This window comes from Ursus arctos, unplaced genomic scaffold (genome assembly GCF_023065955.2).
Source record: "Ursus arctos isolate Adak ecotype North America unplaced genomic scaffold, UrsArc2.0 scaffold_8, whole genome shotgun sequence".
Taxonomy (NCBI): domain Eukaryota; kingdom Metazoa; phylum Chordata; class Mammalia; order Carnivora; family Ursidae; genus Ursus; species Ursus arctos.
The window spans coordinates 77,136,940-77,371,781 of NW_026623100.1; the positions used below are offsets into that span (position 1 = coordinate 77,136,940).

The 234,842-nt window shown below is 48.7% G+C and overlaps 3 protein-coding genes and 2 long non-coding RNA genes across 9 annotated transcripts; 4 read left to right on the forward strand and 1 right to left on the reverse strand.

Annotated features, from left to right (window-relative positions):
* The first annotated feature begins 7,388 nt into the window (after positions 1–7,388).
* On the forward strand, positions 7,389–14,424 carry NTSR2 (neurotensin receptor 2). Of its 3 annotated transcripts, none has more exons than XM_026519065.4 (4): positions 7,389–8,040; positions 11,979–12,228; positions 12,802–12,892; positions 13,891–14,424. In XM_026519065.4, the coding sequence occupies exons 1-4, from the start codon at positions 7,417–7,419 to the stop codon at positions 14,057–14,059; spliced, it is 1,134 nt and encodes a 377-aa protein (XP_026374850.1). In that variant the 5' UTR covers positions 7,389–7,416; the 3' UTR covers positions 14,060–14,424. The 3 variants fall into 3 exon arrangements, with proteins under 3 accessions (XP_026374850.1, XP_057165194.1, XP_057165193.1); XM_057309211.1 differs by having other exon boundaries at positions 12,072–12,228; XM_057309210.1 differs by lacking the exon at positions 13,891–14,424 and adding an exon at positions 13,016–13,154.
* Positions 14,425–19,652: 5,228 nt separating this feature from the next.
* Positions 19,653–146,866, reverse strand: GREB1 (growth regulating estrogen receptor binding 1). Its single transcript, XM_026519051.4, has 33 exons — positions 146,785–146,866; positions 88,925–89,105; positions 84,083–84,202; positions 81,563–81,739; positions 74,292–74,474; positions 72,785–72,928; positions 70,825–70,953; positions 68,804–68,917; positions 68,173–68,316; positions 65,687–65,872; positions 61,887–62,237; positions 58,676–58,804; positions 57,847–57,975; positions 56,542–56,739; positions 55,630–55,810; positions 54,079–54,274; positions 52,130–52,266; positions 46,406–46,745; positions 44,364–44,479; positions 42,708–42,904; positions 41,334–41,423; positions 37,883–38,511; positions 35,636–35,738; positions 33,459–33,617; positions 32,369–32,511; positions 29,028–29,189; positions 28,094–28,298; positions 27,556–27,730; positions 25,479–25,697; positions 24,484–24,619; positions 23,079–23,279; positions 22,508–22,646; positions 19,653–21,326 (listed from the first exon to the last, which is right to left on the reverse strand). The coding sequence occupies exons 2-33, from the start codon at positions 89,079–89,081 to the stop codon at positions 21,163–21,165; spliced, it is 5,853 nt and encodes a 1,950-aa protein (XP_026374836.2). The 5' UTR covers positions 89,082–89,105; positions 146,785–146,866; the 3' UTR covers positions 19,653–21,162.
* LOC125283169 (uncharacterized) lies at positions 35,463–42,292 on the forward strand. The gene is made up of 2 exons (XR_008958284.1): positions 35,463–35,717; positions 37,112–42,292. It is a non-coding gene; the product is annotated as an uncharacterized LOC125283169 (long non-coding RNA).
* A 12,784-nt stretch (positions 146,867–159,650) lies between the features above and the next one.
* Positions 159,651–180,039, forward strand: E2F6 (E2F transcription factor 6). Of its 3 annotated transcripts, none has more exons than XR_008958252.1 (7): positions 159,651–160,040; positions 168,765–168,819; positions 172,162–172,378; positions 174,628–174,783; positions 176,246–176,360; positions 176,550–176,970; positions 178,180–178,324. XR_008958252.1 is itself a non-coding variant. In XM_026518989.4 (7 exons), exons 1-7 carry the CDS (start codon positions 159,933–159,935, stop codon positions 178,853–178,855), a joined length of 846 nt encoding a protein of 281 aa, XP_026374774.1. In that variant the 5' UTR covers positions 159,651–159,932; the 3' UTR covers positions 178,856–180,039. The 3 variants fall into 3 exon arrangements, 2 of the variants coding, with proteins under 2 accessions (XP_026374774.1, XP_057165221.1); XM_026518989.4 differs by lacking the exon at positions 176,550–176,970 and adding an exon at positions 178,806–180,039; XM_057309238.1 differs by lacking the exon at positions 176,550–176,970 and adding an exon at positions 178,806–180,039 and having other exon boundaries at positions 178,180–178,318.
* Positions 180,040–210,921: 30,882 nt separating this feature from the next.
* LOC130543149 (uncharacterized) lies at positions 210,922–213,301 on the forward strand. Its single transcript, XR_008958253.1, has 2 exons — positions 210,922–212,110; positions 212,212–213,301. It is a non-coding gene; the product is annotated as an uncharacterized LOC130543149 (long non-coding RNA).
* Positions 213,302–234,842: the final 21,541 nt, after the last annotated feature.

Consider the following 234,842-nt stretch of genomic DNA (forward strand, 5'->3'; position numbering starts at 1 on the left):
GCCTGCAGGGCGGGAGGAGCCTGCTCACGTTCCCCTCCACCACCAGTTCCCACCCCCACCCCTGGGATCCTTTCTCTCTGTTCCTCCAGTCCCGTTCCTGCGAGCTGCCTGGGCACACCTCGGGGAGTCAGGAAGGCTGGGTTCCTGGAACCCTCCCCTAGAAGCCACTGCTGTCCCCTCTATCACACGCAGCAGCATCAGGCACAGCCTGTTTCGAATACTGCCCCCCACCCCACCGCCAGGCTAAGTACTCCAACTCCATTCTGGTATATATTGTCCACAGCCACCCTCTAGGCTTACAGACGCAACTTAGGAGCTTGAAGAATGACCTTGGGTCACGAAGCAGGAAGTGGCAAAGCAGGGCCAGGCTGACTTCAAATACGGTGCTGGAAATGTAGTTCGAATCCTACCAGGAGCCCTGGATTCGTGGTGATGGGCTGGGCTCACGGAGGCCCAGGGTGTAGAGGGACCTGCAGCAGGGTGTGAGGGCGAGCATAGAATGGGGGCAGTTCCGGGGCAAGGCTGGGAACAAAGGGCCCGCTGCTGGAGCAGGTGCAGGGGCTTTGACCTGGTTTGACAAGAACCTCGAGATCCCACCCAGAGGGAGAGGGTGGCCCCCGGACAGCACAGCAGGGCAAAGGAAGGGGCTTTAGAAGAGTGACAAGTCAGGCTCACCGACTCAACTCTTACCACAGAGGACTCCCCCATCCAAGCTCTGCTCTTCCTCTTGTCCCTGCAACGGGTGACAGGTGACCCTGACATTAAGGCCAACCACCTCCTGATTGAAAGATCAACCCTACTTCTGAAACTCCTCCCTGGCCAAGCCTTCTCCGACTCCACTCTTCACAGCTCTTTCTCCTTCCCTCCAGAGAGTACCCTGACCCACACGGAGTCCAGCGGGGCTGCTAGGGAGAGTGAAGTTTCGAACACAGGAAAGCTGTGTCCTATCTAATGCAAGGGGGTTTCTGTAAAGGGTTCTGTAAAGGGGAACGTGTAAAGGGTTCTGGGGGCAGTGGCTTCCCCCAGGTGCTGCATCTGGGAAGGAGCAGGGAGGGGCTTGATCCCAGGCCTCCGCAACCAGGTCACCACGGTCCTGGCCACCCCGGTGTCCCTGGCTCTGCTCACCCGGAGAAGTACAGAGAGCGCACAGCCTCAGAGCCGGGTGGCCTCCCCGCCCCCACCATCTCCCATAGTCTGAACGCCTGAGTGTTATTAACTATAAGGGAGAAAATAACACTTTGAGACACTTCTACTGAGCTGGGTCACCACCACTCTTACTATTTTTAATTCATCCCGTCAAGATATTTTAAGAACCTCATGACCAACGAGTGATAAGATCGTGAGTAATTATACCTGGCCTTGTCTAGCGTTTAGCCAGAAATCTGACGGAGGTACAGGGCTGCACAGACCGATGTTACTCTGAACATGGAGGCCGGCGCCACGGCATCGATTAGGAGGACGCAGCCCCGTGGACGCTCCGGGAGGAACGAGCCAGGGCAGGGTCCCCGGAGCTCGGAGCCCAGGCGGCTCACGCCCTGGCTGCTGGCAGCGGCCGGAGATCGGCAGACACGCGTCTCGCTGCAATGTCAGGCCGCTGAGAGCCAGCACTTGCTTGGCCGGTCTGCCCAGAAGTGGGGACGTGAGCGCAGACGGGGCGCCCAGAAGCAGTGGGTGACGCGTAGACCTCACAACCTGAGTCCCACAGACCTGGGCTCCGGCTCTGACCCTCCCCTTAGCAGCAATTCTGACTCAGTCTCCAAGAGCCTTTGTTTCCTTATCTGGGAAACACAAGGATAAAAATAGAGTTGTTGTGGGGACACTTGAGGCTGTGTGTGGAGAGTCCTTGACTCAATGCCTACCTCGCATGGGTTAGACTCTCAAAAAGAAGTAGCAACTATTAATCCTCACGATAACTTCGACGTAGGCATTAATAGCTCCATTTTACAGATGAAGAAACTGAGCCTGTGTTTATTGGGGGCTTCCGTCAGCTGCCGACTCTCCATCATTTCCTGCCCTACAGCTCCTGAGACTCCATCAGTGCCCCAAGGGGCTGTGGCCAGGACCAAGCTGAATTTCCCCTGAGACACCTCCCCCCGGCTGTGTGCCCCCCAGCTGTGAAGAATCCCCCAGGCTGCCAGGCCAGAGGCTGAGAGGCACCTGCTAAGCCCCCAAGAACACTGGATTTTTCCATTCCCATTTCCCCTAAACGCCTTTCCCCTCCTCTCTTCCTTTTCAAATTTGTCCACTTTCTGGGCCCATGTCAGACCTCCTTCCTCCATGGAGACTTCCCAGATCTGTCCACCCCATAATAAGTCTTCCATCCTTTGACGTTTGAGGGAAAGGATGAGGTCGAAACAGACATGTCTGAGTCCCTTCCATGTGCCTAGTATTTGCTCACACACGCCATCTCTAATCGTCAAGGTTTGCTTTTTCCCAGAGAAGGAGACAGGCTCAGGGAGGCTCACCTGGCCAGGAAGAAGTGGAGAGACTCCTCCTCACCCAGCACATCAAGTGTGCCAGGGAGGGAGCTTACCTGCGGGTCCAGGTCGCCCCTTGGCCAGGCCTTACTGCTCTTTGGCTCCAACGGTACTTCACACAGTGGCCAGGACCCAGCATGGGAAAAAGTCACATCAGGTGGGGTTTTTTCATTAATAAACTTAATTTTTCTTGAGTAGGTTAGGTTGATCTGCAAATTCGATCTGAAAACACAGAGAGTTCTCATGTACTGTGGTCCCATACATGCACACCTTCCCCACTATCATCATCCCGGCCCCTGCTTAGTACACTTGTTACAACTGACGAGCCTACACTGACATCATTATCACCCAGAGTCCGTGGTCGACATTAGGGCTCATTACTGGTGTGGTACAGTCTCTGATTTCGACAAACACATACTACCATGGATCTAGCTTTTTAGTATCTGCCCTAAAAATCCTCTGTGTCCCACCTACTCATCCCTCCTGCCCTCCATGTCTTTTCCTGGCCTGAGAGCTCATTTCTTTTTAGTGCTGACTGCTATTCCATTATCTGGATGGACCTCAGCTGGTTCATCTATTCACCTATGGAAGAATATCTGGGTTGTTTCCAGGTTTTGGCAATTATGAATACAGCTGCTACAAACATCTGTACGCATATAAGGTTTGTGTTTGGGCGTAAGTTTCCAACTCTTTCGGATGAAGACCAAGGAGCGCAATTTCTGGATTGTATGGGAAGCGTATGTTTAGTTTTATAAGAAACCACCAAATTGTCTTCCAAAGTGGCTGCACCGTTCTGCATTCCCACCAGCGGTGGAGTGAGCGTTCCTGCTGCCCCCCGTCCTCGCCAGCACTGGGCATTGTCAGTATTCCAGATTTTCGCCATTCTAACAGGTGTGTCGTGGCACCTCGTGGTTGTGTTAATTTGCATCTCCCTGATGCCTTATGATGGGGAGCATCTTTCATATGTTTACTTGCCACCTGTGTGTCTTCTTTGTTGAGGTGTCTGCGAAGGTCTTTGGCCCATTTTTTAATCCAGTTGTTGGTTTTCTTATAATTGAGCTTGAAGAATTCTGTATTTTGGATAAGAGTCCTTTATCATGAACATACACTAGATCCATCAAGGTCCCAGTAGAAAACAAACAGGACCCTTGGGCTGAGTCCTTAAGGAAGCCGAGACTGTTGACAAGATATGGGCAAAGTTGAGGAAGACCGCCAGGGGGCGGTGACAAGACCAATACCAGCCAGAGGAGGGGCCAAGGCCAGCCTGGGCTGGGGGAAAGGAGAGAGGCAGTGTGGCCGGAGCCCAGGTGTAGGAGGCAGGGCATCAACCACCAAAGGTGTCCACATCCTAATCCCCAAAACCTATGTCTATGTCACATCCTGGAGGTCACATTTCATGGCAAAGGGAAATTAAGGCTGCAGTGGAATTAAGGTTGCTGGTTGGCTGGGCTTAAAATGGGGAGACTGTTCCAGATTATCTCCAAACAATCACCTGAGTAGTCGCCCCAGACACTCCTCCTGCTTTGCCGCTGCAGAGCTCAGCACACCTGTCACCACTGCTTGTCACCGCAGTCTCTGCCCTTGCTGTGTATATCAGGTGGGCCCGATGTAATCACAGGGTCTTTAAACGAAGAAGGGGGAGGCAGGAGAGAAGCAGAAATGGCAGCATGGGAGCAATGTGGCACGACCTTGCTGACTTTAAGGAGGAGGAGACCACAAGGCAATGGCACTGGCAGCCTGCAGCAACCGGAAGGCAAGGACACGGGTTCTCCGCTAGGGCTTCCGGAAGGAGCACACCCTGCCAACACCGTGATGGGAGGCCCGCCAGACCTGGGCTTCTGATCTACTGAACTGTAAGGTAATTACTCTGCACTGTCTGCAGCCATCCCATTTGCTGTCACTTATTACAGCAGACGTCGAAGGCTAGGACATGAAGGAGCTGGAGGAGACCCCTGCAGGAGCTTTGGTGGAGGGTGCCAAGTGTGGGGGCCCATCAGCAGTAATCCAGCGGGGAGGAAGTGAAAGGAACAATACCTTCAACTCTCTCCTCCCACTTTCTCATTGTCCACCATGGACTGAACCCACGTGGAAGACAGAGAACTCAGGGCAGAGCAGAGAAGAATGAAGAACGAGTATGGAAATGCATAATGAAGGGAAGATATGTGTGTGTGTATGCGCACACACGCACACACACACATGCCTGCCTATCTCTCTCTCACACATACACATGCTCTGTGGTTGTTGTGAAGGTAAACTCTATTTTCTGAGTCAGAAAATCCTACCATGGCTCAATCCTGGAGTAAGGGAAACAGGAATTAACTCTTTTTTTCAAGGTTCAAGTAGCAAATAATCTCTCCAGGTCATCGGTTGGCATCAGGATCCGAAGCTGCGTAGGGACTGGAAGCTGTGTTAGTACAACAAAGTACTACGACCTCAGAGGCCCCAACGACAGAAATTCAGTTGCTCACAGATCTGCAAGGGGCTGCAAGTCCAAGGTTAAGGTGCCAGCTGATTTGGCTACTGCTGAGAACTCTTCCTGGCAGGCAAACAGTTTCCTTCTCACCGTGTCTTCAGATAGCAGAAAGAGAGGGAGCTCTCTGCTACCTCCACTTGTAAGGACACTAATCCTAAGGGATCAGGGCCGTACCCTTCTGACCTCATTTAACCCTAATTACTTCCTTACTCCTAATACAGTCATACTAGGTTGTAGGCTTCAGCATATGAATTGGGGGAAGAGGGACACAAAGCTGTCCATAGCAGATGCCCTTTTGATTGCGTCTTGCAAGTAATCAGCCAAGAAGGTCAGGAATCTGGGCACACAAAGCAAGCAAAGGGTCCTGGCCTCAGTGACCCTCTGGCCTGACCAGGAAGCCTCGTTAATACTTTACATGGTTCACCTGACAGCCCAAAGCTGCATCTCTCCATCTCTGGCATCCCTGGACTCAGAACTGCTGACCTTCTACTGCTGCTCACACCTGGTGGATCCCTCTAGCGCTGAGTGGTTCTGAGTTACCTGCTGCATAATTAGATGTGGAATCCTTTAGCCCCGTCTAGCATTCAACAGGAGAGCCAGGATTTTTATTCTAACATAGACAGTGGAGGACATCAGGGGTCAGAGTCTCCCAATACAGACTGAAACTAGTCTTAACACAAGGGATGTTTTGTTTTTATTCAGAGACAAAATTAGGTTCATATGGGTATGGAAGAGGCAAGCTATGGGCCCAGTGCATCCACACGTGGATACACTCTCTGAGAAGTATTTCAGGTTAGAAGGACCGCAAATGAGACTTACAAACAGAGGGCACGTCGGGCACTCTGCTGTGGTCTCCTGGGTGAAGACAGAAATTGTGAGCCCTCTGACATGGCCACAGGGGGAACCCACGGGGTGAATCAATGGTGCTGATTCTTCCTCACTGCCACATTAACCGCATTTTGTAGGCTGCCTCTGACCTGGCTGGAGAGGCTTATCCATTGAAGACACCAAGGAAACTCTCCTCTTTCTACATGACAGAGGATGCTTACCTAGAGCTGTCCTAAAAAGGTAATCATACCTCCTTCACCTCTTGGATACTCCCACCGGTGCCACAAGTGAAAAACCAGGAACCGCTGCCTTTGTCTTTGAGCTTCCTACCATGTAAAGGCTGAACTCTTGTAGTGACAGCCGGGGGACTCCAGTCCTGAAGACTCCTATCTGCTCAGTGCTCTAACTCACAGGAGTAAAGAGGCTGATGGCTTGCCAGGAACATAGAGCTGGTGAATGGCAGAGCCGAGACTCCTGTCCACCTCTCCTGATCCCAAGCCCACTGTCCTCTCCACCATTCCAGCCTCGACCTTGGGAGACTGAATACTTGGAGAAGTCTTCCAAAGGGAAGCAGGAACTTGCCTTTTTCCAAATTCTACAGGCCTTACTGAGCTACCCGAAACCCAGTAAAGAGTTAAAAATTTATTAATACAGGTTTTTTGCTTCAAAGAAATTTATCTAAAACTCATGTATGGACTCCTTGTTGTGGACTGAATCGTGTCCCCCAAAAATCCCTTTGTTGCAATCTTAGCCCACGATGTTACTGTAAGATTATATATCTGGCTGAAAGATTAAAGTATCAGTGGAGCATAGCAACTTTGCCGAAGACAAAGAATCAGGAGACCTGGGTTTGGCTGTAGTAAGGATCAGGGGTTCTAAGCGCAAGACAAGTAAAGGCCTTTTAACTCTAAAGTTCTGGCATTTACAAGGGTTAAGGAAAGGGACTAATGAAAGGTTTTAAAGCATGTTAACACACTTCTTTTCACTTCCTCACCCTGCTCCATGGGAATGACATCCTAAAAGCCTGGGAAAGCCTGATACCGTGAGGACGCTTGTATCAGAGACAAAGAAATCCCTGGAGGATGTTAGTGTGGTGTTGGAACAGCCCTTCAGCAAGAAGAGTCACAGCTGCCAAGTGCCAAAGTTCTGGCAAGCGTTTGACCAGCTGTCTCTGGGACTACACACACAGGAGCACAGCGCAAGCGGCCCAGGTGCATGGTACCCATGGGATGCCTATGTATACTGAAGGTTTGGAGCTTTCTCACAGATTGGCTCATTTAACCTTCACGGAGCCTCTGCAACGTAAATATTTTTTTAAATGCAGAAATGGGTTGAGAGGTTTAAAAAACTTGCTCAAGTTCACGCAGCTGGTAAGTCAGGCCCAACCCCTCTGTATCACCTTCCACCCAGCACCCAGTGCTTCCGTGGGTTGAACTGAACGGAGAAATGTAAAGGCAGCCAACAGGCTTACATTCGCTGGCTGGTCCCGCCCCGGCGTTTGCTCAGGGGCATCCTTCGGGGGGCGGGTCCTCCCATTCTGGAGGTTCGTGGAGAGGAGGAGGCGCTCGCTCTCCTCTCCGGGCAGCTCGCCCAGTCTCCGCGCAGTGAGAGGGAGGGAGCGCCGGCCGCGGGAGCGGGATGGAGAGCAGCAGCCCGCGGCCCCCGAGGCCCACTCCGGGCCCTGTGCTGAGCCTGGACGCCCGCCTGGGCGTGGACACGCGCCTCTGGGCCAAGGTGCTGTTCACCGCTCTCTACTCGCTGATCTTCGCTCTGGGCACGGCGGGCAATGCGCTGTCCGTGCACGTGGTGCTGAAGGGGCGCGCCGGGCCCCCGGGGCGCCTGCGCTACCACGTGCTCAGCCTGGCGCTCTCCGGGCTGCTGCTGCTGCTGGTCAGCGTGCCCATGGAGCTCTACAACTTCGTGTGGTTCCACTACCCCTGGGTGTTCGGCGACCTGGGCTGCCGCGCTTACTACTTCGTGCGCGAGCTGTGCGCCTACACCACGGTGCTCAGCGTAGCCAGCCTGAGCGCGGAGCGCTGCCTGGCCGTGTGCCAGCCCCTGCGCGCCCGCCGCCTGCTGTCGCCGCGCCGGACCCGCCGCCTGCTGTCGCTCGTGTGGGCCGCCTCGCTCGGCCTCGCCCTGCCCATGGCAATCATCATGGGGCAGAAGTACGAGCTGGAGACGGCTGGCGGGGAGCCGGAGCCCGCCTCGCGAGTGTGCACCGTGCTGGTGAGCCGCGCCACGCTCCAGGTCTTCATTCAGGTAAGGGGGAGGGAGGCTAAAGGGCCTGTGTTTTCACTTCGAATACTCGCGACCGCCCTTTCCCCGGGAAATTTGGGTCTCACTGCCCCATTTTACAGAGGACCTGGGTAGAGGCTTGGCAAAGATGAGGCATTAAGAGAAGCCCACATTTGAATTCAAAACTAATTCTGGAAGTCTGCGTTCTTCGCAATGTTGCAAGAGTGATGACCAAACATCACTGGGCATAAGAACTGTGGGAGAGGGGGAGCTGTAGAAATACAGATTTCATAACCCACTCCAGCCTTCTACATTTTTATCACCAAAACTAACCATCTTCAGCCTCACTGCAGAATATCCAGTTTAATGGGATTTTGTGGAGATATAAAAGAGAGGCCTGAATATTTAATATTAATGAAGGATTTCAGAAGAAATACATGTATTAGTTGTAGCCTTAACAAGAATTTGGAAAAATTTAAGTTAAACCTGATTAGAAAACCTTCCGCCTGGCTTCAGAAGTTGCTTACTATGGTCACTATAGGGAATTACTCAGAAGTGACAAGGTAGGATCCCTAATTTTTAAAAATCCACTTTCTATATCAGACATGTTTGTGGATTGTCAAATTCCTTGCCCAAATCTGGACCTGATGATAAAGAAGACAAAAACAAAAGCAAAAACACACCAGCAAGCAGAACAGTAATGATACTAATGAAACTGGTCATGCAGGGCTCCAGAGAGCAGTCAGAAGGAGTGGCCCCATTGACAATAGTGACAATAGTGGGAGCTGCTCTTCCTACCACATCAGGCCGACTAGTCATGACCTGAGACCTCATCGGTCCAGTCCACACGTTGCCTTCCACCACGACGATCCAAGCACATCACAGCTGCAGAGCCACATATCTAGAGCACCCATCGAGTCCCAGCAGGTTCTGAGCTGCAGCAGAACGACCTAGCTGAATAGTCAGAGCACCGCAGCTCCTGCCTTAGGTCTGTGTAGCTCCCTTCTGCACCCTGGTATGGCCATGGCAATGAACCAGCAACCACAGGCTCAAAAGGCTTGGTAGCCAAGTTCCACCAGTTTTCACCGACTAGAGTGGAAGCTTCCAGGCTGCACCTGTTATGGAGTGGAGTTTTGGGGGGGAGGGGAGAGCCAAGCAAGGTTTGTGCTGTGAATATGCTGCTTGCATAGTTTACTTTATGTGGTGCAAACTGACCGATGCGATAGAAACTGAAATGAGCCAGGGGGGAGCTTGCGACATTATGTGTAGTCAATTCCCTCACGGTAAGAGCTTTTTTCGAAAAATGGTATATTAAAAAATGCTTAACTTGAGACATACAGTCCATGTTAACAAAATAACCAAACTCAAATTAGGATTATTTCGGTCCACCTTCTTTTTCAGTGTCTTATCGCTCACTGTCCATATTTATCAGTGTTTTTTGACTACAAAAAATTGCTCATAGTTTTTGAAAATACAAAAAACTGTATTGTATTTCAAAGTGCCCAAAAATTACTAGCTTATGAATATACATTTACCTTCGATTTCTGTCTTGACTGGTATTAAAGTTACAATTTGATAATGAGTATGTTGTTGCTGATAAAACCCTGCCTGGTTCTGCAACAAAGTAAAATGACTGTCACTTAGTGATTTATTTTTGTCTTGGTGCCGCTGATTTGTCAGCATGCATTAAGAAAAAAGCATGAGTGATAGCTCCTTAAAAAGGTACAGCACCCAACCCAGATATTTTGTACTGATTTTAAAGTGCTATTAAAATGTTCAGTTCAGGGACGCCTGAATCGCTCAATTGGTTTAGCATCTGCCTTTGGCTCAGGTCATGAGCCCGGGTCCTGGGATTGAGCCCCACATCGTTGTCGGGCTCCCTGCTCAGGAGGGAGTCTGTTTCTCCCTCCCCCTCCCCCTGTTCCTTCTCTCTCGCTTGTTTACTCTTTCTCTCTTTCACAAATAAACAAATAAAATATTTTAAAAAAACAAAAAAAAGTAAAAGAATAAAACGTTCAGTTTAGGGGCACCTGGGTGACTCGGTCGATTAAGTGTCGGACTCTTGATTTCGGCTCAGGTTGTGATGCTGGGGTCCTGGGATCAAGCCTCGTGGTGGGGCCCTATACTCAGCACAAAATCTGCTTGAGGATTCTCTCTCTCCCTCTCCCTCTGCCCCTCCCCCTCCTCCCCCCAAACAAATAAATCTTAAAAAAAATAAAAAATAAAAACTTAAAATGTTCAGTTTAAAACAAAATGTTCATACAGAATCAATAAGGAAAAACCCTATAACACATATACTCTGAATTTTTTAAAGATTTACTTATCTATTTATTTGAGAGAGAGAGAGAGAGCAGGAGCAGGGGGAGGAGCAGAGGGGGAAGATCTCAAGCAGACTCTGCACCAAGTCTGACGCGGGGCCCAATCCCACGACCCCAAAATCGTGAACTGAGCTGAAACCGAGAGTTGGACACTCAACTGACCGAGCCACCCAGGCGCCCCATATACCTTGAACTTTAAAATCTAAACATTTAAAAAACAAGGTCTTATATAATAGGCTTGTTTCTCATCAGTCAAAAACCATCAACTAATAATTACAAGGCTTGACACATAAAATAGCTGTTCCCTTACCACCGCTTCACACTTTGATTTATATTCTCTTGTTGAGGGGCAGCTACTGTCCACCCTTAGCTCTTGCTGCTCTTTGCCTACATATTTCTAAAGAACATGCCTGCTTGATTTCGCAGTTTTGATATTTTACGCAGTGTCTTCTAACTGGAGAGAAAGAGCAGTCTGCTCTCTCGCACTGCATGCCTACCCTCCTCGTCCTGCGTCCACACACGTCTCACCACTCCTCCAGCGCAATTACGGCAGGGTATGATAATCTTACGCTCAGTACTTACATACTGTGACTATGCTAAGCGTTCTTCACGGATGAACCACATCATATATTTTTATTATATTTCCTTTCCAGTGTTAACTTTACTTCCTTGCCATCAATAATGGTCTTTTTTTTTTTCAATTTGCTTAGTTTCCTGTGATCTATTTCTCATGCATGTTTTACTCCTCTACTAGAAGTATAAATACTATTTCAGTATGTCCAGACCCATTCGGTCAACTCTCAGTTGCTCCTCCAGTCGCCCCTGGAGCCCCCCTCTCTCCTGCTCCAATCTAACTGGGTGTGTAGCGACATCTTCCATCACTCTGCTCTTCTGCTTCATACCCTATTTTTGGATCCCGGGTCTCTCTTTATTGGTTTACAACCTTATTTTGATGGAACATATGCCCTCATAACCTCCTGTGACCTGAGAAAAGGTCCACAGAAGGTTAAAAAAAAAAGTGTGATTTTACATGTCTAAAAATGTTCCAGACTATGGAACGTAAGATGGCCGGGCACAGAATTCCTCACAAGTTGTAAAGCATCACTCCACTGTTTTCCAGCTTCCACTGTTGCCTTAAAGAAGTCCAGCGCCATTCTGGTTCCCATTCTTTGTATGTGCCCTGTCTTCTCCCTCTGGAAGCTTTCAAGGACTTCTTTCCCCACATCGTGCTAAAAGTCTTAAGAACGTGCCTTGATGTGGGCTTATTTTCATCCATGGTTCTGAGCCTCCAGGCAGCCTTTCAATCTGGAAGCTTATATCCCTCACTCTTGGAAAAACTTTCTTCAATGTGGTTTATTTTAAAAAATTATTTCCTCCCCTCTCTTTTCTCTATTTGCTTTCTAGAACCCACTATTACTCAGACAATGAGTGTCCTCAACTAATCCCAAATGTTCTTGTTGTCTCTCCTTTTTTTATTGCTCTCTTCCATCTTTCTGAGAAGCTTCTCAACCTTATCTTGTAACCCTGCTGTCATCCCCCCCCCCCCCCACTGCTGCAGATTCCTGGGCCCTGGGCACAGCCTGATGACCAGAGCATCACAGAGCCTTGGTGCCACCACCATAAGAAATGGAATTACCTTTACAGGTGAATGTGCTGGTATCCTTCGTGCTCCCCTTGGCATTAACTGCCTTCCTGAACGGGGTCACTGTGAGCCACCTGGTGGCCCTCTGCTCCCAGGTGCCGTCCACTTCTGCCCCAGGCAGCCCCACCCCCAGCCACGTGGAGCTAACGAGTGAAGAGAGGAGGACAGTCCCCCATGGGGGCCAGGCCAGCCTGGTGAGACACAAGGACTCCAGCCGGCTCCGCGGTCTCCAGCACAGCGTCCAGGTTCTCAGTTAAGTACTCAGTAACACTGCCCTGAGCAGAAGAGTTAGGGCTCCAGTGAGGAGGGAGGAATCAGGAGATGCTAAGGAAGAGCTTTTTAATAGATTGGATCTGGGGGTGATGGAAAAATCAACAGACTATCTGGCTTACGACTTGAGTGCTAGATGGATGGTGGACCATCAGTCGATCAGGAAGAGGAACAGAAAAGGCTTTATGAGGCAGAGGACATTTAAGTTCAGTTGTCTCTACAATTAGACAATCAGGTGGGAGTATCTAGCCCTGATTTGAGAGTATATTCTGGTGGTCAGGAGGAGGTTATAGAGGTTGTAGAAGTTTCTAGAAGGATGTCAGTGTACAGGTGGGGTTTAAAGTGGGTATTCACCCAGACACCAGGGTAACATCAGGTTTGGCTACAGATCCAGATCAAATGTGTCAGATAGCCTCAAAGTTCCCTTCCAACCCCTGGATCTGGGAACAAGTTCCAGGGAAATGCTGTGGTCAGCTTGGCATCTTCCTCCCTGGAGATTGCATAACTGGGAATGTCTGCTCTCTGTTGCTCTCTCCCTCCCCACCTGTTCTGCAGGAGCTATTGTGGCTGTGTATGTCGTCTGCTGGATGCCGTATCACGTCCGCAGGCTCATGTACTGCTACGTTTCCGATGACGGGTGGACTGGGTAGGTGCAGTGGAGGGACCCAAGCACATAGGGAAGGACCACTGGGCCGGGCTTGGAACGGTCTATGCTCTCCACAGGGATTCCCAATTGTTGGGTCTTTTGTAACTCCGGCTTCCATTCCAGCTGGTCCTGCCCAGTCTGTGCACTCAAACTCTCTGAGCTGAGCGTGGGGAACAGGGCATTTTCTACCAACTTCCCTGAACTACTAAGGTCATGTGAGTGAGAGATCTCAGTGGTGACCAGGGCTATGGGCATCCTGACCACAGGATGGAGAGGTCCACGGGTGGGGGGAGAGCAGGGGGAGGGCCTTGCTATTGCAAGGAGAGGGGAGGAAGCCTCAGAGGCTCACTGAGTCCATGAGCTAACAAGAGTCCCCTGGATAGAGACCAGACCATGTGTGCCTTTTGGGACACAACTGGAAAAGAGAAAATCTCCTGTCTTCTTTGGGAAATCACTATGCCCCTGATCCTAAGTGGAAGGCAAACATCCAAGAGAAGAGAGATCCACGCAGCCTCCAAGGAAATGGCTGTGTCAACAGATGCCTCATCCTCAAGAGCTATCAGCACCCCCTACACACAAATGCACATGCAGAGCCCTCCCCACAGCTGAGAATCCTTGTGGCGAGGAGCATGGCTTCTCAGAAGGACGTTCACTTCTCAGTGAAGCCACATCTCCTGGACCACACCCAACAGCACGAGGCTCCCAGCATCTCAGCGGGCTAGGCAATGGCCCCTGTCCATCAGCAGGTGCACCTTTCACTGTGCAGGGGACCGAGAACTGCACGGGAAACAGGGACTCAGAGGCTGGGTGCAGTGCACCCGCCAAGGGCAGCTGGTGTTGATGGACCATTTATCGAATTCGCACCACGCTTCCCAATAGCAGAAAAGAGGCCTTCCTCACCTGGCCCTCTGGAGGAGAGACGCTTTCTCCAGAAGAAAGGGCTGGATGCTGTGAGGTGGTGCAGGTCCTCTAACACACCTCCCGGGTTTCTCTTCCAGGACACTCTACAATTTCTATCACTACTTCTACCTGGTGACAAACACGCTTTTCTACGTCAGTTCAGCGGTGACCCCTGTCCTGTACAACGTTGTGTCCTCCTCCTTCAGAAAACTCTTCCTGAAAGCCCTGGGCTCCCTGTGTCGAGAGCACCACCGCATGGAGCCATGATCCCCGGAAGCCCTGGAGCCCCACCCGAATGGACCCAACTTGGGGCTCTGGGGAATCCCCCAGACACGCCTACCTGGATGAAACAGAAGAATGAACGAAGCAGACACTGACTGCTCGGTCACCCAGCGTTCAGACAAGCGATGTTATCACAAGTAACTCAAGCTCTGCAGTCAAATGTGCTCACCTGGACCCCCGGCCCCGCCACTTACCAGCTGTGCATCTGCAGACGAGTCACTTACATGCTGAGCCTCGGTCTTCCCATCTGTGTGATGGAGATGAACAGGACCCAGCTCTTAGAGTTGTTTGAAGATTAAAGTGCTTAGCACAGTGCCTAGTGCGTAATAAATAATAAATGTTGGCTGCCATATTTTTGTCATTGTTGTTACTGTTCTTATTTTTGCTGTTTTTCACTCTCCTGGATGTTCACCACATTCTCCTGTAGCTTATGCTCATCGGTTGTGGGCTCAGATGTCCTAAGAATTTCCACAAATGATAAAGGACAGTAATCCAGAAGCTTACTGGATTGTCACGTCACATGAGCTGTAGTAACCTCCTCCAGTCTCGCCCAGTAGGACTCCGTGAGTGTGGGAGGCCCCGGGGGCACCCACTCCCCTCCCCTGGCCTCTGGTTAGTGTGACTGCCTGACGCCAGGCATCTGAGGCCACCCAGGGGAAGACAGATGTGTGACCGACCTGGAAGCGGCAGGGTGCCACTTCTATTTATTTTGGGGATCCTGGGAATATGTTCATGACCACTGCCATCTTCTACATGGGAAAACAAAAGCAAAGCTAAGGAAGGTTCTTCTCCCACAACTTAGTAACTCAGGGACCAAAGCCCAGGCTTGGGAGTGAGCAGCGAGACTCACCAGTGCATCCTGCTATTTCCCAAGAGTCTGATGGCCAAAGAGCAACAAAAATGAAAGGCTCAACACGAAGGAACTGAGTGAATCACGATGATCCACTCAGTCCACTCAAATCCTATTTGTTAGGCTACCATTAAATAATAAGTATGAATCTTATTTAGCAACATAAACATATTGTGGTTGTACTATTTAAAAAGAACACGATAAAAAATTACATGATGAGATTATGCAAAAATCATTCAGATGCAGAGAAAAGGTCTAGAAGGAAGCCCTTAGTGAAAATGGTGGGTTTAGTGAGGAGGCATGAGTGGACCCGAGGACAGGGGTGGTTTCTGTTCTCTTCATGCCAAGATCTGAGCCTAATGATCCCTGGCACGCAGCAGACACTCAGATGTCTGGTGAAGAGCAGGGAAACCTCTGTTTCCTTCTAATTTGTTGGTAAGATATTATTTGTATGATATCTAAATAACAAATTTCAAATAGAAATTAAGTTCCCCCTATTGTCCCATGGGCAGCACCAGCAGTGGCTACAGAACCCAGAGCATGGGATGGATCCTCCCTCTGTCACTTATTAGCTGTGTGACTTAAGTTCCTTTACCTGCTTGGACCTCATGTCTCATCTGTAAAACAGACATCGTAACAATTATCCCCTGGGTTTTAAGAATGAAATGGCATCATAAATATGAAAAAATGCTTGAAAGTGTAGTATCTAGCACCTGATCAGTGGTAGCTGTCATTACTATAAAGGAAGCTCCTGGTTACCAATTGCAAATTATCTTTCTAATTCTGTATTTAAACAACTTAAGCTCTATTTTTGTGGTTGGCTAGACCGTCAGCTTGTCTGGCTAAGATCAAGACACCCCAAAAGTGTTCATCAGCCTCAGTCTTACAGCCATGACTTCATTGGTGCCAGAACTTTACAAAGCTTCCACCAAACCTTGAAAGATGAAGGATACATTGCCCACCTGTGTTTCCTAGGGCCGCCGCCATAACAAAGCACGGCAAAGTATGTGGCTTCAAACCAGAAATCTAGTCACTCACAGATCTTGAAGCTACAGGTTCGAAATCAAGGTGTCAGCAGGGCCATGCTCCCCAAAGGCTTGAGGAAAGAATCCTTCCTTGCCTCTTCCAGCTTCTTCTGGTTGTTCCCAGCAATCCTTGGCTTGGAGGTTCATCATTCCGATCTCTGTCTTGATGGTCACATGGCAGCCTTCCCCTACTACTCACTCTCTTCTTAAGACACCAGCCATACTGGATTAGAAGCCCACTTTATTCCAGCATGACCTCATCTCAACTAATTACATGAGCAACAACCTTATTTCCAAATAAGATCACATTCTTAAGTATTGGGGGTTAGGACCTGGATATATTTTCAGGGATGTGATTCAACCCAAAACAGCAACCAAACCCACCCATCTTAGTAGGGTGGATTGCCACCCTTGGGAAAGATCCTTTTATAGAGCAAGAACCAGAGTTAGAGTGGCCAGAGATCCCAAGAGAGAAAAATTAGTGCTCGTCAGAGTTAAAGAAAGAAAGGCAAAGGGAAACTGGGACAGTATATTCAGTGAATGACAAATGTAGTCATGGATTCTTGTTTCTTCTCTAGACATGAAGGGCTTGAAAACTCTGCACTGGCTTTCCAACTGTTTTGCTAATTAAAATGCTAATTCCTTGAGCTGGGCAGTCTGCCTAAGTAGACTAAAAAAGAAATGAAAGCCGTCGACGTTGGACGTGCCCTTGGTTCATAGTCTTCCCTTAAAGAGCTGTCTGCAGACTCTGAAGCCAGATCTGGAAGGTTTAATGCAAATCTTGTGATTAAAAGGGTTTCTAAACATTAATGCTGAATTGTCCAGACTCAGGATGATACATAATGTAATATATTGGCTATATGCTCGCATCCAGCACTACCTTTCACAGGCGACCCAACACCTCTCCCAATGAAAGAATTTTGGATCCATACTTTTATCGTACAGTGAGCCTTTGGAGCCAACAGTGCCTTCTAATATGCGACATTTGGTGGAAGTGAATTACTCTAGATGGAAAGCAGCTGTGATGTTAGTGTTACTATGCTTACACCCACTGGCATGAATCTGTTTTTGTTCTGTCACTTGATAACTGTGTGATCTTAGACAAGTCATTCAACCTTGGTGAGCCATAGATTTTTTATTTGTAAGACAGTCCCAATGGTATCTACTTTAGAGTGTTGTTGAGTTGATTAAGTAACAAACAATCAGTCACCTAGTTAAATGCCTGGCATATAGTAGGTGCTCAAAAATGTTGGCTACCAACTGTTGCTCATTTCACAGCTAACACATTCTCCAGGGGGCCAGGTGACCTGGCAAAGGAATCAAGGCATTAAACCAAGTCTCTGAGTTTCAAATTCCCTGCCCTCTCTGCTGTAACACCTGCCAGGAGAACTCTGACATCCACGTGAATGTTGCTCTGTAGTTCTCAAATTGCTGTAAGAATTCAGGAGAAAGAGCAACAGTCCGTGTATTTATTATTCTCATCTGGTTTGAGGGTGATTTCTATTTCTGGGCTTGCAGAAGTACAGATTTCTGTATATTCCAACACTCTGGAACAGTTTTAATTTTATTATTGCAAAATACACCTAAAATTTACCATTAGTGTCATTTACATGTAATTACGTGTAATGCAACCATCACCTCTGTCTAGTTCCAGAACATTTCCTGGAATTACTATTTCACAAGAATTCTCTCCTCTTTGGAGGTCAATGACTTTAGATCAAAGATGTTACTGTGTTGGTTGACTCTCATTTCTACTGGTCTTCTGTCTGTATTTCTGGAGAGATGTACTAGTCTCCAGTCATGGTTATGCAACTATCCCACTATTACCCTACTTTTTTCCTGTTCTGGCTTTCTAGACTTCACATCAGTGCTGGCATATCTACAAAGGTTTGTGACCATTATCATCCCTTTGGATTTAACTTTGAACTTTAAAGTATCTCTTCATCCATTTAATTTTCTAAAATTTTGAAGCCCATTCCATTAGCTTTCTTAACCCAGTCTGAGAGCCTCAATCTGCTGTTAGGTGAATTTAATCCATTTATGTTTATTGTGATGAGGGAAATGTTTGGTTGTGCTTCTGCCATCTACTTTATTTACCAAGCTTCTCCTCTCCTCCCTCCCCAGCCTGTTCTTCCCTTATACCACATAAACTGGGTTTTTCTGGTGCTGCTTTCCCTTTACTATTTTTAGATATTGGACATCCTGTTTTGTTTCTTTCAGCAATTATTGTTTTTTTAACATATTTAAATGTTCCTCTTCTGCTAACATGTTAGTCACTTCCACCCCATTAAATCAAGAATTTTAGCTCAATTTCACTCCTTATTTTGTCAGTTCCTCCATCACCAGCCACCCCCACCCCCAGCTCCCATGTTGGAAGTACCTAAGACAGAAAAGAGCATCAGTAGGCACAAATGCTACCATTTGCTGGGCATATTCAAGTCCTCAAGGACACAGCAGTGAACATGTCTTATGAAGCTCCTACATTCGTGGGGAAAGACAAAGAAAACACTAAACAAAATGTATTCTATTGGGGATGACCTCATTGAGGAGGGGACCTTTGAGGGATCCGAGCGATGTAAAGGAGAGAAGCGTTCTGGGCAGAGGAAGCAAAGGTCTGAGGTGGGTTCTTGCCTGGGAGTGGCCAAGGTGGGCCAGGAGGGCCAGATGGCTGACATGCGGTGAGCAAGGGGAACAGCCAAGCGTTAGCACAGACCACCAGCATTCCCGTTGGCTGCCTTCTCAGAGACACCACCCCTGGCCCCCAGCTGCACCTTCGGGCTACTTTACTCTTGAGCTTGCCAGGCTATTTCATCTGCCTTCCTGAAGTTTTAGTTTTGATTTCCAAGATCTGTAATCCATCCTTTTGTTCTGGATACCATATAAGCTCACTGTGTTCTGATTTTAATCGCACTTGTTTTATGGGATTCTGTTTGCTTTATTGACTCTTGATTGAGGTTATCACCCTTCACTATACGTTTGCTTTTTTTAGGAGTCTTGTCTGTTGATTTCCATACTAGGGAGTTCCTGTTTGCTTATTTTGTTTACTGTAAACTGCCCCCACGGGACTGTGGGGGACAGGAGAGGGGTGTGCCAATAGCTTGTCTTCACAAAAGTCTGGACCCCCATGCCCCCCTCCTCGAGGCTCCACAGGCTGCTATAGCCATAGCAACAGCCACCTGCTTAGCCCAGGTTGGTGGCATCTGCCAGTGTTGCAGAAGAGCTGGAAGGAATCGAACAGCACAGCTGTCCCAAACTATAATCACCCTGACAAGTGCCCCAGGCCCCTTCCAGCTTCCTTAGCCACTTTGAGGCACACAACACCCCTGACCCCATCTTCCTGAGCGAGTTTCTCTGCATGGTCCAAGCTGCGCTTTCCTTCATTTCTGTTCTTCTCTACACCTAATTCTGTCTGCTTTTCTCTTTCAGGAGTTCCTCCACATATATGCTTCTTTTTATGGATTTACTATTTCCTTTCCAAAACTGTCTTTTCTGAGATTTTAAGCAGGGAGCCCCTGGAGATCCCTGGCCACACTATTTCCTCTCAAAATAATGTGATTAATACTCACCAAAGAAACCATAAGCGCACTCTCTGTTTTATTTATAAGGCTGGAACAAACAAGAATATTTTGGATTTTTTTTCAAGTTTAAATTAACTAATAAAATGGGAAGAATAGCATAGAAGCTGCTATTTACAAAAGACAAATACAACAAAAGAAGGTAAGTTTTTATTCCAAGACAGGAATAATGGCATATACAAAGTGATCGTTTCATAAACATCAAACTAATCTTTTATACTCGTGGGCTTTTTTCTTCTTAGGGGGGAAAAAAAGATTAACTCTTTGGCATCATCTTTTAAAATGATTTCTTCTTGGACTGTTATCCGTTAGAGTGCTTATGTCTGAGATGGACATGTTGGAATGCATTCTGATGGTTCATTTCTGAATATCTTTAAACTCTTCCTTCATGTAGGGACACTCCCAAAGCACTGTGGTGCGGGGCAAGACACACTCTGGTCCAGGATGCAGGAGTCTACTTGCCCATCCTTCTGCTTCTCTCCTGCACTGTGACCTTAGAGAGGTATATACTCTCTGCATCTGAACCTTCTCGTCCAAGTGGAGAATAATTGTACCCACGCCAGCTGCTGGAAGACAGTAAGCAGGATCCTAACTGTAAAAGCACCTGGTCCAATGCCTGGCCTGCGGGTGGCACTCCAACACGCTGGCTTGATATACATTCCGGCAGACAAATGGACCGGTGAGCATCATGGAACATTCCTGCTGTCTTCTCTGCTCTGCCCCTTCCACTCTGATCAGGGCCAAGCACTCATAAGAGCAAACAAGCTATTTAAGGAACCAAAAACTGAGCGTCAATAAATTAGACAAAAGGTTAGTTCTCACCAACTATTTTCTATGTCATTTTGGTTGTGTTTGTTGTTTCAAAGCAAGCAATTTGGTCCTCTTTCCTTTGTAAGGCAAAGTCTGTCTCTTCAGGTCAACCTCAGTGACCCTAATTTCCTTCCCGAAACCCTTTTTGTTTTAAAGAAAACTTTTTTCACTTTTGCCCTTTCTAAGAGGCAGGGTATTGACCCTATGCTATTTTATTTTAATAGAATCATATGTGCTCTGACGTAAAACCATTTGCTTTACTTTATTAGAGTTGATGCCTTTGGGCTAGCTTCTAGAAGAGCAAACTTGTAGGCAATTACATAATTCTTAGGAAACGACCTTAGTTTCTTCTTGTCTCCAGCCTTTGTAGTTAAAATGTTCTCCTGGAATATTGCTTTGTACTAGGTGATAAGGAAACCCATATAGCCAAAATCCTATCCTTCGCCCAAAACACTGGCACCTCTACGAGAAAATTCAAGAGCGATCCTTTAGCACTAAGAGAAAAGTCAAGTTTGTCCATGGAAGACATGACAGCAGGCAACAGTTTGTTCTTCGTGAAACAGGTTTCAACGGAGCCCAGGGCCACGTGGTCCGGCCCAGAACCCGGGAGGCATGGATTTGTATTCCTGTTCGCCACCGATTCCTCCTCGGTGCTCTCACTAAGACTCCGTGCACGTCCGGGCCCGGGGTTCCCAGCACGCAGCACAAGGGGGCGGCACACCGGTCCCGCGGCCGTTCCAGTTCAAGCATGCAGGGATCCCAGATTTGGCCTCAAGCCCATGAGGTTCTGAAGGCTCCACTCTTGCAGAAAACCTGCGACTGTCACCCTCAGATGTGCCGTCCCGTCAGAAAGAAGAGCGGCCGGTCTTCCTTGGCGTTGGCGGTCTGGAATTCGTCCCGCAGCCGGAACTGCCACTCGTCTTCCAGCTCGAGGCGGACCACCGTCTGTCGCAGGGAGTTCCGGTCCTGACAGATGACGCACAGAGTGGCACCTGCAGGCACGGGCAACGGCAGAGGCGTTGAAGAGAACAGGTGAGTTTATCCAAATGCAAGCAACCGCCTGCATTCTACTTGCAATAAAGAAAGAGGATGCTGTTGGGGAGGGAAGAGCCAGACCTCCAGGTGGCCTCCTGCAGCTTTTGGAATCCCTCATAATCTTAGCAGGACACACAATGCAATTGTTAGTTGGCAGGTCTGGCAGGTGAGACAACAGGGAGGCCAAAAGAAAGGTCCAGAAAAAAGTGGGGGAAAGGTAGGGGAGAGAAGTGGAAGCAGACACATGGGTCTGATCGCAAACCAAGTGTTCCCAGCTCCAGCCCCGTGTGAACTGCCCTGTGTCAGTCCGCCTCCCAGAGGGACCCCCCCCCTTCTCATCCCATGCAAGCCACCTGCATCCAGGCCCAACGCGGCACCCCCACTCCCCGCCCAGCCTTGGGAATTCTCCCTCCTCTCCACTCCTTGCATCGTCAATCCATCACTCTGGCTTGTTCATTCATCCTGTTGGTCTGTCTCCCTCCAACCCTCATGTTCTATCCTCCTGTTACACATAATGTTTCCCGAAGGCAAAGCCTGTATTAGAAGCCTCTTACTACTTCCCAGACCGTACAGAGCGTTGGTGCTCAGGAAACACCTGCTGGAGAAGGTCAGAGCCAAGTCGCCCGAGGTTAAGTGAAGATCGGTGAGGGATCCCAGCTGGCTGGAAACCGTTTTTTTACGTCCTATAGGATGAATGTCTGTCACTCGTAACCACTCTAGCATGACAACAACTACAGAAGGAGGAAGGTCAGAGTAAAAGGCAAAGAGCAGGCAGTACCCCCGAGACGAGGAGGAAGAGCTCAGGGACCAGGAGGAAGGAACGTCTGAGGGAACTGGGTGCTGATGTGAAGAATTTGGGCTGAAAAGGAACACAGAAGTTGAAACTATTTCTTTGCCTAAAAGAAAGGGGATGTGTCTCGTCTCTACCCAGACAGGTACAAGGGCAAGAAAGCCACCCTGGGATCACATCCCAGCCTTCTTGTACTTTTCTGGATAATCGGGGCAGTCATATTTCCTTTCTGAGCCTCAGGTGACCCACTGGCAAATAAGGACGAGGACCAGAAGTCACCTCTTCAGATGCACGGGGTAATGAAAGGCGTTCAAATCAAGGGCCAAGATAAAAAGTATGAGCAGTTACCTTTCAGAAAATGAAACTTTTTCAAGAAGCTAGCTCCCACAAAAGAATCACAGAGGTACAGAAGGAGTCCGCTAAACAGGAAGTCAGAGCAGCTGATGTTTCGGGAGTGGGGCCTGGAGCTCACATAGCACACAGAAATCTGAAAAAGAGGAAGTCCAAGAGAAACCATCGTTTTCCCTGCAATCCTCAACCACACGATGCTAAGGTTTTGCATCTAACGACGACTAACTGCGTGGTCAAGCTCAAGGCTGTTGGGGGCAGGGCAGGGGGTGGGGGCAGAGACGGTATTTAGTGTTATTTCCAAATCTAAATCCTAGAAATCAATTCCAGGACACTTCTCCTGATGTATCTACTCATTAATTCCCCTGAACATCAGAAGTGTTTTGGCATCAGAGTCGGCTTTCATTCCTAACTCATGATATTGGGGGCAAAGCGCTTGCACTCTCTCAGCTACAAAGGAGCAAAGGAACTGAGCAGCAGGTAATTACAAGTCCGAGTCCTGGACGGTGGCACATCTGTTTTAGGAATTTCGTGAGCTCGCGGACGCAGCGGGGCCCGCTCGGAAAGTCACCTGAGATCCCAGGTTAAGGTAGCAGTCGACCGAGAGCACGGGGTGGCTGTGGTTCTTCAGGGAGAGCGGGAAGAAGCGGTAGCTGTGGTGCTGCAGAAACTTCTCCAGCAGGAGCTGCGCAGGGGCCGCGAGGAACGTGTGCTTGCTGTCCGGGGCGCAGATGTACTGGGCCGGCACGACGGCCACGGGGTTGTCGGACACCTGCGAGGGGAGGCGTGCTGTCAGCCACTCCCAGCCACCCGGAGCACAGAGGTCCCTTCCCAGGCTTCTGGGGGGAGTGGCCCTGGCCCCGAAGGCTCTGTCGCAGGGTAGAGCTGGCAGCAGAGAACCCAACCTTCAGCCATAAAATTCTCTGTTAAGAAAAATTGGGCTTTTCCCAAAGTGGGACGTGTGAAACTAATGAATGTGATCGGGAAGAACTGTAACAGGGATCACTCCGTGCAGAAAACCAGCTGTCTGGTCTAGAAAAATCAATCTAACACAATTTCAATAAGAAATCTCAGTGGTGGGGGGTGGGTAGGAGTTAATGATTCTCAAGTTATTCTGGAAGCACAGACCTTTTACTTAAATGTCTTGCTACTTTTTAAGAGAAATGAGCACGGACTTTCCCTTTCGAAGAAGGCTTCACTCCCTGCAGATGGGAAGGGGCAGATGGGTGGTGGTTGGGACTGGTATCCGAACTCAGACCTGGCCCAGCTCAGGCCAAGTAAGCAACCACATAAGGAGTTAGTGGAGACAAGGAAGGACAGAGGCTGGGAGGAGGCAGGTGGCACTGGGACTGGCTGATGTCCATTATTAGGGAAACATTCAAGGTTTGATGGAAGGAAAAACCAGAGAATGGTGCCCTCGCTCAGGGATCAGAAAGACATCCCAGCCCCATGTGGCTTCCTGGAAGACACAGACCTCTGAGGGTTTGCTGCGACTTTCCACCGCAAATTCTGCGGCCAACCCGGACATAATCAGAGCACGTTTCTCCCCACCAGGAGGCTGGCTCATGCACAGACAGCACAGCCACCAAGCAGCCTGCTGCTGCCGCTCGGTTATTTGGCCAGACACTGTCCAGGGGCCCAGAAATGAGCATGGCGCCCCGCCCCCCAGGAGCTCTGTCCAGCAGGGAAGCCAGACCAGTGAGCACAGAGAACAGCGAGAGGACGTGCGCGGGCAGGCAAGCGCACACAGCTGGGTCGGCGGTGGGAGTGCGGGCGGAACGTGTACCAGGGACTGATCAGAATCCGAGCTCAAGAGAAACCCGACGGCATGTTTCCCTTCCCAAGGCTTCCCAGTTAAAACCCTTGACTAACGCCAGCCAGGGATCGAGCCCGCCCCACGGACAGGCCTCCCGCCAGCTCCCAGCCTGTTTCCACAGCACAGCAGCCCCGGCAGCAGACGGGGCGGGCGCGCTCACCTTGGATGTGATGTGGAAGGACCTGTGCCCGCCCACTGCAATCTGCTTCTTCATCACGCTAAAGCGGTTGAATCGGCACAGCAGGAGGCCGGCGCTGTGCACACGCAGGTTGAAGTCCACATCGTCACACATGAACCTGCTCAGAAGCAGAAGAGGTGGCCGATAGGACTGGATGCGGCCCCGCCCCCCAGCACGCCCCCACCAGCCACGCGGAGGGTGAGCCCCTGTGTTGGGGGGGCTCTGGAGGCGGGGTAGGCATGTGAATAAGGCAAAACAAACAAGGAGAGCAGGTCCAGCTGTAATGTGTCTGCACGGGGCGGGCAGCGTATACCCGAGGCTAACACTGCAGAAGCCCTCCCATGAGCTGAGCCGATGCTACAGGCGCTGCGTGAGGGACGCCACGAACACTGGTTTTCATCTACTGGTTAAAGAGAAAACAACAAACTGCCCGGAATAAAAATAGTAGCCACTTTTTACAACCGAGGAAAACAAGGCTCAGAGGTGGAGGCCCTGTGCCTGAATTGCAAAGCTGATAAGTGGCAGAATCCAGATTCCCAGCAGGGCGGCCTGGCTTCCAGATCCACACTCCTACAAGGGCCATGCTGGCGGTGTGCCCACTGCTTGGCCTATGGAGATGCCCGATAAGCGTTAGCAAGCGGGTCATCCTTGAGATGGGAGCGCTTCTGTGACTAGACCCGGAAAGAGTATCACACGGAAGTTACTTTTTAGTTTTGAAGCAACGTGTTCCAAGAAGAAGCCAAAAAAGCAAGAGTAACAATGTAGCACATATGTTAAGTCACTAAATAAAGTATCACGGGAACTGAGGAAGGAAATTGCATGCTTTCATGCAAACCTCCCCTCCACAAAATTATACACTGCAAAATTTTTTAAAAAAACATTGAGGGCTGAAAGCAGGGCCAGACCAATGCTATGGGCAGAGGAGGGCCCTGGGTCCGCGGGCTGCTCTTGCGGCCCGTCAGCCCGGCAGGACTCACCGATTCTGGTTGTACTGCACATTCTGGGTCAGGTCCACGTTCAGGATGATGAAGTCGTGCACGTGGCAGCGGGAGAAGGGCTCGCGCACCTCACCGCCCCCGGTCTTGCTGGACCACTTCCGCATGCCAATCAGGGCGTAGTGGGTGATGTTGGGGGACGCCTCGACGTGTTGCATGATGTGCTTCAAAGACACGTTTCTTTCTGACCAGGAAAATTCCCTGCTCGAAAGAGGAAGATTCACGTCCCTGGGTTGAGGTGCCAGCAGCAGCAAGGCCCTCTGGACTGGGGGCTGCTCTCCCAATGGGAGCTTATATGCCGGTGCGTAGACCACCCCCGAGTGCCAGGTGCCATGCTGGGCATGTCACATTCACTATCATTTATCCTCACGGCCATCTCATGCCGTGGACATGTCACCCCCGCTTTACAAATGAGGAAAAAGAGGCTCTGATAACCTGCCAGTGTGACTCTACAGGGCTTGGATTCAAACAATGCTGTGTTTGAGGCCCTTCTTCCCATCCTGTGCTAAAACACTTGCATTTCCAGTTTGCAGACCTGAATGTAAAGTGGTGGGGAGAGCGCCAAGCTTTCCACCATGAATTCCAGTGAGGGGATGGGAAGGAAGAAGGTAGAGTATAAAGACCCCCCACCCAGACTGCCAGTGTCTGCCGTCTCTGAAGATGACAGGGACACCTGATGACCAGGGAGGGGGCTGATGGCAGGGGCTCCAGGGCGAGGAGCTGGGCCCAGGCATGCAGTGTAACTCTTCTGGACCCCAGCTTTCCCCCCACCAAGGGGCTTCAATAAAGTCCCCAGGGGCCTGGCCAGCCCCAACATTCCAGGACGTTAACTGCTGGGAAGGCAGAATGAAAGCCAGTTCTCTTCTCGTCTCAGCCCTCAGCCAAGCTCTTGCCTTTGGAAGAGTGTCTGGGAGAATACTGAAAGCAGAGAGGAATCGCTGCTCCCCTGAGCCACATGCGGCTCTATCATTTAGAAACATTTTTTTCTAGAAAAACAGCGATCAATGGTCATTGTTACACAAGGACATCATTAACATAAAAGAAGCAAATGAACCTAATGTCTCTTTAAAAAAAACAAAAACAAAGGGTGCCTGGGTGACTCAGTCGGTTAAGAATCTGCCTTCGGCTCAGGTCATGATCCTGGGGTCCTGGGATTGAGCCCCGAGTCGGGCTCCCTGCTCAGCGGGGAATCTGCTTCTCCCTCTGCCTCTGCTCTTAGCCCTGCCCATACAGGTGCACACTCTCTAATAAATAAAATCTTCAACAAAAAAAAAAAGCCAAAAATAATCAGGCAACACTAAACTGAAACACTCATGTGGCGACATCACAAAAGGAACTACTTTACCAGTGATGCCAGGAGTCTCTATCTACCTCGCGCTGCTCTACTGGCACCCCCGGGCACGCCATTCAGTCTTAGATACCCTCACGACAACCCCCCAGCACTGGTATTAGCGCCCCTTCTAAAGAGGAGGAAACTAGAACCCAGAAAGATTTGTTGTTACCCTAATGTCTCACAGCAAACCACAATACACCTGAGCATTAGGAATTAGGCTGGGGGAGCGGGGAGGGTCTGGAAGGCTACAAGAGAGAATTTTTGGGGCACGTATGATGTTCCATTTCTTCAAAGAGGAGTTGGTTAAATGGGTGTTCGGTGTGAAAATTTCTGGATATGTATCATTACTTTCTTTTTTTCTAGATACTTTATTTTTTATTTTTTAAAAAGATTTATTTATTTATTTGAGAGAGAGAGAGAGAGAGAGTGTGTGCTCGTGCACTTGAACGGGGGGGGGGGGAGCAGAGGGAGAGGGAGAGACTGAGCCACCCAGGCGCCCCTGTAGATGTTTTATACTGACTATATATTGTGTGTTTTTCTGTATGAATCGTACATCAATACAACTTTAACAAAATTAAAAACTCAAAATACAGCTGAGCTCAGAAAGGGAGCCTGCCACATGCAGGGCCCTGTCGGCCACACGCCATGCCTTCTAAGATGAGGTGTCCCTTGTGGTCTTCAGACGGTGGTTGAGAATCCCCCCAGCGTGGTGGGGGGGTATCTCACCTGCTTCTCTCCCCGCCACAGTCCACGTCCACCACGTTCCACATCACACAGGAGTCGTCGGAGATCACGATGAAAGGCCAGATGTCCTGTGGCTTGATCCCGAGCTCCTCCTGCCGGTTCCGCTCCAGTTCCAGGTTGTGGTAAGACAGCTCCTTGATCAGGAAATGGGCGGCACCTGCAATGGGCAAAACCACTCCCACTCTCTGGTCTGTCCTCCGTGGACACCCACACTGGACCAAAGCCCCGGTCAGAATTACAGCGGCTCATCAAGGCCCACCCGAGACCAGCCAGCTCCCGACGGTCCTCATCTCCATCACCAACCTGCACACACACGTCTGCCTCTCCTTGCTCATCACTGAGAACGTGAATTACATCAATAGCCAAACATCAAAGAAGAAAGAATATTCTGGCAGATGAAAACAGCTTTAAAAATCAAAAAGCTTGACGAAAAATGTTAAGCACGTTCATCTCTAGAATATTCTCCCAAGTCTCCGTTCACAGAAATTATACCGAGGAGGGCGAGTGAAGCAATGCCTACCAACTCCAGCACTGTTGAAGATACTCGGGAGCACCAGCATGATGTGGTTGGGCCAGTATTTCTTATAAATAGCCATTTCATACTCCTTGACGACCAGCACGTGCAAATGGCTGGCACCATCCATGGCATGGTACAGGTTAAAGAGTCCGTGTTCGTGACGGCCAGTGGTTGGAGTGAATGTCGGACTTTTTATATATTCTTGGCTCTGGAAAATATTGGAATAACAAGGGAAAGTGTTTGTAATATGGTCACAATCATTCCCCTCCCTTTAAAATGTGACTCTGCACCATCTTCCATCAAAAGATGGAGCCCATTTCCACACTCACTGAATCCAGCTAAGTTTGGAGACTTGCTTTTACCAACGAAACAGTGCAAATGATGGTATGCCAGTTCCAAGCCTGGCCTCCAGAGAACCGACACTCTGCCGTCTCTTAGAACCCTCTCACGGGGCTGGCGGCTGGTGGAGGAGGAGAGACCACAGGGAGCAGAGATGGGACGGGCATCCCACGGAGACTACCCCTGCCTGGCTACCCCCAGCCCCCCTGGTAGCTAAGCATAGGCATGAGTGAGCGCATCCAAGCCAGGGTCACCGCACAGCGGGACCGAGCCCAAGCTGCCAGCCCAGAGAATCAGAAGCTAAGTTAAGTGCTTGTTTGGGAATGGTTTTCTTATGCAACCCAAACGAACTAGCATACATCGATCACCCGAATGCATTACCCTGCCAAATTAGCCTCGACTGCGTGCTGAGTACAGGCTATTCTGGATGACTTAAGTCTCTCCATCCCTTAGCCATGCGGCCTAGCTCCTTCTACACTCGTATCGGTCCCCACCTGCCCCACCTGCCCGATTCATCAGGCAGCTACAGTCTCCAGGTCTCCGGCACAACGGTCACTCACAGCCACCGTGATGTCACCCCCGGACTCAGAGCCAGTACCTTGTCAGTGACGAGGGGCAGTCGCATGCTCTCCAGCTGGCCCCCGGGTTGGCTGAAGACAAAATGGTGCTCCTTGGACTTGGGGATGATGAAGTGGAGTTGGATCTCCTCTCCTAGCATGGAGTAGGAGAAGGCAAAGGCGTGCAGGGTGGATTCATAGAGCTGAGGCACGAGGGGAAAGGACAGAGCTTGTCATCAGAGTCTGCTGTGACTTCCCAGGAGAACCCAGGCCCATCGTGGGCATGACAACACCAAGCTCATTGCGCCTGCCCCACAGCACAAGAAACCCGCCCACAGGTTGCCTCCGGTACGAAGTGTGGACACACAGGTCTTGCAAACACACTGGAGCCCACACCCACTCAGCCCTCCCCACCCTTAATTAAGACCGTGCTTCACCCAGTGATGCCCCTTTGAGTGCCAACCCCTTCCTGACTCTGGATTTGACCCAGAGGTGTGCTAGGTTTCCAACAAAAGCATTCACACCATAGATCTCATTTTTTAATTCTAATAAACATATTTTTCCATCACAGGCATTACGCTTAGCAACATATTAATAAAACTGTGTAAGTGCATACACTTGTACAATTCTGCCACACTCACTCTGTCTGGGCCCCCTTCCAAACCTTCGGCGCTATAACGAACAATCCTATGAAGCAGGTACCATCCCATTCCCACTGTATGGATGTGGAAACTGACACTCAGAGGTCTTGGGCTCGCTCCTATGCCCAGGCCTAGCCTCATGTCCCCTCACCCCTTGTCTGCCTGCACTGCCCCCTGATGTGATCCCCCGTGACCCCGTGCCACATGACTCTGTCCAAGCCTCCTTCCCAGACCCTTCTCCACCTCCAGTGGACAGCCCCTCCCCAGACCTGCAGCTAGCATGTGCTCTGCACTCCTGAGAATCCCCAAGGCCTGGAGAGGGCGGACCACACAGGACATACCAGCTATAAACGCCTTCTGTGACTCCGCTAGAACCACAGAGCCCCTTGGGAGCAGAGATGAGACAGAAATAGATGCTGACTTGGGGAGGGAGAAAAAGGGGTTGTAACTGAGGAAGCTTCATAAAAAAGACAAGGGAGGCTTGAGAGAGGGGGAAAGACAGCAGGGGGAATTGAGGCTGGAAAGGCCAGCAGGGAGAGGGTGTGTGCCCTTCAGCACTCCTCACATGGCCTGGTTCTAAGTCCCCTTCAACTGTGGCCCCCAGACCTGAGCGCCCCCAGAGACGGGGGCACAGTCCAGCCGGAGCCCAGGGTCTCCGGAGCTCGGTTCTGTTAATTCACTGTGGACACCGACTGACGTGACCGTGACTAAAACCCATGAGTCTCCTTTCATTCTTTAAATTTTAAAAGTAAAAGAATGTTCTCACTTATATTTTCTCTGCTTTGAAAGGAAAATTTCATTTCCAAGGAGAAAATGTTAGGACATCTTATCTGGAACAAATAGAATTACTGACTATTTTTAATTCTTTAAAAAAACTGCTCATATGCATTTTCTAATTTTGTCTCCAGTAAAATGGAATAGTTTAAAAAAAAAATCAGTCTTGATGCTACTTCAGTGACAGCCGAGCTCCAGACCAGGCAGACTTGGGAAAATTAAAGCCGCTGTCTGCTGTCCCCCTCTGCAAAAGGGACAGAGCTGGCAAGCCCGTGCTCAGGCTGCCGTAGAATGTTCTGGCAACAGTCAAGGGCATGAGGTATCCTAACACCCTTGTGGGCTTCATAGGTGTCTGACTGGCTCCTGCCACCTCCTGCTGCCCCAGCTGCTCCTTCCTCCCCTTTCCCTTACTTAGGTCTGAAATGAAACACTAAACATTAAATCCTGCCTGCTACTTGTTTCTTCATGACCGGCCTCACAGGCCCTCTGTGAACTTGCACATGGCTGCTAAGAGACTACACGGAATGAAGCTTTGCCCCCATCCAGGCCGCTCCTGGGAGTTCTCCCTGAACGGTCCCCGTTCCACCCTCCCCACAGCACCTGATGCCTCTTCTTAAAATGTTTTATTTAAATTCAATTTAGTTAACATATAGAATGTATTATTAGTTTCAGGGGTAGAATTTAGTGACTCACCCATTGCATACAACACCAAGGGCTCATTCCAACACGTGCCCTCCTAATGCCCATCCCCCAGTTACCCCATCCCCTCACCTCCTCTCCAGCAACCCTCAGCTTGTTCCCTAGAGTTAAGAGTCTCTTACGGTTTACCTCCCTGTGTTCACCTTATTTTTCCCTTCCTTCCCCACTACATTCATCTGTTTTGTTTCTTAAATCCCACATAGGAGTGAAATCTTATGGCATTTGTCCTTCTCTGACTGAACCTGATGCCTTTTGTGGCATGCTCTCTGCCCCACCTTCCCAGTGTCCTCTCCTGGGACCACTCACCCCTTGCACTTTAGGGTCCAGCGATGCCCGACTAAACTCACTTCTAACTCCCCCAGAGAGACCCCATGTCTCCCCTCTAGTGCAGACACGGCTCCCTCTCCTGTCTGCCTCGGTCCCTTGGCAAATCCTTATTGATTCTCCGCTCCCCGCCCAAGATAGTATCTTCATTTATAAAATGGGGATAATGTTATTGCCTTGCGGGGTTTTATTGAGAATTAAGTAAGAAACCAGACAGGACAGTTTCCTCTCCGGTGCGTGTTGCATGGATGACAGATGTGGCTTGAACACTGACCCCTCCAGGTGACCAGCCAGACCTGGGACAGCCAGAGCCTGGGGTCAGTAGCCTTATCCATTTACCCCAGTGTCTAAAGTAAGTATCATTTCCTATTACGTGAAAAGGTTAGAGGAAGTACTGACCTATCAAAAGTGCCTAGCACATTGCCTGGCATGCAGTAGGTGCTCAGTAAGTGCAAACTCTCCTTCCCTACATGATTTCTATGCGCAACCGTACTGCCCTTCCTGCTAGCGCTTCACTGTTCTGAGGTTTTGTGCACGTGCATCTCCGTCCCCAGACTGTGAGTCTTGACCATGGGGACAGAGTTTATTCATCTCTATGACTGGGACATCAGCACTCAGTGTCTGCTGCACAGAACTGAGTCTGGAAATTGCTCGAACATAAAGAAAATGAAGACACGCACAGTTAACTGTGCCGCTAGCAAATGTGTGATCCCAGGAGAATCATTATTTCTGTGGTGTCAGCAATAATTTTGCAGATTACAGAAGGGAAATGGAGATACAAGTAGACCCGGAAGCAAAGGCTTCTAGAACTTTCCATGTCCCGCTCTGGGATGAAACCTGAAAACATCAGGAGAATAGAGAACCAATAGTGTCGGCCAAAATGAACCACGCGGGAGAGCTGCCTGCAGGGCTCCTGGAGACGAGCCCCGTGCCCTGCGGCCTACCTGGTAGCGGGGGTGGAAGCCCATGTATTGGTGGCACTGCTCGCAGTGGTGGTATGTGTTGTACGCCGCGTACTTGGACAGCCTCATGCGCGCCGTCTGACGCCGCACGTAGAGCTCCTCGGGCTTCCGGGACATCCCCCTGTCTGCAGGAAACGCCAGCATCACAGAGCAGAAGGCAGAACACGCAGGCCCTCCGCTGCCTGTTCACATCGCAATGGACTGAGATGCTGTCACAGGATTTCGTGTGACTGCGCCTGCCTGGGCGCCTGCCTGGGCCCCGGGGTGACTCAGCTGGTCAGAAACAGCAGAGACTGAGCGGGAGAAACTAACAGACTGTGTTCACAAGGGGCCTTACTAAACGGACCGACAAACATAAACACAGATTCACGGATTCACTCCAGGACGACGCAAATGGACTGCCAACTTCATACGCATGTGTCGTATTGCAGAGGAATCGCCTCTGGTTTGCCAAATGACTTAGCAAGATTAAGATTTTAACCCTAAACCTGGGTTAGAGACCAGTCTGTGCAAAGGAATGGTCAGTGAAAATGCTTCAGATAGAAGACAGAATTCGTGGTTTGACAGTGAGTCTGGTGAGTATCCTTCCCTTTCCACTCATCCAACTTTCCCAGTCTGTGCTTAAAATCACACTAGCCCACTCATATCCGACGTCTCCTGCCGGTGACCCTGATGCCCTGCGGGGTCCTAATACCTTGAAAGTCCGTGGTCCCTGAAGGAGAAGGGGAAACAAGACACTGAGGGTAGAGAGGGAAATATGTGCCTTTCATTCGTACATTAACGTCCGTGTCTCATACCCCCTACTAGCCAGAACCTTGAAGATATTCTGGCCACGACACACCCCAGGGGCACGCTCATCCCTGTCCGCACGCATGGAGCCGCCAGCTTGACTTCTCAGGAAGAGCCCTTCCTGTCCACTGAGGCAGGAGCCTCAGTTCTCTCCCAGGCACCGCTGGTTCTTTCCCACCACCAGACAACTGAGCTCATCGTCAGCACAGTGCGGCGCAGCCCTCTAAGAGGCTCTTCCTACATACTCTGGAGGAAGGTGGCGCAAGATGTTTCTAAGGCTGACCTTCGCTCTTTATGCTCTGAAGATGGGAACAAATCAGACTGGCGTCTTCGTACTTCGGGTCATGAATAATGTAGTCGAAAGGCAACTTTTTGAACAGCTCCAGGTCTGGCCAGGGGTCGCTGAGCTGGAGGTAATGCCAATCTGATTCCTCTCTGAGACCTGTAAGATCGGTAGAAACACAGACAGGTGACAAACTAGGAAGTGAGAATGACTGATTTTTAAATGTGTACAAGGGCGATGCTTGCGGTAGAACGGTCGCTGAGTCCACGGGTTACCAGAGAATGCTACTGTGTCTCGAAGGCTCCTGGAACATATCACATCTTCAGGATTGTTCTAAAGAAGCAAGAGGTGCCTTCGGGTCTACCTCTTATCTATGGCCTGTGCCATGTTCCCTGTGGGGGGGGGTTTGCATTTCTGGTTCCCACGCGGACTTCCAATATACCTACTGCTTGCTCTGTGCTTCCCCCCGGTCCCACCCCCCTATATGTAGCACACTGGTTCCCACCGCCAATGGAACCTAACATAGTTCTCATTCTTGTCTGACACCTAAACCTACGCAGCCAATAAGGCCAACTCCTATCACTAAACCTCTAGAAAGCCTAAGTGTTCAAGCCCGTTGGTTTCTCCCTTCTGAATGCCAACACCACTCATGGCCGAAATTCTGTCTTACATCTTACATCATAACTGGTGTTATATTTATGATGCTCACTCAATGCTTGTTGGCTAAGAAAGTAAAAAAAGCTAGACGGTCCAACTCAAATTACATAACATACTGATTTTTATATCCATGGTATGTGCTCAGTGCTTCATATCACATTAGTCTTCACGACACCCCATAAAATAGCAATTATCCATGCTTTACCAAAGAGCAAACCAAGGCAATAAGAGAGTTTCTGAGAAATTGGGCTTTGAAGTTTAACAAACTGGGTTCAAATCCTGTCTTTGTTATTGGGATAGCCAAGAAAGTGAGGACACGGAAACTCAGCAGGTCTGCTGATTTTCATCTGAAATTCAGTTCCAAACTGTGAGGGGGGAGGTGTGAACACTCAGAGCTTGGACAAAGAGCCTCCCTCCTCTATCCTTCAAAGGAAAGACTAAGGGATGGAGGGGCTTCCTTGGTTCCGAATTTTCTCCAAGTCAAAACTCAAACACAGTCAAGACCATCTAAAGAAGTGTTTGCAAATGGCAGGACTTTCTTCTCTTTTAAGGCTGAATGATATCCCATTGTGCGCACAGACCACGCTTTTCTTTATCCATCCATCTGCGGATGGACATTTATCCATCAACGGACAACATACCGTTATTTGTGCATCTTGCCTACGGTGAATAACACTGCAATGAACATGGGAACTACGAACATACCAATTAGCTGGATCGTAGTGGTGATTTCACAATGTATGACACATATATCAGATCAAGTTGTACACTTTACATGTATACAATAAAAATTTTTAAAAACAAGTGCTATTTGGATGCCAGTGCAATGTACTGGTTCCCTTTCTTTGCAACACAGGACCCCTCACACAAATTTTAATTCCAAAGCAACAGGTTCAGTAACCAGACCAAGTAGATGAGCCACTGGAAGAACGTATGAGGCGGTTGTGGAGCACAAAACAGATGTTCAGAGAGAGTCGTACCTCAGTCAGGGCGAGTTCTGTTCCCTGAATGAGGAATGGCTTTTCCCCACATACACGTCCATTTTGCCCTAAGATACAGACCTACGCGCTCAGCTGCCTGAGTGGGAACCTCCCCAGCTAGCCAGCCCTGCTTTCTAGAAGCGGCCATCAAATCCGGTTTTGCTCTGCCGTCTCCCAGCCGGGCCCCTGACCATGTTCCTGATCAGGAAATAAGCAATTATTCTCATTGGGATGTGCAGAAAGTTAAATATGGCAATTTATGTAAAGTATCCAGCACAGTGCTGGACGCTTGGAAGACGCGCAGTAAACCGCGGTTATTTTTAGTGGAGTAATTGTATCTCCACGAAGGCCTCCCAGGCGCTCTTCTGATATTGAGCAAAACGACGGCAAACAAGGGAGAGAGAAACACAGCCCTCAAGGCCCCTGGGATGAGTGGGATCACTGATCTGAGAATTCCACTAGAGGGCAAAAGACACAAAGTCATCGGGGAAACGGATTAAAGAGGATTCCACGCCCACGTGTCACCAACGCATAACTCACGGAGATTGATCTCTTCTTCATCATAAACGTCCACTTCCGTCAGTCGGATGAGCATTCTGGACAAAATACTGAGGAACTGCAGGTAGGCACCTGTCTTCCCAATCTGTGAAGACATTAAAATCGGAGTCAACACTCTGTCTATGTGCGAGCACTGGCTGGAGCACCAGACCTGCTTCCTGTCCTATCTCTTGCAAATACCCCACCTCATTAAAGCAAGAGCCGGCCGGGGGGGGGGGGGGGGGGTGCAGAGCCATGTGATGGGACATGTGACGTAAAGAAGCATGGCAGACCACAGAGGGGCTCCCGTGAGCAGCAGGGCCGCCTGCTTATAAATCATGGCACTGCATCTCGACTTTCATGTTTTGTATTTTTTTTTTAATTTTATTTATTTATTTGCCAGAGAGAGAGGGAGGGAGAGGGAAAGAACAAGCAGGGAGAGCAAGAGGCAGAGGGAACGGGAGAAGCAGGCTCCCCGCTGAGCAAGGAGCATAATGTGGGACTTGATCCCAACACCCCAGGGTCATGACCTGAGTCGAAGGCAGACACCTAACCACATTTTCCAAGCTGTCAGAAACAGGACTTTAATCACAAATTGAAGAAAGGTTGCCTCAAAAAAATGAACTGCCCATATAAAGCATAATAATGTCTCAAAAGAACCTTGTACAGGGGCTCCTGGATGGCTCATTCGGTGAAGCGTCCAACTCTGGATTTCGGTTTAGGTCATAATCTCAGGGTCAAGAGATCAAGGTCCACATCAGGCCCTGTGCTGGGCATGAAGCCTGCTTGAGATGTGCTCTCCACCTCTCCCTCTGCCCCTCCCTGTCACATGCTCTCTCTTTCTCACTCTCTCTCTCAAAAAAAAAAAAAAAGAAAAAAAAGAATCTTGCATAATTTGATTGCTATTGCCCATTTAACACCTGTGACCAAAGTGAACTAAGACTCATGGTGTCCTAGCCTATAATATACTATTTTTTTTTATATATCAAATGGGTGAAAGTTTTTACAGTAACATCCCATAACATGACAGTATGGAGAAACCAGGATCCCCTTTTTCAACTTTATAAAAGGTAACATATGCTCCCTCAAACATTCAAGAAACACAGTGACAATGAAGACGAGTGTTTACAAAGCCCACGTCCTCTTCAGTGGCAATCCCGCCAGGGATTTTTTGGTTTTTCACACACAGACACGTATACATACACACTGATACTTATTTTCCTAATTGATGTTACACCGTGTATATATTACTCTGTAACTTGATTGTTTCTATTTCAATTTTTTCAATTTAAAACCTTCGAGAACTTTCAACGTCGGTATAGAGATCTCTCTCCAACTTCCTATGGCTGAACTGTGTGATACGCTTGTGCCCAAATTTATTCAACCAGCCTCGACCAATGGAACTTCAGATGCTTCCAGTTTGGTTTCTTAGTATCATAAACACTTCTAAAATGAGCATTCTTATACCTATTTTTGCAGGTTTGTATTTCTTAGAGCAGACTTAACGAAATGAACAGGCTGAGTCCGAAGGCGGCACACCTTGAAATGGGGCAGGACGGTACTGATGGGCGTGAAGACAGAAGTCACTAACCCCACATGCTCTCTGTGGTCAGGCTGTACTCCAGGTGCCCTGCGGTTATTCTCTCATTTAACGCTCACGTCTCTGACTCAAGTGCGACTCTTTTCCTCATTCTCAGAGAGGACACTGAGGCACGGGGAAGGCTGGACCCTGCCCAGGGTGCCAGGTGTTGTCTGAGGCAGAATTCGTGCCCACTCCAGAGCCCACCTCCCACCTCTGCACTGTTCTGACAAAGCCCTTTCCAAGATGTGACACGGTCATCATCACAGGGTCCCAACACTTGGCAGATGTCTGCCATTTGGACAACCGCAACGGTCTTCCGGTGTTAGGAAAACAGAGCGCAGTGAGAGGTTGGGATAGGGACAGGCCTCCTGCCTCCCCCTTACGTTTCACCAAAACCTTCCAGTGCAGAACCCAGGGCGGGCGGGGCGGGGTCTAACTGGCACAGACTGGCCATGGGGACCAAATGAACTAATGTGGGCAGAGCAGAGTTAGGGTCTGAAGGAGAAGCACCCACAGAGACACTCTCCGCCCCCACATCACCCAGGCAAGAACCTGAGGTCCGAGCCTGGAAGTCAGCCAGCCGTGGGCAGCAAGCAGGTCCCGACCTCTGACCCCCGGTGTGAACACGAGAAACCCACGCAGCCAGGCCCCACCGGGGCAGCACCCACCTGCGGGGGCCCGCTGAGCAACAGCCTGCGCGGGTGGAAGCTGTCCACGCGGCCCTCGGCGCGGTTGCCGTAGTCCATGTGGCTGGGCCGTGGCACCGTCCACTGCCGGTAGTAGAGGGACTGCTCCGTGGACGTCATCGTCTTGCTGAGCAGGGGGCGGAAGGAGCTGGCCCACATGACCGAGTGCGAGGGCAGGAGCGAGGTGGCCTTGGGCAGGCCGCTGCTGTCGGTGGCCGTGACCATGTCGTACACCAGCTTGGGCAGGAAGACGATGGGGGGCTGCCGGCAGGCCTTGGTCATGGAGCACTGGGAGGCCTGCAGGACAAGCGTGCCGGCCGCGGGGGCCACGGACGAGGAGGAGGAGCCCGAGGAGGACAGCTGGGAGGACGACGGGGTGACCGACACCTGGACGCTCCTCTGGCTGGCTCTTAGGCCAGAGTCCGGCTGGGGGGCCAGCCCAGGGCTGTGCCTGCTGATGACCGACGGTGGCCCCCGACTCGCTTGGGGCCTCTGTCTCTCCCCGGGGGCCCTGCCCTCCTCCGAGGGGCCGCAGGGCTGTGGCGATCTGGCCCTCTCCCCCTGCGAGGGTGCCCCGGGCTGAGCCGAGGACTCACCGCACAGCGCCGAGCCTGGGGAGGGTGCACCTGTCAGTCATGTCCCAGGAAGGACCCTCGCCAAACCACCCACCGTCCCTGTTCCACTGACACAAACTACCTGTCCTTGACAATCACTGGGAACTTTCATGAACGAAATCCCCCCTCTGGATAAACAGAAACCCTCTTGTCTTGTGACAAAGCCAAGGCTTGCTGAAGAGAGAGCCGGCATCACTTGGAGTGACTTCACCCCACAGCCACCCCAGCACCTTGCACACGGCCTCAACAGTCTCTCCGTTGCAACCCCCCGACCCAGTCTGTTCCACAACACCCTGCCTTCAGTGCTCAAGCTCCACGCATGCCCCCACGCAGGTCCCCCCCAGGAGCGCCTCTCCCTTCTGCCCCTCATGGAGCTCGCGTCTCGCCTCTGCACCCGTGCAGTGGCGGCTTCTAGTTCAAACCGCCAGCGAGACTCGCAGGACTCTGTAGGCTTTAACCAAACACTAGAATTACCTAGCTTTTAGAAGGATCGGGAAAGGAAATGCAGCACACATCCCAACAGGGACTCTCTTCTGCCCCTCCCCCATGTGCACCACATTGAGACCTTGGTGAGCGGGGTCACACCGGGCAGCTCTCTTATAACATCCCAGCCATATGCACCAGGGCTTGCGGGCCAGCTCACGGCGGCCCTGCACACCTCAGGCCCCGCAGAAAGCAGGGCAGACAGGATACCGCATCGTTGTCTTAGCTCTGTCCTTTCCCAGGAGACGGTGTGGAGAGAAGACAGACCCAGGGAGGCCTGATAGTGATGTACTGCTCTCCTCAGGCCTTCCTGCCACCCTGCAGCACCTGGCTCAGCCTGCACCCGATGCACCCCGCTGTTCAGGCACCGTCCCCTCTGGATCCGACCTCCCCAGCAAGGGCCCTACCACTCAGCTCCACGGCCTGCATCTAGCACCCTTCCAGACGGCTCACAGAAGGAGACTGTCCCAGCACCGGCCAGTCCCCCTCCGCTGAAGGCTCCTGCTGAGATACCTCGCCCTCGGGCAAGGCACTTGAACCGATGCGGAGCCGGAAGAGCAGATACGGGGAGGCTGTGAGGGGCCCGGGCACTGGCCTGGGACAAGGGGGACAGATGGGCCTAAAGGACATCAGACAGGCACGAGATTCCAAAAGTAGATCAAGGGAATCCTGATGTCTTCATCCGCTTCCCTGGGTTGTGAGGGCCAGCCTGGTAGGACCCCGAGGACAGACACCCACACCGACGTTTCTCTCCGTCCATCCCAGACCTCAATTGGTCTGTCCCCAGTTGAATCCAGGGGAATTGTCAGCCTATAAAGATGAGAATCAGCCTCACCCAGGTCCCCACCCTGACTTGGGTGGCTGTGGCCAAGTCTCACCTCCCTGGGCCTCCATTCCCTCATCTCTGAAATGTATGGCAGCCAAGGCCATGAGAAGCATCTTGTCAGAGACCCTTAAAGATCTCAGGACCTTCTGAGGAGTCCTAAGAAAGTCACCTCACCTAATTGAAGAACTCCAGAAGGAGAGAGCCTGGCTCTTAACCTTGACATTCTACTCCTGAAGACACTGCATGGACTGGTTATGTTCCCAGAACCTTCTAGAAAGCAGTCCCACCAGGACTGGGGAAGAACAAAGCACCATTCCTCTCTATCCAGAATAGCACAGATTCATTCACCCGCCCATTTGCCAGCTCCCTATGTTGTCTGGGGCAGAGGACACCAGAAGCTACAGCACTTGGCCTTGCTGACTGAACCAAGCCAAGGCCTAGGTCTCCCTTGTGCCACACGGCTGCTGGCCGATGTGAAAGAGGCCCTGTTCTGACTCCCTCTGTGCACAACTGTGAGGGAGACCCCCTCGACCTGGCCCATTGTCACCCACGGGCCGCGTGAGGAGGGGGCAGAAGACAGGAAACCAAATCCCCTGGGGTGCCCCGACCTCCACAGCCAGGTGCCCACCCACACGGAGCTGCAGTCCACGAGACCACTCCCTGTGCCCAAGCGCCACACGCGCCTCTGAAGCCTGAGCCTCCTCCCGCCTGAGTTATCTTCTCCTCTGGCCAGCTGCTCTCTGAAACCTGCAGGGACCGCACCTTACCCCTAAATCTGCCCCACCTGAGGCAAAATTACCTCTTCATACACGTAACTGTCCCACTTCATGTGTGTGACTGTGCATAAACGGTAACGTGGCCCCTATCGCAGTATCACGTGGCTGATGGGGAACCACGAACTCCCTGAGAGCGCGTCTGTGTCTAACCTGCCTTTCTGCCCTGACTCAGATACAAAGTGGGTTCTCGGTAATGGCTGCAACAGGAAGACAGGCGATACTGTTTCCTGTGGGCCAGTCCTAACTGCTCCCAGACACCAAGCATCCCTTAGGCAAAGACTGGGCATTTTACCCACATTTCTCTGCGGTCTGGGTCTGAGGCTCAGGAAACACCTACTGCCTTTTGTTGCTTTTCCCCCAGGGAAATCCGTGCCCGCTTCTCTCTGCCTTTAGACTCAACAAGAACACCTCATCCCAGCCCCTCTCCTCCCCGAGGGCACACTGATTCCTTAAACCAACAGCTGCATGGATAGCAGCAAGGGGACACCACCCAGCAAAGGCCACTGAGGCGGAGAGAGGAGTCCATGATCTTCTCCCAGGAACTCCGAGGTCCTGCCCAAACCCCTCACGTCCCAGACCCCAATCCAGAAACACAATTACTCCCTAAGAAAGTTCAGTTCTTCAAAGATTCCCTTCTCTTTTCAGTTCTAGGAGAAAATAAAGATCTCTTTTTCAATTCTCTGAAATCTCAAAAGAAACATCGGATGTGCACTCTTTCCCACCTGGAGACTTACTGGACGTTTTAGAGGAAAGGGGTGAAGACGCCGAATCGTGGGAGCGGGACCTCGCCCTCTTCACGGGGCTCCTCTTCTCCGAGGTGGAGCCTGTTTCAAGACACACACGCTGAAAATGCCTCATAATCATCACCTCGTATGTTCGCCCGGCACTTCAGAGTTTGCCAAGTGTGTTCACACCTAGCATCCATCCACGTACCCATGCATCCATCCACCCAGCCGCCATCCTGCACGCACCCGCCCCTGACAGAGCCCCGAGGAGACAGAAGGGGGTGCTCACGGCTCATGAGGACTACCCTTCATGAGCCGCAGCTACAGGTGTAAGGAGTCAGAGAGAGACCCAGGAGCCCGAGGGCCAGGCTCCCGTCCAGCACAGGGAGACAGCATTTCTGGAAGGAGTGACCTGACCTGAGCCCTGAAGGGCCAGCAGGGGTTTCCAGGTGAAGCACAGAGGAGGGGAAGCTCAAAGCCACAGGAAAGCCTCTGTGTGGCCCAGAGTGACAAGAGCACAGCCAGGGAAGCCTATGAGCTGAGTGTGACCAACAGCATGGGGTACAGTGTGAGAAGAAGGAACGGTGAGACTAGAGAGGTAGTAAGACGCCAGGAGTGCGGGTTCACCCCACGGGCAACAGGGGGATTGAGGCATCTTAAAGTCAGGGTCACGGTCAGTTCATGCAAGGTCACTCCGGCACCAGCAGAGTCTGTCCAGGGGGCCTTTAGTCTCTTACAGACGAGCAATCTGAGGCCAGTAAAGGAAGCACGACGTGTCCCAAGTCACACAGCCAGCAGACGTGGAGGGAAGAGAAACCGGGACTTCCGACCCTACACCACACCCCACAAATGCTTCACATGTTTGTATAAACAGCTTTGTCTTTTTTCTTGCTGCACCACTGACAACAGTCAGATGCTTGCATTGCTCTGATATGTGTGTCCTATTAAAATATCGTGTTGGATTTTCATATCTTTGAGTGAAACTGGCCTTTTCTCATTAATCTCCATAATAAACCCATCCTGTTGATTCACACAGAGGAAATAAACGAGCAAAGCTTACACCGGGAGGTAATGCCACCAACAAGTCAAACAGAGCAGGAAACAGAGTCCTGAGAAATCACGATTTTCCTTCCTATTCTCTAAGAACTCTAGAGCTAGGAAGAACGCATCGGGATTTCCATTTTCTCATATCACCAAAAACGCGGGGTGGGGCGGGAAGCAAACTCTGCATGCAACAAGGGATGTGCCATTTCCTGCAAAGACGTATCTAGACAGCGCTCATCGGAGCTGCTGACCATGAGACAGGCTCCAGGGCCCCCGCTGTCTGCAGAAGTGCCGGCTGCCCCCACGATGAGAAGGCAAGGCAGACCTGCCAGCCCTCACCTTCCGTCACCAACTCCTCATCCTCGTCCGTGCTACTCAGCTTTTCCGCATCGCTCTCCAAGGGCTCGTGCCGGGCCCCCTTCTCCAAGGGAACCTCATTGCTCACAAAGTAAGCAGCCAGGCCCAGCTCCTGCTCCAGCGCTGTTCTCACCAAGCAGGAGGAGTTTATCAGACGCAGGTCGCAGTACCTCAGAGACCTGGAGGGAAAAAGAAGGTTTCTATTCAGTGTTCTCTGCAACAGAAACACCACTCCCAGCGCCAGGGGAATGGTGATCGGGAGCAGCCCCCTGCTGCCTCTTTCGGGTCCTAGGACTTGTGCAAGCAGAAAAGCAGACTGCATCACGGTGAGCCCTTGGCAACCAGGTCGGTTTAAGAGTAAGTCTCTGGGGCACCTGCTGTGGATTCAGCCCTGTCCTGCATGAAAGCGTTTCCAGCCCAGAAGAAGAGCAGGCTTGAACCCCAGCTCTGCCACTTCCTAAGGCCGGAAACTTCCACAAGCTGGGCAACCTCTTGCAGGCTCAGATTTTCATCCAAAAGATGAGAATTAATATTAATAGCCATCTAAGTGCACTGTTTGAGGACTATGTGCATTTAATATTTTAATTATTCAATCAGCACTTATAATGGGCCAGGACTGTGCTAGAAGCTAGGGATAGCACAACAATCACGTCACCTTTACCCAGCCAAGGATGCCGCGTGCAATAGCCCTTGTGTAAATGTGGGGTGGCCCAGGGGAAGGAACCCCAGCTTTGGAGCTGGGCAGCCTGGAATCCATGGTCCACCAGGCTTAATCTCTGTAAGTCCCATTTCTTCACTGATCAAGGGGGACCACTGCAATATTACTTTCCCCCGGGATTATGGTGAGAGTAAAATGAAATACAGCACCTGAGAAGAATCTAGTACAATGCCAGCACACGACAGGAACTCAGTAAATTTCAGCTCTTACTGTTTGTTATACGAGGAAAGATGTGCATGGCTCTGGCTCTTCTCCACGGTATTGAGTAAATCTTTAGGAGCTAACCTGTTGCCACCCATCCAGTCTTACTGGAGACCTAGTGACCTTCAGTCCTGAGTGTCTACCTATCCGTGTGACTGCCTAGAGACCCCAGGAGCCACTGAGCAGGCTTGCAGATGACGTCTCCATGGCTGTGGGCTCCAATGGAACACAGCCTTCGAGACAGTCAGCTGTGTGTGTGGAAACCGGCTCTTCCTAAGTGCCGTCAGCTGCCTCCCCGCTTCCCAGAACACTGCCTACACCGGGAGGGCCCTGCAATCCCAGCAGTGAGACCCCAGGAGAAATGGAGCCTTGAGCCCCAAGAAGATTGGATACTTTCCTAAATGGAACAGCCATTCCCAACGCACATGGTGATCCTCACGGGAGAAACTGACCTCCACTCGCGGGGCCCAGCCACAGCCATCCCACCCTCCGTGAGCCCAAATGGGGCCTGAGAATTGGGAAAGGCTGCCTAGACCTCAGACACGTCTCACTGCCACAGGCTGGAAAACTGTCATGATAAATACGCAAATCTGTGACAACTCTGAATGTGAAGACTCCGCCTGCCATCGGGCACTAGAAGCCTGGCCTGACCACCAGAGCTGCAGGCACAGGCAGCTGGCTCTTCCACAACCCCCAGGGCCACAGCCCCCTCCCCTCACCTCGGTAAGGATTCCCCGTGAGGGTCCATCCCACTGAAGATCAAGATACACGGCAGGCCCTCCAGCTCCAGGTAGGTCTGAGGCCTCCACTCCGCGTCCTCAATTTTCTGCCACATCTGCGGATAATTAAAAAGCAGTAAGGTGGCGAGACTCCCTACTTTCGGACTAGCCCAGCTCTGACAGATCTACAGCGTCCTCCTCCAGACTGAAAGCATTCCATGAAAAGGACAGTTCTTCACACTACAGATAAACGCATCGTCTGCTTCACGGCTGGGTTCCCAGCCACACTGGCTGGCACGTACTAGCTGTCCACGGAGTATCTGCTGCCTGAGCCCCGGGAAGGAAGTGCAAAACCTCAATGGCTTCTAAGGTTTTTCTGTGCTTTCTTAACCCTGCCTCTCCCTCAAGGTTTCTGCCCAACTCTTCTCTCAGGATTCTTTGTAACCCTCCTGAGTTTTCTCTCACCTCTCCATGGGTTCAGTGAGAAGCTGGGGGCCAGGCACTGTGCTAGTCTGGGGGCGGGGCTGAGGGCTGGGGGGGGCGGTCCCTGCCCTCCACCGCCTGGGGAAAGAGCCAGAGGACAGGCAGGGAGCCCCACGCCAGCCCCTGGTGTGGAGGAGGCCCCAGTGGCAGGGACGGGCAGCTTCCCGAAAGAGGGAAAGACACAGAGCTGAATTCTACAGGCCGATAAGCTAATTACAGGAGGAAGAGAGAAACCATATGATAATTGTCTTTCTCTGCTTGACTTCACTTAGCATTATCTCCTCCAGTCCCGTCCATGTTGCAGCAAATGTTGAGAAATCGTTCTTTTTGATGGCTGAATAATATTCCATTGTATATATGGACCACAACTTTTTTTTTTTAATGATTTTTTATTATATTATGTTAGTCACCATACAGTACATCCCCGGTTTCCGATGTAAAGTTCGATGATTCATTAGTTGCATATAACACCCAGTGCACCATGCAATACGTGCCCTCCTTACTTCCCATCACCGGTCTATCCCATTCTGCCCCCTCCCCTCTGAGGCCCTCAGTTTGTTTCTCATAGTCCATAGTCTCTCATGTTTCATTCCCCCTTCTGATTACCCCCCCTTTCTTTATCCCTTTCTTCCCCTACCGATCATCCTAGTTCTTATGTTCCATAGATGAGAGAAATCATATGATATTTGTCTTTCTCTGCTTATTTCACTTAGCATTATCTCTTCCCGTGCCGATGGACCACAACTTCTTAATCCAGTCATCTGTTGAAGGGCATCTCGGCTCCTTCCACGATTTAGCTATTGTGGACAATGCTGCTATGAACATTGGGGTGCATATGGCCCTTCTCTTCACTATGTCTGTATCTTTGGGATAAATACCCAGTACTGCAATTGCTGGATCATAGGGTAGCTCAATTTTTAACTTTTTAAGCATGGCGCACTGGGTGTATACTCAACTAATGAATCATGGAACTTTACAGCAAAAACTAGGGATGTACTGTATGGTGCCTAACATAATATAATAAAAAAAAAATTAAAAAAATAAAATAAGGGAGGAAGAGAAAAGCACTCCCAGGAAGAAGGAAAGGCATGCTGCAGCCCAGAAGTTTAAAAGAGCAAGACAGGGGGCACCTGGGTGGCTCAGTCGTTTAAGTGTCTGTCTTTGGCTCAGGTCATGCTCCCAGGGTCCTGCAATCGAGTCCCGCGTCAGGCTCCCTGCTCAGTGGGGAGTCTGCTTCTCCCTCTGCCCCTCTCCTTACTCATGCTCGCTCATTCTCTTTCTCTTTCGCTCTCTCTCAAATAAATAAAATCTTAAAGAAAAAAAAAGAGCAAGACAAGGCATTTGGGGGGGGGGGGACAATATTTATAAGTAATTTGGTACTGCAGGTGGGACCAGGACAAGAGAGGCGGCCAGAGGGGTGGCCACGCGTGGAGGGGGCGTGATAGACAGCAACCCTGAGGCGTTTGTCGCCACCCCGTCACCCCTCCCCCCCTCGGCCACCCCGCCCCCCACTCTCCCAGGCACCTTCCACCCCTCCCGTCCCTGCCCCCAGCGCCCACCTTGAGCTGCTTCACGAAGTGCTTCCCGACAGTGATGCCAGAGCTGGGGTTGCCCAGAATGATCTCAAAGTGCTCCTCCAGGGCCAGGCGCGCCCGCACATGGGCCAGCCGCTCGTAGGCCACGGCCGCCAGCGGCGAGCAGGGCACCCGCAGCAGGACCATGAGCCCGTGGCCGCAGGGACACTGTTTGGGCGCGTTGATGAGGTTCTGGGTGATCTCCAGCGTCTCCACGGACGTGTAGTCCTTCATCTGCGACAGGCCGCTCACGGCCATCATGGCGGCCGCGTAGTGCTGCACGAGAACAAAGGTCCTGATCACCGCGCTGTGCAGACGGGGGAACCTGCAACAGAGACACGGAGCCGTGACCGGGCTGCCGGCCACCCCGCGGACGCCCGGAGCGCTCCGGGAGGCGGGGCAGGGCCTGCGCCCAGCACACAGGGGACCCGACACAGCCGCCGACGTAGGCACGGCGACGCGCTCCCGGCTTGCAACCAGGTTGTGTTTCCTTTCGAAGCCACTTGTTTCTAACCTGAAAGGGAAGCTTTCCTTAGAAGCCGAATCACAAACTGCTCTGTCACTTTCAGCTAGGAAACAAGCGCACGGGTTTGCTGTTTCTCTGTGCTTTCCAGCACCTGGCGCGTAGTACCGGCTCAACGAAGATTTGTGCAATGAACGAACGAGACATAAATAAAATCAATGCTTGTTTCATCTATCATCAGCTTAATTTATAGCTCCTTCAGTTAGGTAATCTGCCCCCAGTTCCCACGGAAAATAGAACCACTAGCGATCAGCACGTAAGCGCGGCTATCACGTTGCCCAGATGGAGGGCGACCGTCCTGAAGGCACATGGCTGCATTCGTTTCAAGGACAATGAACCATCAGAAACGTAACTGAATGTGATTTGACAGATGAATTCTAAATCAGAACATACTCAGTCAAACCAAGAATCCTAGCTTGGGCTTCAGAAACTGTTACCAAAAGTCTTTTCACACAAAAGTGGTGACCCCGCCAGGACCACATGCCCTGCTAGTGCTCTTCTGGTTCTCACATCAGAAACAGACCCAGAGCCCCAGCAGAAAAACCCATCCCTGCAGGAACAGACGAATTGACATCCGCTTTACACACGATGCTCTTGTGGGTTTATTTCGCTGGAATGTATCACGACACAGTGGCTTTTGGGAGCAAAGATAAAGAAGTTTCTTGATCTACAAAGATCAGACCCTTACCATGGCCATGCCACCCTGAGAGTTCTATCAGGACAAGCAGTCACCTTCCACAGAGGTTCTGAGGTCTTCTCTTGTCTATTATTCTCTTCCTTTTCTTCATTCTTTGTCCTTAGCATTTCAATTATGTCATGGGTTCTATAAACTGGAGAGCTGGCTTGGCAAACTTGCCACTACCAAGTGTCTGCTGTCTCAGGAAGACGTGACTGATGTGCAGATTCTGACCCAAAGGGGACTCAGCGGTCCAAGGACTGCTTTGCCCTGCCCCTGGTGCGCTGGCTACATAGTGCCCAAGAAGAACAGAGCAGGGCAGAAAATGCATGGTGTCCCCTGCCCTACAGTGCTGCCCCTGCTGTGGCCCTTGTCACCCCGAGCAAGGTGGGATGAAGGGGGATGAAGAAGGGCAGGATGTCATTTGGGAGGAAGCATACGCTCTCCCCATCTCTGATGTGGTGGGAAGTGCCTGCATTCAACTCTGCTCAAAGGACAAGCAGACTCAGAACAGGAACCATATTTATCCATCTGAAATGACCAAAAAGCTGGACAAATATATGAAACAACAGTGTTTCAAGACATTGGGCATCAGGAAGTAGAAGACAGTGATCTTTAGACATGGGAGTCAAATTGGGTGAGCCCCTAGCTTCTGACTGGAAAAAGTTTCTGGAATGTGCTCAGGAAAGGGGAATCCAAACAAAGCATCAGTGGTCTCCCTGACTCGAGGAAAGGCAGTGGAGTCCAGGGAAACCAAGTTAGCAAGAGCTCACAGGGGAAAGTACCAGAGAGGAACAAGCTGCACAAATAGAGAATGCAGGAGAGCTACAGAGGGTCCCCCAAGTCGTCAGCCTAGTGATCAGTGCATTTAGGTGAGGAAACTATTCAAGGCCAAGAAAAGAACCATCCAAGAGAATTAAAGGGAACCATGCCTCAAGCTCACATAGGGTTTAGAACAGTTCCTGTTCCCAACGCCAGCGTGGAAGACCTCAGAATTCATGGAACATTATAGAATCTTTAGAGGGTTTTGTCTTAGTAGTGGGCAAAGGTAGCCCTGGACTAAATACTTCTCTGGTCCTGCCTAACAGAGCTTAAAGCAAGACCTGAAAGGATTAAACTGTCTCCAAGTGGGGCGCCTGGGTGGCTCAGTCGTTAAGCATCTGCCTTGGGCTCAGGGCGTGATTCCGGCGTTCTGGGATCGAGCCCCACGTCAGGCTCTTCCACTGGGAGCCTGCTTCTTCCTCTCCCACTCCCCCTGCTTGTGTTCCCTCTCTCGCTGGCTGTCTCTATCTCTGTCAAATAAATAAATAAAATCTTTAAAAATAAATAAATAAACAAACTGTCTCCAAGTAACTTAATTATATCCCAGAACAAAGCTGAAGATGATTTATAGGAATACAAATATATCCAGCCCCAACAAGGCGAAATTCACAATGTCTGGAATCCTCTCAAAAATTACCAGATATGTAAAGAAGGAAATACAACCCATAATAAGGAGGGAGAAAATCAATTAATACACAGAAATGGACTCAGAAACAGTAGGTACAGGTAGGATGTGCCTGCCCCTAAGCCTTTGTGGTTGGCCCTATAGAAAGGAAGCTCCACAGAAAACATACTGGAATGAAAATGGGAGTTGCGAAATGTCTAAATCTCTTAAGTACCGGTTGAGTTTGTGGTCTTGCAAGCAGACTTCCCAGCCTTATGCTGGGGTCTGTGTACACACAGGGCAAATCAACAGGCTAGCCATGCACACGGTGGCAAGAGGCAGTAACCAATGTGTTCTTACCTTTAGTGCCTTCTGTCCAAGTTGCCTGTTTCAAAAGAGATTTCCAGAGAGAGGATTCCTAGGAAAGGCAGCAAGGCATGGTGGAAAGAACATCAAACCTGGCTCTAATCCAGGTTGCCACAAACAGGATGTGTGACCTTGGGCAAATGACTTCCCTCTCTGGGCCTCAATTCCCACAATTATAAGATGGGGTGAGGTGAATGGGTTAAATGATACCTAGGCAGTCCTATGATCTCCATAACTCAACATTCCAGAGTTTTCTAGTCTCTTCTCACTTAGTGAAATGGAAATCTTAATCTCTGCACAACACTTCTGGTTTAGCAGAGGGGGAGAGAGGCGAGCAAGGAAGAGGGCAGTGGTAAGGCTGATGGTGACAGTGGCAGTCGTGGTGACTGTAATGGTGCTGATGGTAATGGCAGCCATGGCAAGAGTGATGAGGTGGAGCATGATGGTGATGATGGGACAGTGACGGTGACAGTGGTGTGGATGGTAGTGACAGTGATGGTGATGATGGTCTTGGTCATAATGGCAGTGACAGCAGTGATGGTGATGATGATAACGGTTGTGACGGTGGTAGCAATCGTGATAATGGGATGTGACAGTAACAGCGGTGCTGATGCTGGTGCTGACAATGGTGGCGATGGTGGTGACCGTGATGGTGACAGTGGTGATGGTGGGGACAAAGCCGTGACAGTGCTGGCTGCAGCTACCATGAGCATGTAATGTGCGCCCGGCATGCTCTTCATGTTTCGTATGTATTAATTCATTTAATCATCATAACATCCCGGGGCGCCTGGGTGGCACAACGGTTAGGCGTCTGCCTTCAGCTCAGGGCGTGATCCCGGGGTTATGGGATCGAGCCCCACATCAGGCTCCTCCGCTATGAGCCTGCTTCTTCCTCTCCCACTCCCCCTGCTTGTGTTCCCTCTCTCGCTGGCTGTCTCTATCTCTGTCGAATAAATAAATAAAATAATAAAAAAAAAATCATCATAACATCCCTGTGTGGTAGGCATCATTTTCCCCGCAAACGACTGAGAAAGGTTCCTAAAGTCTCCCAGCTGCTAAGTGACAGACCCAGGACTTGAACCCAGGCAGTGTGACTCTGCAGCCTGAGCTCTCAGCACACAACTATTTCCGAGTCTGCATGGCATCCCATTTATCAAAGTCTCATAAGAAGCCACCAGAAAAGTAGATTTGTTCACAGGTGAAGGTACGGAAGTTCAGACAGTTTCAGTGATTTGCCAAAGCTTAAAACTCACATTGTACTAGGTGTAAAGCCAGAATGTATGGTCCTGCGGTCAGTCTGGCCTTCTAGCCGTGAGATCTTGCTCCGTATGGCTTAGCGGTTCTACTGTTTTGGAGTCAAGTGACAAGGATTGGGTCTGGCTTCACTACAAACCCCCGTATGACCTAGGGCAGGGGACCCAATCTATGTTCGTTCCTTCCTTTGCCACACGGAGATAATGGTCCCTATGCCACTGTGCTGCTGTGAGCAGGTGTTAGGCAATCAACGTAGAGCACTGGGCCCAAAGTGTCAGCTCACGAAGCACCCAGCAGAAGGAGCTGCGTGAGGACAGCAGGGCCGAGCGGCGGAGGGGCTCCTTCCCTTAGCAAGTGTATGAGCGCTCAGCTGCCCACGTGGGAGGTGGAGATCAGACTAAGTCCATCAGCATCCCAGCACTGAAGGGGACTGAGCTTCTCAAAGGGCATTCTGGGGAACACCGATCCCACGACACACTCCGGAGATGCCGCACATTCTAGCCGCCTCCGCAGGACTGACAGCACGCGTGGCAACAGAAGGCTCGAGAACTCTTGTGGAAAAGAAAACCTTAAATGTAAGGTTTCTCAAACACATTTGACCACGGAACCCCTTTTGGCCTAAGAGCTATTTGCACCCAGCCCAAGCGGTACGGTGTGGAACACAGCTTGAGAAGCCCACTTCTACTTTAACCCCTTTGTTGGCACGAGAGAAGGGGGCACCATGAGGGAAGGGGGCAGAGCCACTCATTCTGTTTTGCAGTAGCCAGTCTGTAAAACTTGGCCTGGCTTTATGACCTATGAACTGGGTGGATATTGGCAATCACTTAACCTCCCTGGGCCTCAGTTTCTTCATCTGAGAAATGGCACCATTAAAATCTGCCTCAGCGGTCTGCTTTGGCACAGATCGGAGGGCAAGCTGTAGAATCCGGCTGACGCTGGGCTCACAGCCAGCTCTATCCCTGGCCAGATGTGTGGCCCAGGGAAGTCATGGGGGTCTCCCTGAGCCTCAGTTTACTTGCAAAATGGAGATAATAGCAGCAACTGGCTAAGAGAGATGGCGAGGCTCTTGGAACAGCGAACAGCACAAAAGAAGCCCCCGACAGATGATACACATGGGACATGAGAGGATGGCGCCAACTAGGATCGTCACTATCATTTCCTTTCAATCTTTTGGTGTCTTACCTCCTCCCATTTTCTTGGCTTCCCCGTGTCTCAAACACACCCTCCCACATTCCAACATATTACTGCTCATTCTCATCTCTAAACTGTTCTAGAACAAGGGCACGACGGATATCACTGTCCCCATAGGCAGGGCAAGGAATAAACCAGGATCCCTTTAGTGGAGGGACGGAGTCCCCCGGGAAAGGAGGGAGGTGCCCCCTCCCTGGAACTCCCTGGCTGCACACACTTCAGCTTACACTTGACTCCTGAGCAATTTTAGTGACTTCCAACAGAGACGCGTACCTTTTTCCTAATGCGGTGACCATGGCCTCGAAGGAGCTGTCGTATCTGAGCAAAGGGAGGCTGTGTCCTGAAAGGGTGGACTCAATGAACTCCGACAGCCCAAAGTACTTCTTATTCTCAGGATATAAGTCCACCCCCTAAAACAGAGAAGAACATCAGTCACACAAACACTGTACTTGTGGGGATGGAGAGAGTCACGTGCTAGGCACGTAGATGGCCGGCACAGGCATCTTGATGTAAATTGTGCTGACTTGGGGCGCCTGGGTGGCTCAGTCAGTTGGGCGTCTGACTCTTGATCTCGGCTCAGGTCATGATCTCAGGGTCACGAGATCGAGCTCTGTGTCAGCCTCCATGCTCATCGCGTCGCAGCCGGAGATTCTCACTCTCTCTCTCCCTCTGCCCCTCACCCAGCCCGTGTGCACGCACAACCACATGCTCGCTCTCTCAAATAAATAAAATCTTTTTAAAAAATAAAAATAAGTTGTGTTGCCTCTACAGTCCCGCAGACGTTTTATGTGTTACTTCCCTCGGCAGACCCCGAGCACAGCACACTCCATACTTAAAGGATGGTGCCTCCAGATCAGTCAAGATGTTTCCATTCTTTGGACCCTAGTGTCTTTGCCAAGAAGAACATCAGCCTTGTTTTTTAAACCCACAGCTTTCTTGGATAAAACGGCTTCTTTCCAACAATTTTAAGCTAGTCTTAGGAATAGGCCAATCAACTATCTTACGTTCAGCTTGCTATTAAAATCAGCAGGAAAAAATGCATTTATCTAATCAATTTCACTCCCATTGACCTAACGTTCTTCCCAAACTAACATCAGAGTTTCTCAAGTATCAGGGTGTAGCAGAGTTGGAGAGGCTAATAAAATTACAAAGCCATGAACTCTGCCCTCACAGCACCATGGTTAAGTGTGAGGGTCACAGCCAGCCAGACGGGGTCATAGCCTGACTCTACCACTCTCTGACTGTGTGGCCCTTTAGGCAAGTAGCTCAACCGTCCTCTGCCTCATTTTCTCCATTTGTAAATCAGAAATCACCCTAGCCCCTGCTTCTTATAGGAGCTCATATGATAAAGCACTCAGAACAGTGCCTCCCTAGCTTACGAAAGTGCTACAGAATCACTTGGTATCACCACCACCGATTCCAAGTCTGCTAGACTGAAGCCAAGCATCCGTATCTTTATAAGTTCCTAAGATGACTCTGGGACACCCCAAAGAAGTCCAGAATTTGAGGGTTGCTCGTTACTTGTATAATTAACTAGAATCCAACCACCCGGAATTCTCCAATTATTCCCAGAATTCTCAAATTATCGGTTGTAGCCTTCTATTTTGATGAGAAAAGGCAAGAGATAAACTAAAACCTCACCAGGCTTTATGGATGTGTGTTCCATTTGAGGAAGGAGATTTTGAGCCTTGCAGCTTAAGGACGTGGGGACAGGAAAAAAGCAGGAACCTTTCCAAGGCTTCTAGACTAAACATTGCATGTCCTCAGATGGGGCAGCTAACTAATGTCCTTTGGGAAAGTTTCTAAAGACCAGGAAGGGTTTAAATCTAACTCTGGGTCAGGGGCGCCTGGGTGGCTCAGTTGTTAAGCGTCTACCTTCGGCTCAGGGCATGATCCCAGAGTCCTGAGATCGAGCCCCACATCAGGCTCCTCCACTGGGAGCCTGCTTCTTTCTCTCCCACTCCCCCTGCCTATGTTTCCTCTCTCGCTGGCTGTCTCTCTCTCTCTGTAAAAAATAAAATAAAATCTTTAATAAATAAATAAATAAATAAATAAATAAATAAATAAATAAATAATCTAACTCTGGGTCAAATCAAAGATCCAAGAATCTGGGGACCCACTTGACCCCCAACCACACCAGTTAATCAAGGTTTTTACTAAACAGAATTTCTCCCGACTCAAGGGTCATCGGACACCAGGCCCGGCAGCCCAGTGGCACTCACATTACTGTAGGAGGCAGGCCAGTGGATCTCGTTGTAAGGGCTGATGAGGGTATGTTGTGTCTGCAGTGCATAAGGGAAGGAAGTCACGTGGAGCGTCACAATGTTGGGGGCCTCCTTCACCTCCCTGCAATTGAGCAATCTGTCCACTAATCCCACGGCCGGGTCACTTTGGGAATAGAGATTATGAACAGTGCTACTGCGGGAATAAAGGGGGAGAAGACACAGTGAGTGGAATGACAAATACTTCTCTGTAATTTTACAAGGATCAAGCAGTTGAATACATTTCTAACTAACCCTGGCCCCAACTTTGCAAGTAATCAAAGCTTCTTGCTCTGCCCATGACAAGGAAAATTTAAGAAAAAAAAAAAATGACCACGCAGGCACCTGTCCAGGACTCCCCTGATACTCATTGCTTATTAAAAACTTAGCCAGGGGAACAGTATTTTTGGAGGATTGCTTGTGGGACATACAATCCGCCCACTCCTCTGGGCCAGTGATTTTCACCCAGGAATGTTCCTTTGGCGCCATCTGATTGTGTACTTGTCTCCTTAAATTCTTTTCCCTAAATTCCTACTGACCTGAAACGAGCCACAGAGGATATAAAATGGTACATTCTATATTAAATTTAAAGGTACAGGACCGGGAAGGGGAAGCACTTTGAACAAGGGTCCCAGGAGACAAGTGTAGCTCTGCTGTTTCCTGTGGGCCAATGCCTCGGCGTTCTCTCCCAGCCACCCAGCAGAACAGAAAACTCTTCAGCTTTCGGTGGCAGGTAGTTACTCTGATAAACCTACCCCCCAAATGAATACTCACAATATAGCTCTTTATACAACTCAGGACGTTCAAATACCTTCAAGCCCACGCAGGGACCCAATATTGTATGCTCTCAAGTTCTGACCAGCCCTACGCTTCTGCATCCGTGCTAAATCAAAGCCTTCCTCTGCAGTCTGACCCAGGATCTCCCTTTCCTCCTCACCCAGTCAGTGGCAATGTCTAAATGCACAACCCTCGGGCCGGTCTATGGAGATGATGGGTCCTGGTACATCAGGAATCCTGCCAGATTCCGAGCCTGACAGCACCCAAAATGCAGCTAGATTTACATCCATTTGAATTGAGTCCATAAAATCACCCTACAGAAGGGTGGTACCAGCTGTGACCCTCAGTACGGAAGTCAATGGGGCCTCCCGTCAGGAAGCGAGCTATTCCGGTCAGGATCCCCTCCCCACACCAGGGGGCACCTTGTCACTGAGTGGGGTACAGAAAAGGAGGCCCTAGTTCTAGGCTGGCTCGGTCCTAACACCCTCCTGCCCCCACCCGAGCCCTGAGACCCTGATTTCTGTGACGGTAACTTTTAAAAGCTCCGCCAGATGTTCCCTGAGATAATCACCAGCTCTAAGGTTCTGGAATATATCCACGGCGTCTGCTTACAAATGCCAAAACCCCAACGTCCTTCACCTTGTCAAGGCTTGTACCCACAGGCCCGAGCGTCATCCAAATCTTAACTCGAAGAAGGAACCCGTCAACCGTGCCCTACGCCAAAGTCACTCTCACCTCACGAGATCCCAGTGGGCATGGTCATGGATTAGGACAAACAGCGTATGCGGGTTCTGAAAGGAGCTTTGCAGAAAGGACTTAAATTTCATCTGCGCTTCGGCATCAAGCTTCAAGACGTACTGTTCAACCCTCTGCTTGGTCATGTGCTCCTTTTCCAAGCCAAGCTCCAGTAAAACCCCTAGAATGTGGTAAAAATACATCACAAGTAACCCACAACAAGTAAAACCCTCGTCACGAGTTTCTCATTCACTCAACAGACACCTGGTGAGCACCTGCTATCTGACCGGCATTCTGCCCGGCCCCTAGGCTACAGGGACGTGTGAGACACGGGGGAGGCAGGGCAGCTGACCCCATGCAAACCATGGTCACGCATATGTCTGTGCAGGAGCTGGGCAAAGAGGCGGGCCCGTTTCCTAGTGAGGCGTGTGCACAGCGGCCCACCCAGGGGCACAGCAAAGCTGGCTTCATGGGGCCGGTGACCCTAGGCTCGGTGTGACTGAAGGGAAGGGTTAAGGTCCCACCTCCCCGCCATCCCCAGCAAAATCATCTCCCAGCCTGAAGAATAAATCCTCTGAGTTGAGACACTGACTCTCGTGTATTTCATATTTCATCCCCTTGAAAGCACAGGGAGAATACATGAAGTTGAAGCAGGCTATCAACACATTGGGTGTTGACCTGAGTGAGACAGAGTGGAAATTCAAGACATGGTTCTAGCTTCAATGGATTATAAAATCTTGGGCAACTTGTTCTCTCTGAGCATATGTTTCATGATCTATAAAATGGGGGTATTAATCCTTGTCCTACATACTTTAGAGGTAAAGACTGGTATTTCAATTCCAAATCTGAATTTAAGGGAATCAAAGCTCTTCCCATGCAGACATCCCAACTTGCCCCCCAAATGCCCCATACCTGAATGCCAGACATGGAACAGGGTCTGCTGATAGGTCACTTCTGAGGGAGGAATACAAATCAGAAAGTCCACCTTCTCGAAGGATCCTAAGTCCAAATTTTGGGTGCTGGAATCCGCAATTGAACACACGTGGGAGAGGAGCTTCTGAGCCACGGCCAGCTGGAAGGGCCGGATGTGGTGGGGCTCCAGGTTGTAACCTGGAACCAGAGCCCCCACAAAGGTGAGATGCACCCAAGAGCAGAGGGTCAACACCCTGGACCTCTGCTAGGGAATCCTGCAGTGGGCCCCTGTCTAGTGCACAGAGTGATCAAAGGGGGATCACACCAACATTTATCGAGTGCCTACTCTGGGCTATGTGCATTTCACACTATTCGGAATTTAATAATGAAAGCATGAACAGTGCTCAGGGAGCACAGAGGTGGTGACCTACTCTACCTGAAGGGGGACAAAGACAGCATCGCAGGGAAGCGGACCCTGAGACAGGACTTTGGAAGAGGCTGCGAGTTCTCTGGAAGGGAGGGAGACCATCACAGCTCTTCGGGAACTCAGGATACATAAACTATTTCAACGATGCATTGATAAGTTAGAAATGAACACAGAGAAATGTACTGTCTCAGGAAAAGCCTACAAGCATACATTTCAGGGTAGGATGAGACCACTAATGTTAAGGACTAAAACAAAAAATTATATATTAGTCCATTTTGATGCTAAGAAAATGCCCTGCCTCCTGCATGTGCTTCTTTTTTTTATTATAATTTTTTTATTATATTATGTTAGTCACCATACAGTACATCCCTGGTTTCTGATGTAAAGTTCGATGATTCATTAGTTGCGTATAAGACCCAGTGCACCATGCAATACGTGCCCTCCTTACTACCCATCACCAGTCTATCCCATTCCCCCACCCCCCTCTCCTCTGAAGCCCTCAGTTTGTTTCTCAGAGTCCATAGTCCCTCATGCTTCATTCCCCCTTCTGATTACCCCCCGTTTCTTTATCCCTTTCTTCTCCTACCAATCTTCCTAGTTCTTATGTTCCATAGATGAGAGAAACCATATGATAATTGTCTTTCTCTGCTTGACTTATTTCACTTAGCATTATCTCCTCCAGCGCTGTCCATGTCTGCATGTGCTTCCAACTTTGCTTCCTCATAGCCCCCCCGGCACCCCCTGGATAGCATTATCTCCTCCAGCGCTGTCCATGTCTGCATGTGCTTCCAACTTTGCTTCCTCATAGCCCCCCCGGCACCCCCTGGATGCTGTCTCACCAGCCCAGACCCTGGCCGCTGGCTCCCCACGTCACTCACTCGTGCATGCCGGAGCTCCGCCGACATCCAGGGATGCTGATTTGGTGACAGAGGAGGCAGTAAGTGAGGACGGAATATGACCTTGATTTTCCTGATGAAATTTGTCCAGCAAAATGTCAATGTCACCCTCTGCCCAAAACAGAACAACAGAAATGGGTTTTCCATCCCAGTGAAACTCAGCAACCTCCATGTGACACCTACATATGAGGCACTGTCCCAGGCCCGGGGTAATGGAAATAGAGAAGACATGGCCCAGCCAGCCAAGGAGCCCACTGTCTAGCAAGGAAGGCAACTATGTCAGAGAAAATTGCACTGTGAGGTGGTGGGTGCCAGGACAGAAGGAAGAGCCAGATGGTAAAGGACAGGAGGAAGGCGTCCGAGCCCATCCTAGAGAAGGAAGGGCCGGCAGAAGTTTCTGGGAGGAAATGGAGTGAGGAGCCAGGCAAAGAAGGGAGGAGGGCACAGAACTCCCAGCATAGAGCACGCAGACTCAAGAAATTCAGAGGGGGAGGTGGGGAGCCGCAGTGCACAGGGCTGGGGAGGTACAGGGGAACAGGCACAGGACCCTTGTGTGCCCAAAAACCAGAAACCACAAAGCTCCCCCCTCCACCTAGGAGATCCCACAGCCAGCACAGGAAGATGGCCGGCTGGAGGCCACCACGGAAAGGGTCGTAAATGCTAACACGGAGAATGTAGGTCAGCCTGCACATCCAAACCAAGGCCAGCCTCAGCAGGTCCTAGGGAACGGGCTCGGAGAGGACTTCACCTTTGCGTCTTTGTTTCTGCCCCTCCCACTTGCGAATTTATACCTGTCTCGCTACAAGCCTACCTGGACAGAGGGTGCTAAAAAAGGCCCCCAGGGAGTCCACTTTCCCTGTAACCAGCTCATAATTGACTTCTTTCTGGTACTCCGCTGGGGTGAGAAGGCTCTCGGAAAGAATTCGGGCTTGGTATTTTCCTGGAAAACAAACAACAACTTTCACTGGGCCCCTCCACTTAGAATTAGCACGTGAGCCCCTCGATGGCAGAGTCTGTGCTCATCGCTCTCTTTCTCTCTCTCTCGATCCCCCAAGCCTGTCATCATGCCTGGTTAAGAGCAGGTGTTCATGTTGGTTCAATGAATAAACGCCATAAACCATCCTGGCTCAGTTTAATAGTTAGGAGGATAAGAGGGAAAACCCAGAGCATTGGCCTTGGAACTTCCCTTCCCACTTACTAGCTGTGGAACCCGAGATACTTAACCCTTCCAGCCTGTTTCCCCGGCTGAAACACGGACTCACAACAATGTCTACTTCAGAGGACTGTCGTGAGAACGGCCAACAAGACACCGTTTAAAAAATGCTTAGCCCAATCCCTGGCATACAACAAGCCTCCAGGTTTATTTCCAGAAGTACTACTCAAATCACATAAAGAATTTATAAAACAGAAACAAAAATAAAAAACAGAATGAGTTTAGGATCAAGGATGCTCAAGGATAACCCGGGGACTGCATGGTAACAATGTGCATTTTTATATATTTACATAAAAGAGATACAAAAATATCAGGCTTAAAATATTGTAACACCCGTGGTATCATTTTTTTTAAACAGTACAAAAAGAGGAGTGTACCAATTGGCCAAAAATTATTCTGAAGTTTACAAACTGACCCACGATGATCTATGAATACCTTGCAACAGTGGTAAGAGCAAGGTTTTAAATCTTGACTGACGGTCCTATTTAAGTTGAGAAATCTGTTTGTATCCATGACTCTCTAATCAAGAAAATGCTAGATTTTGGAATTTTCTTGTTTTCTTTTTTAACTAACAAGATGAAGCTGGGAGGTAGGCATTCCTATTGCTCTGAGAGGGGAACAAATGAGGTCAGTGAATTAATGAAGTCGCTGCACAGGGTAACATGATAATGTGCACATAGAGCAACCTGCCACATAAAAGTTGCTTGACTGGGCGCCTGGGTGGCTCTGGCGGTGAAGCCTCTGCCTTCGGCTCAGGTCATGACCCCGGAGTCCCAGGATCAAGTGAGTCCCCCATGGGCTCCCTGCTCAGCAGGGAGTCTGCTTCTCCCTCTGCCCTTCACCCTGACTGTGCTCTCTCTTGCTCACTCTCTCTGTCTCCAATAAATAAATAAAAACTTTAAAAAAATTGCTTGATCTATTGAATCTCCTCCAAGGAATTGTCCTCGGCTTCCCTTCATCCACCTGCAACCACGGGCATGCCCTGGGCGTGGTCACTTGATGCCTCTGCCCCTCTGTATCCTCCACTCCGTGCAGCCCACTCCCCAGCCACCTCCGACACTCCAACAGTCCCTCCACTCTTCCCAAATCCGTGGAGCCCCCCGGAGGTTCTCATGCCCCCGTCCTTTGGCTGAGTGTCCTGCAATACTCACTCTCTCGTACCCCTCAACAGCCTTGCTCCATCCTCTGCCTCAAACCCCTTTCCTGCTCTGTGTCTGTACCGAGGGGCTGGACGTGGCTGGAGAGAAGACCACAGCCACACTTACTCGACTCCTGCGAATCCTGGGCCAACGCCATGCACCGCAGCCCCAGCCCGCTCTCCTGCTGGGGGACCCCCCAACCAGCACCTCCCCTGCCTGCAACCCCTACTTTTCCCTCTGCCCCAGCATTCCTGCCACCTAACATGGGCTTGCACTGTCTGACTCAGAACGACCACAAAAACCCGATCCCATTCTGCCTCCATCATGATCTCCCATTTCTCTATTCCTTTTAAGGCAAAACTTCCCAACCCAGTTGTCTCTATTTGTTCCTTCGCTCATCCTCCCTGGAGCCCAACCCAGGAAATGCCTTCATCCCACCGCCCCACAAGGACGGCTATGTCCCTGTCACCCGGGACGCCCTGGTGACAGAGGGAGGAGCCGATTCTGGCTCAGACAACAGCATCTGACCCATCTGGGGCCTCTCCCCTGTTCCCCGAGAACAATTTAAAAGTTTTCAAAAAAAAACAAAAACATTTCCGCTGTTCCTGCCATCTCGGTAGATGGTGTCTGCGTTATTCCAGCTACACAGGCCAAAGCCCTCAGGGTGCTCCCTGAGTCCTTGCTGCCTCCCACAGCCCACACCAGCCCCACCCAGAAGCCTTACAGACATCACTGCACAAACACCCAGGACCCGTCCGCCGCCAGGGACTGGGCGCTGGACGAATCCAGCAGCCTCCTCCCCAGATCTGCTCTTCACGTACACAAAATGGGTGATTCTTCTAACCCAAGTCAGGTCACATCCCTTCTCTGGGCAAATCCTCCAATGGTTTCTCAATCCGCGCAGGGGAAAATCCAAACTTCTGTGAAGGCTGTCAGGGCCCCAGGCAACGGCCTAGTCCCATCCTCTGCCCTGGGCTTCTGCTTCCCTACAACAGGCTAGGCACAGCACGGTGCCACATGGTCTTGGGGAGCCCTCCAGCTGTCCCCAGCGGCAACATCGCCTGCCTCCTCATTTCTCCCAGGCCCCTGCTCTAACGTCACCTCTGTAGATAGGTCCTCCTGACCCCTCCTAATAGTTGCTTCCCAAATGGGATCCGCCATCCCCTGGCCCTTCCACCCGAGATGTTCTGCACTGTTTGACGTCTGCCTCCCCCACCAGAGTGTCCACTCCAGGAAAGCAAGGACCTTGTTGTCTTCGTGCCTGTGTCCCCAGCCCCTAGAACAGTGTCTGCACGTAGTAGGGCTTCAATAAGTGTTTTTATAGTTTATTAGTTAATTGACTCATTAATCTGCATCATACAATAAGATGGCTGGTTTTTTTTGCTCTGCACTAGCTAGTTGAAGGAACGGAGGGCTAGAGTCAAAAGGGACCAGTCCCATCACCAGGTGCATGGAGCCAGGTTTTCCACCCCGTCTATCCGCACTCCAGAGGTGCCCAGGCTCTCTAGGGGGAAATGGGAATGCTCACCTTCCTCTCGACAGGCTAGCCAGGGCACGCGCCTCTCACACCAGGAGGGCACCAACTGTAGTCACTAACCAACTGCGGCTACAAACCCCGGCCACGAGAGGCAAAGCACGCAGATCTGCAAGGGAAGAGGCACAGGGCTCACCGGTGACTGCGACGCAGGAGTCGATGGCGGGGCTGCGGCAGGCGCGGACGATCACCACGTAGTTGGTCTTGGCGAGCTTGCCCTCGATGAGCAGCCGGAACATCTCCGAGAGGCCCTCGGCCAGGGAGTAGGTGCACTCGATGATGTGCACGCTGTCGTTGCAGGAGGTGGCGGCCAGGCCGGCCAGCCAGGGCAGCTGCGCCGAGGTGACCGGGGCGACGGCGCTGGGCGCGGGTGGGCAGGGCTGCGGCTGCGCCTGCTGGTACTGCCGGATCTCCGTCAGGTGTGACTCGCGCCACGAGCGCAGGAAGATCTGCTCCAGGTCCTCCATCAGGGGCACCTGGTCGGCTGCTGCAACGACAAGACGGCGGGACAGGCTTCAGGGCCGCCCGCAAACACAGAGCATGGTCCTGGGGAGATGTGTGCGGGGAGCTCAACAGTAACACAATCCGCATCATTCACGCTCCGGCGTCTTACAGATGCTGGGATGCGAGCACCTGAGGGGGGGCGCACACAAGCAGCCGCACGCTCCCCAGCCTAACCGCAGCTCCTCCTGCCCATTTCTCAGTCCGGGTTTCTGTGACAGGTTCTAAATCGCTGTAAGGACTAAAGCCTCCGACTCAGGGCTTGTCCCGTTTCCCCTACCTCCATGCAGAGCCGGGTGTCACGCTGTCTGCGGTCTGCGAAACCAGCACTGTCGCTGGGCCCATCAGCTCCCTTCGTGGGAGGCTCCGCCATCTACTTACCAGTGTCTCTAATGTTGATCCTTTTATGGCTTCCAAATAACCACCACTCTAAATACCTCCACAATCACACGTCTTTATGGATAGAACCTAATTTCCTAAATTCCCAAAACTGGGCTTCTGGAGTCAACTAATCTACATCATCGGACTGTTTCCAGATGGTCCAAGTGTGCCAAGCCGCCATGACGTTAAGGGCAGGTGAGGACACTGGTTATACTGCACCCTTAGCTCCACTGGATACCATCGCTTGTGTTAATTTCACCGGAAAACATGACTCGATTTGTTCATTTGTGCCTCTCTGATGCCTCGTGAAACTGAATACTTCTAACAGACATTTTCTGGTGTGTTTGTCCAAATTCTACACCTGGGTGAGCTGGAGGAAAGAGCACCCCACTTGAATTCAGAAGTCGTGCTCCCTCCCAGCTCCACCCAGCACCAGCTCGGACCTGGATCTAGCTACCTTAGGATACCAGTTCCGGACCTCAAAGATGGCGATCACACCACCCCCTCGCCCGGCTAGACCACGATTTGATTCGATTAGCTGTTAGACCTCCCATCTCTAAAATCTTGCCCCTGAGCCCACACCCCCTTCTGGAATTACCGTCATCAAGCAAAGCTCTCGGGAGATTTGTCTACCCTCACCACACCTGTTTCCTCACCTCCTCTCTCCAACCCCCTGCAGCACACGGCTTCTGTCCGCACACTCCTCGTACACACTCATGGTCAGGGGTGCTGATCGCTTCCATGCACTCAAACCCAACGCCCAGTAATGAGCCCTCACTCCGCTCCTGGCCTCACTCACTCAGGGGACTAGTCCCTCTCCTGAAGTGCTTTCATTGGATTCTGCGTCAATGTTTCCTGTTCCTTCCACACGTGCTGGCTGAGCACCAACCTTACACTGCAGGTGCCGCTGGACATACAGACGTGCACGAAGTCAACATTCCTGATCTCACAGCCCTTACAACCGAACGGGGGAGGGGCACCCAAATAAACAAACGCACATGGCGTGTAACTCCTGCGAGTGCTGCTGCTCTCCACGTAAGGTAAAGAGGAGACAGAGCCACGGGGCCTGCGGAGGGGGCGCGGTCTTAGATGCGGTGATGAGAAGGCCTCTCTAGATGACATGTGCACCAAAACTCAGAGGCCATGAAGCAGTAGTCGTGCAAATGTCCTGGGCATGAGTGTTTCTCGGGGAAGGAGCAGCCAGCGCAGGGGAGACTGGTATGCCTGGGGGGACGGCAGGGCCGGAGCAAAGGAAGCCGCCGCGGGACGCAGGCCAGTCACGTGGCTCCTGGAACCAGTGTGGGCGGAGTGTGTGATAGGAAACCTTGGCAGGCTCCAGCAGAGCACAGACACGATTAGACTCACAGTTGAAACAGATGTGCAGAATGGGGGGAAGAGCGGCACCTGGCAAGGAAGGCATGATGGGGAGGGTGGGCAAGGGTGGGTCTGGGACGAAGCAGGGCTCACCAGTGCATGGGATGTGGGTCATGAGAAAGAAAAAGATGCACACCATGTTTTCCCAGATTCCCGACCGTTCCAGGCAACATTCTCAGGGTTCTGCCCAACCCCGTGCCTCCCTGGCTGCTCCCTCCACCTCTTCCTTCAGATCCCCGACTCCTGGGGTGCCCCGGGGCTCAAACATCGGCGCCTTTCTCCCAGGGGCTCTTTTCTAGTCTCCCAGCTTCAGTACAGATCATCACTGGGCCAATGTCCCCAAACTGACACCTGTAGCTGCACCTTCTCCCCAGGACTCAAGTCCTGTCCGGCCAATCCTGGAATCAGCCCTTGGCGGCCTCATGGGCATCTCAAACTTGAAACAGCCAAGACAGAACTTACACTCATCCTCAGGTTCCACCACCCACCTGGGAGCTCTAGTCAAAACCCAGGCTGCCCCATTCCCTCCCCTCCCTCAGAAAGACCACCTACCGCCCTTACACCTTCAGCATAAATCCAGCGTCTCCCTTCCATAACCCTTTGGGGGGTCAAAGCTACCTTCCACTTTCACGGGGACAACACAGCCCTGCACCAGCCAGCCCCACACAGCAGCTGCTGTGGTTTCTAGAAGCGACGGTCAGATCATATCCACCCCTTGCCTAAAACCATTTCAGAGGTGCCGTGGATTGAATTGTGTGCACCCCAAATTCATATGTGGATGCCGTAACCCTCATTGTGACTGTCTTTGGCGATAAGGCCTTTAAAGAGGTATTAACCTTAAGTGAGGTCATAGGGTGAGGCCCTGGTCCAGTGGGACCAGTGGTGGTATGGAGAGAGACACCGGAGCTCTCTGTCCCTCTCCCCACACGCATGCGCCCAGGAAAGGCCCCATGAGCACACAGAGGAGGTGCTGTCTGCAAGCCAGAAAGGGAAGCCTCCCCAGAACCCGACCATTTGGCACCTGAATGGCGGGCTCCCGGAACCCTGAAACGTAAAAGTCTGCTGCTTAAGCCCCCAGGCTGAGGCACTCTGCTGCGGCAGCCGGAGCTGATGAGTACAAGTTGTCCGTCAGCGTGTCTAAAGTGCAAACCCTCGACTGTACCCTGAGGCCCTGCCCCTCTGCCGGCACCCCATCCCCCACTGTGCGGCAGCCACAGGCCTGGCCAGCCCTCACCGGCCTCCCCCTTCCCTCCCCCACCTCCTCACAGGGCTGTCCCACTCAGGTTCCCTCCAACATCGTCTCCTCGCAGAGGCCTTTCTCCGTGACGCTGAATCAACCCCCCACATACGGCTCCCTCTCCCCGCTCACACACGCCACCTGCTCACGGCTCCTCTCCCACCAGAATATACTCTCCCGAGGGCAGAGTCTCTGTTTTAGTCCTCGATCCCTCTGTGCATCTGGAAGGGCAAGTGCATGGTTTTTGGATCACCTCCGTGGGTTCTGACCCACTTCAGGCCCGGCCCAGGCTCTCAGGGCGGTGACCTGACTGCAGCATCAGCACGACCCGGGGCTTCCATCGCCCCCGGCCCCGTGGCTTCACAAGGGCTCCAAGTGCAGGCCGTGATCAGGACTTCTGCATTTCCCCACTTTTCCTCCCACGCGACGGGAGGGAGACTCACCGAGCTGGACGAGATAGTAGACGGTGAGCAGAAGCTGCATCTCCTCGGAGATGGGCTGTATGGTGGAGGCCCCATATTGCTCGTACGCCCGAGAGATGGACTGGGAGTTCTGGTAGCACGTGTACAGGAGGGGGCTCACGACGACGTCGCTCAGGTTCCCACAGAGGTAAGGGAAGTTCCCGTGGCCTGCGGGAGAAGAAACTCCCCCGCTTGGCAGCCGGCACTGGGCACAGCGTGTGGCCCCCCCACGTGCGGGATCTCCAAATACGAGGGGGCAATGCCGCTGGGGTAACTCTCGTGCCCCTTTTTGGGGTGACCTCGGACTTCCTGCCCTTGCCGGGCTGGCGCAGCAGCTCTGATAACGGACCAGGGCTGCAGCACATGTTCAGTGCCTTGTGTCACACGTGCACGAGCTGCGGCCCAGAGGGAAGCGCCCACAGCAGAAGCGACACCTTGGGCTGCTCCTCTGCACCGACCAGACAACGCCTCGTGGAAGCAGCCCCTTCTGGCTCTCTGCCGACCGCCTGCTGGCCCGCCAGCAGCACCCCGACGCCTCCACGTGGATTCACATCCTCCCAGGGCTCTCAAGCAAGCTGGGTTAGGAAAGTAAATCACCGTACAGACCAGAGGCTCCAGGCCCTGAGAGAACTTGACCAACGCTCTAGTGCATGTCATAGATTCATTCTGACGACAACCCCCAGGGGCAGAAGAGCCCGGCTGGGTTGGACTCTCCTCCGAGCCGTGCACCAGCTGGGGGGCCCTGGGCAGGAAGCTTGACATCGCTAAGCCTCAGTCTCCACATCTGTACAATGGGGTAAACACATGTAGTCCCCATGGGGCTGCTGAGGTGATCGGATGTGCTAAATTCGTGTGTGGGGTCCTGTTCTCAGGCGCTCTACACTTACACATGAAATACACACTTACTGAACGCCTGCTGTATGCTACATGTGGGCACCGTGCTTGGCTCCAGGGAGAATCTGATGACTGAGACAGTTCACACCGTCAAGGAATTGTTGCTCAAACCTGCGGGTGCACGAGGGTCCCCTGAAAGGCAGCCTAAGGCACAGACTGCTGGGCCCTACCGCACAGCTTCAGATTCAGGAGTGGGGCCTGATTGCTGGGATGTGCCTGGGAACTCATGCCTCTGACAGGTCCTGGAGGCTGGTTCTGCTGCTGGATCAGGGACCACAACCGGGGTGCAGCTGCTTATTACCGTGATTCAAGCTGCGTGGGGGCCCAGGTGAGAAAGAAACTAAGGAAGCCTCACCGAGAAGCCACGGGGGTGGTTTGGGCATGCGGTGGGTGGGGGCGGGCAGGGAGAGCCAGGGAAGCAAGCATGTACGAAGAGCACACGGCTCGAACAGAGCAGCCGCGCCGGGAAGTGCCGTGAACTCGAGGAACGAGGAGGATGGGCTCTGTCTAAGGTCTGCTGGGCCCTCACCCCGACTCTCCTGGGGCTCCTGGCTCAGGGGAGGTGCAGGTGAGGGTCCTGCCGGTGTCACCGTGCTCTGTTTTCTCATCACTGTGCTCTCAGCACCTACCATGGACACGTGATGGCCATGCACAGAACACGGGTAATGCTGCTGCATGCTGACCCCGCCTTAATCAGCCAATAGGGCCCAACGGAATACTGGCCCTGCCTCCTGCCCAGTTCAAAACCCAGATTTGCACCCTTCTTCCTAAATACCCTGTCCACTTTTGGTTTTTTAGGAAAGAGGAGCGCTTCTCTTAGTTCTTAACCGCCAGTAAGATCTCTCTCCCACTCTCCTACCACCCTCTCTCCTCTAATCCTACAAACTCGATACCAAATACAGTATTAACTTAATTAAGAAGAATCCGAATGCGCATGTGTGTTCCTACGTGTGTGCGCATTATCATAGGCCAGCACGTGGGACCACCGAAAACCATCATCACACAAGTCCCGCCCATGCTTCACTAGAAAGGGACTTCTGTAGTTGAGCCAAATATGTAACCCCACGTAGCACACGTTAGCCTACTGTCACGATACAGAGATCAAATCTAGTTTTATGTCTCCACGTGGTGACCGTGGCCATCTCGGCCCAAAGTCAGATTTCATAGTCAAAATACACCAGTGGCGCAGGGTGACAATAGGACCACCCGCCAGACCAGGGGTCCTTGAAGCAAGGGGCTGATGGATCTGTCTCCGATCCCTGGTGCTTCGTACTGGGCATGTTCCCGGGGCAGCAGCTCAGCAAGGTTGAATGAATGAACGCATGAATGAACAAACAGATGGGCATCTTGGAACCAACTCATTTCACCCGGGGCTCGTTGTGGGAAACCGTGACCAGCTCTCAGCATCTGATCAGGGGCGACACTAGTGACTAGTCTGCTTTGCTCTTTCATTGCTCTGGACGGGGTCTTAGAGCTTTCTCAGGAGGACACTCCTGTCATCAGCCTGTTGCCTGTTCCCTGTGGACTGCTTCAGGCCCCCCGACCTCCACCATTTGTCCCACTGCTGCACTTGCCTTTAAATATCACCAGCTTGGCCTTGCATATTTTCAGCAAGTTGTCAGGAACAGACACTGGTTCTCCCGAGGCCACGACAGGAAAGGTGACTGAAGCTGGTCCCACCAAGCCAACCTGGGGCACGCAGGACATGCCCGCACTCTCTAGAAGCATGTAAAGAGTGTTAGGAAGACGCGTGGAACAGGACCGCCTACTCTGAGCGACGTGATGTCAGGCCGGCCTACACACCTGCTATAGCCTGGCGCTTACCCCCACTTGGGAAAACATCCAAGTCTTGGAATCACGGATTCCTGAGGTCAAGCATCTTTCAGGTCGCTCAGTCCAACCTTCCCCACCAAACAACACAGTCTCCTCCTCAATCTCTCTGCCTCGTGACAGGCAAGCCCCTTTTCAATTTCTTTAGAGTCAAGGAGCTAGCTCCCCACTGTACAAGGACCCTGAGCTCTGCTGTGCAGCTCCAACACGTGAGAGACCCTTCGGTCATACCCAAGTCTGCCCCCTAGAACATCCTCACCAATTCACACGTATGCGTGTGCATGCACGCACACTCATACACACACGTGTGCCCCACCAGCGGCACTACCACCGGCCCCCGAGTCTCAGATATTTGGCAAGGCTGCTGACGCTTACCATACTTAGCTCTGTCCCCAGCACCCTGGGAGTAGCCTCCATCTGTAGCTGATGGAGATTCTGGAGACCACCCTTTGTGGCGTTTTTTGGGAGGCCCGGAGTTTGATAAGATACCTAGACAACATTCAGAGTATGGATTAGACTGTCGCTAAGGACAAGCTTCACAACATTCCCCTGATTTGGACAACACTTGTTATTTTAAACATCAGAGCTTTGCAATGGCTCTTAGCTGTTTAGGGAAGCATCTGGGCACGAGGAAACATTCTGTCCCTCTGAGTAAACATTTCATTCCAAACCACCCACGTACTGAGTCTTTCTCTGAGCCTCGGCACCCTATTCTTTAAAATGGGATCAGAAACCCTGCCGTGAAAGGTGGTTTCATAAAGACTAAAGAGCATGCACGTAAAGCACAGAGTCTGGGCCCACTGACTGGGAGCCCCGGAGATCACTCCCTCTCCCCCTCCTCGTCTAATCATTCCAGGGAGTGAGGGTACGTTTCTGCAGACCAGCCGCGCCATCCACCACCAGAGCTTCACCACTGGGGGGCAGTACCGCTCCACCTTCTGCTCCACTCCCACCCCAGCCGTCACTGACCACTAGCTTCAGAACAAAAAATCAAGGGGAACAGAAGCTGGTACTCGCTGCTGTTATTGAGTCATCTCTGCCCACTCTAGATAACAGCGTGTGCGTGACTCACGCTATGTTCCTGGGTTATTCAAAATATCAAGAATTGGTTACCATATTTTTTTGAGCAATCCAACACAAAATTTCCCGTGTTTAGAGCTATACATTCAACTATGACTGCACGTTAAACTCACCTGGGAAACCTTTAAAATTCTGTGCCAGGACGTAAGCCTATCCCAAGTAAACCAAAACCCAGCATCTGGGGGAACCCAGGCAACGTGGGGGCCCCAAGCTCCCTGGTGACTCTAACTCACAACCGGGGTTGAAAACCGTAGTTTAGAGAAATGGTTCTGTAAATTTGGTCAGAGAAGGAAGGAGCTGGACAGAAGCAGCAGAGGCTTGTTAAAACTGCCCGCTCCTGGACCCTGCCTTGTCCTACAGAACCGGATCTCTGGAAACGAGAGTGAGAAAAATGCCATTATCCCCAGGCACGCTGGCTACGCCTAAGTGTGCTATGGTCTGAGCGTTATTGCTCTGGACTCTCTTAAAGGTAATAAGGCTATTCTCACCTCTTCCTTAGACTGATCAAAAATGAATAAAGTGAATAAAAAGTTAAAATACAAGGTACTTTGTTTACAAAGAGCTCTCAAGCAGGTGGGCTCCTTCGACCAACACCCCCCGCCCAGCAATGCGGGACAGGCAGCTACGATTATGGCTGTTCGTGTCAGACCACAGCTTCTCCTGCCCTTACCTCTGTCCTCGAGTGCCAACAGAGACGCTTCCATAGACACGAAGATGCCAGCGCCCCTGATAACTACATTAAACTATCAATGAGGGGCTGGGCCTCGACACTAAGGACAGAAGGTCTACAGATGTTTTCCCCTTTGGGACACAAGCTCTAGCTGCTCCTTGAGAAGACCAGCTCAGGGACGATGACGATGGTGGTGGCATAACGGTGTCCACTAGTGAGTTGTTGGAAGTGCCCTGAATCTCCATGCAGCCCCTCATCTGACCCTCTCGGCTGCCCTGGCAGCAGAACTCTTATCTCTAGATGAGGCAACAATTTAGTCAGAAGGCTTGTCCAAGATCCCCCAACTAATAAGAGCCACAGTTGAGTTTCGAATTCACATTTTTCTGATTTGGGAGCCCACGTTCTTCCCATGACACCATGCTGGACCCTATTTCTCAAGAACTCTACAGCCCTCCTGATGCCCAGCCCCCGGGAGACTGGGCACGGCCCCACAGACTTGGGAGGCACCTGCTGGTCGGTCCAGACTCCCCACCCCCATGCCACACAAACTCCAGGAGGCTCAGTGGCCCCAGCACAGTGGCTCCCGCAACCCCCACAGCAGCCTGGCCCGGAGAAAAGCACGACCCCCCAGGACAGGCAATGCTACCTAGCGCCGAGGGCCGCGGCACGGCCGACGGGTCGTTCTTCACCAGCTGTTGGTGCTTCGGGGAATCTTTGCCATTGAGAACGGCTGGACCCACAGCTGCCGTTAGCGAGGGGTGCTCAGAGGCTGGTCCTGGCAACAGAGAGAGAGAAGGGGGGGCACACAGTCAGTTTAGAGGACACTCCGTGAGCCCAGCTAGCGGGAAATTACTTTTCTTCCATTTTTATTAACAAGCTTTTTGCCGACAAGTGATTCTGCCCACTGAGAACACACACGCGCACACACGCTCCTGATCCAGTGAGCACGGCCTGGGGAAAGAAGGACCAGGGAGACCTGAGGAGCCAGTGGGGCCCCGAATCCCAGGGGAGCACTCAAGGCCCTTCCACCTCCCTCCCCCTCCCACTCACGGCTCAGGCTTGTACCCAACACACTCAGGAAAGCTGTCAGGCTTGCAGTCGCCCAGGTCTGAGCTGCTCATGGGGCCTGGGGCTCCCCGGGCCTGAGGATAATGCTGGGGGAAGAATGGTCAGAGAAGGAAGGAGTCTGGTCTGGAATGGTCTGGAAGGCACTCCAGAGCCGGGCTTAGCACAAAACATTTCCTGTGGGTGAGGTGGCATGAGGAGGGGGTTCAGAGCATAGTTCTGAAGCCAGCCGCCCTGGATCTGAATCCTGGCTCTGCCGCCCCCTTGCTGAGTAACCACACTTAATTCACTCGACCTCCCTATGCTTCAACCTTCTCATCTACAAATGGGGACAATAACCGAGCCACTGCGAGGAAGACATGATCTCACAGAAGCAAAGTGTGCAAACCAGTGCCTGGCAGATAGCAAACACTAAGAATTCACTATTAGTATCATTCTTAATCCTTACAATCACCCTGCAAATTAGAAAAGATTTTCCCCCCGGGGGCCTGGGTGGCTCAGATGGTTGAGCACCCAACTTGATCTCAGCATACTCGCTGCATTTAAAAAATAAAAAATAAAAAAAAAGATTTTCTCCAACTTTACAGATGAGGAAAGATTCAAAGAATTTGAAATGTGCTGCCCCAAACTGCCCAGCCAGACGGTATCAGCACTGGGACTTACGCCCAGGTATTCCAATGCTAAAAACAGTGGGCTCCCCAGTTGCCCTGGTAGCAGAGGTCCCGGGTGGCCTGGGCACCGTGAGGACAGCAGCAGACACCACGCAGAGAGGGAGGCATGGCGGGAGGGCTCAGTTCCCAAGCCCAGGCACAGCCTCTTCATTACCGATGTGATAAGCCAGGTGGGAGCAAGGGCACCAGCCCCCGTCTCAAGGCCCCTCTACAGACCGTCTCGGCCAGAGCAATGAAAACAGCCACCACCCCCCCGAGTCCTCAAGGAGGCTGCTGTGGTCACAGCGATCACGCTTATGAGGTCTGTTCAGATGGCAAAATGCCAAGCACGTGAACCAGAAATGCCTGCTGTCAAATCTGGACTTCACCTCCTATGGCCCATGAGATCCTAGGCCAGCAGCCGAGCCTCGACTTCCCAGGCGGTACCCTGGGGGAACTCAAGCCAGCTTGCAGGGCGCTGTTAGGACTCAAGGAGGTACACACGCAGCGTCGCGGCATACTGTGCACGACGGAAGTGTGCTAGCCAGTGTCACCTGCCCCTTCCGGGAACTCCGGTCCAGCACTGACTTGGTGCCGTTACCGAGCGAGCTCTAAGCTGCAAACGGGTTGTGCAGAGGGACCCCACGCACCACACCGCCCATAACGGGATCACCTTCTGTAGCCAACAGGAATGCAGGACATCTTTCCAAATCAAAAACATAGCATGCTGTGCCGGAAACTACTACAAATTCCAGATGAAACACAAAGGCACTGTACAAAAGAGGACGTACAAAGCACGCCTCTTATTTATCTTGAAGAATGTGTGGCCGCCACGCCGGGGACACGCCAGGCCCGTGGGTACAGCACTTCCGGCGTTTGGATGCCGCTCACCTGCCTGCTGGGCTCCTGTCGGGAGGCTCAGCGTCGTGCCAGGGACGGGCTCGCTGGAGAAGGCAGCCAGAGGCCCGGAGCTCTCCACGGGCGGGAAGAGGGAACCAGAGCACGTACTGGCCGAGGTCTGCCGGCTTCTGAACTCTAAGGAGGCAAGACGCATGCGTGAAAACCAATTCCCCACTGGGTCTGAAATGTTTTCCTAGACCAGCGTTTGTCGCACAAGAGTGCTAGATACCTAGAGAACTAAAATGGTGCAACAGCTTCCTGGCTTTGCTTCAGGGTAGCTGGGGGTAGGCGAGGGTGCTCCGTGCCAAGGGCGGGGGAATCCGTCTGGGGGACAGCTCTGATCATCAGGGGTGGGAGGCAACATGAGCATTTGAGAAAAACAGATGACACAAATGAGTCACCCCATCGCAGCCCTTCAAGTCCAAGGAAAGACTATATTACTCAGAGGGAGAGGAACAGCCAACATCTGCCCTCCGCCCTCCATCCTGAAAGTCACCCTCGGTCGGAAAGATGGACCCCAGTGGCACATCTAATGGTGAGGTGCTTGGTCACAGCAAGTGATCAAAGGCTCTTATCTGGTCCCACAGTGGAAGCACCACTGCCTCCCAGGACCTAGAAAATGACAGGCACATAGCAGGAGCTCAAGAAATATTTATCGAGTGATGTAAGAAAAGGACAGGGGAGGGGAGGAATGCCCAGAGCCAGCCCCTCCCGAAGCCCTTCCTTCTCTTCACAGCAGCTGGCTGGGGGAGGCCAGGTGACCAGAAGGGAGGTTCTCGCTGAGACCCCTCCTGGGAGACATCCCTCCACGAAGGGTTGAGGAGGGCATCTCAGGGACCACCTACAGCTGGGCCTCTGAAAATCCATTCCCCCCCTTCCCTCCGTAGTTGCCTTAGCCAAGGGTGAGATGGGGAGACAGGAGAGAGGAGAGAAGCCCAGAAACTTCTTCAAGGACAGGACTGTGAGGCTGGCCTTTCTATTCTGTTCGCAGAGCTCGGGGCAGAGAGAGGAGGGGCATTATTCAAGCCATTATTCCTCTAAATCAGGGGTTCTCAACCCTGGCACCACTGGTGTTTCAGACTGCATAGTTCTTTGTGGGGGGCTGTCCTGTGTGCCGCAGGATGTCCCTGGCCGGCACCTGCTAGATGACAGGAGCAGCTCCCCAGTCATGAGCATCATAAAGGTCACCAAGCGTTGCCGAATGTCCCATGGGGGACAAAATCACCCCTGGTTGAGAACCTCTGCCCCAAACACCTGCCACGAGAAGGCACAGCACGGTGTGGCTCTCTATCAGCTTTTAAATGTCCTGCATAATTAGGCAGGTACCAGACACACCCATAATGCACAGCGGCATTGTGATTTCAATGGGGCTGAACTCTTGCCTGCGATCATGCCCGTAGGGCAGTCTTTCCTCAAAGTCCTGCTGCCTGGCACCTGGGCCCTCGTGGAGGACCCCCCCGTTCACCCACCCAATCCCGCTTGAAACCCAAATGCTCACCTGAGCCTTTCCAGCAAATGAGAGGTCCTTTGGTGAGAGCCCCTTGGGCATTGCGGACCAGGTAATACTTCAAGTGTTTCTGCTTCTTGGGCTGAGTGGTCAACTTAAGATTTATGTGATTAGAGAATTCTGTGAAGTAACAGAAGCCTTTCTTTCCACAGCCAACACAATTCCCAGAGAAACCTGGGGGAGGAAACAAACCATGAATGTCTCCAACTTACCTTCGACATCCTCTTCAAATAACATAGACCACACGGACACTCTAACTGTTCACGTTCTGTACCACCAACCAGAAAATTCCACAGGGCAAAGGTCCCTGGCACCTTATGCTGGGCCAGGGGTCAGGATGACCTTGACTCAAACAGAAGAACCACGAAGACTTAGTCATGGACAGGCCCCCACCCCCTCCTCCCCAGCAAGCTTGGAAGACTGAACTTGCCCCAGGGGCAAATTTTAAAGCCTGTTACACAGAGCAAACTTCCCGAGACAAGAACTGTCATGTTCAACTGTCTACACAGATCGAGTACTTGTAACAAGGTGGTACATCCGTCTCCACTCACAGAATCTCAAAGCCATCCGACCACCGACGCTAGGATGCACTGAGAGATCTCCCGAGAGCCCCAGATTCTATTCCGATCCCATGAGTTGCCGAAAAGAAGTGAGGAGGGCTCCACGGTGCACAGCCAGAACGGCGGCAAGGGAATTCTGGGGGCTCGGCAGCCAGGGTTGCACAGCCCGTCTGCGAGAGTGTGGCTGTCACCATGTCAGTGTCCCGCTGCTGAGGCCCGAATGGGCCTTCCTGGGAATGGACAGGGGTTCCCACCAGCTGCGCCATGACAAAACCACCCCTATGAACGGTTAAAATCCAGGGAGGACACAAGCAAAGACCTTTGCAAACCGTCAAGTCCAATCACACCACCCTCAGAACTGCTGGTTCACACAGGAAAATGGGTCGATTGGCCTTTTTTGCCTGACAGCTGCTGGTGTTCACACCACTCGCTCGAGAAAGCCTTCATGAAGACCTTGCTTCGCCCACGGATGCGCCTGGTTTCTATGGCACAAGGTCCTTTGGTAGGGGAGCCCCTAACGCGGAGACTAATCTATTTTGTCATATTCTTGGACTGCAAGTTTACAAAGGTCACTGACTTAGCCCAGGAGGGCCATGTGGCCATGTGTGTAAGCTCTGCTTTTTTAAACAGGGTACTCCTGAAGCCTCTGGCTAATGTTCGAAATAACATGTTAGTAAAGGTTCACCACATCTCCACGGAGAAACAAGACACCTACATTACAGAAACTTACTGGATTTTCTGATCTGTTTTATTCTAAGCAAACTTAATATTCCTTCAAAGGACAAGTCTCTTGGTCGAGCCACGGGACGGGTACGGGTTGATTTAAACTTCCAGAATCCTATTCTCTCTGCACCAGAGCAAACAGACAAGGCACCAAGAAATGTCAAACACTGTGTTCTCCACTTATTTGTTTTTAAGGGGACAGGAAGGGAACGAATGTGCACAGAGAGCCAAGAACATTCTGGCCATCTGCTGTCCTACAGACAGGTCACTCGGCTATACTGACACAACTAGTTGATCTGGACAGCAAGACCTTCTTTGGGGAAGCCTGAGAACCAGGGAGGTTATGTAATATCCAAAGTGGAAGCGGACACTGTGGCATTCCATTCCAGCACGAGAACCGAGTGCAGACCCACAAACACGACATTCAAGGCCACCCTGAGTCCTACCCAACCCCCATCTCCAGCTTCCGCTCCTGTTCCCCACTCTGCTATGCCGAATCTCCAACCGGACCCTCCTGCCCACTCCCACCGCCCTCCTGCCTCCAGGCTCACGCCCCTTCCTAGTTAAGCTCCACCTGCATGTGTCCCACTGTCACCCAATGCCCAACTCAAATGTCCACTTTTTCTGAGATCTCCTTGACCCGAAGGGCGGAAGCTTGCTCTTCTCAACCCCCTACCACTCTCTATACTGCTCAGAGGACCATGATAACTTCTTCTTTCGTGTTTATTGAAATTCACATCTTTTTTCCCATAACAATCCCCGTGCTCCAAAGGACAGGCATCATGGTGTGAGGGCACAGAGGTGTGGGCTGTGTGTGCACATGGAAATCTACGTGCACAGACTAGTGTCCAGCACATGGTGGACAGTCAGTAAATATCAGGAGGGAAAGCCGGAGAAACAAGGTTAACGATCCATGTAAACACTTCAGGATTTCTGCATATGCTTTGAAATAGTCATCTACTGTTTGTATTTATTCCTTTGTCTCCGACCTGGATCCCATAAGATAAGATAAGCCCAGCTCAACTGCCATCAATGACTGAGGTCCAGAGAAAACTTCCAAGCTTTTGGGAAGGGAATCTGACCCCAAGTGTTGAAAAGCTGGGTGAATAAGAACGGCCAGCCAGCCGTGGGATGCTAAGATCACCGTGCCAAGGCCAGCACCACCACGCTGAAGTCGCTACACGGACTTCAGGCCTTGGTCCCATGAGCAACGTGGGCTGTGGGACCTCGGCTCCCTTTCCGATGCTGGGCTGGGAAGCCCAGACCACCAGGAATGTTTCCTTGTGGTTCCGAAGGGGGAAACCCTGGGTCTTCTGGGTCCAGCGAAGATTTAGGGAGCCAGCAAGCAAGCTGCTCTCCTGCTTTAAGCAACAATTTCTGGCCAGAACAGGCTGCTCTTCAGAGCCATGATCTGGGACCATGGAAGGGGCCGACCGAGAAAACCACAGGACAGCTTCCCAACCAGTCCCAAGAGACCAGAGAAATGGCTGACATCACCCCAGCTGAACACGTGAGGTAATTCTACTTTTTCACGAAATGCTCTGCAAGGCAATAAAAATGCATCACAAGGATGCATAAAATGAGCCATGCTCTTTGGAAATCCGCCACAGGACTGGGGAGTTGATGATAATCTCTTGACAAGACAGAAAGCATGGGACGCAGCCCAAGTCTTCAGACTCCCAGACACAAACATCCAGGGTTGAGAGACATGGTTCCTTCAATGTCCTACAGCATAAAGTCGAGTCTCCCGTGACCACACATGGCGGCACTACCGCTTGTCCCGCAGGCCCCCGTCTAGCCGTGTCTGTGTGCCCACGTGGCACCTGCTGTGTGTGCACACGGAGCCAGGCTCTCCCTCCCGTGGGAAGACCTCCTGGCAAGGCAGGGCTCAACGGGGCCTTGCGGACAAGGTCGGACCTGGAGAGGGGCTCCGTGCTCTATTTAGGGATGGAGCCATCACAGGCAGGCACTGCCACACCGGGGAGCCAAAGGGCCACCCTCCTGTCCCCTGAAAATGAGCAGCGACCCAGGACAAAAACAGCATCGTCTCTGGCTTACTGCAGCAAATTCAGGGGCAACAGTAAGCATCTAGCATTACGTCCACGCTGTGAACACAAGCTGTGGAAATCATTTCAAAGCCCCATGTGCATGGTGGATGGAGCAGAAACAGGGGCAAAGAGAAAAAGATGTTCATTTCGGGGTGGTGGGCAATTTCTTCCTCTTCCACTTTGTGCTTGATTTCTGTTATTCCTGCCATGATCCTGTTTGTGGAGGTAAATATCGCCTCACAATACATGAGGAAAAAATACGTCCATGGCCCCCAGCCTTGATAGTTTGGCCAAATTCCAATTGAAGTGTGGAAGGGATCTGCTTTCTACTCGTGTCTCAGAAGGTGGACCTCCAAGGCGTACCTCCCTTTGCAGCCTTCCACGAGTGCCTGGGAAGAAGGATCCAGACCAGAGTGCCTACCAGGCAGTGAGCGAGAGGCCCACACCCAAGAGGCAGGGAAAGCCTTAAGAGCCGAGTCAGGATTCAGATGAGACAGAAACAGGACGGGGGTGATGGGCATGGAAAGATGGGGTAACGCTGGTACGTTAGCAGGCTTGAAACATAACCAACGAGACCCTGGAATTACGTAGAATCCGACAACGAGGCTCATAAGTCGTTCGCCTGCCTCTAGTTCTCCCTTGGGAAGAGGGGGAAAGAAATCAGCTCCTCATGTGACGTCCAAGAGATTGTTCTAAAACGCAAGTTAAAAACATAGCAATCACCTTATTTGAACATTTCCAAACACAGAAACTGTTAAGGGAAAACTAGGAAGGAGGGGCTTATACAAGAAGAGAGAATTAGCGACAGGTCAACCAAATGCTTTGGGAGAATTTTGTTTGGATCTGGATTCAAACAAACGAACTGTGTAAAAAAAACAAAAAAAGAAACAAAACAAAAAAAAAAGGGGGCGCCTGGGTGGCACAGCGGTTAAGCGTCTGCCTTCGGCTCAGGGCGTGATCCCGGCGATCTGGGATCGAGCCCCACATCAGGCTCTTCCGCTATGAGCCTGCTTCTTCCTCTCCCACTCCCCCTGCTTGTGTTCCCTCTCTCGCTGGCTGTCTCTATCTCTGTCAAATAAATAAATAAAATCTTTAAAAAACAAAAAAAAAACTAAGAATTTGAACACACTGGATATTTGATATTATGGAATGACTGTTACATTTTTTAGATATGATAATGGTACAGGATTTCTAACAAAAAGCCCTTACTTTTTAGGGATATACACTGAAATGCTTACAGATGAAATGACACATCTGGGATTTGCTTCCAAATAATTTGGAAGATAAAGAAGGAAGAGTTAGGAGGAAAACACAACTAACTGTTAGTAATTGTTAAAGAGACAAGACAGATACACTATATTATCATAGTCTTCTCTCTGCTTCCACAGTTTAAAAATTACTTCCTGGGGCACCTGGGTGGTTCAGTCAGTTAAGCATCCAACTCTTGATTTCAGCTCAAGTCATGATCTCAGGATTGTGGGATCAAGCCCCGTGTCGGGCTCCCTGCTCAGCATGGAGTCTGCTTGTCCCTCTCCCTGTGCTCCTCTATCTCTCTCTCTAAAAATTAACAAAATCTTTAAAAAAAAAAAAAGACTTCCCGGGCACCGTAGCCTTTCCCAAGTGGGACCCAAGCAGCCCCCACTCCCAGTCTCCTCCCCGTTCCTCCAGGACACCATCCTCCTTCATGCACATGCCCCCCCCTCCTGCCTGAGCCCCATCCTCTGGAGCATGAGACCAGGGCCAGAGCACCTGGGTTCAAATTCAGGACCTGCCATTTACTAGCTGGGTGATCCCTGAGCCAGTTGCTTAACCTCTCTGTGCCTTTGTTTCTTCAGATATAAACGCCAGATAATAGCATACCCACCTCACCGGCTTATTTGATCCTACCAAGCACAGCTTCTGGCCCACGGCAAGCGCTCAGTAAGGTGGCTGCTGTTAGTGTTTAGCTGCTGTCGTTGTTCCCCAACTGGCAAACTGCCACTGGTTTTTCAGGGCCCAGCTCAAACAGCACACCCTCAGAGACACCCTTCCCGTCACCGGGGCTCTCTGTGCCCCTCTGCAGCCCCCCAGCTACAGTGTGTTGCACGGAGATGTAGTATAAACTTGATTTCGGCAGCTCTCTCAGCTGAAGCCCTGTTTGCCTGAGCTTTCCCACCAGGTGGCAAGCTCCCAGGCAAGGACCAGGTTGGACTTGACTTTGGGGCCCCGGGGCGGAACTGTAAGTCAGTTGCAGTCACCTGCCACCCGGGGCGTACATTCCACAAATGCTTAATGCTTTGCCTGCTGAATGAACATAGGACTCATTCACACCCAAAGAAAAACATTCTAGCTCAGTGTTTTCTTCCGTCTTAGCTATTAGCCAATTTTAATGAATTACCGTCAACAACTGGAAACGCACACCTAGATTTTAATCTTTCAGCTTCTCAGACAAAATCCCTCGGTTGATTCAAAGTCACGAAAACAAGATTCCCTTCATTATAAATTGGGGGGGGGTGGATTATAAGTTAGGAGCTAAAGCCTTTGCTTCCCCCAAGATCCTTCACGGCTTCCGTTTTATAGATCACTAAAAAGCACTGAGCCCAGGCCCCCGGAGGGCTGCGGGGCCACCTTGCCCTGTGCAGGCGTCAGGGTTAATTGCAGGAAACCTAAACAGTGTTAAGTGTGCAAGCTGAGAGCATAAAGTTATTTTAAAAGAAGAAAGCATCGGTTATTACAACTGGCCCTCGTTCCCCACCTCCGACGGCTTTTTGGCGAGCAATTAACAAAGACCCCACTTCCTCTGCACTCGGCACCTGAGGAGCTGGGGCTGTTAGGGGGCTGGCGGTGAATGCACTGCAAGATTCTTGTCTCCACCTTTCAAGACCCAGAACCTCCTTGATTTACTGCCCTCGCAATTCCTTTACAGTCACAAAGTGGTGGAATTCAGCCAGAGCCCCGGCTGCCGCCACATCAAACACTAACCACGTCACCAGCGCTGTCCTACCGGCACGCTGCATCCTGAGTGGGCTCGATCAGCAAATTAAACTGGAGACCGAAGGACTCCATGAGCTCCTTGGGTGCAGTGAATTTTCCGGGATTATTCTCATTTTCAAGAACTAGTTAACGATAAACCCACACCTGCCTGAACCCTTTCTCCCCCCGGTCACTGTCCCAGAGCTGTGTGTCCCTGCAGCCGGCATTCACCTGCCTTGCTTCCCGACATTTACCCACGTCTCCTCAAGGCAGGGACGATTTCTTTGTTTTCCGTGGCTCAATCCTTCTCCTACCCCCACCTCTCCTCCCCTCGGATCCTTTACACGGTGCCTCAGACATAAAATGTGCTCAGTAAATACCCACCGACGCGTGTGTACCTTCAGCTTCGGGGGCTGGACGAAGCACGAAACTTAAATGTTCTACAGTGAACACTGTTCCTCGTGCTACGTCTGGAGCAGATCATTACAGCCCTTCTGCCGCTTGATCCTCCTCCAAAGGAGACACCAGGCCCAGGGAAGGGGCCAGACTGCCGAACGGCCAAGCGCACGTATGGGAATCACCCCCCACTTTATGGAGAAGGTATGACTGTTCTGCAAGCAGGAACACACACTCAGCCCTGCTGTCCCTCTGCCTCATGTCTGATGGCTTTCGAAACCATCTAGGACAGGTCTGTATCCTATTCCTGACACAGGTGGGCACTTAGAAAAGGTTTTGAACATACATCCAAAAAAGTTAATTCTAAAGAATACGCTCTCTATAGGAAGTTCGTCACATTTGAAATAAATCTCATTTACATTCCAATTCCACACAGAAATAGCCTACTGAAAACATAAACGGGCCAGGAGGACATGCTGATGAAGAGGCCCCAAAGGTGGCCTGTCCCCCACCCCCCAAGGTCTCCCTTGTCCCCGCCGCACACGCAGATGGAACCACAGAGAAGGGCAAAGAAGGGACTTACCAAGAAGAGCGTTGTGTCCATTATCATCCGGCAAGAACCTTTTGTCAACGGCACACACCAGGAGATGGTCCGGCAGGCTGGGGGACTTGGCCCCCACGAGGAGAAAGCCTGCAGGGATGTCGATGGGCTCACTGGAAAGGGAGACAAGACGCAGGTCCTTCCCCGCCTGGCAGAACCCTACGAGGAATGGACAGGACTCACACGCGTGCCAAGGGGCTTCCCCAGAACCAGGCTCCACATGGGCAAAGGGAGGACATTCCAGATCTTGTCAGGAACAAACCTCACCTCTGCATGTGGCTGACTTTAAAATTAGTTCCGAGAGATAAAATTATAACCACAGTGACTCAGGACACTTGCCGCACATTAATTCCTTTGAGGACTATGGTGTCACCATGTAATACACATTTATGTACAAATGGAACTCACAGGAAAAACAGTAGAGAAGTGATGGTCAATTAAAATATACGAGATAAATCCATAAGAAATCATGAGTAATGTGGTATTTTTTACACCCTGCGTTTTTCACATGTATGAGGAATAGCCAAATGTCACGAAGAGGGACCCAGAGCCCGGTAACGCTGGCTGCCCCTGGGGACGGGACTGGGACCAGAACGTGAGGACAGTGATTAAACCTTGCACTCATGCTCTTTCGAACATTTTGTATTTTAGAACTTTTAAATATATTTCCCATTGGAAAAATAAGTGCCCTAAAATATCTGGAAATAAAAGGAGAGGAACAGCTGAGATTTATTTGGATGGGCCCTCTCCGAGGTCTTCTGGGATGAGGGCACATTCGGCCCCATCTCCTGGGTCTGTTCCATCCTTAGTTCCCAGACCGAGACAATGAGAGTTAACATGACCCAGACGGTCCCAAGGCTTTCCTGCAATGTGAACAGACCTCTCCGGCACGCACCTGCTTTACCATCTACGGCACCTGTGACCAGAGTCTCCCACATGCCCCCGGGGAGGACCACAAAGGGGCCCTGAGAGGTGGGGAGGCTGGCAGGCCCAGAGTCAGTGCCCACTGTGTGCCAGGCACTGGACCAGGATACGCTCTGCAAAAGCTCTCGAGTGATTCAGCCCCCAGTTTGAAGAGATGGAAATCGAAGCTCAGAGAGGTTCCATGATTTGTGCAGAGCTTCTGAGAGGTGGGCCGGGATGGTGCCAGGACCGCCCCTCAACTTGGGGTCGTTCCCCTTCATCGTCTTAGGGAAGTTAAGCAAAGTCCCTGAGGCTGAGGTCAAGCACCCCACAGGCCTTCTACCTACACGGCCTGGGCCCATCCTTCCGAAGAGCTGGAGAAAAGTGGGCTGTGGACAGAGTGTTTACCGCGTTGACTTGGAAATTCTTTGAAAATAGCCGCAATGACCACTGAAGAGTTCACTGTTTCCTTCTTTAATTAGGTGACCTGTTAACATCTGGACACTAGAAGTCCTACCTCACGAAGAGGCACTGCATTAGTTTCTCTCTCCCTGGAATAGCAGCCCCAGTGAGGGTTCACTGCCTCCCTTGCCACCATCCTGCACAAGGTCAAGTCCAGGCCCACACACACGCACCTGGGACCTCTACACCCCATCTGATCACTGCACCAAGCCCTGCCCAGCCACACCTCAGACCCCTACCTAAATAAACTGCTAGCAGCTCCCCAGATGGGCTATATTCTCACCTTCTGAGCCTTTACACATGCTGTTCCTCGGTCTGGAATGTCCCAATTTCCCCCCAACCCCCTCACAGACTCCTGCTAATGCTACAGATAAAGGGCCACCTCTTCCAGGAAGCCTTCCCTGAACTCTACCCGTGGGAGGCTTTCCTGTGCTCCCAGGCACCCCTGCTCGCCCACCCCACCCTGTCAGCACTTTCCACATCGTGTGCAAAGTGTCTGCTTACCTACATAGCTCCATTAAACTGGGAGCTCTTGTACCTTTTATCTCTATATTTCCAGAGTGGGGGGCCCAGTCATTAGCGAATTGACTGACTGACTAGGGACACCGCTCGACTGGGATGGTAACAGGGAAGATGAACGTACACCACTCGGAGAGGCTGTCCCGCTGGTGAGTGGCAGAGCCAGGGGTTTACTCCGAGTTTCTCTGAGTGCAGAGCACGAGCTCTGGTCATTAGACCAAGGTGCCCGCACCTGGCATTTCTGTGTCTCAGCCCCTCAACAGGGCAACAGGAGCAACATACTGATTCCACAGGGCTCCTGAGAGAACATACACGGGCCTTCTTCAACAGTAAAGTACGATCGCGGACAAAGATTATTCTCACTCATCAGTCTGAGTGAAACGTCAGCGCAAGACGACCCGAACTGGGAAATATATTCTAGTTTCCAGACAACCAATGCAGAAAATGAACTGTTGCATCCAAATCCATTCATAAGGTTGCAGCTGTCCACAGAGTGCCGAGGGGCGGTGAGCCTGACAGCCCCCGGGGTGGTGTGGCCAGGGGCACAGGGGACCCAGCGGCGCACAGCCGCAGACTCCGGGGGAGGGGGGGGGTGCGCTGCCCAGCTGCCAGCCTCACCATCCGTGGTACAGCAGCCTTCGGGCGGAGGGTGCGTCTGGTAGGGATTTGGGGCACAGTTGGGCTCCAGTCCCCCTTCTCCCTCTTCTTCCTCTTCCTCATTGTCCACTCGGCTACCACCTAGAAGCGGCAAAGGGGAGGGAGGAGACAGGCGGAAGCAAGTGGTCAGCAAGTCTCAGCCATTTAATAATTAACCAGTCCCTACAGATCCGCTGGGAGTCGGGCCTCATCCCCTTCTCTGCTCAGAGGGGAAAGCTGAGGTCAGAGGTCTTTCCCAAGGTCACGGACTCAGACGCCAAGCCTGGCCTCATGACTTCAAATTCAGGTTCGCTTCTCTTTCCATCCAGCAGAGCTGCCCGCCTCTGCTCAGGCACAAGGGTTCAATATACATATAACTGGTTGATAAGAATGGCGCATGAAGCACTCCAAAAATCTTCCTGTGGGAGGTGCCACGGATTAAGATAGAGACCATTTTACAGAGAGGGACCCCATGCCTGGCCCACAGCTCTTCGGTGACCTGCTAACCAGCACAGCCGGCAGGCTCCCAGGTACACCTGAGGCCCACGCTGACCTCGGCCACGGACTGTCCTGCTTCGCTTGGAATACAAAATACAGCGTGAACCGCCTCGCCGCCATACAAACTGTACGTGTTTCTCCCCAGCGGACGAATGGATGCACAGACAGGACCAGAAATACAAACACACCCAAATCTGTCATATACACACGAAGCACCATTCCAGAACAGGGCCAGGCATGTTATGACTTTAGGAAACTTTTTTTTTTTTTTTAAGTGCAGTCACATGTTAGGAGTCATGGCAAACGTAGAACTAGCCAGAAGAGCCAGGGATTGGCCGTGGAAATCCCACTGATCCCTGCGCGTGCGTTCCTTCACAGCAGGAAAATAGCTTCCTGTCATTCCCCGCAGACTCTGGGCTCCCCGAGAGTGGGGTCCCTGCCCTCCCTCATCTCTATGATCCAGGCACCCTGTAAAATGCTCGTGCAGAGGCCGTGCCCAGGAGACCCATGCCCACCTGATGTGGGCCAACACCTTCAGGCCCCATTTACCCGGCACTGCTCGAGAAGAATTCATCTGAATGAATTTCCAAAGCTATGGAAGTCTCGTCCTAACTTCTTCTAACAGACATCTTTGGTCAAAATCTTTCTCAACTTGTCCAGGATTAAATGTCATTTAATAACTAGCACCCAAACTTCTTCATGGAATAGGGTCATTACAAGCATCTGTAAACGGGCTGGACTGGAAGACCGTGTGTCGTCTTTTTTGTTTCTCTGCCTCCTGCTTCAGCGCTCGTTTCTTTGTTGCCATTTCTCCTATCTCCTCTTCCTCGGCTCTCGCACCCTCCGTCCATCCAGTGGGCTAAGTGGTTCTAGGTCAGTGATGAAATCATGTGCCGTGGAAAGAGAGGGGCTGGGAATCAGGGAACTTGAGTTTCAGTCCTCAAGCCTGCCACTGTCTGTGTGGCCATAGGAAAGTTACTTACCCTCTCTGTGCCTCAGATCCTGCATCTTTAAAATGAGGTGGTTATACAGGGCCACTTGGAGCTGCTGTAGTCTATGTGGGGGAATACAGCCCTCGGCATTGCACAGAATCTTCCTGATGTGATTTAATCAGTGCAGGGTACTGGCAACGTGTCTTCACGGCGGCCACCATTTTAAAGGTGCCCATGGAACAAGAGGCAGGAAACTGAACATTTTAAGCCAGCTCAGGCCCATGACCTTGGGTAGGTCAGAGCAGGAAGCGAAGAATCCCTGGTGTCTGTCTTTCTGAGCCTAGAGGACACCAAGGTGGCAGGAAGACCATAAAAAGATTACCCAGGAAGAACCCAAGGGGGGTGGGGATAAACTGCAGAGCCTCCTCCAGATGCTTCCTTCCTGCCATTAAATGCAGGCGTGGAGTGCCTTTAGCCTACGGGATAGAATCCCGCCCAGACCCCAGGCGCCAGCAACGTGGCACAGGTCCTGCCGAGTGGGCGGCACAGGGCTGTTTGTGCTCGGCCGCACCATCCACTCTCCTCTCCGAGCCAGTATCCCAGAGGCTCGGAGGGAAGGGCAAAGGCCCCAGCAACCTGAGTTAAGAAGGAGCGAGAACTCAGAGCCACTGGAGCTCTGAGGGCACACAGGAATGCCTGTCTGCGCGTTATTCTGCTAAAGCCAAAGGAAAAGGAATTCAGACTCTCAGAAAGGATGAAAGAGGAGGGTCTTTGGCCTCAGAAAGTCAGAGAAAGAGCTCAGAATCCAGGGGATGAGAGAGCAGACCTCAAAGGTCAAAGGTCTACACCAGACAGCCCAGGGCCTTTGATGGGATCAGTCAGGCAGCAGCAGCGAGAGTAAGGAGAGTTAGAGCCAGGAGCAGACCAGACCCAACTGCTGGCCAAGGTCTCCGGGTGGGAGGAGGGCATTAACACGGCATCAGACAAGACCAACCAGACTAGGGGCTAAGGACCTTAACACGAAAACACAGACGCCCAGATGCTGTCACACTTCTTCACTCTGCGGAGCTCAATGTTCTTTTCTTTCCACGAGAAGAAACCATATGACATTTTGAGGGGGGTAGGGTTACAAGAACGAACTGCATCTTGTTTAATTAATTAATGCTTATCTCAAAACGCTGGGGTGGTATTTGTTTTGTTTCGTCTTTCTCTTAAAAAAAAAAAAAAAAGTAAATCGCACATAAAAGCCTTTTCCCCTGGAAGGAGGTGTGATAAGACCTCTAATCCAGGGAACAAAGTCATAAGGCCCCTGCTGAATCGCCCTCATGAACACAGATAACAGACCCAGGGGTGTTTAGGATACCAGCACCCTGGCCATAAAAACCATCTTTAATGTAATTGTCTGAGGAAGGACAGCACCAAGAGACCCTGGCAGAGAGACAGACAGACAAAACAAGGTGTGGCCAGGACAAGTTTTATGACGCAGCATCCAGGGGCAGAGCTATGTGCTCAGTTCATGGTGACATCCAGCAAACTAGAAAGAGAATCTCCACCTTCCCACCAGACCCCTCCTTTGTCCTTCCTGCCCCTCGGGAGGATTTCTCTATTCTGTTTGCAGACGAACAGGAAAAGCTGTAGGGTCCGCTCTGGTTTTCGTACAGGGAGTCTGCACCGACAGCTGGCACTCAACACGGGAGGCATGAGAAGGGGACACCCAAAGCTGTCCCCGGAAAATTCACCTGCCCAATGCCCTATCGGCAGGGGAAGGCATCCTAAGAAGTCAGAATGTTCGAGATGCAGGCTCCCAGGTAGTCCCTAGAGATCGTAGGCAGAAAGAAAAGCTGACAGGGAACCTCCCAAGGCTTGCTCCTCTCTCCCCCCAGGGGAGCACCCCCCGCATACTTAAGCACCTGTCTGCCCCCTTTCCAACACAGAGCTGCCAAAGCTAAGGGTAAAACTCCCTGACTCAGGCACTCCTTCACCACTGCAACCTGCAAGCAAACCCATCTCCCATTGTCCCAAATCATGGGGTTCTATCACTTTAGCAGGTGGAGGTGGAAAGCACTTTGTAGATTCTAAGGGTGCCATTCACATGGACTAAGTCATCAACATTACCATCATTAATTTATCATCAGCAAGGCAGCCTTTCGGTACTGAAAGCAGCTAAGGATGACTGTTTAATGCATACATTTTACGTAAGTCTGTCAGCTAGCCAAAAACACAGCCTGCATCCCCCACTCATCTCTCATCTCCCCCCAGTGTTGCAGTGACGCTTCCCCTTCTGGAAAACATGTGCACTTTCAATACCAGAGAATTCTTGGTTTTCCTAATTCGTGCTTTTGAGCCCAGTCCAGTTTCTCCCAGACCCTCATCCAGCTCTTTTAGGTCCTTACTGTTGCTGCTTGCAAAGTTGACGTTGTAAGGACGTTTCAAAGATGGACACGAGGAACCTTCCCTGCTAGAATAAGGAGCTGCCAGATTCCACACAAGCAACCCTGTGCCTCATTTTCCCTTAAGCACAACCCTCCTACCCAGCCATCCCCACAACCTGCCAACACACACACACACACACACACACACACACACACACACACTGACCCACACACATCGTGACCACCCCAACACAGGACAGGCATACTGCATGCCTTCTTAATTGATTAATTTTTGTTTTAAACAACGGTCCTTTTTGCCTTCGATATTAAGTGAAGTCTGCAGGGAACTTCCAATGGAAAGCATGAACTGAGCAAAAGAACTTAGGTAACAGTAACTGTCCTTCCCCGTGGACTGCTGTGGGGTTACTTCTGACACGCCAACACATGGCTAGTAAAGAGACATATTTAAGACTGAAAACACAACCATTTTATTCTCTGGATAATTAAGTAAATCCTAAAGTTGTCCCCATGCCTGAATATAATTTATTCATTTATTCCTGGTGCACGTTCAATTCATTAAGGGTTTGTTCTTGGTTTTTCAAAGTTTCTAGAGGGCTCTTGTATCCACGATCACCAAAAGAAACTACCTAGACTATTTTGCAAAGATATGGCCATGAATCTTGGGACAGAAAGAAAAAAATATCACTGAGGGCCAAAGCATGTGAACATTTCTGACTTACCCAGTGAGAACACCAAACTTTCTAATGAGAGCATCAGTAACAGCCAATTCATGACAACCCAACGCAGCCCTCTTCCTTCCCCATTACCCAATGAATGTATTCCTTGTAACTTTATGGCTGAAACTCAGTCTTAGCCAAGGGAAAATACAGGTGCACCTTTCTTTTTCTAATAATTCTTTTCTGCTAGACTCAATGTTTGCCACACAGAGGGAGGAAAGAGTTTCCCATTCTGTTCTAACAGGAGCTGCACACGACCCAGGAACCACACCAGGCACCTCCTACCTTCTAGTGCGGAGAGCTGCTGCTCGGCTTCCAGATAGAGCTGGGAGAACACCGGCCGGGGCACCAGGCTGTTGGACCGCAGGGATGCTTCGATGGAGTTGTGCAAGACCTCTTCGAACCGCGTCGTCTTCAGCTGTCCGGCGTAAGAGTTTCCCATCTTCAGAAAGGACGGCAGAGGCTGCTGTTTAAAACGGCATTCCAGCGTCAGTTGAAAAGACCGACCCTGCGCCCGAAGCCCTAAGGCAGAAGTGAACCCGTCGCAGGGAGGGCAGGGCCATGGATCCCCCGCTCAGCAAAGAGGAGAGGGCGGCTCTCAGCTACTCCCCCCGCCAGGCAATTACAGGAAGTTATATAAGTAACAGCTTTCTCTAATTCAGCACTCAGAGAGCAGAGTCTGACACCTCTTCGCATATTTCCCTCGAAACCGGCTCTTCATCATCCCTGGTTTCAGAGATCCTCCCCCCCACCTGCCCCCGGCTTCTCCCTGAGATGGGATCCTGCCCCCAAGAGAGCTCAGACAAAGGATGGTTTCTTTTCCTTGACTTACAGAAGAATCGCCCCGCATCACCTTATGTCTGCAAGGCGGCTGACAATTCCACGATCTCCAGATTGTAGGATTACAAGACCTCACCCCACCTTCTCAGAAGGTAGGCTAGCAGATTTCCCATGGCGGCCTTCTCTGCTAAAAGGCCAGTTGTTAACATTCTTCCTTTAAAGTGTTTTTGTAGCTTATTACCATTTCCGTTATACAAGTAATGTAGAATTACATCTGGAAAACGTGGAAATCTAGAAATTACAGAAGAGGGCGGACAAACAAAAGGAAAATCACTGATATTCCCATCCCCCAAGATAACCACTGTGATTTTTTTGTGGCGGTTTAAGATACAGTTCACATACCGTACCATTCACCCACTTAAAGTGCACGACTCAATGGTTTTCAGCATATTCGGCGCCGTGCAACCATCGCATGATCAATGTTAGAACATTTTCATCACCCCAAAAGAAACGTCATACCCTTAAGCTGTCACTCCTTAATCCCCCAGCCCCCCAGCCCCTGGGCAACCACTAATTTACTTTCTGCCTTCATAGATTTGCCTCTTCTGGAAAGTTCCTATTAATGGAGTCCTGTGATCTATGGTCTTTTGGTGACTGGCTTCTTCCAGAAAAGCACAACGTTGTCAAGGTCCTTCTGTGTTGTCACAAGCGTCAACACCTCATTCCCACTGTGCTGGGATGATGTATTCTTTCCAGACTTAATTTTCTTCACAACTTGGGGACAAGAGGGAGATGGGAGACTATAGTATTCACATCATCATTCTATAAATGAAATTTTTGATTCTGTACTTTTCACTGGACATGCACATTTCACTTAATCCTCTTACAAATGCTTTTAAAATAACTGTCATGGCCCCGTCATATTGCATGGAGTGAAGCTGCAGATACTTGCCCGGACGTTTCTCTCGTATCGTACGTGGTAAACCGCTATGCTTAGTGCTTCCCAAACAGCAGCACTTAAATTTATATTCTTTCCTAATGTTTTCCATTTATTTTCTAGTTCATTAAAGCAAGCTTTCTATTTCCTCTTGACTTAATCTATTGTACTTTTCCGAAACTTTCTTAAATGATTACTTTATTGTCATCCTTATTTTCCACCTCCTTTAATAATGAAGCTATTTCGGGCTACATACTTTCCTCTGCATGCCTCTTTCGCTATGGCACGTAGGTTTGGTATAAAGTGTTCTCCTTTTCATTTCTTTTGAGACAAAAATCTCCCTTTTGACTCCCTCCTGAATTATGCAGGAATGCATTTTTAATTTTTAAATAGTCAAGACTGGCAGGCAGGAGGTTAGTTTTGTTTTTGTTTTTTTTTTTTAAGTAGGCTCCCCACCCAGCGTGGAGCCCAAAGCAGGGCTTGAACTCATGACCCCGAGATCAAGACCCTGAGCTGAGATCAAGAGTGAGACACTTAACCAATCGAGCCCATCCAGATGCTCCTAGTCTTATTTATTTCTAATTTTTATTGGGTTATAATCATGACTGTGGCCTTTAGAAACTTGACTTTTAAAATGTTAAGGGTTTCTTTTTGATGGATACCAGATGGATTTTTACAAATAGCCTACCAATGTGAGAAAAGAGACCTATAAACTCTTTTTAAGGGAGGAAAGGAGATAGATCCCTCAGTTCTCCTATATCCTTACATATTTCTTATCTACCATACTGTTGATTTTCAAAGTAGCGTTTGACTTAAAGAATCCCACCAGATGTCAGCACCAACACCACTGAGTGGTAGGAACTCCTGCTTCACTGCAGTGATGTCCACAGTCACACTAGCCGTGAGCCTGGCTTCACAAGCCGGCCACACCCTCCCACAGCGCTCTGACTTACGACATATGTAGGAAAGTCTCCCTTGTTTGGGTAGCAGAGCCATTTCAAGACGGGGCCACTGGCGCCCTGAGGGAGCTCTGGTTTCCCTCCTGAACCTAAAATGGGCCAAGTAGTCCCATTTTCTGCCTTTCCTCTTCCAACTACAAGTAAATGAAAACCATTAAACACTTCCCGCTTGCAGCAATAACCCCTGACCACAGGGCCCCTTGGCCAGCCCCTGCTTCCAGCCTGGGGAAATGAGCCTCCGGAATTAGCCTGACACAGAGAAGGTGCTGGAGAAAGAGGTCAGCTGCCAGGAACCCCCAAATAGCCCGAGCCCCCAAACAGCCCGAGTCAGAAGCGGCTCCAGGGTCCTCAAGTCTGCTTTTTTCCTTGACCTGATGCAAGAAAGCCGTGACCCCTCAATACGCAAATGAGGGGTTACTGGCCACATTTGGGGACCCTGGCATTACTTTCGGTTCAGGGTGGTCTGTTTAAAGTTGCCGCCAACTAGTAACATCACAAATGTCTATTTCTATAGATCTGTCTGAAGAGCTTGAGGCACACAGAAAGGAGCTGTAAGTCCATCCCGTTTTTCATAGTGTCTCTGCAGAATCATGCTCGATGAGCAAAAGAAAATGACAGAGGCATCCATACCCTACCCTCCCAAGGTCCTGTTCCGCTCACCTGACAGCTGACTGGTACCCTGAGCCCAGAGGGTTCCACCAGTTATAGCAGACGGTCCCTAACGTGGACAGAGCAATAAAGAGGAAGAAAGAACTCAAACATTCGCTGTCCAGCTACCATATGCAGGCTCTGTGCGTGCTCCCTTGCCTAACACGTTTGGTGGTCAGGTGAGCGATCTTATGAAGCCCATTCAAGTCTTGGAGATGATAAGTAACCTGAAGGAACTCTTGTTCAAATAAAAGAAATAGAATTGTGGTGTTGGGGGGGGGGGGGAGGAGCAGGAGAAAGAGGGAGGGGGAGGGAAGCAGAGGGAGGGAGGAATTCTGGGGGAGGGAGAGGAGAAACACAAAAGGAACCAAGACACAGAAGAGTCTTCACACTCAAAAAACAAAATGGTATAACTCTAAGCAAACATCAAAGCTTTCATATCTATAAGCAAACACACCCTACCTAATGATGCATCTGAAATCATAACAAGGAAACACCAGTAAATAAGGAGAGAGGAGAACTGGGAACCATATGCAAATTTTGTGGCCCTTCTGTTAGTTCCCAGGGGGACCACAACTGATGGTGTGGGAACTTCCTACCTGCAGAGCTCTAGCCTACAGACAATACCCCCTGCCAGGTGAGAGGCTCTGGGAGGGGAGGGCACAGGAGGCTGAAGTGGAGGCACAGCTGGAGATCTCCTGGGCAAGTGAGAACCGCCCCCCCCCCCAGGCCCTTGTCAGATGGGGAACTGGAGAGCCTAGCTCAGGGGCAAACACGGAAGCTTCAATATCCTCCCCAAGGCCTCATGAAAGGAAGAGAACACCTGTGAAGGCCGGGGGCCACTGTCTCCCCCCTGCTCAGCTCTGATGGCGCCCTCCCTGCGCAGGTCTCTGCCAGCCTCCTGCTAGAGCTGTTCAGGCCCACGAGCTGCAGGGTTTCTTGCACACCCTGACACATCATCCCCCACTGCCTGCCTTCTGATGCTGGTGCACGATGCTCTTCAACCCCAGAACCTGAACCACAACCTTCCCATCTGTAAAATGGGCACTCCAAAGGGCTGACTGGTCATTATGGGGAGTAAAAGAGGCAGAACACGTGGAAAGCGCCCAGCATAGCACCTGGCAGTCAGGGCATGCACGATCATTAATTTCTGGCGAAATCTGACTATTCCCCTGAGAAGAATTTCAGATCATAAAGGACAAGTGACACGAAGTGCTACAATGCAGGGGGCGCTGGGGGGAACCAGAGAGAACTTGGGCCAAGGGGCCGGCACTCAAAGTGGGCCGGAAACCGAGAGGAAGGTATTTTGGTAGAATAGATTTTGAAAGAACATTGAAGAAAGGGACCAGAGAGTACAAAGGAAAGAAAGCGCAATGAGGACGGACGTGCCCTAGAAAAAGGAGCAGTTCGTCTTTAGGAGTAGTAAATGGCTTACCAGATGGCCCTGTGCTAGAGGAAAATCAAAAGTGAGGGTGAAAATCAGACATGGTTTTAGCACATAACAGTCCCCGAAGCATCAGAGCTAGGGATTTACGGTGATGAAGGTGGTGTTCCAGGCAGGTCAACCAGACGGAGGTGTCTGGGATTAAAACTGGAGGGCCTGGAGGACGAAGTTTCCAGGGGACCCCTGTACAGCTGCTTGTCTTTAAGACCGAAGCACAAAATGTTGCTTGAAAATTCTGGACCTAGGAATGCAGCGGGATGGCTACTGGGCCCCACAGGAGATCATCAGATGTGGGCCTTTTCACCACATCACCCTCAAACATAGCGCTGTGTCAGTACCACACCTGATTCGTCGGACCCCAGAAGCACCTACGAACTTGACCAGGCGAAGCAGACTGATCCCAGGTGAGTCTGGAGTCACCAAGGCCAGCTATCTCAGCAGGATTTCCGCGGCTGAGACATCCAGCCCAAGCCATCCACCCCCCCCCCCGCCCCGCCCCGCGCCGCCCAGCAAGTGTAAATCAAGCTGTGTCCTTTAGAGCATTCCGTTTGAAAGAGCCGCAAGCTCTAGGTTGAAGTTCAGTTAGAATAAGCATGGGGCAGGCACTTCCGGGAAGATCAAGGATGGTCACGAGCGGACGCAAAGGAGAGAGAGGAGGCCCCGGGGAGAGGGGACAGATGGAATACGTGCATTAGCTCGATTCCCTCCCAAGCGGCACTAGGGGGACAGTGAGGAATACGTGGGTACGTACACACATGCACAGAGTGAGGAAACAAAATAACATCAGACAAGATGTGCCCACACCATCTGGCAGACGTAAAGCTTCGGGGAAGTGGTGATAGCTTTCGAAAGAGTAAGAACTAAGGCATCCTCTAGGAAGCAAACCAATTCAAACCATAACTGAGGCCAGAAAAGGCTTAAGATTTGCAGGGAACACAGTGAAAAGCAGGGATAAAGACCTAGGGGTGGGGGCGAGGCCCTCCCCACTCTTCTCCCTCCTCCCCCCACCCCCTCAGCAGCCTCTTCCCTGTCTCCACAGAAGCCTGGAGGTTTTCTCAAGAAAAAAAAAAAAAAAATCACAGAGAATCTGGACTCAGGGATACAGCGGACAACCAGGGTGCAGTCTATGTAACGACTGATGAAGTGCTTTCCCCTCTCATTCCTTTTTCCTATTTGGTTCCCTGAGACTCAGGCTTAAGGATGGGCAGGCAATGAAAACTGGGGGTACCCGCAATGCCACAATCCACATCTAATCCCATCCATGAGGGAGCCCCTTGGCAGCTACATCATAGTACAACGCCTTTCACAAAACCAGACTGCCAGATCCTTAACAGCAAGCAGACATCCAAAGTTCATCAGCATCACAAAGGCTTTTGAGAAACTCCTTTAACATAAAAGTTGGCGATGAAAAGAAACAGATAAAAGAGAGCAACAAAAACTGCAAGGGTAACACCCACCACAATTCACTACAATTCATAATCTCTGTATCCGCGAAACAAGAACAGAGCGCTCTGAAGGTCAACAAGGAATGTGTCAGGGCCGAGGGTGTATGGGAACTCTCAGTACCTTCCTCCCAATTTTGCTGCGAACTTAAAACTGTTCTAAAAAAAAAAAAAAAAAAAAAAAAAAAAAAAAAAAACAGTCTTTAAAAAAGAAAATGTAAACATGCAGAAAACAAAAATGAACTCTTATAAACTGTTTAAATGATAATAGGAACTTAAACTTTACTGGAAGGGCTAGAAGACCGAGTTGAAGATAAAGACACAAAGGAGAGGAAAGGTAAGAAAATTAGAAGATGAAGCCATGCTCCAACAGCAGTTTCAGGAACAGAGAATGACAAAAAAGGAGGGAATAATATTCCCAAGGCAATAGTCCAAAAAAACATTTCCAGGACTGAAGGACTTAAGTTTCTGGATTTAAAAAACCCAAGGGCTTGGCATAATAAATGAAGAAGGAAATTTTGGAACACCAAGGATAAAGAGAGAATCCCAAAGAAAGATCCAGAAAGAAAAAAATGGCACATTCTCAAGTTGAAAATAATTAGAATGACTTTGGATTTCTCAACAGTGAACCTGGGAAACAATGAAATAATGCCCTCAAAACTTCTGAGGGAAAGTGATGTGCTACCCAGAATTCTATACCCAACTAAAATAACAATCCAAAGTATGAGTAGAATAAAACCATTTTCAGAAATTCAAGATCTCAAAAAAAAAAAAAAAAATCTCAACTATTCTTTCTGCAGAAGCTCCTGGGGAACAGAAAATATTGACAAATCTGAAAACATGAGACCCAGGACGAGGGATCCAGCACAAGGAGAGAAAAGGGTTCCAAAGGTGTTAAGGACAACAGCTCAGGAAAGGAGGTCTCCAAGAAGAAAACAACGTCACAGATGGGATTATCCGATGTGTTGAACTACGTTGAAAGGAGTTAAGTTCTATCAGAATATCAGGATGAATTATTGATATGTCCATAAAAATGCAAGTAAACAAAAAATAGAGACATTTAGTAGCTGCAGGAAAAATACGACGTACAGGAACTGGACATTTAAGTTAATTATAGCTGTGAGTCTACGCTGAATACAGATTCAAGCAAAGTTTGTGATAGAACTGTTTCGGAAAGATGGGGAAAGGGAAGTGGAGTGTGCATGTGTGTGCTGGGGTATGTGCACGCGAGCGTGCATTTTGGGGACGGGGGAAGGAGGCGTGGGAAAGCTAAATTCTCATGTGCCCCAGTACAAATGAAAAGATGATCCAGAAATTAACAACTGCAGCACACGTTATTTGTAAATTAAGTGGTGAATTCCAGAAAAGAATTAAAAAACTAAAAAGTTAAACAACAGTGGCCTCCAGGTAGCAGGACCTGCAGTAGAAAGAGGTATTTTTCATTTTAAGGTGATAATATACTTATGACTTTTTAGACTGTGTTCACATTCACGCTTAGTAAACACTGAAGGTTATGTTTAAAAAATAAAATGCAGGGGCGCCTGGGTGGCACAGCGGTTAGGCGTCTGCCTTCGGCTCAGGGCGTGATCCCAGCGTTATGGGATCGAGCCCCACATCAGGCTCTTCCACTATGAGCCTGCTTCTTCCTCTCCCACTCCCCCTGCTTGTGTTCCCTCTCTCGCTGGCTGTCTCTATCTCTGTCAAATAAATAAATAAAATCTTTAAAAAACAAAATAAAATAAAATGCAGGCATAAAAATGAATGACTGACGTGCAGAACCTCAGTAGCATGAAAACTAAAGATCACGGTGCACGACAGCCCGAGAGCAAAGGCAGCCCAGCCTGCCAAGCATTTCCTCAAGATTATCTAATTTAATCTTAGCAACAATCCCATCGGGCCATTATTTCTATCTCTACTTTGATCGCTATTTTACAGAGGAAGATACTAAAGCTCAGAAAGGTTGGGAGTCATGTCTAAGGACACACAGCTACTGCCCCTTCTGGAATTGAAAGCCCATCTGCAAAGAACGTCTCCCATGCAAAGCAGCATGAAGAAGTTTCCGTTCGCAGAATAGGACATCACAGACACCCTGTGTAAGGGGTACAAACCTGTATTACCATTCCCTTCCAGTGCCTTTTCCAGTAGTGACAAGGCATTTCCCAATTTCATAGAAAGCTATGGCCTTCCTCTAAACTTCCAAAGGACAAAGCCAGGAAGTCGGCCTCACGGGACAAAGCAGGCACACACATCGTAATCTCGGGGAGCCCATAAGCTCCTGCAGTTACTCATGGAGGCTTCTACCTATACTCACAGAACCACAGGACCGAGCTCGGAAGGTCCCCATCACAGCTCCTACAGATCTCAGCATTAGATCCACAAGGAGCACAGAAAAAGAAAATACCAAAACTTCTGTTTGTATCTGTTTCATCTAATCATTTTAATTGGTTTTTGGTGTCTGTTCTGGAATGTAAATAATATATATGATAGACTGCGGTCCATGTGCACAGTTTGTAAATCAGTAAATATATACATGGAGAGAGACCCAAGTTTGAATGGAAGAGCAAGAAAACCAGGATCTGTCCAGTAGCTACAGGGCATTAACACCTCTGTGAGAAAAGGATTATCTTCATTTTGCAGAGGAAGACAGGGAGTCTGGGATTTAAAGCATGCGTTGTGTTCGCATCTTTATTATTTCCTTTAGCAATGTAAACCCCTGGAACATATTAAAATCAAAATACAGCTGTCATTTATGAGGACCCTTGTGCGGCCCTTCTTCTCCACTTACATTTGTCAGTTTAGACCTTCTTCATCACGGCTCTAAAATGCACGGAGCACAGTTCTCATTCCACTTTAGGAAACTGTGGCAGGGGGGGCATTATGTGACTTGTCTAAGGTCCTTCATTTTGGACAATTTTCGAATGTCCAATAATGGCCCGAAGGAGGAGAGTCTCTGCTTTCAAAGACGCCAGTGACTTCAGAAAAGGGAGTGTTTTTTAAAGTTGCTGGCTTTTTCTCATGATGTTCACTTGTCCCGCCGGGCTAAAACTCTGGCTTAGGGGGGAAAAAAAAAGTCGCCTTAGGCTCTTTCTGAAAGGTGCTTTACCAAAAGGGGGGCTGCCAGGGATGAGAAAATAAAGCCTCCGTAAATGAAAAGCCCCATTTAAAAAGACATATTTCTAGCCAGACAACGGAAACCAAGAGCATTCTAAGAATGTTGCCTGAAGACAGGTCTGCAGGAGGGAGGAGGGGGGCAGGCCGACCACCACTCCGAGAGGCACGCAAAGCAAACAAACAAACCAGCCATCGGCGGGCCGGGGGCCTGGACAGTGTCCGCCTCTCTGTCAGCCCGACTGGCTGTCCCCTGGAGATTAAAGCAGGAAACTCAGACTCCAGCCCATTCAAAGAAAAATATTCTAGCTCAGCCTCTCCTTGAAAAGTGACTTTGTCTTTCTTTCTTTCTTTCGGAATAGAAGATCAAAAGTGCTGCCTGAGAGGCAGAAGAATCCGTTTATCTTAAAAGGCTCACTGACACTGGCTGGAGAATCTGAAGACTTATGTGTCCGGCTGACCTCCGGGCCCACAATTATTCTCCAGTTCCTTTCTGAGCACTTTCCACTTTGCTTTTATCAGTCAAGTAATGGGGCACCTCTCCCTAAACCCAGAGCCCAAATCTGTCAACAGTTACAGAGGTCGAGGAGGGGGCTAGAATGCCCTTCCTAAGATAACACCCAGCTCTGTGTGCCCCTGGGTGCTGCACACGTGTCATTCTGCCCATAAAAATAAAGCCACCACTTCCCCGGCTGCACACTCGTCCAAACCGGCTCTTCTCCCAAATGCCCAGGGCGCACACTGCTGGCTCAGTCCCTCTGCACGGAGACGGAGGCCCAGGATGTCCTGAGAACAAGCTCTTCAGTCTTCATCATGGTGCCCAGTTAGAGCAAAACCAGCAGGACTCTCAGAGAAGGCCGCGCAACTCCCTTCCATGGATAATAAGCCTCTTGGTCAAGTTCAATTTTACCAACTTCAAACGATTTTTCAAAGTTGGGCCTTGCAAAGCATTCATAAACTGCCTGCTAGGTGGTAAAAAGCTTGTCCTTTGGAATAAGACTACCAGGGGCTTAAGTCACAGCTAGGCTATTTTCGAGCTGTGTGGCCTTGGGCAAGTTACTTAACCTCTCTGAACCACCCTCCCCTCATTTACAACATGAGGCTAAGAACTACCTTTCGGAGTTGTAGGGAGGGCCAAATAAACTAACATACAGAGGGGGGCTGGCACACAGACATTAATAAACTCCAGTTTCCTCTCTAAATTTGGAATTCACTGCTCATAATTCCAATTTCTAGATGCTAACCAGAGACTCGGACTTAATTTCTACTCAGCAGAAATCATTCAACTTCTGGCACCAACTGAAATGTGCCAACCCAAGCAGAGACATGCTTTCTACGTCTCTTGTCCCCCTTCCTCTCAAAGCCTGACTCTCCTTGTCAGCAGGAACTATCCTAGCCACCTCTTCATTTCCCGGGGACACTGCAGGCCCCCCAGAAAATACCTCCTAAAAGAAGGGAGCGGGGGAGGATCCACGGGAGGTTTCAGCGAGGACGGTATGAAAATGGAGCACGGCCCTGTCTGAGAGCAGTCAGGTGCCAGGTTTAAGAGCCCCGCTGGCCCAAGTAACCAAGGCTGAGGTTTTACTTTAGGCCCCGGGGGTGCCGTTGCTGCTACAGTTCCAGAAAAGCCTATTCACTCCTGCCCCCCTGCCCCGGGGAATCACCTGAACTGACCTCTCTGTATTCTATTCCAAGCGGGGTCAGAAGGAAGCCCTCTCTGCTGGACATCAAAGTACAAGACGTGCACTTTTGTTCTTTCCTCATGAACACACTGCTGCTCTCCTTGGCCTGTTTGTGCCTCTTCTTCCTGCGGTTTCCACTTAAGCCAAATGCGTGACTCCCTCTTCTGTCCCCCCTCCCACCCCCAGTCCTCTGCTGCCGAGCCCAGTGCTCCAGGGTTTCTTCCCCTAAGAACACAGAGTGCGTGTCTCCCACCTCCTCGGGGGGTTTGAACCGCTGGAGACGGCAACCGAGTCCAGAGCACTTTCTTAACAGCAGATCTGGCAGAGAAATGACTGCTGGCGCTGTTCATCACCCCAGGCTGCTGGAGACCCCTGACCTCCACCCAGGCCACGCCAGGCGCGAAGAGAAGATGCCACTGAAGGCCTGCCTCCCAGGTCTCAGCCCCAACTTGAGACAGCTGGATCTGTCCTAAGCCACACATTGACAATTTCTGGCCCATCCTATGCCTTCTCTGTGAAAAAGATAACTTCCCCCTTCCAGGATCATGGCTTAGCCTTAAAATGAAAGGCTCAAATGGTCTCATGTGGATATATAGCAGAAATACCTCTTCCTACTTGGAGCTAAGGGTGAAAGTGAACCAGACAGGGTCCCTGACCTAAAGACACCCACAGCCGTGTAGGAAGAGCAGGGAAACAACATAGCACCAAGTACAGGGTGGTAGTTTCCCTTAGCAAGGGTGTAGGCAAGCAGGTGGCTCGAAGGAGACAGAAGAGCGTGGAAGTTTCTATCTCTGGTCAATCTCAGAGGGCCTCCTCGAAAAGCTGAATTGGGAAGGATGCACATCGGTTTGCTGCAAAGAAGGAAGGGCATTCTGGGTGGAAGGTGGACAACACACCCAGGCTGGACCCAGGGGGACATCGTTGACTGGGGAAGGCAGGTCCTTCCAGATGCTGGTGCAGATCTGGATGGATATGGGGGAGCAGGAAGCGGAGGGTGGCGAGAGGCTAGTTCAGACTGTGCCCTGCCAACACGTTTAGAATCAGCCTTGGAGAACAAGGAAAGGACACTCCACAGACCTGCTCAGGCTGCACTTCAAAGATCACGGAGGCTTCCTAAGAAGGTCTGTAGGACAATATTGCAATATACTGCAACTCGAAGACTGCCCCCCCCCCCCCCGGCGAAGATGAAGGATGGGGGAGACGGCCAACTTCAAAGCAGAAAACAAGAGCGTGGTGAGCCAAGTGCCCAAGACCCTCCAGCCATGCTCTGGCCGGGCCCCCGGCTCCCTCACGAACACCTGCTGAGCCCCTCCCATTAGCAAAGGCTCCTTGGTGTGGTACCCATTTGTGTGTGTCCTGTCTCTCATCCTTGACTAGAGAAGTGACCGTGGCAGAGAAGAACGAGGCTGTGCTCTGGAGTTCAAGGCCTCGAGAGAGAAAACCCTTCCATAGCTGCCTGCCAGGCCCCTCTCTCCTTCCCTTTCTCCACCTGTCTCCACTCCGAATCACACCCACAACATACCTATAGACCTGGGACGCTCTGGCCTTGGGCTCCCGGTCCTTGCAGGTGACAGCATTCCCCCTTGAATCCTGCTGCCCTTTCGGGGCCTCACTGGAAGGGATGAGACATGCCCCACCCCAAAGTCGTACCAGAACACCCCCAAACTCCAGTTCCAATCTGAGCTGCCACGGATCCCTGTTCCTTCCTCCTCGAACCTCCTTGCGGCGAAACCTAAGAATCCTTCAGCCACCACACAACCATGGGGACATTTCCGGTGAGTCCAAAGTTTCAGGGAAAAAAAAAGAACCAAAATAACAAAAACTAAGCGCAGCCCTCTCCAGCCGGTGTTTTCAAGCTCATTCTGTAATTTCCACAGGCGCGCTGGGGCCCTCCCACGTGAAGAATGGGGGTGTAGGAACAGTCCGCCCTGAATATATGATATGGCCATAAACGCATTCAGACGGCAGAATGGTCTCCTATAAACTCTTTGACAATCCTCCTGGCAGGAAACTGCATTCTAATGTAGATTTCTCCGATTTTCCCTGGAGGAACTCATAAACTCCACAGGTGCTGTTGAAGGAAGAAAAGTGGGGCGAGGGGCAGACTTCTGTCTAATCCTCCGGCTCTCCAACTGAGGCTGTCCTGCCCGCAGCTGCCTGACAACCAAGACGCCACGCAGACATCTGTTCACGATGTCGGAGCGCTTCCTGGGTCCCTAAGCTCTCTCCCCTGGAACTCCAAAGCAGTGGGGGTGTCCCCTCCAGCTGCGGTCAGAACCAAATGCGGGAGAAGCACCTTCAGAATAAAGCCAGGGAAGATTTTCAAAAAAGAAGAGACTACTAAAAAACTCTTCTCCAGAAACAACCAAGCAGGATCCAGAAAGTGTTGTAGATCTCTTTAGCGTATCATTCATAATTATACTCACTGCTGCTTTTGTGTGGAACTAATTATTCACAACCCCTCTAAATACCATTGCAAACCAGAAAAATCAGGAGACCAATTCATCCAGTGGACTTCATCGGTGCATTGCTCCCCTGCGCGTCCCTGAAAGCTAATGCTTTGCCATTATTCTCATTGACACAGACCAATGCTGTCTTTATAATAAGCAAAAAGCCAACACAAACCTTTCCAACCCCAAAAGTAGGTGCTCTACTCCCAAAGTCAAAGGCATCGTACCTTACAAAAAGCTGGTCATTTCAGGCAGCCCATAAGCAAACCAGCTCAGCAAAGTGGGAGCGCTTGCAGAGGCTGCTGTCTCCCCAGGGCTGTGCCTTTGATCGTGTGCGGAGCCCTTAATGCCCCTGAGAGCAGGGCCGAGTCCTCGGTCAGCCTGACACCCTGGCTCCCCTGCCCCGGCCCAGAGAAGCAGAGGCAGTCAAGCCAGCCAAGTAGGTTTCAAAGCCAGTATCTGCTCCCGGGGCTACAACAACAACTAGGAGAAAAAAAAAACTTCAGCAGCAGACCTTCCAAGTCGAGCTCTAGCTGCCCCGGGCTCCCGCTGGGTCAGATGGCAAATGCCACGGTTCTCTGTCTTCTTAGCACTAAGTGTTTTGCTGGGTCACAGTGCTCTCCACGCAGGTACATACCAATCTGTCAGTCTAAACGCCAGCAATCAAACCGAGTCTTTTTAAACAACATGAAAGTTTTGTACTTGGAGTGGAACCGCGTACTCTTGCACAGAGAACAAAGGGTCAGGAGAAGAGCACGGGCTTTGCCGCGGGAAGCTGGCATTCTGGTTTGCTGCAGGTGCCGCGCTGACCCCAGGAAGCACATGCCCCTGAACAGAACCCCGAAAATACCAGGAACACCCCCCAACAGGGAAACCTCCCCCAAGAGCCACAGATGCGCATCCTTAAACTTCTTATTTAAATCATTTCCACTATGGAAATCAAGAAGACATCGGCTTTTGGCCAGAGCTTCCTACACAATCCTATTGTAATTGACTCTGAAGTCCAGGACTCCCGATCAAATCCTAATTGAAAAAAGAAAGGAGGGGCTCCTGGGGGGCTCAGACAGTTAAGCGTCTGCCTTCAGCTCAGGTCATGATCCCAGGGTCCTGGGATCGAGCCCCACGCCAGGCTTTCTGCTCAGCGGGGAGCCTGCTTTTCCCTCTCCCTCTGCTGTTCTCCCCCCCCCCCACCTTATGCTCTCTCGTTCTAATAAATAAATAAAATCTTTAAAAAAAAAAAAAAAGGAAAGGAGAGAAAGAATGAGTGCTCACTTCATTTGTGCTCAATTCCTTTAGCGTTTATTTCTAGCTTCTCATTGGGATCTTTTATTGGCCCCGCAGAGATGACCAGGGGTTTTCATGTTAGCCACCTTTTGTGACAAAGGCCAAAGTGCTGGATTGTTCTGTTAGTGCTCCAGTCAGCAAAAAGAGTTATCAGCTGTTTCTAGGCCCAGCTCCCAAGAGTACCAAGAGCTTCAGGGTGGAAGGAAAAACCCCCCATCACAGAGCTATTCCTTCCCCAGCTGAGTGGTGTCTCCCTAAAAAGGGCTGGAGGAGACCCCACTCATCCCAGGCCTTCCCAGCAAGAGCAGGGACAGCGCCCCCTGGTGGTTCTGCTTGAGTGAGGCGCCCTGAGTCCAAGCACCCCCTGGCACTAAGACTTTGCCCATCTGGGGAGGAAGTCAGGTCTGAAGAGGACCCCCAGGGTAGGTGACCACACAGAGTGCCCGCTGCAGCGTCCACCACGCAGAGCACGGTCTGGAATGGCGGGAAATTGGATGCTTCGGGAATGCCCGACAAGAAAGGGATGCTTAATGCACTCTCCAATATTCACATGCACAAAAGCTATGTGAATGAAAAGTTTTTAAATGATGCAGGTGTACTTAGGATACAACATGCAGCAACAAAAAGATCTCACATTGCCATATAAATAGACAGAGGGAAATATATTTGTACACACTTTTAGGTAATACATAGTACATGTTATATGTTATATAACATACATTTATATTTATATATTAGTAACATTGTTACTATTATATTAATACATTAAATATATAACATATCATGCATTACTATATATTACATGTAACATTACATATTATACATTATATACAACATTTTTATTACATTTATACTTACATACTGAAAAATGTCTAGAGTGATTGCCTCTAAATGAAAGAATTCAAGATTTTTGTCATGTTTCTTTAAGCTTTCCTATAATGTGCTAACTCTGTAAACTGTATTAAGTTGTCATCATCATGAGGAGAAAAGTAGCAAAGAAAAAATGTGTCTTTGTTAGGTCTGAATTCCAACACCTTTGAATTGACTATGCTTTTCCATTACTGTCAAAATAGGCTTTTGATGTGGAAAGGCATTGAGGGATTAAGGAGAGAGCTCAAAACATCGGCTCTGCAAGGATGTTTCTGACGTGAGTCTTCCTTCTGAATGGAAATCTGCCAATCCCATAGATCTCAATGCCAACATATCGCCCTGCCATAAAGCCCTTTCTTCTGTTCCCCCTCAAACTCTCCCCCCGCCAAATCCCCTGCACATGAACTATGACGAGCATAGATGTATTCCCCACACCAGCAGCCAACGCTGACATTTGAGACTGTGACATGTTGGCTATATTTTTCTTCCTGATCACAAAGGCTAGACGCGATGACCTTCAGAAAGCACAAGGACCTCCACCTGTCCAACAAAGTGCCCTGGAGATATGATAACACCATTAACAAATAAATAGGCCTTGGCTCTTAGTAAAGGTTTCCCTGAGAGTTTTTCATGTCACTTCACATCTGCTTTACAAACTGTGAAGTGCTGGAATGGCCGCAGCTGCTAAACTCTGACTGCTCATTTCCGCAGCCTCCCTGTCTTGTCAAGCCTCCCCATCCTTTGTGCATACTGTGTGTTCTGTCTGCCTCGAAAGCCCTGGCCCCGCATTTGCGATGAACTCCTACTCATCCTTCAAAACCCAGTTCTGGCATCTCTTCTATTGTGTGGTGGCCCTGACCTCCCTGAACAGACTTGAGCACTATACTTCTCTGTTTAGGTTTAACAAACTTCCAGAAGCCAGGGGACAGAGAGACAGAGCTTGTGGCTGATGCAGATGAAGGGTACCGCAGTATGATGCAAACCTGGGGGAAGCCGAATGGTCGTACAAAAAACCAGGGACTCGGTACTCTGGCATGTGTTAAGTGGAGAAGCAACGCTGAAAATAGGAAGCTTGTTTGACATACTGTATCCAGAGCACTTGGTCCCTCCACTCCCACCCTATGGCCACATGCAGAATGCCAGCACACAGACATTCACCCCCCGGCAAAACACACAAGGGTTCCTCTTGACATAAACTGAATTAGCTGTGGAGACCTAGGCCCACTAATATAGACATAGTCTTGCATTTAGAAGCCTCCAGAATACCAGCTGATTCTGTCCTGGGCACCCACAAAGCAACACCTGCCAAGCCACAAGCTCCCCCAGAGGACACGAAACTCTCAGTCGACCTTCTCTCTCATTCTTATACACACGTTTTGAGAATCCAGTGGTCACAGCACCTGAAGAAGGACTGGAGCATGGAAAGAACATCCAGGAGAAGAAAAGACACTAAAGCAATCAGAGAAAAACCAGGGATACAAAGAGAATTAAAACAAAACAAAACAAAAAAGACTTTATTATCCTGAGACTGGACGGCCATGCTTTGTCACCAGCCCATTCAATAAGAGACCCAAAAATTACAGAGAAGGAGCCCTTCGAGGTGACCCAGGCAGTCCCCTAGTTTTAAAGCTGAGGGATGGGCTTGGGCCATCGGGGCTGCTATTAACAAAAATATCATACACAGAAGGGCTTCAACAAAAAACATTTCTTTTTCATAGTTCTGGAGGCTGGAAGTCTAAGATCCAGGTGCCCACAGATTAGGTGACCATGAGGAATGACTTCCCGGTTCCGTCTTCTCATCTTCTCACTGCGTCCTCACCTCACATGGAGGAAGGGGCAAGGGAGCTCTCTGGGGTCTCTTGTAAGGGCACAAATCCTACTCATGAGCCCCCTGCCAGGACCTAATCACCTCCCAAAGGCCCACCTCCTAACACCATCACACTGGGGCTTAGCCTTCAACATATGAATTTGGGGAGGACACGAACATTCAGTCTGTAGCAGGGACCCATGGCTACTGAGTGGACAGGCTGGGGATGTGAAAGCCACACATTTCCACGTGAACGAGTTTTAGACATTCTGTCACGCTGTTCCTGTATACAGTCCGTTCTACTGTAACGCTTGTTTCTAAACTGCAAATTGGCACCAACAGATTGATAGATTAAGAAAACTTGAACACTCTGTGATTTTTCTGCGTGCTTAGGAGTGGTTTCTTGGGCAAGAAACACTATGGTGAATGCAAAAGAACGGTGCCCAGCTAAACTGAGCTGCTTAGCAATTCGCAAAATTGCTCAAACACTCACCCCTCAAACATCTACCAGCTACCTCCATCACCGCGTGTGCTATGGGGCACGCCTTTCCACATCTGGTGCTAGAACTTTCCATACCATTCCACACCCCTCCTTCCCCTACTTCACAATAACTCACAAGCTGCAACCCTTCCACTGCCCACTTCTAAGTGCAAAGCTACGTTTCGTTTCTCTTGCACTTCTCAGTAAAGTTCCATGTTTATAGCGGTATTTATGTATGTCCTAACCGTTTTGCATGTGTAAACTGTGCTTTCCTTTTCTAATAAGATTGTATCTTTTTTTTCCTCAGTGTGTCACTGCTGAAGGTTTTGCATGCAGGCCTGCAACCCCGATTTTCCCATAACCCCTGTGGTTTTTGTTTTTTTTTTTTTTAAGATTTTATTTATTTATTCGACAGAGATAGAGACAGCCAGCAAGAGAGGGAACACAAGCAGGGGGAGTGGGAGAGGAAGAAGCAGGCTCATAGCGGAGGAGCCTGATGTGGGGCTCGATCCCATAACGCCGGGATCACGCCCTGAGCCGAAGGCAGACACTTAACCGCTGTGCCACCCAGGCGCCCCTACCCCTGTGGTTCTTACTGTGCAATTTTGCATGATGCCATGATTTTTAGGAACACGTATGTCTTGTTATAGCAGAATCGACTCTAATGTATTACTAAATTTCTGCACACAAACTACTTTCTGGAGTTTCTCTGATCCCTGAACAAAGTCACAAACAGCATGGAGTGCTAATTCTGGTTTGGAAAATGGGGTCACCACCACTGAACCACATGCCGGTCACTACTAGTGGGTTATTTCTGGAGACCTCAAAGCTTTCATCTCCTGCTTGGCCTTCTCCCCACACTGACTGAGCCGGAACCTCTTCCTGGGATAAGGCCATTTGTTGGGTTTTGTTAGCATGAAAGAAACCTGCATACCATCCGTTTTTTTGCTTCCACCATATACAAACTAAAATTCAAGCATAAATAATGAAATCTCCATTCCTTCCTTTTGTTTACAACATCTCGGGGAAGCTATGAAGCTCGTACCTGGGTTCCCATGCAGCCGCTCACCCATTTGTTGGCTGTGTGACCTTGGGCAGACTCCCTGACTCTCTGAGCTCTGGTTTCCTCTGTCATGAGCAGAGATAACAAGGCTTACTTCGAAGGGGTTTTGTGAGGATCAAATAAGATGATGAAGTAAAGTACTTAGCACAATGGCTGGCACTTAAATGTTTTTCCGTTTATCTTTTTTTTTAATTTTTTTTTTTTTTTTTTTTTTTTTAGGACTAGTCAGGCTGATGTCCTCGCTGGTCACAAACCTATTCCCTCCTCTGCGTCTTATGTGATTTGCCTACATTGAAATCTCTTTCCCTCCCTGACCTCACCCCTAATTTGGAGCTTAAAAATTGCAAAAAGGAATAACGGAAAGGTACAAAGCATCTGAACTTTTGGACCAGCTCTTCCGGCTCATGGTGGCCAAGTTCTCTCCTTTTGCCTCTCCCTCCCATTAATTAGCTTAGAGCTGTCAGGTATTCGTTCACTCCACATCCGCTAAGTGCCTCGTATACTCTGGGTGGCTGAGGGACTTCACTTTGGAGAGACTCCATCTTCTCAGCAAAATGAGGATAATAATATGTATTATCATAAGGTTGTTGGAAGGCTTAAATGACACCAGGACTGGAAAGCACCTTTTCACTGCCTGGCACATAGTAGGGTCTCAACAAAGAGTTGAGCTTTTATTGGGTGTCGCGGTGCTGAAAATGACGAAGGACAGCCCTGCTGTGAGGGAGCTAGTACTCCAAGAAAGATAAAGACCCCCTTTCATTGCACTAGCACAGACCAGCAGCTCCTATGCCAGCCGGGAAGGTCTGCAGCCCTCTCTCCTCCTACAGACCCGAACTTGCTTGACCAAATGTCTCCCTGGCTAGGAACAATGACTGATTACGGACGCAGAGGACAGAAAAGGCAGCAAGCTTGCTTAAGCATGATTCATCATTGTCTGCTGCAGTAATTAGAAGTATTTTGGTTGGTTCTAGGTCAGAATGACCCAGTTACTGTACTTTTTTTTCACTGCAGAAGTCTACGGTGAACCTTAAAACAACAGCAACCAAAGGCTTCGGAAAAGATAACTGCTCTGTGGCTTTTGCTCAGAGGCAGCACATTACTCGGCCCCACTCTTCAGAAGCAAGCTCTAATCACAGAATCCGCTCATGCTCAGGCTTGGATTTTACTAGACCTAAGTAGAATTTGCATGGACCCCACCCCCTCCACTGGAGCTCCTAGAACCTCCTTCCCCAGAACCAAGTATGAAATAAGTACCAAGAGAGTGTTTATTGAGGAAGTGCTCCTATAAGCAGGTTAACTTTCCAAAAGTAAGGAAAAAGAGAAGTCAGGACCGAAAATATGTGAGATTTGCTAAACGCTCTAGGAATAAATGAACACTTTCTGCTTGCTTCTTGCTAATGCTGACTCATTGGCAAGGAGAGTTTCTGCATATGTAATACAACATACTTAAGGACTCCAACAAAAGGGCACGAATAATAGAAGACAGAGAAAATATACATAAGGATAGAAAGCTATATCACTCACATCCTTAGCACCTAATACAATTGTAATTTGTTGAAAGGCACAGAAAAAAAGACTAGAAGGAAATATACGAAAATTTTAACAGCGGATGTTTGGGGAAATGGAATTATGGACAAATGTTTTCTTCTTCCTAACTTTCTGTTATTTTAAGATTTTATTTATTTATTTGAGAGCAAGAGAGAGAGATCATGAGCAGTGGGGAGGGGCAGAGGGAGAAGCAGGCTCCCCGCTGAGCAGAGAGCCTGATGCAGGACTCCATCCCAGGACTCTGGGATCATGACCTGAGCCAAAGGCAGATGCTTAACCAACGGAACCACCCAGGCACCCACTGTCCACATTTATTACATCTTCTACAAATAGTCATGTGCAGTTTATATAAATAATTTTCGGGGGGCAGGGGGAGATACTAATCATAGCATTCCATCAAGCTTGCGTCCACTTTGGGGCAGCACAATACGGGACAGGGGAAAGAACCAGAGTGCTGGAGCCACCCGGCTGTGCCACGGCCACCCTCACGGGGCAAGTCTGGAGCCTCTATAAAAGGGGTGCCCTGGCTCGGTGTCTTCTTAGCAGCAGCCCTCAGCTCTAGCTCCACAACTGCTCACACATTTCAGGTGACAACTCTCCCAGGGTAAACCGGGCGCCCTGTTGGGGGCTGAATGGGAAGCAAATGTCCCCAGAGCTGTCCTCCAGTTCAGCTGTCCTCCTGAGTCCCTGCCTGAAGCTGCCCCCTAACACCAGCCCACCCACCTATGGAACTCCTTCTCCTCTGGAACTGGACGCACATGGGGGTCAACAGAGTCCAGGGCTGGGATGGGTGGACTTGGACACAACGTCTCTGCCCCGAGAGAGACCTGGGATGCCCCCCCTCCACAAACACCAAACTCCCCATCTTTCTAGGTCAGCCTCGGGTCCCAGATTGCTCCAAGCCCCTTTCTTTTTTTGAATTATGCTTATTAAATCCGAGCAGATACAGAAGCACGTTTGTAAGATGTCTGCTATGAAGACTCATGATACAACAAAGAGCCACGGGCCACCTCCAGTTTAAGCACAAGCACATCAGATTACAGCTGCTGACCTCCTGCCTCATTTATCCCCGCCCCCAGGCAGCTGGTGTCCGGAATTGCATTCTTCTTGCTTTACGCTACAATTTTCACAAAATTTTTCATTTAAGTTTAACTTAACATTAACCTAAAATTTAACATAGATTTAACTTAAACTTTTTTTTTTCCTATTGGGCAAAGATCAACATTAGCGTGCATAAAAACACCTGCGGGTCTTGTTAAAACACAGATTCTGTCTCAGGAGGTCTGGGCTCGAACCCGAAATTCAGCATTCCTGATAAACTAATTTTTTTTTAACTGATAAGCTAATTTCACTGAATTTTAAGTTTCAACCTAAGCAGCATACTGTCCAGTTTTACATTTTCAAGCTCTGTGTGAATGGGCTCACACTGTTATGATTTTTCTACACTTGCTTTTTTTGCTCACTACAGTGTTCCTGAGATTCTTCCCTGACACGGCCCATATCTTGGAGTCGCTTTCCCTGTGGGACAGCACCTCCTACAATTTGTTGTCCCGCTCTATAGTTTTTGTGTGTTATTACCGATGAAGCCAATATAAACATTCCCATGTATGTCTCCTGCAACACGCACAGCGCTCAAGGCTACCACACAACCCCAGGGGGCACCATTCACTTTGGAGGCTGCATAAACAGCGCCCCCTAGAGCAAAGAGGCTGTACCAATTTGGGTTCCTATCCTGGAGACCGTGTGCCTGCTTGTTCCTTGTCGTTATCCACCCTTGATATTGTCAGACTTTTAAATTTTTGCTCCTCCAGAAGCTGTGAAATGGTATCTCACTGTGGTTTTACTATGCATTTCCTTCTTTCCTAGTGAAGTGGAGCGTCTTCCCGTGTTTGTCAGCTGTTTTTCTCTTGCCCCTTTCTAAATTCTTAACTATCCCTTCAGTTTATCTTCCCAAACCAAAAAAAGCTTCTGTGACTATTAATATCGTACTTTTACCTTATAGTTTAGGCCCTGCCCTACGATAGATTCTAGATTCTCCGTTTACTGTTTTGTAGGGTTTTTTCCCTGATGGGGGTGAGGAGAGCTCCTCCATCTTCACAGCTTTTACTATAGATTTGGCAATTTCATTATTTTAAATACTCTACTTTTAGAATTTCTTCCCACTGTTCTCAAAAGAGGAAGATTCTCTGAATCCTGGTGAACAGGAATTTTCAAAGTCATTATGGAAACCAAACACACAAACCAGGAGAAAATAAAACGAATAAGTCTTCTGATTATTTTTTGAAGGTAATAACTACACTGTGTTACAATTCCCTGCTTTAAGTGACCAAAGTCACATCTGAACAATGTTGAAAATTGCCCAAGCCAGTTGAAAAAAATTGTCAAGGGTGAATTCTTCATCCAATCACATCACCGAATGACTTCCAACCTAAAAAAGTTATCTGGTCATTCTTTTAGAAAAACTATCTATAGCTAGCAAAGAAAAAAGTAAAATTTGACAAACGTTTATCCTTTCATTTGAGCATCAGCATTAAGGATTTGTCCCAGAAAAGACAGAACTTGTACCACTTAATGCTTACAGAGAGAATATAGCTTGGCAAAGGGCTTTATAAAATATTCTATAACCATAGATTTTACAGCTGAAAGGGAGCTCAAAACTCTCACCTGGTCCAACCCTCTGCCTCACAAAATAAACCGTTATATCATTCTAAAGACACAAAATAAACCATTATATCATTCTAAAGACAAAGAATAGGACATTTAATCCAAGTAAATAATTCTGCTACTTTCAATGAGGGTGTTCACACATTATAAACTTTTGCCATTTATGAACAGATTTGAAAGAGATTTCTACCACTAACTCACTTGGACATAGATGTGAATTTGGAATGGATATAAAGTGATAGAAAGGTCTCCATCCTTGACAAGTCATCATTCTTCTGTTCTTCCAGAACACGGACCCCAGGATTTTTCTGATCTGTTCCTCAGACACAGCAGCAAACACATGAATTCAGGGCCCCTTCCCAGTGTGACAGAGGGAACAGGAGTGTCCTACCTAATCTCTGGTGTACTATTTCCCCGAGCAAGTTTCATTATTAACGGAATGTGATCTTACAACCTCAGAAAGACTGATTCTGCGACCTCATGGGTTTACTCTATTAACAGCTGTTTGTCAATGCAGGAGAGAAGCCTACAAAAAAAAAAGTTAAAGGAAAGGGAAATTAAGGAAGTCAGTGAATCTATATCAGCAGAACAACAGATGTACAGACCTTGCTAAACTATTGGTAGAATTAGGACCGGGTGAAAAGCAGTAAGAGGAAACAGCCTCCCAGACCACCATGCCTCTTTCTTTACAACACTCACCACACCAACAATTTACACTTCAATGTCTGTCTTCCCACAAGACCATGAACTCTATGAGGGCAAAGACCACATCTGTTTTGTTGATTACAGACTCTTCAGAGTCCAGCCCATGCTGGCTGTCTCCATTTACTTCCTGGTTGAATGTATGAGTGCCGTCCTGCTATTTAGAGAGAAAAGGCTGTCCAGAAGACATAGTCCATCTAATCCACCAGGCGCCCAAGTTTACTCTTGGATCAAGTTTCACCACAAGACATTTTTAACCCCATTAGCTTGGTTCCTCATGGAGTCCTCTTCCCAGAGCTTCAGTATAATAGTGTAACCTTCACTTTTTTCCAACGCCATCATGGAAAACGGCCATATGGAACTGGCTTTTGGAATTTGCTAACATTAAGTCCACTATGTTATATACCATTTATATGCAATCCCACAACAGAAATTATTCTGAGAATTTAATGTCAGGGGGAGAAAGTTCTTTCCCCTGAAAAACTGGTATGTTTCTCCCTTTCTGGTAATATGCCTACTAGCACTTATCACTTTGCCATTTTGTGCTGACTGCCAGATAAATAGTGATAAATGCACACAAAAAATAGGCAAGTACTAATTTCAGGAAAAACAGAAAGCAATGTGGGAAAAACAAAAACTAATACTACATGTACTGATGTACTAATGCTACGTCCATGGCTCAGCTGTAAAAATGTTTACATTGCCATAATGATGTATACGTCAAGTTGAGCTATCAAAAACTATGAATAATCATATTGGGAGGATGGAGGCCAGGATGGACGTATCTGCATGGGGAGAACAGGGCAAGTGTGAAAGAGAGAAAAATCCTTATCCTCCATATCAAGAATTAATAATATTACCCAAAATTCAAAAATCAAGAAGTAGTAAAATATGGTCTCTAGAAATGTCAAGGTAATTACCAAAAGAAGCAGTTACAAGGCTTGAAAGTTGTTGCCTCCCCAAAACAAGAAAAGGGATGAAAGAGTAGATAGCTGCAGAGACTAAGACTGCAATCAGTATTTGACATATAATACCCTTTTTCCTTCTTCACTAAAATTCTTGTCTTACTAATAAGAAAATTAAGGCTCACAAACATTAAGTAACCAAGATCACACAGCTAGTATTTAATGCAGGTTTACTGAAATCTGAAGTTCCTAATCTTGCCACTACATTATGCTCCCTCTCTACTCTCCTATCCTAAAGGAACTAATGACATAAAGGAAGAAAGCTTGGAGCCACACGGTCTCCTAAAATGCCATAGTATGTAAAGAAAGAAAAAAGTTGCAAAGATGAACAAAAGTGAAGAACAATGTTTAAGACCATTCATAAAGCTAGGGTTATATTAACCTACATAAACTCAAGCCGCCAGTGGATTTTTTTTTTTTTTTTTTGCTAGAACAAACTAAATTGGCATTTATAAAAGTAAACCTTCACTAAAACCCTGCCAAGTGTCTGATCCCTCTATGCAATGCTGGGATAAACCTTCGGGAGCACCACACACCACACAAGAACAGTCACTGGGTACCAGGGCAAGCTAAACTCAGAAAAGAGTTTAAGCCCATGCACTGTGAAGTTCACAACCAAGAATCAGCCAGGAGGACCTCAGAGCACAGTGTGCAAAGGATGGCGTGAGTCAAGAAAGAGGGAAGATACCCCACAGATGGAGTCAGGGGTGCGGCCATCCAGGCTAGAGGTTCAGAACCAAGTCTTTGAATTGTGACTGGGTTTGGGGTCCATCACATGACACACCGAGCAGAGGATGAACAGAGCTGTCTGCCACGAACTGCACAGAGTCTGATGCCCATTCAGCCGGTGACAAAATGAGTGATATGTTTTGGAAAGCACGGTATGAAAAGCAATGATAAGACAAAAGCAGACCAAGGCCAAATCTGTCCCAGACGATGAGGTCATGCTGACCTTCTGGGGAGAAGAGGATGTTCAGACAGGACCTGGTACTGCAAGGCAAATATCAAAGCGCTATTTACAATCCCGCAGAAGCAGCTATTGTGAGGATTTACTATCCACCTGATAGGGATGGCACATGGCCTGTCCCTAGAGGAGGCTTCTGCCAGGCATTTCACACACCACTTCATTTCACCCTATGCAGCCCTATGAGCTCAACCGGACAGGAAACGTGACGGCCAGAAAGATGGGGTGTCTCACCCAAGTACATACAACTAGTAAGATTTGGATGCAAATCTATCACGCTTGCAAGCCAGTGACCCCTCCACCTTTCCTCTTATCCAGTTCCATCTTCTGGATACTGGACACCAGCCCGAAGAGATAAGCAAGACCCCACCCACATTCTGCTCAACCCGGACTTCTGGCTACTGAGTCACACCAGAGTTTCAGATCATAACCACCTCCCATGGAGAGGTCTGACTGTCCCTCACTCTGACCCTGACATTGTCCTCGAGAACGTTCCCTTCTGCCTGTCCTGCCCCCCAGCCTCCAGTTGATGTTGCTCAGGCCGTCAGGCTCTGCCACCTACCTCTAGGCCTGGCCCGGGCTGATCTGGCCTTGAGCAGCCCACGCCCTACAGACCTAGCAAAAGCTCTCTCCTTTTGTGGGTCTTCACCGAGCCTTACGAGTAATGTCCAAACTGTCTTCTGTAACTCACACTTTCTCCTGAGAGGAAGGAGAAAAAAAGTGAATTTCATATTTGAGCATTTATTTATTAGGAGTCTAAATTGCCACTGGCACATTTCAAAGCCATATTATTGGTCCGTGAGAGAGGGATTCCTCGGATGCACTAAATTACTATTCCTTTTCTGGGAATGAAGAGTTCTTCAGCTAAGCGTGTATGAACCCCAAGAGAAGACTTGCCCAAGTGTGTACTTAGAAAGCCTCCATTCTGTGCCAGGCACTTTGAACCAACTGGTCGAAAAGACAGTGACAATTCAGAGACCCCAAAACTGTGAGCTACATAGGCTGTGAGCCAGCCCACCGGGGGCAGAGAGGCAGGGGCAGCCTCCCGTGAAGGGTGATGCTTCCTGTGGGTCATCTGGAATAGGAAGCAGGAAGGAGACTGACCAGAGATGCCCAAAACAGCAGAGCTATGCCCAGGTCCTCCTGTCTTTCTGGTTTGACTTTGAATCACGAAGAAGAGGAATGAGTGATTCCAAGTGTCCTGAGGAAGGACCAGAGAGTGAGCTGGAAGGTGAATGTCTGTTCCCCAGACTGACAAGGAGAGCAGGAAGGCGTGGCCACAGGAGCCAAGCAGCCTGGGAAGAGAACATACCAGGCACAGGAAGGCTGTTCCCAGAGCCACCAGCTGTCCACTCTGAGGGCATGGGGCAGGCTGGATCTATCCACACCCAGAGCAAGTGAAGAGCTGAGCTGACCTCCTTACTATACATAAAGGCAAATTCTCCCAATTAATCTGACACCACTCCTAAAAAATCTGCCCCCAGGAAAATGGCCACTGGACCATATCCTTTTGGTTTGGTTCACAGAGATATGACTCCCTCTATTCAGAACGGAGAAGCCAACACAAAATCCAAGCTCAAGCCAAGTGTCTCCTATCAGTGAATGGGTCACCCAATCACATTTTCAACCCCCTTTGGGCTGCCCAGATATGAAAAGTGGAGGAAATCATTTGGGGAGGTCCTTAAGTCCAGCTGGGGAGGCAGGGTGATGTCCCATGGATCTGAAGGAATACACGTAATTACAGTGCCCAGGTTTGTCCCAGGAAGTAGCTTCTCAGCAGGGTGCAGTGAACCACAGATCAGACATAAAGTATGTACCACCTTGGGAGAAACAGAAGCAGCCCCCACCTCTCTGCTTTTGCCCCTGTGTCCCCCCACCTCCTATGTCACTACCTGTTGAAGTCTTAAACACCTTTCAAGCCAAGAAGGTAACTGTTATGGGTTAAATGTGTGCCCCCCCCCCCGCAAATTCATATGTTAAAGTTCTAATTCCTGGCAGCTCAGAATGCCCCCTTATTTGGAAATACAGTCATTGCTGATGTCGTTAGTTAAGATGAGATCATACTGGAGTAGATTAGGGTCTGAATCTAATATCACTGGTGTGCTTATAAAAGGGGGGGAGATTTAAACACAGACACACCCACAGGGCGAACATCACGTAAAGACTGGAGGAACACTGTCGTGAGCCAAGAAACCACTGGAAGCCAGGAGAAGGGCCTGGAACAGATCCTTCCCTGTGTTTCAGAGGGAGCACGGCCCTGCTGCCACCCTGACCTTGGACTCTGAGGCTCCAGAACTGGGAAACAATGCATTTCTGTGGTTTAAGCTACTCAGTTATGGTACCCTGTTACGGTAGCCCAAGGAAACTAATTCAATGACCAGCTCAGTCCATACAGGCTCCTTTAGCAAAATACCATAAATGGTGTAAATAAAGTAAATTTATTTCTCTCAGTTCTGGAGGCTGCAAGTCCAAGATCAGGTGCCAGCGTGGCTGGGCTCTGGTGAGGACCCTCTTCCAGTTTGCAGATGGCCGCCTTCTCACTGTCTGGCAGAAGGGACGAGGGAGCTCCCTGGGGTCTCCTTTATAAGGGCACGGATCCCATTCATAGGGCTCTACCCTCATGCCCTTAGTACCTCCCAAGGAACCCACCTCCCAGTTACCATCACATTGGAGGGTAGGTTTCAAAATACGAATTTCATGGGGGGACACACCAATATTCAGTCTATAGCAATGACTTAAAGCTTATCTTCACCAAGAGGACCTTTCCAAGCTCCCTCCAGAAAGGGGAGTTTTCCTGCCCTGCCCTCTGTTACAGGGTTCCCCCTTTCAAACAAGAGACAGTGCACTCCCTGCAGAGTGGGAAGAAGGACCTTGGGAGGGAATGACTCAAAACGAGAAACTGAGTCAAATCCCTCTGTTGGGTCTCTGAACCCAGGAGATGCAGAGGGGAGGAGAACAGGAAGAAGCAGGGACACGGTTTGCTGCCGAGTCACGGTGGTGGCAGAGCACAGGGTCCTACATCAAGGACCCAGAACAGCCTTCAACCCAGACACACTCAGTCTCAGCCTGGGTGTAGCCAGCCCGTGACCACTGCTGTCCCAAGACATGTGCACCCCTTCATGCCCCTCCCAGCAAAATCTTTCACCTGAATGGACTTCAGGGAATCTCTATTTCTTGATCAGATGAGGCAAAATTAAAATTCCTGGTCTCCTACTGCACTCACAGGTACCTCCATCGAGCACCTGCAGCTGACTTGCCAGCCAACCGGCAAAGCCTGGAAAATAGGGAGAAGACGTTATTCCTCAGCCCACTTCCACATCTGGTGACTGACCAGGAGCTTGGCACCGAACGGCGCTCAGCAAACACTGTTCAAAATTCATCTCGATGCAGTCAGCAGTGTGGGCACCCACCAAGCTGCCATCCAATGGCTCTATAAAGGGGTGGTGGCCTCCGGGGACTGGGGTAGCCCACATTTCCGTATCATGGGGGCTGGCATGAACACCTGTCAGGGGGGCAGCTGTGCCCAGGTAGGGAAAGGACTCAGTCATGGTACCGGGGTACTCACCACGTACTCATGACATGGCAAGGAGACAAGATCGGCACATCTCGGGGGGATGAGACCAGACAGGTAATACTTCCATGCTGAAACAGGAGGAACAGACTAGGTACTACTGAAATTCACAGGGAAGGGACAGCAACAAGAGTTAGAGAAGTCTGGAAGGCTGAACTCCAGCGTCCTGATGCTTCCCCCTGTGTGGCCCCTAACTTCCAATCAGTGAACATATCCTTGTGAGGCCTTCCTCCTAATCTTTCTGGCTCCTACACTTCATACCTAACCACCTGTTCCTAATGGCGAACCTCACTCCCCCTTCTAATCAAGCCCATTTCTCATTTTAAATCTAGAACCTAACAGATACGTGATCCGTTCAGTTATTCAACAAATTTGTGTGGGGCCGTCTGTGTACCAAGCACTGTACGAGGCCTATTATCTTGGCTTGAGGAACCTTAGCCCTAATGGAAGACACACTAAATACAGCACAGTAGTGACTAACACTAGGGAAAGGCACCCAACTCAGCTGGGAGAGAGGAGGTCACGCAGGTGGCCTGAAGAGCCCACACCTGGATTAGGGAGGAGAGCCAGATGGGGCAAGGCAGGAGCAGCACCTTTGGGCACAGTGAGAATCCAGCCTCATCTCCAGAAGAGGAACAGAGAAGTGCCACAGGAGGGCAAAGGCATGGTAGGCCAGGGGAGCAGGGAGGAAGAGGGGTAAGCCTGGCCATGGAGGCGGGCACTGCAGGACACGAACCCCGCCCTACATCCACAGCCTGGCTCATCCAGGTAACCCTGGGCTATGGCACACACCAAAGAACCTTCCAGACACACCGGCAGAGAAGGAAGTTGGAAAAGTAGGCAGGGCCAGAAGGCTAAGGAGCTTGGTCTTGACTCAACAGGCCATGTCAGGAAAAACCCTGTGCTCTGTGTTCCTCGAGTTCCCAGGTGGAAGGGCTTCCCAGGGCAGTGCTCCCAGCCTCCAAGCCCTCACCACACTACCCGGGTGATGGCAGCCAAGGCTCTTCCCTCCAACAGGCAGAACTAAGCCAGAAAAGGCCTATTAGCCCTGGAGACTCTGCGCCTTTTTTCCCCTTGTGCGAGGCAGCTTCCTAGGCAACATCAATGTGAAACTTTCCCTTGGATGGACCCCTCCCCCCGCAAGATCTAGCCTGGGGTTGGGGGGCTAGGAGTATTAACTAGGCCATTTGGCTCTCACACCTTAGCCACACATCCTCGGCAGATCTGAGGGGAGACTCTGGTCTCCATCCGACTCCTCCAACTACTGCAGCTGGACGAGGGTAAAAAGAAGGTAAGAGTTGCCTCATCAGCCCTGGAGCCCCACGGGAAAGCACAGCAGGGCTCAATGCCCCTCAAGGCACGACCTGAGTCGTGGTTTGGAAGGTACAGGAGGCTGCCGTGGTAGGAATGTGACCGGCCGTGGAGACCTGCCAGGAGCGGCTTCCAGCAGCCCAGGGAGGAGCAGCCAAGGACCTGGGCCAGAGCAGTCATGGAGAGTGGAAGAAGAGACATGTGCCCTCCCCTCCCCAAACACACCCGCAGAGAATGACAAGGAATGCTATGGCACCTGGCAATCAGCAGGTGGAGACAAGGAAGGACACTCAGGTCGAGGGATGCAATCCAAGCCTCCAGGAGAAGCTGCGGGACAGAGAAGATGCGAGTGTGTCCCGGACGAGATGCGTCTGGGGGAGACTCAGCAGGCAGTGGGACAGCCCAGTCTGAAAAACTTGTCCGGCAAGATAGGCCATCTCCACTTTTCCACTTCAAAAATGCCCAGATGATAGATTTGCCAAGACAGCTTGAAAACACTGGAATGCTGAGCTCTTTTTTTTTTTTTAAAGATTTTATTTATTTATTTGACAGAGATAGAGACAGCCAGCGAGAGAGGGAACACAAGCAGGAAGAGCGGGAGAGGAAGAAGCAGGCTCATAGTGGAGGAGCCTGATGTGGGGCTCGATCCCAGAACGCCGGGATCACGCCCTGAGCCGAAGGCAGACGCTTAACCGCTGTGCCACCCAGGCGCCCCTGGAATGCTGAGCTCTGATGAGGTTTTTTGGGACGGCATTCCAAAACGTGCCTGACAGGCTGTCCTGCGTGACTCAGTCAGCCTCCCTGAGCACCTCCACGCCGGCCTCTCAATCACAAAGGCTGGAGAAGGTGAATGAATGTCCACTGCCCCCAGGAGTCTGGAGGGTTTCACAAAAACACTAGTAGGCTGAATCAAGAATAATGTCAGCAGATTTGGCCTCTGCTCTCAGATAAATGCGCTGTCACCTCCTGTTCCCAGAGGAGGGGCTGATGAATGATCACTCTGTCCAGAGAACATCTGCTCTGTCCTCTTAGGCAGCATTCCTCTCCGGGGGACACAGGAGGAGCTGGTGAAGTGACCACCTTGCAGCCGCCAGGTCAGTGCCCCCGGCACTCCCTCCACACGCAGGCGCCTACAAAGAGCCGCAAGTCTCAAAGGGCTTTCTGCAGAGCGAGGAGCAAGATGGGGCCCGCGAAAACCTCCCAGAGGCCGAGACACAAGGGAAACGGGACAGAGAGCAGTTGCCTCGTTCATATCTACATCATTTAAGATAAAGAAACAACCTGATATCTTCTTGGAGAGTCCCGGGCATGGGAATAATGATGTCTGCATTCAATCATCTTTTTTCTACCTACCACACTTCTTCTTATCATGGCTGGATGCTGAGCTCTTTGAGAGCATGGTCCACATCTGACTCAATCTCTGCTACCTCAGCACAGGCCATGATGCCGAGCACAGGGTATGTTATTCAGAGAACACTGAACACAGGATTAAGAAATGAGCAGATGGATAATGGATGGGATGTGTGGGCAGGTGGATGGATGGGTGGGTGGGTCGGTGGATGGATGGATAAGTGGATGAAAGGTTCGGTAGATGTATGGACGGATGGGTGGGTGAGTGGATGGATGGATAGATAATGGGATGGATGGATGAGTGGGTGGGTGGATGGATGGATGGATAAGTGGATGAAAGGCTCGGTAGATGTATGGACAGGTGGATGAATGGATGGGAGGGTGAGTGGGTGGATGGTTAGATGATGGGTGGGTGGGTGGATGGATGGGTGGATGTTCTTGCTTTTTGAGAGCAAGACCGAGAACTCTCAATTAAACAGACTGATCAGGAAATGGGATGTTCATGTCAATTTAAGTTTGTAATGAGTCAGAATAAAATTCCAACCCAAGCCTACAGAAGTTCAGAAAAGAGAGAAAATTCTATTGGCTAAGAAGATTAGGGAAGACTTCCTGAAGGAAGTAGGCCTTGAAGGGTAGCTAAGATGTTCCCTAGGAGCCCAGGACTGTGCTAGAGATTCAGGAAGTCCAATTACAGCAGAGATCTTGAATGTCGTTTCTGGACAAATTAATTACAATGGCCAAGATGCTTAAAACTTCCGTCCCTGAGAAACCCATCCTTCAGTTCTCAGATTGGAATCCAGGGATGACTTAGAGCCTCACTCTTCCCACACCGGCACTAAGTTAAAGACGCCCAACTCTCTCTGTCAGGGAGATGAGCTGTGGGTCCCCAACGGACTCGCCCCCCCACACAGACGAAAATATGTCCTTCCTTGAAAAAACAAAGAGAATAGATTTGACTAATTGCAAAGGTTTCTGGAACCATGCCCTGCCTACTTATGGTCCCATTTATGAATAACAAACAGGAAAACAACCCAATCCAATTAAGCCTACTGTTTTTAAACTTTCCTTTTCAGCTCAAGAACAGAGAAGCTCTAACTGTATCAAACTCTCCCTTCCCAGGTAGATGGTGTGATGAAAGAATCTATACCCAGCTTCCCACATAACCCTTCCCCAGGTTCCTTCACCCAAGCTGCTCCAGCCACCGAAGGAGGGTCGCTTTGACCCAATTATCTATGTCTATAAATCTTAAATCATATTCACTTAAGTAAAACATAAAACTAGCTAGGCTGCGTAAGATGTCTCTTGAGTTGCTGGGAAGAGTAATTTCTTTCATTTTTTCCTTGAGAGGACCCTTCAGATCCAGTGCTGGGTCATCGAGCACCTGTATTTTTTTTTTTTTAGGAGCCTTCAGATGGCCTCTTGAAGTAAGAGGTCTGAGCCCCTCTGTCAGGTGGGGAAAGAGGCTCAGGCGACAGATTACTTTTTCCATCCCAGTCCAGGCAAGCTCACTGTGCCTTCCACCAAAACTGGAGTGCTCCTCAACCCTCAGTCCTACAAGCTCAAGATTAATTTCCTTCTCAAGCCTTAGGAAACGTGCAAAACTTCCCTTGCCCAAATGTTTTCAAAAAAACCCTGCAGGAGTCACATCTCTTTAGTGCATTACTAAATACTCAGGGCATAGAACATAGTAAATACTCAATAAATATTTGTTGAGTGAATTTTTATTTATAGGAAAAGAGTTGCCTCTTTTTCTACGTCAGCCCCATAAAAATTATAATTTCTTTCTTGGAGTTCTACTAAATTAAATGATGGTTCTAAGAAACCAATTCTTCCCCAGAAGCCAGTGGTTGACAGAGCACCTAGAAAAAAAGGGAGCGTGGTCTCAAGGCCTCTTAATGCGACCAGAATGTTATTTGTCATGGTGGCTGCAAAGCAGGGTGTGGTCAGCCACTTTAGGAAGAAAAAAATGTGGAAAGAACAAATACAAAAAATACGAAAGTTTAATTCTGATCCATAGAAATTTAGTACTGGTGCCCTTCCCAAAACTTTTAAACGTTAGAAGAATTTAAAGGCAGCATTGCTAGAGGGGGCAGTGGCCCAGAATTGTGAGTGTACTAAATGCCACTACATTTTTCACTTTAAAATGATTAATTTTATGTTATATAAATGTCACCTCTATTAAAAAAAAAAAAAACGCCTTTGCATTTCTGGCACTGGTTCTGAGTATAACTCGGCTGCCTTGTGCCGTGGAAATTCCACCAGCTGCAGGCTAGAAGCCACCCAGTAACAGAGAGAGACTGAGCAAGGATGTTTCTCTAGGGACACAAAGGGCAGTCTCACCGACGGCAGTCGTGGCCACATCGACGGAGGTCCTCACAGTGGACCAGGCGCTGTGACACATCTGGGGTGAATTAGCTCATTTAATCCCTGTGACATCCCTAAGAGACGGGACTATTGTTATTACCCCAGCTCCCGGCTGAGGATACTCCTCTACAAAACTCGGTGCATCTATGAGGAGTGTCATTCTGAACCGGATGTGGGCCCACTGTCTCATTAAGCACGGTCCCTGTTCCCAAGAAGATGTCTCGGGTACAAAGGCACAGACGAGTCAAAGGACGAGGAGGAGGAAGCGCCGCCGTGGACAGTCCTGGGAACAAAGTCAGCACAAGGAGCAGGTGCACCCCACTGGTACACCGCCAGCCGCCCCTCCCCCACCCAGGTTCCCCAAGAGCTAAGTGCTCTTGCCTTCTCCACTCCACACCCCTAATTTGCCCCAGTGCAAGCCAACCTTGCCCTGAATTCCCATTCCTCCCCCCGGAATGCCATCCCCTGCCCTGCTCCCACTCCCTCATTGATTTTCAGGGAATTAGAGCCACTGTGCTTGCATTGGATGCCCAGTTCTGCCCTTGCTGGCGATGTCGCCTCGGGGAAAACCTGACTTCCCTGAGCCTCAGCTCAGATAGCGATGATGGTGTAACACCAAAAAGGCTACGACCTCTGGACAAATGTTTGATGGAAGGTGGACAGAGAGTGACCTTCTGCTGCCCCTTCATCAAAGTCCGGTTCCCCAAGGCCATTCACAGGGAAAAGCTTTGTTCTCAAAGAGACTACGGAGGAGGTGAGCCCCACACCCTGAGCCTGGGCCTCACCAAGCCCGGCCTACGGGCGCCGACTCAAAGGGCTCTCACTGGCCAGAGGTGGGCAACACGAGCACCAAAAACCACGACTTCACTGAACTGAGCACTCTGAATATGCCAACAATCCGTACATTCATAAAAATCCAACAACACTCCTTGGTCAGCTTTGGAGGATGCTAGGGAGCCAACCCATTATTCTGAAACCTGATGGATCAAGAGCCAAGTGCTTCCTGCCTCTCCCACGTAAACCACATTTTAGAGTAGCCGAAGACTGATGAGGCAAAGTCCTCCATAAGGTTCCAGCAAATACATGAAGAAGAAATACTGTAAATTAAGGTAGCCTCACTTTGCAGCCCCTAATGAAATCGAGATCTTGGCAGTGACCGTCGGTTGTGGCTACCTCCAATGCTCAAAGACTGATGGGGCATTTTTAAATGGATGGATCAGGCTCACGATCCCTGAACCCACTGGCCGATCCCAACATCACAGAGGGGACAACCAGACACAACACGCCTCCCACTGTGATGCAACATAAGGTACAAATCATCCCTTGGACATGTCTGGCCAAATACCGAACCTGCATCTGATCTAAGCTCTATATCAAGTTACCAATGTACTGAATATATGGGGGAAAGGTGCATATGAAACAACAGCCCACTGATGCAATCCGTAAAGTCCAGGAAGTAGGGAACTGCAAGAGACCAATGACCTCGTGTTCTCGACAAATAAATGGCAAGGAGGGGGAAAAACAAAAAAGGAAGAACTGCTATAAATCAAAAGACCCCTAAGAGGTTTATCAATAAAATGCAACATACGGACCTTGTTTGGATCCTGAATCCAACAAGCAAACCAACCGCAAAAACATATTAATGATACATCAGGGGAAACTGAATACTAACTGGATAGTTCCGATTATAAGGAATTACTGTTAAATTTTAAGTTACGTGTAATAACGGCTTCTTTAAAAAGAGAATACCTTTAGAGAGACCCACAAAAGTACTTTCAGGATTTGTTTTGTTTCTTTTACTGAAGTATAGTTAACACTTGATGTGACATTAGTTTCAGGTGTACAAGGGGACTCAACAGTTTATATGTCATGTGATGCTCACAAGTGTGTCTCCCATCTGTCCCCACACAGTGCTAATACAATGCCATTGACTATACCCCCTAGGCTGTGCCACTGCAAAAATATTTTTGGATGAAACCATATAGCTGGGATTTGCTTTAATAATCCAGCAGTGGAGCACCCTAGGTGGCTCATTCCGTGAAGCAGGCGACTCTTGATCTCGGGGTTTTGAGTTTGAGCCCCGTGCTGGGGGTAGAGCTTACTTAAAGAAAATAAAATCTAGGGGCGCCTGGCTGGCTTAGTCGGTTAAGTGTCCAACTCTTGATTTCCGCTCAGGTCATGATCTCAGGGTCCTGGGACTGAGCCCCGTGTCAGGCTCCCTGATCAGCAGGGAGTCTGCTTGGGATTCTCTTTCTCCCTCTGCCCCTCCCCCACTCATGCACACTCACGGTCTCAAATAAATAAAACTCTTTTTAAAAAAGATTATAAAAAAAAAAAAGTCTTTCCAAAAAAATAAATTTAAAAAAAATAAAATAATCCAGCAGAGAAAAGAAAACTGTTCGGGGGAGGTGGGGTAGATAAAACAAGATTTCCATGTGTTGCTGATTTCTCAAGCAGGGAATGCCTCTCTGGGGGCTCATTATAATCTTCTTCTTTCTTTTGTGTATGTTTAAAATTTTCCACAATAAAAGACTGAAAAAAAGGGAAAAAAGCAGATTTGGCCCTGGAACTTTGGGATTCAGGGGAGAAATGGTAATTTCTGGCAAATCAGTGGTAAGGGAAAAGAGTCTGGACTCAGCCTTCCGGTAGTCTGCTCTCCAGAAGACACCTGAGAGGATGCTCTGGGCAGGCAGCGGTGAGCGGGGCTCTGCTCCGGCAACGGTGGGATATGGTGGGGATCTAGAAAAACGTCTTCAACGTGGTTGAAGCCAAATCCCTATGGTTTATATTGGCTTCAAAAGAATGTTTTGTTGTATTTTGTTTCATTCTAAATATAGGTTTAGACCACATTGTCCTGGAAAATAACTGTTTGTTCCTGGAAGGATTGTGTGTGTGCTTGTTCCTAAAAGTAGGAGTGGCGATCCAGAGATGTCAGGAAGGAGGGGAAACAAACCTTCCCTGGGCTACACGCAGGACAGAGGGGAGGCCACACTCGGAAAGCCTGTTCTGCTGAAGAGCCTGGAGGGTGCAGCTTTTCGCTGGAAAATGAACTCTGGGAAATATTCCAGGATCCTACTCCCAAGTCCCAGATGCGTGGGGCTAGAGGGCAAAGTCAACCCTGGTTGTAAGGACTAGGGTTTTTTTTTTGAAAGTATTAGAAATTCCAACTACTAAGGATCTCTGGAGAAGGGAGATCTAGGGATGGAAAGTGGACAAGGAGAACAGCCTGGCACATGGGATTGGGGCCATGGCGGGGACAAGCCCGGAGGAGCTGCTCATCCTCTCTCTCTCTCTCTCTCTCTCAAAGATGACAGCAGACCTTCACCACTGGAGAAGCGAGCTAGAGGCTATCTAAGAGCCTCTGAAAACAATCATATCTACTACGTGGTTTTGTGCTTTCCAGGCTACCATTCCCCCCTGGGATCATTCCTTTAATACGTTATTGCAAAGCCACACAACCCAGGTTTAGATGACTTAAAGGAAAGAATCAGGGAAAGACCAGAATCCTCACTTAGAATAATTCAGGAAAGCACGAAATAGCCTTTTTCTCACCCACTCCAAGGCCAGCAAGGTGACAGTTGGTCTTGGGACCCGAGCATACAGCAGGGGCAGAAGGACAGGCTTGGTGTGGACCACCAGACCTGCAAAGAGGAGGAGGGACACAGTGAAGCAGGGGGCTGTGCCTGTCCAGGTGGGAGCTCCATGCCCCCGAGACTCCTGCATCAGTAATAATCATGCCCATTTCACAGAATGGCAAGTTCTGGAAAACCTTGAAATAGTAACAAAACAAAAAGTAATACGACGCAGGCTCTTTTATTGTCTCTTGATATCAAACATAATGCACCTGAGCCAGTGGCTACACCAGAGGAGGCAGTCCCTGCACGTTCCCCCGCACACGCTGCCGTGGGTCTGGGTGGGTCTGCGGGATGGGTGCAGAGGCAGGAGCCCTGGTGCACGCACTCTGTACTCCTGAGCCCAGTTTACGTGACCTGCCCAGGCTTCCCTGACCTCATCCACAGAACAGGACCGGGAAAGTCCCCCTGTTGAGGTTTTGCTAGCCGGAGAAGCAGCCGAGCAAGAACCAAATGCCCAGGAGCTAGCAGGGGTACCAGCGGCTGCACACAGCGGGCTTCGTCCTCGTTCAACCTGCTCGCTCTCCATTTGCCCATCTGAACCCCAACAGCTGCTCTGAGGTGATATCTTCACAATCACCGGGTCTGACCACCTCATTTGTATGGGGGGGGGGGATAGGACCCCAGAGGACGCCATCATTATTCACGCCGTAAAGCTACACTGGAGATACTCAGTTAACATGCCATTTCAGAAAAAACACTTTGACCTCCAAATCTGTGCTCATACAGTCCCTTCCATTCCAGAACGTCCTTTCCCCTTCACAGGTCCTAACATCACATCCCTTTAAAGTGCTAACTTTGATGACCTTCCTCCGTGAAGCTCTCCGCGACACTTCCAGCCACGAGGGCTCCTTCCCACTCCTGCATTTCCGTAATACCTTTCGAGTACTTTACTTCATTCTACTACCAGCCAAACTGCAAGCCCAGGCCTTCTTCTTTTCTTCCCTGCCCGGCATATATCCCAACACTTAAGCTTAACAAACTTCTAATAAATGAAGGAGTGGGGAGGGGCTATATCGCCTTTGGAGAAAGTCACCCCCAATTCCTCACCACTTGCAAAGGCATCTGGTCTTGAAAAAAATAGTAAATACACCAGCTAGACCCCTAACGGTTTCCATTTCCCTCAATGGGTTTCCCATCATCCAATTAACAAAACACCACTGATCAGGCGAGGGGGTGCAGAAAGGACTGCCAGGGAGCTCAAGCTTGAGAAGAGAAGCTTTGATTTCGGGGCCTCAGGGGTCACGTTCCTGGCCCTACTGAGCGAGGCTGGTGCCCCTTAGGCCACTAGCACAGGCTCAGTGCCCAGGGAAAGCTTCTGCACACAGCCTGGTCACTTCCCCTCTGCTCGGCTATGTGTTAACTACCTGCTTAGGTGTCCGGCCCCCGGCCCAAACCATGCTTCTCCACGACGGGAAGTCTTGTCTACACTCAAGCACTAGCTGATGCACTGTGGTGGGGAACACTACGGCGAGGACATAGAGAATGGTATCGCCCAACGGGACCCCAATCTCCTAGTGTCATCCCTCATCTTCCAGGTCACAACATTCCCCCCCAAAGAAGCCCAGAGTGGGTCATTGAATCCTACCTAACCCCACATTCCCACCCCTGCCAAACTAAGGAATCAAACAGGCAAGAAAATCCACAGCACACACATTCATGTTCCACTTTCGAAAATATTTTCTTACATGTGTACGATGCACATCGTATATGTTCGCATCTACAAGGGAGAAACTTTATTTGCTATGAAACGCACCATAGCCAGCCCAGGCTCGTGGAGGTAGCAGGGCCGCTACGTGTGAGCACACGGCCCTCTCCTACTTGACCTTTTCAGGATTAAATGAATTTCATCTACCAAGTGACCCCAAAGGTGAGGACGCAGGCATACACCTTCTAACTATGCATCCACTTGACAGTCCTGAGAAGACGTCTGCACCCAAAGATCAAGCCCCTGTAACTCATCTGGGGGCAGGACTCAGGACGTGACTGATGGGCAGCCTCTACTCATGGAAGGGAACCCCAGTCTGCCCTTTCTCAGCTACTGCACAGATGCCCCCCCCCACCTCCCCAAACAGAGGGAAGGAAGGGGGAGGAAAGGGGAGCTCTCTCTTGCTGAGGGGCTGGCAAAGTGGATGGAGAGTCAGAAAGTCTGAATTTAGGGGGCGCCTGGGTGGCTCGGTGGGTTAAGCCTCCAACTCTTTGTTTCAGCTCAGGTCACAATGCTGGGGTCGTGGGATCAAGCCCCACATGGGGCTCCATGCTCAGCTGGGGGTCTGCTTGAAGATTCTCTCTCTCCCTCTCCTTCTGCCCTGCCCTCTGCTCATGCTCTTGCTCTCTTGCTCTCTAAAATAAACAAATTCTTTAAAAAAAAAAAAAAAGAATGTCTGAACTTAATTTCAGCATCTATGAATGTCAGACACTCTGATTTGGTTCCTTGACTCATTAAAGAAGCTGAAGTCAGGAGCCCTTGAGTTCAGGAAAGCAAAGGAAGAAGCAGCCGCTGGCATCTCTCCAGGTGTGCGCACAAGTGTACAGAGCTGGGGAATGCACAGCAGACCTTTCCTCCTCTGCCATCAAGGACGTAGCGCTTGCCTGGGTCAGTGTTTCCCCCAAGAAACTTCCCCCCAATTCTGTAGCGTGAACAATCAGCTACAAACAGAGGAGGAAGAAGACATGAGAGCACACGTGCAAACACAGGGAAGCTTTCTTACAAGACTAGGACCGTGCCAAGCTTTCAAACGGGGAGCGTGCGGATAAGTAAGTCAAGGGAGGTCACCCCATTAACGGTCCTTGGTGCCTCAAATTCTTGCAGCACTACAAGTCTGGCATTAAAGGAAAGGCACGAAGGAAATACCAGTCGTGGCTATGGCCTAAAAGGCTCACAACTGACCCCAATCCACGTGGCTAAATCTTGACTGGAGAGACCCAGGAAGGCCACCTGCCAGCCAGCTTCGGAAACCACAGGCTGGGTCCACCAACCCCTTCAGCTACATCTGCCTGGGCATTCCAAGGCCTGGCAGAGAGCTTCACAGAGGGCATCAGGTTCTCAGAGGCAGCTTGGGAAGGACACGGTTGGGGGGCAGCCCACTAAATGACCACTGCACCCGACTGCCACCCCACCCTCTGAAACCCCCGCAGCAACAGCTTCCCATTGCTTTGAAGTTAAAGTCCCTCATCTTTAACAAGCCCTGAAAAGCCCGCTCGGGCAGGCCCCCACCTGGCTGCGCACTCTGCCTTCCTGGCATCCGCCCTCCTGCAGACACCTGCCACCTTGGCTGTGCCCTTGGATGCTCACAGTTTCCCGGGTCAGGACAAACCGCCCTCCCTCCCTCCCCCCCGGCCTTGCAGCTATGGCCAACTATCCTCAAAGCACGTCCCAGTCTAGATCGGGTTTTGTGCTTTCTGCTCTCCTGGAACTTTCTTCCCATTTGAGTACATTCCTCCTTGAGCATTTGGGGTTTGATTGTCTGTCTCCTCGACTCCACTGAACTCCCATGCCCACGGGGGCCATGTGTGTATGGCTCACCAGCCTGTCCCTGGGGCCTGACCTACTACAGGTACTAAACAAATACTGGTTGTAGCAATCAGCAAACATGACAGCCTTGCATAAAAAACGGTGAGATCTTGCCATTTGCGACAACATGGATAGTCCTAGAAGTTCATATGCTAAGTAAAATAAGACAGAAAAATATCGTATGATTTCACTTCCATGTCGGATCTAAAAGAACAGATGGATAAATAAAAGAACAGACAAAAAGCCAAATCAGACCTTTAAATACTGAGAACAAGCAATAGTTGCAGGGAGGCCGGGGGAGCAAAATGAGTGAAGGGGAGCAGGAGACACAGTTATGGAATGAATAAGTCACAGGGATGAAAGGTACAGCGTGGGGAACCAGTCAGTGGTATCGTAATAACACTGGATGGTGACACGTGGTCCCTACACTTGCGGTGAGCACAGCACCATGGAGAGTTATTGAATCACATTGTACAACTGAAACTAATGTAACATTGTGTGTCACCTATGCTCCAATACAAAGTAAAAATAAAAAGTAACACCTTTCATGCCAGCCTGTCTCTTTTTCATTGTAGAACTGTAAGCAACTTAGTCGTCTCCCCACACCCCTGCACCACCCCTGCAGGATCGCCAACCCTACGCATCCTCATTTTCCCTAATGAATTAGTTATTAAAGCATACCTTACAACTGCTTTTCTTCCAATGTCTGTTTACAAGTAAGTGGGAACACTTTCATCATGTTATAATTTATCGATTTGTTTTTTTTTTAAAGATTTTATTTATTTGACAGAGATAGAAACAGCCAGCGAGAGAGGGAACACAAGCAGGGGGAGTGGGAGAGGAAGAAGCAGGCTCATAGTGGAGGAGCCTGACGCGGGGCTCGATCCCAGAACGCCAGGATCACGCCCTGAGCCGAAGGCAGACGCTTAACCACTGTGCCACCCAGGCGCCCCTAATTTATCGATTTGTTATTATCAAATTTCCTCAAGGACAAAGTCAATATTCTGGCGCTTTGTCTATTATTGATCATGATCTTGATGGATGCGTACCTTTCTCTACATGTATTAAATGTGATAGAGATTGGGAAAGATTTCTGATTGATTATTGCAAAAATAATATTGCATCAAAATTAAAAGTTGGAAAGGAAATATGATCATTCCATTAAAATATATCAAGATTTAAAGAGAATTTTAAGATAATAAAGCCGTGGCTGCTAGACTCACTAACATCTTCCGGCTTGCTGGGGCTCTGTTTCTGCCACTTTGGGAATTACTGGGGAGAAGCAGCAGCTCCTGCCACTGGTTTTCAGCTCTTTCGGCAAAGTCACCCAAAACAACACTACTATCCTTTTTTTAATTCTGTCCCCCTCTACAAAATTGGCCACTAGAATTTCTGAGGAAACCAATGAACGAGCAAATGAGATCTTCCAGAAACCTTAAAACCATCAGGGTATCTGGACCAGGGAGGTCATCTCTGACCCAAGGCACCTGAGAAACCCCTATCCAAGCTGGGCTGAGGCAGGGAGGGCAGACTCTCCTGGGCCCACACAACCATCCTCGGGAAATCCTTTTTTTGTTTGTTTGTTTTTTTAAGATTTTATTTATTTATTTGAGAGAGAAAGAGCATGAGCAGGAGGGGAAGGACAGAGGCAAAGGGAGAGGGAGAAGCAGGCTCCTCTCTGAGCAGGGAGCCTGATGCAGGGCTCGATCCCAGGACTCTGGGATCATGACCTGAGCGGAAGGCAGACGCTTCACCAACTGGGCCACCCAGGCGACCTTAAAATCTTTTCTTTTCACTAGCCGATGCTGCTGGAGCTCCTTCTTTTCCGGCACTGGCAACCGAGCTGGCCCCCCTGTAAATGGAGCAGCCCAGAGGCACCAACAACAGCCCTGAGAGCGCACAGGCTTTAGTGTGAACGCCGACCCCATCACATCCCAGCAGCGTGATCCCGTCAGCGAGGCTTTCTCAGCCTCCGTTCCTCAACTACGACGTGAAGATAGTCAAACTTACCTCCGGGGCTTGTTGCAATCATGATGCGCTCACTCACCCTCCCACTTGCCTTCACTATGCGAAGTGCCACGGATGAAATAACAACATAGGCGGCGAGACGGATGAAGGCCTGGTACAGTGTGTGGTCAGTAAATATCTTCATACTTGTAATTATTGCCTTTATTCAGGTAAACGATTAAAGGAGCATTAAAGCACTGAGGGAGGTTCCACCTCGTCCTGGTTCTGTTCACTTAAAAGGAAATCCAGGCTCTACTAAGTTAATAGCAGTACAGCCCAAACTGAAATAAAAAGGGCACCTTAAGCCTGGGTGGCACAGCGGTTAAGCGTCTGCCTTCGGCTCAGGGCATGATCCCGGCATTATGGGATCGAGCCCCTCATCAGGCTCTTCCACTATGAGCCTGCTTCTTCCTCTCCCACTCCCCCTGCTTGTGTTCCCTCTCTCGCTGGCTGTCTCTATCTCTGTCGAATAAATAAATAAAATCTTAAAAAAAAAAAAAAAGGGGGGGGCACCTTAAGGGGCACCTGAGTGGCTCAGTCAGTTGAGCGTCCGACCCTTGATTTCAGCTCAGGTCATCATCTCAGGGTCATGAGGTCGAGCCCTACATCGGGCTCTGTCCTCAGCGCAGTCTGCTTGTCCTTTCCCTCTGCCCCTCCCCCAGCACTTGCTCTCACTCTCTCTCTCTCAAATAAATAAATATTTCTGGGTGGGGGGGCACCCTAAGTGTATGATTCCTGAAAATGAAACACAGCAAGGACCTGGCAGAAGGTAGGCACTTCACATGTGTTTGTGGTTGGACACCTCTCAAAATTACTAAAAAGTAATTACTCAAAATTGCTAAAAAGCATAATACCAAATAAGAGTCTAAAAACACCTTCCCTCTGTAACGAACTGGGTCATAGTAACAGAGATACACATGAAATGTCTAAAATACTTCACAGTCCGTTATGGCAAGAATCCCCCCATAGAAACAAGATGTCCCCCTCTCGAGCTCATCCTTTTGCCCCTGGGCTCCCCACCACGCCTGCAGCAGTTCACTGAAAAGAGCTCAGGACATAAATGAATAAATGCAAAGTCCACAGGGAACACCACTGGATGAAATAGTGTCCCTTCATGCCACACTAAGCAAGTTCACTGGCCAATTCCAGGAGGCCACAGCACTCTGCTCGGGTCCAGTGGGTGCCCGCATGAGGGAGCCCTGGTTCCTGTCCTCCAGGAGCTGGGCAAGCCGTGCGGGGAGGCACAGGTAACATGTGACCATAACACGGTGTGGTCAGCACAAAGAGCTTTTGTCACCGCGGCATCTAAGACTCCGAGATGGACCTCCAGCCTGAGCCCTCCATGGCAGCCAAGTCACATCAGAGCTGAACAGATGGAGTGACATGGCATCCCTCAAATTATTCCATTTTCTCACATCTTAGGCTAACACTGAAATCAAACGGTAGCTTGCCAGTATTCTCCCTACCCTTTCTCCTCTTTGTTTCTTAGCGAAAAGCTGGCCTAGGAAAATGTGCCAGGGACCTATCTGCTGTCCCCCATCCTCAGACTTCCTCCCAGAGAGGAGCTGGGTAAGGGGCAGAAGTCTGACCCGTATCCATTCCCTGCCCTGAAGATATCAAGTACCCCCGAACTGTTCAACAAAACTCAGTAAATCTCAGCGATTCCCTGTTCCCGGCAGCCAGAACTGTTTTAACTGATCAAGTAACAATATGTTACTTGAATGATACTTTTGAAAGGTTCCTATTAGCAAAGCAGACTATTTTTAGCTACAGTAAGAACTGTTTACTAATCAAACAAGGCAACCATACCATTTTAATTTTTTAAAGCAACAATTCTAGAACGCAAACCAATTATATAAAAAAGGATTATGATAGAATACAGATAGCAAAATTTGTGTAGGACATTTACAGTAAAGACATGCTTCAAGGTTCCTCGCACAGCTACAGGAACATCGCACATACAGCACGACAGCATTTTTGGTAGAATGTGTATTATATATGTACATTTAAAAAAACAAGAACTTATTTCTAGGTGGAGGGATTATAGTTTTTGTCTTCTATTTGTGTTTTGTGAGTTTTCTGCAGTTTAACACATCTAACATTTGAGATGTGAAGAAAATGTTTTCTAGTCTTTTCATCAGGAAAGTAAATAAATTTTCCTCAGAACAAAACAGAGAGACTGATGTAGACGGTAAATGCAAATATTATTGATCAGTTCTTGCCTGGAATTAACAGCATGATGGAAGCTCTGCTCTCCAGGGTTTCCTGTGGGGAGACCCCTTACAAACTCGGGGCAAAGGACAGAGCCAGATAACAGTGTTTAGACATGTCTTTGATGTCCTCAGCCATCATCCTGGACAGCCGAACAGTGGAAACAAAAGATCATTCTCGCAGTCCTCGCTGCAGCGGCCCACCTGCTCCCCCGCTTCTGGTACATGCCCCCACCCCGGACACTGCACCATCACGGGCCTCATCGGCAATGTGGTCAGCAAGGTCAAAACTCTCCACATCCAGCTGACAAGAACACAATTCCTCCCCCCCTCCTCCCTCCCTTTCTTTCTTTGCCCCAAATCAGCTTTGCATCTTCACGGCCCAGCTAGAGAATACAGTTTATGAAAGAAACGAGAAATAATAATAATCTTTCTTCCAAAATTAATAATGTTGTGTTTACAGGGATTATCCTAGGGTTTGGAAATTATAGATAAATTTTGCTTAACTGTGCCATAACTACCTTTTCTCCAATGAACACATTTGTGTAACAGAAAACATTTATTTTTTTAAAGATTTGTCTATTTGAGAGAGAGAGAGGGCCAGTGGGAGGGGCAAAGGGAGAGAATCTCAAGCAGACTCTCCACTGAGCGTGGAGCCCGAAGCAGGGGCTGAAACCGAGGGTAGGACGTTCAATCAACTAAGCCATCCAGGCACCCCCTTTATTTTTTTTTTTAAGATTTACCTATTTTAGGGGCACCTGGGTGGCTCAGTCGTTAAGTGTCTGCCTTTGGCTCAGGGCGTGATCCCAGAGTCCTGGGATCGAGCCCCGCATCGGGCTCCCTGCTCCACTGGGAAGCCTGCTTCTTCCTCTCCCACTCCCCCTGCTTGTGTTCCCTCTCTTGCTGGCTGTCTCCCTCTCTCTGTCAAATAAATAAAATCTTAAAAAAAAAAAAAAAAGATCTATTTTAGAGCAAGAGAGAGAGTATCAGAACACATCTCAAAATAATAATAATATTTTGGGGGGCGCCTGGGTGGCACAGCGGTTAAGCGTCTGCCTTCAGCTCAGGGCATGATCCTGGCATTATGGGATCGAGCCCCACATCAGGCTCCTCCACTATGAGCCTGCTTCTTCCTCTCCCACTCCCCCTGCTTGTGTTCCTTCTCTCGCTGGCTGGCTGTATCTCTGTCGAATAAATAAATAAAATCTTTAAAAATAATAATAATAATAATAATATTTTTTAAAATAAACTCACACTTCCAAAGCTGCATGAGTCCTGTGGGTTCCATACACTAGTTTTTAAACAGCCAGCTGCCGGAAGCCACGGTGGAGGCGAGGAGACCTCACAGGAGCTGACAGCTGAAATCAGTCAGAAATCAAGCAGGGCTGCAGCTGACAGAGAAGACAAAGTGGGAGCCTAACCCGGTCATGCCCATGCCTATCGCAAGGTCAACTCCACCCCAAAGGTCAGTGTGCCCCAGACTGACCCAGAACACCCAGTGTCACCACCCCTCCCTGGAGGGGAAGGCTGCCCAGCTGCACAGCAGTGGCAAAATTCCCCAGGGCATCAGCCTCCCACCACCCACCCAGATTCCCTGTGCCATGACTCACACCCCCACCTAACTGCCAGCAAGTCCTGACCTGCAGCGTCCCTGAGCTGAACTATTCTTACGGATCTCTTGAAGCTTAAATTATCTATCTGAGCCCCTCAGATTTATTGTGCAAACTTTATGCACGTTTGTGGCCCAATATATTTGACTTGGTAATAAAAAGCACCAATTCTTAAAATCTTAAAAGAAATCAATGCAAAAGCAATTCAATGAAGGACAGATAGCCTTTTTTGAAAAGGCTGGTGCTCGCACAATTGGATACCCACCGGCAAAGAAATGAACCTTGACCTAACCCTTTACACCTTATACAACTCAAAATGGATCACAGATTTATATGTAAAACATAAAATAGTAAACTTTGAGGAAAAAAAAAAAACACAGTCGAACATCTTCATGATCTGGGGCAAGGCAAAGAGTATTTAGATTTGATGCCATAAGCACGATCCTGAAAATGATACACTGATACACCGGACCTCACTAAAATGTAAAAGTTTTGCTCTGCAAAAGACCCCGTTAAGAAGATGAAAAGACAAGCTACAGAATAGAAGAAAATATTTGCAAACCACATATCCAACACAGTATTAATACCTGTTTTTTTTTTAACTCTCAAAACTCAACAGTTAAAATATGAAGAGACATTTTACCAAAGAACAACACATGACAAATAAGCCATGAAAAGATGGTCAGCATCACTGGCCACCTGGAAAATACAAATTAAAACCACAGTAAGATATCATTACCCACCCAACAGAATGGCAAAAATACAAAATGGTGACAAGACCAAACGTTGAGTAAGCAGAGAAACTGGATCTTTATCCAGTAGTGGTGGGGAGCTGAAGTGGTAAAGCCCGTCTGGAGAACTGTTTTACAGTTTCTTATCACATTAAACAGGCAACTACCATTAAGATCCAGCAATTGCACCCTTGGACATTTATCCCCTAGAAATTAACATTTATGTTTACACAAAAACCTATGCGTTATGTTCATACTGGCTTGAATCAGAACAGCCAAGAACTGGAAGCAATTCAGATATCCTCTAACGGGTTAATGGTTCGACAAACTGCAGTACATTCATAGCATGGCACGTAACTCAACAATAAAGTGGAATGAACGACTGACACTCAAAACAACTGAGGTCAGTCTCCAGGGAATTATGCTAAGTGGAGATGGGGGGAGAAAATCTCAAGAGATCAAATGCTGTATAATTCCATTTATACAACATTTGTGAATCAACCGAATTATAGAACTGGAGAACAGATCCGTGATCGCCAGGGCTCAGGGATGGGAGGCTAGGAGTGGGCAAGAGGCAGCTGTGTTCCTGAAAGAGCAACATAAGGGCTCCCTACAGGGATGGAACAATCCCTAGCTTGACTCTACCAGTGCTGTGATACTGTACTATATGGCTTTGCAAGCTGTTACCATTGGGAGAAACTGAGTGGAGGGTACCTGAGAGCTCCGTATTATCTCTTGCAACTACATGTGAATCTATAACTATCTTAAAATAAAAATGTTAATTAAAAATAAACAACAATGATCAGCATGTTTTTAAAAATATTCCTCTTGCTAGCAACTTGCCATAACACTGGCACCTGAGCAGCAGAGAATGCTTTGTCCAGACTCCTTGCTTGGTGAATCAGATATTCAAGCACGGACACAGGGCTGGAGAAGATGCGGTGTTATCCCTTGCCTTTGTCTCCGAGTAAGAAGTCCCCCTGGGAATTTGCAAGCTTTACACAGTATAAATGGGGATTGGAAGGGAGCATCCAAGGGCCAAGTCTGAACCTGTTCCTTTTCACCCATGCAAATGACCTCGGATAAATATAAACGGAGGGGGTTAAAATCCCAACAAGGCATTTTTGTTCCCTTCCATGGTGATCAAATAATTGAAAGAAGGCCCTTGTGGTGACCCCAACCCCAATCTGAGAGGCTTTTGCAGCCCTGAGAACTGAAAGCAGTGCACAGTGTGGCCAGCACCTCGTCTCAGCAGTGCGAGAGCAGCGCGTGGAGTTTCTGGGTGGAAACAGGGGTTCCTGAGAACGATCTCTGCAGCAACTGTACTGTGGGAGGACAAGGACGGACAGGGCTCTGCAGTCAGACCCAGACCCAGGGACGTGTGCATCCCTCCTGGAGCTAGAACTTCTTAACCTCTCATAGTCTGGCTTTCCTTGCCTATAAAACGGGGCCATCGTTCCATACAGCACGGGGCTGCTGAGACAAATCCATGAGAGGGTGCACAGCAACCCAGCACACTCATGGAGGCCCGTGCCCTTCCATCCCAGCTCGCCCAAATGCCACTATAGCCCGAATCCTGCTTACTTGAGAAAAAGTCTTTATCCTCCCTGGGGCTCAAGAGACTAACATCCATGGAGCCTGAGAGCTCAGACTCTGGGCCCAGACTGCTTGTGTCCAAATTCTGTTTCTGCCACTTCCTGGGTACGTGGCCTCAGACAAGCTACTTACCTTCTCTGTGCCTCAGTTTCCCCCTCTGTAAAAGGAGGATGATGGCATTAGCACCTACCTCATAAGGCTGTTGTGAAATCTGAATGAATTGTACAGTGAAGTGCTCAGAAAAGTGCATGACCCCAATTTTTAAGTGTTTTTGGGGGGAATATTTTGTCAGAAGAAAAATGAATATTTCCTTAGAACCATCTTTTTCAAGTTTGTGAAAAATAATTATGTGATATGACAAAAGTATTAGATTAAACCATATGCAACTGCCAATATTTTACCATTCTGACCCACAAAAATAGCGGTTCCGCATGGTTCTGCCTAGCAGGTAAATCTCGGGACCTCAGTTTACCCATGTGTAAAATGTTTCCCAGGCCCTCCATTCCCAGGCTGTGGTGAGGCTTAGGGATAATGTAAAACATGGGCACAAACTAGGGGCTTAATGAATGACAGCAGCCAGTTGGGCAAAACTACCAATCTGCTTCCAGGTTGCAATGCTCAATGAACACAACTTAAAAGTAACATCACTGGGGCACCTGGGTGGCTCAGCCAGTTAAGCGCCTGCCTTCGGCTCAGGTCATGATCCCAGGGTTCTGGGATCGAATCCTGCATGGGGGGGTCGCCTCTGCTCAGCGGGGAGCCTGCTTCTCCCTCTCCCTCTGCCTGCTGCTCCCCCTGCTTCTGCTGTCAAATAAATAAATAAAATCTTAAAAAAAAAAAAAAAAGTAACATAGCTAAAGAAAAAGAGGTGAGATAAGTCTATGATATTACTGGCCAGATTCCCATGCAGACCAGTCAATATCACGTAGGAGGACCCTCTTCCCAAGAGGTCACAGAATGACCCAGTGCAATCACCACCACAGAAATGAGCAAGAAGTGTGGACAGTGAGAACTGAGCACCCCCGTGGGAAAGCACCTCTAAGACCAGGCCCCCAAGACAGACCGCAGGAGTGTTGTCAGCATCTGACTGACATCTGGCATCTTGCAGCCACGCTGTGAGGCATTTCTTAGTATTGGCTCCATTCTACAGAGGAAGAAACAAACCTCGAGAGGACTAAGTAGCTTGCCCAAGTATAGCTGGGCTCAGGGTTGACACTGGGTCTGCATGACTCCAGATAAGCAGCTCTTAACTACACTCCCATTACCTTAACCACCCAAGTCACCCTCATTCACATGGAAGTAGGGTCATGAACTCAAAGCAAGACTGGCTAAGGAAGCCAGAAGTTAGCAGCCATGTCCAGGATGGACTCCAGATTTACAGACCAAAGATCCCTTCCACCGACCTCTTGCCAAGGCAGTTCTAAAGCAGCTTCTAGAACAGTGCTTCTCAACATGTAGCACATATAAGACTCCCGTGGAGGTCTCCTGAAAACAGATTCCCGGGCCCCACCATCAAGGATTCTGATTCAGAAAACCGGTGGGGGGGCACCCAAGAATTTACATTTCTAACAATTTCCCAAGTGATGCTGATGCAGCCGGTCCATCACCTACAACTCCAAAGTCTCATGGGTCTGTGCAAAGGGGAGTCAGGGAAAATGGCTTTAGTGCAGGGTGCCCTCAGACCAGACTGCCCATAAGTCCATCTTCTCAGCCTGGCTCTGTCCAGCCCCCACTCCCACTTTGGAGCCAGACAAAATGGGTTCTCCAACATATGCTGCCCATATAACCTTGAGTATGTCCACTGGCTTCTCTGCCACTTCCATCGCACCTTTACAATGGGAACACCACTCCACTTTACCAAGTAAGGACTAAGTGAGGTGAACTATGTCAAGTACTTAAGCTTAGGACAAAGTCAATACCATTCATTTCTTCTCTTTTTCCCGATCAGATTCATTTTCCCTACATCCCCAAACATACCAGCCCAAATTCTACTTTTTTAAAAACTTAATCATGTCTGTAGCCATTAGTAAGACTAGCAACAACAGTTTCTATCTCTGTCGTTTACAAACTGCCTCATGAGGGCAGGGCCCGTGGGTTACACATCGTGTGTCCCTCACCACACCTACTGCAATATCTGGCATCAAGGAAGCATTCGATATGGATTTATTGATCAAACAAACAGGCTGAATTTGCTGTCAAACTAACATTTTGAGAAAAAAAAAATTTAACCTTCAGAGATGAGAGCTTACAGTTCTCACTTTCTGCTCAACCAAGAACTTTTCCTCTCTGCTAACGTCTAAGGGATGCTGCAGTCAGTCAAGAATAAACAGGAGGAAGTTTGTGATTTGAAGGTGAAGGTAAAATCGAGCTAGCATCCTGATACAGTGGTGCAGAGCACCTCTCTTGGAGCTACAGAAGTCACAGGATCTAATTCTCCAGGCAAAATCAAGAATAAAAGAGGGCCAGAGAAGGGTCTAGACTAATCCTTCATAATAGCTGGTGAGAAAATGCAGGTTCTCAGAAAGAAACGGGGGAGATGACAGAAGGGAAAGGGGCAGAACATTCATCCTGAAATACAGGTGTTACTCTGACCAGCCCAGGGGCCAGAAGAAGGGGGGATCCGATGGCAGACAAATAAGAAGTCCATGTAGAAATTAACTTGAAACAGAGGTGAGAATTTGAAAATTTCATAGAACGGACACAGACTTTTTCTTATGCTAAGATTTGGCTTTTCTGTTGTATAGCTTTATAGTCAGATACGCATTCAAATCCTGGTACAGCATCTTCCTGCTCTATGACCTTGAACAAGTTACTGAACCTCTCTGGACTTTGGTTTTCCTGCATGCAAAATGGGAATGATAATGCCTACTCTTCACAGAGTAGTTGTGGGGAACTGAATGACACACCATCTACATCTGGAACCTGGCCCAGAGCAGCCATGTAATTCTTGGTTCCCATTGCCTTTGCCCCACTGGTCATCACTCAGGGAAGAGGACCCCCTCAATCTGACAGCCGAGAGCTCTGTAGTGACTACAAATGACTTCCATGTATCCAACTAGATAACTGCAACATCACAGTGCTGTCACAAAGAACCAAGGTGTAACACTTAAAATGAAAACTCTGAAACTTCTACGACTCCATAATACAACCGAACTCAGCGGAGCCCACAACTAACTTCGCAGGACCCGGTTATTTAAACGCTTTCACTAGTCAATGGTACTATAATCCCGCTGTATGGTGACAGAGGGCAGCTATCCGTGTGGTGAGCACAGCGTGACATACAGAGATGCTGAATGCCTGGGTTGTAAACCTGCAACTAACTGATGTAACACTATAGGTCGACTATACTCAAAAGAAAATTGTTCATGCTTTCAAGTAATCAAATGGTGCTTAGTTTTTAAATTTTTTTTTTAAGATTTTATTTTTATTTATTCGACAGAGATAGAGACAGCCAGCGAGAGAGGGAACACAAGCAGGGGGAGTGGGAGAGGAAGAAGCAGGCTCATAGGGGAAGAGCCTGATGTGGGGCTCGATCCCAGATCGCCGGGATCACGCCCTGAGCCGAAGGCAGACGCTTAACCGCTGTGCCACCCAGGCGCCCCTAGTTTTTAAATCTTATTAGAGGTGCCAGAATCGGCCTTATCCACCAGGACAAGAGTGCTCTTCTTCCTCGAAGTTCCCCCAAGCCGGTATTGGGAGCTCCCGTGTGCTCTTACAAACCGATCCTCTAACTGCAGGATCCAAAACTGAGTAGTCTCACCTCAGGGGTAATCTTTGGAGTGTGTTATGGAGTGAAGGCTCATGCCCCCCCCCCACCAATATTTATATGTTGAAGCCCTAACCCCTAACTGCCAGTGTAGCTGTATTTGGAGACAGTACCAAAAGGAGGTAATTAAAGTTAAGTGCAGTCACAAGGGGGCACCCCAAAAGCAGTGGAATGAAAGGTAGTTATGAATCAATGAAATGCTCTCATATGCATGAGCTCTTTATTTTATTCTCTTATACTGCCCTTCACACTTCTCCCCAGAGTCTAAGACACAGCTAGGCATGGATGGATACTTTTATTTGACAAATACGAAACTAACTGGACTTTTGGCTCAAATTCTCAAAAAATAGGAGAATTTGAGAATAGGAATTCTCCTATTTTGGTTTTGGAGTCAAAACCTCAAAATAGAACCCTTCACTGTTCCGTTTCTAGCAGTATTTGGCTTGACTATCCAGAGTTCTGTAAGGTCCTAAAGAAGAAAAACTCATTCATTCGTCCAATATTGACTGAGCACCCAGTACGGACCAGCCATTGTGCCGGGCGCTAAGGAGACTCGATCCCGCACAGCACTTACCAAGTACCACGGGGAGATAAGACCCTAAACAAATATTTGTGTAATTACCAACGTGGTGAGTCACAGTAAGTGGTTTTCAACTTTTTTTTTTTTTTAAACTAGGCTGCATGCCCAACATGGGGCTTGAACTCACAACCCCGAGATCAAAAGTCACATGCTGTACTGAATGAGCCAGCCAGGCACCCCTCAACTGTTTCTTTTTAATGAAAATTGCCTACGTATACCCCAGTTCAAAAACACTTTATCTAGTAATTTCTCTCCCAGATCTTTTTTGTCAAGAACATGTAACTGCCCACCAGATGTCCTGATCGACGAAAGATCCCGCAGTCACTCCCCAGTTAACAGCGGTCTGAACAAAGGGAAGAAGTCTGACATCGGACTGACTTCCAGGCCAGATGATGGGCAAAAGCACAATTTCCGGCAGGTTTTTGCTTCTGTCATTTGAAAAGAGCTCACAGCCTCTCGGCTTACCTTCGCAGATTAGCGGTTCTCAAGCTCGGCTGTTTATCAAAATCACCCAGAGGGCTCATTAAACCACAGATTGCGGGCCACCCCCCTCCCCCAGGGGTTCTGAGTAAGTCCAGGCAGGGGCCTGAGAATCTGCATTTTGTACAAGTTCCCCAGTGACACCGAAACTGCTGGTACAATTTGAGGGACCGCCCCGGACTGAAAGGCAGGCTTGCGCAGGAACAAAGTTAAAGTTGGAAGGAAGCTTACAGATTACCTAGGTCAGGCTCCGCGGGGGACAGGCTAGAACAGGAGCCCAGAGAGGAGAACCAACCCTCTCAAGGTCAAAACCGAACAAGTTAGGCCGTTTCCCTAACTGCTGGATCACTGGCTTTTCTGTAACACAGCCTCCCGGCAAATCCACTTCCTCCTGTTGAGCCCTCGAAGACGTGCCCTTCTCACCCAATAATGACGTAAACTCATAGCCCAAAACAAAGAGGTAGGATATGCTCTCATGTCTTAGACCTCAAAGAGGTCCAGCAGGGTTGTGGGGGGCAGGGAGGAGATAAAAGAATCAAAATGGACAAAATGTTGACAGTTGTCGAGGCTGAGGATCGCAGAGAAGTACATTATACTATTTTACCACTTTTGTCGATGTTCAAAGTTTTCCGCAATAAACCAGGTAATGGGAATCAGCTGGATCGAGACTGGCCGTTGCACATCTCTGGGAGGGCTCAGGGTTCTCACACAGCCCCTGAAATATACTCCCCTCCCCCCAAAAGACTCTGAACACCTGTGACACGCCAAGCCTTAGCAGAGCACTAGAGGGATTCAGACAAAATTAAGACACATGTTTCTGTCCTCAGGAAGCCCGTAATTTGGTGGAGTAAATGAAACGCATATCATTGTGTTACAGAGAGTAAGTGGCAGAGATGATTAAGAGTGAGCTCAGAGATGAAGTGGACCGAGGCAAGACTGCCACCTTTCCCACTTTATCTCCCAGAACTTTTTTTTTTTGGCCTCTTCCTCAGAGCAGTCAGCTTTCAGAAATGTATTACCATCAATCGGTAATGTTTTATCAAAATGAAAAGACATCAAAAGTAGGAATAATAGGAAAAGGCCAAGAATCTGCTAGAGAAATAGTAAAATTACTATTTTTTTATACAACAGAATATAAAATTATTTAAAATGACAATATGAAACAACAGGTAATATTCATAACATTCAAATGAAAAAAGATATAAAGTGACATAATATACATATCACATAACATGTAATTTTAAGCAATGTTTAAAAGCATATAAAATTTAGTTTTAATACCAGAAAAAATATACCAAAGTGTTAACGGTAATTGTATCTGGATCATAGATTTCTGGTGTCTTGTGTTTTTGTTTTGTTTTGTTTTTTTAACTCTTCCGTATGTTCTTAAATTATATGTCACAAATATACATTACTTCTATCATAGCATTCCCCCTCCTGCTTTAAGTGCAATTAGCTTTAAAGTCCTACAATTTATCTGTATATCCAGAAACCAAACCAAAAAGCCAAGAGGGCCCATTAAGCAGTATTATGAGCTGAGAAGAGTAACTCCCTGGAATCTTTCTGAAGAGATTAGAGGTCCCTGGGCCCTCTGGAATGGCCAGGCCAGGCTGTCCCCAGCCAGCTCTTATGGTCAGTTGCCCCCAAGAAAGCCTGAGAGGTTTCCTTTCCCAGTCTGGACAAGAACCACTGAAGCATGAAGGGCAGGGAAAGGTGCAATTATTAAAAGCAGGCTCCCTTTACCCTTTTAGTGCCTGAAGGGTCCTATACCACAACCTTTGTTTTCATGTCCTGGTCCCTCTCAATTCTGATGACTGCCTGGGCATGGTGCAGGGGGGTGGGGTGCAGGGGGGCAGAGGAGCAGGGGACCTGCCCTATCTCTTTAAGCTACAGTCTGTCTTCTTCTCATTCTGATTTTTTCAAACTTTCACTAGCTCTACTTTGAAACTGCCTCTGAACACTAGAATTGCTCAGCAATTCAAACGTTGAACCCACAAAATGGACACCATTTTCTTCAGAAGGGGATTTCTAATGTCAAGCATGATGGTAATACCAGAATAAACACCTACAATGCCATGGGAGGTCAGAAAGTTGCTTACTAAATGAAAGAAAAAGCGGTCACTTTCATATTATGCACAGAAATCTTTAGACAGGCTCTAGGAGATTATAAACTTTCCTGTTAAAAGTTCCAAGACAAAAATACACATATTTAAAGTGTAGCTTCAAAGTACCCACCAAGTTAGAGCACAGGTATTGGTCCAGCTGGCTATTTTTTCACTAATTAAAAACATTTACACCACAAACAAACTGTTTAAACCATCTGCAATAACAAGAAAGGGCAGGATGGAATTTCAGCTGCGACCTGAGCTTACTTCTTACTCCATAAAGAATACTTGTTCTAGAAAACAGCAGCGCCCCTGGTCCGCTGCTCTGGGGAATGGAAACTGTCACAGATCACATTGCAAATTTTAAATGAACCAGATTCCAGCATGAAGAGACTTGTAGAAACATCTCCTCACCTGTGTTTCATTTCCTTGTTTCACATTTTAAATTTCGTTTTTGTTTCCCAGAAACTAACTTTTCTAAGGATCGGTTCTAAGGAATTCTTCAAATCTGCCCAGGGATTTAAGACATTCTCAACAAACAGAAATGGGGTTCTAATGTCTTTAAACTGTGGCCTTTAAAACTCCCAATTACATTTTCCTACAAAGCGCGGCAGACCAAGGTGCCATTAACACAACAGTTCTGTAAGACAAAGCTCAGCACCTCCCCAGACCTCCACCTCTCCCCATGTCTAACACCCCGTGTTAAGCACAGAAATTAAAATGCTCTCACTAGCAATTCAAGTTTTTGTTCAAATCAAATGTACACATTGTTTTAAACATCTACTCAAAACACCCTTCAAGCAGGGAAGCAACACTCACCTATACAGTAAGAGCTTAGTCAAGAAAAGCTTTAGTCTACAAATTCAGGAGTCCCTCTTTTCTGCTGGTCCTCATGACCAGGGATCAAAAGAGGGTTGACAGCAAAATGGCCCAGCATCCTTCCCAGTGAATGGCGGGTCGCCCTGGCCTCCACCCTGGCCGGGCGCCCCGGCGGCCACACACACACACACACACACACACACACACACACTTTCTCGGGCTTCAGGAACCAGCCTTTGTTCCCAAGACTCAAAACTGGGCTGCAGTTACTGACCCCCCACCTCCCTCAGAGCCGGTCCCAGGGCCGTTCTGGGAGGAAGCCCCATGTTCTCCCGGGTCCTTAGTGCTGGGGAGATGTGGCTGCCACCTCGGACGCCAGCTCTTTAAACACAGACGCAGCAGACACACACCCTCAAAAGAATCACTACCGCCAGCATTGTCATCTGTAAGAGCTCTCCCCTGCGGAGGGCTCACCATGTGCCAAGCGCCCAGGGCGCGCGCTCTAACTTTCACGATCGCGCGCGCACGCACGCGAGGCAGCAGCACCCAGGTCCCACGTGCCCTCGAGGCTGGACCCGGACCCTACGGCGCCTCCTGCGCGGGCGCGGGCCGGCGGAACACCCACGCCCACCCGCGCCAGGCGCTCCGGGCCCCGCTCCCGGCTCCGGAGCCCGGCGGCCCGGCGGCGGGGCCGCTCTCACCTCGGCCTTTGTCCTCCCGCCGACGCAGCCCGGCTCCGGTGCGACCGCCGCCGTCGGAGGGCCAGCCCAGCCTCCCGGCCGCCGTCCCACCCACAGCTCCCCGGCTCCGGCCGGGCGGGGGGCGCTCGGCAAAGCCCGGAACGGCGGAGCGCGGCCGACGCCGGGGACGCGACCCCTGACCCCAGCCGCCCCCCCTGCAATCCACTTCTCCGGGTCTTCCGGCCGACCGCGCGGGAGGGACGCGCGGTGGGCTCCGCGGCCCCGGGACCCGACTGGGGAAGGGTCGCCGCGGGGGCGGCGTCGAGCTACGGGAGGGGCGAGGCGGCCGGAGCTAACCCCCGCGCCCTCCCGCCGGGGTTCGCGCCATGGTGGCACCCCAGCCCCCTCGACTCCCCGACCGGGTGTTCGGGTCCCAGCGCCTACGCCAGACCGGTGGGCGGTTTAGCCGCCAGCCCCAGCCCTGCGCCGGCGCCCACCTCGAGGAAATTCCCAACTCCCACCAGAAGCTCCCAGCACCGACCTAGGTGCGCCGCGGGCGCGCAGCAAATGTCGCTTTCTTCTCCGTTCTCCCCGAGGGATGCCCCCCACTATGATATACCCCTCCCCCACCACCGGCGGGACCACACCTGGAGCCCCTCCAGCAACAGCGGACTCCGGGGGGGGGGGGGCACAGAAGTGGGAAGAACCCTCGGAGAACAGAGGTCATTTTGTCCCTTGGGACCCAGGTGTCCAGAGGAGACAAGGCAAGTATGTGAAGCAGCGAGAGAGGAGCCCAGACCTCCCAGTGACTCCACACCCAGGGCGCCGGGACCCCCCACGCCCGGCTGCCGGGGCTGAGCCCTGCAGAGGGCCCTTGTCGGCCGGGCGCCCAGCAGGACCCCCGCCCCCCGCGCCGGGCTCCCGCAGCTCAGCCGAATGGCTCAGACAGCAGGAACTGGAGGACGCTGGTCCCCAACAGCCCTAGTCAGCGAGCGGCCCACAAGGGGGCCTGCCGGAGGCCAGCAGAGGAAGAGGAAGATTCTGGAACTTCAGGCTCCGGCGGGTGGAACCCGGCCACGCTTGCCCTGGCCCCTGCGTCTGGTCAGAAGAATGAGTGATTCAAAGAAGGACTAAAAGAACGAACCTCAAAGAAGATTTTGCAGACCTCCTGGCGCGTTGTGCAGAGGTAGCCAGAGCAATGAGCACAGGGCAGGAGAAGGAGAACTCGAGCTGTCTGTCTTCTTTTAAGCAAAAGCCGTTGCACCTGTGATTTCAGGAACCTGCGAGATGCACAGCTAGTCAGAGGACCTGCTCTGTACCTTCGCTGCCGCTCACCTTTGCCAGTGAGGTCTTGGGCCTAAGAGCCAGTGTCCTTCAGGACGCAGAGTCACAGTTCATGGAGCTGGGGGGTTAAACGAGGAAAGGAGAATGAGGGAACAGCTTCTAGTAAATGCCGGCACACAGCGGGTGCTCAGTAAAAATGTTGCCTGCAACAGTCCTGGCAGATCTGTGCTGCAAAGGCCGCCCCATCATTTTCCTTGTTATTGTGAAGGGTTGCAACCACACACTAGAGAGAAAACATCATGAGCCCTCCCTGGGTGCCCAAGAACCAGCCAATCCTAACATCTTGCCATACTTGCTTCAAATGTTCATGTAAAAAAGAAATACCACAATGCAGTTAAAGCCCCTGGGCAGCCCTTCCTGGTCCCAATTCTTCCCTCCCCAACCCCCCAGCACTCTTCTAAAACATCCCAATCATGTTTTTGTACTATTACTACTATGCATGCATTCATGAACTCTCCATAGCATTTTTACTAGTTCTACAATGGTCTGTGTTATATTGTTTTGTTCTGTAACCAGGTGTATTGGCTTTATATTGTTTGTAAGAGCCATCTAGTCATACACAAAGCCCTACTTTATTCATTTTTTAAATTGGTTTCAGAGGTAGAATTTAGTGATTCATCAGCCGCATGTAACACCCAGTGCTCATTACATCAGGTGCCCTCCTTAATGTCCATCCCCCGGGACCCCCCCCCTCCCCTCCACTACCTTATGCATTTTAACTGCTAAATGGTATTCCAGGGGCACCTGCGTGGCTCTTTCGGCTAAGTGTCTGCCTTTGGCTCAGGCTAGGATCTCAGGGTCCTGGGATCCAGCCCCGTGTCAAGCTCCCTGCTCAGCAGGGGGTCTGCTTCTCCCTCTCTCAGTTTCTGTTCTCTGTCTCTCTCAAATAAATAAATGAAATTTTTGAACGGTATTCTATTGTATGACTGGCACAATTTATATACATGTTCTTCTGTTGATAGATGTTGGAGTTGATCCAGTCTTTCATGATTATAAACAAGACGGTAGTGGACATTCTTGAAATTACTTTCGTATTTCTAGAGTATAGCCCGTTTTCAACCACTCCAGTAAAAACGTGTACAGAATAGCTATGTTGAATTAACGTTGACCAGTATGTGTGCTCAATGGTTTAGGGTAGTTACTACAATTGCTAAAACAATAATCACTGTAAGAAATGCCCTTACCTTTTTTCCCCTTACATTTTGACAGCTTACATTTTATCAAGCAAATTAAATCCTACAGAGTAGAGGTCTGCAAACTTATTTTGAAAGGGCCAGAAGTAAATATTGTAGGCTTTACCAGCCCAGAGGCAAACTTTAGGGTATTCTTTTATATAAGTACTTTAATTATAACCTTTTAAAAAATGTAAAAAAAAAAAGAATTTACCTCCTGGACTATAAAAAATTTTTAGGACCTAAACAAACAAAAACAGTCAGCAAGTGGATTTGGTCCATGGGCCATAGTTTGCCTACCTCTTGTTATAACAAAATCATACCAAAAATAAATTCCTTTCTTTGAAACCCAACATTAAAAAGGAAGTCACTTTCAATAAAGACAAAAATATAATTTGGCTCACCAGAAATCAAAGTGAATTTGATTTATTACTGCTAGGGAAAAATTCTTAGAAAGATGTCCCATACCTTACCTAATTAATACAATGACTTTGGAGAGACCATTTAACCCTATTCTTAAAATCTATAATAAATTTTAGAAATGCATAGGCTCCTGCCAACAAATTAATTAGACCAGAAGTGAGATCCAGTGAAAAAGCTGTGTGTTGTTCTGATGCTTAATGAATCATCTCTCTGTTCCTGGTTTATTGATTTAAATACTAGCACACAAATACAAATGACAAGATTTGTTTTTCCTGAACTGAACCTGACCCACTTATTTTATATGTCTTTATTGAACTTGAACCAAAACTTGAAAAAGTAATTTCAATATATTTTCTTAGGAGAATCAACCTCATTTAAAATGTTAACAAGAATGGGACCAAACTAAAAATCTGTGGTGGCAACTTGAAACTAAACAAAGCAGCTGTCAATCTCCAAGCGCGTGGAGTAAGCAGGGCTCTGGAGGAGGCCACGGGGTCAGGAAAGCAATTAGACATGGCTTCTGGGCACATTTGTTTCTCTGACCAGCGTTATTCTAAAGAATCACACACGTACACTTCTTACACACCTACACACGCATGTGCATTCTTCTATCCTTCACAGACGTTTCCCTATTACATGTCTACACATGTGCTAACATACGTGTTCCTTACCCGTATCTGCTTTCCTAAATGCATACAGCACACACGGCCCTTTTTCACTTACATACGTATCTCTCATACACGTGTTTCTTCCCACAGCACCAAATATTTCTCTCGCTTTCACACACACACGCAAATGCCTTGTCACACTAACATTTCTCCTTTTGCAGACTGTTTCTTGCACAGCCAACTCTTCTCATACCTCGTTCTTTCTAACATACACACATTTTCACAACTTCGCCCAGATACACGTTCATTCTCTCACACATTTTCCTATATATGTATCTTTGCTTATCTCATCACACATACACATAGACACACAGTCCCTTTCCTTTCCTGCCTTGGTACAAACAGCTTCCACTTACGATCACATTCATCACAACGGCCCAAGGAAAAGCCGCAGAGTGGAATTGGATGAAGCGTCTAGAAGCCCCATCTGTGTATGTCAAGCAATTTAGAATCGTTTGCTCTCAGCATGCCACTTACAATGGGGGCTTCTAAATGGTTTAAGGGTTCTTAAAGTCTATTCTCTTCCAATTAATATTTCTGTAACCTGGTTTGTGTTAACTATCACTTTCTGTGTAGAAAGTGTTTCTCTAGCATAGTAAATGCTGAAACTCAGCTTGCTTCAGTTCTCCCAAAATGCGAACGGGCAGGTGCATTGGTTTGTTCGGGTTGCTGTAAAAAAGTGCCCGGCGTCTTAAACCGCAGAAACGTTATCAGCTCACAGTTGTTGAGGCTAGAAGTCCACAGTCGAGGTGCCAAGAGGGTCAGTTCCTTCTGAAGACTGTGAGGGCATCTCTTCTGGCCGACTGTCTTTGATCTGTAGATTGATCTGTAGACGGCTGTCTTCGCTCTATGTGTATCTGTGTCCAAATCTCCTTTCTCCTAAGGACAGCAGCCATTAAATTAGGACGCACTTTCATGACCTTCTTTTAGGTTGATTACCTGTGCAAAGACCCTACCTCCAAATAAGGTCCCATTCTGAGGTACTGAGGGTTAGGACGTCAACTTAGGAATTTGTTGGTGGGTTTTTTTTAAGAGTTTACTTATTTATTTGAGAGAGAGAGAGAAAACACGCACAGGGGGAGGGGCAGAAGGTGAGGGAAAAGCAGACTCCCTGCTGAGTGGAGAGCCGGGCGCAGGCTTGATCCCAGGACCCTGAGATCATGACCTGAGCTGAAGTCAGATGCTTAATCCACTGAGCCACCCAGGTGCCCCTCAGTTTAGGAATCTGGAAGGGGGCAGGGATAAGGAACACAATTCAACCCATAACAGCAGGATTTGACTTGTTTCTGCAGGTGTTTCAGACCTGAGATACCACATTCTTCCTTGATCAGTAGTACATCTGAAACCTAGATGTGGCGGTTGCTCACTTGAAACCTTAAACTTCGATCAGACTGCGCCGACTCTACTCCTCTCCACCTCCATTTTAGCGGGGATGTTGACCACCCAAAATTCAGAAGCCCTATTCAATGGACTCCCTAAGGTGAAACTGCTCCACCTGGTGGAGAGTCAAGGCGCTACACTTCAGCCAATGAAAGACCGGCTTGAAACGCCACTGCTAGCGTCTTCTTGGCTGGTACGAAATATGTAATAGATAAAAAAAGAAAGTCCCAGGAACAAAACAAAGTTGGGGCGATCGATATATTTCACGGGGGTAGTGCGTGGAAGGTGAACATTTAAGTAGAAAACATTTAACGGTAAGATATCTAGTAAACAAAGTAAATTGGGCTTGTGTAGGAATAAATTGTATCTGTCAAGTGTGCAGCAAGATTTAAAAAGCACATTCACGATCTCTCATGGCATTTACAGAACGCAACTCCATGGCAAGGAAGACAATGCAAAGGATGTGAACAATCTCACTGTAGATATTGGTGCCCACCACACTTAACTTCTTTATTCTCCTTTTCTCCCAAAAGGTACCGGCATGTAATGGGATAATGTACAGTATATACATTACAAACACGTATAACAAAGCTGGATCCTTGTACCCTATCCCCAAATTCATATGTATATCTCACTGGCGTGTCAGACTTCTAGCCCAAACGATTGGAAAACCTTTGATAGCATCAGCAGTGAAAAATTACCACTCTGGTTTTTGGTAGCTTCTCGATGGATAGCTTCTTTCTATTCGGAAGAACAAGGATGCCTTTGTTGAGAAATGTACTAATCCAGAGTGAACGATGCTATTTCTTAAAGGCCAAGTGAAAATGTATTGGCTTTACTATATTTTTCACACCCTTAGCTCTTGCTAGAGGGAAGGTAAGTTGATTCAACTTCTTTGAAAGACAGTTTGACCATTTCTATCAAAATCATCTCCCAGCCACTTATCTTTTAGATATACTCACACTTGTGTGAAAGGAAGTCTGCACAAGATTAGTCCATATTGCATGTTGCTCATGGTAGCAAAGTATTAGAAATAACCTAAGTGCCCAGCCTTGTGGACCAGCACGGGTGATTTACGGTACATACACACAGGGGAATACAATATGGACTTCAAGAAAGAGGAAGAAAGAAAAACTTTCATTGCATTGTTAGGGAGCAATCTGTAAGATATTTTTCTAGGTTGAAAAAAAACGATAGTATGATTATTAGTGTGCAAACAAGGGACAGGGGAAATAGCATAGATGAATCTGTGTACCTAAAACATCCCTGCAAGAATACAGAAAAAACTGGTATAATGGTAGCCTCCAAAAACAGGACTTCGGTGCTGAAGGACAGAATGGGAGGGAGATTTTTCACTGTTTACTCTTTTGTACCTTTTGAGCCATATCAGTGTAACTCTTCAAAAAACTAATTTTTTGAAAGATTTATTTATTTATTCGAGAGAGAGAGAGCACGAGCAGGAAGGGCAGAGAGAGAAGGAGGGAGAGAAAGAGTCTCAAGCAGACTCCTCACTGAGTGCAGAGACCGATCTGGGGCTCAATTCTCATGACGCTGAGGTCACGACCTGAGCAGAAACTAAGACTTAGATGATTAACTGACTGTGCAACCCAGCGCCCCAAAAACTAATTTTTTTTAATTTAATTTTCCTTGACCAAAATTTCTCAAAAATTTAAAAATATTTTACAGTTGTTGGTATCTTAAGTCTGAAACCAATGTGATTAGTGTCTAACATTTAGCAACTTCCTTTTCTTTTAGGGAAGGTATAGTTTATCTTTTTCATTGTGTAAATGGTATGTAACTACCTAAGAAAAGATTCCAAGTCAGTTAATTGTGTTTCTTTTTTCCATATAATTAACTCAAGTGGATATTTATAATACATATCCCTACATACAGAAAATGCAAGAGGAAAATTCAAATAATTCATCTGAATTATTACCAATGAAACTTTGCTATCATAAGATTTTTTTTTAAGATTTTATTTATTTATCTGTCTGAAAGAGGGAGAGAGAGAGCACAAGCAGGGGGAGCAGCAGGCAGAGGGAGAAGCAGGCTCCCCACTGAGCAAGGAGCCGGATGCAGGACTTGGTCCAAGGACCCTGGGATTATGACCCCTGCTGAAGGCAGATGCTTAATTGACGGAGCCACCCAGGTGACCCTAGACTTGACATTTCAAAGTGAGCCTGGTAAAGGTGTTATTTTTTTGAAGTGCTATTTGGATGTTTATAATGTGATGTGCCTACTGATGGTGAAATGTTATAGGGGCATCAGACCAGGTTTCGGGGCTCATCAGACAACATCGGGGGAGGAGGCTGGGTGCTAGACTCATCTGGGGGCTCCAGGAAGGCTTTCGAGGGAATAATGTTTACAATGAGGATGAGGAGTTTGCTAGAGGAAGCCTCAAAGGGATAATGTCCTAGGCAAAGAAAACAACGTGTGAGCGGACTCCACAGTGAGTCCTGGAACTGAGCAAAGATCCCCGTGGCTGTGGTCAGAGAAAGCAGTGCCACAGATGGCCTGTGATGGGGGCGGGGGCACAGGTCCTGCCCTCCACAGGTGTGATGGGGGCCACAGCCAGGCAGGCAAGTGACCAGTGTACAGGGGGAAATACTAACCTCAAAGGTCGTACAAGCAAGGACACTGACAGATTCAAGCAGAGGAGGGATGAGATCAGATCTGTGCCTTGGAAAGATTTCGCCGGCGATGTGAGGTCCACAGTCACCCCCCCAAAAAAGGTGGTTGTTTAATTTGACAGTGATGGCGTAGAGTCCTTTGTAGGTGGGGAGACGAGAGATGGGGAAATGAATTAGGAAGCAGTTAGAATGGCCGGGAACAATGACGATGAGGGGGGCAGTGGGGCAGGGGGAATCAGGAGGGAAAAGCTGAAATCCCTGCCCTTTGTTGCTCTTCATTGGAGCTCACTGAGGCGCAGGGCAGTAGATCATCTTTCCCACAGCTCCTTTTTGACAAGCTTTCATGGGGATTTGCCCTTGTGGGTGGATTTGACTGCCGGCTTACTTTTTTGTTTCCTTTCTGAAGCGGGAGGCAAATACTGTTGCTAAGTGGAGGGACTGAATCCCGGAGGCTGGGTCATTGAGGGCTTTCTTGGGCTAGCATCTTCATGGGAGCTCTCTGCAGGGCTTGTCAAATTCTGAACAAAACCTCAGGACAAAGAGTTAACTGCACCTCTCTTTGTTCCATCTGATGTCATTTTAGAACCATTTTTAGTCCCTGGAGAGGGAGCTTTGAGACTGGATTAGAAGAGTCTCCGTGGAATTGTGAAGTTTGTGTAAGTGTCCACGATGAGACTTGCTGTCCATCACCCTGACTATAACAGAGTTCCAGGTATGTTTGCCCCCAGCTTCCAAAGATAGAGACTGAGCGTCCTGAAGGTCAAGTCACTGGCAGATGAGGGCCAGTCGAGGTGGTTGCAGGACCCACACGGGCTGAGGTCTGGCTGCCCCGTCTTCCAGGCCACCTCTCTTTCAGCATCTGGCTACCTCGTCTGTGCTCCTCTCCTGCCAAGTGTGTCTCCTGGCACGTCGTGTCACCTTCTGAAGAGTGTACTGATCTGGAAAGGAAAAGGCCACTGTTGGAGTCGCGGCTCTGCCTCTGTTTGATCTTCGACAAGTCACTTAACCTCTCTGTTCTCAGTTTGCCCCCCGTGAAATGAGAGGTTTTTACTAAAGGGTCCTCAGGACCGCTTCCTGCTCTATCACACACGGAGAACTAATGGGGAACAGTCCTCGCTGGCACCATTTCTCCTCTGCCACCTTGTACACAGGCCCCTTCCTCCTCGGCTTCCCCTAGGAGAATATGTCCGGAGAGAAACTGCGAGATGGCCGTGGACTGCCTCGGAGGTCTCCAACGTGACCCACAGCCTCTCTGTATTTCTCAAGTCACTCTCCTCCCCCACGACTAACCCGCCCACCCATCCGTCTGTAGTATGTCTCAGGGCCCACCCATCTCCCGAATCTGCAATTCTGCCACCTCGTGACCTTGGCTTCACAGACCGTGGACTCCCTCCACTTCCTGCCAAAAATACCTTCCAAGCTTGCCTGTTTCTGTCCTTATACGTCCTCCTATCTCTGCAGGCGTGGGGTCCCTTCTCTTGCTCCGACTCCCCCCCTCCATTCATGCTCTCTACTGCATCCCCCCCCCAGTGCCCTCAGGCTTGTCCCCATTACACATTGAGTCTTCAACCCTTCCCTGCCTCCTGGTCCCTCCTCATTGACATTGAGAAACTTAAGTCTCTTCCACTTTAAAAAAAGAAAAAAGGAAGGAAGGAAGGAAACAAGGGAAAAAAGAAAAAATAAAGGAGAGAAAGAAAGAAACAAAAGAAGCAAGGAAGAGAAAAAAACCCATCCCTTCTTTTAATCTCTAAAACATTCTTAGTCCAGATTCACCTTCAATCTCCCTGGCTACTCTCTCTCTCTCTCTCTTTTTAAGATTTTATTTATTTATTCGAGAGAGAGAGAGAGAGACAGAGAATGAGCAGGAGGGAGGAGCAGAGGGGGAGGGAGGAGACTCCCCACTGAGCAGGGAGCCCAACATGGGGCTCTATCCCAGGATCCCAGGGTACCAGGATCCTGACCTGAGCCTAAGGCAGACGCCTTGACCGAACCACTGAGGCACTCCTCCCTGGCTACTCTCTTAATTAGTGTTTTTGTTGTTTAGTTTAAAAACAAAAGCAACACAAGCTTAAAGGAAACAGTTGTGACAGTATTTGCCAGCTTTCCCCTTATTGTTCTCTGGTTCCATCCTCCTCAGGCCCTCCCTTGCTCTTCCTTCTATGCTCCCTGAGCCAATCTCCTCTATTCCTGGACTTCAAGTACCCAGATTGCCACCTTCAGTCCAGTCCTTCCTTTAAACCTAATCAACCCCCAAGCTCTCTGTCCCGTCTACCTCTTGAATCTGTCCTTTCCTCCATTTTTACTACCACCGGCACAGTTTAGGCCCTCATCAGCCACCCTGTCGGTGATTATGACAGCTTCTGGTCCATTCTCCTTCCCCCCAGTTTGACTTCTTCTATTCTTTAAGATCTAAAAATATCTGTGCTGGAGTGAGCGGTATATGTAGAAAGTTGTAACATCTAGCGAATAATTCGGTTACAATGGTGACCTTTGGATTTGTTCTAAATCCCCAATCCTAAAGCACTGCATTAGAAAAGTTAAGTTGGCTTCAATTTAGCTGGGGTATCAGGCACTTGAAAAGGGGCTGGGTATCAATTTTTTCATCTGAAAAATAAAGGAGCTAGACCAGTGCCTTGCAGAGTCTGCCCAAATCCTCAGTCTCTGATTCTGCAGGTCTAGGGTAGGGCCAAAAAAATGTGCATTCCTAATAAGCTCCCATGTGAGAGCTATGCTGAGGACCACAGACCACACTTAGACTAGAACTGCACTTGGGGCATCTGGGTGGCTCTGTCGGTTAAGTGGCCACCTCTTGATTTCAGCTCAGGTCATGGTCTCAGGGTTGCGAGATCCAACCTTGCATTGAACCCCAGGTTGGCTCCGTGCTGAGCATGGAGCCAGCTTAAGATTCTCTGTCTCCCTCTGCCCACTCCTGCACACATTCCCTTTCTCAATCTCTCTCTAAGACAAAACAAAACAAAAAATAGCACCGCACTTAGATGGTATCCATTCATTATAGTTTCTTCATCTGTGCTATCCAATATGGTAGCCACTAGTTACGTGGCTATTTAAATTAATATTTGAATTAAATTAAGCATTAAATTGAAATTCAGTTCCTCAGACATACTAGCTGTATTTGAATGGCTCAACAGCCACGTGGGGCTGGTGGCTACCATATTGGACAGCACAGAACATTGCCATCATCACAGAAAGTCCTCTAGGACGTGGCCATTTTCTCAGGCTTATGGGGAAGAAATTTTACCGTAGAAGGAAAGTAAAGCATCCTTTGACGGGTAAGGTCTTGCCGCATTCCTCATGCACACTTTTGCACTTGGCCTATATTTTGCCCTAATTTTAAAGTCTGAAGGTCCACCATTTTGCCCCAGGAGGCACACACAGCAACAGGACTGGAGATGGGAAATACAGAATTTCTGTGCAGGGGACCTATCTGGGCCCCACTGTGGGACATGGTGGGTAAAGCAAAGGACATGGTGGCTGAAGCCCAGTTAATCCCCACATGACCCGGGCAAGTCCCTTATCCTCTCTCAGCTTCTGTATCCAGTCTGCAAAGTGTTCTAGAAATATCCACCTCACAGCGAGATGTGTAAAAAAGCACCTGTATTTTACACCGAATTCAGCTCTTATTTCTCTTCCTCCTCTGTGCTCCCATAGCATGTAATACACATTCTAGCAGTGCTCCCGTGTCCTGGTATGTGTCTCCCCAGGCTGGAGGACCTGGCAGATTGGCTTCCCCTTCAGTACTTCCTGTATGTCAGGCTCACGCTCAAATGTGTGAATGATTAAGTCCCAGGCTGAAGCCGCGTCACAGGTATTGCGTCTGGAAGGCTGTGTCATTTTTCTGGCTCTCCACAACTGTGTTCCTGCTATCTTCAGCCTGGAGTGCCTGCCACCCCCATCCTCACCCATACTCACCTTTGCTCATCCAACCCCATCTCTGGCTGGAGAAAATCTAATCACTCTCCAGGAATCTTCTCAAGGAGTGGCATACCAAATTAACTAATGAGCTGTGGAGTCAAATCCTGTCTCTCTGACTGCCTTCTACCCAGGATCCTGGGTAATTTTTGCAATCTTGCTAATCTTCATTTTCCTAATCTATAAGTTGGGCAGGAAAACACCTTTCAGTTTTGATATAAGATTTACATGCAAAAATCTATGCAGAACATTTAGTAGAATGCCAAACATATAGTAAACAGTGGATTATGTCTTTTTATTAAAAACATTCACTTCTGGTCTCCAGAGCTTGCCTTCCCAGGGACTCTGTTTCTGAAGGCATATTGTAACCACTCTGGGCCATTCTCCATTCTGCAAATCCAATCTTCTAGAGACTTAGCCCCTATGTTATTCTCTACTTCAAGTCATTAATTTAGCAAACATTTACTGAGCTCGTATTATTTGCTAGATACTGGAGATACAAAGATTAGAGAATGCCTCTCACTGGAGGAGTTTATAATCTAGTGGGGAGCCAACTTCCAGTGGAAGCCTGTCAGGCTGGGTAGAAACCCCTGGTCTAACTACCATAGCGCTCAGTTGCTGCCCTCTACCCTGAGCTTACCACACTGCATTGCCTTTTTATTTCAAACGTGCTTGTCCCTGTTCTAAGTAATTTAATTAATTTGACTCTCACAACAACCTTATGACATAAGTACTGTCATTATTCCCATTTAACAAATGAGGAAACGGAGGCACACAGTGATTAAGTAAACTTAGTAAGGAGAGAGAGAAGCCAGGATTTGAGAACACATTTCCTGGCTCCAGCTTGAAACGTTCTGTTTATTTTTCTGTTTCCTCTATTGGAATTTGAGATTGAGTCTGTGCCAAATTCCAATATCTCCTGTGCCCACCATGATATCTGACACGACAGATAATCAACAATTTATTCATCAGATGAAAGAAAGAAAAAAGAAACAAAGAAAGAAGCCCACAAGTAAACAATTGCACAACGGTTTGATTACCAACATTTACTAAGCATCAACACCGAGCAAATGCCTGCGGTGTACGGAAGGAGCTCAAGGTTAATTAACACCCGCGCGCTCAGAAGTTTCAAAAATTAGTGTTGACAATTGCGTTTCCCCGCCTACCCGCCAACGCTTCCTCTTTTCGCTGGCCCCGTTCCCTTCTTTTGAAATTCCTGCTCCGCCTCTTCCTCTCCTCTGCCATCCTCTCCGTGGATTTCGCGTCCGGGTTTTCACGGGCTCCGGCCGCCGGGAGAGGGTTAGTGCGTGGGAGCGCTCCAGCAGTTGCAGGCATGCGCACTGGGGGCGGTGCACTGCGCATGCGGGAAGATGGCGGGCCTGGCGTCTTGAGAGCTGTGGGTCACCCTGCTTTCCTCCTGTCTACGTTGTAGTTCCCGAGATCGTGGGGCAGTGGCGCGTTCGTTCGCGGGCCGGCCTAGGCAGCGGTGCCTCCGAGCAGGCTGCGGGCTCGGTTCGTGCTCGGCCCCCGGGACACGGCGCACTGGGGGCGGTGCCCGGCCGGAGCGGGAGAAGGCGGGAGAGCTCGCGGGGTGCGAGGCGAGGGACGGCCGGCTGGGCAGCATGAGTCAGCAGCGGCCGGCGCGGAAACTGCCCAGCCTGCTGGTGGACCCGGCGGAGGAGACGGTGCGCCGCCGGTGCCGCGACCCCATCAATGTGGAGGGCCTGCTGGTAAGCCCCGGGGATGGCCTGTGCCGGTAGCGCCCCGGGCCGCGGCGCGGGGTGAGGTGGGGGCGGGTCTCAGGCCCAGCCGCCTCTTCTCGTTCGCTGGGAACCCCGACCCACCGTCCTCTGGGTCGTGAGTTCCTCCTGGACTGGGTTCGTGGCTGCTCCTCGGTGTCCCTGGCTCTCCAGCTGCTCATCATGTGCTCTGAACAGGCCGGTTGGCCTTTCACTTAAAACTCTCTCGCCTTCCTCTTTCAACACTTGCTCCCAAATGTGTCCGTCTTAGTGGCTTTTACCTGGGGCGAGGGAGCACTATTGGAGAAAATTGCCCAACTTCGCGTTTTGTTTTGTTTGTTTTACCTCTCCTGGACCCTCGCTGTATCTCTGCAACTTATTTATGTTTGTCTTCATCCTCCTCTCCCATTCTCTTACTTGACTGTAGCCATTAAAAACTCTACACTACATTACCCACCCCACAGCTGCCCATTCAGCAAGTTAAGGAAGATCGCGCTCCCTCCGTTCGTAAGGTTAATTTCCTCTAATCTTGCTTTAGACTAGATGCGATATATTCTCCTCGGTTCTCAGAGGCATTGATGCATCCATCATTTTCCATTTCTCCCCGTATTTTCAACTTTTCTGCTGGTTTCTTCCCATAATAACTAAGCATTTGCTGAAGTTTAATTGCCCAATCACCATGGTGGCTCAGTGCTCAAAAATAATTTATGAGCATAATCTCATTTAATTCCTCCTAACAGTCCTGCGAGATTATTACTCTTGTTCTCCCTTTGTCAAAATAGACTTGGAAATGTTAAGTGGCTTGCCAGTGGTTAGATAGTACGTGGAAAAGCCTGGATTTAGCATCACGGTGGCTGACTCCTAATGATAAATTCTTGGCTACTTAAACTGCATCCTAAATATTTCCCCATCTTGGAAGAGCCTTCCCTTCATTCTAGAAACCCTGTCATCTGTGTCTCTTTCCTCCGAACTTTTTCAAAAAATTGTTTGCATTCACTGTGTCTACTGTCATTACCACTGTGGGGGAGGGCTGGGGCGGGGGAACCTCTGCCCTCAGCACAGCTCTAAGACTCTTCTAACCAAGTTCACCAACAACGTCGTCAGTTCCATCAGATGTTTCACCCCTTATCTCTAGTTTCCACGCGACTGACCGCTTGATTTTGTTGGAAACTCTTTGGAATGGTTTCTTTGGCCATACATACCCTTGGTGCTCCGTGTACTCATCTGGTCTCTCCTTGTGCTCCTTTGCAAACTGTTCTTTCTCTTCACATTCCTTACGTGTTGGCATTATTTGGGGTTTTCTTCTACTCTCTACACCTTCTTCACGTGGGACGTCATTCACCACTCCTAGGACTTCTGATACAATCTTCATTGGTACCATCTATATTGGTAGTCTTAATCTTTGAGAATTTGATAAATGCCCTGAACTCTCAACTCTCAATTAAGTGGAAAAACCACTTAATTTTGCGTTTAATATTAGAAGATACACACATCCCTTGAAGTCTTAGATATTCTTATCTATGTTGGCAGTTTCAGTTACCGTATCATAACAACTCCTAGACCTATAAATCCAGCTCAGAGCTTTCCAACTGTCTACTGACGTCTCTACTTAGATTTCAAACTCCTAGCCATAATTGAATTCATTATCTTCTTGCCGAAGCAGGCAGCAGCCTTGCTATCTCTTATCTTTATAAATGGCACCACACCCACCATATTGCCAGAGCTGGTCTCTTAGGCATCATCCTTGCCTTTCCCCTTTTCCAAACTGACCCCCTGCTATCCTTCTAATCTAATTAAAATTAATCACCAGTACTTGGCACTTCTAACCATCTATCTTTCAGATTGTTGCAGTGTTTTCCTGCTTCTGGTCTTGCCCCCAGACTTGTAGATATTCTTCACGTAGCAGCTCTCGTGGTCTTTTTAAAGCATATTTCTTACCATGTCATTTGGCTTAAAGAAGCGATCGCGGTTCCCTAGGGCTTTCAGAGTAGAGTTGAAACTTCTTAATATAATCAGGTTCCTGGATTTGTCTTTTTTGAACTGCTTATAGTTGCTTGATTTCCAAATTTCCATATTCTTTTGGACCCGGACATATTCATAGTCCACCTTCCCAAAAAGCCCTTTTTTAAAAACTGCACATTTCCTTGCTACCTCCCCTGGTTTTCAGGTCTGGTTGTATAGGTCCCTTGTCTGAAGCCTTCCTTGACCTGTCAAGAGTAGGTTAGGCACTTCTTTTGTGCTCCGGAAGTGCGCTGTGCTTGCTTACCCTGTCTGCAGTGTGTGGCTCTTAGGTCCCTGAGCGCAGTGACTCTGTCCCTCTCACTGTTACATCTGCAGTGGTTTGGTGCCTCTCACAAAAACATTCGGTGCGTAGTTATTGGGTGACTGAAGTAGGTACTCTTACATGTTTGAATGAGTGTTTATTTTCCTGCTTGTAAAATGGTGATTTAAACAGCTCTCTCCGTGTTTTTTAATTGGTTAGTGGCTGGAAGTATTTAACGAAGTGTATTGCTACGCAAAGATTAGTCGTGTATCTGGCTGAGTGTTTAATGTTCCCCAGGTAAATGGCTTGAACGCTGTCTGGAATTTAGAGAAGGGAGAAAGTGTTGGTTGGAGGTGGAACTTAGTCTACACATTGAAAAATGAGGAAAATTTGAATGAGGGGAATGCAAACACCTTGGACAAAGGTATATTTCCAAAGGGCTCTTAAAGGAATATGACTCCCCAAAATAGGCAGGCGGTACAAAGAGCCATCTGTATAGAGAAATGTTTAACCAATTGAGAGGCAATGCTTGAGAGTTTAGTCCCTAAAACTGACCTCGTTTTCTTTCCTTTGTCCTTTGAGGTCTCAAATTATAAATTACTGTGTAGTCTTCAGATGTGGGACTCGGAGCAGTAGTAAAATAGATTCCATTGTGCTGACTCGCCTGTCAGGAGCTGCTGGTTCCTGGAGAACTGTGTGCGTTGAGATCGTTGAGATCGGTCGTACTGATTTTCAGTTTGGAGGCCTCTGCCTTCTCCATTCATTCCCCAGCTGAGATACAAGCAGGCTAGGTATGAAGCCTGAAACAGTGGGGGCACAGAACCAGTTGGAGGATGGAAAGGGATAGTTCTTAGATAGTCTGTTCTTGAGGTTTGACTACTACAGAGCTCTCCCTTGGCATCCCTCAGGGAAATTACAGAGCGGAAGCGCTCAGTGAGACTCTCTAAAGGAACGGAGACTGACAGCTCCCCCAGCAGTGGGTCGCCAGCACTAGAAGCAGCATCTGTGCTGGTGCCCGGGCAGCCTAGTCCCATAGAAATTTGAGGGCTACCATCTTCAAGATGCTGAAAAGGTAAAAAATAAGTGTCCTGCACAGGCACCACTTTGAAAAGGCTCCCATTGGCCTAATCTGGGACAGTCTGAGCCTCAAAATAACAGATTTTATACTCACAGAATAAAAGAAGAATCCAGGCTCCTCGGATGGAGTTCTTTACGTACAGCCCAGTCCAGCTCCTCCAGATCCTTGGACCCATGAAACTAAAAAGACCATTACCTGATTCCCCCCCCCCCCGCCCCTGCCCAGCACAGCCGGCGCACACTAGTGGGACAGACAGGACACCTGCTCTAGACACCCCTGTGCCTAAAGGAGGAAATGGGAGTCACAGGGGAGTAACTGGTCCAGAGCAATTCTGAGAGTCAGCTTGCTAAATGTTAGAAATTTCTTGGTTAGGTCTCAGGGAAGCATTCTCTGTGCTCCCATCTCTACCCTCTGGGCTGTTGGTTCCACTATCTGTCTTCCTTTCTTCCTCAGGAGAGGAAACCCCTATTTGTAACTGAGTAATTTTATCAGCCTGCTTTCTGGCAGTGGAACTTTGGGTGATGAGTAATCTCTTTTCAGTGTCCCTTTTGGTCCAAGCTGACAGTGTTTTTGCTGATACAGTTATCTCAAAAACTGTGTGGACCTTCTGTGAATCCTGTTGTGGCTCACTTAGCAGACAAACGTCCCACCTTTCTTCTGGAAGAATCCTTCTCCACCTTGGGCTCCTCTTGGAATGGCTGACGGACAGTGCCCCAGAGCTTCATAGAGGCCCTGGCTTAGATTTAGAGGGCCTGTGGGGCTCGTCCTTCATCTCTGTCAAGGCCTTTTGCCTGACTGCATAGCACTTTGAGGCACCATCTTTGATCCACCTGAGGTCTTCCCCAAAAGTTGTGCAATCGCACCCTCACCATCATCTTTACTTTTTTTTTTCAATTTTAATTGTTTTTAGAGAGGGTTGTGGGAGGGGCAGGGGGAGAGAGAGAATCTGAAGCAGGCTCCTTACCCAGCGCAGAGGCCGACTTGGGACTCGATCTCACAACCCTGAGATCATGACCTGAGCTGAAATCAAGAACTGGACACTTAAGTGAGTCACCCAGGCGCCCTTCACCTTCATCTTTTGATTATGCCTTTGATTTGGTCTTTCTCAGATGTCATTTCTTAATTTGAGCTTCTGAAGAGGCTGGGAATTTTTTTTAAGATTTTATTTATTTGAGAGAGTGAGAGCATGAGCAGAGGGAGAAGCAGACTCCCCGCTGAGTGGGAAGCCCAGTGCGAGGCTCGATCCCAGGACTCCGGGACATTTAACCGACTGAGCCACCCAGGCGCCCCAGGCTGGGAGTTTTTAAAGCCTTTAAGTCCTGGCTCCTTTTTGTTTAACAGACCCTTTCTTGATTTCTCTCTTACACATTTTACCGTAGACTGCAGGGAGAAACCAGGTACCGCAGTCAACACTTGGTGTGGACATCTCCTCGGTTAGGTTACCTGGGCCATTACTATCAGTTCCCCACATAACTGCAGTTGAAGGTGCTGCTGATCGTTCTGTCCTAGCATAACATCTCCCTTCTGCTTTCTAGTAGCATGATCCTCTCTTCCTTTTGAACCTTCACTGGAGTGCCCTCGAAGTCCAGGTTTCTACTAACAGTTTCTTTCAAAACTGCCAAGTTCAAACAGACATTTTGGTAATTACCCGGCGGTTGTATGAGAGAATATCTTTGAGGTACACACGGAGTTACTTAGAGTCTGCAGTTTACCCTCCGTTGATTCAAGGAAAAAAATTGTGTGTGTGTAGAGTAGGAAATGATAAAACAAATGTAGTAAAACATTAACATGCGGGGGATTTGGATGAAGGTTTGTAGCAATTCCCAGTGCTACTTACGTACCTTTTAGGAAGGCTGAGATTATTTCAAAAGAAAAAGAAAATGGGTATCCCTGAGAGAGAGTATACAATCAGTCTCCTTTTGAGAGGGGCCTTGATGGCTTCTCAGCTTGATTGGGGGCTCTCTCTATTCCATCTCCTGTTTCCGCTTCCGGGTTCATAAGGGGGGGGCATTCATACAAGAGTATAGAGCCTCGTTGGCCTCCCTCCAGGGGTGAGGTGCACTGCTCTGATCTGAGGGACCTAAATAGCTTGGGCCAAGTGCAGGGGTGGCATTTCATTTACTTTTTTTTTTTTTTTAATAACTCACTAACTTTTTTGTGAGGAAACATTCTGATTTTTTCTTAAGATTTTATTTATTCATTTTAGAGAGAGCGCACAAGCAGGGGCTAGGGCGGCAGAAAGAGAGGGAGAAGCAGACTCCCTGCTAAGCAGGGAGCCCAACACAGGACCCTGAGATCATGACCTGAGCTAAGGCAGACCCCTAACTGACTGAACCACCCAGGCACCCCCATTTATTCTGATTTTAAAGCCGCTTCAAAAGGAGTTCTATCTAGTCCCTTCTACTCCCAGAAGGGCTCCTGGCCTACTTGTTGAATGCCGTTTACCAAAGTTAGAGTAGCTGGAAAGGCTTGCCAGGTGTCAGGCTGATATAGCCAGATGATGCGTGTTGTATCAGAACACAGAAAATGACACTCGGTAATCTCTCAGTGATCTGTGCTCATGTTGTACACAAGAGGGAGTCTTCACCCTGTGTCCTTACGTCTTAAATACTCATTGTTTCAGAGTTCTGAGTTACTTATCAGTTGAATTTATCTGTGACAAGGTACTGTTTCAACTTTACATGTTAACAAATACTTACCAAGTGCTCGAATGTGCCAGATGCTGTTCTGGTTCAAAACACAAAATGATTCTCTTATGGTTGCGTAGGATTTTACAATTGACGCAATTTCTTTTTTAATCTTCACAGTAGCTTGGAAAATGGGCAATAAAATTTTATCAACACCCTTTGTTACAGATAAAGGCTGCGATCTCTCTCCGTGTCTAAGAAGTTAGATAACGGTAGTCCCGAACCCCAGTCTTAAGCCAAGAACTATTTTGAATATAAAGGAGATGAATGTGTCATTACTGTGGACACTTTGGAAATCTCCAGTATTGTTCACCTGTAAGATTTACACATATGGGGATGTCTGCCCCGGAGGGACCGATAACTGTTGTGATTCCTCCAAGATAAAGAGATCATGTTTTCATAGTTAGAAGGTTTAAAAAAAAAAAAGAAAAAGAAAAAAAGAGGATGCCATTAGACCCCGCTGTCCCACAGCTCTCGGTGTAGAGAGCATGCTGTGCAGCCGCATTTACGGTAGAGAGTGTGTGGAAAGGCAAGTGGTCCTTGCTCCTCTTGTTATGGCTGATTGAGGTATCATCCCTGTGCCAACCTGCGAATGGCAGCAGTCTCGATAAGAGGACAAGAGAGAGGGGAGTACAGAGCCGAAAAGATGCCCTTCTGGAATATGCAGCGAGCAGATAGCAAGGCGGCCAGTTAGGATACCATTAAGTGCTGTATGTAAGGACTTGGCCCTGCTACTCTAAATTAAGAACAGAAGTCTATTTGCGGCAAGGCACCTATGAGCCCTGCTATGTTAACCCTTTCTGTGTACTTTTTTAAGGAACATATAACAATTTAGCTTATTTGTTTGTGTGTGTTTCAGATCAGTGTGATGAGGATGGTTTCTTTCTCTTTTAGGAATCTTGCTACAGTAAACTGTGTCTCCTGCAGTATTAGCAGAAGGGTTCAGTGTAAAACACCGTTGGTCACGTTCGTGTCTGACTTTAACAGGACGGCCCTTCAGTGGTTCACTGGAGGGTTCCGTGTTTGCAGGTTGCTGTTGTCAGCACTGTTGTTCGCGAGAGTTTGTCACGCGTGGTCCCTGCCCCTAAGACAGGCCTTCCCAACTCTGATTTCACACATGCCAGCAGGTCCGCGTTTTCCTTTCCATTCCAACAACTAAGCTAATTCTACAGCAGAATTCTGTTTCAGTAGAATTATTCCATATCAAGTTAACTTGCTACTAGATGCTGTAATTTTGTTGTAGATGATACAGAAATCATTGTGCCAAGGATTTGCTGACACCGAGGTAAACAGAGAGCTGCTGAGCTGCTCACCTTGCCTTTAGACTTTCCCATCCCCCAGTCTTTTTGCTGTATTGCTACCATTGTTACATTCCTGAACCATGAGCTTGGGTATGTCATATTCTTGTTCAGAAATCTGTGGTGACTCTCCGCTGGTTATGATACGAAATCCAAACTGCTTAGCATGACTTCCATGATCTCTGTTGAATATGGCATGCCTTTCTAACTTCAGTGTCAAGTTAGTCTTGCACTGACCACACAGGTGGGTCCTCAAAAGGTGCCATGCGATTTACATTTTCATAGCTTTGTTCCTTTCATTTCCTGCACTAGGAATCCTATCTTTTCCCCTCTTTCTTGAAGCTCCCACAGGTTCAGGCAAAATCTGGCTTGCCCTTCAAGGCTCAGCTGGGGATCCCCTTCCCTGTGAATCCTTCTGTGATATCCCTGTCTGGGTGTATCCGTAGTATTCCTGCCAATTCTTCTCTTAGAGCACCTTGGAGAATTCACCTATGCCAGTGCTACAGCCAATTTCAGGGCCAGATTTTTCACTTAGGCAAGAGCTGAACCTGATCACAGCCTGTCTGGAGGCACCTGTCATCGTTGTACTTTGTTGTAAGCATGAGGCTAACGTAGGTTTCTGTTTACCTGGCTTTATCTAAAGGTTTTATATATTTTTTGCAAAAACAATTTTTAAATGTATTACAAATGTTTTACTACCAGTTTCTGTAAACTTTCATAAATACCTGATAAGATGGTGAGCATTGGGAGTGGAGCTGCTACTCATTTCCTGGTGGTTTGAAGAATTTAAAAGAAGTTTTTTTTATTAATCTGATACCAAAGTTTCTAGTTACATAGTATGCATTATTGTCAGTTATCTGAAATGCTGCTGTTTTTCCATTAATTATAACAGGAATGCATGGCCACTTGTGAAACCTTATGAGCAAATTTTTAGAAGCCACTTGTACTTAAATAGCAAGGGGTGAGCATTTGCCAGCTTAGAGACCTCTTCCACCTCTACTGAGCTTTCCAGAGTTAGACAGTGTCCTAATTTTCTTTGTATTTGCTTTTATCCTCAGTATCTGATACAGATAGTAAATTAGTGTCTATTCAGTAGTAACTTCTCATTCATATTTCTCCCGCACCCCTTTCTATAACTACTGCTCCATATTCATGGAAGCCTGTGCGGCATGAGAAACGTAACTGTGTGAGCGCTGCCAGTTGTGAGCGCAGTTACAGTACATACGGTGTGGAGGAAGGACTGCTTTTCTCACAACCGAGTTACCACCCCAGGGTGAAAAACAACAACCACCACCCTTATATTATCTAGGAAATGTTGTTCATTTGCTTTTGCTCATTTTGCATTGTGTCTTTAAATTACTAATTTAAATTTCTGTATTTTTTTCCTAGCCATCAAAAATAAGGATTAATTTAGAAGATAATGTACAGTATGTGTCCATGAGAAGTAAGTTGATCCTGGAATAGGTTTTAGGTTTTGTAGTTTGAATTTCGTATGATGTAAATGATTTATTTTAAATGTACATTAGTTGATGAGAAACTTAAGTAAAATATATTATTTGTACACTGATTTTCAGCAGAAACGCCTGAGGTTGTGGACTGAATAATGTGCACAAACACCAGTTGATTCTTTGTTGCTTTTAGAAATCATTTTTAAAATGGAATGGTCTATTTAAGTTTAAGGATATTTTCTCAGAATTCTGTGAGAACAGTTACTCGTCACTGTCAGCAGAATTGAAGGCCATTGACAACAGGCAGGAGAACTGTCTTGGCCTCCAGACTCCCTTTGATTCCCTTGCTCTCTCCCATTCCTGCCGTGGACCAGCATGCAGAGTCACCGAAAGGAGATGGAATTCCAGTTGCTCTCGTTCCCAGCCTTCTAGAATTGTCACCATAGATATCGCCACCCCTCACCTCCCCTTAATTTGGTCTAACCACAAGGAATAGACCGTGCGTAGGTCCTGTATGTAGATCTGAATATCCGCCCTTAATTTCTCCTCGGCCCCTGCCACAGTCTCACCCATAGCTGGTCCCCGGGTTTGGTCAGTTTTACGTTGGCAGTGTGTCCTTCGTCTGACAGTCACCACCACCTTACAGTGTTGTCTAACACACACTGAGCTTGTACGGTGAGAGCTGTGTTAAGCTCTTTGCATGGATTGTCACAGCTCTTTAAAATGTAACTGTGGATTATTACTCATTTTTTATAGATGAGTAAACTGAGGCCTCAGGATTCAACCCCCACACCTCTCAGACTTGAGCCTCTCATCTTAACTACTGGGTTAGACTGCTCCTTCTAGCGTGGCGGGATAGCCTGCTCAGTAGCTTGTCTGCTTTTAGGCTCTTCCACTTGGCTGCCAGTGGGATTTTCCTGACACAGAACTGGGATTGGGATCTCACTCAACCTAGAATTCTTCCACAATGTTCTATTACAAATAGAGAAAACCCTGACTCCTCATTTATTTGGTTTTATTTATTTGTATTAAATTTATAAGTCACCTCATATCCTTAAAAGAAGGCAGTAGGGAATGGCTGGACAGGAAGACAGGGTTATAGGTCGTTCCAGCTCCACCAGGCAGCCTGGTCTGCCAGCTGCTGCCCTCACCCATCTCTACCAGCTGTGAGACCCCTGAATCCACCCGTTCTCAGCCACGGCTCTGTCTCATGAAGCACCTGGCCCTCCGTAAGAGGGGACAAGAGCTTCCTGTCCACCTGTCTGTCCTCTGCCCGCTCACCCCCCCCAGGAGAACTTCCTTACTCCTGCTCCAGTCAGGTTTCATCTCCTTCTTTCAGGGAGCTTGGATGCCTCGCTTGGCACTGACCTCAGGACATTGTGCTAGAGTTCCTTAGTAGACTAGGAAACATCGTTAGTTTGAAAACCTTTTTTTTTTTTTTAAACATTTTATTTACTTATTTATTTGACAGAGACAGCCAGAGAGAGAGGGACCACAAGCAAGGGGAGTAGGAGAGGAAGAAGCAGTCTCCCAGCATAGGAGCCTGATGCGGGGCTCAATCCCACAACGCTGGGATCACGCCCTGAGCCGAAGGCAGATGCTTAACGACTGAGCCACCCAGGTGCCCCTAGTTTGAAAACCTTTTGAGTCATGTTTGTATTCCATCAGCAAGTAACTGTCAGGTTGTAGGTTTTCAGTGAATATCTTTCTAAAGTGACTAACATGGTGGGAATATACTTAACCCAGAGCTTTTAAGACCCTGTTGTGTTAGCAATTAGGGTGATTAGATGTATGCTTTTTCAAGTTAGAATTTCTCTGTTGTAGTCTGCCAAGGTTTTTTTGTAGAATTGTGACTTTCTTCTAATTAAACACCATTTTAATTCCTATTTATTCCTGTTTAACAGTAAGCGTAGGAGTGGTCTCCACAGAGAAGACCTGTGCATTATAAAATAACGTACTTGTGTTCCTGGAGTAGCCACTAGCGGGCTTTAACCTGAATGTGACATTATAGGGGTTCTGGATACGGGAATTTCCCAACTGAAGACAGGATGAATATTTCTTTTGAAGCATACTCACTGTCGTATGCTGTGAAAGTAGAAAAAAGGAGAGATCATATACTTCACACCAAAAGGACAGCTGGGTTATTTGTAAAATTACTTACTCTGCACACCAAACCACAAGAACTTGTTTTTTAATATCAAGTTGGGAGAGATGAAAAGAACGCTAATACTCGCTCAGTTCAGGCAAGCACGTGAGCCGAGGCCCTCACACATACACTGGGTAAAATTGATAGCACCCCACCTGGATAGCAGGTTTAGCGGGACAGACATTCCTTAAAATACCCTTTGACCTGTCAATTCCAAATCGGGGAACTTAACTAAAGGAAACAAAGATGCATACAAAAATTTAGGTGCAGGGAGATTTACCGAAGTATTGGGCAAAATAGCAAAGTTGGAGACAGTCGGAATTTCCAGTTTTGGGGTAAGTTTAACAAATATTCCACGCACTTAAGTATTATGCAGCCGTGAAGAATAATGTTGAAATAACATTTGTTGCCAAGTGAGGTTGTTCACAATGTTGAGTTAAAGCAGGTTGTTAAAAGATAGTTTGTTATTTTTGTTTTTAAAAGGTCAGTGTACATAGTGGTAACTTGTGTGTGTCTGTGTGCAGAGGGGGGCAGGGCATGTATGAAAAACCAAAATCATCAGAGTGGGTGACGGAGGGAGGGAATTAAAGAGATTTTTCCCCCTTCATTTGCTTATCTGTTAAGTTAATATAGGCTAGTGAATATTTAAAAAAAAATAGAGATGCCATTTTTCCTCAAGGTATGTCCTTCTGTTTTAATAGAAGACTAATTTGAGCTCGTTCAAAAACTTCCATCAGCGTTAACACTGTGACATGTATAGGAACAGTTTAAGTATTAAAAAGAAAAAGCCAAGTCTCTGCCTGTTTTGTAAAGAATTTTTTAAGTTGAAGACTAAGAAATTCAATTTTAAAAACTATTTCTAATCCTATTCCTGAGAGTGGTGTGGGTAGAAATGCATACTGTCTACTTTATGTTTGATAGATGCTCAGCCTCCCACAGATTCCCATGTCCAGGGGAATTAGCAGCATATTTCCAGTCCTCCTCGAAGACTAAAGCCTTTGTTTACCTGAGATAAGCTGATGCATTTTTAGCCAGTGTAAGAAATCTGTTTCATAAAAATTAGCTATGATGTGTTCAGTGTGTAGAATTTCTTTAGGTGTCTGTGCTTACTGAGGAAATAAATTACTTTTTTTAATGACTGAAAAAGAAGTGCTATTGAGAATTTTATAAATTTGTTTCTTTTGTTTCCCAGAAGCTCTAAAAGTGAAGAGACCTCGTTTTGATGTATCTCTGGTTTATTTAACTCGAAAATTTATGGATCTTGTCAGATCTGCTCCTGGGGGTATTCTCGACTTAAACAAGGTTGCCACAAAACTGGGAGTGCGGAAACGAAGAGTGTATGATATCACCAATGTCTTAGATGGAATCGATCTGGTTGAAAAAAAGTCTAAGAACCATATTCGATGGATGTGAGTTGGTTTTGAACTTTTCCTGTTTTTTTTTTTTTACCTTCTCATTTAGTGAAAATACCATGCTTGAAACAAACAAGATATTAGCAGTGTTTTGACAGGACAAAACAAAGTAGAGGTGGCTTCTTGTTAGGAAAGGATTCTTTTTTTTTTTTTTTTTTTTTTAAAGATTTTATTTATTTATTTGACAGAGATAGAGACAGCCAGCGAGAGAGGGAACACAAGCAGGGGGAGTGGGAGAGGAAGAAGCAGGCTCATAGCAGAGGAGCCTGATGTGGGGCTCGATCCCGTAACGCCGGGATCACGCCCTGAGCCGAAGGCAGGCGCTTAACCGCTGTGCCACCCAGGCGCCCCTAGGAAAGGATTCTATAAAAATTTCTCACATTGTCCCACAAGGTACGTATTTTTTTCCCTAAGTAGGACTAAATAAAAGTCATAGACCTGGAATATCATTTTGATATTACAGAAAAGTTGAATGGAATAATGATTAGTTTTAAGAGTTTTGATTTTCAAGATCATAAGAAGGGGACATCTAATTGTTTAGGAGATTTTTTTTTTCCAAATGATTATTGATATCAGGAGGAAATTGGTTAAGGTTGTAAAACAGTGTAATGTAAGAAACACTTAGAGGCTTCCCGCCCCAGGGGTTATAATTCATTTGTTCTGGGGCAAAGGCAGGAATCTAATCTACCCCAGGTGATTATGAGTCACATAGGCTATGGATCACACGCTGTCCTGAATGTAAAAAACAATCAGTAGACGATGTCTTAAAGGCAATTGCTAGGGGCGCCTGGGTGGCTCAGGCACTTAAGCGTCCAACTCTTTGATTTTGGCTCAGGTCATGATTTCAGGGTGGCGAAATCGAACTCTGCCCTGACCGTGGGAGCCTGCTTGAGGTTGTCTCTCCCCCTCTCCCCACCTGCCCACTCGTGCATGTGCTCTCACTTGCTCTTTCTAAAAAAAAAAAAAAAAGACAATTGCTGAAGACTTCATATTTGATTAGGGAGGATCATGGAAAAAAGACCTTATGGTGTAGATGCAGTTATGTGTATATAGATGTGTGCGTGCACGTGTGCAGAAGAAGTAGATGCAGTTACGTGTATATAGATGTGTGCGTGCACGTGTGCAGAAGTAGATGCAGTTATGTGTATATAGATGTGTGCGTGCACGTGTGCAGAAGAAGTAGATGCAGTACGTGTATACAGATGTGTGCGTGCACGTGTGCAGAAGAAGTAGATGCAGTTACGTGTATATAGATGTGTGCGTGCACGTGTGCATAAGAAGAAAGCTATTAACACTTACATAGGCAAGTATTGTGGATTGTCAGAAACAGTTCCAGCGTTTAGGTACATACAAATAATTTCATTTCAGGCAGATGAAAAATCAACCAACAAAGATCATGAAATGGTTCTAAATAATGAACTTTGCTGTAGAAGAAAGTAGTTATTTTTTCAATAGTACAGAAATGCAGATTGAATTTTAATTTGAACATGTTTGCTAAAAAACATTAAATAACACTTTCAGGGTTAATATCAGATTGTATTCCGAATCACTAATTGGAATCAGATTTGAAAACTAGTAAACCAAGTGTAAAGTGGTAACAGCCTTTTTCCTCTTTATTTTCCATACGGAAGAAAAAAAAATATCAGTGGCTTGGGTCATATCCTACCAATATGATATGGTAGGTCGTAAAAACTAAAGAAAATATATCTTTTAAGAATAATGAATATAGTCATTACATTCAGATAGAACCAAGTAGAATATACACATGAGGGGGAAATACTCAGAATTTTAGCGGAAGAACTATCGTTTTAGTGTGTACTGCTTGTTTTTCATAGGGGACTAAAAGATTGTAACTTATCAAAAGTCCTGCTGGAAGTAGTAGAGCTGAGACTTAAACGGTGTTATTGACTCTCAGTCTGTGCTTGGTGATCTCCGTCAGCTTTCCTGACTACTCTTAATTTCCATAGAGTTACAGTGGTTTGTTGGGTTTTTTTAATCCCTGTGTAAGAGACTAAAAATAGGGACAAAAACCAGTTTGTGTACAGGAAGAATAATGGTTGTTGAGAATAAAAGGAGGTCGCAGGTGATATTCAAGTACCTAGTTTTGTCTGTCAGTTTGCAAAGTACCTGGTGTCAGCGTTTGCAGAAGTTCCAGTAACCTAACTTGTATTCTCTGTAATTTCCTCGATGTTACTGATGGTGAGCTTTTTTGTTTTGTTTTTTTTTCAAAAACCTTTCTTTTAAAGAGGATCTGATCTTAGCAATTTTGGAGCCGTGCCCCAACAGAAGAAGCTGCAGGAGGAACTTTCTGACTTATCAGCAATGGAAGATGCTTTGGATGAATTAATTAAGGATTGTGCTCAGCAGTTGTTTGAGCTAACAGATGACAAAGAAAATGAAAGATATCCTTTAACTCTGTCCTTTTTTTTTTTTAACATTTTATTTAAATTCAATTTAACTTAGACTGTATCATTAGTTTCAGAGGTGGAATTTAGTGATTCTTCAGTTACATACAATACCCAGTGCTCATTATATCAAGTGCCTCCTTAATGCCCAGCGCCCAGCACCCCTCCAGCAACCCTGTTTGTTAACCCTGTCCTTTTTTTTTTTTTTTTTTTTTAAACTTATCCTTCCAAAGCAGGTTATTTTAAGTAGTAGGGTCAGCTTGGGATTTAATTAATAGATTCAAAATACAAAATCAGACCTTTAGAAGTTTTAAAAGTAGGTGAAGGTTTAATGGTGTAGCGTCAGACGTACACAAATTAATTAATTGCCTTTTGCTCGTTTGTATGCTGTTTGTTCAGGTTAATTGCTGCCTCGTGACCATGTACCAACATCTGTGTTTGCATTTAAAATAAAAATAGTGGTGCATTCCTGTTTGTTTTCTTAGAATGCTGTAAAGATAGTAAAATCTCTGTTGGCGTTTGTGAAATTCAGTTTTCCCGAATTTGTTAACTGGAGTTTATTTCTGAAACAGAATGAAGTTGTCATTGAAACGGCCCTTGAGCTGCCCTTCTGGCCCACAGAGCCTGGTGGAGCTGGCCGCGCCTCGGGGCCAGCAGGGGAGACTGGTCTTTGGTGGCGATCTTCTCCTGGGTCTCCCGGACCCAGCCGCTGCTCGGTTCTCGCCGCACCTCTGTGAGGCGTCCCTGGTTCCCAGCGGTTCATGCTTCACGTTTACTTTAACTCCTCATCAGTCAAACTCCTCTATTTCCACTGTCCGGTTATTGGAAGGAAACTAAATGCTGTTCCTCTACCCAAAAGTCTGTAAAGTAAACAAAAAATGTTGGGGAAACCCAGTAAATCACATAATTGGTAAAATTGCAGGCGACACAGTAAAACAAGATGAAAAAATTCACAGTGAGCTGGAAAAGAATTTGGGATGTGAGAAACCCCATGAGTACACGATGGCCCTGAAACACGGATTCTCCAAGTTGCTTCCACTCTTTTACAGATGTTTTCCTCCTTGTGTGGTGGGAGAGTGTCATCAAAACTGGACACTTGTCCCCAAAAGTTCTCATAGTGAGATCTAACAATGAGTGGGGAATTGGGGGGGGGTAGGAAGTAATCAAACACCTTCACCAGAGTTGTTTTGTGTGCGTTAATATCACGATGCTAGAGGTTAAAGGAGTGCTTCGGGTTATAAATATTGGAAAACACTTTGTAAAATCTTAAGAATTGCTTATGAAATAATAATAATTAAATATGAAATAATTTCTTACCAATTGCTTTCCTTAATTGTGCGTTTGTATCCCATAAAAACTACAGAGGTTCTAACATGACACTTGTATGCATGTATTGTAAGAGAGAAATGATCTCCTCCGTCAGTAGCATTCTGCTTAGAGACCCTTGACTGGTGTTTACACTAGCGTATGTGACGTACCAGGATATTCACAGCATTCAAGCCTTCCACGAACAGATTGTTATTGCTGTGAAAGCTCCAGCAGAAACCAGATTGGATGTTCCGGCTCCCAGAGAAGTAGGTATCCCTGCATTTCTAAGAGGAGTTTTTAAAGAGGGAGGCAGGTGCTCTTGTCGCAGGTATAATGACTTAGTAACTCTCACTCGCGTTAGCTGCCTACCTGATACTGCTCGAGGCACTTTACGCATTTTAACTGTGTTTCGAGTAAGGGCAGATGAACTAGTCACAATTGTTATCCTCTTAAAGGTGAGGAGTCTGAAGCACAGAAAGATCGACTTTCTCATGATCACACAGTAAGTGAAGAACCAGGTAGCTCGGCTTCAGAGTTTGTTCTTAATCGTCGTTCTGTACGTGTACTATGGACGCCGTCGTGCCTCTGGTACAGTCGTAGACTGTGCTCTACTGGAATGCCTCATAGAGGGATCGCCAAGCATTGGCCTCATTATTGAAGTCCCAGAAGGAAAATCTGGTGTCCGCGAAGGCTCTAAGGGATTAACTCGACCCAAGCTCATCAAAGACTAATGAGTAAACTGGAACACTAAGTGGTACATTCAGAATGAGAAGTGAAATTGCGGTGTGAACGCAGATACTCTCATCAGCGGCTTAGCACACTCCTTCCCTTGCAGGAAAGTTTGTATTGAAAGAATTGTCATCAGAAGGTTGCTTGGTAAGGATGGAATCAGAACCAAGGAATGTGGCCATGCTTGTGACAGATCGTCAAGTTCTGACAGCCTGATAGACCCGTCGGAGCTCATGATGATGGCCTCTGCCTTGCTCTAGGGACCCCCCCCCCCCACTGAAGAATATTCTGCACTCATCTATCCTTTTATCTCCAGCAGACCACTGTCCAAGTGAGCACCTGTGGTGTTACTTGACAGTGAATTATAAATCAGTTAAGGGACAGCTTTTAATCTTGTCACACTTGACTTGTGACTTCTGGGTGGTGATTCCTCATTATTTTGTTTAGATCTGGATATATTCCAAGTCTCCTACATAACTTTTGTGTTTAATAGGAGTCATTTGAGAGATGTTTAAGCTTTTTTTAAATAATTACCCACTAATCTTTCAACACATCCTTACTTGGGGACATGATGGCCCATGCTGCAGTGACTGACGAGGTTTTGGGTTTCCCCTGGGCTATGAGCTGCTTCAGGCTATAATTGCTGAACTTTGCTGAGCTTTTGGGTCACACCCAAGACTTAGAGTCCAGTTTAAAGGCCGGTGAACACGGGCCCTCTGGGCAGCCATTCTCAGCAGTAAGTAAGTGGGAGTAGTAGACGGGTACGGTGCATTCAGTGGCGTCCAGGGCGAGATCTGGGCAGCTAGAGCCAGGGTGGCTGGACTGGCCTCAGGTCAGATCTGGCTTGCTAGATTTTTGTACATCATATCACTAGGACACAGCCACATACCCATTTGTTTAGACATTGTGTCTGGCTGCTTTCAGTCTGTAATGGCAGAATTGTGTAGTGGTGACAGGGATGGTATGGCCCGCAAAGCCAAAAATGTCTACTGTGTCACCCTTTACAGAAAACGTTTGTCAGCTCTGATTTGGTGAAATATGAAGTCCTCAGCTGGCTGCCGGTTCTGAGCAGCGTAACAATTTATTTTCTGTAGAAATAGGTCTCGAGTTGCATAAGCTGTACCATTCAAACCAGACGTGGCCTGGCAGTCTAGAACCTGAGCAGTGCCGGAGCGATGAAAACCAAGTCCATGATTCTCTCAAATATATGCTAGAAAACCACCAGAACTTAAATTTTCAGAAATATCCCCTGAATTGAAACTCTGGCAGTTCTAGTACGTGAGCCAGTACCATTAATGAATTCTCGCATTCATCCTGACGTGTCTTTTTTATGGTATCGTATGTGTCTTTTGCCAGGACTCTATCACAGTGCATATAAGGAGCACCAGAGGCCCCATCGACGTGTATTTATGCGAAGTGGAGCAGGGCCACTCAAGTAGTAACGCGGCTGACGGTGCAGGCACCTCCTCTAAAAACAAGCATCCGGAGCACGCCGGTAAAGGTAACCGTACCGAGTCTGTCCGGAGGAAATTTAAGATTCTGATGGGTTTTGATATCTATGTAGTCTTATTATGGTCTTAGAGATACTTTTACACTTTCTAGCTACAAAAGCGTGAGTTAAAGAATGACAAGGTAATTCTTAACTACGGTTTAGACTGTTTCTAACAACTTGATGGTTAAATTCCATGTAGTTTTGATCTCGAAAACGTAGAATTACAGTTGGTGCCGTGGCGGTGCCGCCTGGGGTGGTCTCCGCGTGCCGAAAGCCGTCTACATCCTGTGACAGGTGCTGTCAGCGCGCTTCTGAGTTCCAGTTTTCTCTTGTGAGACTTACGTCAGCCTCATGCCATTAGCGTAACGATGCGGTTCTTGACCGGGGTTCCTCAGCCTTTTTCTCAAGCACTTGAATTATAGGTCCTGGTACCTGTCTGCCTTTCAGACCCTCACTCAGGAGAATCTCTTTCATGTTTGTTATTTTGCAGAAGAAAATCCTCCACAGCAAAGTGAAGAATTGCTTGAAGTGAGCAACTGATAGCATTTGCGAAGTCGCGTACCGAGTCCTTGGGGAACATCCCGTGTGGATGAATTATGCATCAAGTTTGATTCTCAGAGCAATAAATCATCCATGAAATCCTCTGGTTCTGTCGGCAGTGTCGAGGCCAGTGATGGCTTTGAGAAGTTCACTACTTCGGTTACTGGATAATTATGGTTTCTGCATTTGAAAACAACTCTTTTTATAATTACTCACTGTTTTTTGTCGGTGAATGAGACATCTTGCTTACTGAAGTCACTTCGCCACAAAGAGAATCATGGAGACAGACGGTCAGGCCTGCAGCGGACAGCGCTTCGCGGACTCCGCCCTTTCCTTCAAGGATCATGTGTCATTGTCACAAAGAAATTGCCTTACATGGGTTCACGTCTGCAGTAAGCTGTTAAACGTTGGATGGGTGTACCCAGGCCTCTGAATGTGATGTCTTTGTATATATCTGTATAATGTTTAGATTCCTTATGTAATATGTCGAAGTCAAACTTTTCACCCTTGTACAGCCAAAATAATGTATATATGGAAAGTAACAGACAAATTCTCTAATTTCTGTGGTATCTATAACTTATTAGAATCCTCTGAATGGGGGTTAGAGGAAAGTTTTTTCCAAACTTCTACATGTAGAAGTATCATAAATATGCTATACATTTAAAGTTCATGGATTTAATTAAAGTATTTCAATATGGTTCCCAGTGCTGAAATTGAAATCTGATATGTCTTGATTTCAAGCTCCCTGTAGGGTTATCGTGTCTGAGCAGACTGGTGGCATACCCGAAAGCTTTAGGGACAAGTATAGAAATACTATCAGGTAATGGCTTAATTCATTGCAAGACATGAATTTAATCATGATGAAAATTGGAAACTATTTTAACCTTTTTGCAAGCAGATTTTGTAATACGTTTCTGTATGCAGCCTTGCTTTTCAATCAAAGGGGTTTGCTTTTGATGAGTTCGTTGTACCCTGCCCTCTCTCCAGCTCTAGTCCCACATTTCCAAGTACCTAGCTCTCTCTACCTCATTGGGTAAGTCATTTACCACTCTGTGCCTCAGTTTACTCAGTAGTTTACCATTAGACTGTGAGCTCCTTGAGGGACTTTGTCTTAATCATTGTTATACCCAGCGCCTTGCACCATGCCTGGCACATCAGAAGTGCTCAATAAATGTTTGAACAAATCAGCGAGTGAGTGAGTGATTGAATTGTAAAACTGGACTAATGATACTTGGCTTGTCTACCATGTAGGATTCTGATCAGCATCATTCAGATTCAGATTTTGAGGTGCTCTGGCTTTCTGAGAGAGATGTGAAGCAACTTGAAATTAAGGTCATGTTTAAAAAATATTTTAAAAAGGAATCAAAAATCAAAATGCTGAAAAATACCTGCGGAGCGTCTAGGATTCATTTACCTCTGCGTTCTGCAGGGGAGATTCGGCGGATGTCTGTTCATAAGTGATGGCTGAACCCGTAGGAGGAGGTGAGCCCAGCTAACGGGAGGGTAAGCCGGAGAAGACAAGAGGCCTGTGACCGTTACACTTATGGGGAAATACGGAATAAAAGGCCTTTCCTGAGCGGGAAATACGGGCCGGGGGAAAAGAAGAAGGTAGTGCCCCCCAAACCAACAAAGACTGCGTTGCCAAAAGTGACCGCGTTGTTCTGAACAGCAGGTGGTTCCTTACCTGGGAAATGTGACGACTATTCTACTTCACAAGTTGTTCTGAGGGTGAAATGAAGTCATGGAAGCGAAGCTCCTTCGTCAGCTGGAGACACGTTCTATGAATGAGCGCTATCTTTGGGTGTGTGGTCACCATCGTCAACAACTGCTGAAGCACGTGTGCTCCGGACTGGCTCGGTGGCTCTCCCAGCCCCACGCTCCGCACAGCGGCCCGGCTCCCTGTGTGCACACCGCTGCCCACCTGCCTGCCACCTAGCCCTGGTCAGAAGCCTGCGCATCCCCTCTGTCCAGGCCGAAGTCCAAACTCTCGACGTAGAAGGCCTCCGGGCTGGCCCTGCCCTAGCTTCCGAGTGTGTTAACTTGCCGGACGACAAGGCCCAAACCAAACGGGTCTGGGTGCTGTCCCTGAAACGCGCAGCACACTTTGTCCTCTCTGTGCCTTTGCTTTTACTCTTCGGCCTGGAATTGTCATCCTCTTGTCTGTTTTCAGAATTCCGTCTTCGTTCCAGACCTGGCTTAAAGCCCTAATTCCACTTCCCTGCCCTCGTATCTATGGTCGATACCCAGTGTTGGGTGGCTTTCCCACCTGGCACTGCGTGCTCTCGGAGTGGAGGGGCCGTATCTAATGTGTTTGTGTTCCTCACATTTCTGTACAGTTCCATACGTTTTTGCTGGTTGGTAAGAAAAGTGACCTGATTTCATTCCACCCAACTCCCAAGAATTTAAAAACAAACCCTGATTTTGCAGAAACAGACCAACAAACTGAATTTTCACTGGAAAAAAAAATTAAAATCGCACCAATTTTGCATTTTGTTCAAGGTTACAGCACATCGGCCTAACTGTCCCTCGCCTCAGGACCTTGTGGTGTGAGCACACAGTTTTCAAGAGGGGGCTTTAAACGTGAGACATTTACGAGCCCTTGCGACCTGGGGTTTGGTCCCGGGGACGCACGTGTGGGCTGCTGTCAAGTTCGATGCCGGACGTTGCACAAGTGAATGGTCGCACCACTAAAGGCTTAAGGACCTGAAGACAGAACCAGCATTTCTCTTGGGAGCGTGAACGGTAAGTCATGTCTCAAAATCTCAGAAATCTGCTACCTGCTATCTGATTATCTCCCAAAATTAAAAACGGAAAGCAGAATACAGCCACGTAAGTCATTACAAGCAAGCCCCCGTCAGTCATATTGTGAATTGGCTGTTGCAGCCGCGAGGCTAAGGACGAGGTGGCTCCTTCTGGCTTTGTCGCTTGCTCTGAGCCCTGGGACAGAGCTGGCCGGTGGTTCGCCCGAGGCCCCCCCGTTGTCCTCACAGGTGAACAGGACTGTTTGGGTGGGCTTCAGAGGACAGGAGGTGGGAGCTCAGTAGAGAAAGGGGGGGTATGTGGAGAGAAGGTAGAGAACAGCGAAAAATGGGAGAGAAGGAAGGCCTTTCAGGAGACCCGGCTCTGGCTTCAGGGGGTACTTTAAATTGGAGTACGACTCAGCCTCTGCTGTCCCATCACTCACCTCTTCAGAGGAAAAAGGTTGGCTTCTCTGAGTGAGTTTGGAAAATGGAACTGGGTGTCAAAGGCTCAGTCCCTCCTGGGTTTCCTCTCTTTTCCTGCCTGTGCACGTGGGCACCTTGACTCCCCCAGTGGAGCCCTGTGGTGGCTATGCCAGTGGTTCTCAGTGGGGGAAGCATGCCCCAGGGGACGTTTGGCAGTGTCTGGGAACACTTTTTTTGGTCTAAATATAAAGTTTATCTTGGGGCATCTGGGTGGTTCAGTCATTCAAGCATCTGACTCTGATTTTGGCTCAGGTTATGATCTCAGAGTCATGGGACCAAGCCCTGTGTCCAGCTCCGTGCTCCGTGGAGAATCTGCTTGGGGTTCTCTCTCCCCCTCTCCTTCTGTCCTGCCCCCCACTCGCGTGCACTCTCTCTCTCTCTTTAAAATAAATAAATCTTAAAATAATTTTAAAAATTAAGAAAAAGATAGAGAAAGTTCATTTTTCTGAAATGTTCCAGAACTTAGCGTGTACTGAACGTAGGAAATTTAAGAAATTAGATAAACTGCTAGTTTATTCCCATTATTTAATCTGGTGGTTAGTTTGTTAAGTTGAAGTTCTATATTGGTTTGAGAGTGATTGGTGGTGATAAAAAAACTATCCAGAATGATGAGTTATGACATATCTGGGCTTTAAAAGGATACCATGGTCCTGAAAATGCCAGTTTATATCTTTTAGGAATGGGCCAAATGTAAATACATATAACCACGGCCGTCAAGCACTGTAAACAGAAGACAGTTGCTTATAATCAACACAACTGACTCCGAGTCCATTTGTTGGCTACTCCTGTAGTGGATTCTAACTCACGTTTGCAGAATGACTGCCATCTAGTGGAGAATCAAGAGTTGTTCCGTTTTCTTCACTTGCTTTCAATTAAGCAGACGCTGCTAGAGAATGGCTTTGACTTTAAAAAGAATTTTTCAGGTCTCATTCTGGTTGATAAAGTGAATTTGATACTGATTTTTATGCATTAACATTTAAATAGAATAACTTGGAAAAGAGAAATGTACAGCTGCTAACTTAAGAAACCAGCAATATCTGGGCGACGTCCATTTTTCTGTCCTTGTTATCATCTAGTCTGCAGACATCTTGCTTGTCTTGATGTTCCCTAGGACGTCACACTGGTCCAGGACATCGGACCCGCTGATCTGGAAGCAGCACATAGCTCAGATGTAAGACGGACGTGTGCCAAGGTGGTAGACAAACCAACTCTTGCTACCAAGTACTGTCTCAGTCGGGGTCCCGTAAGAAAACCTGGGAGGTTTGTCGTCAACTATTACAACAAAGGTAAGTTAGTACAGGAAGGGAAGTAGCAAAAAGGGGACACTGAGGTAGCAAACATCTGACCAGAGCCAGAACAAGGAAGAAAGCCCCTCCCTCCTCCTCCTGCTCTCCATTCTCTTGCCATTGCTTCCTCTCCCAGCCCAACCAGCTGGCAAGGGATTCAGGAAATGGAGTTTGCAGAGCCCAGCCCGGACGACAGAACAGAATGGGAGGGCGCGCCTGGATCTGAGAGCGTAAACACCCAGCGGAACCCGGGAGCCGCCCCCGGCTCTGCCCTCCACCAGCTCTAACGTTAGGCTAGTCCCCAGTCTGCTGCTCCATAGCTTCATTGTCAGCGTCTGCTGTAGTTCGCAGTCTGTGATGCTAGGTTGGCCCCTGACTCCAAGACGACCCAAAGTCCAAGTGCATGGCTGGGACTGGAGTTGTTTCTTAGATTTGCATTCTGAGGGTGTGTTTTGTAGCATGGTTTGACCTGCGTGAGCAGCCGCCAGCCTCGTAGGGGGCTCTCATCTGGCTCATCTTCACCGTCCTTTACTGGGGTCAGGACAAGAATTTGCGCAGTGATGTATGGCTCCTTCGCCCCCAAGGCTTCCTTACATTCTCTTCGCGCCTCTTGTCAGGGTCCGGGCTGAAGAGAGGGCTCCTGCCCAGCTCTAGTCTCCAGGTAGCCTGAAACTTCAGGGAGTGGAGGGAGCCCTGCAGCCTCTTTACAACCCGGGAGTGGTGTCTACTGAGGTGGCCACTCCAGCTGTTCACCCTTCCTGGATGGTGTAGCCCGCTGGTCCTTACGCTGCCCACGGTCCAACACAGAAGCCCCAGGCTCACGAGCGGAGTGGGTGTGTGTCTGGGGCTGGGAAGGGCTTCCCAGGATTCTGCACCATCTCGGAGGCGCTGTGTAGGCGGAGAGAAGAAAACCATTCGCTCTACATCAGATTGGCAGCCGAGTTCTCTGCACATTTCTTCTAGAATCTATTCTAGGTGTTTGCAAAGGCAGCTGCTGTAATGGAAAAATAAAGAAAACAAAAAAAAATTGGTGGAGAAAAATTACTTTCCGATTGAACCAGACGTGCATGGGGCCTGTTAATATTTGTACGCACTCAAAGTATTTTTGACGTACAGAGCCTGGCACATAGCACATTACAATAGAGGCATTCGATTAGTTGAAAAAGTGTCATGGAAATGAGGCTGATCTGAATTCTGTTTTAGTTGCTGCTGTAATTGAATGGATATTTATACTTGGGTCTCGATCGGTCCTCGGAGGGTCTCCTTCCCTGGTAGGAGCCCGCTGCTTCTTTCAAGGCGCTGGGCTGACCCGTGTGCTAAGGCGGGGGACAGATGGAGCCATCCACAGCCTTCCATGCACCCTGTTGCTGCTGTGAAAGCTCTGGCCAAAAGCCAAATGAGTTTCGACTCCCGAGGAAGTGGATGGTGATTCACAGGCTTTCTGTTCCCCTTAGGGAAAAACTGCAGTACGTCTGCTGTTGGTTCCCGACGGTCGCCTGTAGCGGGTGCTTCTGTCTTCGGCGCTGAGTGTCAGAAGAGCCTGACATGCTGTCCTTACCTGCGAGTCAGTTCTGCTGAGCCCGTGTTATAACTAACCTTATGCCCGAGAGGTACGTAGTTGGAGCCGGTTTTGTGGCTCATGAGTACGCATCGCTGTGACTGTTCTGTCCCCTTCCTCTGTGCACCGAGCCTCCTGTGGCTGTACCCACAGTCCTGCCAGGCAGAGGCAGCAGCTACTCTCCGCTGAGGCTTCTGAGCATGCCCAGACCTTTCTCAGTCCCGTTCAGAGCATGTGCCCACAGCCTTCCTGGCCCGCCGTCGCAGGAGCAGGGAAAACATTTGGGGGACGTGCACTGCTTCCGTTGTCCTGATCACAAGACCCAGGAGGACCTTGTTGGACGCTTAGGCTCCCGTTGAAGGCCCACAGAAATCTCCAGGGAAAATTGCGCACCTTCCAGGGAAGGAGAACCAGGCAAAGCAAACCTAGACTCCCCGTCAAGAAGGCGCTCTTAACGCAGATATTCTTACATCTGAATGGAGAGCCCGAATATGGATGACAAATGAGGATTCGAGGCTGTCACTCTTCATCTCACGGCTGAATTCAGGTCACGCTGTTGAAAAATGGCAGAGGTGTGCGGCAGGCATGACAGTGGTCCCCAAGGTGTGGGAAGGTCTACTGGCCCGGACACAAAGCCACAGGGGCAGGAATTAGAGACGGTGTTCACTCCCAACTACCAACCTCCTGCTTGGGGCTTATAACATTGTCGTCTTGATAATGACCCAAAGCAGGCCTTCCCACAAAGCCTGTTTCCGGACCTGGAATGGAGAATATGACAGAAAATGTGGGAAAGAGTGGTCCAATTTCACAATGAAAAGAATTAAAGTAGACTTCCCATGAAGAATGGATGCTGCAACTTATGGCTTGGTGTGATTCTCAAAAGAAAAAAAAAAAGTCCCTTTCTCAATAACGTAAGAAGTCAGACTTCACATTTTTTAAATAGTTACAGGGGCACCTGGGTGGCTCAGTCAGTTAAGCGTCTGACTCTTGATCTCGGCTCAGGTCTTGATCTCAGGGTCGTGAACTTAAGCCCTGCATTGGGCTCCAAGCCCAGCGTGGAGCTCACTTAAATAAAAATTAAACTAAACTAAACTAAAATAAATAATTACAAAGAAATGAACATCTGACAAACAAAACACACACTCATCCTGGTAATCATGTTCAGGCTGTCAAAGATTAATAAGTTCACTAATTACATTGGAATTACAGCAATACGAGCTACACTTAGGTGATCTCCTCCTTTTGTAGCAGAAAAGGGAGACGTTCTTGGTTAGCCTAATATGTCCAGAAATCACATTAAGATGAAAACAAGGTAAGCATCATTTTGGTATTTTGGTCTCGGCAGGTCTCTTATTTCTCACAAAGTTATGAATTTCAGTGAGAGAGACTGAATTTCCAATTCATAGAGGACAGGATGCTTTTTATATATTAGGACTTTTATTTCTGTTTTAAATCTTACTCTGTAAACCTTCACTATCCAGTATAGGATACACTAGCCGTATGTGGCTATTTATTTATTTATTTATTTATTTTTTAAAGATTTTATTTATTTATCTAACAGAGATAGCCAGCGAGAGAGGGAACACAAGCAGGGGTAGTGGGAGAGGAAGAAGCAGGCTCATCGCGGAGGAGCCCGATGTGGGGCTCGATCCCATAATGCCGGGATCACGCCCTGAGCCGAAGGCAGGCGCTTAACCACTGTGCCACCCAGGCGCCCCCGTATGTGGCTATTTAAATCTAAATAGTCATTCATTCATTCATTCATTTTTAGGTGGGCTCCATGCCCAGCGTGGAGCCCAGCACAGGGCTTGAACTCATGACTCTGAGATCAAGACCTGAGCTGAGATCAAGATCAGACACTCAACAGAGTGAGCCACCCAGGTGCCCCTAAATTGTAATTTAAAATTAAATAAAATGCAAAACTCAGTTCCTGAGTCCCACTCACAACATTTCAAGTGCTCGGAGGCCAGATGTGGCAGGCAGCTCCCACCCTGCACAGCACTGAGAACATTTTTGTCTCAAGGAGTTTTATGAAACAAAATTCTACAAACTTTTATTATCGCAACCCCCCCAAATCTTAATACATTATAACTTCACCAATTACATCGCATTATGTAAAATATTTAATCAAGAGATGTTCTGTTGTCTAAGATTAATCACAGGGATTCTAATCAGAAGTGAAGCTATTAGGGGCTCCTGGCTCAGTCGTTGGAGCGTGTGACTCTCAGTCTCAGGGTTGTGAGTTCAAGCCCCACATTGGGTGTAGAGATTGCTTTAAAAATCTTAAAAAAAAAAAAAAGTTAAGCTATTAAAGTAGCGAAGCTGATTTATCTAGCAGCGTGGTTATCAGTAAAGCATTTTAGCCATGGATTTTGTACTACTGGCAAATATGGAATACATCTAAATGAAATATAAACTCAGAAAGCAGCTGGCTGCATAACCGAAGCGGATTGATCAGCGGCATTGAGCCAGAGTCTTGGGTGCTCATGACTGGATGAGTCTCATGGAACAAGTGTGGTGACCTTTTCACTGATCTGGTATTGCTTGCTTGCTTTCTTTTTTCTTTTTTTTTTAAATCTCTACTCCTTTTTCCTCAAAAAAAGGAGGAGGAAAAAAATTATATAATCCTTATATGTTATGAGATGAGAAAGAATAAATTAAAAACTTTGAAGAAACAGAACTTGGCCTCTTCCTGTGAGTAAAACAAACGTGGTTAATAGTTTTGCGTATCCGTAGTATCTTTTATTTTTTCTACGAGTGTGCCGTAGCCCGTATAAAGAATCCATACTTTGAACCGATTTCCCATTTGGGAAAATATTTTCACATTGGCGATTTCTTAGCCTCTGGTTGACAAAAATGTGTTAGTGGTGGAAAAAAATCAGCCTTGGAAGAAACATTGAAATGTTGCTTGTTAATAACCTTTGAAAAAACATGTTTCATTTAACATATGGTTACTTATTCAAACCATATAAGCTGGTGAATGAGAGATAAGGTCATGGCACTGACTTGCTATTTATATTGCTGAGTACTCGTCAGCTTTCTGGAGAAGCTGAACATCATGTCCAGTACTTTGCAAAATTCTTTGGGATCCTCTAATGATAACTTCAGTAGAAAATGTCAACCAGCCAACTTGGCTGTCTGTAGGCAGCTCTCGTGTTATATTTAACTTCGAAAATATATTTACAGCCCTTTCAAAGAATCATCTTGCTCACTCGCACTGCTGGATTTAATTCGGTACAAAAGGAAAATTGGGCTGTAGGTAAATGTTGTATTTGGATGATGAATTGTAGCAATTTCAAGCCACACCCAGATCTGGCATGCTTTTATGAATCCTATTACGTTTCATGACTGTTATAACTATTATCTACTCCTAATAATTACTTTTATTGAGCCCTTAATCACGTGCCAGTCTGTTGAGTACGAGATATAAATAGTTTCGTCCTCACATTGTCTTGTCAGGTGGGCATCACTTCCTCATTTTAGAAATGGGAAAGCCAAGGCTCCCGTGGGCAAGTTGACATGCCTGCCCCGGGCTACACAGCTAGTCAGCACGCCAGCCAGGATTTGGACCCAAGACAGTAGGATTCAGTCCCAGACTCCCTTTAGAAACAAAGGTGACCCCCTTCTCGGGCTACATGATTTGAGGTTCTAGAATTCTTTGGGCTCATGCCATAGCTACCAGAACACGTGTTAGCTTTTGGATGACTCTTCAGAAGTTGGGGCAAATATTAGTTAGCAAATTGGGACGGCCATTCTGTCAACTTCTTTTCTTCTACCACTGACAGTTCTTCCCATGACCAGTCCGCACGGGTATGAACCATGCAGCATCAGGACCCTAGGTGAAAAGAAGCAAGTGGACTAAGTCACTAGGGCTGGTTTCTGGGTTTGGTTTTCTAATTCACAAATAAGGCTTTTAAAAAAAAGATTTTATTTATTTACTTGAGAGAGAGAGAAAGAGGGAAAGCACAGAGGGAGAGGGAGAGTGAGAAGCAGGCTCCCCTCTGAGTCTGATGTGGGGCTCGATCCCTGGACTCTGGGATCATGACCCGAGCTGAAGGCAGACACTTAGCTGACTGAGCCACCCAGGCGCCCCACAAATAAGGCTGTTTTAGCTGAGCAGTGAGCCCCTGAAACTCTAGTTAAATGTTGTCTTATATGTCTCACTAGGTAGATAGATAGGTATTATATATATTATCTATATATATAATGTATATATATATATATACACACACACACTGGGAGACCTATAAAACATGTAACTGTTTCGATCTTGATTTCAAAAATCTGGAATATTTATTTTTATATTCAATTAAGGAACTTTCTTAAAAAGATTTATTTATTTGGGGTGGGGGCAGAGGGAGAGAATCTGAAGCAGACCCTCTGCTGCACGTGGGTCCGACGCAGGGCTCCATCCCATGACCCCAAGATGATGACTCCAGCGGAAACCAAGAGGCCGCTTAAACAACTGAGCCACCCGGGCATCCCACGGAACTTGATTTGAGATATTTTAAGCAGACTCACCTAAAACAACCTGTCACAGCATATTCAGAAATGATTAATGCTTTGAAACATGTCGTTTTTACTTATTTGTCCCTCACATTGTATCAAGTAGCATTTCCAACATTTTATGAAAACATGCAATACGGTATTTTTGTTTTAAAGAGTTAAGGAAATTGGGCCAAAGGGTAAAAGAGGGTAGAGAAGAGTGACACGAAGCCAGGGGAGAGGGGTTAGTCAACAGAGTGCATGCTGCTGCGAAGTGTGGGTGCCACTGATGGTATCTCAATTTAAAAATAAAACCGCACAGCCTACTTTCCTAACACATGTGACTTCTAGATCAGAAATCTCCATCTATTCTTTTCAGTGGTGGAACTTCTTATCCTTTTTTATACTTGGTTCTTTCTACCCCACCTGGGGGAATATCCCACTTGATTTCTGTCTGGTTTTTTTTTTTCTTCCTAATAGGCCACCATCCCCAGCCTCCTGGGACAATGAAAAATCACTGGAGCTTTTTGAAACAAGAGGTCACGAGGAGCATTTGAGGATTCATTCGTCAGGTTAGTTGGAACCTCTGATGTGGGCCAGCTCATGTTTCCAATTTGGGACTCGGAGCAAGCAGTCAGCCCTGTAGCGTTCTCATCCCGCTTGACGTCAGCGCTGAGAGCCGCGGTATCTTTAGGAGCTCACTGTGCAGGGTGACGCCAGCTGGATGAGTCGTCCCCGTGGAAAACAGCTCCCTTGGCATAGGTTTGTGAAGCTACAATTTGTCAGTGGTACCCGGACCTTTCTTCTAGAAATTGCTATTACCGCCCCACATGGGAGGCAGATCTGAAAGGGGAAATTTAATTTTCCCACCAACTCGTCCTTTGCCGTGCAGACTATGTGGAAGGCCCTACATAAAATCATGACTCGTAGAGTGAAAACATTGATGGCATTCTTGACATCAGTATTTTCAGTGGGTGAGTTGAACGTGATAAAGTCAAAGGCAGATACCTCTATCTATAACCACGAAATGTTTTCAATAAAACTCAAAGTGTGGGGCGCCTGGCTGGCTCAGTCGGTTGAGCGGCCGACTCTTTATTTTATTTTATTTTATTTTATTTTATTTTATTTTATTTTTATTTTTTTAAGATTTTTTATTTATTTATTCGACAGAGATAGAGACAGCCAGCGAGAGAGGGAACACAAGCAGGGGGAGTGGGAGAGGAAGAAGCAGGCTCATAGCAGAGGAGCCTGATGTGGGGCTCGATCCTGTAACACTGGGATCACGCCCTGAGCCGAAGGCAGACGCTTTAACCGCTGTGCCACCCAGGCGCCCCCGACCGACTCTTGATTTTAGCTCAGGCCATGATCTCAGGGTCCTGGGATGGAGCCCTGCTCAGTGGGGAGCTGGCTTCTCCCTCTCCCTCTGCCCCCTCCACTCCCCCTGTTTGTGCTCTCTCTCTCTCTCTCTAAAAATAAGTAAACAAATCTTTAAAAAGACAAAAACTCAAACATGAAGTATGCATTGTTTTCATTTTGTGCCCCTGTAAAAATGAAAAGAAATCATCCAGTGCACTGGCCAGAATTGGGGAAGAGGGACCTAAAATTTTAAAATCGGTGATACTGAGTTTTTATTTTTCCTTTCAATGACTTCTTAAAAAAATAGACTTCCTATTTAAAATTTTTTTTACGATTTTATTTATTTATTTGGCAGAGAGAGAGGAAGAGCACAGGCAAGGGGAACAGCAGAGGGAGAGAGAGAAGCAGACTCCCCACCGAGCAGGGAGCCCGATGCGGGGCTCGATCCCAGCACTCTGGGATCATGACCTGAGCCAAAGGCAGATACTTAACAGACTGAGCCACCCAGGCACCCCCAGATTTATTATTTTAGAACAGTTTGAGATTTACAGCAAAAATTACACCAAAAGTACGGGGTCCCATACCCGCCCCCCTCCTGCACAGAGTAGCCCCTTGTAGCGGCATCTTAGGTTAGTGCGGTATGTGTTACAGCTGATGAACCGACAGTGACACGTTGTTATGAACCGAAGCCCTAAGTCTACACTGGGATTTACTCTCTGTGTTGTAGCGTTCCGTGAGCTGGACAAATGCCTCACGTCTTGTATCCACCGTTACAGTGTCGTACAAAATAGCTTCATCGCCCTGAAAACGCCCTGTGCTCCACCTGTTCTTCCCTCCTTCTCCATCTCCCCCTCCCCCAGCAAGCACGGGTCCGTTTGGTGTCTCTGGAGTTTTGTCTGTCTTTTCCAGAGTGACTTCGAGTTAGAACCATATCGTATCTAGCCTTTTCAGATGGACCTCTATAACGTAGCAATGTAAGCATAAGCTTCTATTGTGGTTAAGGTTCTTCCGTGTCTTTTTGTGGCTTGCTGGCTTGCTTTTTATTGCTGACTAATACTCCATTGCACGGCTCTATTAGTTTGTTTCTCCATTCACCTACTGCAGGCAGCTCGGTTGCTCCCAAGTTGGGTTAATCATGAATAAAGCTGCTCGGAACGTTCATGTACAGGTTTTCACGGGGACCTAAGTGTTGACTCCTCGAAAGGGGTAAATACCAAGGAGCGCAATTGCTAGATCTCACAGTAAGCCTGTGTGTCACTTTGTAAGAAACCACCAAACTATCTTCCAACGTGCATGCACCACTTTGCATTCCCACCAGCGGTAAGCGAGCGTCCCTGCCGCTCCCCATCCTCACCAGCGTTTGGTGTCATTGGCACGAGTCACAGTCTCCCAGTCTGTGGCTTGTCTTTTCTCTCTGTCTTTTTAAAATATTTATATAAGTAATCTCCACGCCCAACATAGGGCTTGAACTCACAACCCCCAGACAAGAGTTGCGTGCTCTTCCTCCTGCGTCAGCCAGGTGCCCCCTGTCTTTTCTGCCCCTTAACAGTGTCTTTCGCAGAGCAGAAATTTTAAATTTCAGTGAAGTCCAATTTATCAATTTTCTCTTTCATGGATCGTGCCTTTGGTGTTGTAGATACAGAGTCGTCACATACCCAAGGTCATCTAGATTCTCTCCTATGTTATTTTCTAGAAGGTTTATAGTCTTGCATTTTATATTCAAGTTTGTGATCTGTTTTGAATTAATTTTTGTGAAAGGTGTGGGGTCTGAATCTATATTCATTTTTTTGCATGTGGAAGGCCAGCTGTTCTAGTTCAATTTGTTGAAAAGTTTCTGAACATTTTATGATGTCAGGAAGAAAAAAAAAATGATTCTGGTACTGGAATGTCACAGTATCATTGGCCACTCCTAGGACAGCGACCAATTTCCCGAAGGCCGACATGGCTCTTTTCCCCTCTGCACGTCTCCAATCTCATGTTTGCAGCAGCTACCCCTGAGATAGTATATTGATCAAATATTGCCACGATAATGCCATGTAACAATTCCCACTCCCCTCCTCAAGTTTGGTGGTTTAAAATGTTAATAACTTATCCTCAAGCTCACAGGTCTGTGGATTGGTTGGACAGTCTTGTGTGGGGGTCCAGGCTGGAGGAATGGTGGTTGATCCTTGGGGCAAGTAGGAACAGATGATGCCTCTTAAAGTCCAGGCTGGTCCCATCCATTCATATCGTATTGGCCAAAGCAAGTTACATGGCCAAGCCCAACATCAGTGGGGCATGAAAGTATATTTTTTTCATAAAGATCAAGAAAAAGGGTGTAAATATTTGTTGGACAACTGTAGAGGAATCACATAGTAAATTGAACAGGCAAAGTTTAATAGAAAAAGTTATTAACTGTAACAGGAGATTGAAGTTACAAAGGATTAGCTGAAAAGAAGTAAAGAAAACCCTAAAAAACCTAGGAAGAGCAGATGTAAGGAGCAGCCATTACACCTGGGACTGAGACAGAGAGTTCAAGGTAGAGGCCCCAGCTACCCCCAGGGCTGAGGTTCAGATCCTGTTGGAGAGGCTGGGCGAGCTGTGGCTAGCCAGATAGCACAGAAGCCACTGTGGTCTCAAAGTGCCCTCCACAGACCTGTTATACCAGAACCACCCAGGCTCGTTACAATGCAGAGTCCTAGGTGCCAGCTGGAACTGAGTGAATTAGAATGGGGGAAGGGAGATAGCAATCTGTAGTTTAAACTTCTACTCCAGCTAGCTTTATGTACACTAGTTTAAGATCCAGGAGCCCTGGGGCGCCTGGGTGGCACAGCGGTTAAGCGTCTGCCTTCGGCTCAGGGCGTGATCCCGGCGTTATGGGATCGAGCCCCACATCGGGCTCCTCCACTATGACCCTGCTTCTTCCTCTCCCACTCCCCCTGCTTGTGTTCCCTCTCTCGCTGGCTGTCTCTCTCTCTGTCAAATAAATAAATAAAATCTTAAAAAAAAAAAAAAAAGATCCAGGAACCCTTTGAGTAGAGACCTGTTTGATTCACTCTTGTGTCCTTGTCTCTCAGCCCGGTATCTGCCACTTACTAAGTGTTGCATTAGCAACACCTGAATTGGTTCCTGGATTGGTTGGTTGGTTGGTTGGTTGGGAGAGAAAATTCAAACCCAACTGGCCATAAGCCATATCCCCAGCCATACTTTAATGGTGTTTAATGAGCATGTCCCTTCACTGTTGTTGGGAAAACCCAAAGCTTTTCCCACTATGTTGGAGATGGCAGACAATATTTTCCAAAGATGGCTGCAAGAATGCCTTCCATTGCACGTGTTTTCCTACAACATGACCTTGCCACCCTTCCATCAGGAGGCACGGTTGACGCCCCCTACCCTCGATTCTTAGAAGACCTGTGACTTGCCTATGCCAACAGAATGTGTGAAAGGAACGATGCGCACTTCTGAGGTTAAGTTTAAAAGGCGTGGCGGTATCGTCCTTGCTTTCTGGGGCACTCGGAGATCCATGAGTCTCCGTGTAAGAAGTCTCCACGCTGGGAGGAAGTCCAAGCCTGTGGAAAGACCACACGACGATCTTCCAGTCGATTGCCCCAGCTGAGGTTCCCTCTCGGCCAATCAACCACCAAACCCGTGAGTGAAATGTCTCTAGGGCTTCGAGCCCCCGCTGCCGAGTCACCTCCAGCCCTGCAATCTGCCCAGACTTCGCCAGGCCACAGAGCTGGCACACTGCCTTGTCTAAGCAGCAATTCACAGAACCTGTGAGCATAGTGGAACCCTCATTTTCATCTTCGTTTGTTGGGGGGGTGGGTAATTTGTTAGGTGGTAATACTGGCTGCAACCAGTTGTAAGGCTCTTCTGGCCCGAATCTCCTGGCCGCCTCATCCCTCACCTCCTCTGCGCAGAAATGCATGAACTTAGATTTTAGTCGTCCCTCTGCTAGGTGACACTGCTGCGCTCGCCTTCCCTTTTGCCGAGGACCGCGGAAGAGAAAGCCAACACCGCCTAATGCTTCTATTTGAAGTGCTTCGAAAACATGCTTTCCGATGTGTCCTGGGCCTCGCTCTGTAGCAATTTAAGGGAAGCTTAATAAAGCAACGTGAAAAACTAAACCAAGGTCATTTAAAATTACATTCCAATCCCAAAACGAAAGCACCTAAAGAATCCATTGTGTCACAGTGAGTGGCCGAGAATTTGGCCACGTAATCTGCTGAAACCTCTGGGTTTGGAACGTTAGCTGGAGTGATGGAAAGAAGAAAGAGTTGGGGATTCCTGAAACCTGGCTTTGAGAATGCATTAATTCCTCTATCTTGTCTGTGTGGTCCGAACAAGCTGCTTCACCTCCCGGCCCCTCTTGGCCCCTCGCGCTCTCCATCTCTGAAACAGGATGAGATAGGGACCTTCCCAGCCCCGAGGGCTGTTCTGCTGATCCCATGAGGTGGTGAGAGGTGTGGGAGCTCCTGATAAATTCGGGAGACAAAATACAAATGCTTGCTGTCTTTTTCCACTAAGGACTACTTCCGAAAAATGAGAGACAAAATAAACTGAAAAATTCCCCAGGCAAATTAGGCCAGTATCAAAAAGAGTAAAGCAAAAGGCAAAACAAAGTGTTCTATGGACATGTTCTTTCTTGATTTGCAGCGCTCCCAGCCGCCACCACTGCTATCATGGGTCATGGCGATAAGGGGGACGGTAGTGACCACCGCCCTTCCCCGCAGATCCGGTCCCCCCCATGTCACGCCCTGCTGCCTGGAGCAAGTTCATCCTCTGTTGCTGAACCGTTTCCTTCCCCAACACCCCTGCTTTCAAAACTGGCAGCAGCGATGCTTGCTCTGCAAAGACACATTTCCGGTTCCAATTCTTAAGATCAGCTGCCAGGCTTCTTTGGGTCGTACACCTCGCTTTGACCCTAAGTCCCAATGACGGCAGGCTCAGCGCACTCCTGCTGCCCCGCGAATTTAAATGCTAATGTTCTATTTTGTACTTGGCGAGCAGAAAAGACCCTGAGAGGCTACTCATCGCATCCTTGGACGAATGAGGAAACAGACCCAGGAAAGGAGCAGGCCGACAAGGCAATGTCACAACATCTCACGGAGCACAGCTCCTCTTTCCAGAAATACTTTCCCCTGGTTATTCCTGCGTCACGCGCGTGCTGCAGACTCACAGGCCCAGCTGCCTGCCACATCTCCAGATGGTGACTAATAAGTTTCTGCAACTTCACTTGTCCAAGCAGAACTCCCGATGCTACCCACCCACTCAGACTCCTTCCTCCCCCAGTCTACCTGGCCTCAATTAATTGCCCAGTTCCCCGGGGCCAAACACCCAGGAGTCCTACTGATTTCGTTCTTTTTCTCACTTCCTCCATCCAGTTCACTGGCAAGTCCCATGGCTCTACCCTCAAAATATACGCAGGATTTGTCTACTTCTTACCACTTCGATGACTACCACCAAGCCACCATCACCTCTCACTTGGGCTTCTGCAACAGCCGCCCGACTAGACTCCGTCTCCACACGCATGCTCCTTGAGTCTTTTCTCCACACAGTGAGGCTTTAAAGCCACAAAGCAGATCACATCATTCCCCTCCTCAGAGAGCTCCAATGACTGCTCCTCTCATAATAAAAGCCAAACTCCCCGCCATTTTCTATTAGATCCTCCATAAAGGACCCCGCCTACTTCTTGGATCTCATCTTCTATCACTGGCTCCTTAAACTCCCTCTGTTCCAGGCACAAGGACCTTCCTGCTGTTCCTGGAACACACAAGCTCATTTCTGCCCCAGGACACTTGCACTTGCGTTTGCTCTGCTGACACACTCTTCACCCACACGTTGGCATGGACTGTTGTTCTGCTATCCAACTTTCTGATTGAACCGACCTTGACCAACTCTCTCAAAGAGTATATACCCTACCAGTCATTCCAGTCCTTTAGCCTGCTTTATCTTCCTTTATAGCAATGAAATCATATTATACATTTGTTCATGTACTTGTTTATTATGTGTCATCCCCCTGGTACTTAAGCCCCCTGAACGTAGGACCTTAGTCTCTCTTGGTCCTTTCTTTATCCAGGATGCCTAAAACAAGATCTATCACATATCAGTCATATATCATAATGCCTACCACAATTTTTGTTGAATAAATGAATGAATGAATGCATGAATAAAGAAAACTAGCATATAAAATTTGGGACAGTCCAAAACTTTTTGAGAAGCAACGTGTAGACTTCACACCCCACGATCACGCATGCCATTTCTTAGCACGTGGTTCTTACAGAGGGAGTTTCATCTGTAATAAATCTACCAGAAGGCCACAGTGCTTACAAAGGAGAGAGAAAACAGAGTATTAAGAAATTCATGTTGTGCAAGGAACCGACTAACAGGGCACCGGAATTCCTGCTTGGCTCTGTGTTTTCCTGCAGCGTATTATGTACTTGTAAGTTTGGACATACGTGCTTTCCCAGAACATGCATCTCCCAGCAGAAAGGTGGGTCGATTATCAGCAGCATGAGACCCCATTTAGATTCTCTCCAGAGTCCATTTTCATGGTGGACCTCCAGGAATTTCCTGGCAGGAAAGACTCAGACCTGTAGGGGGAGCTGATGGCACATGTCCATTCTGGAAAGCCTTGAAAAACAGGTCCAGAAATTTAACTATTCCTTCAAGTGGAATGAATTAAAGAGGTCATTGACTTTTAGAAACATCCAAGATGTTCTCCTGTTCCTGCCAGAGTCTGAGAAATTGAAAGATTCTTTAGACTTAAAATGTCAAGTGGTCAGATTGGGGTCACGCAGCCCATGTAGTGCAGGATTTTATCTCAGCCCTGGGACCGCTTCCTCTTCACGGATAGATTTGGATGTCCCCACAAAATGGCCAAGGTGGTGGCTCTAAAGTGGTTAAGAAAGCCCAAGAAACACACTATTGACAATTCTGCCTGGAAGAGCCCCCAAACCCAGTTCTCCTCATCACACAAAAGCCCTGTGGGTTTATGGAGAGAACCCCAGAACTTCGTTTCATGCAACTGGAGAGCAAAACAATGTGACCTTTCTGCTCAGAGATATAAAGTTACTGGACAAAATGGAAGTCATGCTATTAATAGTTTATTTATGACTGTATCACTAGGTCAGAATTAATTCTCAAATCTTGCGTCTAATTTCACAATGGCAACCCTGCTTTCGTTGAGCTGGTCCTTCTTGCAGATTAAAAAGACTCTGCGTACTCTAGGACTGCAGGCCCTCGGGCCAACCCCTGAAAGTGAAAACAAGTCATATTCCCCATCCCACCCATTAGAGTCAGAAAGAAAGGGGCAGCAGCTCGTCTTGCTTGCGCCGTGTTGGGTCTTGGAAATGGTGCCCACCCTCCCCCGCATCAAAGGGCAGGCGGAGATTTTTGCTCAAGAGTGATGGGATTGCGCAATCCTCCAAGGGCAAGTCTGTACAGCAGGGCTTCATCATTTCCTTTGCAATTTTGTGATTTCCTAGACTTCCCACTCAGGACCTTAAAAAACCAAAAGCACTGTCAGTAGAAAAATGCATTGAAAAATTGTTCATCCCTCAGCCCCACGACACATACACTGTCACTCTGTCTGACCTGTCCTCAGTCCCAGGCAAGCTGTAGCCACAGGCTAAGGGTATACCTCAAAGATAATGACTCGGCATCCGTACCTGCCCAAACTGCAGAAAACCCAAGCTCCTTCCCTTGACTCCTTCAAGTTCCATGTTTCCCTAATATCTTCTTACATAATTTACAATTCTGAGAGGATGCATCTTGCAAGTAACGCCAACAATGAAAGTACAATCTTTGGACTATCCGGGCCCAGGTGGTTGTTGCTAGTGGCCTGTGGTCTCCACCTGTCTGTTTGCACACTCAGTCCTTCCCGGGACGTTATTCCCACAGCCCGTCATCTGCCGCTGAGTTCCCCGTGTCGATGCCCTCCCACACTGCAGAGTCTTCAGCATGCATCCTGAACGCTCATCGAACATGTTTTTGGGGCGATAAACCATGAGAAACTCTTAATCATGGGAAACAAACTGAGGGCTGCTGGAGGGGAAGAGGGGGCCGGGGTAACTGGGTGATGGACATTCAGGAGGGCACGTGATGTGATGAACACTGGGTGTTATATAAGACTGATGAATCACTGAACGCTACCTCTGAAACTAATAATACACTATGTTAATTAATTGAATTTAAATTAAAAAAAAAGAAAATGTCTTTGTAATGTTACACTGCACTGCAGTGTGCGGACAGAAGCTCTTTCTATGCCAGAGACCCCCCTGTCATACACCAACACAGTAAGAGGCAACAGAAATCATCTTAGTTTTTCGAAGCTAGCCTTGCTTAGCTTAGGAAGGTAATGTCTTCTCAGGCTCTAGAACAACCATCTAGCATAAGCTGACAGATTGCATATCATAAGACTGATTGCCAAGAAAATTGTTTTAGTTCCAGTAATAGGTCATTCAATTGAGAGGAAAAAATTAAACGAGGCGTTTCACCCAAGAGGAAATGCAGATACATAATCTCAATACACTGGTCACTTCTGAAGGTTGTCACCAAGTTCAGGTTATAAAGGTCACATGTCATCTGGGTGCTGCAAACCCCTGCCAGCAGCAATTCATAAGAATCTCCGGAGTCGGGATGTGCTTCAGTAAAAACTTTTACTGTACGCAGAAAAAGCTGAGATATGCTCAAATAAAATGTTAACTATAGAATAAAAAAGACAGTAACATGTAATTAACTACCGAGAAATATTTGCTAGCATCCGTTCAGATTTCTGAAATTGTGGACATGACCTTCTCCCGGTCTGGGCCCCACAAAGCTGTGATGAGATCCACAGCGCACGACGCCTGGGGGGGCGCAGTCGGCTGAGTGTCTTACTCTTGACTTCAGCTCAGGTCATAATCTCGGGTTCACGAGAGCGAGCCCCACGTTGCGGGCTCCGTGCTCAGCAAGGAGTCTGCATGAGATTCTCTCTCGCGCTCTCCTTCTGCCCCTTCCCACCCCTGTGCTCACTTGCACGTGCTCCCTCTCTTTCCCTCAAATCTATCAATCAATCAATCAATCTTAAAAAAAAAACCAACAATGCATTTTACAACCTCCAACACAGGAGAATGGCAGAACCACTCTTCCCAGGCCCTTCCAGCTGCTTTCTCCCCAAGGATCTCCGGCTGCCCAGACAGGTGAGCAGGGGTACTCAGGTGCTGACCTTGAAGAGCATTGCCAACTGTACCCGACTCATCCCTGCAACCAGGGGCCTTCCTGGCCTCTACTCACTGTCCCCAGTGCCCATCCTGTTGCCCCCATGACGTAGCAAGCCAGTGAGTGCCAGCCTTAACTGCTGAAATAGCGGGCCGCCTCCGAAGAGTTCACTAAGAGAAAGGGAGCCACAGCAATTGTTTTTTTTAAACCACTGGACTATTTTATCTCTAATGTCATTTTGGTTCGAATGTTTTCTGATTCACCAGCTCCATGCTGCTTTTCATTTGAATGGAAATGTCATTATTTTCTTTATTTCCCTTCAAGGAGCTGAATCAGAGGGTAAAAGGTTCAACCAGGAAAATGGTGAGCCTAGCTCTTGTCCAGTTGTTCTCCATTGAGGTTAGAAATTTAAAAAAAAGAGGTTTGAGCTCTCTCCGAGGCCTTTTGCATCAGAATCTCTGGGGAAAAGCCAGGCATAGGTATTTTGTAAAAAGCCTTCCAGGTGATTCTAATATGAGTCCATGCCGAGAACCACTAATTTAGTGGGAAAACAACATTAGGTGGGACTTGGGAACCTGAGATTCTAGACTCTGCTGTGTCACTCTCCTGGGCAAGGCACTTAGGTCTTTGGGCCCAATTTCCATTTCTGCAAAATAAAGGGTATGGGCTGGAGACACTCATCCTATCAGATCTGACGCTCGTGTGAGGACAAGTCTCTGTCGCTGCGTCTGTGAATAGTTCAGTATAATGCTGATTCAACCGCACTTTAGACGAAAACTACCAAAGTAAATCACAACCAGAAAAAGTGGCCTCTCATTGCCAAGTGTATCGACCTTTCCCTGACCTCATTTTTCTCCGCAGCTTTGATGCTGTGGTCCCATCTTCTGGATCCCTCCTCCCTAAAGGATCTAGGGCATTGCATTCACTAGGAGGAATGAGCCAAGTTGGTGTTTGTTCTGTTTTTTCTAAGATTTTTATTTATTTATTTGAGGGGGGAAGGGGAGTAGAGGGAGAGGGACAAGCAGACTCTGTGCTAACTGTGGAGCCCAACACAGGGCTCCTTCCCCCGACCCTGAGATCATGAGCTGAGCCAAAATCAAGAGTCAGACACTTAGCTGACTGAGACCCCCAGGTACCCCAGGAACGAGCCAAGTTTTAAGTAAAGGATCAAAGGACCCCTGACCCAAGGTGTAGGACGGAAATGGACAGGGACCGAGGAGGGATCAGAGAGAAGAATGTCTGGGATAACTGGAGGTGGGAGGCACTCGTGGGGGTAGATTCCCAACAGCCCCCAGATTTCCCACAGTGTCGCTGTGTGTATTGCCAACAGACGAAATGGGCATGTAAGGAGAACAGGCTGTTTGGCTGTGAATGTGATACATTTAGCATTTTGGATCTGTTGAGTTTGAGGCACCCAAGTTTACATAACTGCACCCTGAAGGACATGGCCCTGGAAGGCCTCTGAGATTCCTGTAGACCTTTCGCTCATGCCAAAAATGAGCTCTGTGATGCTGTACGCTGCTAGTCGATGACAATGGAAAATTAGGTGTGCCCTTGGGGAGGGGTCTCTCAGCCTTATAGAATGTGCTCGGTCATTCTCCTTTTGCTCTTCTTATGAATTCCTTCACACTCACCTGTTCTTCATTTCTTCATCCCCTCCCCTTCAGTTCTCAAAACACTATATCTGAAACTCTTGGCATTTATTTCCTGCTTTGTGTTTTGTCACCAATGGATGTTAATGAATGAATGGAATGAGGAAGGACGAGGAAAGCGACATGGGACAAGCACCCTCAGCAGGGAGAGGTCTGGCAGTAAGGAAGTAATCAGATCACCTCTCTGCTGCAGGAAAACAGAAAAAAAAGCAAAAACCACAAAGCAGACATAAAACTCAATGAAAACAACAATCTTGGCATAATTGGTGTAGGGACCATAAGAATATCTGACTTTTTGGTGCATCGTTGATAATGCTAACGATACGATCACATTCTATTTGTAAGATATGCTCCTAAAAGCTTTTTATAAATTATGTACATACATGATCTCATTGAATCCCCAGGAGGTGACAATTATTATTTCCACCTTATGTATGGGGAAAAGGGCTGAGAGGTTAGATCACTTCTATAAGATCACACAGCTGGTGGGTGGCACAGCTGGGATTCAAAGCTGGGTCAGCCCGATCAAGAGCCCAGACTGTCCGCTATGCTGTCCTGCTGCTGGTGGCATCGCTGTACCTGGCAGAATGAGAAATGACATTCCTACTAGTGACCCCGAGGCATCATCTCATTGCCTTGTCTCAGAAGGTGCCTGGATGCGTGGTACCATTTGGAAAGGGTCTTCCCCAAATCGTGAAAGTTCAAATGTTTTAGTTCTCAATAGGTTAATCTTCAATTACCTGGGAAATTCACTCATAGGGAGATCTTATCCCCTATCAGTTAAACAAATGAGGAATTAAAATAGTTTTCTTGACATCAAACCACCAGAAATGCACACAGAATGTCAGGTGCAAATGCACTTGGATTTTGCACAAGAGAAGGACAATATATTCTGGTTTGTTTCCAAAACCTTAAGAAATCATGTCCCAACTGGCTTAGCCTTTGAGCCATAAAACCACATTAGCCTCTTGGATTCAGAGAATAATCTATAATGACTCTATCCAAAGTACCTCTCCTGGGTCCCTGTCCAAAGTTCAGTTGCTGATTTTTTTATATTTAGAGGTTGAATGATGTCCCCCTAAAAGTCTTTCCTGTTCACTGCCCCCCACTACTGTTGGGCTACGGATCAGCCCGGACACAGAATGTCCTGACAACATCAGCTCCATCTCTTGCGGGCTTGCTCCTCCCAGCACGATGCCACGAAAGGTAATTCACAGTAAAAATTGCAAATTTGGAGAGGGAGCTCGGGGTTTCAAATATACGGCTCAATGGCTTTCCCTTTCTCTGCCTCGACTTGACCATCAGGATAGCAGGAGTCAAGGTAATTCACTAAACTTTCCTGCTGCCTTTTACTTTTGTCCTGAGCCAAGAAAGTAGTAAGAGAGGTTACCAACACGAGTTTGGAGTTAGAGAGAGTGTCCTTGCAGCTCGGCACTGTCCCTTCCCCTCTGAGCAAGTGGCTTTGGTTTTCTGAGCCGCATCTGTCCAGTGGGGTTATAAGGCCTTCCTGCCAAGTCCCTCCTTTGTTATTTTCCTCACTCATACTTGTCAAGGACAACCTTGCCCTGTCAGAAGCCAACAGGAGTAGCTGCATGGAAGAGGAAGCTCTTAGTGCCGTAATCTTACATCATGAGTTCTCAATAAATTCTTCTAATTGTTAAAGGGGCACACCTGGGTGGGCTCCCAGGACGCCTGAGGGTTCAGCAATGTGCAGCACTGACCCCAGCAGAGCCATCAGGATGGGCACCCATGGTTTAAATGGCGTAAATTATGGAGTGTAAGTTGGCTTTGGGTTTTGGTCAGTGTGGTGGGTCAAGTGGTGTCCCCCCTAATTGATGCCACTTGGACCCTTAGAAGAAGACCTTATTTGGAAATAGGGTCTTTATAGATGTAATTGGTAAAGTATCTCAAGATGAAATTATCTTGGATTTCGGGTGGGCTCCAAATCCAATGACTGGTGCCCTTAAAAGAAGAGGAGAGGACAGAGAGATGGCGGAAAGAAGGTCTTGTGAAGACAGAAGCAGAGACTGGAGTAAAAGTGCCACAACCAGGTGACATCAGGACCACCAGAAGCTGGAGGAGGCAAGGAAGGATCCTCGCCTAGAGCCTTCTGACGGAGGCTGATGCTGCTGACATCTTGATTTTGGACTGCTAGCTTCTAGACTGTGAAAGAATTAAATTGCTGTTGTTTTAAGCTTCCCAGTTTGTGGTAATTTGTTACGACAGCCCTAGAAAACTAATAGTCTTCGATTTTTCACTAGAACATTCTCTGTTTTGTCTTACATTTGCTATAAAGTTTGACCCTCAGTCCTCTGAACAGCAAATGCTAATGTAATGAATGAACTTCTGGTACCTGGGAAGGGGTTTGAGAAAGCAGGGAACGACCTCCCATCGCACGCACACAAACATTGCCCACAGCATTAAGACGACATTCCTTAGTGTGTCCTTCCCTACTCATCATGACCTGAGTCAGCCCAATTTTCCAGGGTCAGCTTACTTGGAACAGGGCTCATCCTTCATCCAGCCACGTGCAACATTTCAGCCGCTGGGAACATCCCTGTCCTCTCCCACCTCACTGGTCCCTGTCCTACTCATCTTCCAAGTTTTAGGTTATATGCCACCTCCTCCAAGAAGTATATCCTGATCCATCCTATATTAGTTAAGGATCTTTTAACTGGAAATTCAAAACCACCCAACTCAAAGTGACGTTAATAATGAGAGGATTTGGGGGCACCTGGTGGCACAGTCGTTAAGCGTCTGCCTTCGGCTCAGGGTGTGATCCCAGTGTTCTGGGATCGAGCCCCACATCAGGCTCCTCCTCTGTGAGCCTGCTTCTTCCTCTCCCACTCCCCCTGCTTGTGTTCCCTCTCTCGCTGGCTGTCTCTATCTCTGTCAAATAAATAAAATCTTTAAAAAACAAAACAAAACAGTGAGAGGATTTTATTGCCTCCTGTGACTGAAAAATCAAGAATAAAAATGGTGTTAGGTAAAGAATATTCTGGTGATTCAGGGACTAGTTTATTTTTGTCTCTTTATTCACCTTCTGCAGTCAACCCTGTCTGAAGGCTGACTCACCTCATGGGTACAGAACAGCTTTCAGCAGCACCTGGGACTTCTTCCTTCAAATCCAACAAAAAGAGGAGAGTCTTTGTGGTTGCTTTCCCAGCCAAAGGCTTGATCTTCACTCTGATTTGTCCTGCTTAGAGAGCATGGTCTCTCCCGAGCCAATCACTGTGCCCAGAGGGATGGAGAGCTCTGATTGGCCAAGCCAGGTCACTTGTTCCACATCAGCCATACTTGCCCCGAGCCCTGTGTCTCCCCAAAGGGAGCAAAAAGAAAGGATGCTGGGAGGCGTCAACTGCTCGTTACATTCACTCCCTCTTCTGTGTGCCCAGTAGCTTTGTCTACAGTTCTGTGAAGGCACTGATCATCCTTCAAATGTACTTTATTACAGTATCTGTACCTCCCCAGAAAATTCCTTGGGACCAGAGACATGCCTTCCTCATATATAGGTCCCAAGTTAGTGGTTCACATGGTTGGAGTGTAATCAAGTTTTGTGGAAGTCAATTATATTTTTAAAAAGGAAATAAAGCAAAAGTTGTTTTCATACTTTCAAATTCCCAAAGGATCCTATTTCGTTGTTTTCTGTGCATTGATTAATCCCTTCTCCAGTAAGTAAGGCTAATCGCAGGCCGTGCCAAAGGTTCTCACGTGCTGTAATCGGATACATTCAGAACATTTTAGTCATCTAGAAACGAAGTCGAATGTCCACTGCATTTTTTGTGTGTGAATGTGTGGATAGTTATAAATAGACATGGAAAAACACTTGGGCTGGGTGAACTCAGTTGGCGGGGGCCCTGGATTTGGACCCCCAAATATAGCCTGCTAACAATTTGCCACAGGCACTTTTTTTTTCCACACAGTTCATCATTTCAAACATTCTGAGCAACCATCCTGAATATTTGTTCAAGAGTACATTTTTTCCACTTTGTCTTTTAGCCAAATGTGTGGCTTTTTCTTTAAAAAGAGATGAGAATCTCAGGCACAGATAAATATATACCCCGGCACTTGGCTATAACACAATTCTCTATAGGCAATTCTGCCGCATGTCTGTGGGATTGGTTTAAATCTGGAAGCCTCCGGAAGGCCTCAGTCTCACACTCCTGCCCCCATAGCTGCTTCTGAGGAGAAGGCCCAGGGAGTGGGCCACAGACATTGTTTTCCACTACACAGAGCCAGACAGAGAAAGGGACGCTCGGTGAGGAGTCTCTTGACAGACGTGAGCTCGGGGAAGCCTTGGCTTCGGAGCTGTCTGGTGACGGTGACAGCATGTAGCCACGCGTGCTGCAGCCCCCCCCCCTTTTCCCAGTGTTGTCATACTGCTGTGCCACCCACGTCTCTCCCTTCCTGTCCCTCTCCCACCCCACCCCCTCCCGCTTTCCAAGCCCAGCCGCACTGCCGGATTTGACACATCTGATTACAGTTGACCCAGGCATTTCCCAGTGTAACTTTGGTCCATGTCCAACAGCTCGACTGGATCACAGTGCTGGAGATCAGAACAGACTTTCCCATGGGCACCATGTAATTAATGAGGTTTAGATTCCCAGGCTAGACCCTAGAAGCCCATGTAACCCACATGTGCTAGTGATGTCCCAGGTGAGAGTTTGGGGTCAAATTTTGAGAAGAAGTAGACCTGATGGGATCTTCATTTAGCTCTTTGTCCTTGGCCCCACCCTCTTCTTTCTGTCTCTGACGCAAATGGGGTGGCTACTTGGAGGTGAGCTGCCATCAGAACACCTTCTTTAAAAAAAATGTATTTATTTGAGAGAGAGAGAGAGAGGGAGAGAGAGAGGAGAGAGCATACAAGCAGGGGAAGGGGCAGAAGGAGAGAGAGAAGCACACTCCCCACTGAACAGGAGCCGGATGTGGGTCTTGATCCCAGGACCCTGGGATCATAACCTGAGCCAAAGGCAGAGGCTTAACAAACTGAGCCACCCAGGTGCTCCAACTTTGGGTTTTAAACAACTTGGATCTGAGATCTCTTGGTCACATGGAAGCCACTCCTGGCCTTGCTGATCCTCATGTCCCTGCCTGGTCAGGCCTGGTGGAGGGGACGGGCCTTGTAGAAACGACAGTGAAAACGCCTGACGGAGAAGAGCCTGGAGGGAAGAGCGGGAGAAGCCAAGGAACATGTTCTCGTTTTGAGACGCGTACAGGACCGGGAAAGCATCCGCAGCAGTCCTCGCGCTCAGCTCCGGGGCGCTCACAGCCCTCCTGGCCGTGAAGATGCCGCCGGCAATTCGCTTTCTGACGGAGCTCGGGGCAGTCTAAATTCCCACCGGCTCTCACTGCGTCAGGCCGGGCCCACCCTCTGCTCCCATGGGAGGGACCCTGGTGCCATGTGGCTTCAGAAAGGGTGGGGGCTGGACCAGCTCCCAGCAAACCCAGCCAGAGGATGCGAGGGCGGGAGACGGAGCTCAGAGGGGACAGCACCGCCCCGGGGCCCACCGAGGTCATTGTCAAAATGCGGCGGCAGCGGCTCTAAGAGTTGTGCGCTGTATCTGGTCACAAAGTGTCACCTTTCCGTGGGCACAGGGCTTCACAACAAAGGACGGCAGCCTTGCAAGCGCCCAAGACGGGGTCAGTGCTTTGGTGCTGGAGAGAAGCGACGGACCGGAGGAGAGCTACGAGCAGGAACCTTACTACCACTATCACTTTTTTTTAAATTACTTTTTAAAGATTTATTTTTATTTATTTGAGAGAGAGAGAGAGAGAGAGGTGGGAGGGGCAGAGGGAGAGAATCTCAAGCAGACTCCCCGCTGAGCGTGGAGCCTGACATGGGGCTTGATCCCACGACCCCTGAGATCATGACCTGAGCCAAAACCCAGAGCCTTACGCTCCACTGACTGAGCCACCCCGGCGCCCTCCTATTATCGCTTTTAATCATTCTATTAATAGTTACGCCTTACTTTTTCCCTGAGTATTTTCACCTATATTCCGATGTCTCGCAATATCCCCTGGAAGGAGGAAAGGCTGGGGTGTTATAGTCTCATGTACCAGGTGAAGGAACCGAGGCTCAGAACGGATCGCCGACTCCACCGGATCGCACAGGAAGAGCGGCCCTGGTTCTCAAACTGAAAGTGATTCTGCCGGGAGCCGCGGCGACCAGGGCCCCGCAGGAAACAGATGGCACGCTTGGGAGAGGTGATTCACAGGAGCATAAGGAAAGGCCTATTTACAAAGGTGTGCACAGGGTGGAGGGAAGGCGGGGAGGGGGGGAGAGTGACGCGCCCCAAGGTCCGCAAGAGCAGGGAAGCCCTTGCCACGCACAGGCCCGCAGGGGGAAGAGAAGGAGCTCTTACTGGAACTTTGGTGCGAGCCGGGCCCACGGGAGCGGGCCACCAGGCAGGAGCCCGTGCCAAAGCCGGGGAACGAATACCCCCACGTTCTTTCCTCCCACCCCCTCCCGTTTCCTGTTGGTTGGCGCCTCCCATGGGCCAAACCCAACTGGAAACCAGAGGGCAAATACGCCCCGTGTTGTGTTCCAGCCCATGAGGTCAGCTTCCCACAGCCAAGAGTCAGTGGAGAAGCGCAGAGCAAATCTGGGGGGCGGGGGTAGGTGCGGGGACAGGAGACGTCCTGCCGTGGTCTGCTGCACACTGATTATGTAGCAGAAATGGCACCAGGGGACGTCTGTGACGGGCTCGTGTCCTTGCTCTGACCCCGTGTGGGGATATGAAACCTCAGGTCGCCAACTCATGTGCATAAAAGTCAAAACTTTGTCTTTCTCCAGTTTAATGTCTGTGTGGAGCTTCCGTTCTTCTGATGGGTGGCAGAAACCTTATCTCAGGCAGTTCGTGGTGTCTCCAGCCAGTTCGGGACCCCAGCACAGTCTAGTCCCTGAGACACCTTCCCCAGGGACTTCGTGTCCATCCGCGTGACTCCCAGCTCACCCAGTCGGTAGTGGCCGCCCTCCCCACTCCCCACAGACCCGTCTCAAGGCACCCTTGTTCCCATCTGGTCTCTTGTCATCAGATCAGATGCCCAAGCGCCTGTCCCAGCTGTAAGATCTCTCTAGGTCCTATTCTCTTTCACCCTCTGGAAAGCTCAGAAACAGGTGGCTGTTGTCCTACGGTTCTGCTGGTGGTGGGGGTTCCTAGGGGCTGTCTGCATCCATCCAGCATGCAGCTTTCTCTATTCTGCCTCTGTCACATGGACCTGTGGGGAGATCCTGAGACTTGTCACCTCGGGGCTCATCTCTGGAAGCAAGGCGAAAGTCCTCTTCAGAGCCAAATCCCCAAATGGACCTGGAGTTTCTGTTGTGCCCCTTTCCCCTAGGGGTCTGATCTAGGATCCTTTCCTTGGAGTCACATGGCAATACCTACCGAACCCTCTTGCTTCTCCTGCTCTCCTCCCTTCGGCTGACCACCTCCTCCTCCTCTGCCACTGGCTCCAGGCTGTGGAATTTTTAAGCAACAAATACTTCAAGGTGTTGGAAAATGTCTCTGAGTAACCAGGTTATGTTTCTGTTTCCAAATATATAAGCATAAGCATTATCCTCTAAGTCATTCAAGGATCGGGATTTTGAAGCTCAAAAGCCTAGATTTTGGCCACCCCAAAGCCTTTTCTCTTGAAAAAAAAAATTTTTTTTTTTATCTCTACCATGGCCATAATTAAACACTCAAAACCAGGAACCGTCTTCTTGGTTGTCTGCCTTCACTTGTGACGTCTCTTCCCCGGGGCAGGAAGCCTCAGCTGCCATCTGAAAAAGAACCTCAAGTTACCAGAACTTTCCAGAATGGAAATGGTAGTAGTTAAGGCAGGGATGGATTTACCATGAAGCTAATGAGGGTCCCTTACTTTCAAGATCCCCTTCCAAGACTTGGGTAGGGACTCAAGCCACGGTTCCATGGGTTCGTGTGTTTTTATAAAACTAACAAATTTTCAGATGTTTTAAAACTCCCATCAGTTAAGACCCCTGTCTCCTTCCGCTCAGACTTCCTTTCCAGCACATTCTATCCACTTTGGGGGGTGCTCTAGCAGCTGTGGATGTTTGGGAGCTCTGGCCGAGGAGAAGTCGAGCTGCATCCACGCCGTGACAGCCTTAGTCCAGGGCAAGAGCAGTGTAACCGGCACTTTTGGGGGTCCCACTCTTTTCTCCTCTGTCTTCATTCCTACCCTAAGGGTAAGGAGTCTACAGGGCCAAAGGGCCAAGTGCACCCAGAGCTTCAGCCTCTTCTAGACCCCACTCCAGGTGTGGCAGCCATGGAGGTTTCCTCTCAGAAGTCCCTTCATGAAGAGCATGCCGGTCCACAGCGGGGAGTCCCGTCAGCTGAGATCGCCCCACCACTGAAACTTCAGGATCTGCCAGGGCTTGAGCCAAGGCCATGCTCCCCCTGGGCAGCCTTCAGATGAATGAAGAAGAGCGCCAGGGTCCTAGTAGCTGGACACTGCCGCCCAGTGGGGGCCGCTTCTAATGGGCCGTCCTCCCGCTCCAACCTCCGATCAGGTTGGGTAAGACTTCAGGTAGGCATTTCAGTCTGCCTCTCTATCTGCCTACTCCCCTTCCCTGTGTCCTTCCACATGTTTCAGATTTGCACTGTGGGGTGGAGTCTTTCTCTGCCCATTCCTGCTTCCTCCCCTTGCAGTTTCAACAGGCATTACCCCCAGTAAACCTCCAGTACTTCCATCGCCCCAGCGGCTGCTTACCAGAGGACCAACCTGACACGTTGGTACTGGGAGTGGCCCAGGAAAGCAGGCAAGAAGGTGTGGCAGGGGGCCTGATCAGTGATCAGGGGGTGTGTTCCATCTAGGAGGTATGTCCACGGAGCACCGAGGGTCCCTGCAGCAAGGGGGCAACCCAGTAGCTATCATTTTCACTGACATTGACTTGGGAGAATGCTCTGATGGTGGAAAAACCCAAGCTGCAACGCTTTGAGCTTGAAAAAAACAACGGGGCGTGCAAGTAGAGGGGTACAGAATCTATGTGTATAAACACAGGGGACCCAGTGGTTGACTTAGGTTGCAATGACCTTCTACAGAGAGAATGAAAAACCGAGTGCAATTAACAAACAACAGAAATCTATTTGGGGCACCTGGGTGGCACAGCGGTTGGGCGTCTGCCTTCGGCTCAGGGCGTGATCCTGGCGTTATGGGATCGAGCCCCACATCAGGCTCCTCCGCTATGGGCCTGCTTCTTCCTTTCCCACTCCCCCTGCTTGTGTTCCCTCTCTCGCTGGCTGTCTCTATCTCTGTCAAATAAATAAATAAAATCTTAAAAAAAAAAACAGAAATCTAAAGACAAAGGCCGGAGGATACTTAAGCAGTTCCAAAAAGGCCATGTCTCCCGCCATGGGAGAGGAGGAAAGGCTAAAAACGAAACTCAGAGCTAAAAGGTGGAGTTGCCAAGCATCAGTGATGATGGGGTCCTCAGCCGCGGCAGGTTCGTTAGGGACCTGACAGAAGCAATGGGGTCGTCTGGGCGGATGCCCCTGATAGTTGTGGTTCCGGAGACTCCTCTGAACCCTCTGAACCACTTCTCTTTTTGTGATATTGAAATCTAGAATTAGAAATATATTATTTGGGGGGTGCCTGGGTGGCTCAGTCAGTTGAGCAGCCGACTCTCAGCATCGGCTCAGGTCATGATCTCAGGGTCGTAAGGTTGAGCTGTGTGTAGGGCTCTGCACTCATTGGGAATCTGCTTAAGAGTCTCTCTCTCCCTCTGCTCCACCCCCCCAAAATAAATAAATAAATAAATAAATATTTAAAAAGAAAAAAATATATATATATTATTTGGTTTTTGTCCCCATTTCTGACACAGAGCCTCTTGGAATTTCCTAAGTGATGAGAGCAGTAAAGGTGTCTTTTGTTATGACACCCCAGGCATCATGGCAGAACATCGTGGGACTAAAAATCATGTTGTGAAATGCATGTGTTCTGGCTGCAAAAGTATGGGGTTGTGGAGGAGAAGTGAGTCAGAATAAGTCCATGGAAAATTCTTCCAATCATGAAAATTCTTCACCACCTTGCAACGTCAAATTGCAAACAGAGAATTTGTTTCTTTTTGACATCTACTCAAAACTGTCAATCATAAAAAACAAGCTTTGATCAACCATGCTAGGGCATAGACTGAATCAGCTTCATACTCTCTTTACAGAAAACGCGATTACAAAATCATTGTGATACGTAAAGGCTGTCAAAGTATACACAGCAACCCCCAAATGTAGAAAAAAATATTAAAAAAGCATATAAGTTAATTAGTAAAATATGTTACTTTTCTGGGTTTTTTTTTTTGTGGTGCTTATAGTATTTGTTCAATTATTTTAAATTGCAATTTATTGTGACTTCTTTCTCCTAAGTAACTATTCCCTTTCGTATTTAATTTTGTCTTTGTAAGTTTCCATTCTTCATAAAAAGGCTCCTCCAAACCGAATAAGCCTCGGCCCCCACAAAACCTGGACCCCCTGCTGAACGGATATTATTACCATGACCCCGTGCCTTATTTCATCATTGTGGTAAGGTGGACAAGATTGCCCCTGTTTTTACAGAAAAGAAAAATGAAGGCCCAGAGACGAACTTGCTTACTCATTCTGGCCCTGAATGCTTTTCCCTCTAGGTTCCCGTATCTTCCGGCTTCTTCTGGCTTCTTGGCTCTCAGTCTGTGGATCCTCCCACTGCTTCTCCCACCCAAGTCCCAGCAGGGAGAGGCAGAAGGAGGCCGAGTGGGAAGAAGAGGCCTCCCTAGATGAGCCTCTGCTGGAGGGCCCGCGCTGTGTGGCTCTGCGGTGGCCTGAGCGGGGACCCGGGGAGGGGGCGGGATGGCGGTACGGACCCTCTGCCCACGCAGCCGGCTTTTGCAGGACAAAACCAGGGCACTTCCAGGCGCTGGGTCCCGGACCAGGACCCTGCAGCCTCGGTGGATTGCTGGTGCGGCTGAAGCCTGATGTCACAAACACAGGGAGGGGAGGTGGCGAAGGATTGCACATCTGTGCTTCCTCATTGCCTGAATCCGCCCGGCCGGCACAGAGAGGTCTGTGTAGAGCTGGAATCTAACCCAGGTCCAGGATGGCCACTAAAGGCACCTGACTTCTCACTCCTCTTTGGCCGTGGGCCCCGGGATACTCCTTTGGCTAATCAGGCGGGGAAGAATTACAAACGCATTGCCTCTTAGAGCAGAAAGAACGTGCATATCACCGAATCCAGCAATTCTCAGGTCCACCGAGGCCGCATAGAGAATCAGTGAGGGCGATGTAGTGACTTGCTCCAAAAGCGGAATGTATGCGATTTAAGCCCTGTCATTTTGGCTTCAGTGGGGTCCTATCACTTAAATTAAAAAAAAAAAAAAAAAAAGCTTCATTTGGTGTTAAAATATCCCTTAGAAGATAATGGTGATGGTGATAATATTTGCTAGCGTGTGTTGTGCCTGCCACGTGCGGGGCGTTGTGCGGAAGGCTTTGCAGTTTGTCTCATTTCATCGACACAAGAACCTTACAAGAGGAATGCTCTTATTAATCCAATTTTACTTCCCAAGAAACTAAGACACTGAGGTCCAGGAGGCAGATGTCCTGCCCGGACATGTCGCGGACTCCGGACCTGAGCTCGGGCCCGCTGACTTCCCTGTACACGCTCAGCCCTCCCAACCTCCGGCCTCGGGAGATGAAATGTGGATTTAAGTTGTTATGTTACAATGAAAGTCTGGCAAACTTGTTGGAGCCTCGTGCTTTTTTTTTTTTTTTTTTTAAGATTTTATTTATTTACTTGACAGAGATAGAGACAGCCAGCGAGAGAGGGAACACAAGCAGGGGGAGTGGGAGAGGAAGAAGCAGGCTCATAGCTGAAGAGCCTGATGTGGGGCTTGATCCCAGAACGCTGGGATCACGCCCTGAGCCGAAGGCAGACGCTTAACCGCTGTGCCACCCAGGCACCCCGAGCCTCGTGCTTTCTTGAAGAACCTGTACTGGTCTAGAAATCTGGGATCCCAGGAGCCATGGAGGTAGCCCATCCCGTGCATTCGACAGATCCCAGGGAGGACAGATTGGGTTATGCGACGTCACTGGGCAGGTTGGGAGCACAATCAGACCAAGGGGACACCTGGCCTGGCAGATTTTCAGCATTTGTGAGACATGAAAATTGGGGATTTCCTTTGATCTGGACAATGGCTGACTAAAGGAAAGGCAGCTTCGAGAAATAAATTCCGAAAACAATTCTTCTAACCTGTGTTTCCCCAGGGACATCCTGGCTTTGCCATTGTATTTCGGGTGCTCCAGGAATGTCTCCGCATTCCTCAACGGAGCGGGAATTTCCAGGCCTTGGGTTCTTGCTGGATGCTGGGGCTCCAGCCACAAAGGAGAGTCTGGAAGCACGTTGTTGTCGCCTTTCCCTTGGCCGTACCTCCTCCCACCCCGGGAGCGCCTTTCCGGTTGGCTGTCTCCATGGTGAAGGTGAGAGAAAGAGAGAGTTCCGATGGTTTCCCTGGCAACAGCAAGGGAGAGCTTGTTGCCTTGGTGATGGTGAGGAACGTGAGGCAGTGAGCCTCAGAGTATCTGCCCCCCACCCCAGCTCCCACCGGCGCAGGTCCCACCCTGGGCTTCCTGGGTTAGGGACTCGCCAGGCTGACGACCATCTTACAGGTGATGGTCTCTGTCGAGGCCACTGGACCAGAGTCTCTCTCTGGGTGCAGGCACACTTGGTTAGAAGCACATTAGTTCATTTTTGGGTTCTCAGCTGCCTCCTCTGTGAAATGGGGCTGATATTAGGATCAAGCTCTTATAGCCGTAGGAAAGGTAAACATAATTTCCACAAAGAAAGTAAACATACATGCCAGTAAATTTTACCCATTATTATTACACAGTAACCATTTTTTAAAAGATTTACTTATTTATTCTGGAGAGAGAGAGGGAGAGAGCATGAGTGCAGGGGGAGGGGCAGAGGGAGAGGGAAAGAGAAGCCCAAGCAGACTCCACACTAAGGGCAGAGCCCGATGTGGGGCTGGATCCCACAACCCTGAGATCGTGAACTGGACCAAAATCAAGATGCCCAACGGACTGAGCCACCCAGGTGCCTCTATTATATAGTAACTATTATCACACACTAATAACCACTGTTTCTAAAATGCAGAGAGGGAGAAAGTGGGATTTAAGACATTTTAGAGAAGGAAGCTGGAGCCCAGGGACAGTGAGAGACTGCCTGAGTTCCAGCATGGTTAAGCTCTAGTAGAAAGGGAAGCCAGATAGCCGGACTCGAAATCCAGCGCTGTTTCACACCCCCTCCCCTCTTGCACAGTAGACACGCCGACCGCTGGCTGGGCCTGCCCTTGTCTCCCGCCTCAATCAGTGATGCCGGAAGCGAAGCGTCTAGTCCCTCCCCTCCCCCATGTCTCCCACGGTTTGCACCGTAAGCCTGGACCGAGTCAACAAGAGCATCTGGATGGTTGTCAGAACAATTAATAAGCACAAGATGGGAATAGTGAATTAATTTAGCCAAGTCTTCCCATCCCATAAATTACTGAAATCAGTCCAGACGCAAGTCTGATGGAATGCTTCACTGTTTCATTGAAAGGTTTGGCATCGCGTAGCCTCTAATGGCATTCCTGAATCATACAACTTATGAATTATTAAGGTTTTACTTGTGTGATCTGTTAGTTATTTAGAAAGCGATGCATCATTCTGGGAAGACTACTGGCTTTAGAACTAACCAGACTTGAAATTAAATCCTAAATCCCACCAAACACTAGCAATGTGACTCTGGGTGAGTCCGTTCACCTCCCTGGGCGTCAGTTTTCTGATCTGTAAAACAGGCATATAATAATAATGCCCCCTGGCGAACTTGTTGTGAAGTTAGAGATAATATATGTAAAACACCTGGCACATACAGGTCATTCAACAACTGATTGCCTTTCTCATTAAGCACAGGGGGTCTCATCACATTTTGCGGCGTGTTCTCTCTCCACCATTCCTGTCAGTCCTCTTCTGGGTGTGCTCTAGGAAGGAAAGGCTGTATCTTACATGGTTCTGCACCTGCTCCTGCGTAGGATAGCTCAGGAAAGGTTTGCCGACGTTGGCATAGGCTCTTGGTTGCTTTGCACGCAATGCCGGGGAGCAGAGGGGCTTGATGTTTCTAGCCTGCTGCCAGCCGTCTCCATCCAGGTCAGATAGCGCCGGGCGCTACCTAGCTAACACCTTTCACGGTGTGCTCTCCGAGGCTGGCCGGGAGTGCCCACTTTGGGGGCTGTTGGGCACATTGATAGGGCTGGGTCCTCGCAGCGGGTTTGGACTGCACGGTTCCGCCTGGCAGGAATCCATGCCTAATTGCATCAGAAGTTAATATCGGACCAAAGGCACCAATAAAATCGTATCTCCCAGGAATTTAGGACTGGGTCCAAGAAAGGGTTCAGTTAGTTTCTTGATATCATTAAAATGCTTTTATGGGGTGTCTGGGCGGCTCAGTCCGTTAAGCGTCTGCCTTAGGCCCAGGTCATGATCTCAGAGTCCTGGGATCGAGTCCTGCATCCCATCAGGTTCCTCGCTCAGCGGGGAGTCTGCTTTCTCCCTGTCCCTTTGCCCCTCCCTGAAGCTTGTACTCTTGCTCTTGCTCTCTATCTTAAATAAATAAATAGAATCTTTAAAAAAATGCTTTTATGGAAAGCCTGGAATGGACGATTAGCCATTTGCCATCATGAGGCACTTGATCTGGGGAAAGGCATACGCAGACATGCACGTGCATGCAGAAGCATGTTTGCACGTGCACGCACACACGTGCACGTACACGCTTGCGCACACACGTGCACGCACACAGACGCACGCACACGCTTGCGCACACACGTGCACGCACACACATGCACGCACACGCTTGCGCACACACGTGCACGCACGCACATGCACGCACACGCTTGCGCACACATGTGCACGCACATGTACACGCACACAGACGCATGCACACAGACGCACGCACACACATGCACGCACTCTCACCACTGCGCAGACGCAGAATTCAGGCAGCGAGGTCCCAGATTATGGACCGGATCCTTTTCTGGGTCCTGGCAGCATTTCTGACCTTAGTTTGGTGAAACACCTTAAAATAAAATCCCCTCTGGCTCTGTTGCTATTGTTACAGGTCAAGTTTATTTCCGTTACTTACAACTCAGGAGTCCCGGCTCATGCGCTCCCTGGCAGCAGGGAGGCGCGGTATGGGGTGCAGGGAGAACGCTCCGATGCCCTTGAAAGAATTCAGTTCTCCAAGGTCCTAGGCCTCAGATTTTTATTAATAATAGAGGAACTCCCAGCTGCTGAGCAACAACGTCCTGAACGTTTTGCATCTCAGACCCTTAATATCCTTGGTCCGATGGGAACCTCAGAGCCTGCAAAGGCAGGCAGACGCCGCTGTGTAGGCCCCTCAGCGACCGCGTTTCCTGACTGGCTTTCACGGAGGCTGATCAGCTCCCCTCTGAGGACAGGAGGGACTCGGACAGTTAATGACCACATGCAGCCAGGTGCTGCCTGCGTGGTTAGGTTTTCCGACTAAATTCGTTCCTGTGGAAGTAAATGCTTCCGTCTGTGCCGGCAGCCAGCTGGGGACAGCCACCACGGTCCATGAGAAGGTCCCAGGGTCTCGGGTCTGCCCCCGAAAAACCAGCCCTCCCCTGGTTCCTGGGACTGTGACTTCAGAAGCACCCGAGAGACGGCCCAAGATGGCGGCGTGCCCAGACGCCAGACCAGGCCAAAGGCTGTGTGGTCATGTAGCTCAGAGAAGAGCCTCCGGGTGCAGGCTGCCCTGCCAGTCTCTGAAGGGCTGTCAAGAGGAGGAAGGGGGAGGTGGGTGCTGGGGCAGGGTGGGCCTCCCAGGAAGCAGACTCTGAGAAGAGTTCAGGGACAGGATGTTTGTCACCGAGTGTCCCCGGAACCATCCCCTGAGGAGGGGAGAGGAAGGAAACAGGACAGGGCAGAGGGAGAAGGAGGTCCAGGGATAGACCCCACAGAAAACACAGGAACCACAATGACCTTCACAGTGTCTCCCTTCGGACGGAGCTGACCCAGCCTTTATACCTTCCCCAGTGGATGCGGCAGCCACGGGAAGGGCATGACCCTGGGCCAGCCAGCCCTCCGCAGCTGAGGCCAACCCCGAAGAAGCGGGCAGCCGAGCTTGTCCCATGACAGCATTCCCAGCAGCTGGGGGGGCAAGCCCTGCAGCGAAAGGGGCTCTGGGGGCACATCACAGTGTCCACCAAAGGTACTGCCCCAGCAGCAGACGGAGCAGAAACCTGAGCCTGTAAGCCCCCGATGGGAGCCCAGAAGCAGCATCTTCCTGTGTGAGAGGCATCAGCCCACAGAGGTGTAGGAGCTCCGGGTTTAACCGAGACCTAACATTTTAACAAGTAGGACTGTCACCAGAATTAGCTAGCTAACATGGAAAAAAAGAAAGGAAAAAAGCATGCTGGGCGAGGAGTCAGAAACCCTGGATCTGAACCAGGTTCTGCTGGCCGTGTGAGCTTGGTAAAGTCTCTAAGCCTCTCGGAGCTGAATCTGAAAATGGCGATCCTAATACCTATTTCACAGGGTTGACTTGAGATCAAGAAGCTAACACATGCGGCTGGCACCACCCGTGACGAGCAGCGGGGCTGCAGAGAAGTCACTGGGCTGGCTGGCTTTCTCCAATAACCACCACGGATATTGTAAAAAATTATTGTTCCAACCAGAAGGGCCATAAACTCTGTTTTTTATGGTCTAATGAAGCCAGATGCCAGGCAGGGAACCACAAAACTGACATTCATTCCTGAAACCTTTGGAACACACCAGTTGTCAGACATCTGATGACCTCCATTACCCTTGGGCTGGGGAGAGGGAAGATTTACATATATTATTTGGGGCTGTCATTCAAATCTGGACAAAATCTGCGGGACTCGGTCATCCTGAGTGACACTGGCCAGGCAACACCCTGTGAAGTTGGGTAGGCAGTTATTACAAGCAGTCCCAACACACACACACACACACAAGTCTTAGAATAGACAGATTTTCACAGATAACTATCTGTAAAGCCAGCAGAGGCTCAGATAAAAACAAAACACAACAAAAGCCCAAAACACATTTTGAGGATGAGAACAGAACCCTCCTTGGCTCAGATAATCAGGAGAACTGAATCATGTTTGCCGCTCCAGTTTGCAGAAAGTAGGAGGCAGCAGAATATTTTTAATCCTGTGACCCTAAAATGCTATGTCACAAACAGAACAGTTGGAGGGTCCCGAGCCTAGCAGCCTTACTTTTCCCTCCAATTTTTTTTATTATGGCAAAATCCACATCCCATAAAATTGACCCGAAAATAACCCTTTGTGAGTGCACAGCTCAGTGGTGGTCAATGCGCTGATAAGGTTGTACAACTATCACCACCCTCCATCTCCTGAGCTCTTACATCTTGTAAAACTAAAACTCTCCACCCATTAGACAATAACTCTCTGTTCTCCCCTTCCCCCAACCCCCGGCAACCACCGTCTAACGCCCTTATTTACAGTTGAGGAAACAGCCCCGGGAGGGCCAGCCACTTGTCACAGACACACAGGCCATCTGTGGCTGGTTGAGGACCCAAGCCAGGTCCTGGGGGGCCTGGTCCATTGCGTTGTTCTGACCTTTCTCTTCATTGTGGGGCCAGGAGTACGGGGTGTGGTTGTCCATGCTCCTGAGCAACGCCGGTCCTGACTGGACCCACAGGTAATAATACCTCACCATCCCATGCTACTTCTGGCTTTGCAGGCCATGAAGAGCGATAGGCACGGGAGCCGGGAGTGAAAAGCAGAACGGACGCTACCTTAGAGTTCTAGAGCTGCCATGACAAAGCGCCACAGACTAGGGGTCTTAAACAACAGAAGCGTATTCTCCCAAAGTTCTGGAGGCTGGAAGTCCAACATCAAGATGTTGGCCGGGCTGGCTCCTTCCGAAAGCTGTGAGGGACAGTCTGTTTCAGGCCTTTGTCTTGGGCTTGTAGATGGCCGTCCTTGTGTTCACACAGTGTCCTCCCTGTGTTTGTGTGTGTGTGTGTACACGTGTGTGTGTGTGTGTGTGTGTGCGCGCGCGCGCGTGCGAGCCCAAATATTCCCCTCTTAGGGCCCCGGGCGTATTGATCAGTGGCCCACTTTACCCCCAGGCTGACCTCATCTTAATTAATTACATCCGCAATGACCCTATTACCAAATAAGGTCACATTCTGAGGTAGTGAGGGGTTAGGATTTGGTGGTGGGGGGGCATACGAGGCCACTTAGAGCAGAGGCCCTCTCCTCTATGCACTGGTCCAGAGAGACAGAGGGACCCACCCCCAAGCTGGTGAACTCAGGCCGTCTCACGTGTATTTGGCAATGTGACACATGACATTGTGAGTCCACAAGAAGAGGGTGGTCTAGTCAGTAAACAACCCAAATAGCTCAGCCGTTCCACTCCAAGGCGTGCACACTGGGCACCAGTCAGTGGATGCGACAAGCTTTGTCTGAGGTATTCACTGAAGCATTGTTTATATACCGGGAAGTCTATCCACAGGAGAGGGAGTATGGAGACGGTTGTCGTGGGCTGAATCGTGTCCCCCAAATTCATATGCTGACGTCCTAACACCCGGTACCTCAGAACGTGACTGTATTTGGAGAAAGAGTCTCTAAAGAGGGGATGTAAGTAGGATGAGGTCATGAGGGTGTGTCCTGGTATCTTTAGAAGAAGAGCTTTGGACAAAGGCAAACACAGGAAGAAGAACGTGGATCTGACTGATGTCCTTATAAGAAGGGGAAATTGGGACAAACAAAGAGACACCAGGGATGGGCAAGCTCAGAGAAAAGAGGGCGCTGGGAGAAAGACAGTCACCTACAAACCAAGGAGAGAGCCTTCAACGGACACCAACCCTGCGACATCCTGATCTCAAAGTTCGGCCTCCAGACCTGTGAGAGGGCACGTTTGTGTTGGTCAAGCCACCCAGTCTGTGGTAATGTGTTGCAGCTTTAGCCAACTAACATGGTGACTAACGTGGTGGCGTAAGTTTAAAAACATGGAGGGCCCCTGGGTAGCACAGCTGGTGAAGAGTTCAACTCTGGATCTCCCGCTCAGGTCTTGATCTCAGGGTTGTGAGTTCAAGCCCCGTGTAGGGCTCCCTGCTGGGCATCGAGCCTACTTAAAAAAAATAAAAACAAACATGTATAGAAGTGGGGCGCCTGGCTGGCTCAGTCGTTGGAGCATGTGACTCTTGATCTCCAGGTCATGAGTTCAAGCCCTGTGTTGGACATAGAGATTCCTTTAAATCAATTAATTAAAAAAAAAAAAAACCCATGTACAGGAGTAGTAAGCACCAAATTCAGGACAGTGAGTACCTTTATGAGGAAGGAAGTGGGATGTGACCAAGGAGGGATACTCAGAAGGCTTGGTCTATATTATTAAAATATTGCACTATTTTACTTTATTATTATTATTATTATTTTTAAAGGTTTTATTTATTTGACAGAGAGAGAGAACACAAGTAGGGGGAGCAGCAGGCAGGGGAGAGGGAGAAGCAGACTCCGCGCTGAGCAGGGAGCCTGATGTGGGACTCAATCCCAGGACTCTGGGATCACGACCTGAGCCGAAGGTAGACGCTTAACGACTGAGCCACCCAGGCGCCCCTATTATTATTATTTTTGAGAGAGAGAGAACGCGTGTGAGAGCATGACCGGGGGAGGGAGGGGCAAAGGGAGAGAGAGAATCTTAAGCAGACTTCACGCCCTCCATGAAGCCTGACTTGTGGCTCGATCCACGACCCTGAGATGATGACCTGAGCTGAAATCAAGAGTTGGACGCTTAACTGACTGAGCCCCCCAGGTGCCCCAAGCAGTATTTTACTTTAAAGCCTTGTGGTTGGTACCTGGATGTTTGTTCCATGGTACCCTCTGTTTTTTATTTAAACCCAGAATAGGTAAGTGTGACTCTTGGCTCGGTAGTCCCACATTTCGAGTTAGTCTAGCACACAGGGCCCTTGACCATCATTCACCTCGTGATCCTGGGCTACTCATTTCTCCTCGTTGGCCTCAGTTTCTCTAACTGTAAAAACAGAAGAACGACCTAATTCAATACTTTCCAATATGAGTTCCACAGGACACTAATTCTGTGAGATTTTGAATATATACTATTCTACATCCGGAAAGGGATACCTGGTCAAATAATTTTTAGATGTGCTGGATGACCAAAGATATAATCACGTTTTTTTTACTGCAGAAATTTCAAAGGATTTTGCATCATGAAAAGCCAGCAGGGGGCTAACGCGTGTGCACAACAGAGCCCTCTTTTCAAAGAAGGGCCATCAACTTCTTTTCCTGTTCACTCAAATAAAAGCGTATGGCCCTGATGGTTCAAAAGGAGCATCAGTAACTTTCTGCGTGGGGTATTTTGTGTAAATAAACACATTTTAAAAGTTTAGATGCTGAGAAAGGCAAACCCAATAGCTGCCCTCGTGTGCAGTGGACTTTACTGAGTGTGGCATGGGGCCTCCGAAGAAACGAAAGGAAAGACTTGGCTGAAAATATTTCTGTTCTAATGATTAGAAAGATCAGTTATTTTATTATTAAAACACTAAGCTAAAAAATAAGTTAAACAAAAACTAAGCCGTCATGAAATAACCACGAGCTAACATAACCTGTACAGTTTTAAGAAATCCACCAAGCTTTCCTTTTTAAATTTTTATTGTGAAGTATAACATAGGCATGGAAAAGGGCACAGAGTGGGGGTGCCTGGGTGGCTCAGTCAGTTAAGCGTTTGCCTTGGGCTCAGGTCATCATCCCAGGGTCCTGGGATCAAGCCGGGTGTTGGGCTCCCTGCTCGGTGGGGAGTCTGCTTCTCCCACTGCCCCTCCCCCTGCTGGTTTGTTCTCTCTCTCTCTCTCTCTCTCCCTCAAATAAATAAATAAAATCTTAAAAAAGGGGGGGCACAGAGTAAATGTCTAGCTTGGTCACTACCTATTGCCCAAGTGGAGAAATGGCGAATTGCCAGAACCCAAGATGGCCCTCATGGCCTCCTTCCCAATCATGACTTCCTTCCTCCTCCCCAAAGATAAACACTTACTCCATTATTCATTCCCTCTTAGTTGTGCCTGTGTTTGTAAACCTTTTCATCAGTAGAATCCAAAGTATGTGGGGTTTTTTGTGTCTGTTTTCTTCTGCCACACACTGTGTTTGTAAGAATCCATTTGCTGTTGATTCGCTGTGGCCCTTCTGTTTTCCTAGCTGCGTAGTATTTCGCTGATGGGCATCCCATCGCTCTTTTTACCTGTTCTAAGGCTGACGGAATTTGGGGTTGCTTCCGGTTTGGGTGTACTTATGAGTAATGCTGCCATGAATAGTCTGTGTCTGTCTTTTGCTGAGCACACAGTTCTGGTGGACAGATGCTTAGGGGTAAAATTGTAGGATGTTGGGAAAGCCTGTCTTCAGTTTTGGTTGGTGAAGCCAAAGTGTTCTCCAGAGTAGTATCTTGGGGGCCATCAGTCTGTCTACCACATCTGGTAAACAGAGCAAGCAAACGGTAAGATTTTGAAAAATCGAGATGTCATTTGTCCCCTTTCAAGTTGAGATTTTTAAAAAATAGTAGTGGTACCCACTGCTGGTGAAAACTACAAATTGTTGGGCTCTTACCCTACTCTTTAGTAAATTAATACAGTCTCTTTGCATGGCAATTCGGCAATATGTATTAAAGATATTAGAAAAGTTTATTCCTTTTAGCCCCCCGATTCCACTTTTGGGACATTAGAATAGTCCGCACTGGTAAAGTGTGCTGCCATTAAAAATCATACACTTGAAAGATATATGTTAGGCGCCATGTACCTAAGTATGTAGGCCAGTAGTTCTATATAACGTCTGCAAGAAAAGGTTCCAGAGTTAAAGGTCGCACCCATACCCTTGTTTTGGAAATGTATGATAATATTAAAACATTAAAGGCTCCAACAAGCCCTAGAAGAAGAAAAAAAATAACTATTTAGCCCAACATTTCCCAGATTGGACTATAATTCTTTCTCTGCATGGAATACTCATTACAATCCTGCAAAACCACTATTGTACATTATGTGTTTAATGAAAATTTTGTTAAATAGAGAATCCAGAGAGAGGAAAAAAAGAACCCGGGAATGACCCTCGGGTCACATTCGGATGTATATGTATAGATACATATGTATGTATACGTGACTAGAGGCATGTATCTTTCTCAATTGCTGTTATTGGCATTTTCTCTGTTTCATGCTTTCCTGCATTTTAAATTTGTCTACAATGAACACTAGTACTATTTTTATAATCATAAAAAATATACGTGTGTAAGTGCATGCGTTCGTGTCTGTAAACGTGTTTGTTTCCTTAAAATAAAATGCCAGCCATCCACGGGCCTTAAACGGAGACATCAGGTCCTTGCAGGAAAGCCACACTGAGGACTGTGATGCTTCTAAGGCGAAGGTGAAGTAATGTCATTATAGTCTTCCTGTCCTTGTCCCTTGAGCCTAGAACATCAAAGGCAGACATGCCTTCCTTGAATGACGATGCTCCCAGTGACCTTTGCCTTTTTGGAAATGCCCTACAAGCATCATCTGTTTCTTTATTTTTTATTTTTTAATAATTTTTAAGATTTTATTTTCTTTTAGGTAATCTCTGCACCCACTGTGGGACTCGAACTCACAACCCTGAGATCAAGAGTCACATGCTCCACCGACTGAGCCGGCCGGGCGCCCCAAGCATCGTCTGTTTGAACAATGTCTGTGGGTCTTGCGTAATACTGTGGTGGAAGCCGTAACCCAGGGTCTCTTTATAGGGACACTCAGAAGAAGTTTTGGCAAGAGCTGTATTCCAGGAAAATGTCCGGCTCTTGCAAATCAATTTGTATGCATTCTTTTGTCAGAAAAACTAAACTGTGTAACCCAGTATGTTTCTTCCTTCATTTTGGCTGCCAGGAGATAGACCCAAACTCAGGACCCCTCTAGAGCAATAAGCTTTTAGGATCACTGGGCTGCAAAATGTCAGAACCGGAAGACCCCCCTAGAGAGCATGTGGTCTCATGCACACATATGGGGAAACTGAGACCTCTAGTCTATCCTGGGCTTCTTCTCTCATGTGACCAGTCCCCCTACTTCCTTGATATAGCTTATTCCTAAGAGTGTCCTTTTGCATCATTAATATTGGAAAGCATCTTCGAATCCAGCTGAAGGAATAGGGTTAACACAGACCAGAGCTCAACAAAGCGGGAGCACAGAGGTGGTCTTCCAGCGTCCCCAGGGTGTAGCTGAGCCTTGGCAGCGAGGGAACTAAGGTAACCTCCACTAACTAAGGAGAGGGAGTCCAGGGGGCGTTTGGGACACATTTAGAGAGATGAGCCCTGATTTAGGGAGGGACCTGGGCGTTAGGGGGGGGAATCTGGCCTTGGCCCTTGATCCTTTGTATCAAGGACATGGTTTAGCTCACGGAGATGGTTTGATGGAGAAGCAAGGTATATTTCAACAAGTTTAGTTGCTAGGGCTTTCATTTTGTGTCAACCCTGAAGCTTGTAAGTCATTATCTGGTCCTGTAACCCCTGGTCCCCAAATGCTGGTCCAGGAGCTAGGATCAGGGCGTGAAAACACGGTTTCCTGTTTGGTTGTTTGTTTGTTTGTCTGAAGCACAGTAAGAAGAATAAGGGTGATGTACGAAGTTTTAAAGAAACTAAACTCATTCACTTTTTTGGTTTTAAAAATACCCTTTATTTGGGGTGCCTGGGTGGCTCAGTCGGTTAGGGGTCTGACTCTACCCTTTATTTTCTGAAATGGTGGTGCTGGAAATTGTTCTATTGCACTTTGAGGGCAAAATAAAATATTGTCAACCTCACGTCAGAACCTCCGATTTCTTTTTAAAATTATCTTTGGTGATGTGTGAGACCCACAAGTGAGGCACCTGAGTGGCTCAGTCTGACTTGATTTCAACTCAGGTCGTGATCTCAGGGTCATGAGATCGAGCTCCACGTCAGGCTCTGCACTGGGCTTGGAGCCTGCTTAAGATTCTCTCCCCCTCTCCCTCTGCCCCACTCTAGCTCTCACTCTCTCTGTAAAAGAACAACGTCAAAAACCCCACAAGCCTGTGCGTCCTTGTTCTCCTGGTCCCTGACCAGTTCCACCGCCAGCATGTGCCTGGAGAGGGAAGCCAGGTGTCCCCAGAGGCCCTTGTATCTGAAGGAGCAGGTAGGCCACGTCTGGAGCGTGGCCCCGAGGCCCTTCACGTGTGGCTCTTTCCCACTTCACCTCACACTCTCCCCACTAAATACCCCATAGAACTCTTGCTACGCAGGATTATTGGCCATTCCTCAAACACTTACAGCTTTGGGACCCTCCATGCCTTTGAGATGAGGTTCTTCCTTCCCACAATATCGTTCTTCCTTCTCTCTCTGAGGCCCAGCTTGCCCACTTGGCAAGATGAAATGACCTATAAAAGTTTGCAAACTCGTGTACGGGAACCCCACCGCTTCTGGGGAGCTTTACCTCTAGGTTTTCCTCGCATGAAACCTTTCCGGAAGCTCCTGGTGGATGTCAGGCCTCTCTCCCTCCCGCCCATGACATCTCGTATTCACGTTGTACACGGGTGTGTGAGGGTCACACGTGTCTTTAAAGATCTGTGTACTTGAGGGCAGGGACCATGTCTTACTGGTGTTGATATTCCTTGGGGCCTCACGGATATTCCTCAGGGCCTTGGGGAACAAAGGAGTGAGTGAATGACTCAGTGGTCCGGCTCCGGAAGTAGGCACTGGGCAGTACATGGACCGGTGTCCTACCTCCCTGAAACTTCTGCCCCCACGCTCGGCCCTGAGAACAGCAGAACGTGGCACTTGTGGGTGACGGGGGGGTAGGCTGCGAGAGCGGCCGAGAGCCACATCTTTCCCTGCCTGGGCGAGGAGGCCAGTAATGACTATCACAGATGAAAGGTGTGATCAGAGCCAAGCACCTTGTATATATTATCTCGTTTGTTCCTCAGCCAAATAAAGTTAGAAACCCGGGGCTCAGAGAGGTGAAACGACTTGCCCAGGGTTGTACGGTTACTAAGTGGCTTTACAGGGGCTGTAGACTGAACATCTGTGTCCCCCCTCCCCCACCAGGTTCTTAGGTTGAAAAATCTAGTCCCCAGTGTGATGGTATTGGGAGGAGGGGTCTTTGCCAGGTGCTGAGGTCATGAGCGCTCACGAATGGGATCGGTGTCCTCGTAAGAGAGAGCCCAGAGACCCCCCTCACCCCTTCCCCCGTGGAGGACAGCGAGAGCGTGGTCATCTATGAACCAGCCAACGGGGTTTCTCCAGACACCGAACTTGCGGGCACCTTGATCCCGGGCTTCCCAGCCTCCAGAAGTGTGAGAAAGGAGTGTGTGTCCTGGAAGCCCCTCAGGCTACCGTATTGCTGTCATAGCAGCTGATGAACTAAGTCACAGGGGCTCCGTGTGACTCTGAAAGCTGTTCTCATTCTGCTTTTAAGGAGAAGGAGCTCGCCATGCTCCCCAGGCCACCCAGGGCCCACAGGCCTCAGACTCTCCTTGTAGCTCAGAGCCATGTTCCCCGCATCAAAGGTGTGGTGACCGTTCGAGGGAAGGGACCTTCATCGCAGCGGACAACGTCACCGTCTGCTGCCACACCAAACGGCTGTTTCAGACGCCGCAAGCTTGCAAAAGCAAAGGAGGAAGGGAAGCTTAGTTTAGCCCGTATTTATTTTTGTGACCAGGACGGCGAAGGCAATAGAGATACTACGGAGAGTTCCGAAAGTTTCGGAAAGGGAAATATTTGTGCTTTATCACTTGACCCAGAAACTCCGGCAGAGTGCTAATCGTTGATGGATTCTGTCTGCTTAATAGGCAAACTAATAATAAAAACGAGGGGGGTGGAGAACATTTCAACACATGGCGCATTGGGATCGGCCCCTGCGGTGCTGCCCTGCCTCCAACAGCCTCTCTGGGGGGCTCCGAACACCGAGCACCGTTAAGTGGCTCCTCGGTGTTTGGAACCCAGAAGCCGAGGAGGGGAACATACAGTCCTCCGGGGAAGTTGGCGGCCAAACTCCCCCCCCAGTCAGAATGTGAGCTTGGCTTTCAACAGACCAAGGTTTCCTGCCTTCCCAAATGTTCTCGTTTTCTTGAATGTTCTTAACAACGCTAAGCTTGGGCAACAGTCATGCATTTAATAAATATTACTGAGCCTCTGCCAGGGGAGCCTGGGGACAGAAGTCAACCTGGCGGGAGGAGGGGTGGAGGTGGTCAGAGGAGGCTTCTGGACGAGGTGACGCCTGTACAGGGATCTGAAGGCCAGGAATTCCCCAAGATGCACGCCAGCCCTTGCTGTCTAGGGTCTCAACGACTAGACCTTCATTTTTCTAAAGGTTTTTTTTTTTTTTTAAATATTCTTCTAAAGCAAATACTCTGCAACATTTAGCTAGCTGTCACTGGCATTGCAAAGAAATGCAAGATTTATGTACTTCTCCCCAAATGACCTGGTTGCCTAAGGAAGTTATGTGGATATTAGAGGCAAGACGCAGGGCTGGGGGTGGGGGAGTCTGAGAGGCAGGGAGGCATTTCTGACGGCAGCTGTGAGAGCTGCTGTTCACTCCTATCCCCTGCTTTAGGCTCTCACTTGTTCCTTGGCAAGCGACTTCCCACCCCCCACTCCCCCACCCCCACCCCACACCATCTGAGCTTCGTAACCGCTCTGAAGAGAAACCGTGAGACACTGGACAGAGATGAAGTTCTCCTGCACAGAAGTCACGGGTCTTTGGAGAAAATTGGACCTAATTTGATTGAGGTTTATTGTTTCTCTTTCTCAGCTTCTGCACCATTAAAAAAAATAATCGCATTGGGCTATAATTCACTTATCACAAATTGTACCTTTTAAAGTGTACAACTTAGCAGTCTCTAGTGTAGCCAGACTACCACGACCCCAGCAAGAAATCCCGTATCTGTTAGAAGTCACTGCTCATTTCCTGCTCCCTGGACCATCTTGTCGAAGGAAACAGTTGATTCCGCCACAGATCAGAATTGGGAGCGCCTTCTGTTTTATAAAGATGTACAGAGCCCCAAGGGGACAAGTGCTTGGCGGGGGTCCTTTAGGGAGCTGGTGGCAGGTGGGCCAGCACTGCAGGGATGGGAGGGCTGGGATCCCGAGCGGAGCCTCCTGCAGGAACAAGGAACCGGATGAAATGAGACCAATTCTGTAGGTCTGGGGCAGGGGGCGATTCTCCATTTCTACCAAGCTCCCAGTGGATACCATTATGTGCCCCCTTTGAGAATGGGGGCCCGAAACACTGAGCGGCACTGACGGGCCTTCTGTGCCGGGCCACCAGAGAGGAGGGGGTGCAGTGGGAAGTCCTTGGATCTGAGTCCATCAGACCCCGACCTAGGTCTGGTACCCCCACCCCCACCCCGCTGGTTGTGACTTGGGCAAGTTTCTTTTGATCACAGGGACAAAGTGCCACCCAAATGAGGTTAAGCAAGAAAGGTGACATTATGGGAAGTGTAACAGGGGTCTACTTCAGAGTTTGAAGCCAGTTCTCAGCAGCCATGCTGACTTGACAAAGCCAGCGGGTTCCTCTTCTCCGTCCAGATGACCCTGTGTGCCAGCAGCGTGGGGAGAGGCAGGCTGGAGGGACTGGAGAGCCCAGGCTCACAACCTTAACCCGGATAGAGACATTGGCTGCCCAGAAGTACCCAGATGCTCTTAGCAGTCAGGAGGGAAGCAGCCCAGCCAGCTACGTCTCAGCCTGGCTGTCCTTCTCTGACACCCACTTTCCCTGGGACATCTCTGATCACCTTGTAGAGCTCCCATCTCCAACTACCAGGAGGAAGGAGCTTTCCCTTTGCCGAAATTTCTTAGGTCAGCCTAAAACCCAACCCCGCCCTTCCCGGAGCTCTGCAAACCTGGAGGGGCTGGCCTTGCCACGTCCGAGCTTGTCTGTAGAAGTGAGGTTACTCAGGACCTGCCCCGTAGTGACCTTTTGTTTTTGTCTCTCCAGATAGCAGCTGGTAGATTTTTCCATTAAAAAAAAAATTTTTTTTTAATTCTAATAGATCATCGTGTTACATAAGTCTAAGCCCTGATAGAACATTCTGTTACAAAAAGATAGAGGAATATTTCAGAAAACCAAAGGACCTTGAGAATGACTGGAACTACAAACAGGGAAGCTGTCAGAGCCATCTCGCTGGGGCCCCGGGGGTCATTGTGTGACAGTCTCATTGTCCGCTCTGTGTCCGGGCTCCCACGGCTCGTCTTTGCACATGGCAGGCACGGCCGCCCCAAGCCCGGCATTACTGGCCCTTCCCGTTCAGGGGCCTAACAGGGGCCAAGAAGCATCTCTGAATCTAGAATATCCGATTGGCCTTGCTTGGGGCATTTTCCCGTCTGTAGAGGAATTAACTACAGTTGGGGTGACACAAGGTCACACTGCCTGAGCATGGCTGTGGGCGGGGGCCGTTCTCAAATCACAGGGAGTGTGATGGGAGGAAGGCACCCCAAAGCTTATCTAGAAGAGTCTGAGAGCATATACAAAACGGATGTGTTGGAGCTGATGCTGTTTTAAAATACGGATGGTAACACGTACCTCTCTGAGAACGAGTTGATGAACAAGGGCAGTGCCAGCTCTAAGCAACTGTCTGGGGGCTGGTGACCGTTCTCATTAAGGAAGTCGCCCTCGCCAGCCTGCCGCTGACCCCGCAAAGTAGACTGTGGGTTCCTAGTGCCCTAAGTTGAGGGGAGGAGAAGGAGGGGGCCCCGTAGCAGGGGGAGGCGCCCCTGGCTGGAGGACACAGCACCCGGCCCTGAGTTGAGTTCGAGGTGCTGCCAACCCCATGCCCACTCCCTTGGAGAGACGCCAGGCAATTCCCAGGTTGTCTCTGAAACACTGTCTCAAATACTCAGCAATGAGATGTGCTCCGCAGAAGCCCAGACCAGTATAAATAGGCCTCTTTATTTCTCTGCCTTCACGCTAAGGAGAAAGAACAGCAGAACTGGGGAAGAAGGACATTCCAGAAATGCCACAGAGAGACCTCAAAAGAGCCCTGCGCTGTGTTGGCTGAAGGAAGCGCTTCATGAGAAAGGAGCTACAGGAAGTGCTCGTGGGCTCCCCGGGCAGCCTCGAGGAGGACAGTGATCCCCCCAAGCTCATGGAGAGCCCTGCGAGCGAGGGCAGGGGGCTGCAGCCCAATCCCAGGCCAGCTTGCTGCCCCCTGCGTCATGGTCTCTCTCGTCTAAGGTGGTGGAATTTGGCCATCGTGTGTCATTCTTTTTTTTTTTTTTTTTAAAGATTTTATTTATTTATTCGACAGAGATAGAGACAGCCAGCGAGAGAGGGAACACAGTCAGGGGGAGTGGGAGAGGAAGAAGCAGGCTCATAGCTGAAGAGCCTGACGTGGGGCTCGATCCCATAACGCCAGGATCACGCCCTGAGCCGAAGGCAGGCGCTTAACCGCTGTGCCACCCAGGCGCCCCCATCGCGTGTCATTCTGAGAGGATTCCCAAGATATCGGATTGCCCCAAGATCATTGGGGGGAGGGGTGGCCCGTATTCATTTTTACACGGAACCATTCTCAAACAAAGACGGTGGCTATTTGATTATAGCAAGAATAAAGTTCTGCTTCTGACTGTACACTTATTTGCTCTAAGGAAAACAGGCACTTTCCCCGCCCTCTGGCCTCGGGGGGATGCTCGAGGGCCACCAAGTTGTGAAAGAGAAGAGAGAAGTCCCTCCTTCCCTCCTCGAGGGGGTCTCGCCCTCGAGTGGCTGGCTGTCAGGTCCTCCCAGGCGACTGGCATCTCCGTGTGATCTCTTCTGGTTCGAGAAAGTAAACGTGAAGCTTCTGCAGAGAATTTTTTCCCCAATATGGACAAATGACACACACACACACACACACACACGCACGCACGCACACTACACAGTCCTGCCACTTACTAAGTCTTGATGAGCTGTATTTTTTCAGCTTGTTCCTTGCTGAGTGGGCATGTGGATTTGTGCCTGTTGGCATAATTTGGGTATGGGGTTTAGGTGGGGCACAGCTGCTGCCAGGGTCACTGCTTTGCTTCTTTTCAATCACAGAAAGCAGAGTCAGAAGTTTGGGGTTACTGTTATGGGGTCAAAGGAGACCATAGCTCATGTGGCCCGGTGTGGCCTATTTCCGGAATGGGATTTCTGAGTCACAACCTGAATTAGACACAGGTGTTCTCGGCAGCCCAGACAGCTGAGCAATATTGCTGAAGGCCCGCCCTGCCTGTTTGACGACCCTCCTGGTTGAGGGTCCAAGAGAGGAGAACTCAAGACGGTCAGGACTGGGAGAGGAAATACACAGGCGCTCCTGAGATTGGATGCCTGAAGTGTCCTCCTGGTAAGGAATAAGTTATGGTCATTCCTTGGCAAGGTCTGGTTTCAAATCCTGCTCCCAGAAGCTCCTACTCTCTGGCATATAGGGCAGCTCACTTATTTCAATTTCATAGTCTATGAAATGGTCCTAACTCACAAACTGCAAGGTCATTACAAATGAGAGATGGTGCCTGCTATGTGCGCCCCCCCCCACAGCAGGTGCTTAGCTAGTGGAACATACGCGTACTTGTGTTCATTCTTGAATTTTCCTTCCTGTTCATTCTATCCTCCACTCCCAGAGCCTCAGGCTAAGCTTGTGGAGACAAGGACTGATTTGTTCATCTTTGAAATCCCCAAAGGACAGGAAGGTATATAGGTGGCCATCAGCAAATCCTCGTGGATTCACCCACCAGTAGCTGGGACACCTGCTGTCCCCCCAGCGCTGTCTTGGCCCACCCACCTACGGACTATACTTCCAAACACTTCCTCTCACATCCCGAGGTTGACCAGCAGAGTGAGGGATGGACAGGAAGCAAGAGGCGGAACGTGAGGAAGGTACAACATATTTCCGCTTGTGACAATGGCATCAATGAAGAGGACAGCCCCAGGGGCAGCAGGATACTCAGGAAAAGGTCAGAGGTGACCCTGCGGAGGCTCTGATTCTGATGGGGGCAGAGCCTGGGGCCAGGCCAGCGGGGGCTGGGGATTTCTGGGTGCAATGTGGCTGAGGGTGTGGAAGGTCAGATCACTCTCATTCATTCATCAAGTGCTGTGAGGACCTAGTGTGTGGGCTGGGCACTGCAGGGGCCATCAGAACGAGACACGGTCCAATGGGGAGGCAGAGAAAGGAGAGCTGATGACCAAAGTCTCTGGGGCACAAGGAGTCAGTGCGGTGGGAGTGCACAGGAGGTAGGGAAGGGTGGTGGGGGAAGGAATAGCCCCTGTGGGCATCAGAAGGTCCTTTGGAATAGGACTGGCCAGAGGAGGAAGGACATTCCCAACACAGAGAACAGCACTCAAAAGACCCTGAGATCCTGAGCTCGAATGTGGGAGTGGCTGCGGTTCCAGGGGCCAGTGTTGGGGTTGACCTGCCGGCTCCAGCAGTGGGTACCCGGAGGGAGTCTGCTAGGAGCCGCCTTCCTGGGGTTTCCAGACGCTCAGCCGCCAGCAGGACTGGAACACAGTTTCACCCATGGCAGGTGTGGTGACAACTGGGTTTCTGCCTCTTGTTCAGGCACTCTGGGCTAATGAAGGAAGAAGTTAAGCCTTTTCATTGGCTGTCTCCTTGGTAGACCTGGGCAAAGACACCCAAACAGCTGCAGATCAGATTACATTCCAAAGGTTAACTGCGTTATTAGGATGGGGCTCGCCCTCCGTTCAGATCAGAGGACCCTCAGGTTCAGAGTCAGTCTCCAGCAGTGGTTGGGAACGCCCTCATTCCTGTGACATCTATCTGCCTTTCCAGGCCTTAAAACACAGCCATCAAAGAGACTGATGCCTCCACGGCCTAGCTCAGTGCCAGACAGAGACAACATTGCTATAGGAGTTTGCACTTAACATGAAAGAGGAACAGAGTCCAAGCACACACCCCTCCACCCATGTCCTCTCCCCAGGGCTCACTCCTGGCCAGCAGGGCAGCATGCTACGGTGGAAAGAGAGCTGGAGGGGGTCGGGAGACCCAGGTCTGGGCCACTGCTTCTCTGTGTCACCCTGGGCACGTCACTTTCCCTCCCGGAGTCTTCGTCTGTGAGTAGCATGGTTAGGTGCTGCCGTCTGGCTCACAGACTTACAATGGTCAGTGCAGAAATGATGGATGTGTATGTACTTTGTGGCTGAACCACAGTAAAGAGATGATTTCCAAATATCTGTCCCTAGTTTTGTATGACGGTTTTTGCCACTTAACTGCGGCCGAGCGGAAAGAGCTGACAGTTCTCTTCCCAGAGAGAAGCAGAGTGTGCCCTCTCTGCTGACCCGGGTGGGGGCCCTGACTCCGGGGCCCAGCGAGCATCATCACAAGGAAGTCACGGTCAGGGATCCAGGAAGCTCCCCCCTCCCGGCTCCGGCTCTTCTCTGCTTGTGCAGGTAGCCAAAGAGGCCCCAGCAGGCCTCTGCAGCAAGGGTGGGGCTCCATGGGGTCAAAGTCAGGGAGAAACTCAGAACCCCGGAGCGCAGGGCTGGGGGGGACTTTGGACCAGATTCAGCAAACCTTTGTTTGGTGTTTCCAGGAGGCATTAGGCTCTGACCAGGCAGCCGCCTTCTGTGTTTAAAACAAGCTGTGTGACAAACGGGGCTGAGGCATCAGCCTTGTCCCCATGTCTTGAGGTCAGATGGGCCACATCGCCTGCCCCGGGGCCCATGGCTTTAACCCCACTCTGTCCACTCAGAACCTCCCACTGCTTATTTATTTTATTTTATTTTATTTTATTTTTTTAAAAGATTTTATTTATTTATTTCACAGAGAGAGAGACAGCCAGTGAGAGAGGGAACACAAGCAGGAGGGTGGGAGAGGAAGAAGCAGGCTCCCAGCGGAGGATCCTGATATGGGGCTCGATCCCAAGACCCCCGGGAACATGCCCTGAGCAGAAGGCAGATGCTTAACGACTGAGCCCCCAGGCGCCCCCCGCCCCCCGCTTAGATGTTATCTGCAATGCCACCTCCTCGGGGAGGCCTTCCATGTCCCTTCTCCCACACAGCGCCTGGGTCTTTTACAGAATAACGCGGCGATTGCAGACTTCTTTGTGTTGCCTTTTCTAATGTCCACCACTCCCACCGGACAGTAAACACGAGGACCTGGTCTGTCTCGTCGCCGCCGTCTTGTGAGTGCTGCAGAGGCATTCAAGAAAACACTGTGGGACACAGTGTGGGAGAAAATACAGGTATTCGGGACTTACACACACATTGTCTGACTTCCTTATTTTCATCTGGCTCATCGTTGCCTCT

Bases quoted from the DNA above. Each gene is read 5' to 3' on its own strand.
- NTSR2 (XM_026519065.4), top strand. From the start codon at position 7,417: ATGGAGAGCAGCAGCCCGCGGCCCCCGAGGCCCACTCCGGGCCCTGTG. The intron at 8,041-11,978 runs GTAAGGGGGAGG...TTACCTTTACAG, and splicing joins CGCTCCAGGTCTTCATTCAG to GTGAATGTGCTGGTATCCTT. The intron at 12,229-12,801 runs GTTAAGTACTCA...CCTGTTCTGCAG, and splicing joins GCACAGCGTCCAGGTTCTCA to GAGCTATTGTGGCTGTGTAT.
- GREB1 (XM_026519051.4), bottom strand. From the start codon at position 89,081: ATGGGAAACTCTTACGCCGGACAGCTGAAGACGACGCGGTTCGAAGAG. The intron at 54,275-55,629 runs GTGAGAGTGACT...TTATTCCCGCAG, and splicing joins GCCCACTGGGATCTCGTGAG to TAGCACTGTTCATAATCTCT. The intron at 28,299-29,027 runs GTACTGGCTCTG...AATATTTTCCAG, and splicing joins TGCCCCTCGTCACTGACAAG to AGCCAAGAATATATAAAAAG.
- E2F6 (XM_026518989.4), top strand. From the start codon at position 159,933: ATGAGTCAGCAGCGGCCGGCGCGGAAACTGCCCAGCCTGCTGGTGGAC. The intron at 172,379-174,627 runs GTGAGTTGGTTT...TTTCTTTTAAAG, and splicing joins AAGAACCATATTCGATGGAT to AGGATCTGATCTTAGCAATT. The intron at 178,325-178,805 runs GTAACCGTACCG...GTTATTTTGCAG, and splicing joins TCCGGAGCACGCCGGTAAAG to AAGAAAATCCTCCACAGCAA.